This window comes from Numenius arquata, chromosome 5, assembly GCF_964106895.1.
Source record: "Numenius arquata chromosome 5, bNumArq3.hap1.1, whole genome shotgun sequence".
NCBI classification, from domain to species: Eukaryota; Metazoa; Chordata; class Aves; order Charadriiformes; family Scolopacidae; genus Numenius; species Numenius arquata.
The window spans coordinates 42,747,046-43,035,403 of record NC_133580.1 but is presented as its reverse complement, the minus strand read 5'-3'; the positions used below and the strand labels follow the sequence as shown (position 1 = coordinate 43,035,403).

The following is a 288,358-nucleotide window of genomic DNA, read 5'->3' as shown; positions in this document are numbered from 1 at the left end:
CAAAATGGCTGGGAGTGCCTAAAATATGTCTCCATACAGTGAAAAATCCCTAATTGATATGTAAAAAATCTGAATTCTAACTATTGTAGAAATCCTTGGGCCTGGAAGACTTCAACTGCAGGGTCTCAACATACTAAAGACCTCAGAGAGGTATAAAAGTTGCCTCCAAAATTTGTTCATGCTTCAGTGCATTATAAATGCCTCTCGTTACTCAAAATAACAATATAACAGTTTTTTTGGCATAAATCCAGATTGAAGCTGCAATAAAAAGTCATTGTTTGCATAATACTATGTCAATTCTTGATAACACATTACTCAGGAATTCTTGACAATGTATAGGAACACAGAAATATGAGATTAATTCAATGCACATTTTATTTTTAATCACTGTCCAGCTGTAAAGTTATTTTATATATGCAATATATCACAGCTGTTTTCTGTATAGATGATCCTATCCCTTTTGCTTCAGGAAAAGTTACATAGTGCACTCTGTGGGATACAAATTGAATGTGCAGCAAGACAAAAATAAAAGGATCAATATTATCATTTCCCACAGATTTATGAGGATTTAAAAGTAATAGCTCTTTCAAAACCAGAGGAGACTTTAACAGCTCAGAGCTAAATGCCTACATGCTATTTGAAACCTTGCTGGTTTGTGAATATTGATCCAATATAATTTTTGATGTGTTTTTATGAATAATGTATAAATGCCTCGAGCAGCAGCTAGGTGCTTCTGATCAAGAAAAATAAGACTCTGAAATACATTTAAAATGGATTGGATGCTGAAGCATAAGGTTAGCTCTGAGAGTGATCTAAGCTTGGGAATATGCAAATATAGAAAATTGTCACAAAGACTATTCTTTTTATATGTGATGTCGTTAAAAATGTGGTAGCAAAGAGTCTAAAGATATTAAGATGAGAATGAGGGGGTTTGATTCCCATTGCCTCTCTGCTTAGAGAGATAAGGACAAAGCATTCAGATACTAGTCCTGAGAGAAATATTCAGTGAAGTAGTGATGAGAACTGCATCTGGAGTGATGACAGCAATACCTGCCTCCAATAAGCACACTTTATAAGATTAAATATTTCAATAAACCCCAAAAGACTCATAACATTTTAAGCATTCCTACACCTGGTCAAAACATAGAGGGACTAGTTTACTAAACATGGGAAGTGGGAGTGCCTGCCCTGGGCTAGACATTTTGAGTATATCTGCACGGCACAACACACTATTATGGGAGACTATCTGAGCTGGTTTGGTATCTTGGTGTTCCTGCCTGTTTTTCATGCAGCCTAGTTATGACTGCCCCACTGACATGGCTAGAGTGTTGTGTTATGCTGTGGGGCCAAATGTTTAGCTTCAGACTGACTGCTGTGGTATTTGTTCCAGTTTAAGACCAAATGGCTGGCAAAATTTAGTTCTCTGATTTAATAACTATGAAATTTTCCTAAGCATCAGGAAAAAAAAGAACCAGGCAGAATCCTGCAAGTGCTGACCTGGAAACTGCAGTTCAGCTGCCACCTCTGCCTACAGTTATGGAAATGGTGTAGTAGCTTTCAGCTGCCTCTACACTGTCATAGTGGAGTATCACATGCCCTTCTCCCACAGCCACCCAATACATATCCATTACTTTTCATCTGGACTCCACTCTAAAGGGAAGTAAGGAGGTATCACATTAACAAAATGCAGATGTTAACCAGAAGACATTATGTGCTAGTGACCTAAATATATAGAAACCGTCAACATGATCTGCTGCAATATTTTAATATGCCAGTGTGTCTTATAATGTGCTATGCCCTTTCATGACCTGACTTCATGTACCAGTGCAGTAGCAAGCAACCAAAAGACACATCCATCAGGCTCCCTCCCCCTGCATGCACCTGGGTCACAGCAATCCCAAGTACAAATACAGGTCAGGCAGAAAATGGATTGAGAGCAACCCTGCGGAGGAGGACTTGGGGGTGTTGGTGGATGAGAAGCTCAACATGAGCCAGCAATGTGTGTTTGCAGCCCAGAAAGCCAACTGCATCCTGGGCTACATCAAAAGAAGCGTGGCCAGCAGGTCAAGGGAGGTGATTCTGCCCCTCTACTTTGTGCTGGTGATACCCCACCTGGAGTACTGTGTCCAGCTTTGGAGTCCCCAACATAAGAAGGACATGGACCTGTTGGAACGGGTCCAGAGGAGGGCCACCAAGATGACCAGAGGGCTGGAGCACTTCCCCACTTCCCCTATGAAGACAGGCTGAGAGAGTTGGGGTTGCTCAGCCTGGAGAAGTGAAGGCGCCAGGGAGACCTTATAGGAGCCTTCCAGTACCTGAAGGGGGCCTATAGGAGAGATGGGGAGGGACTCTTTATCCAGGAGTGTAGTGATAGGACAAGGGGAACGGTTTTAAACTCAAAGAGGGGAGATTTAGATTAGATTTTAGGAAGAAATTCTTTAGTGTGAGGGTGGTGAGGCGCTGGAAGAGGTTTCCCAGAGAAGTCGTCGGTGCTCCGTTCCTGGAAGTGTTCAAAGCCAGGCTGGATGGGGCTTTGAGCAATGTGGTGTAGTGGGTGGTGTCCCTGCCCATGACAGTGGGGCTGAAGTACATGATCTTTAAGGTCCTTTCCAACCCAAACTATTCTATGATTCTGTGCACTGCATGCCGTGACTGCCAGAGACCAGGAACCCTGCCCAACAGGCCCCCAGGGCCATGTCTGCATCTATAGGTTTACTTCTAGGAGAGTTTCCAAGTGCCAAAATGAGAAGACATCAGCAGAGCTGGCACACAGAAGCTACTTGAACAACACTGGTGCAAGTCTAAAACTGAAAGCCATGTACAGGGCACACAGGGTAAGGGATTTAAGCCATCAGTGGGGTACAGCTCAGAATTTCCAAGGGGTCCTGTAACAGACATGCAGCTTCTCATCATCCATGATCTTTTTTGAAGATCATGGATGTGTTGGGGCTAGAGGTCCGCGTGCCAACATTAGAGCCTGAAAGCGAGGACTTTCTGGGTATTTCACCACTGAACCAGAAGATACATTTTTCCACGGGTAGAAAGCCACCTTTCTGCTACCCCTCTCCTCAGAAACAAGTCCCAAGAAAGCTGATGCCAAAAGCATCACAGCCACAGAGTCTGGATCCTGTGCTTGGGGCTTTCAGGGATTCCCTGGGCTCTCCCACACCCTTGCCAGTCTTTGCAGTCGCAGCAGGTGATGAAGATATACACCCCAAACACATCCATGAGGTCTTGCTGTTCCAGTCAGCCTACTGAAAGCAAGCCTTGATCAGTTCAGGCGCAGCTGAGGTGCATGCAAGGATCTCTACTGCTGCTGCAGGACTATAGGATAAACAGAAGGAAAGGATATATTCCTTACCTGTCATACAGGAGGATACCGATTTTCATTGATTGCTCTTGTCCCTTATAAGGGAAGATATCCAAACAAGAAAACACTTCTTCACATGACTCTTCCATTTGACTAATATCTTTCTATGAATGGCCTCCTCATACACTAATCACTTGGAAACTGCATTTACTCAGATTTCAAATTTGATCTTACGATTACTTTGGGTTTTTTGGGGTGAGTCTTAAAGAAAAAAAACAGAATAGAAAAGTCATTATTACTCCCTTTGCCAGTTGGAGTGGGTTTTAGACAATCAAATTTCAAATCAAAACCAAAACCTGTACCTACAAAAAAAAAAAAAAAAAAAAAGAATTCAGACTGTATAGGTACAAATGCAATTTGAATCACAGAACATGGTTTTTCAGATCCCAAATTACCAGAGTTTAATTGCAAATAACACAAGACTCACATATGACAGGTTTCAGCCCACAAAGAGCTGTTAAAGACCTGTATTTAAAACCCTACCAGCAAAATAAGGTGTGATAGAAATTCTGACAGAACTTTAGCTAGCCAATGAACTTTTTCTACGTACTTTGGAGTTACACCCATTAGTCAGAATCACTATTGGCCACACTCTGATTGCTAAAATGATTGTATACTGGTGCAAGAATATACCAATAATAACAGTTTGAGTTGGGCTAGAAAACATTAGTATGGCCTATCTGATGCTGAATGCACAAATGCCATTAAAAGACTAATCAAGTTATGAAACAGTAAATATTCATCTTTTAAAGGGGCAATATCACACACATCCAACTGAACTTTAAATTTAGCTTTCATTTCAGCAAGCTTTCCACTAAGGAGACTGAGGTTCAACAAGGTTAAGTTCTGTGAATGTGTATAGATAGCTACATATGCCTACCACATTTGTTTGTTTCTCCTCATGAGCTTTATCTTTTTCTACTCCAGAGACATCCTTTGCTGTGATTTATTGCTTGTGTCCTGTTCCAGAAAAATGTGTGTCTCCCAGGACACTTGGTTTCTAGACTGTAAACCTCAGAACATCATATTTTATTGAATATAGATATAGAGCAAAGAATTCTGAATGTAACAGCAGGGAAGCTTACCAGGTATTTCTCATTAGCAGCTTTAGCAAGACAGAGAAGGGAAATATGGTTACTATTCAATATTTACTCTTAAGTAAGAGTAAATTAAGTGAGTTCCTTTTAATATGACTTCCCTCTACCATGTATTTGCCTCAATATTCTTGATAGAGAAAAGAGTGCATTTAGGCTGTTTTGATATCTATGTATTATTATATGTTTTGCTGCATATTTTCAACTGAGAGAGCAATACAAAAGGAACGGTCTTTCTACTTAAGATATAAAATTATATGGTTTGTGATTTTCTTTTTTTAGTTACAAGGAAATAATTCAAGTGAAACAGCTCACTGACCGGCTCATATATTGACTGCATATTCCACAACACAGAAGATTGAAAAGGGATTATTTTTAGACTCTCAGACAGGAGGTATAGTAATGGAGGGGTCATGTTTCAACACTGCTCTTGTGTACAATCCCTCCAGAGAGACGTCCAGCTATCACCTGTAATCCTTGCTCAACCTGCACAAACACAGCAGTGTCTTACCAACAACAGCTGCTGCAGAGAAAGCCCAGAGGCAGAGAAGGGTTATCTACTTCTACCTTTTGCAAACCTCACTGTGAACTATTTACCAGGGCTGGTTCCAGGTGGGACTCCCCTTCCCCAACAGTGCCGATTTCACAGCTGCACAGAGACTGCTGAGGAAAGTGGGGCAGGACATACTAAATGTTGGTCTCTGCTTAGTGGTTAAAGTAATTTTTTGCTGCCTGTGCTTTTCTGTACTGGCAATGTAGTGTACCACTTCAACATGGGCTGAGGTGAGTGTTTTTATTAGCCTACTTATTGTCCAGGATTAGAAAATTTTAAAAGCCATTTGCTGTCAAACCTGCCAAGGATGGTCTGCAATGACAGGCTGACTAGCGCCACTTAGATTTTAGGGGCTTTAACGACACTGTTTCAGGCTTCATATTATGAACCATAACTATTTGCACAAGTGCTCCTAATAAAACTCTACCTCCAAACTCACAATAGCAGCTAATAAATTAGTAACATAACATTTACGTTATTTTGGGGTCTTTTCTACAGAGCATTGTTTCTATAAACATAGTTGTAAGCCATTCTCAGAGAGGCAAACACGAGAAAGAAAACAGGCGTAAGTAATTATGGAGAAACATCTGAAAAAAACTGCCCAATGCTGTCACAGCCCAGCGTGCCTGTGTGTGGGTGAAGGTAACAGAAAGTGAGGCGCTGCTGAAGCCATTTTGTTTTGGTTAGAAAAGAACACATAGTTACTGGCTGAAAAGCTGTACAGATGGGCTTCCATAATGGGAAAACCTGCACTGACATTATATTCAGGAACAAGAGTGCAATGGACTTCTTACGGGGGTAGGGGGGGTGGGGGGGAGTTCTATAAAGGAGGTTTAGTGCAACATTATTTAGATCTTTTAAACCAGAAGACAGAAAATAGTTGCACATCCTCCTATTCTTCTAATCATGCAATATATCATCAAAGAAATAAGATTCAAAGATAAATTAAGGATTTTGTTACTTTTTGTTCCTTTTCCTTTTCATTGTGTCTTCAGTAAAATATGATATCAATCATACAGTAAGCTTTTCTCTCAGAAGTGCTATTAAAAGTGTTAGGGTTAGGAAAAACACATCAGACACACCGGTATTTCTACAGAAATAAATGTATACTGAAGTAGTACCACAGAGCATTAGAAGGGATAAACTAATAGTTTAAGCAAGCTTCTGAATGTTTTTTGAGTTTGGGTCTCTTTTCCTCACCTAATCTGTGTCAATAATATTAACTAAAAACAGATCCACAAATATTTACCGTGTAAAGCAGAAACACATGCAAGACACTTCAGAAAGCTCCATTCAGCAATCTAATATGTTTTATTCAGTTCAACACCGATACACTGGGATCGGTGCCAAGGTTATGAATGTTGTTAAATGAATCCCAAAGTGTCCTTTTCCGCTCTGTTTTGAATCCCTGTTAGTATAGTTCACTGCAACAATAAACCTCACCCCCTTCTTGCCCATCTTTCTCCCTGTGGAGCAATACACACTTTACTTAAGAACTTACATCTACACAGAAACACAGAGATAAAACATTCCTGGAAGAAGGCTGATGTCTCATATCAGGGACAAAATAATTAACACAAGCCATATCAGATGGAAACAAGATTGCAAATATGCATAGCAGATAGCATGTATGTTTCAAACCACCAGCAAACCCATCACACCAATAGGACTGCTACCAAGAGGAGAATTTGATGCAATGACTATAATGCTGGAAAACCCAAGGCTGATGCGGTTTCCCAAGTTTCAGAAAATATAGGTGAAACCAATTTCATTAGTAGAACTGTATAGTTCTAGTAAGAATGACTTTATAAGCCGATTTCATAAGCACAGAGCCAAATCCTGCCTCTTTCAGATAGAAATAAAGGTAATAGAACTAGTAGAGCCCATCTTTGCAAGATGAAGCTATGTATATTACACCGTCTATTCCCTGCTCTGCTGGTCAAGGTAGGATCTATTTTAGCTACTGGGTACACAAGAACCGATGAGCTGTCAAGTAGCTGGTGGGCAACGATTGCCCTCTCCCAGGTCTAGCCATCCAGAAGTCCTAATGCTTCTTGAGTGTTACAAGTCCTGAAATTGCAGAATAAGCTCCTGCTTATTCTGCTCAAAATTTCTGCTTGAATAGATTTATTTGCATGCTACAAATAAGAATATTTCGTCTGCCTCAGTATGTTTCTGTGTAATCATCACTCATATTACTACTTGATATGTAAAAACACTTGACCTGTTGATATAAAAACTAACTGCCATAAAACAAACACGCTGCAAAATCTGTTTTCTTTATAATAAAGAGAAACTCCACCCTCACCCACTCCCAAATTGTATTTGAAATTTTTTGGTTTCTTTCCTTTGAGAACATAGGAGCTCCAGTACTCTCATGCCCCTTGCGAGTTCACCATCCAATTACCTATCATCACCCAGCAGTGATTCACACCCTGAAGTTAGATTTAGTAGTTTGAAAATTCACTTCCAGCAAAGTTCAAATGAAATAGGTCAAAGGGACACATCGCTGGTAACTCTGAGAGCACAGATGTTTAACAGAGACAAGTTTAAATTTCATTCTGGCAACAGTTTAGCCTTTGAACTCACAAAGAGCTTAGCCTGTTTAGCAGCAGAGTATCCACGACAAATTCATTTTCATCAGTTTGAGTCAGTAATATTTAAACCAAGAGCATTGTTATTTTAAAACAGCTAGAAATTATTTTATAAGAGTAATGTAAACAATTATTATTTTAGTCTCTGCGGAATATTCCACTGAGCAAATCAGGTAGGGATAGAAGAATGAGCTTGCAGTGATTTTTACCTTCAAAACTTTTAATATTCAAACCCTTCCATACCTCTGTGTTAGTACCAGAATTAAGTACCTGCTTATATTTCTCAGATTAAGAAGTCCGGCAGAAACATGTCTTTGTCAAGAGACTGATATGAAGTTGAAAATTAGAACACAGAACAAAATATAAATATTAATCACATGGAATATTTCTATTATGATAGTATCGTGTTGAAGTGTTGAAGGTATCCCTATAAAACTACAGAAATTACACTAGTCTAACATACAACCTTCTATGTCCTACTGGATCCTAACACTGTAAGCACATTATAATACCTACCATCTTCTTATCTGTTTCTTAATCTGTGGCTAAGGAACAGGGCTGGAGTTTGAGACCTACATTTTACACCAGAGGATCACACAGAGTTCTTCAGTGATTGTGTCAGGTCTTCTTGAGCATGATTCCCACCCATCAATTGCATTACTCATTGAAATATTGCAAGGCTAAGTCAGGTATTGTTTGTGAAGCATATTGAGTTCCTATGTAGAAACGTTATTATGAGTTAAAGATGCGCTTCAAGGCCTGAGACCAGTTAATGAAACAAGAGAGGCCAAAAACGAGGGAAAAAATTCTTCTTTCCTGAGGAGCATTTAGTCCACTGGAACAGGCTTTACAAATGTTGACCTCTTCAAATAAAAAGCAAAGGATCCTTTTACGATTCTAAAAGTTCAAGTTACTATAAATTATTCTGCATGTTTAAAAGGTCTGGTTTGCATAACACAATGAGTCTGCCATTACCTTTCTTTCTCCATTTAAAAACATATTATAATGTAATTTATATGACATCAAAAACATTACAGCTTTGTTTGAAAGGACTTATTTCATACAAAATTACAAAGAATTTTCTTATACATTGTGGGAAAGTAGAGGACTTACAGTTTGCTATAGAGAAATTACTTTTGAATGGTTTTAATTTTGTTTTTAAACTCCATTACATGAAAAATTATTATAGTTTCCAATGGAAATTGCACATGTGTCAGAATGTAAAATCAGCCTCTCAGCCTACACTTTTTTTTTTTAATATAGCCCTTTTCTGAAGGCACACAACAGATCCAGGCTTGGACAACCATTCTTTCTCTTTTGTTATGAACATACAGGAAAACATGTTAGCAGTGCGCACTGGCAGCCCAGAAAGCCAACCGCATCCTGGGCTGCATCAAGAGAAGTGTGGCCAGCAGGTCACGGGAGGTGATTCTGCCCCACTACTCTGCGCTCGTGAGACCCCACCTGGAGTACTGTGTCCAGCTCTGGAGTCCTCAACACAGGAAGGACATGGACCTGTTGGAGCAGGTCCAGCGGAGGGCCCAAAGATGATCAGAGGGATGGAGTACCTCTCCTATGAAGACAGGCTGAGAGAGTTGGGGTTGTTCAGCCTGGAGAAGAGAAGGCTCCAGGGAGACCTCATAGCAGCCTTCCAATATCTGAAGGGAGCCTACGGGAGAGCTGGAGAGGGACTCTGTCAGGAAGTGTAGTGACAGGACAAGGGGTAATGGTTTTAAATTGGAAGAGGGGAGATTTAGATTAGGTACCAGAGAGAAATTCTTTACTGTGAGGCACTGGAACAGGTTGCCCAGGGAAGTCATGGATGCCCCATCCCTGGAAGTGTTCAAGGCCAGGCTGGATGGGGCTTTGAGCAACCTGCTCTAGTGGGAGATGTCCCTGCCCATGGCAGGGGGGTTGGAACTCGATGATCTTTAAGGTCCTTTCCAACTCTAACCACTCTATGATTCTATGATTCACTTTCCAAAGAGAGGATGAAGGGCAGGATAAAACTTCTTTATCTAGCAACATCACCTATGGAAAGGGTACAGTGTTTATCATTAATTCAAGTTTTAATTAAAGCGGTTAGAATAGTAATTTGGAAGGTAAGACAAATTTTTAGAAAATAAAAAGTTCTAAATCACTGAATAGTGGAGGAATACTAATAGAAGAAACAGTAGTGTTGTATTACTCTAAAATCTGGAAATTGGAATGCCTTCCTCGCATACCTGTATTCAGATATCCACTCTAGCCTATATACAGCCTAACAAATTACATGAGATAAATATAGCTTACGTCTTACCTTGTGATTACCATCTATGTTACTTTGTGATTTCGGGCAAAAAAATGAAACATCTTTTGATAAAACCAAAATATTTTCAATATTTCCTATTTGGCTTTGATTGTACTCCAACATTCTCCTCCAAAAACTCAAAAAGTATTTTCTAACTTCCTGGAAGAGCATTATTTAGTTTAGTGGATGGGAGGAAGTGGAGGGGAAGAAGGAGGTACGGTAGTTGCCGCGTAGGATATGCTGGGCATATAAATATATAGCCAGTAGCAAATAAGCTAATAGATGACTTATGTGGCCTCAGAATAAAGTGACCAGGCACAAAACTAGAGCCTGATTCTTCATACGACATCTCAGTCTTCAGGTTCATGTTGTAAGATATGATGAGACTCCAGGAAGAAATCCCACAGGGTGGACAAAAGGGTATTAGATTCAGTACTTTTGAAGATGCAGGCTTTTTGCTTTCACATGCAGCTTTTCAACAGGATCTTATTTCGTTCTGCGATTAATCACAGTAAACACAGTATTCCTTCCCAGTTTTTGCATGGAAATGGCATGATGTTTGCTGCAAGAACTACAAATTCTGTGTTGGTAAGAAGAGGTGGAAGTTGGATATTTTCCTGAGTTTCACCCTTTTTGCAGGTTAACTATGCAGGATGAAACACAGAGGCCTCATGGAAGTAGTTAATTTCTGATCAGTACTAATTTAACATGTATCTTATTTCACAGGATGTTAATGTAAACCTGAGGGTGCAATTATACCCTTTAAAATATTTTTCTTAAAACTAGATACTGTTTAAACAAAGGAATATTAAACATCAAAATTAGATTAAACTGAACTGTTAAAGAGTATTAAGAAAAAACAGCAGAAAGCCAACAAAGTTCTGATCCAGGCAAAATGAAGTTCCATGGCCACCAACCAATAAAAACTCTTTGGACTGTATATTTTTTATGAGTATTCTGTATTTAGAAGAATAACTCTGCTGCTTCTCTGCAGCCCAGATGCTAATTGCAGCACATTACCACTTTTCTCAACAGGAATACTATGATGCCTTCAGTACGAAAATCAAACTCTTGGAAGTCTCACATTTCATTGTCTCTTTGTAGTGTGGTTTCAAATCCCATCACATGAAAGGCAAAACTATAAATATTAAAATGGAGCAATAAAATATTTTCATATCTTCCATTACAGTCCTGGGAGGCAACGAAAGTGCTGAGCCTTACTGGTGTCAAGGAAAATTTACACCATACAGCACCTTGCAAGACCTGCCCTGTTTTTTGTACACGTGGTAGTTAACTATACAATATCTAGCAGGCAATGGAAAATAACCAAACATCATCATTAAATACATATACGGATAAACAAGAAGAAAAACAGTGAAATCAACAACTCTAAAAAATATTTGTAGTCATGTGAATAAATTATCTACACATTGACCTAGTTGCAATCTAGTTGAGAAATTCACTCATATCCAAAGGGAAAACAAAATAATCAGGACTTTGGAAATATACTCAGAACATTTTTCAGTTCCATGGCATCTTTCATCTTGTGATTTCTTACTAACATTTATCCTACAAGTGAATACCAACATTCCCTTTTATACGGAGAAGAAAGATACAGGCACACTAAGAATAGTAAATAAAGACACAAGTATCCAGGCTATGATTGAACTCTTTCAAGCAGGAATAAAGTATTGTTTTCTCACTTAAAATGTGCTAGGGAGTTAGTCTTTGAGTTACTACCACTACCTCAGTGGATTGTTTCCTCCTTTTCTGAGGAATTAGAAGCCAGGATATACAGATTCCTACAGAAGAGTCACAGAAAACTGAGAAGAAAGAATGTAAAGCCCTTACCTTTTTCAAAGCAGAAAAAAGATCTAGTTCTTCCAAAAAAACCCCAGATTTGGCTAAGAATGATACAAGAACGTATTACAGAGGCTAGATGAATTACAGTGATGAATGATACCATATCATAATCGGAGAACTATCCTTTCCTCATGAAGATATTTTACTTCCTCAGAAAAATAAAAACAGAATAAACCTCATAGATTTAGAAAACTTTTTAATCTAACGTGATTATAGCAGTTTAGAGGGATTAAACTGTGATTACTTGTGTGAGGAATTTGTAGGCGAACAATCCCTCTAGCATGGTGACCAGCAAAGAAGGCAGAAAGAAGGAATCTAACATGTCTAACCTAACACCTCAAAATAAAACACACAATAAGAAACAGACAATAAGAATTATTCTATCTATTGGGCAATAACTCTAGGTCACTTCAGTTAACACATATTAGCTAAAAGTTTGACAAAGTGTATATAATGGGTGGTAAAAATACTTGGAAGACTGAACTTTTATACTGTAAACTGCATTTCTTTCTGTTTTGTTGTTTTATAACTTTGCCTCTCCCCAAAAGATTTGAGTGCTGTATTTCTGATTTTTGCAAATAAAATCAATAAGACGAATGATTTTAAATAAATATAAACCTCTGGATATAATATTTAATAATGCTGTCACCTCTACAAAGTAGCATTGCTAGTTGAAAGTATTGATCAAAATATAACTTGATTTTTCAGAGATATTTACTAAAGACAAAATTTGCTTAAAAAGGGCCACAGGTTGGAAACCAGTAGCTTGTATCAAAAAATAATATAAGCCAGTCTGGGATCATTTAAAACTCCACTGTTGAAACATCTTCTGTAGGCAAGAAACAGGAAAGTTTAAACAGAATACCAAAGTGTTAAGAGGACAGTTTATTTAAGTTTAGTCTATCATATAACAGACTCAAATTCAGATGTCAGTGTAATAGATTAGAAAGAAAGTGGGCTGATTAGATAAACAGATCGGTAGATCATTTAGACCCAGAATGAGATGAAATCTTTTCAATTTATGTTACTAAGAGAATTATTTGTCTTGGCAGAAGGCTGAAAGAAATTTCTATAGCAGCAATATAGATAAGTCAACATAGTTCCAGTTTCAAGAAGAAAAATAAGAGCAAACCTTGAATCTGTTCAAAGGCAAAATTATTACTAAATGCCACCAGAACTTCACACTAAGACGATAAAAGAAGAAATGTCATTATACAGAGCAGACCTATTCTCGCATGCCATTCACTTTCTGACAACAGGACTCATTCCTCCTAGTTACTCAGAACTGAGTAGGAACTAAAGACCTTTGAGATGAGAGCTCCAGTATTGCTGGAGGATTTGGTTTTAATTTTCAGCTACCTAGCAGCCCCTGGAACCCACAGCCCTTGCCAGAAAGCCCAGGTTACTAACGCAACGCTGGGGAGGAGTCAGAGGTCTGTCAATGCCACAGGCAATGCTCTAGTTCAAACTACTGTCTTCAAACTTGTCAAGACACAAAGGAAAACAGCATGTTTGAAACGCCATCACTTGTTCAGATCAGAAGAAGATGGAAAAGAATTACCCCAAAAGAAATATCCTTGTGATAGTATTTCTGTGGGAAAATAGTAATGGTGGATTTATATTTATTCAGGCCCTGAACTAAAGAATACTGTGTGGGAAATGTGGTCAGGCTAAAACCAAGTAAATAGGTTTTTTTAATTCATTTTTAAAAAATTAAAAACCAAAATTTGTCTTCCATTAATTCAACATTAGGTATAGACTTAAAATACCTTTTTTTTTTTTTTTTTTTGCTATAATTTGTCTTCATTTTAAAAGAAAAATGTACTTTCAAAACAAATATTTGAAAGACAACTTAAAAAGGCAGAATTAACCACAAAGGCTTTACGGAAATTGCATATTTTTGTGGGATAGTGTTCTAATATCTTTGTGCATTAGTCACGCTCTTTAACTGATGGGTCACTGAACTAAATTTACGTATATTCCTGCATCTTCCCAGACCTCCTGTCATTGCACAAGTGCTTCTGATACATCAGAGTGGTCCAAACGGCACTAAACATGGAAGTTTATGCAAATAAACTGAGCCCACAGAGTCCTGCAGGCACAAAATATGCATTTCAGCATCCAGTCAGCTGAAAAGCTTCCTCGATACTACAGCTGACACGAGAGTAGAAATAAGTCACATAAAGAAGGAATTTAGCTAGAAATTGAGAAAAATTTTACTGGAAACCCCAGCCTGATCTGTCAGTTTAAAACTGGCAGCTTTCTAGTAGAATGGGGTGGGTGGAAATCATAACTTCACTGAGGTCAACTGTAAAAAATGAGGCCAGAATGATACCTACATCCTTTAGCACAGACTTCATTAAACGTGCTTTCCTATGACACTATCATTTCAATGTAATAGCACTTCAGAAGCATTTTTCACTACTATGTATGGCAGAATACAAACTATAAATTCATGTAATCCAAGCCAATCACTACCTACAGTAAATGGCTCAAGTTTTTCCCAAAGCAGAGTTTTTATCCTGAAAACAAACACTAACTTCTGACCTTTATAATTAATCAGCCTTTAAAACTCTGGTAGTACAAGGCGTCCTTAAGAAAATATATTTCTTTCATCTCTGTGTGGTGGTGTTACATAGCTTTTCCTGAACAAATTGGCAACTTCTGACTCACTCATATTTATGAGAAAGACTCTGAGTAGGCAACTTCTAGCACTGGTTCTCAGCATTATATTTCCTTCTCTACTGAAAATAAGGAAGTATATTACGTAAGAAAACAACAAAAGATGAATAACTTATTGCCTTTTTGGGTAGTCTGGGATATTTACAAATCTACATCCTTGCTGACGCTGTAAAAATACAAACTACTAATCTTGAGAGACTTACTGTCCCCAGGGCAGCACTGCTTTTAATTTTTTTATTGTTATTTATCTAGTCACGGGAGTACTGCAAACTGTAAAAGCTCATTTCAGTTAATCCATCTTCCATCCATACAGGAGCAGATAACATTGACAGTGAGACTTCTGAAACATTTGATTCACTTTTTGGAAGCCTGTCAGCTGTTGTGGGTGCAACAGTGCTACCAAAAAGATTCAGACATCATTGTGTTTCCTGCAACTCCTTCTGTTTATTAGGAGCAATATTCCCCCTGTTTCTGTGCTGGAGGAGCACTTTCATTCCCAGCCAGAGAAGAGCTCTAGGTAGCGCTCAGCAACTCCTCTGGCTGCAAGGTCCTCACAGCAGGGGGTTTCCTCCTTCTGCCAGAGTTGCTATGTCGCAATAGCGGTTAGTATTTTGCAAACAGCTAGCTTCAGGAAGTACATAATCCTGGCAGAACCTGAGAGGTTTTTTTTTTTAAAACAAAAACAACAAAAAAACCCAAACAAACAAAAAAAAAACAACAAAACAACAAAAAAGCACACCACCACCAAAAAAACCAACAACAACAACAAAAAAAATAACCACACCTCCAACCCTGGCCAATCCTAGAACCCATAGTTAAAGAGAAAAACCTAGAAGCCATGAAACCGGGGGGGGGGAAGTCAGGAGATAATAAAGAGACTAAAATATTTAAATATTTCTATAGCAAATCTCTTCTGATTTTTAAGCAAGCCAGATCATTCTGGAAGGACTATGACACATTGGGTTTAACTGCTCGGGTTAACAATGCAGTCTTCTTCAATATTAAGTAGAACATTGTCACCAACCCCTCTGCATGAAAATCTGCAAAATCAAAATCCGTCCTCCTTGTAAAGTGACAGAAAGACGCAAGTGCCATCAATAGTTCAAACCCCCCTCTTTCTCACCACTTCCACTACTATTCTCAAACCACCTCTCTATATCTGAGTTTCCTCATCTAAATCATGGTTATATGTGTGTGAGATGAAAAGGTCAGTGTGAGTCATGCGTATGTTTTAAAGTGTTGTTAGTTTTATACAAAAAATATTGCACAAGTGTTGGCCTTATTGTACTTATTTTAGAAATCCTGCAAAAGGCAAAAAGCTGTCATCATGCTAGACAGTAATTTCAGTTTTCCTCATTTCAGTGATAAGAGTTTTCATCTGAAGGATTGAATCTCCGGTGCGTGTTTGCTTTTATAGACTTTAGATCGGAGTTTCATATTAATTCACATCTGTGGATTGCATAAAACACTCATTAACTTACTCCTTTGCTAAAATAAAATTATAGAGAATCCTGGATAAAAGAACACAGGCTCTTTCCCTTTAGAATTGACAGTTCACAATTATTTTTGAGCAAAACCAAATGCAGCGCAAAATGCTTTCCCAAACAACTGAATTTCACTGACTGGCTCCATACCAATGGAATTGCAATGACCTTTTCTATTCGGTAGTCACTAATAACCTAGAACTACCTGAAATAAGGAGAATTGCTTATTATTCTTATCACATCACAGAGATGACGTTAATGTTTTGTTGCTTATGTTCCAAATGTACACAGAGCAAATGCACAGCTTTTGCAACCCGCAGCACAGCTTATTCCTATCCTAATGCCTCAGATGTGACAAAGACATTTTTCATTCTATTATTAAGCAAAATTATTTCACTAAATCTGAATTTGCTGTTATGAAGAAGTAGCGATAAGCCAAAACTTCAAATTCTGATAATGTCTTTAATTTCCTCCCAAGTTTAAAGTATTCAGGCCTCTAGGGATACAACGGCTATTTACAAACTTGGCTTTAGGGGAAATATTTCTACCTTTAATATTAGAAATTTATTCATATCTTCATAGAAAGATCATTTGATGTTTCAGAGACACCTCTGACAACACCTGTATTTTTATAGAGTTACTGTGCGTACTTCATACGAGAGCTGATCCAGTCAGTGAAGAAAAAGAAAAAAAACCCAACCCCAAAAAATCAAAACTGCTATTTATACCACAGGTACACGAATGGGGGTCCCATTTGACTGTGCTATATAAGATGTTCACACAGAAAATTTCTCATTAATGAAGGTACAATCTGAAAATAACAGATGGTACACTTGAGAAATTTTGTGCTCTCAAATTAAGCCATACTCCCATCAATATGCACTAAGATATCCTGTAACCCACTTTTTATTGAAACATTTTAAAGTAAATTCAAATATATTCTTTACATTTCTCATGTTTATGCAACTACAGTATTTTTGATGTCCAACTTACTGGAAAAAGTGAACACTGCCAGGAAAAAATATCAAAAATTTTATATGATTTTGAAATGCCAGGGTAGAAATACCACTTCTGAGATTTTCTTGTCCAAATAGATTGAATATTAATATCTAACAATGCTAACATGTAGAATACACTGCTTGATATGAAATTTAGTGACTTTTTTTCACCACCGAGAGAACAAAGATACATTAATAGAAAAAAATATTATCTTTGGCTTTCAATTTCCTTTCATTTCCTTTATTTCTTCTTTCTAAAATTGTTTCTATTCACCCTTTATACTAATAAGACTTGGATCTCATATTTATTGTTCTGGAATAAATAGTGAACCTGCACAGTTCCTTATTTATACCTCCGGCACAATCAGAATATGATCAAGGTGTCTGGCCCTGTAAAATGGTTTCTATATAGTACATATATATTTTTTTCATAAGGATAAATCCAAGTTATCCATAAGTTCTCTTATCTTCAGAATGAATGAATGAACATGAGAGAAGTCTTGGAAAGAATCAGGTGATAAAATATTAGGAATTAATGAAATAAATGTAGAACTAGTTTTATAGAAAGGGTTAGAAACAGCCATTATGACACATCTGACAACTTCTGTTATATTTCATAATGCCTCACTTTAGTATACCTACAATGTAAAATTGGTAGAAGATTTTGGGGTCGACCTTGTTATATAGTCTATCAAGTCAAAAACATTTTGAGCAATCTTACCACAAAACTGCAAAGCAGAGAAGATTGACTTGTGAAATGATCACAATTAATCAATTGCTAAGATTTGCAATTATGTATATAACAGATAATTTTAGTTAATGCACATACAGTAGTTCCAAAGATGCTTGCAATTATTTCATTTATTAATTTACTACAGCTTTTGAAAATATTCCGTTTTTCCCTACCATTTATTTTCACCGCTTAAAGTTATGCCACTTTATTATCACTAAGAAATAACACAACTCATTATCAGAGAATTAGGACAACTTGATGATGAAAAGTACTATATTTTAGAACTTATATTATAGAATATATTATCTCTGCTGCTGTATCATTCGTCATGCAGCTGTACTGATCTTTCCTTATCTGCCACATAGCTATAGCTACAAATAGCCTTATGTTTGACCATTCTCTTTACTTCTTAAGGTATTTCCTCAGCATTCTTCTGCTTTTCTGGTGTTCAGAACCAAACGTATTCACATGGATACTAGCACATCTAATTATACAGGAATGAATATCACCTCATTGATACAGCCAAATAAATACTTTCTTTTCTTATTATAGTCAAAGTTCAGGTCTTATATGGACTTTAAGCTTTATGTTGTATCATAAATTTTTCTTCCATTATAAATATTTTTGTAGAATTGCATTTTCCCAGATTACCTTCACCACTTCTATATTACCAACAAACTGTTAAATTTCCTAGATCTCATTGTACAACTCCTTAGTGTTCCAGGTTGTTTGCCAGTGAAAGTTTCTAATTTTTTTCCTGCCTCAGTAAGAAAACTACTGCCCAGAACATTACTAATTTCACTGACTACACAGTAATAAATAAACTTTCATCAACATTGTAGATTTATAGGTCATGTCAGCTTGTAGATAGAGCCAATAAACATCAACCACATGAGACTTCTAGTTTGTAAATCATTTCTCTCTCTCTTGTTTCTGCTTTTTGTAACACTTGGAGAAGTGTGTGGTGGTGTCCTGTACTGTTAGCATATTGACAATCAGCAATGCAATTATAAGTCTTACGTTCAAATTAGCACAATGAAAACATCTAGATTGTAAAATATGTGGTCTTTCTGTGCAGCTCACTGGCTCCCACTGCAACTAATTTTCTCCCCAGAAATGGGGGGAAGTGTGTGGGGCTGGGAGAAAGCATTGAAAAAAATCAGTGCTAAATGAACAAATTACTTCAAATTATACCAAAAAACTAACTTAAAAACAAACAAACAAACAAACAAAAGAATCAAAAAACCCCCACACAGACCCCAAAGCTTTTTTTCTGCTAGCTGTCTGAATCCATTTTGAGTAATCTGGAAGGAGCTAACTGGCTGGAGTGCAGCCACTGAGGGACTGACCCCCTGTAAAGCCTATTCCCACCAATACAGGTTTCTAAGGAGATATTTGTTCCACTTTGACAGAGTAACTTTATTTTAGCAGAAATTCCTAGTAACCTCAAAAAATTGTATTTAATCTGGATGAAGGCATATTTTAATGTGGGGGTATTTTCTTTTTAGTTGGCAGCCATATAATTGTGTCTTGCTGTGGAGATATTTGTACAGTAAAGTTATTTCAATCACTTAAGAAACCTCAAGATTTATTTATTAAAGGGTATCTCTCTTTCATCTTCATTGAATTTCGCTTTGCTTCAGTAGGCTAATTGGGTGTCAACTTTCCTGTTGTATTTTTTGCTTGAAATGCAGTTTACCTCCTGGATTAGATAGCAGCTCCTGATACCAGGGCACTGTCTCCAGCTTCATCCACTGCCCTTCGGTACTGAGGCACACTGATGTGAGAGATAAAGTGCTGCAATGAGCCCAATCAAATAAACTCTGCAGTGACTACCACCTTGGGCCCCCAGGAAACTGCAAATGAGGGGGCTCAGAAAGGCTGTGGCACCTCTGTCATGGAGAGGGATGCTCTCCACTGAGGGGTCACTACTATGCACCCCTGGGGTTTGGGGTGCATGGTGGGACAACAGGACTGATTGCTCATAAAAGGTCTGTCCAACCCCTGAATCTTCTGCTACCTTTTCTTGTGTTTTCTGTATTGGTGGTTCCATATCTGAGCAGGTCTTAAAACTATTTTCCCAGGGTTAGACTTCGATTGCCTGAAGAATAAAACTGGGCCTCTCTTTCTGTGTAGGTTAAATTTCTACAGACCACTAATACTAGTTCAGCAAACAGTAGAAGTGACTCAAATCCAAATTTTGATCTTTTTCTTTACCTCTTCTCCCCTCATTTCCCCCACTGAAAAAAAAAAAAAAAAAAAAAAAAATCAGACAGTTCTGTTTCTACTTTCCAGATGTGAATAACTGGATTAAATTATATGGAGAGCTTTTAAAAAATCATAACAAGTCAATGGGTCATGGTCTTAACAGCACAAAGGAAAAAAATGCTAAAGCCTCATTTCTGAGACGAAGCAACATGGCTGCAGCAGCTGCAAGGTCACAGAGATTGAAACAGAACCATGAAAAAGAAACCACAGCCACAGAAACAACAGCAGAAATGACTCGTAATTTTTTTTCCATCATAGTGACTGCAGAACTGCATTCCTTTCTGTAAGCAAAGCTGGCTCGATTGTTATACCACCAAAATTGCTTCCCCTGTTTGGAAATGAAAAGGCTTTCCCAACTTCGTTAAAAGTTTTTGATATTTGAATCAAGATCATTGAGGAGATTCAACAGAGAAAATAATGCTCTCTGAAACTTGTGAAGATTATTTATTGTGACAGTTACTCATTTTGAAAATAAAAGTGCCTTGGATGAAAGAACAACATAGACAACACTGGAGCTGTTACCCAGAAATATCAAAACCTGTTTTCCCTCACCAGCTTGGATTCTTTCTGCCAGTTCTGCAAAAGGTAGCAAGATTAAAAGAGATGAGTGAAGCCTATACACTCAGCAGGAAAATTCTGATCTTTCTCCCTCTACCTCTTTTCAAGAGGCTAAATAAAACTAGGGCATGAGAAGTAGTCTTAAGGTCCAGAGTGAAACTGCATGAACACCATAAAAAGCTTTGTGAAAAGGTATCTGAAACAGAAGCATGACCTCACTTAGTATTTATGACTTCTGCTTTCTGTGAAGTCTTGCTAAAATTGCTGATTTGGTCAATACGCACACCTTTGAAAACACTAGATCTCTTTACATGACTAAGTAAAAATAATGTAATGTGTTTTAGGTAAACTGTCATGTATCATCAACTCTAAATACAATTTTTTTTTCAAGTAGATATTATTTAATTTACTAAAATTTTATACAGGCTCTGGGAACTAAAAACAAGGAAGAAATTTCCTAATCTCTTTTATTGTACTGTACTGAATAAAGGTAAGAAATGCAGAAAGCATCATTAAGCAACTGGTTCTTTTTAAAATTGTTTTGTGCCTTAAGGAACCATTTTAAAATCCTTTTTAAATCATTTTTCAGTTTTCAATTATATGAAAATATAAAAGTATACAAAGCTATCAAAATTGGTATTTTCTAATAAGATACTAAATTTGATTGGAAGAACAAATCACACTGGCTTAGAGTAACATTTTGCAGTGTATAAACTTGCATTCAATCCACAAAGAAACAAACATGTCTTGAATGTACAAGACTATTTGCTGTTTCTGCAGTGAAATTCTGTAGTTATATATACCTAATATGTTTATTGTTACTAGCATTAAGAATATAACGTAAAAAACTCACACTTCCCAACAATAATTAATCCTTTTGAGAAGATATATACAATAGCAACACTATGTCATACTAAGCACCTTTTAAGAAGGTTGCAGGAAAAAGTAGATAAAACTATATTCACTTTAATTTATTCTTTCAATTAAGCTTCTCCTTTAGAGGTTTGCTGGTTGGAGTGCCTTAGCGCTATGCCACCTCTGCCATGTCCACCCCACAAGTGCAGGGGTGGCTGTAATGGCTCCACACAAACTCAACACTGGTGAGTGGGGTGAGAGATGGGTGCAGGTCATATGTGAGCAAGTAGAGCCTGACAGCAACACAACCACACTTTGGGAAAAGGGCAAGGGAAAAGCCCGTCCCATCCCACTGAGGGATGGACTATGCCACCACAGTGCAACTGAGGGGAATTTGTGCTGAATCCAGATGGCTTGGGTGCATAAACTGAGTCCACACTTTACTAAGCTTTTTATCACTGCATGAAACTTTCCTTTTAAATACCTGTGCAGGGGTGATGAGCAGACAAAACTCTGGCTTTATTAACACAGAGAGCGGTCATTGGGCATCAGAACCCATTTAAGGAAACAGTTCTCTGTTACCTGTAGCAAATAGCAACCTTACTGTGTAAATTTTGTCTTTGGTAATTGATTCTGCTTTTTAAATGCTGAAGGCTTTCTAATACTTTCTGTAGAAGACAGAAGTCATCTACTGAGCTTTTAAACTCCTAAACTGAAATTCATGTTTTAACCTAGTTACCCAAATCTCAGGCCAGATCTGACAGTTACAATTCACTGTCAGCAGCCAGACTCGCTAGTATTTTATGTCTCTGTCATGATCTAAGGACTCTTTATCACATTTTTAAAATTGCATTTCTAAAATACAGTATATCTAGTCATTCTGCTATATGCTTAACCCCACTTGCATGCTCACTCCTCAGAAATCTTTGATCATGTAAAACTGGCAACAGCTGGTTCACAGAAAATACCAACACTACTAAATGAAGATGATTCACTGTCCACAACAGTAATATTTTCAGAAGTATTTGATTCTTGATTGACTAACTTGTTCTCACCATATATCATTCATGCTTAAATATTAAGATGTTCAAAGTTCCCCAGGATACATGGTCAGGAAAAGTGGCACATGGCAATGTGATATGCTTGCTGAGCCTCAAGCAAGTGATGGAAATAAGGCAATGCCTAAGATTTATTCACATTTTCATGGTAACAAATGAGAACTGCATGTGTCCACTGGCAGGTAATTTAAGTGGAGACAGATAGCTATGGGGCAAAGTGGAGCATCCTATCGCAAAGGGTTGCACACAGCTCTTCTGGCATAAGAGTTCGGTCTTTAATCTTCTCTAGCTAAATCTGGCTTATTTTTTAAAAACTCAGCTAAGCAATATGATAATGAGATACAAAAGGAACCCTTTTTTAATTGTAGTTGTACAGTGTTACATTATTTGGATTTACTACTCAAAATAAGAGGGAAATCTGAGTATGATCCAACAGCATCACTGCAAGAGCAAAAATTTTAGTGCTCAAGCCATTGTTCACTGAAACTGGAGGAAAATGAAACAAAATAATTCTTTGATTCTTAATGGAAATTGAACTGAGATTTGGGGAAATGTATCCCCCATGCAGAAGCAGTCCCAAATAATATCAAGAGCATGAGAAAAAAATAATACTTTACTGACCAAAAGCTTGGTTGGAACACAAATGATCACTACTCTCAGAACATTGCTTTGATTTAAAAATATGCTTAAATTTCAATTATGTGTGAGATACATAGGTTAGTGTTTTACCCTCCAGCAAGAATTTAAAGTCTTGCCAGACTAGAATTCAATCTGTAAAAGGAACACCTGTAGTTATGCGTAAAGGTAACAGCCAGTCTCCATCATCACCTTTGTCATCCTTTAGCTTTAGCTAGGTACATTCTGAGGGATACAACAATGCAGAGAAGGATACTGGTCTGCCATTGTGATTTACTTTCTAAATTTGTGAATTTTATTCCAAATATTATATTTTCAGGGGTGCCTTTCCAACTAATATGTCACTTGGGATTGAATTCATGTGTAGAGTTAGCAAGCAAATACCACAGGCATCAATTCAAGTGTAAATTTAGGGTCAAATTTCAATTTGATGTGGATGCTAATCTTTAAATCAACCTCATGCAAAGCCACTGGGAGAGCAGAAAAAGGTTTATTAGTTCACTGCAAGAAATCAGTATTTGTCTGGCCTTGTTTCCATATCAATACCTTTTTTCCACTAACTGGCATGTTTTTGAATCACGGTAAAAAGCTTTTCTTTTTTTACGTTTATGCTTTTCCCTTTTTGCATTAACTTTTCACCTGCTTTCTGCATATGGCAATAGTAGAGTTAAGCAAAAAATGTTTTTTGATTTTAGTATTTTTATTAAGTGAATGGAAAAATGTCATATGATATTGTAAATATTTGTGGTTAGGCTCTAGCATATGTTTTAAGGTCTTAGACCAAAGAACATATAGAAAGCTAATTAAAAGAACTAATGATTTTTAAAGCAACTTGCTTCAATAGGTTTGATACAGGAAAACATTGTGACAATGTGAGAAAGTTAACCTTTCTTTGCTCTTTTCATATTCAGCAGAAAGTTCTGCCTACAGGTCAATGAAGGTCAAACTTATATTAAGTTGACCAACAGCAAGGTATAGTTTGAATCAGTGGCACAAAGAGAGGGTGCTCTTATCTGCAGCTTTAGGAGGAGTCAACTGGAATCTCTCCTTTGACTCTTGATTGCTCTGACTTTTAAAGGCTACTTATCACCTTCTTGTCAAAACTCTTCAAGACTATCAAGACATTAAACTTTTAGCAAGTGCTTAGCATCCAGAAATTCACCAGCTGAAAAAATATCGAGCAAGTATTTGGTGGCCCTTTAATTTACTTTCCTATTTAAATAATTATTTTTACAGTTTCTTAGAACTCAAAACATACATATCAGTCTCAAGGTACTGCAGTTTGAGTTACAGTTCTGTAACTAGTAGTGTTTCTATTCAGTGCTTAAACTGAAGTTGTGGTTTATCAAAGTCTGACTTTTAATGACAAGATCCTCAAGTTGAGCACAGACTAGCTGATAAGAATCAAACTTCAGATTTATTTCAAGAGCATTGATCTCAGATTTGTCTGTCTTCGTAAGGTGACACACCAGTTTGTTACAGAGGAGAAGAGACTTGATTGTACCCATCTTAAAAATCTTCTTTCCTGGAACAAAATGGTGTCTTACAGCTACTGTTAAAGGCAAGCACATGCCTTAAAGCAATGCCAAAAACGTCAGAAAAATTTTGAGTTTCCTCTAGAGTTAATTTGCTTTAAAAAAAGTTCCCATCATGGTTGCCTTAGATTTAGAGGTATACACTAACAACATAACTACCACCAGTAGATGCACAAATATCAAATGGAACAAAAAGATCTTTTAATAAGAGTATTTGGATAACTCCTTTTCTTCAGGCAGTGTTATTCTGCTCACTTAGCTTTCCAGCAACAGCAAAATGCCCTTCTTGTTTTAACCTTTAACCCAGAAAATATCTGGGCAGTCAGATATTTTCCCTGTATTCAGTCAACAGCTGGATTGTTGCACTGAAGAAAGGGCAGGAAAGGATCCATTGACAAAAACTATAATTTATCAAAACAGTGAGTAGAACTGCCCTTGGCTGAAATGAAAGGTAGCCATCAGCACCACGCTAAACAATGAACTATCAGCTAGACCTGCAACTTCACTTTAGCACCACATACAGAGAAGATGGGTAGTACTTCCTATCAATAGTTAAGCAGAAGAAAAGGAGGAGGAAAAATGCAAGCATATGTCTTAGCAAACAATATGATTGCAGTCCTACAAAGTACTGGGGTGGAAAGCTGAAACTGAGACAATTTCACATAAATAAGAAAATTCAGACTGCTTCTGTTCCAGCTTTTCCAGCCCTTCTCCTCAGCTCTCCAGTTATATTTCTTTTCCTTACTTTTCATTCTTTGCCAGCTTTTTTGTTCCTAATCAAAAGTAGTTGGCTTTTTTTTAACAAAATAATAAAATAATATGTTGAGCAGAAATTTTCTCAACTATTTCAACAAATTATATAGACATCTAGTCGTTTACGGGCTGATGGTCAGGTATAGCTAGTCTTCCCTCAGATGTCCATCCTTTCATTTTCGTGCACCTTTGCTATAAACTACCAACCCAAGGAAATAATAAATGAATGCACTTGCCATCAGGAGGAATAAATGGAATTATCTTGAACTACAGAAACTGCAGAATGGATAAGTAAAAAGCAACACTATGAAAACAATTTGTGTCCTTAATTATATCATTTATAATAAGATGCTAAGCTTTGGAAACTTTAAAAAAAAATGGAAGGAATGAGAAGTGCTATGGGAAATACATTTTGCTATTGAGAAGCAGCTAGCTTACTGAAATAAATTTATGTTCTTCAGAAGAAAGTATACAGATACACTCAATAGAAACAGAATTCTTCATAAATCCAAAGACTGGACAAAATTTAGATCCAAACTTGAAAAGCTCAAATAGGATAATTTTAAACTTGATTCATTACAGAGTTAGACTCCTCTGTCCTTTGAACCTCTATACATCTCAGTTAGCAGTCTTCTGCCACTAACACTTGGATAATTACAACTTGTTCATTAGAGCAGCCACCCTTTTTGCATGTGAAGAGGACCAGACACCTTGGGAAACATGCTCTGTGTTTGCAGTTTCTAGGGTCACTTCTCTAAAAAAAAAAATAAACTCCAACACAGACACAGAACCAGAGCTCTAGACTAATGCCTTGATTTTCTCTTCTTCTTCTACCTTCAACATCAACCAGCCCAGTCATTTATTCCTCATTCAGTGTTACTTCCAGAGTTGGGTTCCATAGGCAAGAAGGGCTTTTTTTTTTTTTTTTTTTTTAAGCTAGATGTGTGCCAAATCAATCAAAAACTCTCGAGATTGTAGAGAGCTCCTTTTACCAAACACCAAGTAGTCAAGGCTTTCATATTTGACATTAGGAAAGTTATTAAACTTTCTCTTGGTCTGAGGCCTTAGGTGTTCCAGTTACTTGCAGAGTGGGATGATGGCATATACATATACATATATGATACATATAACACCATACAGGATGATAACTTTTAAATAAAATCAGCTGATATAAGATATTGAACATTTCTGTGGAGGTTTGTGCAACAAACCAGAATTTCCTAAAATGAAGACAAATGCATCTGGGACTTGCTACAGCTGGACAATCTGATAGAGCTTCTTTTATGATGAGCATATGCAAAACTTCCTTAGTGTGGCAACAAATTCAGGAATTAGTGGAGAACATTACCACCATGACACTAGGAAACGTCATATCACAGCCATCAATATATGCCCACAAGCTGGAGTGGATGAATTTGCCATTGCAGTTCAGACTTCTTTTACAAAAACAGAAACCAAAACAGAACAAAAACAAACAAGGAAAAAACAAACAAACAAATAAATAAAAAATAACAGAAGGATATTGTATGCTTATAAATACTTAAAGGATGAGTGTCAGGAGGATGGGGTCAGTCTATTTTCAGTGTTGCCCAGTGACAGGACAAGAGCTAATGGACACAAACTTGAACGTAAGAAGTTCCATCTAAACGTGAGGAGGAACTTCTTTACTTTGAGGGTGGCAGAGCACTGCAACAGGCTGCCCAGAGAGTTGGTGGAGTCTCCATCTCTGGAGACATTCAAAACCCACCTGGACACCAACCTATGCAACCTGCTGTAGGTGAACCAGCCCCACTGGCAGGGAGGTGGGACTAGATTATCTCCAGAGGTCCCTTCCAACCCATCATTCTGTGCTTCTATGATATTCATCCCAGATAAGGGAAAAGAGAAGGAATAATGTCTTCATCTCCCTGGCTATATCCCAGTTTCACTGTAAAGTTCATGTAGTTTCCCATCCATTCTTGGTACTAAAACACCACCAATGCTTTTTATTTCTCCCACTCTCTCTCTTTCTCATTGCCCTTTTAACCATGCTAATAGGGTGTAATTACCCAGGTGAATTCTAATCTTGTAAAACATAGCCATGGTCTGGTTGCAAACCAAAAGCAATGTTAGATAAGTGGAAACGAAACATTTGGCACCCACTAACTGATAAAGAATAACAGCTCTTTGCTTATAGTAGTCAATCATCTGATTTACAATCCCCACAAACAATCTTGTTAGAGGATTTTTGCTGTTTTTATTTAGTTTTTATTTATTTCCTGCTAGTCTTTTGCTCTCCCAATCTGTATACCTAGCTCTTAAGAACAAGTGGTAAAATCTGAAAGCAAAAGGCTTCATGTAGAATGTCTTTTCTATGCCTATCCTGCCAAGACCATTTTAAAACACAAAACAGAACATCTACAAAAAAATTTTTCTTATTTAAAAAAAAAAATATGGAATGATGCTAGCTGAAAATTGGCCAGAATAAATACTTGATCCTGTGACTATGTTTTCTTTTCATAGCATGCAAACTAAATAAAAATTTGAAAATAATCCTTCTGATGATAACATACAAATAATAAAACTCAGCTCCTATGAAAAAATTACCATACATTTTGGTGGGAAAAGTTTCTGATTCTTAATGAGAAACAACCCATTTTTATATTTTTTTATATAACTATCTGGTGAGTTTCACTCTAAAATGTGTTCTGAAATTCTTAAGGAACTTCCTTCATCCTCCAGTGCAGACTATTATTAGCAAAAGCTGCAGGTGAATACTATTATGCACATTCAGATGGACTCACTATATAATCACAAAAAACCCAAAAAAAGTAGGAAAAAATCTTCATGTTTAAAGATTCACACACACACTCACTTATCACTACTGTTGTTTTTCAGCTATTTTCTGACTTCAGGATGCTGAGTTTGGGGCAAACATTCATTCTGGGAATAGGATGATAGCATCACCCTCATATGAGATCTATAGTACCTCTGCCAACCCCCCAGACTTTTCAATGTGATTCTGTAGTTTGGCATCAGAATATCAAGGCTTGACTTCACACGGGGTCTCAAAAAGTGTTTTATAAGTACAGCACGTATCTCAACTTTTTATAAGCAAAAGTTTAAAGATCTTATAAACAAGCAAACTCCAATTGTTTATAGCCTGCAGCTTTACGAATTTAGTAATTTTTTTAAAACCATTTATGATCATCAGTAGACACAACCTCTTGATTTTTGACTGCTGTAAAGATAGTTTCCCCCTAAATGGGAGAGGTCAGGCTGTCCTCAACTATAACCACTACAGTTACCACACAGACTTTTCAACTTCTCATCTGGAAATCAGGCTGCCTTCATTTCCAGTAGACCTTAATGCAGTGTCACCTTCAGGCCTTATTATGAGGTATGAAACACTGTCAGAAATACCATTTTAAGTACTACCCCAAGACAGCTCTGACCCTTTCCATGACTGCCCATTTATTTACATTGTTGTATAGTGGTTAACTGCAGTTAACTATAACTCAGTCATGCCAACCAGCCAGGTCTGAGACTGCACTAGAACCAGATGAATAACCTGAAAACAGAATTTATGAAATAATGCCTATTAAATCCAGTTTATGGTTTTTTTCACCCTGAGGTGTTTCACTGCACGACTCTACAAACAATTTTGTTGCCCCTGCTGAAGAGGTAGCAATGCAGTGAGGGTTGGGAATAGTGATGAGGTAACAGATACTGCCCAAGCTAGTACTGTATCTGATACTTCTGATCAACAAAATGTGTACGATGACCTCTCTGGAGAAGTAAGTGGATAGATAAGTATTGGAAGGACAGAAGATGAAGTCAAATCTGTGAGAAGGAGGATATAAGGCAAGAAAAAACAGGGGAGGAGGGAAGAAGAAATAAGACACAAGATTAAATCCTTTCTCCTTTTGTGGAGAGCACACCCCTTAGTACACGTATGTGTCATCCTAATACATAAGAAGTCATAATAGCATCAACAGATTTACAGAATTAAAGTGAGACATATGCTTAAAAATGCTCTTGAGATAACGTCATAGTTAGCACCTATGTTTAGAAAATCTAACATAATGCTACACTCCTTTTTCTTCCTAAACTACTTTCTAAGGAAATTACACAGGCATTTTACATCAGAATTGTTTACTTAAAGAACTAATGCATGAAGCTACAATATAAAAATCACAGTTTCTGCTTTGAGGAGTACTTTTCCTAGAAAAAGCAGGAGACACAAGTTATACACCAGTTTTTCTGTAATAAAGGTAGATTCCTCCATTAGCCTTTTCTCTGTGCTGTAATGTATTATTAAACACTTAAAGGTAGTGTTGATGGAATGTACTACAATAATAGCAGAGCTGGAAAAGAGTTCTACTTCTTTTTCAGGATAATTTATTCCATATTGGGCCAACTGGAAAGCTTTTCAAAGACTGTCAACACCATTAGCTCTTTTCTGTTGAGGCAAAAGCAAGAGTATTGGATGTGTATTGATTTGATGTTATTCTGAGACTATACAAGATTTAAAAGCTGGAGAGAATTAGATAGGTGGGTGTACCAGGAAAAAAAAAAAAAAAAAAAAAAAAAGAAAAAACCACCAAACAATACAGATGACTTATCTCCAGGCTCTGAAAGCAATTTGATCTGGAATTTCATATCAGCACTTTTATTTCATTCTTTATATTATTTATATATCTGGATGAAAAGTCCTTTGATGCTCAAAAAAAAAAAAACCCACACACCCAAAAATGAATGAAAACCTAATATAATTTATATTTTATTGATATTTATTTGATATGTGGTCTCTTGTATATTTAGACGTCTTAAGTTTACGTCACAGAGGTAATCAGTGTTAAAATTTACTTGCAAAGAATATTCTTGAAGGCTTTCCCCAATATAGATTTTGGCTGTGGTTGCCTCATACACTTTATGATCTTGAATTGTCTAATTACTAATATGTCTAGGCTTAGTCAACAGCCTGTTGTGGGGCACGTGCGTTAATCTCATCTCAATGTGTATAGGAAGTAGTTTTGACAGTCTATAGATGACCAATTACAATTCTCAGAGAAGGGAGGCACTTTGCACTGAAACATACACACTTTATAGAGAAATGATACTGTATAATAATAACACCCTGAGGAGTTTATTCTTAACTTGAATTATTTTGTGGATCTACTTTATAACACATTCACACAAACAGCTGTAACTGTAACTGAGAAGACAGCAAAGTGAAAGCCCCGTCTGAATGGTTCTGGTAACTAACCAAAGCCTCTCACATCAGTTTTTCCTTGAAAGAGAAGATACCCCCAGTCACTGACAGGAAGACAAAGCTTTCCTTTCAGTCACAGAGTCATCTGCAAGGTAGTCAAATACATACAATGAATACTGGTCTGCAGTCATGACTTTTACATCCCAAGGAAGGGGGGGCTTTTTGTAATTTAATGGGAGGTATATCTAAAGTTTCCACTGGAAATTTAGAGATAAACAGGAAGGAAAATCTGGATCTGAATGGAATACCTGGAGGGATCCAAGAAAGAATCTAGCTATATTCTGTATTTTATCGTATAGTGGATTTCCATAATTTCCAAACAAGTAGTTAGCATCAAGATATTCCTTATACAGGATGGAGTGAGTCTACAAGCATAGGTTTCCAAATACCTTGAGGTGTTCCCAGCTCCCCAGAATATTCCTTTTCTGCCAGCATAGAAGCAACACAGACCTGTTTGAGACCAGGTTTTTACAAGACAGGAAATGGAGAAAAATAACGAAAGAGACACATGCCTAATTTCCTAAAATTTCAAGGGACTTTGCAGTAGACTGGGTCCTTATTTGGAAAAATAACTCTGATTCAGGTGAATATTGATATTGTGTCAGGAAAGACAAGTTATTATAATAAAAATTCATTGGTAGTTCTATTACAATTTTATCTTTGAAAAGTGACATCAGTGTCATCACATGTTTTTATTTTATCACTAGTGCAGAATCTGGCCTGTATTAAGAAGATAAATTTTTCTCATCAGCAGACAAATGAGCTATCAGGAAATTCTCAGCCCTATCATAAATGACATTTTCAGTTGTTCATCTTTGAAGTTAAGCAAGAAGTTCAGAGTTTTGGTAGATGAAAGACAGCATGGTCAGCACTTTACGTTAAGGACCTAGCATGCGAGAGAGACATTAAAAATTAAGCCTGAAATAGGACCTTGAGTTTCACAAAAATATTCCTGGAACGTTTTTCCCAAACATTAGGGATATCAAATTTTGAAAACCAGTCGAAATGAGATGTTTATGATTGCTTTGTTTATTTAACTTTCAGGAGTGCTTACTAAATATATCCTAGAGTGTTGAATTTACTTCTTTACCTGTTTTCTTGAAGAGTCAGCTTTCTTTTTTAAGTCAAATCTAACTTTTCTGTCCATTTTACAGTAAACAGACTTGACTGCTGCCATGCAAATCAATAAATAAGTTCATACATAGATTTTCAGATGGGCTCCAAAACTGTCAGACAATATTGTGCAGCTTTACCCAATTTAAGCATTTTGCTGAAACACTCAGAAAGAAGAGCTCTGCATCTTTCATGCCACTTCCATGAGGGTTTGAGAGACTTAAATACTGCCTAAGTGAGAAAGTCATAGCTGGATAGTAACTATGCAGGGTGAATTTTTTTCTAACCTGATTGCCCATCAAATCTACATATTCATTTATTTTACATATATCAGCCCCTATAAGCATGAGACAGGGTGTAAGCCAAAGCCTACTGATCTCAATAGGTGCATTTTGTTTGCTGAAATAGTTTTGGACAAGCCTCAGAATGAGCACTTATTCATTCTTACTGATGTTGCAGGTTCAAATGTAGAAAGCCAAATTAGATTACCAGTTTTGAAAAGACAATCCTGTAGGACTATAATTCTAATTTACGTTTTCAAATAAGTTTTTGTTAAGAACTTATTTTATATTGTAAACTTACACTTCCATAGTTAACAAGCACAGACCTATGTGAGATTACTACCTATACAATGTCATACATGCACATGGGACCTGAAACACAAATATAAGGATAATGGAGTTTGGATTTATTGACACCAAAGGGAGCTGTGTCACTGATGTAAACAAGTTCACCATGGTTCCTGCTTTTAATCTAAAGTTAGACCAGAAACATAACAGAAGAATGAGAGAGCATGTCATTAGACACCAATGGTAAGGAAACAGAAGGACTATTCTTTGGGATACATTTTCTGCAGAAAATAGTGCTGGTTTAAATCCCACTACAAATCTACAGCAATTTTTTTTAAATCACTAAATTTACAGTCTTCTTGATGGTTCATATCCATGTGATAAAATACACATTGATAGTATTATATTTTGGTAACAAAATCTTAAACAACACGCTATAATAAAGAAGATATTTTGAAAATATAATCCTGTTCTATTATTCATATAATTTATAGTATGTAAACATGCTAAGGATTTTTTATATATATTGTCTAAGAATATAAACTACAGTCGATGGAATCCATTTTACACATTCAATAATATGTGATTTCGGTCCATGGTACTTTGACAGAATTGCACTGGATCAGATATTTCTCTCTCAATAAAAAAGAACAGTTAAGTAAATCTGATTATAGAAACTGTGTCAACATCAGCCAGTGGCATTGCAAAAACTAGAAACCTGTGAGTACTTTGGTCTTCCAAATGGTTCTTCCCTAACATAAGTGAACTTACAGATATTTAATAACTATTTATTTCATGTCAATAATAATATATTGCCACGTACAGAAGTAAGCTATTACAATTACATTATAAAATGGTCCAACTTCTCATCCTAACCAAAGGTGTATTACAAAAATAAGTAAAACAATGATTTATTAAAATATTATTGCTAAATTTTTAGATAAATCCCAATGAGGAGTCAGGTAGATATTTGGTGGAACTAAATAGAAATAAGAAATAGAAAGGAAACTCCCTATGAGTGGGAAACTGGATAGATGTCTATATCTGTGCATGAGCTGACAAGCTGTCTTGAACAACTGAACAAATTTCAGTAGTTCTCCTGGTAGTTCTGCAAACAATTAAATAATAATTAGCTAGACATGTCTGAAAAAAAGAAAAAAATGTGTTTTTCAAAGCTAAAGATCACATGGATGAATTAATGGCTTTCTGACAGGGGATTACTAGCAACCAAAAAAAACTCATTTCTGGTATATGCGTAAAGGCAGTTTAATCATGTTTATTCATCTTGGAAACTTAAAAAAAATATCAAAGCAAGAAATTATTTTAAACTTTGGAGGGGAATTTTTCTGACCACTTGTGAGCAAATGAAGTCATGCAAATGCACAATCACGTTTGGCACAAGGAATTTACTAGAGTAGAAATATTCATTTCATTAACTTATCACATGGTGCAATTTGTTTTCCAATGCGTGCTTCTGCTTATTATTAATAATGAATAAATCAAAAGTTCTATTTTGTGAAAGTCTCATAGCTGGCCCTTTATAAATCTAAAATGCCAATAGCTATCAAGTGTTGTAGATACGCCTTAGTGAGAAAATTCCAACTGTTTTGGTCATACTGTAATTTTTGTTTCAGAAATATGGTTTTAATAGGATTTTACTAGCGAAAACTTTGAGTGGTAACGCTTGAATTTAAAACTCAGACTTCAAATTACAAAATGAACGTGGGAAAATAGGTGGAATCTGTGCTGCTAAACACTCCCCATAAAGTTCACGCTCTTGAGAATATTTCTAGTACCACAAAAATATTCTCACAAGTGAAATAATGTTTCTTTGTTCCATGTTAATCAAAAGCCTCCAAGAGAGCTGTTTTTATAGATGAAGGAGGAAAAAAAATCTTTGAAAAACATCAGCCAATCCATATATCAAACAGCACTGTGCCATTACAGAGAGAAAGAATCACCCTAATCGCTAACATACTATAGAAAATGAGATAGAGGTCATCTAAAGGTTGCATGGGCCCATCTTTAAATTTTCTTGTGTCTTGTCAAAAAAAGTTCACATGTGCTTATTTTCAAAATGTGATTTTCAGCTCTTCAGAACACCCTCCATGTCCAAAATCTCACTGAGCAGCAGGACTGAAATATAAAGCTACCTTTTTGCTCTGGAATCTTTTCTTCTGATCATAAAGTCTTAAAACATAAAGCTGGAAGGGAAATAAAGAGGTCGTTCATTAAGCCCTCTACCTCCACCAAGAAGGATCAAACAGCATGTCAGCTATTCCTGACATATTTCTCTGACTTCCCTGTTAAAGCCCTTAGTAATGAAACCCTTTGCAAGAATCTATCCCAATACTTATTTAACACTATAATTAGTTGTCACATGCTGCAGTTAATTCATTGCTTCTTGCTTTATCCACAGCAGACCGCTTTAGGAGAAACATTTTAAATATTTGAAGACTTAACATGTTTCCTTCTTGTCTCGTTGAGATTCAACAAAGGCTTAGTCAGCCCAGTCCTTTCTCAGTTTCACAGGTTCTGATCTTTTTGGCTGCTCCCTCAATGACCCATCTCCAAGAGCCCAGCCCTCCAGAAAGAGTGATGCCCGAAGGCTGACACCATAACCCAGCTCCAAGGCTCTCACATCTCTGAGTGGAAGCTATTGCAGACTCTGTCACACCTACATCACTCCCTACTGACAGATGTTAGTATGACATTAGGTACAAACCAGGCTCATCTGTGATCGGTATCAGCCAAACTGAACTCTTGCAAAAGACGGTCGTCCTGTCCTGTGCCCTGGAGGAGAGATGCAATACCAAGATGCCCCCAACACTAGTGCTTATCTCAAAGTCCAACCCATGCTTGAAAGCGCTTGATGATTCTCCCAGGAGGATGCCATCTACAAAGATAACGAGAACACTTTCTAACCTGCTATCCAGCTAGATAATTAAAAGAGTTGACAGTGGAACTCAGAAAATTTCTGAATATAGTCTTTGAGTCTGAATTCATCTTCTAATGATTCATCTTGCATCTAGACTGTACTTCCTTTGCTTATGAAAATATCTACTAAAGTAACACTATTTAATAACTTCTCTCTACTGACAATGGGTATTAGCCAGTCCCGGATGGAAATTAAATAGATTTAATATATCTTTTACAGGCCTGTGTTGACAACTTATCTGCTTTTGTTACTCTCCTTTTTTAAAGTACTTACAAATACTTGGCTTGATTTTTAGTTCCAGTATTTTTCCATGCATTGAAGTAAAGCTGACTCATCGATAATAATTCCTTTTCAATCACTTCAAAGATAGACACTAACTTTATCATATTGTGCCCTCTGGTGTAATATGTAGTGTCCCTGCTGTCAAAAAAAAAAAAAAAAAAATCTATTCAGTTTTTCTGCTAGACAAACTATAAATACTAACAAAGTCTCTGCTTGACTCTTGTTAGATCATGTCAATTGACTTGATCCTGTTAGATCATGTTAAAAAAAGAAGTTATTTAATTTTTCACTTAAATCAGAATTAGATATATGGACTATATATTCTATATATTCTACATAGCTACACATAAGATTAATAAAATATTTTTAAATATAGGTTAAAAGGTAAAACAATAATGGTTATATTTTAGGAGTTCCCAGGTAGGAGGAAAAAAATGAGTAATGGAAAAGAGAAATAAATATGCAAGATAGAAGAAGGAAAAGAAGAATAGGAGGGGGAAAAGGAGCTAAAAATGACAGGAGAAAGAATCAAAAAGAAAACAGAAAGCATGACCAAGCAGTAAATTCTATAAAAAGTCATTTAGGCAACAGAGGACAGAAATAGCCTCAGTCACATTATTACAGCCGAAGGAAAAAGAAGAGAGAAGAGAGAGAAGAAAGAAGAGAGAGAGAAGAAAGAAGAGAGAGAGAAGAAAGAAGAGAGAGAGAAGAAAGAAGAGAGAGAGAAGAAAGAAGAGAGAGAGAAGAAAGAAGAGAGAGAGAAGAAGAGAGAAGAGCAAAAGCAAGGAGAGGGAGAGGTGAGAATAAGTAGAACAAACAAAGTATTATGAAATCTGGATTTAAAGTGCCTTTTAAAACATAACCATAGTCAATATTTATTCTTTAGGGTAAAATTACTAAGAAAAATGTTCAAAAGTATAGTTAAAATAATTTCAACAACTTCAAATGTACTTAATTTTTGTTTTGCAATTTCAGCTAGTATATTATTTCTCATTTGGATCACAATAAGACAAATTCCCCAAATTAACACAGCTTCACTAAAACAGAGAAGAAAAAGAAAGAAACAGATTTAAAGATACCAAGGTCACTCTTCCTTATGTTCCTTGGCCACACACTGCTTCTGAATCCCTTACACCAGCAGAACTGGCAGAAATACTCTGCTTAGTTTCTCATTAAGCAAAGGACTACTATTGCCTTACAAAGCTTTTTCTTTCCTTTGCTGCAGCCATATTTAAAATACAGGGAATTCTTATTTGGAATTAAGAAGGCTGTCAAATTTACAATTAACACATGATATGCAATAGAAAGTTGACATATGGGTGTATAAATAATTATGCATAGAAAATCCTGACTCTTTTATATATTCCAGGCATCAGGTGTTGTAGCCTGATCTTATACTCTTTCTGTGGAAAGCTTCCCTCAAATTTCCATGATCCCTATACATCCATAAATCATTACTAAAATATTTAGCTTACAACCTGCATTTTTTTCAGGTGGTTTGTTGTTTTTTTTTTTCACGTCTGCCCGTTTAATGGAAATTTCCAGTAGTCCTGAAATAGTGTTTTGTACAGTCCCCCAATCATTGTACTTGGCAGATCTTTAATGACATTGCTGTTGGTATTTTGAAAATCATCCAGCGACTTTTGCAGAGTGTCTCTGTATCCCAGAGAGAATGGGATACAGCATTCTCTCTGATGGATGCACCATATCATCCTCAATCCCTAATACAGCAGCACCAAGCAGAGCACGGTCTTATGCCAGATTCTTTTTATGTTAGTTTTACTTATTCTGATAAATAAACAAGAAAAGATAGAATGCAACGCATGTGGAAAGGCAGCTCTTTAAAAATCAGTTAAGGAAGAAGAAAACAATAATTGGAAAACAGAGATTATGAAGAAAAACTGAAGTTCTCCTAGATTACATCTGCCAATCTGAAAAAACAACATGGTTCCATTCTTGCCACCAACGAATGTGAAAGTATTGTCTGCAGAGCACTATTTATCTGCTATGATGAGAAATCTGGTTAGCAAGCACCCAGTAAAATTAAGAACACAAGTGAGATTTTCAAGAAAGAAGTAAATAAGGCAATAGGGAGGATATGAAGTTGCTGACACTGAGTTTTTCCATCCAGCACTCCCTTTGTTTGAGCCAAAAGGCTATTTGCAGACAAATAACAAATGCATAAAGCCAAGTAATAAGTGTCATGTCATGATGTTGTTACATTGCTTTTTTGTGTGAAACAAAATCCTTTGCAAATGTTAATTACACTTCAGAAATCCTTTATGAAAAAACAAAATTTAGAGAGGGAAGAATATCACACAGAAGTGGAACAGTACAAGGTCACACAGCAAGCCAGAGAAGTGACCAATCCCTCAGTCAGTTCTCCTGCTCCTGAATTACGCAATGACTTCCCCAAGACATCTCAGAGTGACACAAATAGGAGTATCACAGAGGAGAAAAAATTAAAAGGACACTCTTAGTCCTCAGTTCTGTGAAATAGGATGGTCGTTAGTTACTATACCAAACTTCTCCATCTTGTACTGCACAGAGGACTTTGGCAATGCTTATTTTTCAGGTTCTTATATATTGACATTTCCCCTCCTTTATTTTCCATCTGTACCAGCTTTACAGTCCAGATTCAATACTGAGGACTCAAGGCAGGGGAGGGGGGAACCTCCAGGGCTACGGCCATCAGCTTTTCAGGTAGATGTTAACATAATACTTGGGAAACTACTTGCAAAACTGAATGTAACAGAGATAAGCTAAGAAAGAAAGAATGAAATTATTTTAACATACACTCTGAAAAAGAATCGGTCATGTTTACTAACAGAAGTTGAATTAGTGACTTTCTCACATCTTCCTACTCATTAAGGCAAGTGTATGATTTGATATTCTGAAAAGTGCGATAGCTTGCTGATAAGCTGAGTTATGACACTGGTCATCATGGAAGCAGTTTCCATAGCAGCAGTTGCCATGCCACTTGAACACAGAGCACCAGCACAGTTTGGGAAGAGTGCACTGTGTGCTGCACAGTACCAGCTTGCTCAAAGTTTGATGCCCCATTACTTCCCCACTTGCAAAAAGGAAGGTGCTTTAAGTGAATTGGGAGATGTGCACCAGCCTGCCAGACTAAACACCAAGTAGTTACGGGGAATAGAAAACTACTCCGGGGCACGTGCTCAGTTATGTGAATACGTGATTCAGTGTACATACAGGATATCTATACATTGGCAAGTAGTACAGAGGACCTGCCATTGGTGCTATATGGATTTTGGGGTGCTTACACTGAATGAACAATACAGTCTAACTCATGTGCTCCTGAATACGAACCAAAACGAAGTGAAAGGAGAGGATCACCAGAAGATTCACTTTGAAAGGATATGTTTGATCCAAACAAAAAGGATAATTTAGACACATCCCTAACTCCAGTTGAAACAGATCAAATTGCATTAAAATCATGTGAAAGCCCCTTTACTAGTGTATTGGAAACATTGTGAAGAAATCTCAAAACTCCACAGTGGCAACATTTCACAATCAATTTAAGGTAATAAAAACTGCGGTGACTTGGTGTGGTAAAGCATATTGAGACAAACAAATGCTTGAGGGATACTAGATGTACTTTCTACTCTAATTCTCCAATTTCAGATTCTCTTCAGCATTCAGTTGGGTGCCTAGAGGGAGACAAATAATTTTGTTGCTACAAACTTTTGATGAAACTTTTTTCCTGTACTCCAAATTAACTATCAGGATACACAGCCTGTGATTACAAATCTTCTTACTGGAATTACTCACACTACAGCTTCTCAGAACACACAGTCTGGGTCAGAGTTGGATGAAAATAGAATGACTTTTCTGTGTTCCTTTTAAAATAATTGCTTGTTTTTTAAGGATCAATGTAAATTTGGGTGTATCTGAAAATTTAATTCTGGAGGAGAGAGATCAAGATAGGAAAATAAAAAACAATTTATCTTGCACACATATGCTGTGATATACAAACCGTGTCAGTTCCTTCACCAGAAGTATTTCACTGCAGACAGACACCGTTAAAAATTAAAAACGATCTAATTATGCTAGTTATGGAACATCGCTAGAAGCTAACCATCTTTTAGAGTAGGTGGAGCCTCCTACATCTGAACTGCATTAAGTAGGATGAGACGGACCTCCACAATCTGCTTTCTCCAAGTCTAGTCCTTGGGAACTGTCTTCTATCCCCTTTTATAGGGGCTAAAAATTGATGGGTGTTTCTCATGGGAGATAAGCAAGGAAATAGTTCACTACTTCTATCAAGATTTTAACAAATGAATATCTGTCCCATCAAAAAAACAAAACAAAACAAACAAACCCCCCCCAAAAAACCCCAAACCTAACTAAATAAAAAAAACCCACCAAAACCCTAATCATCACATTAGATCAGAAAATATTGTAATGAGTGTTTATAGTTTACTAAACTTTTACAAGGACATAGCATGCTATTTATAAAGTGCCAGATTTGTACAAATACACAATTTTGGCAGTCATCATGAGCAATCATTTCCCTTTTCTTCTCATTTCTGGCCCTGACACTTTGAGGTGCTGAATGCTCAGGCATCTTGTGGAAAGCTTGGACAAACATTCATAGCTAGATCCTTCCAGGATCAGGCTGAATGGTAATTGCCAAGTAATCCTCCTATCCATCCTCCTAAACTACTGTGAAGCTGTACGCTGCTCCACAGAGCCTATTTCATCTCAGTAGCAGCACACCAGATTTCTCCTGCCATGACTTACAGTATATCTTTGCTCTTTGCCTCCTCCCCACTTCAACCTGCTGTTCTGAGAGCCTGGCGAACTAGGAACCCACCTCAACAACCAGGCACCTAGAGCTGCCTTCTTCCTCTCTGCACAGTGGGAAGAAAAGGTTGCATCGCTCTACTGGATACCTCAATAACTGCTGAGGTAGGGCTTCAAATCTCTCCCACTGGAAGCAAGGAAAGGATATTTAAGTTAACATTAAAAACCAAATCAAGTTACTAATGCACTGCAGAAAGCCTTTGGGGTTTTTAAAGCTTACTTTTAAACTGAGTGGAGGGAGTGGGTTCCAGGTTTTATTATTCCCTGCCCCAGAACACCGGTGTGTGGAAATCAGCTTTCCTGCTAGAAAAGAAGCAAAAATCTGCGGGACAAAGCAGACAGTGAAAAATATACTACACATAAAAATGTGTGATGTTTCCTATAATCCCTAGGAAACTGAAAATGACAGTATCAAGTCAGATAGGGACTTCTCTTTGTGAAGCAGCACCCTTTAATATCAAGGAGCAGGAGTGCTGCTTTGAGGTGGGATTGAGGGGGGGAGGCAGAGTCTCCTGTGCAAGGGGGAAAACTATCATCTTGGCATCTTCAAAGGTCATCCTTACTGAGCTTTTTATCAACAGACAACTTTCTAAAAATAATGCAGCAAGTAGGATCACTATCAGAGAAAGGTAGAAAATAACCCTGACGTTAGTGTATCCTGCTCAGAAAGTCATTCCTAGATGTGTTAAATTTATTGTGCTGTTGAACATGATGAAGTCTTTTAATTAAACAGTAAAACATCAAGAATGTGATAAATTGAATCTAAATGGGGCTTATATTAGCCAGTTTTCATTGTGTATGGACAAATGCTTCTATCTACAGAAAAGTCAAAAATCTGTAATTATTAACAACTTGCTTGGCTTCACTGTTGGTGTTTCTGTGTTTTTTGTTTTTGTTTTGTTTTTTGTTTGTTTGTTTGGGTTTTTTTGTTTGGTTGGTTGGGTTTTTTTAGGGGGGCTGTTGGGTTTTTTGGGGTTTGTTTTTTTTTTTTTCATTGTATTGACATTTTTAAATGGAATCAAGTTCAGATGATATTGAAAGAAAATTCTGAACCAAAGAGTAGCAACCTTGCCTCTCAGATACTGATATTTTCATAGCTACAACATATTTACAGATGACCCAACATATTTGGTGTAAAAGCCTGACCTTTTGTAAGAAGTTACATGACTTCAGATTCCAGCAGTTTCAGCTGGACTTTGCAATATGTGTGTTAATTAATCCACTGTAGGCAGACAGCTACACAGTCATGCTTGTGAGAATGAGAGACAAATTCGGACACATCAGCTACCAAAGCACAGGAGATTATGTGGTCTATAAGGGGTTCCAGCACAGCAAGTCACAGACATCTCAAACACTGCCTCTACTGAAGTTAGGTCTCTCAGCCTGCTTTGCATTAAAATACATACATACATACATACATACATATATATATAGAGAGAGAGGATTGTAAATGGAAACCATTGCGGCAACATGCTATGAAATGATCCTTGGATTTATTTCAAAAAGTAAGAAAGTAAGGCTGATCCTTCAATTAAATGGATTGAGAAATGCAAGGGTATTACACCAGTTCTATTTGAAAGCAGCAATTAATATAGTGTAGGTTCTCAAACTGGATATTTAGGCGAATCTAAAGGGGAAGGAGCTCATAGAATGTTTTCAAGTACAGTACTAAAATAATTTTATGATGCTACTTTTGTTAGGATTTTTTACTTTTTTTTTGCTATTTTTTCAAGATCAGGCTCACAGTTTGTTCGTCTGTCTTTTTTTTTTTTTTTTTTTTTTGCAGGAAGGGCATAGGTTTAAACAATACTGCTTTCTAGGTGAAAAACAGACCTGCAACATGCTTTAGGCTAAAATGGGATTTGCTTTGCATCAATAAGTAATAATTGAATAATTGTGACAAAGACAGCTCTAAAGGGTTGCTTTGAACCGGTGATGTTCTGCTGAAAATCAAAAGAAATCTTCATTGTAATATCCAATTCCTGCCTTGAAGGATCCACAGAACACACTGTGCAGAACTGACATAGGTGAAATCTCTCTGAAGAAATATTTACTAGTTCAGCCGACAAGCCCTTCATGTTCCATGAGATTTAAATGATTTAAACACCGCATTTTCCTTCACTATTTTTGATCTCCAGAGCACTTTATCTAAGGAGGCGGCTGTGACAGAGGAGCTAGCTCTTGAAAATAGCCTTTTTTTATCACCTCTCTGACAATGAGTTAGTTTGTTAAAAGCTTATTATGTATTTTTTTTAAATACACACTCACAGAGAAACAACATTTGATTGGAAAAAATAATTCCAATGCTGAAAGGCAAATTGCCCATAAATTCAAGTAGAAAATAGATGAGGTCCTGAAAGTAGTTTCCATGGAATCAGTAAGAACTACTGATGTAGGAAATAAAATTCTGTTCTAAAAAGTAAGGTCATTTTACCCAAGGGCATTGTAGACTTCATCGATGCCAAAGAGCACAAGGAGGTGATGACCAGACCGTTCTAGGAAGTCCTGACCAGGGACACAGTATCAAGTGGTAAGACTGCAGGTGAGACAGAAACATTTAAGATTCTATTTTCTCTCTATTCCCATGAATCACAGAGGAGCTGATTAATTATCAGCAATAACAGCCTTTCTCCCTAAGAGAGGGGGACTATACAGGAAGCATATGTTCCAGGCTATTTATGAGAATGTTGCCAGAAACGGGTGTAACATTTTTAACATGGTGACCTGCACCTTGAGATTATAATTGTATGTGAAGTCATAAACTAGACAGAAAGGATATATAGGAGAGATATGGAAAGGAAATACAATAGAAACTATTAATACTTGATAGTTTCCAATCCATTATTTTCTCAGGAAAAGAATAAAACAGCATATTACAGAGCTCTTGGACTCCACTTTTTAGTTCCTTTTGTCAGGAACAACTACATTCAGCTCAAATTTCTGTTTTATCTATTGTAATGACAAACATCTCATCTAGCAGCCGAGTTAATATTTGCTCTAGAAACAGCTATGTATCTCTGGCAATGATTAGGGAATGACTGGGATATAAGAACTGCACTGCTGGGTTCTGTGTCAACAGGGGTTGTCAATGCTTATTTTGAGATACCTATGGACTGTTTATCCATTTCTAATATCACTCAGAACAGTCAATGAATTTGTGCCAATTTCTTCACAATTTAGGGAGTAAACTTCATAACGTAAGAGAGTAAGCTGTGGTGAGACTGCTGAAAGGCAAAAACATTTAAGACGGCTCATATTCTCCTCTGTTATATCAGATATACGAAACTTTCTTATATAATAGTACATTAATATACAGAATATTAACTACCAATTTCTTTGTCTTTCCTCTGAAACACCCCAGACCTACTTCCTCCCTGGCCCCAAGGGTCACTACAGCTGCAAATATTCCATGCCTATGACTATAGTTTCTCTGGGTTTATTTTCTGTATTACCCTTCTACCTATATCCTGTCCAAATAATATAACTGACTATGTTACTAGATTCAGTTTCTAATGACAGATAGGTTTCAACATCCAAATGCTAACATTTAGGTCCTTGCAGAAAACAATAATTTTTGCTTGGCTTTCAGATCAGCAGTAAGTACAATTTAAAAAAAAAAATAAGAAAAAAAATGTATGTAAACACCTTAAAGAGTCTAACTTATGAAAGAATGAAAAATATTTTAATAAACCTATACATATTTCTGGATGGATTTGTCACAATTAAGGTGCTTCTTAGAGAGACCTGAAATTGTCTTTCATTTGATTTTCCATAGAAAACTCTTATCCTACTAAAACTATCTTGAGGTACCAGTCAAAAATCCGTAAGTTGTTACACATCAGAAGTGGCTGTGGTTTCTTTGCCAGATTGGATGATCAGCTGGCACTGCTGTCTGATCATATGGACTTCTGCATAGGAAAGCAGTATTCATTTGCACAAATACATTAAGCAAGACTTTTAGACATAAAATCACAAGTAGCATTGATGTGATGTTTAGCAAGGAGTCCTCTGTTAAGACCTTCATTCCAGTTACTTATTATGGAAGAAACAGATGGAATTCAATTTTTGCCCAACTGTTATGAACCATGAATATCTTTTCAGTCAATGCTGAGGGAGTACAAAGATGTAACAAAACAGTCTGGAGACCAAAACATAAAATATGATTCAACATGCAGAATAAATAAAACCATGCCCTGATTTGTTGATTCCACCATTACTTCCTCTCACATACTAGGCCACCAGCTTGCAGTTTTAGACTTTCGCTGCTACGTATGTTCTGGTATAATAATTTCAATCCAATTAAAAGCCTTAATTCAAAGCCACTGAAATCAATCAGCACATCTCCTTTGAAGTCAAAGGTTTCATTTGCCCTAAGAAATCCTATCTTCAGGTCTTTGTTTGCCATTCTCACAGATGCTCTTTGGCTTTAACATCAGATTTCTTACTTGCCTTTCATACTGTTCTACCACAGCCACTTTTTCTTCCGAACCTTTCCTCTAATTGAGGATATGAGCTTTCTTGTTTACTTTTAGTGGCCGAAACCCATCCTTCATAGTAATTATACTTTTCTTTTTGGGGTTATTGTAGTTTCTGGTACTGTCAAAGCAGAAATATTTAGTTGCAATGCCACTGCATGCTTTCCATATTACCTGTGAGAACCAGTTGCATTAAATGTGGTTTAAATTTTCAGTCATTTAAGCGGGGGGGCAACTAAGCTAAAAAATATGTTCACAGTCTGTTTTCTCCATGCTGAATCCTTCTCCCTCTGAAGCCACTTGGAGTTTTGCCACTGATTTAAATAGGAGATTGATAGGGCTCTAAATCAACTTTTTCTGAGATACGCCCCAGTGTTTTGTTTTTTTTTTTTTTAAACGTCACCCTGACTATTTTCCAAATTTTCTTCTACCATTCTAGAATACAATATAAATCAGAGAACTTTCTCTTTGTTGTTTGTCACATGTTTTCCTGGAAAATTCATAGAGGGGGTTTAAAGGAAGAACATCAGCGATACACGCAAGACGTGTATACACATTTTTCTTTTGAACTCACATCTAAGGTGGTCTTCAGTACTCTATGATTTTCCTATTGTACGCGAAGTGACTCATTCAGACTTTGGCACTGTTCAATATTTTCCTGCTGTTTGAAAAAAGGAAAAAAGTGAGTGTGAAGAGGCCAATGCAGACTGGCTCCATCTGCACTTCCTCACCGGCTCCTGGGCTGTTGGAAAATCAAGGACAGCCAACACTGCCGGTGTTCCAACATCACTCGCTCTTAGCAGGCCATTGTTTCCCTAAACACTATTATTGTTTCAGGTTGTCACTTAAAGGAGATGTTACATTTACGGTCACTTCAGAAACGCCAGGTCGCTCTGCCCTCAGAAGTGGTGTTTATAACTTCACCTTTTGCAGAGGATGGCTGGCTGACACTGCTGCCAGCTGCAGTTAAAGGAGAGCTGTAAAAAGCTCTTCTTTTACATAGTGACTGTTAGGTTTTTTATTTCCCCTCATGCTCCATCCTAAAATGTGAGGTTTGCATAGCCACGGCAAAGAGGAATGTTAAGTTCCTTTATAAATTAAAAGATGTTTCATAGCTGAGGTTTGGAGGAGCCAGGAGCGGAAATTTCTGTGAAGCTACAGAAAGGCTTCTGCAGGGAGCAGGCAATCAGAGCAAAAGAATTTGTTGAATCGCTGTATAGATCATTAGTTAATTATAGGTCTTAATCATCTGCATATTGCAGAAAAAAGCTGTGCTGCAAATCAGATCCACTCAGCCAGTTTACAGACTGACATAAAACGGAGAAGTAAATGTATGGGTAGTTCATAATCATAATCATCTCTTTAATCTGGTGGCACTGCTGCACATAATGATATTCTGAAAGCGAATCTGATGCATGTGACACAACTTTAATAACACTGGGGAAAACAAAACGCAGATGTTCCCAAAGTTAAGGAATTTCTAAACAAATGTATAGAACATTAAAAGAAAGATTAAAAAGAATTTACCATCTGCAGTAACCTAAAAGAATAATAAACCTGACAACCTGAGCTGAACATTTAAAATGCATTTGTATACTTTCAGAATTGCTGTGCTGTTATGAAGAGAAAAAAAAAAAAAAAAAAAAAAATCATCTTTCTCCAACAATCCCACATTCATCAACCTCTCTTATTAGTAAAGGTTCTCACCACACTTGGCTCACAGGTGCCAGACCACAGCACAAGCCAGCAGTTGGAGTCCTTCACCCAAGGACTTTCAGCTGCTGTGGAGCACCCATTATGCCCCATTTAGTTCTTCTGACACTCATTCTCAGAGGAAAAAAAAATACACAAATTCATATGACATGAAATATAATCAAAAAGAATAAGATTCAATTCCTGTTCTGGGAGACTTATACAATACTCAAGTTACGACTTTCTAAACAAGTTTTGGGAATTGTCCATGAATGCCCTCATCCAACACTTAGTGGTATCACGAGGAATTCTTCCACTCATCTGAGATTATTTTATTTTTTTAGATAGGAACAGTCTATATCAAATTAAATCACTTTTGTGGAAATCTCATGTGGGTCATTATGAACTGTCTTCTTATGATGCTATTTCTTTCCCTTTATTTTTGTTAAGCAAGTTATTTCTGCTCAGTAGAGTTGTGTAGCCTATTACATGATGCAGAGACATGAGGCAACTAATAAACTAATAAGGCTAAAAATCACTTGCTCCCTACCACAGGGGTCTCTGTTACTACCAAGTATGAATAACATAAATATCTGTATCATCTATAAATCATACTCAGTTGAGAAAACCCATTGAATATTCAACTTAAATTAACTTGTGTCCACAAATTACTAAAAAGCTTGCAACCTACAAGCCTAACCATGCAACTGAGCAGTGGAAAACTACCAGCAAGACAAGCAAAGGCAATGAAACCGAACAAAACTTGTTCTTGAAGTCACCACAAAAGAAGCTTCCAGATTTGTACTATTGACAAAAAGATATAAAACTACAACTGCCAGCCCAGGTAGCTGCTGGGAAGCCCCATGTGGCAGCAGGGCTGTATGACAGAAACTGCCTTCATTGTTACTAAGATGACACCAATTGTCCTTACGGCCGTTAAAGTCTGCAGTGGACCCCGTCATGCTGTTTCTGCAAAGCATTTGTTTTCCAAAATAAAGTGTGCTCCAGAAGAAAGAGAAAAGAAATGCATGAACATGTTCACTAGAGTGTCTTTCCTTGGACTGGGATTCACAAACTCAAAAAGGGATGGATTTATGGTTCTGGAACAGTTCAGGCCCCTCTGCTGAACTCAAGTTCAATAAACAGAGGAAAACATTTGATTATATAGAGAAGACAGACCACTGGCTTTCCAGAAGCAGGAAATCTTTTCACTTGCAGCAATTTCCAGGACCCAGTCACACTGGAAATGTAGAAGACCTGTGCCTGAAAGGCCTCTGCTCTTAGTTGCAAGTGTTAAGCTGAGCCACGTGATGCTTTGGTCTATACAGAAGCTGTCAGTTTGCTTTACCAAACTGTCCACTTCCACCTTCACCCACTTTTACTGCAGCTGAAGGGGTAACCAAGGCATGTGTTGGTTTGTGCATACAGGCCATCTAGACTGTGCACTCAGTGCCTCTTGTATAGAGTTTCTTTGCATTTTCTGACTGCCATATCTGCTAATTTTTCATCATGTATTTAGATGCTTAGTGTTTTGTGGCAGGAACCATCTGTTTGCTGTGAAGAATAGGTAATGAAACAGGTATCCCATCACTGAGACATCTGGTTGTTACTTCACTGTTAACTACAAAGAAGAAATCTTGATTTTAATTTTTTAATATAAAACGTGTTATTGTGTTTTATTTTGTTTTGTGTGGGTTGTTTTTGTGGTGGTTTTGTTTGTTTGTTTTTTTAAGATCTCTAATGAGACAAATATCACACCTTTGCAGAATGGCAAAAGAAAAGTCACTGTAAAAGAAGCTTGCTTTCCTGCTTCAAAAGCACATTTATATTATCACACTACTAGACATTATGTAAACAATGTCCAGCAGGTGACAGGGACCCAAGCTGAAGAACATAAAAAATTAAACTGCTTTCTGACCCCTTTCTCTTGCATAAATGTATTTACATTTTGTCTTACAATGGAAAAGGGTATGAAGAACAATTTTCAATAATAAAGAGGCAATATAGTCATGAGGAAGCCAGAGTTTCTTTTCTGAGTAAAGTAACTAGTGGTCTGCAACAGGCCAGATATCTGAATATAAAGTAATTAGAAGATTAGTGGCAAGGGGGGAAATATGTATTTAATGGAAAGAAAATATGTATTCTGGTCCAAATAACATGTCCCTGCAAATTTACACTGTCTAGCTGATGCACTAGAATTAGATTAACACAACATTGCTCATTTCCAAGTGCAAAGGCTGCGTGCAGAAACTGCTTAATGACAATACTAAGAGGAAACTTGCTGAAGCAGTAAGACAGATGGCCAGAATTCAGTACTGCAACACCACAGGAGTCAAGTTGTGCTAAGTCTGAGATGAGATTTCCCTGTGCACTGATCTGCTCTGTAGAGGACAAAGAGTGATTGTGCCTACTCTGGAGAAAAAAGGAAACGTTAGAACAGCTATGTGTAGCAGATTTAGGGATGGAGAAGTGCCAGAAGAAGGTTCAAAAATTTGTTTCTCTTGCCAATAATGAGCAAGCAGATTGAACATTTTAACATATAGATATCATTCTACATGTAATTAAAAGAAGAAAAAAAAAACCACTCTAAAATCTCTATTAAAAAACCCTGGTGACAAGAAACATATCAATAAATTATTTGGTGCTGCTGGATTTATTGTGGAGATGCTTTGTGCCTTTTTTCCAAAGTAATAGTATGACATTGTCAAGATGCATAAATTTATTTTGCTCTCGCTTGATATGAACAGGATTTAGGGATTGTTTTAAAATTAAGGATATTATGAAGGAAGGGTGGGGTTAAGCACTAGGGAAATCAAAATCATCTCATTGGCTTTACTGCAAAGAAATTTGGATGACATTGAGGCAAGTCATTCAGTTTTGGTAGATTGGTTATCTACTTAATACTGAGATTAGAAAAATAATATTTCCTCCCTTCTGCCTTTGTGTGGCTTGGGTATTTCACTCCCTTGAAGCCAGTTTTTTCAGCAATCCTGGCTTCTCCTAGCTTAATAGCTCACAAACCTAAGCTGGAGACTTTAGGAATCATAATTCTAACAAGAGGCATGTTTGTAAACCTATCATTTGCTAGTAGATTAATTGGACAGCAGAAGAAAAATAGCTCAGAGGTGAGCATAATAAGAACACACAGGGACTCGTTTTTATCTTTTCTGTATGAACACTGTTATTTCCGTACAGAACTGTCTGTGATATCTTTAACTACTGCACTGAATGCAGATGTATCATGTTTATCCTCACAGCAGGGTGGATTTGCTCAGCTGGCATGAGGTATTGCAGGTAATATAAAGCAAAAATTTTTCTGGATTACAGACAGTCGTACTAAAGATTTAAATGGTCCCGTGAAATCAAAGTTGATAAGCAAGTTTGCCCTGCCATAAATCCTGAATACAAAGTACAATTACGGCCACTTCAGAGCAACAGGTATTGCCCTTTAATGTCATTTTAGATTATTGAACTCCGTTTTTCAACTGTGATCAGCGAAATAAAGTCTGAGGCAGGCAGAGGAGAAACAGTGAATTTACTTCGAAATGGAGAAGCAGAGACTACACAAAGTGTTTGAGCAGCACTTTCTGAGTAGTGGTCTGTTACACCTGCTATCAGCACATTTTCAGATGTGTTCCTGAACAAGGGAAAATGGTCCCAAGTTATTTACACACAATGTTAGAAGCACCTTAATAGAGTCGTTTTAAATGAGTGACATGCCAGTGTTTAACCTTTTTATTTACTACAGAGACGAAGGCACTTTTGTTCCATAGACATAGATATCTATATCCCATAGACATTTTAGAATACAAACTTTCTGTAGGTTTCCGGTCAGTTTTGTCAAGAAGTTATCCAGAAAACTATGAAATACTTTAAATAAAGTGTCACTCAAAATCACATTAAACTCACTGCTCTACTACAATCGAGAGACTTCTCCTCCTATCATAAGCTGAAGCCTATATTCCCATACCCATTCTGGGTGCTGCAGATTATTAATATTTCATCACAGAAACTTTTATAAAGTAAGCTCTACAGCCTTACAGAATTAAATTGAAGACAGTTAGAATGAAACATGGAATTAAACCTATAATCCATATTTGATTGTAGAATTTTGCAGTTGTCTTACTCATCCTGCCAAGCCTTCCAGTCCTACACCAGAGAATATGCTGGGGACAGTCAGCACTGTAATCAAACATCCAGACACACAATCCCAGACACCGAGAATACGTATGTGCCTTTATGATCTGCAATTTTGAACTCATTCAAATCCCAGCAAAGGTCATAATCAGTGTCTTATCAGTACTGGCATGCACTCAGCTATCTGAAGCTTCTGTCAGCATTAATGAGGTCAAGCGCTTAACAAATGTAACAGACAGAAAAGTAACATTTAAAGAGATTTAAATACGGATGTATCTACCTACCTAAATTATGGACCTAGATAGTTCATGTTTAGTTGTAAACTGAGAAAAATTCTGAGAAAGGAAAAGGATAAGTAAACACCAAATAAAGTCTTTTGTTAGTGTAAAAATAATTGTCTGAGTTAACAGGTTTGTGCTGTAAGATATTGCTCTGGTCTGATGCTCACTTTCTCACAAACTCAGTGCTGCGCTTGGGTACCAGCAGATCCTCCTTCCCCCAGGGCTCTTCATCACCTTAGCAAACACAGCTTCAGCAAGCTCTGTGCTGATGTGTGCACTTCCTGTCCTTTGCTTTTTACTGCTCTTAAGTTACACAAATACTGTGATGTCCCTCTAAGAAAACAAACAGCCTTTAAAATCTATAACATTAAACACTTTTCACACAACAAAAAAAAAAATATATGTCAATGGGCATGTAAAATCTAGACACAGAACAAGACAGAAGTATATGCAATTAATACATTGTAAAGATGATGATGACTGGGTACTTTGATTTTCAAGTAATACATCAGGCAAAAAGTACCAGTTTTTCAGATCGGAAGAAATAACTGGATTGTAATTATGATAATTTGACAAATTTATATAATGATTGATCCTGAACACATATTAGTGCAAAATAAGTATATTTTTGCTATGGTTAATTGTGCACTGTCCTTGATCCTCAAGCTGAGTCAAGCCACTATACCAGACTGTAAGTTCTAAGACAGCTAAGAATTAAACTGTAGTTAACACTAAATAATCTCGTACAACTCAAAAGCCAGGGCTGCCAAAACTGCAACCTTCAAATTCTTTTTACAGTGCTTATACATGGCCATTTTAGTTGTGCCAGTTCTCAGCAGAACCAACTGCTTGCCACAGCTGTGGCAGCCACCAAGTACCTCCCAGAGATGCCAGGAACGAGGATCTGCACTAGGGTCAGTCTCAGGGGTACCACATCACAGCCATCATTAGGGGTAGTGAGAGCCTACTCTTTACCAGACAGAGAAGAGATGCCAGCTGGTAACAGAGATAACAGGTACCCCAGCCTCACGCATGACCTGCAAACCAAAGACAGGCAGTCAAAAAAGCCCACTTGTCGGCTCTCTGACACATAAGAGGGAGGCCAGGGTTGCCAATAGCATCCCAGCCAGCAGCATTTGTCTGTACCACCAACAGAGCTGTGCTGGGACTGGAAAGGGCTTTCCACGTGTACGCCAAAACCAGGATTCATTGAGCAGGCTTGGCATCCACAAGCTGCTCTCATTATGAGCAAAGCCAGATGCCAGAGACAGAAAGTTATGTTGCCCGAAATAATTGTTAGAAAAGTCAGCTGCATTAGTCCATCTCAACAATTCAGATGGTGCTGAATTCTCCCTGGTTATAAGCTTGCAAACACCAAGTGCATCCTGTAACTGATATTGAACAAAAAGGTGCCATGGCACAGATTACTTTTGTTATAAGGCCCTTAGCCTAAGTCCAAAATATTAGGTACAGTCTATGAAAATCACTCTGGGAAATGCTGTTCACAATTACAAATCCAACCAGTAAAAAAAATTTTTGTTTTCTATTCCCAAGAACCTCTCAGAAATAATTATAAACAGTTTATAGTGTTGTGACTATGGACAATTGAAATCTAGAAGTAAACTAATCCAAGACTTTTTCTGATCGTAGATCACTGCTTCCAGAATCATGCAATCTAATAAAGAAAAGGATATATACCACTGAATGTGGCTATACCACATAATAAATTGTAACAGTAAAGACAGTGCTGCTTTCTCCACTATTTGTAAAGCCTTCCTTGAAGCAGTCCCAGCTCTGAGGATACCATATCTTGTTTCATAACCCCTTAGAATATTTTTTATTTCCACCTTTTTCTGTGGCTCAGATTTTTCTAGTGAAAACAACGGAGTGATAGGTTAAGTACAAATATTGGTTGGTTTCTTTTTAATCTGTTTTTGAGGTTTCTTCACTGCTGCATAATGTGTATAGATTATTTACAGTCTATAACTTTCATGTACTCTCAGACATGGCTCAGAGGCTAAAAATATCTTGAAAGCACATTCACCAATACATGGTAAAACCAACAGTTTAAGACCTGCTGCCTGGTGGCTTTGAACAGGCTGAGAGAACTACAGTTTCAGCAGGAAAACTGAAGTCATTCTCCTACTGAAGTGATAGTATTCAGAATAGATGTCTTGCAGTGCACCCCACCAGTCCTGTTCAGATGTCCTTTGGTCACCTTTTTAAAGGTGACCATTTAGATAGGGAAGAAAATTGACCAAATTTAAGGACACACAAATAGGCTGAACATGCAAAATTAAGTGTATGTCTGCCTGACAAGCTATTCTCCTGTAAGGAAGAATGAGTGACTACTGTCTGGCATTAATCATTGCTAGAAGCATCAAAGTGGAATAATTGAGAGTCTGAGTCATCACAGTCAATCAACAAATAATCAACATACTGCTCTGACCCATGCTAATTCACAGGAATTGACATTTGAACATTTATTTAGATAGACGCAGGTGACAGAACAGGAATTCTTTAAACCAGTTCTACCTTTGTTTGAAGGTGTATTTACTTGGTCAATAAGATAGAATAAGACTATTATTAATAAATCACCATATTCTGTTGGCTAGCTCCTGACAAGCTAGTATTTTTCAATGTTGTTGTTCTCCAAGTTCCCATCTTTTCATGATTATTTTGCTCCCCTGTAATCTTTCTTACTTTCTTCTGGATACCCTGGGAAACGTCTGGATTCTGCATGATTAAAGTTAATGGGAGCTTTGCCATCAGCTTCAGTGAACATGGGATCATTCTCTGTGCCAAATTCCATAAACCTTCCAGTAAGCCACAACACCTGTTTTCCTTCTCCTTCCATGCCCCATTTCTCTTCATTGCACATTTCTTTCTCTGCTCTGACACCTATTAATCCACGCACTTTATCCAATCCATCATATTCATCTTTCTTCAGCATTTATGTTGTTGTAGCTCTATGGTTGGAATTAGTAGGAGAGTGTGAACTCACTTACAAAAGTGCTACTTTTCATACTGCCAAAATAATGTCAGTGCATTACAGAACACAAGTCCAAAATGGTATGCAATATCTTTTCATGCATCTTGATCTGATTTTAATTTTACTTCCAGTCCCACTTGGAAAATCACCACCCTATACATTTATTTCTAAAATGTTCTTATACCCAAGTGTTAAATCTTTGCCATTGTTCAGTTTGTTGAATTCCAGCCTCCTCCTTCCTAGCAAATGTAATGAATGTACTTTATTATTTCTGCCAAAATGTTTCAATATTTAAACTTTAGCAGTTCTTCATTTCTTGTGCTAAAACCCTCCCTGGAATTTTTAGTTTAAGTCCTCCCAAGTTTAATTAAATACATGTCTTCTAAAAACACCTATTGAGACAAGCAGAACAAGTGAAACTATCTTAGGAAAGCATAGACCTTCAGCTTTAGATTAATAGTGACTAAGCAGAGCGAAAGCAAAGACGATCATTTGGGAACGATCACTCGGGTCAACAGTCTCAAATACGGATTAATCATGGGGGGAAGGGGGAAAAAAAAAGCACTTTGGGAACAGTTGGTTCCTTATTGAAGCAAGACCTACTGCTCTGTCTCTTTAGCATATCCTCTCATTTGTTAAGACCTTTCATTAGTTGTGTGAATGTAATCCACTACTTCATCTCCAAAATGCGTGACAGGCTAAGCAGCAGGTGAAGGACATCCTTTATTCAGTTCTTTCTGACTTTGACTTTATTAGAGTGATACATCATTCAGGATTCAAATTAATGTCTATCCCAAGAGACGTATTGTATAGCTCGATATTTACTCTAAAGTGTTCTTTGAATTTGCTGTCTACAGAAACAAAGTATACTGCCATTATCAAAAAATTTATCTTCCCCCTACTGGACACTATTCTGTGAAACCCAGGCTTCTACTCCTGGTAGTTTATAAGATGTAACTTTTTTCCCTTCCTACATTTTTCTTGGGGAAAAATAAAGTCTAAGCAGCTAAAGTACTAAGTAAAGAGCAAAATATTGTATGTCCGTTCAAAATCTAGCTAAACAGACAGAGTTCAGAGTACAACTGCTGAATGCTCGTTGCTCACTCACTGCTTTTATAAGAAGTTAGGACACTGCTGCCTAAGAGAGGCAATGACATCAAATATTTCATAAAAGTACCACTGGAGCTGATTTTTATCTCTTTGTCACTAATTCACAAATACAAAATCAAGCAGTTTAATCCAATCCAACATCAACACCAGACTGCTGGGGTCTCCGGTAAAGTAACCTAAATGGATGCATCAAAGAAATCACACTGCAATCTTGTTGCCTCCACTGTACGATACTTGATTTTTAATCAACAAATGACGTATTATCATTGTTTCTTCTTCTGAAGATTGGAGTCAAGACTAAGAGAAGCAAAGTAGTTCTGAAGCACTTGAACCAGAGCTAAGAGTTTAAACTACAACATCCACTTAAACAGAAAAGCAGGTAGGTAGATACTTATCAATTTCCACCAGGTAGATGTAAAAGGAAAGTACTGAAGCACGACCCTCAAATGCAGAAAAGAGAATTTTCTCCTGAGCAGCCCAAGCAGACCCGAGACCCAAAATACCAGGATATTAGCTAGCACTACACAGCAATACGAGCACTTTCGCAGCAAACCCCATTACCATTCACTGGCTTTCAGAGCTGCTATTCCTTCCCCATCATCTAGATCGGGTCACCATTCACTGCAGATGCCCTGGTGTCACTACATGTGTTGTTCTGTGTTGGTTTTATTTCCATATCTTAACTTTTATTAGCAATTATTCTTTTCAGCCCTCTGTTAAGCACCTGACTCTTTTCAGTAATCAATATGTTTAAAATTAAATAGTGGTTTAAACTCTTGGGACATTTAAAAGTATGTTGGGTAGTACTCAAGTTATTTTATGGGCACAGAGATTGGGAAACATGTTTTTACTATGCTATTTTATCCAAATAAATCCTTTATAGTTAAAGATTATATTTTAAGGGAATTTTTTTCCCTATTTATAGGTTGGGAAAAAAAAGACAGTACTACAAATGTTAACTTTCTTGGCTTTTTTTTCCTTTTTTTTTTTTTTTTTAAATTGATTGCATTGCAAGATTCCGCTTTAGATGTTATTAAACCATGGAGAGAAAGATCTGCTTCAGGGTAAGTTTTATTCTGTGTCACCATGTTGTAACATAGTAACTCTTGAAATATTTCTCATCTAAGATTCTTTCTATTATGAGGGTTTGTTCTGTGTAGTGATCAACATCAGTTTAATTGATATTCTGCCAAGCCATCAATCTACATTCGTGCACACACACATACTATAAACCTGTGAGTTTATAGCAGTGCAATTTACTTCAGCATCAACTGAACTGTACAAAACCCACTTGCACATCAATGGAATCACCCATTGTGGATTGGTTTTATGTAGACAGGGAGTAAATCACCTGATAATCTAATGAGGACGGATTGTGTAAATAGTTTCACAAAGAGCAAATGTGCATAGATAGGGCAATAAATTGGAATGATCGATGGGACAAGCACCACGGTAAGATCAAAGATGTGAGGCTGCAGCAAGCTTTTTAATCACCAGACCTTGCACTGCCATTAACTACTTCCCATAAATGCTCTCTCAGCACTCTGGATTGGAGAGTTTCCACTGCTTTCTGCCTTACATCATTCAAGTTCAGTAGGATACAGCCTCCAGCAGTGCCAGAAACCAGGTGAAGTGCAAACATGACTGCTCTGAAGATGTGCCTGCTTGAGTTAGGCAGCTCGGCATGCTGCTACATGAAGGTTTTGCCACCCTAGCTTCCTCCCAAACTTGTCTGCTGCTCACAGTCTTGTCTTTCACAGGAAGAGTTATTAGCTAAAACTGTGACTGCACTTTTAGGAGACGAGGGCTGACACCTCCCCATCCCCAAACTTTCAGTGCTGTATTACGCTTTGTTTCACAAATCACCATGGCTATTTTTCCACAAGAGCTCAGCACATGGAATGAGCACAGGATGCTGCCTGTCTCCCCTTGTGATCTTATCATTACTGTGTTTACAGTGCTTGCTGCTAGTCTTGGTTTTGTTGTTAGCTTAAGTTTCCCAGTTCTCCCTCTGCCTTAAAAAGCTGCTCATTCTCTATTTGGTGGTTTGGTTTTTTTTATTTGTTCTGTTTCTTTTTTCTCTCCAGTGTTTAGAGCATGAAGATTAAAGATTCTCAATGAGATTTTTAAGCCAAACCTGAATGCCTGACTCACTTTGAGAACATAACCATTACCATCAGCTCCGGAAAGTTTTAAAAAATCATTTTGGAAAAAAGTTTCAAAAAATCCCCTAGTTTTTCACTGCCCACATAGTATCCTCAAGCACATTTAACGGCAGTCTGACGTCCAGATACCATAGCTCTTAATGAGCTCATTCACAAGGCAGGCTCCCTGAGTAAGCTGAGACATCAAGGCAAATGCAAATGCTTGAAGAAACAATTGCTCAACAAAGGGATGCAGGATTTTCTCTGAAATATACAAGTCAAATTACTGGAAACATGCAGGCAGAAATTATTACTACTTAGATTTCTTGAATTTGTCTTATTTTCAAGGTAATAGCCTCGTCTCTTTTCTCTCTGGGTATTTCAGTCAGCTGCTTCATCTTCTAGACTTAAGATCTCTGCAGATCACCATAAACATTATGGGCGTTTTTTACTAAATTGGTTAAGATTTTCTTTTTATTCCATGGGTAATCCATTTTATCCTGGAAAAGAGAAAGTCATATAGCAAAGCCATGCAGTTTGAACATTGTCACTAGGCAGATGCAAAAGATTTGCAGTGGGAATTATTTGTACAACTGGTTTCCTTTTTGGAAACAGAATCCCATAATTAAAGAAAAATCTTTATGGGGAAGGCTTTGAATTTAAAGGAAGGGAACTACATCACCAACAAACTCAAAAACTTGATGGGCCAGTGTAAATCCAACTTAAACAGAAAACAAATACATGGTACTGCAATCATCACCACAGTCTGACTATATGTCTAACTTACAACAAAGCAAAAAAAGAGAAAATTCACATCAGGTTTGTTAAGTTTCTAATAACAAACTGTAAATAGCAACAAAATGAAAAAAATATTTCAGCTGGAAATTGGAAAGCAGTAACAAGCTGAGATTCTGTAACTGCCACAGAGACTGAGCTGACGCTCCATTGTAACACAGTCATTTTAGCGTTTCAGTCATCCATGACTTATTAGATGCTTCCTAATTTTGATTTTTTTGGGGAATTTGTGATCAAAGAGGGACACGTGCAAATTTTCATTCTTTTTATCTCAGTAAGTCAGTCATTCTGGAACCAAATCAGTTTACCAGTGAAGCAAATTTTAATTTTTTATTTTCCTCTTGCTTATGAAAGCCACTCTGCAGCATTTGCTAGCAAGAACTGTGAAAATTGCTTATATGGGAGACTTATGTCTTGAGGCTAGACCAATTATACTGACCTTTCACTCTTTACCTACTATACATTCTTTATACATTAAAGTAAAAAAACATATGGAATGGCTCCTGCTTTTTTCCAACACCTGGAACTGTGCAGTACCTTATAAAGCCTGGAAATGATCTGATACACAATATTCCAATGACATAAGACTGTAGCCCCAAAATTATAGAGTGAAACAATAGGTCTGCACAGGTTGCTTTGCTTTTCTACACTCAAGTGAAGACCGATCCTCAATTGAAAAAAAAAAAAAGTTAATTACATAAAATTAAGCTCTTTAATATATTAATCTCTTGCTCTATATGGAGGTGTGAACACTTCTTTCACCCAAGGCTGCTAACCTTATATCTCAAAAGAATCTCTCACTCAGAAACCAAAAAGACAAACATCTTTGTGTTCAAGTGTCAAATCAAACAACAGATCTTAAATACATTTTCTAACCAGCTGTAGTTAAAGTACAGATATTTTAGTATGTATTTAATAGGCTTTAAAAATGCATATTTTTAACTTGCTGACAATATCACATAATGAAATGTCTCAAATGCAAGATGCCCCATGGTATGTGTGCCATTAGGAATAGAGGAATTTATCCTGTGACCCCCTTCAGCAATCAAAAGCACCAAAAGGATTTATTTCATGGAGAATTTTCAACTGACTTTTATCTAAGGCCGTACTACCCGATTAGGGGAGGCATTTTCCATAAATTAATGAGTTAATTCAGTTTTCACTTTTGCTTTCTGTTTCACTTTAAAAGAAAACCCTGAGGCTGGCAATACTTCGGTACATTGCAAACGCATGCTGGTTCGTAATAGAGGGCTGCATTTGGGGATAGCTCTACTGTTGACCTCAACTGCAGGAGCAGGTTCCTTGCTAGAAAAGAGGCTCAGGAAGGAAGCACAATGCAGGAGCTTTCATCACATTAGAAGACAAGAAGGAAGAGGTACAGTCAGGTTAAATACATGACAGCAATTAGTCCTTGAAATGCAGTGTTAAGCATTCCTATAGTTTTAATGTGTATGCTTATGTTCAGATACCCTGTTGAGAACACAAATGATTAATTAATCCTATGACAGAGTCAAAGCAAAGAAAGAGTAATACCAAACCAAGCCCTCACAGGAGAAAACAAATCTAAAAAGTTCTGTTATTTCTCTGCAAGCAAATATATAAGTTCCTGATCCCTGAGAGTGTGTTCTATACAGAAGCAAGGCAGAAGGAAGGAAAAGGTAGCTAAAGAAAGCAGATGGGTGGATAGGACGGAAACGAGAGAGAGAGAGAGAGAGAGAGAGAGAGAGAGACTGTTCTAGTGGGGGAAATACTTGAAGAATTAATTGGGAGATCGAAAATTAAGACCTTAGAAACAAAGCTGAACAGCTATATGAGATGTAAAAAGATATTTGACAGGATGGATTCTTGAAGGACATATGGGATTATTAGTTGTTGCCTCGGGTTACAGCAGCTCTTCATACCTAGACACCAGAAATACTGAAGAACACCATCTGGAGTGTCCCACTAGTCTTTCCTTGACTAAAAACAAAAACCAGAATTTCACTAACTAAGGAGCATTTCATTCTGATTACACAATAATAAAAAAAAAAAAAAGCTGCAATGGGTATGAATTGAATCAAGACTTAGTCTAAAAGTTCAACACAGTATAATTGCAATATTAAGTTTTTTGGCTTATAATTCAAAAACTGCAACAGAGCAATTTTCCTGTTTGAATCTCAATGACAACAGCACTACAAAAGAATGCATTAGAACTTCTGCAATGAGCTCAGGACAGCAGATCTCTCTTAAATTTTATTTAAATAGTATGTGAAACAAATACATAGTAACACAAAAAAAAAAAAACCACAGTAGAGGAAAAGTTTCTCAGTATATTACACAACCTCACTGAACATTCAGATGTATTAAACCTTTTTGTACTGGCCATATTTGAATGAGGCAAGCACCTAAACACACAAATAAATGAAGTACAGTACAGTGTATGTTAAATCAAATATTATCACAGGCTTATCTATGCCTGGGCTAAATCCAGAAAACCACAACAAAGCCTGAGAAAAAGGTGGACCTGGAATACACATGCAACAGAGCTTCCTTGTGTCCCAGAAACATTACTGAGCTATTACACAGATTCTTGGTCATCGGAAAAAGAGGAAATGAAAAGGGAACATCTGCAATGTCTAAAGTATTCTAAAGGGAATATACGGGAAGGATGTTTCAAAGCTATTTGAGCTAGTGTGAAGCAGGGGTAGGAGATGCAAAACCTAATGAAGGACGTTAAACCGTGCTAACAGAGTTTACCTTGCACAATCATTATTAAGCTGTGTGATAAATATATACACAGTTCTGAAAATTATTAAAGAAAGCAGAATAAGCAAGAATCGAACTCAGTGGACCTCTACCGATCTAAAATGGCCCTATGTTTTTCTCTTGTGATAAAATATTTGCTCACAATAAGAGTAAAACAGTTAAGGTAAAGCTATTACTTTGAAAGAGCTTGTACTACCTACCTCAAAGCATTTTTTGTTGGATTCAGTGGTAACTTCTTTATGCAGGTATTACATTGCCATCTAGTGTATGCAGTATATATTGTAAACCCCAGGAAACAATTACATCGTATATAGCAGCTAAATTTTCCCCTTAGCTGGCTTTCCTCAATGCTTTTTATTTTGCAGAAAGACACATTTCTTCCAGGCTATTCAATCAGAAGAAACATATGACTCATGTTGCAAAGAAGTTCAGTACCATAAAGAAAGCACTACTCGAAAAGCAGCCACTCTATTGAATCCCATTCTGTTGTATTTAGTGGGTACACCCACCAACAGTTTTAGGAATTTCAACTCTTCTCATCAGGAAAGGGTGCTTGGGATTCAGTGGTCCTTCCCTGGAGGGGGTGTGAGCCCTCAACCCTGACAGCAGCACAACCACCCCGCTCTGGAGCGACACTGGGTTGAGGAGAGAGGAACGATACCAATCTTTCTCATTCCACTTTCTATAAATAATTAAACTGTTATCAAGAAAAGTGTGGCACCTAAGCTGCACCGACAACTCCCTGGATGACAAGAAGGCACAGTCCATGTTGCAGCAGCAAAAGACCTATTGCTTTAGGCCCCAGGCGGCCGCATGGGATTCTTCCAATCCTCCTTCGTCAGGAACTGAGGTTTCCCACTGGCATGACACCCTGTGCAGACCGTTAGCAGTTACATATCCCACTCTTGAAGACTATCCTTCCCTGAATTACTTGGTAAGAGTACCTGAATCCATGAGCTGTGAACATTGCTAGAGGCGCACCCCACCCAGGTTAACAAGAGGAGACATTTGGGCAGTTGTAAGAGTGGAGCTTGGCCATTTTGAAGGACTGAGCAACACCCCACCACACTTTTGAATATGGAGGCCTCACTCCATTTTAAGAATCTGGGCTTTTAAACCAAGACCTCTGAAGCACACATTTCTCTGACCTTTATGGTAAGATTTCACTTTTTTGGAAGAGCTCTTTCAAAGCCCAGATCTAGAATGCAAAGGTTAACTTATAAAACAGTCAAGGCTACAAAGGAACAAGTAAATGCACCAGCACTGTATTTGAGAGCCCCTGGCCACCAGGTTCATGGGAAGGCCAGTCTGGCACTGAGCACTCCCACCTTCCTGCCCAGGCCCTCCTTGGGCACTGGGGTGCTGAAATGAATGCCGAGCAAAAAAGAAAAATGTAGTTTCACACTCACCTCATCTGCCAGTTCACCTGAGAGAGAAACAGGCTCTCCACTGGAAAGAGAGAGCAGGAAAGAGCCCTTACTGTGGTTCAGAAAGGGAACTGATATCTCAAAACCATGCCTCTGCTTTCAAAATCAGGCTTCCCAGTTATGGAACTGAAGAAGCTCCTTTAACCCCAACATCGGTTACCAATATTATGTTTTATAAGAACTGGCTACAGCTGTTCTTTCCAGTGCCTCACCATTTAAACATGATATCAAGGGCCTGATGTTATACATAACCAGCACATTTTACCTTCTTTTTGCTAGCTGTTGAGGCTTGAATTACTGGTTCTTCTTGTTAATACATTAGCTTGATTTACTGGTTTTATCCCATGATATATTGCACAGGGTGTAGTAACAATAAATATATTTAATAGCTTGTAGCCTTTTGTTTATCCACTACATTACACACTTGTATTTTTTTATTACTACAATTAATATTCAAAATACATCCTTTATCAAATTCAGTCTTGGTTTGTTACTGACCCAGATACATTACTTACAGAATGTTACTTACACTGTGATTCAGGATGCAAACAGGTGTGCGACCCATAAACAGCTGACCTAGAGGAGGAGACTAACTAGTCCCCTGCTTCATTTCAGTCTAAAAGAGCCAAGTTAGCAAAACCCAACTGTTTAAGCTAACTAATGTCATTTTAAATGAAACACTATGCTGCCTCTGTCAGCAGATCAGAGAGGTCAGTCTCCTCCAGCAGGGAGGGAGGTGAAGGACAATTAGGGCTGATAACTTCTCCCCTTAGCGCAGCTGTTGGGCGTTATGCTAAGAGGAAAGGTAGCAAGTGTAGATAGAGTTCCAGGGTGATTATAATTCCTTTTTTTCTAATTGTGTTGAACAAACTTAAGCAAGATATGGATACCTGTACCTGCCACCAATCGTGTAAATACTCCCACTCCCTTTAATAGGGCAGCAACCCGTGTACAAAAGTGAAGCAAGTACTTAAGTCTTTAATGTAATAATCTACAGATGCAGAACTAAGGAGAGATTTTAGTACACCATGCCCTCCTGTGGACTGTCTCCCTCATTGTATCACTATCCTTAAACTTCTTCCAGCCTTAAATTCACAACTTTTTGTAGGCCAACACAGCATCATCTAAGTTGGTTCAGGTGTATCTGTAGCCTTTTGGGACGTAGTCAGAAAAAGATGCCGTTGATGTAGGTAGAGCTTGGTACTTTCCCCATTTACTAAAATAAAAGAACTTAAACACAACTAGCTGAGCACCATCTTTCTACATGATTAGCTAATCGAATAAAAATATGTTTTTTTTCAGAGAGCAAGATATGAAAAGAGGGTAATTCTTTCTATAAAAAGTGGTGGTATCTGCCTTATTTTTGCTAAAAGAAAACTGGATTTTCATAACTAAAGAAAAAACAGAAGAGTTTTTTTTTAATTCAAAGTGGAAGTAGCAAAATGTTTACATTAAAATCCAGAGGAGAAATAACTCTTCTGGTTAAATGCTTAATAACAGAGAGATTTCAACATCTTATTAATGAACCTCAATTTGTTAGCTAGCTCTAGCAAGCCTATTCAGCATTTAAGTTAGCAGCCAGGCTTTCATTTGAACTCAATTAGCATAAGAAAGATGTTATTCTAAAGAAGTAGAGGAGGGTCAAGAAACTTCTGAAGAATACTAACTCCTCCTACTACTAACTCCTAAGCTAGAGCATAAGATGAAGCTTGTACCAAGAGCACGTCTGTGAGCCAGTTTGATGTCAAGGATGAGCAGGCTAAGTCAAACGAGGTTTCTCAAGCTTTTCAGACTACAACTTTACAAGAAAGTGTTTGCTGATCATATGGTTACACACAATTTTTCACAGTAAAAATATACAGAAAATCATGATTTCTAGCCATTCAACTACAGAACTGTTTCCCAAAGGCCCTGTCACCTGCTGAGCATTTACCACAGTGGATGGCAAAAATTGCTACTGAGTTTAGCTGTGGGGGACGTATGTCCTCACCTGGAAGAAGAGGATTTTACCTTCTTGTCCTAAAACATGACATCTTCCATTTAATCTTCTGCAGTGTTTTGCATATATTTCTCTGTTTGCATATATTTCTCTATATTTCTCTGTTAATAAAGGAAGCAGTAAAATATTGGAGGCAAAATTAAAATATAGAGGGGAAAATCTTAGTGGAATTTCCCACGGCAGTGTGAGGCTTTTATTCACAAAAGGGGCAGCCATCTAGAATCTAATAACCAGATGTGTCCAGAACTTGCTGGTTCCAAATATTTCAGGTATGTGAAGTTTCAGAACATGACACATTATGCCAAAAATGCACACAGGAGCGGAAACAGGTAATTGGGAGGGAAATGCGCAGTAGTAGCACATGCCAAACTGCCCTTGCTCAATGTGTGAAAGCTGGACAAAGATCTTCGTGGTGGGAATAAAAGGGACACAAGGTCATTTTCTGCTCTGAAGGATGGCATTTGTAATCCAGAGTAATTCCACTGAAGTCAATGGTTTTAAATATAAAGTGGAAAATAACCTCTGGCTGTTATCCCTTTTTAAACACAATGGGAGGTGGAGAGTCAGTTCAGCACATCTTTAAGTCTCTCCTCCTCTCTAGGGACAGCGAGGATCAGGGCCAAACAGGTACCTAAACACCTGGATTTGCTGACTCACAAAAAGTGTTGGATTAAGGGGCGATACAGAGGATGGTCACCTCATTAGCCAAAATCTGTTTGTCCCATCTCTCTAACAGAGGATGCTACCCAGATGCAGGGGTCGTTTGAGTTACAATGCATTTCCCACTTCACAGAATTTCAAGGTAGAAACATAATAATGTAGTCTTGGCAGTGATAGGCAGCCTAGATGTCCAGATCTTGTTTTAAGTTTTGGTTGTCAAGTAATAATTAAAGGGTAATTAGGGCATTTACATAGTTCTTAATTTTATGCTTAGATTTTTTTCACATACTTATAATCAGGCTTTTTGTAGCTTTTTTTTTAAGCTTTTCAAAGCAAGTTTTCCAATATTAAAGAACTTTGGGGGAAAAAAAAAAAAGATGTAACAGGAAGTGTTTGCACAACTTGATTTTTATCTTTATCTGCAATTTTATAAAGGGAAAACAGTCTTTGAAAAAGTATGGTGTGGAATTTTTTTCCCCCATTTTAGGCTTCTGAGTGCATTCCAGGCCCAATTGTGTGATGTCCTGGAGAAGAACTGGTTAAAAATTAAAAGTGTAGTGTGACTTTGTTGTTTTCCTTCACTATACATTTAATGTCCCCATAAACAAGTAGCTTTTAAGTTCTCAGCTTCAGCTGTAGTCAAGAAAGAGTTTCACTGGGTGTGCTCCTGGATGTTTGTGCTCTTAGCAACTTGCCTACAGTTAATGAAGCTTATCCTGATATTTCCTCTCATTATTAAGCATGGTTTTCATTCTAAGATTAAGATTACCCAGATCCTAATCCAAGATTATCAAACAATAAAGCAGCAGCTCAAACTATTTGAATGAAGAAGTTTTTCAAGTATTAAAATTGCTGTGGTAGGGATTAGGTAGGGTAGGTCAAATGAAGCCATTTCATGAGCCATACTCTCTTGCAGGAAAAATATACCTTGCAAGGCAAAATTAAAAATAGAATATGAATAAAACCATGAGATAATCCTGAAGTCTGAATTACCTACAGCTGACTGTAATATGCTAAGAAAAGTGCTGAGCCTTGCTCCCCTCACTAGCTTAGTGAGAGAAAAGGCTGTTAATTTATTATTGCCCAACAAATACAGAGGTCTGAGATAATCCCTATTGGTGCTGTTTTATGAAAGACTAGGTGAAGAAAACACTTAAAGTGCAGCATTGAAGTTCAAGGAAGACTAAATATATGTGTATATTTACTGAACTGCAGTTTATGATTGCACCTTTCTAGCCCCATCTTTGCCCCATCTTCAAGGAGAATAATTCCCAAGTGAAGATCTCACAGGATGAAGTATAAAGACTATTCATTACCTTCAACAATCTCTATCCAAAGGCCCAAAATAACAAGGTTGTTCATTAGAAATGATAAAGCAGTGCATGTTCCGTGACTGTATGACCTCCTATTAGCAGCAGTAGCTTAGTTTCACCTTGTGGATAATAAATTTTGTTGTATTGCAATCTCTTTCACATTTACTGACCTGGAAACCAACATCTTCTGCAGTATACAGGCCATATCAGAATTTTAGCATGCATCTCAGGGATGCTGGAAAGAAAAAAGGATATTGTGGAGAAAGAACAATTACAAACTGCTGAAGGGGAGGCAGGGGGGAATGTGTGGCTTTGACATCCCATCCCTCTCCATGGAAGTAGATGGATTTGAGAGGAATGGAGAGTTGCAATACAAATAATTCTCTTGGATATTTTGGGAGCTGAAGTTGCTAACAGTATAAATATCATGCAAGCAAGCCAGTCTTTAATTAGTAAATATTAGGAATTGTGGAATTCCAAGAAAATTGAGAAACATGTAAGACTGAATGAGGAGAGAAAGCCCTTTTAAGCATTTTGATCGATCTTAATATCAAATACAATCCTACAACATTTCAGCAGGTTCTGTTATATTTAAAAATTCAGTTCAGATACTTCAGAATCAAAGCTAAAAATCTCCCTTGGCTTCCTTCAGAGCACAGGTAGTAAGGGAATCAACCGAGAAGCAAATATGGAAAGTCAATATCCAGATATTTTTAATGGCATACAGATACTGCCCATGGAATCCAAGCCTGAATTCTCAGAATCCTGTAATTAATGCATCCAAAAATGCTCTTAGATTGATGAAGCAGAAGGGATGTGTGATTGTCTAAAGCCTAGGAGGAACAATTAAACCAGATGGGACAATCAACTGAAAGGGCGTACCCATGAAGACTAAAGGATTGGTTCAGCCAAGGAACACAAACAGCATTTAAACAGTCTTTCAAAAAGACAACAGTCTTATTTTTAAAAAAAAATCATGTAATGAAAAATCTACTGAACAGCTACATGAACTATTGCAAAGGTGAATTAGCCTGACTAAGAAAATACTGAACATTATTTCTGCTTCTGAATTTGCCCAGTTTCAGCTGCCAACCATTTGATCTTGTTCAGTCTTTCTTTGCTAGACTGTGAGTTCAATTATGTGGCTATGTTAATAAAAACTGAAACTAGTAAAAATGCTTTTAAGTATGAGCATTATACCATAAAATATCAAAAATCTGAATTGATGTTTTTACAAATGAAAGATTCAGGTGAAAGCAGAATAGTAGGCATTTCAAAATTTTACTGTTTACCTTTCAATAACCCTTTTCAAAAATTATTTTTCAACTCACAGTTTTCAAAGGCACCTAAGCCTTCTAGGAAGTTTTATCATAAGTGAATTGTTTTGGTACACAAATATTCACTGCAATCTTTTTACAATCTTTTAAATTAGTATTTATTGTATTTTTATTTTGGCATTCATAGTGTTTTCTATTTTTATCTTGGCTTCAATTTTCTCAACTTTAAAATGAGGTTTTTGAGATCAATTAATTTTGAAACAGTCTGTGTCCACATCTGTTGAATTGCTCTCCTGAAGTAAAATTCCGCTGGGTAAAAACTTCATTCTTCTGTGACACTTGTTCAAGTGTATTGTATGCAATTATTCTCTTTCTCATTTGGATTTAGTTTTTCTGGCAACTATTTATCTAAGAATTCTTGACATAATGTGCCAGCAACTTATATAAACCCGCAACTAATAGTACTGAACACTTTTTGTGTTAATTTGAATTTATCTTGGCATCTTGCAATACCATCCAGTGCATTGGCAAACAAATATTGAATGACTTAACTTAGAATGTCCTCCAAATTTTGTTTCTTTTCAGTGGAAATCCCCTGCAAGCTATGTCTAACTTTTGAGACATTACAAAAATGATCAGAAGATTTTTGCAGATGTTTAAGGTCTTGCATATTACCACATACGTTAATGGGCATCTGATGTTAAGGCTTGTAAGATGGATGTGGAAATAGAGAGCTGAAGAGAGAATGTGTATTTATTTGGAAAGGCATGTATCATGTCCTGGTATAACAAAGTTCAGAACCAGTTTCTTCACACTTAGACTTTCAGTTGCTTGAAGAAAGCACAAGAAAGCATTCCCTTCAGAAGCTTCTTTTGCAAAAGCCCTACTAAAACAGCTAATAAATAGGATTTCTAGGTCAAAATGCAGTAAAAGATTCAGCTCTACAGGCTTCAGCACAGTGCATGAAGGGCATCTGATGCATCAGACATGATGCAGGACAGCCTGCATGCTGAGCCAGCAGCCACCATTGGTGACAACCATGTTGTCACCAGCTACATTAGAGCTGTATGTTACATATTTTAAAATATTCCTGTAAGCAGTAAGTGGACTACAGACTTCCCTGGTGTCTTCAGTAAGGTGGCTGCCTGGCCCTCTCTGCTGAGGGGCACCTGCTTTGCCCCCTGGGACACCCAGCTCCATAACACAAAGGTCTTCCCGGGATTCACTTGTCTAACACAGGCATCTAATTTAGACATGATTCTTAAAACCAGGAGCCTGTGTTCCCTTTATGGCAAACAGAATAGGTGCTTTCAAGGATTTCTGAGAAATTAAGTGCCTAAAATAGCCCAGAGAAGATGATGTACATACTTGTCCTGCTCCTTCGCTCCCACACATATTTATGTATGTATGCACACAGGGAATCCAAAAGATAAATTTTGCAGCATCTAAGTCTTTTCTTTGCAGTAAGAACTTTCTGGGCCCTAAGTTTTTACACACAGAACATCTGCAAGAACTTCCTCCCAACAGTTTTTATTACATCTGTTAAAATCTTGTAACACCAGGACTGGAGTGAATGCCCCTCATTTGCCACACAGTAGTATTAAATGCTGTGCAGCACAAGCCAGTTAGTTGTGTTTCAGTGTGTTCCTGCTCTCAAAGCTGCTTCTGTATTTTATCCAAAGCTTCTTTAAACTAAAAAGCATTCCAGCCTCCATAGGAAACACAAAGCAGATATGCTGATATATGCATATACAGGGAAAAATATCCCTATCACGATAAACCCTCAAATAAGTTACATGAATCTGAAGGGGAAAGAAGGTGGTATTTGGTTTACTGCTATTCCTTTTCAGATTGAGTTTCTAAGACCATGTCTCAGAAACCACGTCTCAGATCATGTCTAACCTGTGGGATCCAGGAACACTTCCCAGCTTCCAAGTCTTAATGTGTGCCTGCCACGCTCTAATGTGGAGTCAGGGGCATAGGCCAGATCCTTCCTCCTATACCACTGGCGAGGTGTAGTTGCTGTCTTCTACCACCACTGGAAAAAACCTAAGCATGCAGGCCAAAATCAAGCTACTGGTTGAGTCCCCATTCAGGAAACTAGAAGATTCAGGATGCCAGGCCATGCCACAGAGGACCTGCCTCACAGTGCAAGTGCAAACTTAGGACCTTTAGACACAAAAAAGCCCTGTAATCCACTCCTGATGGGTCTTGGCACAAGTGATCCTGGATCTGCTCAGGCTGGGCTAGTTTTTGACACACCCAGAGGGAGAACGGGAAGCAGCCAAGGAAAGCCACATGAGCGGATATTTAGTAAGCTGAAGGGAGGGAAGTCAGACTGTAATTTTGTACTGCTCTTGGCAGCCAAGATCTCTCTTGAATCTTGTCCATAGTTTCTCAAATGTGTTTAATTTACCTTTTGTGTGAGAAGTGCTGGAATGTGGAGGAAGGATGTTGGTTCTGCAAGCGCTGGACACTAGCACATACGCCACCGCAGATCGCAGAACAGATGCTCCTCTGAGTTCATGAACTGTAATCTTACATTAGTGGATGTTATTGCAACACTGTGATCCCCTCTACTGCTGCCATGCTACAGTCAGGTGAGAAGTTCATCTAGCTCAATATTTTGCATCTAAATTCTGGCCCCGACCACATTCTGAGTGGGTGAATGTTACAAAAATGGCACCCTGATTTACCCTCATTTCTTCCACTGAGCAGCAGTTCAGAGGCTTTGTGAGCTGTAGGTTGCCACTAATCTCCATAATTTCTACTTGAGGTCTTGCAATGACTCTTAACAAGTTCCACGACCAATTCTGAACTTTGTGAAAGTGGTCTTCATTTCTTGGTTATTATTTTTCATCTTTCTCCTGGAAAAGATGAACAATTATGGCTAATGCAAAATAAGCAGCCTTGGCACCAGACAGTCCTGACTACTCAGATTCCAGACTTGAGGGTCTGATGAAAACCTCAGTGAAACTATCAGGAATCTTTCCAGGGTAGTTTTACCTAAAGTCTGAATGCACGGACATACTGTGCTCCTAGAATCCCATAGGCACATAATCCTATTCAGCCCTTTACTAATGATTAGCAAAAAGGTCTACAAAATCTAGTTCACAGTACTAAACTGCTTCCATTGCATTCCCAGATGTCAAATTCCCTTTCCATTCCCAATACAGGAGCCAAACTCTTCGGCTTCTCTCTTTGACAATTTCCTCAGTGCACAGAGGGAAGCGTGATTACAAAAATCTGTGGTGGCTTAACTGAATATGAAAGTAGGACAAAGATAAAATAACAAGAAGTATTAACCATTAATTCAGGGAAAATCTAGCATGGTGATAAATGGTGCCTAATCATGGATGTGTTAAGTCATTGCTGAAATATAGTGCCTGGAGCGGCAAAATAAGGAGGGCTGAAGAAAGATCAGCACTACAAGGTCATTTAACTCAATTAACATATTCCCATTATCATAGTTAGCAAAAGTAAACAGTAGTTGTTTCTAAATATCTCATTTTTATACTGCCTATTCCAATACTTGCTATACTGCTCAAAAGCTAAGACCCTGGAGGCATAGGATTACATCAACTTTTCAGCTGTCATTTTCTTCTCTCCCTAAAGCAGGCTTTAAAAAAGGAAACTTGAAGAAAGCTCACTCAAAACCCTCACAAGCCAGGAGATAAACAAACCCACTGGGTTTCTTTATGCCACAACTTTCAGAAATCTCCTGAGTGTTTTTGGTTTCTGGGTTTAATTATAGAAGTCAGAAATACTGGAACAAAAGCTGTGTCAGTGACCAAACTTATGAGTCAGATTAACAAGCAGTAAATTCTTCACAACAGATGTAGCTCTACATAAACAGAAACGTATACGGGGAATAGAAGATAATACCTGCAAGGAGATGATCAGTATGAGGTCTTCACGAGGTTCAGGAAGGCAGAAAGCAAGCACTGATGTTTCTGGGTCCTGTGTTTCCATTGCTAACTGCAAGTAGGAAACAAGGCACTCCTCCAGTGGAGCCGTTCTACAGATGGCTGCTCTAACTCTTAAAAAGATGGAAATTAAACTGCTGCTATTCTACAGCCTCCGCAGGCCTGAATCAGGCTCATGAGAGCCGCACCTTTTCAGTTTAAATTCCAGCTCCTCTAAACCTACCTGTCATCCTTCTCTGAATCCTCTTTCCTTTCATGGGCTAGTTATTAAGTGTTCCTAACACACCTGTTAGATCTATTAAAAAAAAGTCAGAAAAAGAAACTTGGTAGCAATTCTTTCTTACATACCATCTCAGTTTTAATTTACACTTTAATGTATGTTATTATCAGCTCAGGAATAGCCAGGACTCCAAGTGAATTCACATACATTGACACGAATGCCACAAGCTAGGAAAAGGGAAATATAATTCAGATGCAGTGATTTTATTTGACTTACTTCGTTATTATAATCCTGACCACTATGTAGTTATATACATAGTGCTGCAGGTTTGCAAAGACACTGCACACTGTGCTTTCTAATCCTGAGGACTGATATGGAAAAAGAATAGATTTGTAAATACTATGGAAGGGAGAGAGACACAAAAGTGCATGCCTTGTCCCCACCGACCCTGCTTGGATGCAGACCATCTCATACTTATCCATGACTTTACCTGAAAACCTGCATGGGAAAAGTGCTCAGAAAGATGTATGCTCGGAAAGAAGGATGTTCTGGCACAAAGTTAAGGGGCTATGGATGGCTTTCAATGCAATACCGGCACTAATCCCAGTCTCATCTCTCTGTTCAAACAGCAAATTAATTGGCACATGCACCTCACTGAGGATGTTTATGGCATACTCTGCAGACACACACAGCCAAAGAGGTCATGTTTTGAACCTGTAAATTATTCACGCGTTTAACATTTTAAATAAACCTGCAGATTTATTGTAAATAGTACAGCATGTGCCTTTTTAACCAAAAGCTCAGCATCACACAACACTTTAATCTTCCATTTAAACATACACAGTCCTACAACACAGCTCAGTTCAGCTAGGAAAGCTACGTAATGAATTTATTTACTGAGGGCCCTGGCTACGCTGTTCTTAAGGATGTTTACCTACAGCAAGAACAGTGGCAGTGGTTCTGGTGTTGTAACATTTAATCACTTTAACCTGTTCTCAGCACAGTAATAGCAAGCAGTCATCTAGAGCAAAATGAAGAGACCATTTAAGGGACACTACATTTAATCACAATTGCATGAAACAGTAGACCAGAGGATCTCACACACTTAATACAAGTAAGGATTAGAAACTTGTTATGAGATCACTTTGATGTAATGTCTGCCCTAACTATGCCACACAATCCACCACACAGGAAGACTGGATGCATGAAAGGCATCGCACCACGTACTAACATTGCTTGGATTGAAATTGTTAGGTTTGGAAGGGGGAAAGCAGGGTGTTCTGCACAAATATACACTTGCATTATTACATTAGTTTACAGGTCAGAAACACTCCTGTAGCCATTTGTCCACATGCCAGCAGGCTCTTGTTTTAATTCATTTTTATACTGTTTGCTTTGATTTTACCTGGGTCAGTTGAAAACAGCATCATTACTTCCAGACACAGTGTGGTTTTTGTGCTACATGTCTTAGCCTTTCAAATTGTCGTAAAATCCCGAGCTGGTGTAACTGAGCACCCTTTATGAACGCCACAAGTTGTTATCAAGACGTGTTCAGATACGATTCTTCATTTGCCACAGGGATTCCTCGTTGCAATGAGATTCGAAGTTCCACACTGTTTGATGACTTACAGCAAGTGAAGGTCCCCTGAAGTTTGGAATTAAATATCTATGACCCAAATGAGCTACAGGTTACATAGCAACTTCTTGATCGCAGAAAGTTTGTCATTTTATTGCTGTTCCATTTATCAATGTGTGTCAAACCTTAGTCCTGTTACTTCAAAGGATCAAGTGCTATTTTTATTAAAGAATTTCAAATTCTCAACAAACACCATGTTCAGTAGATTTTTAAATACCCAAAAGAGGTAAATTTGGATGCTACTCCTGAACATGTGATTTTTCACTTATGGAGAGAGAATAATAATGTATTGTTGGTTAGTTCTGAACGATACCGAAACTCCTACAGCATCAACTAAAATAATATGCTAATCAAAACACAGACAGTGATACTAAAGAAAAAGAGGAAGGAAATCTGTATCGAACATCTGATCTTGAATTAAAATAGACCAGCAACAGTGTGTAAGTTTTCAAACAGATGAGACATTTAGCTGCTATCAGGTAGCATTCTGGCAGTGGTTTCAGAAGAATTATACCAAACTTGCACCCACTACACTTCACGTGTATTCTCTGACTCTGCAATTTCACTCATCTTAGACAAAATACTAAAGCAAGTCAATTCAAGTATACTAAAAAGGAATGAGAGAAAGAAGGATCTTTTTAAACCAAAGTTGCTTTTTTCATCATCTTCAAGTATTTTGGGAAAATTTCACCACACTGAAAAATTTCTCACTTACATATCTTGCTTCTAGCTTTAGATAAAACTAACCAGCAGAAGAAACAAAGTTGGAAACAAACCATTGTTAGCTTGTCAGACTAAATGCATGTCCTCAGAGGACTTCCAGTTCATTGTCTAAACTGCAGTGTTTTGGTAGCTTTTGGTGAACATATGAACTTTTGGTTGATTATCTAGACACCACTGACACGTGTAAAGATTGTTGAAAAGGTAATTATCTAATTAAAACAGACATCACCTGAAACGATATTTTTTTTTCTTGCTGTAAAACACAAGCAGCATATTAACAAGATGCACAAGCTCCTCTTTTTTGCCCATTCAGAATTTTTCATTTGGTTAGTAAGTAATGAGAAATAATTAAAAACTGATCTTGAAATATCATTAACAGTTTAAGGAATAAAGCTCTGCTATTTCCTGAATTCATTGCATGCCATCTTTAATAAAGGAGCTTATGCAGATCCCTTCTGCTTACTAAAATGAAGTCAGCTCGTGTTTTCTACATAGTTAAATAGCCCCAACACCAGAGACATACAAAATGTTATACTGAATTTTAATCTTTGTAAAACATTATTACACCACACACTGTTATTATAAATCTTTTCAATAACATCCATTATAGAACTCAGTAAAGAGCACTGTCTACTACTATGTACTGTCAAATATTTCTGGCAGTATTGGGAACTGACTACAGTATATTTCTTTTTTAAAATTAAGAGTTAACCTACATATTCTGAACTTGCAAATAATACACAACAGATTGTACTTTCATATAGGCTGCAGAGACATTCACTCATTTTTTTCTGATTTGTATATAAGAGTAAATTTTCTATAACAATATGAAAGAAAATTAATAACTTATATAGCTAGGATGCTAGTAGTTATTTATAATCATATTAATCAAAAGATGACTGAAAAATTCAAAGTTGATTATTGTGAAGTGCACAAAATCTAGAATATAAGGACCTTTCACCGTACATTATACTAAGTCAACATATAATAGAATAAAAGCTGTAAAGCCAAAATCTTTATTTAAAAATTTAGTGTTTCTGACATCATCTTCCACCATTCCATCAACTCTTCTTTCTCCTCTTCTTGTCTTTCAGACAATGACTCCAGTTCAAAATCAACCTGAGTAAGGGAAACAATCAAAAAAAATTGGTAAGATTTGCAGAGAGAGAGAGAAGTGTAGGCTTGTAAGAGTCATTTATTGAAAGAAGGTGTTGAACGCAGACATGGGGCTTAGGGAGGTACCTTCCATTTTATGTTTATTCCAAAGTCTCTCAGGGCTGATTTAAATATGTGCAATACTAGCATATCAGTACAATAAGCTTATCTACAAAACGCACGCAAGCAATATTTCCAAAAGAAACCAGACATTTGTCCAGTTTTGACTTGTGTAAACACATACTGTCAAAAAATATAGGTCAATGAAATTAAATTTGAATAATAGCCAGCCTCAAAAATCTTCTAGTATATAAAAAAAGGTATCATCATCATATTGCTAACACCTAGCAATGCAGGCCTCCAGCAGATCAAAACACATATTCAATTTTATGCCATCAAGAAGATCTAGGGTGTTTTTCTGACACATGGCTCAGTGTAAATACAATGTGCTAGCGCAGTATATCCTAGCATATGATACACAATAGAGAAATAAGCATTTATTAATGTTAAGAGTGGAATCCACACCTGGACAGAGGATGAATTAAAAATGCTCCCAAACTCTTAGATGCAGCCTAGGTCTTATTCACTATACATGTTGGCCATCTACACAAAACATAGCTCCATCACCATCTTTATACACAGAGCTGAACACTGGTTTCAACCTACGTAGGTAGTCACTTGACAATTTAGATTAAAAATACCAAGTCTCAATGAAAACAACAACATCTCTTACTTTTTATGTTGTGCTATCTAAAGATATCTTGTAATCTTTTGTCTGATTGGCTATTCACACACCAACCAATAAAAAAAAAAAAATATAAGTATCTCAATATTACCCCCTCTGTGTCTTTTCACTTTAAGTAAGACCAACAGGAGATTAAATGAGTTTACACTGAGATTACTCTCAGTTGCTTGTGCAGCAAGCACTAGAAGATCAGATTTCCAGTCTGTCTTCTAAATTGGTGTGTTCTGAAATATTCTGAAAAATCACCTCCTGCTTATATGTAGAATGTGAAGGGGAAAAAAAAAAAAGAGAATTTTTTTTTAAAATATAATAGATGATAAATCAACCTACACATGAACACTTACCACAACTGCAGGGCTAAAGGGCACAGCCACTTTTTTAGTTATTGCTAGATAGCCTGGTGCTGAGGCTGTAAGTTTGTAATTTCCAGGCACAAGCAATCTCCAGTAATCGCCATCCTTGGCTGTCGAGAAAAAGAAGAAAAAAAAAATCCAAATAAATATGTATAAAACTAATTACACAGTTTAGAAAAAGGGACCATACATTAAGTTAGAGTCTTTTGTATTCCTCTCAGCCCTTTCCTTTTGTCTGTCTGTAAGGATTCTCCTGTAAGGGCTGTATAAATATAGCATTACAGATTTTCTTCTTTCCAGGTAACCAAAACACAGATTTAAACTCTGAAATTGTGCTGTAGCCTCCATGAAAGATTTTGCCTCTGCTGAGGTTATAGGTTCTCCAGAACACTGAAGAAAAGGACAATATGGGACACTATTCTACTTCAGAAGCATCTCCCAGCCAATGTACAGATCCTGTGAAGTGTCTGAGTTTGTTTGGAATGCAATGTGAATTTTTAATGTCCGTCAGTATTCTGAAAATCCAAATGTAAATACATTTTATTATCATCAAATTTAAATAAACAGGACCACCTTTCTCAGTTTATTTTGCAGAGAAAGCTATAAATCATAATTTCCTAGAAAATTCCACGTGTATCAACCCTGAAGCATAATTATCTACATGTTTCAGTATCCAAGAAATGTCTAGTGTTTTTTTTCTTCTTTTTTAGCTAAACGAAATGAAAGTTTGATCCACTCAGGTCAAAGAAAGGCCCCTACTGAACTGAGTGTTACTGCAGATCATCTTGTTCAGTCACAGAATAAAAGCACATCATCCTCCTGTCTAGAAATGACCCTCTCCCATTTTCACTCAGACTCACGAGAAGTGGGGAATCATCTAATTCGTCACAGACTAACATTCTGATTTTCTCTACCTCCATAAAACATTGCAAGGCTGTTCTAAAGGTCAGTTAGTAATCCATTTAAAAGACTTGGCCATGCTCTTACTGCCAGTTCCTTAAATGCTTTTTCAGCACATCTGCAGCTACACAGAGCACAAAGGGAAACATTACTTAAATGTCTACAATTCACACGGTCAGAAAATGTCAGTAGTCAGTCCAGTTGTTCCCAGACTTTTCATAAAACAAAAAGGAAAAAAATACTGCTGCAGAGCTATGATAATAATCTATTCTAATTCCTGGCATTGGAAGAAAGCTGAATTTTAACTCATGAACAAAGGAGCAGGGGAAAAAAAGACAAGGAATATTTATCCTTCTTTTTGAATGTGCTAACATTCAAGTACTTGTTTTCCTCACTGTTTTGAAAATACATGACTTCCAGGCTTATACACACACAACAATGTGAGAGGATTCATGAATAGATGCTTTTTTGTACCATGGAAGCACGAGCTGTAGTACCGTATGCATCACTCACTCATATCTCAAAATACCTCTTTGCACAGCTTATTCCTTTTTTATTATCCCTGAAAATGTATTTCTTCTATACTTTTTGCCTTCTTATATACAGTGAAAGAAGGTGGCTAACGTTATCACAGATTGTCCTCCTGCTTGGCAGAAATGCTGCCCTCTTTGCAGGTGATGTGAGATCAAACACAAATCGCAGCCATCTGAAGGGTCTACCAGTCCTGTTCATAGTATACTGCATCTCTGTAGCAGTATAGTAAGACATATAATTGAGAAAATTACTGTAATGTAAGCTCATGCATAAAACAATGATATTTTATTATTGTTTTTCTAATTAGTATCTTGTGTAAACAACAAAAAATGTCATTCACGATAAGAAAGCATGGGTCTCCATGGAAGACTGCAAGTTGGCACAGTGCAAGCTACCTTTGAATTCATTCCTAGAATAAAGCAAGCACCACCAAAGAGGTGACATACAACTTTTTGTGAACACCAATATGATATTTTCCTCTTTTTACAACCACCCTTCAAAAAAAAAAAAAGTCACAAAATTGTAAACAGCAGAGAGAACTTATCTTCACACAAGGAAGTTATGTAAACTAAAAATCTGTCAAGAATTTACATACCAAAAAGTATGATCACATCATAAGTAATATAACAGTTTTAGACTAAAATTTAGCCCTCAAACTCAAAACAGCACTGCTGAGAGGACTTTAAATCCTGGCAGAAACACTACTTTCACCATAAATCAGAAGGCAAACTAAGCTTGAATAACCAAGAGCCACCAGAACCAATTCACGTCAGAGATCCATAAAGTCTAACCAGTCTCCAGCTACGTTGAGAGCAAAATATAAGAGAAAGATTCATGAAATCCTGCAGGCAACAAGCTGCTTGAAGCACAACATGCTTTCCTGGCTTCAAAATTGTCCCTCCCTTAAAGCTTCAGCTAATAAGATCTGAAACAGCTCCAGGCTGCCAAGCAGAGGGAGAAGCAGTATATTGTAGTACTTCTTGTTTTGATGAGGTACAACACTCACCTGACGTAATGTCATGGCTTATCCCCTCCACAGAAATTGTAGCATTTGCTATTGGATTGCCCTGAAGATCTTTAACAAACCCCTTAACTCCTCGATGAATCTACAATAAATAAATAAAGTCAGCATGGGAGAACACTGGAAAATTCTTAAGAAAAGATGGCATTTTCGTCAGGAAAATATTTATTGATATATCTAACGATGGATGTTATGGATCCCACAGTCTACATGCCAACAACTATCATGAATAATTACTAAACATCATAATGGAACAAACAGTGAAGAGGAAAAATAATCCAGCTGGTAGTTATACTAATTTCTCTCTGAAATACAAGCATTTCTCAGAAATGTGCAGCAAATCACAATACATGCGAATGCTGACTTGAAAGTCTTTGTCACGAGGGATTAATGAATGTGCTGAAAAGCTTTGAAAGGCAGCCTAAAAAAATAGATTTTTTTTTTTTTTTTAAAGTTTCATCAGCTGTAAGGATTTAGGGATAATAATGGACATAACTGCTTAAAAGTGAAATATTAAAAAGGTTGAATACAGGCACTTGGACTTTGATGGGCAATCCCTGTGTGAGATGCTTGAGCTCTCTACTGTGCACTCAAAACATCCAGGTCTTTGAGCTAGGACCACATAGAGTCACAATATTCCCCACTCTCTCTCTCTGTGAGAGAAAGGCGATGGTGGGTCATGTCCTAGTTCCTTTTTTGCCTCTTAAGCAGCATACTCCGGGCAACAGCTCCAGCAGTAGCCAATCTGCCTGTTCCCAGCATATATGAAATTAAAGCACCGATTTGGCAGCAGTGTGTGGAGAGGCCAGTCCCGCTGGTATTTCTTAAGTGTGGTCTGAAAGCAGGCTGAGCTCCTCAGAGGCAACAGGCTGAGGATCAACTACCTTTTCACAGCCTGAGATACGGAGCTCTCAATGCTGGGGAGAATGGGACATTCTGAACCTGTGCAGAGATGCATCTCGCTCAGAGCTTGGAAATTAAGCAGGGAAGTGCTGTGGAGTTTAGGCTTCTCTCTGGTTCTGTGGCATTTGAAAAGACTTGTGAATTGCACATTTTATTTTGAGATTCTGATGTTCCCCTTTACAAATCTATACGGTGTATTCAGCTCCTGTAATTTACTTCACCAGATTCCTCTAAGTTACACTGTGGGAGAAGCCTGACACAGATTGGCTTAGAAAAGCAGAAAGTACATATTTGTCCTGTCCTCAGCAATCACAGGGGAGCTGGAGCATAGAGCTGGACCTCTTATTCTGTAGGAGGATAAAAACCAATGCCAGATAGACCATCTGAACTTCATGGATAAAGCCAGCAGCTCCGCAGGAGCAAAGGAAGTTGGCAAAATAATCTCTTACACATTAGTAATTTTGAAAATGCAGTGACATCACAGTTTTCCACGAGTCAGAGGTAATTAACCCATGTGCAAAGGAGCTGAACAATTTGAGATGGATCCCATAATAAATGGGTAAAATCCTGCAGGGAAGATACAGCTTTTACCTCAGCCCACATACTAACCAAAGGGTAGAGCTGAAACATTTCAAATATTTCAGATTTCTGGCTAACGAAAGCATTTCTGCACAAATAAATTCCTAAAGAAATTAATGTATCACTTGACCAGCTCTGCTAACAAAAGTATGTTTCTGACTTCACAATTCCAGGTATGCAGCCACTAATGATATCAGATATATTTGTGATCTTTGACTACAATATCCAGGTTTCAGAAATTCAGAACTCCCACATTTGTTTGGAACAATCAACAAACACAACAAAAAACCCCAAACCCCAAAACCACACACAGATCTATTTCAGGAGTCTTAACTCCTAACACCCCATTAGCACAAGATTATCTAAACCCATGACTATGCTTTACAGTTCTAACTAGATTTAGTATAATTTTTAATGAAATGATCATACAGACAGCTCTACGCTGAATATCATCAGCTCATGCAATCAGAGAGCAGTGCAGTATCTACAGAGCCAGGTTTAGAGATGTCCCCTAATGTTACACTGAACTGCCAGGCAGCTACAGTCTAACCCAGCCATTTAGGGTTCCTATACATCCAGAGTGATTCACCTCATGCCTGTAGGCACACTTTGCTGTCTGTAGAGGGCAATCTATCTCTTTCCAGTATACACATCAGTGCTGGGGGGGATGAATTATGCACTCTGGTAATATGTGTTTCTTTTCATTGAGGAAGGCAACACAAATCTCATAAATTAAATGTCTGTAACAGCTTAAGTAAGGTAAGATAAATTCCTTAACATCTTTCTTCTTTTCCTCTCTTCCACACGCTTAGAAAGATCACACAGGATTTACCCCCTTAGAGACATGTAAGAATTATGGAGCATCAATGGAATTAATATGAAATTTTGAATTAGATGTTTACACAGCACAAAGTTTAGAGTTTTGCCATCCTTTTTTGTTACCTGCTCAATGTAATTGATAAGGGAGTTCTTGTTGTCCTCCCAGTAGCCCTTCAGAGTTTCTTCAGGTGGGAATTTTTCACAGCTAAGCTCCACTGTGATTTCAAAGCAGTTGCTGCTGAGGTAATTGAAATCCTGCATTCCTGCAATGCCAGAAAAGAGAGTTAGTGATGCATTTTGCATGGTTCTGAGAAAAACAGAGTAAAGGGGGGCATGTGAGATGCTTTTGAAAAAGAGGTTTATAAAGACTGGCCGAAAATTTGGCTTTTTTTCCTCTGAAGATATAGGCTTCAACTTGTAAGATTTTACAAGAAAAGCATCTGTTTGCTAAAGAATATTCTTTGTCGAGCTTCTCAGCATAGATTCCAAATATTTATAATTTTCCACCCCCAAAAAAATACAACAGCAAACTTCCTATAAATTTCATTTACAAGGATTTTTTTCCATGATTAGGGTAATTTTCCACCCACCCAAAGCCTCTGCAAAATCAGTAATCAGTACATTAAGAGAAGTATCATTACTAATGCAACTTTAATCATAAGAATTTAAAAATATATACAGTGGCATCATCACTAGGAATAAAAACTTGATGGGAAAGATGCACTCTCTTACATTTCTGAGCCCCTCCACTTCCTACATTGGCTATGTTCTCAAATCAGTCAATTGATAACCAAAGTGGTTTCCAGTTCTGTAACTGGATCAACCAGCTGGAGAGGGACTGTAGCTGTCCCCAGGAGGGTTATAAATATATTCTTTGCAGAAGCTGATGTAGAATTAGCTTTTGCCTTCCCAGTCTAGTTAGCTAGCAATGTCAGTGGATTCTTAAATGGAAGATTGAAAAGAAAAATGCTACCAAGCATTTTGAGCACTCCCATGGAGGTCACTGAGAAATTTAGAAGTGCTTCAAGCACAGCTAAATCGTTCAGCCCTATGTTACCACATGCAAGCTACATGTTAGACTAATATGAGAGACCAACGCAGAGAGTCTCTCTAATATGAGAGACTAATAAAGAGACTAATGCAGTCTCTTTACCAAAGCACTGGTGCTGCACACTGGTCCAGAAACGTCCGGAGAGCTGATGTCATACCCAAAAGGGAACACTGAGGGCAGCAAACAGATTGAGTCAGGTGGGATTTTGCCAACACATTAGGGTGAATCTATTTTCAGTCAAACAGGCAATGAGACTCCTAACTACTGATATGAACAGGGAATTTTCAGATTCCTAAAAGAACCTTTTAATTTCTAAGCCTTTTATTAAATGGCTGAAAAATGAGAACACAGAAGGCAAAGATGCTCCTGGGAGGGACGGCTCTGATGTCCCATCAGGCAGAATGCAGGATGAACTATTCAGCAGTACACATCGAGAGAGCACCAGAGTCATGAGTAAAATCCTGACAGCAGTGCTGACTGCCAGGCATCTGTTCCAGACACTAGTTAATATTGTTTTTCTTTAGTTTTGCCTTTCTTCTACAAGAAAGAAAGAAAATTCCATAAAAAGAACTGGGAGCTGAAGGACATGATGTAATTTTACTGTGGTGTAAATAACTCTTGACCATTACTGTTCCAGTTCTCTGGAAGTTTCTCCCTCCCTCCCATCTCCCAAAGCAAGGTGATACCCAGGGGCGCCCTAGTTTCTCAAGGACAAAATAAAGAAGTAATGTATTTTCCACTTTTGTCCACAATGCCCATATCCTATAGTTTGTTTCCCAGCTCCTGGCCTGGGCCACAGTTTCTATCTGTTGCTCCTGAAATAATTCAGCTTGCATCTCTGAGCTACAGGTTGTGATCTGAAACTCTGGGACAGAGAATGGGGTGAAGATAGCTTAGATCTAAACTGTGGCCACTACATCTGTAATCTGAAGGGCATCAGGCTGGTTACATATAATTACCATTTCACCTGCTTGTTCAATATGGCAATTAGGTGCAACATCCAAGAAATCGACACATTTCAAAAGATTTATTCAACTCTGTGGGAACTTTGCTGCCACTGGTCAAGCTCTCTAACTGCCCTATTCCTTCTTGTTATGCACATGGCATACATCACGTGCACACACACTGCCACACTCCCAAAGCCTCTTGTTTAAACAAAGGATAGCACAAAACTAAATTTCCTATACTTTAATAGGGACCACTTTTTGAAGATCAGAAAGGCTTAGCAGGCCCCAGATATAGCTGAGATTCATGCCCTTCACTGCTGACAATGAGCAGGACTTTTCTTTGAAACTGAGCAACACAAACACTCCTCTGTTGCACTGCTCCACTGTCCTGAAGTATGACAGTGTCTCTATGGTAGTACTCAAATAAATAAGCTTAGAATATGGTACAAAATTAACTTCTTCAGCTTTTTGAAATGGGAACTCCAACCTTCACAAAGAGCAGGGCATGCCCCTGGCACCCAGGCATCAGAATTACTCAGACTTTGAATTAGAAGCTACAGCACTAAGCTAGTTCAGCTTCTGCACATATAAAGACAGTAACTTTTAGCAGGACAGGATGAATTTGAGCGTTGTGCATAATAGAGAGAATATGTACCTCCTCCTACACATGTATAAAATCCTAAAAAAAATTACCTAACATTGCTTCCAAAACTGGTAACATGAAAGAATAAATAAACTGAGTGCCAAGAGCGATTTGAGAGTATCTGAAAATAAAAAGACACTTAAACAATAGCCTAATAGTACAGCAATGTAGGCTGCTTTGAAATGCTATTTTGTAATGACATGAATCTGATTAGACTCTGGTGACTCTGTAATGACAAAACAAGCAGAACAGGCATGTAACTAGTTAGCAATCCATTGCTATCTGCTCTCCTCATTTATATTTCCAAATAGATGTTCCACACAAAAGGTACATTAACAAAATATTATCAATGTTGAAAAGTTACACACTCAACAGCTAAGGAAATGCCAAAATTAAAGCTGTCTGTGCAAATTTAATTTGGCTTTCTTGTGCATAAGTGACATCAATTACATACTGATAGGGAGAAGACCAGAGTTAAAAATAGCATGGATTTTACGTGCAAGCTTGTTTTTTCCCAGGGTCCGATGCCTAAAAAGGCCTTTCCTGAACACAGAAAAACCACCTCTTTGCCTTTGCTTACAGCTCTCTGAAAAACCTATAAGGATCAACTAAATACAGATGACAAATAATATAAAGCAAGTGTAACAGGCATCATGGTCTCAGATTCAGCACAAAGACGATGTTGGGGGAGCTATTTTCTCCATGTCCCTGCTCCACAGAAGGTAGCTAAGCAGGTAACGGTGAGAAAAACCTCACAGCAAAGTGTATTAAGAGACAGAAGCAAGTGTCAAATATTCCCATACATCATCTGCTCTCTCTACCTCAAAACCTGAATGGAGAATTGACACCACACCTGAGGTTGATAGAGAAATTCTGAAGTTTGACAAGAGGGAAGGACAGAACACGAATGCAATGGAGGGTTCATCTTTACTTCCAATTTGAGGCAAGGGCTTCTACCAGACTTTTCTGCCACCAGACATTCAGCCTTGCTACTGAAAGATCCCAGGTATTCAGAAAAATGCGGGCAAAAGCAACCCATACTCACACAAGAGAGCCACCCATATATTATCCCTGCATACTGAGGAACCAATGAAGACTGCTGCTGGCCCACCATGTAGTGCTGTCTTTTACAGAAGGTAGAAGTTTCTGTGGGCGAGTGATACAGGACAAGAAATTGGTGCAGCACAACCGGAGGCACCCTAATATGCTCTATAGGACAACAGAAACTTTAGTAATTTATTAGAAATAAATATCAGCCCTTCCTAGGTCAGAGCTCTTGGTCTTAATAGATACTGTCCAAGTCAGCATCTGGGGAGAGCACAGCCTTTCTCACTTAGCATGGCTGTCCTCTACTCTCTCCATTTTCCTCCTGTCACCACTGCTCTGCTAAAGCCATGCACTCCTTTCTACATCAAACACAGCTCCAGTACCTACTCTCACCTCTTTTCTATCTCTATTCCCAGTCACATTGCTCCAGTTTTCCTTCTTTCTCTATAAACACGTGGTAAGTCATCTTTTATTTTGCCTCTGTTCAGCCCTGGGAGATAACACAGGGATGTGAGCCTAACCTGTAGATACCCACAGGACACTGAGCTACTCTTGCCCCTTCACAGGGCCCAGAACAGCCCACAGCAACCCAAGCCCTTGGCTCCGAACTAGAGCAGATACTATGGAGACAAGGTCTTCAGAGAGTTTCTCTTGATAAATCCTGAGCTCTGGTAAGGATATACAATGAAATACTTTTCCTAAAGCAATACAAATGGCTTTTCAATAGCTTATACCACTGCTAACTTTGAGTGCATTATCATATGGATAGCAAAAGGTCACTGATACAACAGATGATAACTTAAATACTACATTTCAGTTTCCAGACAGAGCTTTTCGGACTAAAGCTTCCAAGAAAATTTTCACTTGAACTAAGCAATGCTTAGTTATTTTCCTTAGCACTAGACATGGAAACAACAGAACTGATTTTGCCGAATTATTTTTGTTTTTCTTAAGTCAGCCTGTGGCAAACATTACCATGGAGGTTTTGTTCAAAAGTCACAGCTTGCCAGTGGATTTCTACACTTGGGAAAAAAAACAGACTCATGCTGTCCAAAGTATATTGTCATGTCTCAATTTTTTTGTTATCTGTACCATATCAGGATCATAGATCCTGGTTAGAACTAGGACTTCTGTCCACTAACTTCTGTACAAATACATGAGAAAAAGAAAGGGCTCACTTGGGGAATTTGCAGTCTAACTTAAAATAAGATCCAAAAGGAGGAAATAATTTCAACTTTCCAACAAGTTTTTCCAATGGAAAAATGTGCCTTTGGCATGTGCCCTTTAGTCGGAATCAAAGCATTTCATCAAAACAATGGAGAGACTGATTTTTATAACTTTTTCCTAAGGAGAAAGAAGCTGAAGTTAAATATGTTCATGTTTTTATAGTTAGTACATCGTTAAGATAATTTTTGGACTGAATTGAAACAAAAATTAACTATTAAGCCTCTCAATGTTTTGTTTATGTTGAGGTTTTTTCAAATTATGCAAACTCTGTTTTGTCAAGGGTGTTTTAATAGTTCCAATTTGAAGTCTGTTGAAAGCTTCACACAAGGGGAAACGTTTGCTTTTCAGTCATACGCAGAAATGTCAACGTTTTAGTTTACACCCAGTCCCTGGCACCTGTGGTACCACAGCAGAGGAAGCACATGCTGCTCCTGTGAAGATTGAGAGTAACAACTCTAAGTTTAAGCAGGTGACCACTGCCTGTGTGAGTGCTACCAGTCATTGTTCTCCTTCTAATTTCTTCATACAAGATTAATTATTTTCTTCTTCTAGTACCCCTTTTACTGTAACAGGAGCAGAGTTAAGCTACCACTTAAGCTGTCCTAATGCTTTGAGAGATTCCTACTCATTCCAGGCAAAAACTAAAAATTCATTCATAGACTGTAATTGAATAGTAAAAGAGCAAACAATACAATCGGTACGTGTGTTCGAAGTTATCTGGTACAAATCAACAAGGCCAATGGACAAACAAATCACTCCAACGTAGCTGAGTTTCTAGCTCAGAAATCCCCAGCTCATTTTTCACTCCGAAGTTTTGTCCAAGTTTAGCAGACACAGAAGACTCAAAAATTTAGATTTAGATGCCAACACCTTTTTGCCTCAGTTTATAAAGAAAATTACATATCAAATTTCTTAGTAAAAAGGAATGAAATGTCTCATTTCAGGCTACTCTTCTAGACTTCTGGAAAATTAGCATTGAGGTGGTGGTAATAGCTCTGCTGTTCCTCTTCACACAGAAGACTCTACCAAAGTCTGGGGGAGCACTACCTGGGCAGGAATCAGGCACTAATTAAGCCACAAATTATGGAGACGCAAGTATCTTCATGGCTGCATTTTATTCCCATGGAAATCAAAGGCCAAACTCCTATTGTCAATAACATTGCAAAACCAGGCCTCTCCACTTCTTTCAAGGTTGGATGCTTTCATTATTGAGGTTAAAATGAACAGTCAGCAGCCTGCTCTCTCTCATCAGGGTTTGCTAGGGGATTTTTTTATTGTTTTTTTTTAATTAAAAAAAAAAAACAACTCTTAAGCTCTCATGATAGCGTAGCAATCACTCACCCACTGTAGAATTAGTAAATCTGCAAACCTTGAGTGGAGAAACACTGTATAAAAAGCAATAAATGAGTAATATTTTGATAGGCATCATGATGAGCTTTATGGGGTTGTGTAGATGTACTGTCGTGAGTTAACTTCCTCTGATTTAGCCTTAACCACACCAAAAGTTGGGAATTAACCTGGTGGTATTCCAGTCTGTAATTAAACCAGTGAAAACTCAAGCTTAAACCAACCACCAGTGACACTGAACCCTCAAGCAGTGGGGCTCACCTCCTGGCACGCTGTACCATGCACCACCATTAGTTGTTCCATCCACAAAGCTGCTGTCATCGTCATTTTTACGACAGGGTGGTCTGTTTGGATCAGACATAGCAGGATTAAAAGAAGAGTAACTGCGAGCTAGGCTCTGAAAAATAGCATCATCGGGACAGGAGCTGTATTCATGAGCACTCCCTAGGGAGGAAAAAAAAAGTCCAGGAACAAAGATTATTAAGAAGGCAGTCATACCGACTGGGGTCACAACCTAGATTACCAGCACTGCACAGCAGGACTGTGCCTGGAAATTCTCTGTACATGGGTAAGTGATCTACAACATCACAAACTAATATAGCATTATCTTAATAACAATATTTCCCCAGTACTTCATCAATGGGGCAACCTAGTACAGGCAATTATTAAGGTGACTATTCATATCAATCCTAATATTTATGAAAGTATTCATTTCAAAGTAGACCACAAAATCTGAGCTGTTCTAGGCTTTAGATATATTTTTAGTACACACAGTACATAGAAAAAGGTCTCTTCCTAAAGAGTTTTACAGTCTGACATTAAAAGGATTTGCAACTAAACTGCGAAAAAGTAGATTGAAGGAATACAATCACAAACAATACCATCATCTCATGACCATTTCAGTCATGTGCACATCCCCTAGTGGCAGAAAAAAAAAAACACTAATATTGCTGTGTGCTAAATGATAACATCTCTGCCACAATGTGATCCTTTTTATATGGGACCAATACTGAGAAAGTGGAAACAATCATAGTTGTTTCTATTACCATGCTACCATTTTCAGAAATTCACTTTTTAAAGGTGCAAGTAGAGAAACCTCAGATCATACAGGCAGCCTAGACACATCTCTCTCACTTCAGTTAACAAGGTACAAACAGCCCCAGCTAATTTAAGAGCTAAGTTGACATGATTAAAACATCTGAGGGATCACAATTCCCTCAGGTATTACATCATTTTTGTGATATAACTCTACTGAAGCAAACTATCATCTTCAAAACTAGAAAACATGGTCATACAGTGACTAGCTTTAAAAATGTGATTAATATGCTAACATAAGTCATTGTAAACATCATGTCATTGTATTGTAAAGTGGACCTTAGGTAGCAGTGAAATAATCATAGAATGTAATTTCTATCTCCTACTATTTAATATTAACTTCTATTACATACCACTCCGAGTCTCATCATAAGGATAGTTTGCAACAAGGTCTCCTCCATGAAGATTGGCAGAGAGCACAAAGGGAATATCCATAATCCAGTGAATGACACCTTTTGTTTCAGGAGCAAGCTACAACAAAATAGCATTACAAGCAGTTATAAATTGAAAATTCAATGTAGAAACTTATTAAATTATATATAGAGGGCTTAATTATTATCACATATATCCTGTAAGACATTTAAATGAAAAGCAATTTTATTTTGGCTTCAGAGAGAACTGAATCAGTCCTTTACATCAGATTTATAATTATAAAATAAGTAGATTAATGTAAGTCTAAAACTGGTGTAAATTAGTTCAGAATAAGACCCCAAATAAAGCAATCTCAATCTTCTATTTCTTCCCATTATGGCTAAAAAAAAAGCGTACAAAATTTTAAACCAAGGAAAATAAACTAATTCAAAATAAATGTTAGTAAGCTTTTCTCTGCACAATAAGTAAAATTACTTCATTTAATAATTTGAATTTGAAGACAGAATATGGCTATTAAGGCCGCAATCCTATGGGACTGCAGTCACAACACTATTTTCTAGAACCTCCTCTGGGGGTAAACACAAGATAAAAAGTCCCTCCAGATATAGGCCTGTATGTTTAAGGCTTAAGCTTAACAAAAAATGCATGTATTATATGTGAGAATAGCTATCTACCCAGCAACGTAATTAAGCACAATACACAAGTGAATTTCTGGCAGTGGTAAAAAAGCAGAATATCTGCAAGAATAGCTTCAAACTGAGGGAGAAGGCTACACAATCTCCAGCCTTAAGAATAAAACATGTTTTGAGTGAGGAATTGTCTAAGGATTAAGCAATGTGGATCAAAAGGGTTTACTACAGCAAGCCATTTTGAGAAAAACTTCAAGAAGCACCAGATGGATAAATTTAACAAAATGAACAAAATATTTAGAAGAATGTGAATCATAAAGACCATGCACACATCTCTTAGAGGTTGCTAAGAGTCTGCTTGCATAAAAGGGAAGATGTGAGCATGTAAGTGACCCAATACTCAGCCCCTACTTACCTTAGGATTCTGGTCCACAGCTTTTTTCATGTTTTTCAGCAGATGGTTGTTTGGGCCACCTTGTTTCTCATTAACATAGACTATTCTATCAAGATCAGGGAAATTTCGGTTTAGATCTATCCCTTGGGCGTTACTTCGACCAACAAACCAGTCTTTAAGTTCACCAGGCTGAACGAGGAAAGGGAACAGAAAGAGAAGGGAGATGAGTAGGTTCAGGAGGTTATATATCAAGCTTTATATGGGTATATTTAGCCATACAAATTCAAATCATGGGTTTGCTTCTCATGTTCTCGAGAATAAGAAGGGATCAAGTGGGAGTAAAAACTTCTGAAGCACCAAGAGCTGAGTCACCCTATTTCTTCCTAGAGCTTTATGGGAAAAAACCCAACCTCTGTTTCATGGAGGGTCTCAGCCAAGAGGATCATTCTCATAGTGGCAGATCTGGACTAATTATGGGCAATATTACCAGCAGCATCAGATTTTCCAGTGCCTGCTGCATCTTCCCCCGAAACCTGGTTTTTCCCCATTGCCTTATGCCTGTGCTCATGAATTACAGACCTTATTTTAGTGAGCCTCAGAGCAGCTGTAGATTTATCAGCCAGCCTTGAGGAACATCTGCACCTATTTCACAGTTCCTCTAAATAGCTTCAAGGTAAAGAAGGACTTTAATTTAGCTAGGATTTTTATTTTTGTGGTGTCTGTCAGCTTCGTTCACTGCAGTGGTGACGCTGAATAAAGATGCAGTGAGGATTTTTGCAAAAATTTTTTCTTTAAGCTGATTCCTTAAAATAGGTTTTGGGTTGCATTAAGGAAATGCCTTCGGAGCGCATAGTCTTCCCTAGCTTGTCCCTGTAAGCTTTCAGTACTCTGTAAAGTAGATTTAATTTGATTACTGGTTTTAATCTCAGGGTATATTGAATCTACCATCACACACTGTGATCGAGATAATTCTAAATCAGAATAACAGCAGCACTAAAGAAAATTGTATAAATCACATGTAATTTGTACGGCAAACATGTAAAAGCAAGTGTACTTTGACTAAGGAGCAAAAGTTTCAAATAATATTATTACAGAATCTCTACAAAGAGAGATTTCAAGAAGTAAAACACTGCACCAATGTGAGGACAGCTTCTGCTTCACTGCCACGAGAGGGAGACATATGACTGAATATGGTTTAAAAGAGTTCTGCAGGTTGGATTTTTTTTTTAAAAGACTTCATGAGAATCAGTTTAATAGAGATCTTAGTAAGATTTAACTTATTTAATCACAAACAAATAGTCACAAAAAAAAGATTCGACATTTCCATAGTAATTTAAAAAATTAAATACACTGTAAAATTAAATACTTGTAAGATAAGAAAATTCTTCTTTTTTTTTTAGCATATAATACACACCAGAAGTTGTATACAACAGGGTCCTGTTTGGCCTCTATTTGCTAATTATGTGTTAACACATTACGTGTTTCTTGACTGAGTTGCCATCCTAAAATACATGCTAAATTTTCTTGACTAATAGCTTAATTAAAGTACCTCATGCCTGAAATTTAGAATCAAAGTTATTCATATTAAAACGATGGCTCACAAAATTTGCTTGTTTTGGGACCAAGCTCTGATGAATGTGACTAATTCATGTAAGTGCATTTAACATAAGAATATTCTTAAAGGAAACGTCAACTTTCCCTCTTCTACCACTTTTGAAACATCATGTATTACTAGAAGTTACTTGTTTAGGAAGCAGTTCAGTCAGTGAACTCAGCTGAAAGACTGCATGAAACATAAACATCATTATATTTTAAAATACAGTAAACTCACTTACAAGAGAGATGGCTATTTGTTGAAAACCCAAGCATGAAATCCTCCTTGTTAAACAGAACAAGCCTACTGTACTATTAGGAAATACTTCAGTTATGCTGTTCCAGTCAACAATCACTACCAAGAGTTCATGTACCTGTAAAACTGCTACTCCAAGCATCATTAAGATCCTAAGGTTGACATAGACATTGGTAATTATTCTTATATACGCAGCATTACAAACCTGGGACGCTGCCTTCTCAAAGCCATCCGGGTTCAAAGACGGCATGATATGGATACGTGTGCTATGGATCAAGTTGATAATAGTTTCATTTCCTTTCTGGTATTCATTACACAAGTACTGAGCCAAGAAGATAAGCAACTCCCTTCCGACAGCTTCATTCCCATGCATATTCCCAACATATTTAAACTCCGGTTCTCCTGGAAGAAAAAAGAAGAACATGTCTTAGAACAACACATTAAAATCACCCATGGACTACAGCATACAGCACACCTGAGATATGGGTATCAACTGGTCACAATATCCCCAGGAAGGTACAAGCCTCCTTCAGAAAAGTAGATTTCATTTTTTTTCTTAAACTCTTGCTAAACAAAGAATAGTTTTTATTCAGCTGTTTGCCAGAGGCAGAGAAAGAACACCAGAGGACAATATAGACTACACAGTATGCCAAAATAAATGCTAAGTACGGCCATTAACATTACTACTGTTGAGATCTAATGCAATTGATGCCTGAATACTACAAAAGAGTGTCTTGATTAGGAAGTTTTTAAATATATAAACTGACACTAACAGAGCTTCTTATCTTTAATATTCTAAGATTAGGTTAAGCTTATCACACTACACGTCCATTAAACCGCAATTCTTTTACCAAAGCATTGCCAGTGAACAGCTGTTGATCCTAATGATCTGAAAAATCTTATTCAGTAGTTGCTTTGGGTATTCAGCTCAGACTTTATGAAACAAATGCAATAACCTAACTCATAAAATGAATCTTTACCCTTTAACATTCCAATAAACAGTCCAGTATTAAATATATATATAAACATTCTACGTATATTAATGTATACATATATGGAATGACTAGACATGTATTTAATGTTGCTTTTATATATATTGTACATTCACGTCTAATAGTCAATGTATAATATTTATTTAATATGTATTCCATATACATTAATATGTATATTCAATATATAAATAAGCAGTCCAATATTCCCAATTGCTCATTAGCCACATTCTCATGACCCTAGGCATTAAAAACATACGAGATAGGTCTTGTAGAGCTGTGAAGGCTATACTTTTTGAAAGACTACATTTTGAGCCCTGATTCCAGAGAAGTTTTAGTATAATGTAAATACCTGAATGACATTTAAAGGATTTTTCTGGAACTGAAAGGAAGAATATGCTGGTTTTTGGGTTGAAATGCTTTTTCCTTATCCTTTTTCTTTTTAAATGCAGTTCTTTTGCTCTAACACTTTTAATCAAACATTCTGCTGATTATATGCTCTGACTAGTCTTTCAACACACTTTGCAATAGCCTTCAGCACTATCACAGGGGCAAAATCAAGCCAGGAAGTGTTACACAAACAAGACCTAAATAACTGCTAATCAAGCACACAGCCATATCTACTTACGACTCTTCAGCCTGTGCTTGTTAACCTTAATCCAGTGATAAATGCTAGTAGACACAGGGCTGTTAATACTGTGACTTCTTTCCTTCCAGCTAAGATATTTCTGTACATATGTATCATCCCTGAATTTTTTTGTCAGATAGGTTAAAAAGTTTTCTAGTTTCAGTGAAATAGCTTCATTTTATCTGATATACGCACAATGCCATTACCGTGACCAAACCCCTCCATTTCCTCTTTAGGCATTGAGCTCCTATTTATTGTTTTTTCTTATCTGTTAATACCAAGAAATGCAAAAGGTCTAATCATCAAGACCATGCAATCAACTCTATCCATCAACCTTATCCCATTAAAACAGATGGATACTATTTGATAAAATACACAGCACTGCACATGACATAGTCTCAGAATACTCATGTATATGTATACTGGCACACTACTTATGGGAAAATTGCTTCACAAGCTAGCAGGTGAAGTTGTTATTGCAGTAAATATGAAGACAGTTGCATTCTGCATTTGTGGTTTTCCCTACAAGATCACTAAGGAACCCTGAAGGAGAAATAATTTATCCTGATTTCCAGCCCTGTGCATTAATCCCCTGCCTTTCCCAATTGAATTTTACAGGCCTGGCTCAAATGAAGAAATAGAAACATATGTTTCCTATACAGTTATTGCTTGCCCCCCTCCCCAAAGTATCATTAACAGTGTTTAGAAAGGTTCATGAAACAGGTACAGGGTCTATAGGGAACCAAGAGTACAGCCTCATCTACAGCATATCTTCAGTGGTAATGACCCATCTCAAATGAGCATTAAAAGCTAAAAGGAGTTCAGGAAGAGGTAAAGAGAGTCAATGGAAATATGGAAAGTCTTTCCTATGAAAAGTGATCGAAGAAATCAGCCCTATTTTCCTTATGAAGCATAATAAGGGACAGTCAAATATACTGGCCATTGTGGCATGAAGGAATTGGTCTGGAAAGCAGCACTTCCCTACACCACAAAACAAGAGACAGTGATTTTCAATGAAAGGAAACAATGACTGGTTTTAGACTGATAAAGAAAAAATAACATTACTTGTAACAGAAAGTGTGAAAACAGTATTCAAAGAATCCCATTGGCAGTGAAGTATCAGCAGAACTCCAAGTTTCGCTAACAAACCAAGCAATTAAAAAACTAATCTTAAAGTTAATGCAAAAGAACGAAAAGGGGAAGATAGAGAGCTGAATAACAGCCCTGCTTCAAAATTTGTGTCCATATTTTAGCTCCCCAAGGCATTTCCTTACGTCTTTCTCTGAAGCAAAGGAATCTGTCTCCTATCAATCCTCTGGGTGTGGAGAACAAGGCTGCACAGTCCACACAGGTGGGAACTGTTCTCTGCCAGTTCCCCAGCGCTGCTCATTTTCTTAACCCTAGGCACAGCAACCAAAGAAATACTGGGTTTCTGCTCAGTATCAGAAGATATTGAATTTCACACCGTATCCCACAATTTTAGGAGAACTCTTCATCATTTCAACAGTGTAATTTACACCTAAAAGAACAATGGAAAAAATGGGTCCTTCTCCCATCTAAACTTTGCAGCTGCTCCAAGGGAAACAAACTTGATTTTTACTGTTCATTTCAGGGGAAACAAATTAATGCTACAAGCTGGCTGTGTGGCAATTAGTAGTTCAGTCATTAGTTGTCCATGCCTACCATGGCCAAAGTCAGGGAGTCCATTCTGGAAAAGGGACAATGCTGCTAAAGTCATTAGTTATCATCACAGTCCCCAAAAAGCTGAGGGAGTGTCCATAGGATACTATCTGCTGATATGACTTTGCAGTTAATGAAGACCTTAATTTGCATTTGAATTTTTGCCTTTGGTGTTAGAGTAAAAACTGCAGCTCAGGGTGTACCTTCTGGAAACCTTTTTTTGGAGTCACATTTACCTAGATCATTTCCTAATCATCTTTTACTGTAAGACAATGAAGTCCAAGCTGGAGGGCAGACTGAGGCCATTGCTCTGTTGGCTGAGAAGGGTTAAGCAAACCCAGGTGCCTGAGTTTTAGTGAATGACTCTGTGATGCAGCCAGCATCCCAGGCCTGCTGCAGCTCCCAAAGGAACCAGCTCCTTCTCCTCCTCCCCGTGGGCTGGCACAGACACCTCAAACACTGAGGATGCCTGGTAACCCATCCTTAAGCTGGAACTCCTTGCCTTATGGGTTCTCTGGCCTACTCATTGAATATCTCCTGCCACACCATCTCTAAATGCTTCAGCCTTCTCTGGAAAACAACCCTTGGTCACCTGTTGCTAGCACACTACTTAGCTAGAGAAGAGCTGCTCTTCCCGTTAATCTTTCACGAGCTATTTAATGCAGACCTTAATCGCCCTTCATAGGATTCTGTTATTGTAATTGCCTCACAGAATTATTTTTTTGATGAAAAGACTCAGTAAATCTCAATTTGATGATGAACTTTTAAACAGTTTCTCCAAACCAGTAGATGCACTCCTGTTCCACTGCAGAGAACTGGAGGTAGTTTTAAGGGAGAAGCATCTATTTTTTTTCTCATTTATTTGATCCCTCCCAAAAAAGGCAAAATTGTTTTAATAGATTCTAATGGTCCAAGATATGACAAACACAAAGGAGTATTTCCATTGCTTGAATATTAAAAATTCTTATTTCATTTTATTCATTTTCTGACAATATCTTTTCAAACTTTAATCTCTCATTCACAATAGAAAAAGTATGTCTTGTGTAACAATGTGAACATGACATTTATCAATGCTAAAATGTAATTTCAGCCCAGATACAGAGGTTTGTGACAACAAATGAATGGGTGTATACTAACATCTTTCAGGGCAAGTCATAAGAAATTAAATGAAGTAATCAAGTTTATAAATATCTCAGTATCTCTGGTGAAACCTCAGCCATCACATCATTATGGCTTTTAGCAGGCTTTTACATCCCTCTTAGATTGACTGCATGGTACATTACAACCTGATAAACGATTGAGGAAAAAGTATTTTAAAATGTCGTGCCTTTCTGGCGCCTGACAAACATTGTGAAATGTCACCGTTCGCTTCTGCAGTTACTGTCAGCTAAGGTCTTCTGCAGTTTCCTAGGAACAGCATGTACATCATTAATATTAGACATGTTGTCCAATTAAAGATGACTAACCACTGCCATTTTCAGGTCAGGCTGCATTTGTACGGTAAAGATGGTAATTTTCTAAAATGTAGGGACAAAAAGTTTAGCACCTACTAATCACATATACTATGAGTCAAGGTAATGTCATGCCACTAGTCCTGGTCTAATGTCAAGCAGTTAACTTTAAAATGTACAGTACTTCACTCATGGAAGTGCAAGCCATATGAAAGAAAAAAAAATAACTACTGGAAAGTTTAAGTGTTTAATGAACTGTTTTGCAAATCAGCCTCAAATACCTTTAAAAACTAGAGTCCTTCTGCTTTCCTGTATTTCTTACAGAAAATCCTGCATTTCTGAAATAACAGACTTAGTGTTTTTGATTACTTACTGTTGTTTGTAATTTTTAATATGGCAACCAGTAAATTTTTCTTGTAGATAAATGACATGAAAAATATCAGAACCCCTGCTGGCAAGAAATTAATTCATTAAATGTGATTGAAGACTTGCTTATGCTTCGCATTTTTTTAGTAGTTCAAAGAGAAAGAAATTCTCTGGAGATGAACTACATGGAAAACCAAGGATTATAAAATAGGTTCCTCCTTTGAATATGAAAAAAGTAAGAGAGGGAAAGAAGAAAATAAATGAGGAGGTGAGATCAGAAAGTGAAACAATTTGAAAATTTAGATTTCTAACAACCTGTAAAGTAAATGTCTGCAACCTGCTTCAACAGCATCTCAATAGAAACGTTGATCTCCCCAACTTGTATGAAAACCACATTGAAAGACAGAACTGCAGTGCAGTATTAATTTCTAAATCATTGTATAGGCCTTATATAATTTTATGTCGACATTTACTGAGATGTAGCATCAGTCTAACTTTGCTGAAAGACAAACCACTGGAAGTTTCACATGAAAGCAAAATGGGGCAACACAGAGGCCTTTGAAAAATCCAATCTTTCACTTTCTTACCACTAACTGCTAGAAAATACACTGAGAAGAAAACAAGAGGAAACGAAAATCAAGGATCTTTTGGCAATCTCCTGCTTTAAAAAAATGCCTGCATTTTTTAACAGCTATGATTCAAGACTGGTCTCAAACTCTTTCAGGAAATTTTCTTAGTTATTTGAACACTACCACTTAAAATTAAAGTTAACAATAAAGTCTGTACAGCACATTAAACGCTGAGTGAAAGCACACAAAGAACAGCTATGTTTCTGCTGGCCTTGACATGTACAAATTGAGATGTGATCACCATTCTACTGAGCATAAAGTCTGTCAGTTGGGCTTCAAAATAGGATCTCGTATATCTTTGTGCTGGAAATTAAATTCTCCAGACAGATTACCTCATACTCAAGGCAGTTATTTCCACCAAAAAGGTTCTGCGTGACTCCATGCTTCCTTCAGGTTTCCAACTACCCACTCTCACCCCTGCAGCTACAGAACTTGGCACAGCCACCCACAAGAAGCGGGCAAAGCATCTGCTCGGCTCCTCCACTCCCCACCTACAGCTCTTTGCTGACATATCCCTATGCTGATTTTTCCACAACACCCAGCTTACACTGAAGTGTTGCACAGTGTAGCACTGAATTTGGTATTTTGGGTAGAAGCCCACTTGCTTTACCAGAGAGTAGAACAGTTTCTGCCTAATAACTTTGTGTTACTGCGCACAAACTGATGGTGCTATCTAACAGAATTGATGATGATTCTTTAAATCATAACAAATCATTTGTAAAGCAAAACAAGTTCACTTATTTAATCAAAACCCTTAACTTGATAAGAAACACTGAAACGTGATATGCACAAAACCCTGATTTTGTGTAAATGTGTTAAAAAGTGCTCTCTGAAGTTCAAAGCAGATTTAAAATTCATCAGAATTTTAGAAGTAACAAATAAACATCTATATATACAACCAGATTAACCAGATTAGTTTGCATTGCATTGTATTTTTCATGCTCTAGGAAAACTGAATAGGACTTTGCATTTACAGAATTCATTTTATCCTTACAGCAGCAAGTATCATTAGCTCAGCATTGAAGATGAGGTTCCTCAGAAACCAAATATGAAATGAACTGTCCTGAACCGCCCTTACCAGTCTGTGGCAGAGTATGAGACAGGTACAGTTTTTTTCATCTCCCAGTTTTTTCTCTCACTGCTAGGAAAAAACCCGGATCAAAACATACCCCTGGGATTCTTTGTGAAGGACACTGGCCATACAGAGATGACACAAGTAACTCTCTATATGTCCTCTGTGATGCTGGGTGTGAGATACAATTGATTCAATTCATCTTTTCCACTGCGCTCAGTAAGGCGGGGGGGCTTTTCCATTTATAACTATGCGTGACCAAGTGAATTTTCATTTCAAAGACACTCAATGTATCCCTCCAGTTTTGGTTGGCACATAGAGCAAAGATATTTTTTTAATCTGTCATGAAAACAGACCTTATGATGAAGAGATAGTTGATGCATAATTTATACATGTATTTGTGATGGTTCCTCATTAAGTTCACTTAACAAGCCTTCTCTCTTCAGCAAACTCTAGAATAGACTTTTTCACTTCAACTACGGAAGTACCTGCCAGCCATCAGAGCACTTCAAAAGGACTGAGCTCATCTATCTTATTCCTTCTGCATGTAACAAATATACAAGAAATTTCAAAGCAAAACTAGTTCAAATGCCTGCTACCAGCAGGATACACATTGGGGCTCTGCTTTTTCTCATGCTGACTTCAGGAAAAGAAGAAATAAAAGTCAGAAATAACCCATTTATTTCCAGATCCCAGACTCTGAAATTCAAACAGGCAAGCGGAGATGCTGGACAAATAAGGTGAAGAAAGAAAAGTAAGCTCTCCCTTTTTACTGGAAACAAACAAACAAAAAGTCAACAAAAAGATGTAAATAATTCTTTTCCAGTAAGTTATACAGGCCCAGATCAACATTGCCATGTGGCTTCCCTCTGCCAAATGGGTGGCCAAAATGCAGCCATGAGCGTGCTCAGAGGCTATTTTCAGGCTGGAATTGATGGGCACTGTGGCTTCCCCAGCAGCGCCCAGAGCAGAAAGCAAAGAAAGCAGAAAGAGGGCTGAGGGTGTGAAGTCAGGCCAGGGCTCCCCCTCTGTAGCATCATGCCTCAGTACTTGCTGTGAGGCTGTGGTTAAGGAGGAAAGCAAGCTCGGGCAGCTTTTGGAGCTGTGCTGCCTCAGGCCTTGGGCTGCATCATCGTGTGCGAGGGAAATGCACTCACAGAACCCACCTCCACCAACCAAAACTCTTCATATTTTCTCTCTGTAGAACAGAGCTACTGATGACTGAAAAGGATTACAGTTCCCATCACAAGGAATTCTGGGTCCTTGGGAAATGATATTTTCTGTGCTTAAGGATCTAGGAATAACTAGCAGTAAGCCCCCAGACTTCCTCCCTTGATTTCCAGGAGGCTTTCTTAGGCATGACAATGGCACTTGTTACTTCACATACTGGATACTTCTTCTTTATTGATAACTGGAACGTTATTTTATTCCACTGCAGTTTTATCACAATCTGACACTGTGTGAAAAAACCTGTGGGCTGCAGATCTGTGACTCAGACAGATGATGCTAGAGTGCATTGGTCATTGCTAACAGATGGAGAGGGATAAAATCGCCCCATAAATGTATGTCTGTAAGAAGTCCTTCGTGTAGATAATGTGTTGCAGAAGAAGATTGGCTTTTGTGCTGGCATATTCATTTAGCTCCCCTTGCTTAGATGAGCCCTAATATTTACTGATCTTAGCTTCTGTGATTATTGGCCATGGAGTTTACTGAGTTATAAAGTGTCCTTTTAAAATCAATTACATGAAGAAAGACATAGGCAAACTGTGAAAGTTAATTTCACTGTTACCTTGCTCCTTTGTGGAAAAAAGCATATGAAAAATGGACTTGTGATGACTAACAGAGGACACCATTCATGTCAGAACATAAATGAACTCATTTATGTCAATATCCTCAGAAACCAACAAATACCCACATAGCTTCTTTTAGTCCTACTATTATTTTAGCATCAACATTTTGGTATAAAGAATTTTTTAAAACAGAATTCCATTATTTTAGAAGTTAGAGTGGGGTCTTTTTTTGCCAGAAAATTGCAGCTGCACTGTAGGTTTAAAAACTTGGTAAACTGTGTGAAACCTTGATTAAAAAGTGGCTTATTGAGATCTGTTCCTTTGCTGCACTTCAGCTCCAGGCTGATTTTAGCAGCTAATACTGTCCCAAGTTTCTGCATTTAAGGCATGAATGATATGTGATAAACAGCAGGAAATCTTGCTCGTACTTGTTTTTAAGATAGCAACGGATAAATCAGGTCAGTAGGAAGCAGAAGGAAAAAAAAAAAAAGGTTAAGTGGGAAGAGAGTGTTCAAGATTGGTAGTCCAACACTACATCTCCAAACATTGCAACACTGGGCTTCAGAATTTTTCAATGGTATGTAAAATTTTATTTTAATTTGGTATTGTACACCTTAGTGATGTATTTATAGCCAGTTTAGCTAGAAATGTAGACCTGGATGCTTGGAGGGGGTCTATCTCTTCACACTCACATAAATTTGAAATATAGATACCTTTTAGAAAATGTCCCCTATATCACCTTAAACATAAAAAAAAAAAAAAAAAGGTGATGATTCCTAGCAAGACAGCATAAGGAGAAGAAGAGAAGAAGCTAAACTGGCACAGAGGGTAATAAAATCAAGCTTCATGCATAAGAGGAAGAAGTGAATCATATAACAGCTTGTTGACTGAAGAATAGTGATGGAGATGACTGAATCAGACAGATCCTTTATCTTGGGGATAAAGATGGGAGTGCATCCAGAAGGCTTTCAAGAGAAATTTTGCCTTTAGATGAAGGATCTTCAGACAAAAATTCCCGTATGGATACCGACCCCGACACTGCAAGCCGCAGCACAGCTGTATAGCTGTGAGACACAGAACAGCCTTCGTAAGATAGAAACAAATGCTTCACAAAAAATCTGTAATGGCTTTTAGGTCTGCCCAGAGACACACATTGTCGTGTCCTAAAAACAGACAGCTTTTTCCTCATATAGGGAACAAACATAAAAGCTTGGTATCTTCTCAGCTTTTTCAGAGCTTCCACTGGGTTTTCCCTCCAAAGAGTAGTACAGTTCTGCGTTAAGAGAAAGGAGAGAGGGGTACCTGTTTTCCATATGATCTACAGTCAAGGACAACAGAAATCACAATCCTGTCCCTGAACAGCACCTGTAAGTGCAGAAAGTGAAGTGGTGGCTGAGCAGCTAGATATTTTATAATGAGCTCTATGTAGAGCAATATAGCATTGTGTAATTTGATATAAAATGAACTTACCTAGGGCTTATTCTCATTGCAAGCAGAAAGGTTAGTTCAAAGTAACAAGGCACGTTCCTCACAAAAGGGCAAATAACAGCCATTTCCTACAAGTATACCTACTCTGCCTCCAATATGCCAAGCACGTTAAAGTGCACTGACCAGCATGATCAGAAACTGAGTAGCTTGTCCTAGCACAGTCTAATTATTTTTCCCTCTGAGCAATACAAAAAGCTACAGTAATACATCTTTTGTGGTCCTTTCATCTCACTTGAAACTTTCTTTCTCTTTTATGTTACTAGCAGTACATCATACAAGCTCTTTCCTGCCAATGCAGGAGGAAACATCATGTTAGTGAAAATGTACATGTTATCTAAGGGCAAATTCTTTCACTAATAAGAGTCCAAAGGGCTTTTGTTACTGGTATCAGGGATATCTGGCACCAGTTTGAGTGTATGCACCACAATTCCTGTGTAGTCATTTATATTTTTTATTAAGTGCATTAAAACACTAGAAGTTGAAATATTTTGTCATACTTTTGTAATTCAGACCAATATTGAAGCAGTGAAAGTGGGAGGCAAACTGTGCCCTACCTTCGAGATTTATTGCAGTTTATTTCAATTTTATGCAGTGTAGAAGGCTGGAGGGGTATAATGAAAAAGTATAACAAAGTCTGGCACTTTTTAAAAAGCTGATTTCATGCATTTTGTACATTTATTTATTATCAAATATTCTGAGATTGTTGCAATTACTTTTCTCATACATACTGTCATTCTTCATGGCTAGAGACCACATGAAGTAGCTAAGTAGACAGCCCACACAGGAGAGCAAAATACAGCCAAAAGGACTTCCTCAGAAGCCCTACAGCAATATTTTCTCTTTGAAGTTACAGGCATTTGGAGCTTTTTGAGAAGAAAAAAATCTCTAATGAAGAAAAAAGGAAGTCTAGGAAATACTGATTCCAATCAAATAGGAAGAACATGTGGTGTCTGATCCAATATGCTCTTCATTCAAGGACAATAACTCAACAGAGGGGAACAGTACTGGGTAGTGTGGACACAAAATCTTTTTCTGACTCTGTATACACTGCTCTACTGTTGTGTGTGTCCCCTCATTGAGGGACTTGGGCACGAAGGAGGTCATCCCCAGGTCATGAAAATATTTTTCATGTTTCTGTTTGCTAACATCTTCTTAGATCTAAAGCACACTTCTAATTTTAACTAAAGAAATTGCATTTGCAGATAGTCAAAATCATATGAAAAGACAGATTTGGCACAGTTCACAAACAAAATCAAAACCACATGACTCCAAGGGAAAAAGTAACTGAACCCTTTAAGAAGTGACCTTGTACTCCCTCTTACACCTTATGATTCAGTAGTTCATTCTTATTTAATCAAACAATCTGAAAGAAAAGCCTTTGTTATCAAGTGATTATATTTTTGCATTAAAAGACAAACTTAAAGCTGCTTGGATTGTTTGATAACATATTAGCTATCCAGTCTTTGCCATATTTTCTACTTTTTTTTTATATGCATTTTACTTTACATTCTCTTTCATCCTAGCTTTAACTTTTATGATCACAGCACGATGACTGCCAAAAACATGTTTCACTATATTTTTTCCAGCTGTCTGCTAAACCGTAAAGAAAAAAGAAGTAAAATAATCTAAAAAATTGTTTTCAGATTATAGGAACACAGAAATGGGAAGGCAAAGGGACTGAAGATTACCACATTGCCCATTAAAGACCACACTTAATGAAAGGCAACAAATTTGGGAAAGAGCAGCCAGAGCATAAAACTCACCAAGACATGCTACTAACCCAGCAGGTAGGAACAATACTTTCTCCCAAAAACACCCCAGTGGTATTTGAGTTGACATGGCTCTTCTTCTAACCATAACAACTTCTACATTTATACGATAAAGACATTTTCCCGTTTAACTTTGCTAGTAACAAAAACTACCATTGAAATTACACCAAGAGCTCAGTTTTATCTTCTTTTCCCTTTATTTAGCACTTGAACCAGTGAGGCACATTAAACATATGCTTACCTTCAGCATAATAGCATCAGAGGGGTTAGTCTGGAATATAAAGTCAAGCATATGCTCAGGAGTTTGCCAGAATAAGGCATTACAGTCTCATGCAAAAGCAACAACATTGAGAAGAAATTTTCCACTGACTCCTGTGAATTCTGGATCAAGTCTTTATTTCTGAAAAAAATTCTTTCTGGATGAAATTTTTCCATATTTGGTTTCTGTCCACATTTAACTATTTTATTTGTCACCTATTTATAAATTATCTGGGGGTAAAGAACATATAGGCCCTATTAAGACAACTTTTTTTTTTTTTTTGCAAAGATACTTTCTTTGTACTTGTGTAACCCAGAAAACAAATTAATTTTTCATGTTAAAATTCTACAGGTGGCTTGTTTTCACTGAGGTGTTCTCTTCAAACCAGGTATGAACCAGTAGATTTATAAAAGCTTGAATACTCCATATTGCAGTAGGCAATATGAAATTTAGAATCATGACACTTTGAAAAGCTACTCAAAAAGGTACATATAAAGTACCAGTGGGAGGCACATGGTTGTAGTGGGGTGTTAATGCTTAACTGTCTGCTCTGCAGACCCATATCTAGTAATCAACTGTAGAAAAGCACACTAAGGTTAGTACAATATCAAGCCTTTCTTTGTCTAATTTTGCTTAAAAAGGGAGACAGAAAGTAAAATTACTTTTATATTATACTACTGCTATGCTAAGCCAACTATTTCGAATTCTTCAGTGTTACAGAATGACATATTTTTACAGAGAGCAAACAAAGCAGCCCTTAGCAATAAGGCTATGCTGGGGACACATGTGTGTTAGGCTCTCAGGGTAGTATGTATTTCCCCCACTGGACATGGTAGTCCACTACTGTAACCCCATGAAAGCAATAAACTCAAAACCAAGGTTTGCTCATAAAATATTTCACATCAGGAGCAATGCTGTTATCACATCTCATGCTACTCAGAACACTTAGATCCAAATAATCCACTCAACCTGTCAAAGGAAGCAGGATATGAGGGCAAACATAAGTCTTTCACAGCAAGAGGAAAAAAAATAGCTTAAAACTCAAGAGATAATTTCAGAAACCATAAGAGTTTCCTGACTAGGAACGGCTCCCAGACTTCCATCAAGATGTTGTTCTGTCACAGCTGCATAACTTACAAACTACCAACCTAAAACAGAATGCTGTGTAATGTAGGAAACCAGAATTTATCAGGCTTTCTGAGCTATGTGTTATACACGCCTGTTATGAGCGGTTCATGCTTTGGTTTACAGCTCTTTCCAACCAGGCAAAAATAGTCTGACCATGATATTTTTTTCCCACAAAAAGACAGACTCCTATTTTAGATTGCTTGTCAATGGTGAGTGGCTTGAGTCATGTATAGAAATATGAAAAAATCAATATAGTTCACTGTATTGATCACTGAACAATGGGCATTTAAAAAAAAAAAAAAAAAAAATTGGTCGAACACAACAGCCCTCTTTCCCAACATGTGCGCAAGCATGATTACCAGGGATAGTCACAGTGCAGAAAGCCACGCAGGGATCTTAACCATGGGTTACTGAAAGCTGCCACCTCAGCAGTGCGAGGCTTTCCATAGAAGTATTAATACTATTATCACGAATCCTTAACAGTTTCCATGACAGGACAAACACCACTGTGCTATCACTGAACAAACAAAGATTGTACCTGCTCTCAGATCATTTCCTATCTAAACAAAAGAAGAAAAGAGAATAGAAGCATATGGCAAGCACAGGGCAGTCGATGATCTTATCATAGATCTCATTAAGCCCTTTTCCTCCCTTACCTTGGGGAACTGCTGTGACAAAAGTAAGAGTTACGGAGAGGTCTGAAGAAGGGCATCAAATCATGGTCTCTGAAACTGTTAGGGGGAAGTCGTTTGCTACCACAGATGTCACCACAGGAGCAAGTACAAGGAAGGTGGTTTGAAAATTTGCTCAGTGGACAACAGAAGTGATCATTAATGGTTCAGAAGTACAAATTAATATTTTAATGTTCACTGATATTTTGGCAGTTAATGTCCCAACAGCAACAAAATCGAATACCAAGCCTAAATGATGCTCCAAGCCTTTGGACCCAAAGAAACCTACAAAATAGGCAGAATAAGCAACTTTTAGCTCAAATAGACACGTGAATATAAATACATAAATAATAAATAATTAATAAATACAATACTAAATGAGCAGTTCGTTTTGCGATGTAATGGAAAAAAAGATGAAAAAACAGACAGTTTGCTATAAGGAAAGCAAGACTGTCCAAACCAAAAAACAGGTCATTGTACAATTAGTATAAAAACAGGTGAATTTTGGCAGAGGGAGAAATACATAGCACTCACTTCTCATCGTGCTGCAATTGTTCCTGTGTATATTGTTAATATGTTTCCACTAAACAAAAATTTAAGAGTGTTATTATAACATTTTTTGAAGTCTGGGCAGCTGTACTGCAGAGCTCTTTCTTCATGGATTTTCAGTACAAAAATACGCTAACAGATGTCATTTTGGTATCACATCGATGCGCATGAGAGAAAGCAGGATGACATGTTATGTTCAGCTGCTATTGGCTTATCACTGGGCTTTATAGCTATATGTTTCTATTTAAAGGAAGGAAGTAAATGTGCTATTTTACGATTTTATTTCAGGATTGCTGAATTGTCATTACACCCACACAAATCCACCTATAAAGGAAAATGTAAGTTTTATGAGAAGAAATGTCACACGTAGTGAACATAACATTTTTTCAGGTAAATTAGACAAAACTAGAGAAGAGAATGTGTTTTCATTATGTCTTTGATGTGTAGATTTATTTGAATCCCATGAATATTCTAAATCTCAACATACAGAGTGAAAGACAACTTTTTTTTTTTAAACAGATAAGTGAAGAAGCCAGAGAAGCTAGCAAGGTCTACACGGATATTGTGTATTCTCTTCCTGTCAGAAGATTTTGCTCTAAAGTATCCTTCAAGATTTATCCATTTATTTTTAAATAACTAACTCCTGACACCCTTTGTAAACTATTCTGCTGTCTTATGAACCTTACAGGAAATTTTTATTTATCACTTTGACCACTATAACAATTTCTTGCAGTGAGCTACTTGATACTTGTGTCAGTTGATGAAGATTTCTCACTGCCATTTTCTTTCACTTCTCCTTTAATTTATAAGCTGCAAAACATCCAGTTGTACACAAGCACCCCATCTTGGGCAAAAAGGTGGATGCGAGAGCATGAGTGATGTCTGCATTGCCTTTCACAGCTGAGCTCCAGATCTGAATCAAGGGTTCAGGATGAGGCCATTTGAGCCAGGAATTGGCCACATCGCTCAGAGGGCCACCACTCCAGTGTGACACTACAGACAGGCTGAATTAGCTGTCACGCACCAGAGCATTCTCAGAAAGGTGACAGTCGCCAACTGGTGAAATTCTGCAACTTGACAACAAAGCACCAGAAAAAAGTGGACTTGCTGTTCACAGTCTCCAACTGTGGTCTATGTGGATTGAAACCCTCTTCCCGTGCAGAGTTTTTAGGCCTTCTTCCTCAACTCCATCTCTCTTACAAAGTGGAAATCCTAGCTAGAACTAGACAAAGTATCTTTTTCCTATGAGTCAACAACTTGAGTCTGCAAGCATCCCGGAAAGCCAGTATCCAAGCACCTGTCAAAGGAACAGGTGTCCATGCCACACAATTTTATTTTTAATCTGCCTGTTAAATTAATCCATAAGAAAGTAAATGCTGATATTCAAATTTATTATGAGAGTTCAGAGTCATATCTTTCTTAATATGCAAATTAGAGTCTGTTTCAGTTACTGTTTGAGTCTGCAAACACAAAAAAGTAGTTCTGTCTTTTTTTGAAGGGCTGGAAACATTAATTCTTAAAAAAAAAAATTGGTTCTACAGAACATGGAAATGTTTTAGCACCTCTCAGATTTGACAAAACAGTGTCAAACCAGGTTGCTTCAAATCCTGCACCAAATTGTCTACAAATTAAAGAAGCATCATTGCCTGAAGCAATCAGACTCCCATTCAACACTGCACTTAAACCTCTTTCTGATAGTGGGCAGAAAAGTAGCCTGAACTAAGTTTAGAGAAGACCTGGCACAGAAATCACCATAGTGGTTCACAACAGTGATTTATTCGTTTGTTTATTTATTTTATGTTTATTTATTTTAACTTCAGTACCCACTCTTTAATAAAAGGAAGGTCCAGATGTTTGAAACTGAAAAACCTCCGCACTTCAAATGTATAAGCACACGTGTAAGGAGTACGTGAGTAAGATCTGGATAAGTAACAGTTCCTATTTTTTAATGTTTTTTTTTTCATTACATCTGGAGCTAGCTGTATTATTTCATATAGAAAGAGGATTTTGCTCTCTGGAACTCTGCTGTGCTAGACTTTTTGTTATGGTTTAGTTTGGTGGTTTTACTCTTTCAGTTTTGGGGTATGAGAGCACTCTATTACTCCAAGATCTGGCTGCAACTCGTTATCAGTTATAAAGTAATAACAGACATAATGATGATGGACACAGTTGAGTATGGGTGGCAGCAAACCACAGCAGTGGCAGACTGCTGGTGTAATGAGCACCCATGTAACACAGATGTGCCTTCCATAAATAATTCACTCTGAAGATACACTGTTTTCAGGAACACTGTACATTTCAGAGCACTGAGGCGGCAAGACAGATTCCCCATAGAGCACCTTTTCTCTGTTAGATGTATTTTTTTCTGTCAAATACAAGAAATTTAGATTTTACTTTGGCATCAGTATTGTATGCCTGGGGATATTGGATACTGAACCTGCCACATTTTGCTGGCACAAATTCCTAATGCCATTTTTTTCTTATACAAACTCTGATATACATAATTTCACAGAATTATTCTGGAAGAATAATTTAGCAGACCAAGCTAAACTCCACTTCTTCAGAAGACCTGTTCAATGCAAGTTGCTATACTGTCACACTAGCAACAGCCTTTTAAGGATCCTGACAACATTGTCCCCCACTACGCAGGGGAGGCTAGGTATGGGATTTGGGATCTATTCTACTCTCTGTTACATGGCGCACTTCAATTGCCTTTAAGAGGATTTGCACTATAACTTCATTTTTCAAAGTAATGAACACTGAGATACAGCAGAGAGAAGAGAGAATTTATTCATATATGCCCTATAGTATATATGGTTATCTACCAGAGAAGCAAAGATTTAGACACTAGGAAGAGAATCTATGACTTGTTACCACCATGCCTAGTATGCTACACCTAATTTGCCCTCAAATCTCTCCACTGCATCTATACATTGCAGAAGCTACCCACAAAGCAATGAAGTAAGTATGGGACAGTTCAGCAAGCCAAAAGCATCCTTATCAAGGTTTATATAGCAGCTATAAATGCTACTTTACATCTTGGTGCACACAAACTTTATTTCACGTCATAACGGGCTTGAAGTGGGTATAGAAAAGTATGCTTTTTCTCATTTAAAAATTGTAAGGCTAAGGTGTTATAATTATTTTCATCAACCATTTCATATATATATATATATGGTGTTGCATTAAGAGAAAGTATGTTTCCTCCAAGAACTTCCAAGTACTCATCTTCCTTCAGAAACACTTGTGGTTTTTTAATTTATCTTACCCTTCTACAGACTGTTAGAAATGGAAGAGAAAAAAGAAGCATATTTAAACTACTAACTTGGAGGAGAAGGAAAGACCACACCTTTAAAAAATTCTTAAAATTAACAAAATATTTAATACACGCTAGGATTTTCCTCTGGAAATCACTAGGGAAATATGAATGCTGCTGTGCTTCTGTAGCACTTACATATCCTTCATTTTGGGGAATGGGAGGCCAGAATTTCCTGAGGTTTAAGTACAATAGAGAAGATAATCACACTGGACTTTTTCTACCAAGTCAAGTTAAGTTCAGAAGTTATTGCTGACTTCGGGGAGAGTTAAGCTAAGCTGCCGTAAGAGGTCGATTAATAAAGGCAATTATAGAGAAGAATACCAGACCGGGATAAGCTACCCCAGGCAGACAATAAGATGAAATAAGAAATAACATACCATGTCAGCCTCTGAAAGGCGTGAGTTCAATTCTGCTGCAAGGCTTGTAAGCGAACAAAGGGAGTAGTCTCACAGCATCGCAGTGGCTGGAAAACAGCACTTTGAAATTCAGTCACTTACCCAGAAGGCTATTCCATGATTCAAACTGATGTTTTTGAAAACAGCAAAGAAATACTTTGAAGAACTTGGAGGTCCTCTGAAGTAAAAGTGGAGGGAGAAGGAAGTTGCACTGCACAGGATCCAAAGAGAGGGAGGACAACAGACAGGAGGTGCAAACTTGGCAGCCTGCGCTCAAACAGTGCTCTCTTCTGGAGCCAGAGAGAGAAATAGAGGCGCCAGGTGCTGAGCAACACAGACGCATGGCCCTCAAGTGAGCAGTGCCTCAGCATTACACGTTCCTGGAGATGGGACACCAGCCGGTCCACTCCTAGTGCTGCCCACAAACTCGGTGACAGGCAGCACCAGGCTACAAAGTTAATGTTTCCATGACCTCTTTATAACCTAATGACCGCAGCATCAGCTTTCCATCATCATTCACCCTGCGAGATGACACCACCCGGAGCACCCTGCTGTTTTCACATCATCCAAAGTTGCAAAGAATTGTTATGCTGGTAATCAGAAGGGGAAAAAAAAGGTGGGGGGGAAAAGTCAGCATTGGTTTATCATGCTACAGACCTAAGAAGACTGACAGGCACTGGCCTAGGAACCAACGGGGAGGGAACACTTCTAGGAATTTGCTCATATTTGTTTTCATAATTTAAGTTCCTAACTTGAATATTACTAGATTATTTTCCTGCCTTTTTTTACATGACTATTCTCTTATTTCATGTTTTCACCTTTTTCTCATAAACCATCTCCTCACTATTAAGTTTACACAGTTTATTACTTTGTCTCTGATTAGGTATTCCAAACTGAAAAGTAGTTTCCATATGTGAGCTCACCACTGCTTAATCATAATCCTTACCCTTTGGTTTCCATCCATCAGTCCTGAAAAATACTCCATTTGGCACAGTAATTAGCATCTATTCACTGGAGATGTGTTGGACATCCAAGACAGCAGCACCTACATCTCCCAGGTTACTGCCAAACCTACACATTTACATTTATTCTCTTTATGGCCTTAGCAAGTGGTAAAGTATAACTAGTACTTAGCCTCCTAGAGGACCATAATGTTGGGGTTTTTTCCAGGTGCCAGGAACTGATAGAACATCACATGCTTTGGGACAATGATGGGACATGCATTGTCCCAGCTGATGTGTCAAAAGGTGAAATTATTCTAGCTGAGACCTCTATAGGTGTAGTGCTTTAAAAATCAAACATTGCTCTTTCTGAACCATTTTTTAACCTTTCTCTCTTATATTTTTACATTACACCCATCATCATAGTATTCTTACTCCTGAAAAAAATCCTGCAATCAACTTCTACTTCCACTTAAGTAGACGTGCAGCGTGTAATTTTTTGTACAAAAGCCAGCTCATTTTTCCACTGTTGTATTGAATTTACTGCCCAGGAACAATGCATCCATCTTTATTATAAGTAGAATAAACTCGAATTAAAGAAAAAGGATCCTTACTAGTGATGTTTTGGTCCACAATATGAATCAAAATTATGTTTCAGTTACAGATCACTCTCGAAAGTCAAATTAATCAAAAAATCGTATATAGTGTGATTTCACTTTTACTAGAATTATGAAGAGTTTTGCCCAGTTTTTTCTCTTCTGATCATTCTAAAAATGATAATGCTTAATAATTAACTAAAAACACTTCTTAATTCATTGCTTGCATTCTATTTATCAGTGAAATGTAACACCATAAAGTGTATCTACAAACACTGCTTATGATTCCTGGTTCTTGAGGAAATCCTACAGAGACACAGGTTTGAAACCACAGTCATGACATTACGACAACATTATGAGTTGACATGTCAAATGCAGCTCACCGCTTACAAGGGAAAAGCCAAAAGGTCAGGAATTTCCTTCCAGAGCTCTGATTAAAAAAACCCACAAAACAACACAACAACAATGTTGAGAAGGAAGGAACAAAAAAAACTTTTAAAATTATAGTTAAGTTTTACACTAACTTCCAAAGTTTTCCTTGAAGACAGAAAACATGAACTAAATCATAATAAGTACAATTATATTCAATTTGACTACTTTAATAACTTATATTTATTTTAATTATTAGGGAAATGGGAAAAAAAAACATTTCAAGAAATTTAATAATGTAGTGACATCGACAATGAGAACAATTGACATCATCTTTGTGACATCATCTAGGGACATTATTTCACACAAAAATATTAAGGAAAACTTAATAACAGCACTTCAACAATGTTATCACCATTGACAAAGCAAGTCATTTTGACAAAAGATTTCTTTGCTGGCCTATTTTCACAGAATACCTGGATATTACAACACCTCCAATCCCATTGGGAATGAATGCCTCACACTGTTAAAGATCCTCTCTTTCCAAGGGTGCCAACCTCCAGATTATTAGGAAACATAATAAAGTCATATCTGTCCTCATTAAAAATTCCGTGGCATTGCCTTGATAAATGGGTTGTTTATCCCGTTCCTCTCCCCAGATTTCAACAACCATGCTGCATGATGAAATCTTGTAAATGGAGGTGTGACAGCAGCATGGACAAGTTTAACCTACCAAAGTGGGTGAACCAACAGTGATGGAGATGCAGGCTTAAGCACAGGCTAGCAATACACATCAGCACACAAAAATCATAGTCATCTCAAAACACCATCAGGAAAAGCTCTATTAACACAGAGGAAAACCCTCTACTAACATATTTTCATCAACACTATTGGATTCAAGCACTTGACTAAACCAAGTATACATTTACTTTCTGGTTTAACTGCACTTTTAGTTATTTGGTAGACACCCTATGAAGGGATGGGCCCATGCATCTCTTTTCTGAATAAATTTGTCCTTCGCACATATATATTACCTACATATCAATAATTAAAAATAATTAAGTTGTCCTTGAATATCGTCTTAACTCTTCAGCAATTTTAGAGCCTGTTCAAGTCTTGGTAAATAGGCTTGCCATGATCCTTCAGAGTAAATACTACTGAACAAATCTCACAACATGGACAGATCTTTTTAACTGGCATCAAAACACTTCTTTCTCTTTTGATACAGCCTACAGAAAATCCTTCCTAGAAGAGTGGGCACTCAGTAAACATTTTCTGCTACTGCATTATAACTGTTCACATAGCAACTCACTAACGCTCTTGGGAGAATTTTGTTTCTTTTCATCTAAAGAGCTTTCACAGACTTTAACATTAGGTAGATTCTTTTATTTCTTTTCTCTATTTGTAGAGAAATAAATAAAACAGTTATTCAAGATGCACCATATGCCTCTAACGTATCTGCTCTTACCCCTTCAATACATGAGAAAGTTTTAGAAAGTTACCTTTGATATTTTTGTTCCCATTCTCTAAGACTACTTCCTTTTTAAAGTTATTTATGTTTTTCCCCTTTGAAATTACTGAACTGCAAACAAAGCAAGCTCTTGACTTGAACACAGTTTAGGCTTAGTAGATCTTAAAGGCTTTTGAGCCCAATGTGAACATTTGAAATTCTGTTTTCTGAGAGTATCATTCATTCTGCCACCTACCAATGGTATTCTGGTTTGCTTTAATCCTCTGGTGAGACAGGACCACTGTGTCTGCAGAGTTACAGATACTGGCCTCACTCTTGCAAGCTGAGCAAGCAGGCTGACCTGAAAAACCTTCCCTGAGCACACCGTAGCTTTTACAGAGTTGACCCAAAGTTAAAAAGACCTTTTTCTATAACATGTAATAATGCTTGAAGTTTTGAAGGAAACCACCTGCACAAAGCCTTAATAAACAACTGGAGAATTTGGATGCACCAAGAATGGCAAACTGAGACATGAATTTCAACTATACTTTCATGCTTAAAGCTCTGATTAGTAGTTGGGTAGTTTTACATGATTATTCATTCTTATTAAAAAACTTACTTAACCAAACTGTATCAGAAATAAATCTCTTTCCTCAAGGTGAAACCTTGTCACTGGAGAATTAAGACCTCTCCCAATACAGAGTCTTTACTTATCCAAGAAATCAAAGAGTACAAATAAAAGACAAGATTTATGATTTTTTTACTTTCAAGGTCTAAAAAAACCATTTTTGTTTTGTACGGATTTGAAAATAAAAAGTAGCTTTGGAAAGGGTTTCTTGCTTGTTTGTTTTTGGTGTGTTTCATTTTGGTTTTTTTCATTCCCTTCAGAGCTTAGTAAAACAGATTGTTTTTCAAAGTAGTCTGAAATTATAACTGCTACTAGGGATAGCCAAGGAAAAGGGAAAGCAAATCAATCAGAATATCAATTTTGCACATACTGCAGACCACTAAAGCTTTACTAATAACATCAGGAAAAGCAGAACATCACAAATTAGCTATATTACTGGCTAGTAACAAGGAAAAAGCATGGACTTCGTGTATTGTATCTGTTGTTAAACTGTGCACACTGTTAATGACATAAAACAACTCACAACATAAGATCAAGTATAATTGTATGCTAATTTGTATTAGTATATTATCTTCAGATGATCTGGGATTCATTCGCTTCTCAAACAGAAGAATTTACAAAATCTCAAAATCACTGGCTGCTTCTTGGCCTGCCCTGTCCATAAAAAGAGCAAAGAAGTTGGTGAAGGGTCTAGAGCACAAGTCTTATGAGGAGTGGCTGAGGGACCTGGCGTTGTTTAGCCTGGAGAAAATGAGAGGAGACCTTATCGCTCTCTACAACTATCTAAAAGGAGGTAGTAGCAAGGTGGGGGTTGGTCTCTTCTCCCAAGAAATAGGGGATAGGTCAAGAGGAAACGGCCTCAAGTTACGCCTCAAGTTAGATTGGCTATTAGGAAATTTTTTTTTACACTGAAAGGACATGAATGTCAAGCACTGGAACAGGGAAGCGGTTGAGTCATCATCCTTGGAGGTATTTAAAAGATGTGTAGATGTGGTGCTTAGGGACGTGGTTTAGTGGTGGACTTAACAGTGTTAAAGTAATAGTTGGACTTGATTTTAAAGGTCTTTTCTAACCCAAAATGATTCTATGATAATAATTCAGAAGTCTCCATGAGACTTCACTGCTGTGGCCAATGAATGCCATCAGTGCTAGTTTAAGAATGTTAAAATCGAGCATTTACCATGCCTCTTTTCTCATCTAATGTCATTGCTTTATGAAAAGGTAGTTGCAGCATGAATAGGAAGGGCTGGAAAGTTTACCAAGTATATTTTTTTTAATGTGGAATCTTATCAAAGATAAGGACTAGTGTAAGTTTTTACAATCTTTAAATTTACTTTCTCCTCTTGAGTATTCAATGAGCTTTAAAGATCAGCTCAGCAATTACCCCGCTGATCAGTGCACCTTCACTTCCACATTGATAAGCTTCTCCTACAGGTCCCAAGAAACGGAACCTCTACACAGGCAATGATTGAGAGATTTGCATTTTTCCTTTCTACAAGGCCCTTCTGGAAGATTGTTAATATAAAATGTACACGTACACATAAATATGCACATGCAATCATGTATGATTTTAATCTAAGTTATTTCATGTTATTCATAATGGCTTATGAAGGCACATATAGCCCACCCTCTTGTCTCGCATCCATAGTACTTAACAGTGTAGGTAATACATTAAACTCTGTATCCCTTGATGTCACTGGCAAAGCTTCGACGGACTTCACTGTGTCCAGAACTGAAACCCATACAGATTTTCATGACATTTAATTTTTACTGCTTTACTGGAAGATGCATTCATCACTGTAAACCAGTTAATGGGAAAGCTGGAAGAAATAACTCCTGACATACATTTCTTGAAATGCACTTAGTGCACTTCTGATAAACTGTTTCAAAAATTAAACATCCTACCCTATTTGCCAAGTAAACACAAAGAGAAATTATGCTGCATTAATCTCAATATTTTTTAAACAACAGAGAGTAACACAAGGGCAACCAAAGGGAACGTAACAGAAGAGGAAGACAACTGCATTGAAATCAACCTCTAACTCACCTAAAGCAATCAGCGGCAAGAGTTTGAGCCACACTCCTGTTGAGTCTGCTCATAAAAATCTCAATAACCAAATCAGCATTTCTCTGTAAAAATATTAGTGAAATTACCACCATATTTCATTTGCTTCCTTCCACTCCTCTACACTAGGTAAGACTCTGTACGCTTACTGCCTCTTGTCCTCCCATGCTTATTCTCAGAGGTTTCTATTCAGACACTAACTGCAATGACAGATCCCAGTTTATTACAGACTGCAGCAACCATCATCAGCTGAACCACTGATGTCATTATTTGTCTATTCCTTTTATGTATCTAAATGTAAGTGCGATATCTATCTCTATTCAAAGCTTTGAAAGGACATTTAATGACAGAGCTATAAACGGCATAGGAGGATCCTTGCCTGTGGTTTCTCCCTGGCATTTTTAATGTACATTTCCTTTTACAGCCACAGCTGCTTCAGTTTTCCTGAGATTCTGTGGGGATCCTCCTACAGAAAGGGCAAGTTCTGCTCTAAACCACAATGTTAAAAACAGATTGCTGACTAATGTGCCATGTTCTTGTTGTAAATTACAGCTACAGCCTCCTTCTAGACAGTATAATCTTGATACACACTGTAACACAGCCTCAAGGCTGGAGAAAAGAATCTGCAGCAAAACTACATTTTCCATAGTCTCTTCTGTTTCCTCTCCTCTATTTCACCTTTGCTGTGTTTTGAGAGCCTGCTTTTAAATGACATCTGCAATGATAAAGAAAAAACAATTGAGGGAAAAAAGAGACAGTGAAAAGAAAGGAGGAGGAAGAAAGCAAAGAGAAGAATGTTCTAAATTAATCCCTGTATAAAAAAAAACCAAAAAAAAAAACCCTAAAACCCACATTGTTCACAGCCTTCTAGGATGCAATGAGTTTAAATTAGAAGTGGGAGCTCATAAAGGTTTCAACCTACATTTTTTATACCTGCAACAGGGTAAGGTCCATCTAACTCAACGTCCATTCAATTAATTTTAATAGAAATAGTCTGTGAAGTGCTCCCAGATGACAGGCACCAGCAATAAGCTAACTGTAAGCTGTTCAGCTCTGGATGCTCACTTGTTCTTTGGTAAATACAGCTCTCTTCCTAGCTTTGGTTAGTAGAATGATGCTCGAGGTCCTGCCTCACACCAATCTACTTTATGCTGAAAAAAAAAAAAAGCGAGTTCTGTGACATATTTAAAACAATTTAAAGTAAATATTGCTACAAAATGAATAAGGAACTTATAGAGACACCATGCTCTGTTCTAGCCAGTTTTTACAGAGTGGATGAATAAGGGCAGAAGACAATGCCTCATTGCCTCAACATCATTAGAGAGGACACTAAAAAACCCTTAAGCAGAACTTGCAACAGGAGAACCCATCTCCTCTGACCTTGTCAAATTCATATTTTTGGTTTAGATTATCCTAATCCTTTCAGTTCCTAGGAAGGAGAAAATGAAAAATGGATTGTATTGCACTAATATCTCCAGTTTCTGTGGTGTTTGGGCAACACTGCCATCAAAGGATTCCCTCTCACAGATTCCTGCAAGCTATGCAAACACTATTGCTCCAGGGTCCCAGAGAGGGAACTGAGGCAGAGGCAGAACAAATACCTTTCTCAAAGTTGCAGAGGAAGTCAGAGATACAGACGGACACTAAAACTTTGTCAAGTCTTAGAGTAATACCTAAGCACTCCAGAGTGACCTTGTATAGTAATTTCAGTGGGATTACTGGAATGGCACTGGAATGCTATCCAAAGGTGCAATTTACATGGGACAAAGCTTAGGAACCATAAATATAATAGCAGTTGTGTTTACATTTAAGCAGAGCATTTCTGAAGCCTTTTATTGATTCTTTGTATAGGAGATATTTCACTTTCTGATGAGTCAGCTGTTTCTAACTACAGGTTTCTGAAATTGCCCCCCTAATATGGGTTTATATTAAGTGAAGTAACCCACTGAATATAGAAAATGTATTGTTAAAATAAATGCATTGGATGTACAGATCTATTGTAATGGTCATGTGAGAAAAACTTGTCATTTATAGCTGCTTATTTGAAATGCACACTTCCATATCACTAGTTTTCAAGGAAACCAGTAAATTGAACATAAAATATATAATAAATTGATCTATCTTCATTCCACTTCACATTAACAATAAATTTAAAGAATTGGGTTGGACAAGAAAGCCTAGTTGCAACTATTTCAATTTCAGACAGTCCAAGACATCAGACTTTGCAACTCGGTATAATGTTAAGTAGTCCAAACACTGTTCCAGCTGGTATGTTTCTCAATTCGATCATCTTTCCTCACACTGAAATAACCTGTGCATAGTTTAATCAGCCACAGTAGGCTCATTTAAGTGCTACAGAAATGCAGCAAGGATGGAAGTGACATTCCCTCCTTCGAAATGAATGGAATGAAGGAAAAAAAAAAAGTTCATTCCCAGACTATAAATATTGATATATCAAATTTCAGTATCTGGAGAACTGAAACAAACCAAATACTGCAAAGGCATGAAGTGGCATCTGGCCAAAACAGACAGCTCCAGAAATTAAGCTTTTAAGTAAAAATAATTTTCAAGAAACTATAACTTCCGATTATAAAACTGGAAGCCAGTAATTACGGCTATGCCTGCACTGCTAAGGGCACCCAGGAGACCTCTCATGCCAAGTGGCATTGGTGGCTTACACCCTCACTCCTCAGGGTTCTTCCCTTCTGATCATCCCTACAGTTAGACAAGGCTATTATGGGCCCCACCAGATGTCTTTAAGAAGTAATTACTTGTGGGTTTATGTAGTTCAAAGTGCCTGCAATCATGTGAGGGCTGTGTCACGGCCTCTCAGGCTGATTTTAAAAGCACAACACTGTGAAAGTGTATGGCATACCCTGGGTGTGTTGTGAGAGCAGGCAGATGTATGTGATGCTGTGAGACATGGCATGAGGTAACACTGGAAGACTGCTCAGGGATAACAGCAGCAAGCAGTCCTGCAGTGGTCCTGTCCATATCACCACAAGGTGGGTTTTGAGGTGAATTGATCCCCCAAACTGCACCCAAGCTTTGTCTCAGAGAGAACTGGATGACCAGCTTTGAGAAAAACCCAGGGAGCTAACTGACTCTCCAACAAGGAACAGGGGCTTGAGGGCTGGGGAGATAAGTTATTTGGCTTTCTTCGTGTGCCCTATATTCATTCTGACAGAGTTAAAACAGAACTAAGCTGTAAAAACATTAAGCATCAAACATAATCATTCTAAAGCTATTTAAAGGAGCTAGAAAATCCACAGCTATGTATTTCTTGGGTCTTGCATTTGAAGTGAAATTATACAAAGAATTTATTTTGGCATCAAAGTCAGAGCTCCAGAATAAAACTTAAAACCTAAAGATTTGTGAAACAGATCCCAAGTCCTCATTTCATTCTATTATTTACTACAGTGTACACCGCCAATATCCAACTAATATCTGTGGACAAATGTTACCCAGCTGCAGACCACCATTATGAATGCTTTTCATCAGTAACTTCAGAACATCGGTAACTTGAGAACATAAAATGCTTCTATTCCTATGCTTTCATAGTGTTTATCATCAAGATTTAACTTCAAATAGTTTTAAGTCCATCCAGGAGAACAAAGCCTCCAGCTAGTTTTCCCTCCAGCCACTTTTCCTATGATGCTCAGCCACACACAGACCTCTACAATGAAATTCATAGGCTCAGACAGGAACACTTTCTGGCTATTATTTGGCCACTCTTTAACCATCCATCTCTGTCTGGGGAAAAACTCTTGAGAATTATTAAGTATCATGATAATAACTATCAACAAAAAAATAGTGAAAATTTACGAGCATCTGAAGAATGTCAGCACTGTCATGTAAGCTCCTTTGGAAGATAACTCCCACTCCAGAATGGTATTAAGGAAAGCAGATGAAGACTCACAGCTATAAATAGATCAAAGATAAGGTTTATCTTAGTCTCCACAAACTGTCTTTCTTATCAAATACTTTGCTACAAAATGTTTTCAATGGTATATAGTCAAACTAACAGAAAATATTTATTCTTGAAAGCAGGGACTCTGAAGTAGCTTAGAGGGGCTCTGTTTGGTTAGACATTATTTTGTTCATTTAACACTACTTTTCCTTAATACACAATACGATGAGCAATATGATCTCATGCTTGTTCAAGGTGGTGGACCTGTAGCTCCCAAGAAGCTTCACAGCGTACAGTGAAAAGGCTTATTTTTGAAAAGAGAAACACGGCTGCCCCCACATACACACCTGAAGAAACATGCAAAAGTGCATGTTTGTGCAGTGAATACTTCAAATGTGTGTAGACTGAGTATAAAACAAACTTCTGAAATTCCCTGTGCCACTTCCCAAAGCCCCACTTCATCTCTGTGTAGGCTGTGACTTTTCAGAAATATTTTTCATGCATGAGGCAGCTTTTCAAAGACCTCTTAACTCTTGTAACTCGTCTTACGAGCACAAATCAAATCGTGTTGGCCAACTCTTTCCATAACAGAACTGCACCTTTAAATACCACTAATGCCAGATGGTCTCAGCATATAAAGCAGCATGAGACAACATATTAATGCTACTCAAACAAGCAACTTGTGCTAACAGCAGACCAATGAAATCAGTCTTAGGCTGCTAAGCCTCTCTGTCTCCATGGCAACATCTATTTCAGACAATTCGTCAATTTTCAAGTCAGATGAGCTTGTTGGCCCTTAAACTTCTCTATTCAGGGGGTCTTCCATTCTCAGGTACTTTTTCACTTTGTGTTGGCTACTGTTATAATACAGAATTTATTTTTATCAGTTGCTCCATGGAGAAGCAAGGAACAGATGCTCCTCTGTTTCTGTTTATTTATAGATTTTCCAGTAAAGATTTTTACTATAAGATTTACACTAAAGATTTTTACTATTTATTTCCACTATGGATTTGTTCCCCTAAGGGTAACACATGGAAACCTTGCAACATAGATGTCTTTGTTGTGACTTTACCTGCCAGCACTGTAAGAAAAAGGAGAACTGATACCTTCTTCATACTCCTCTGCTACCAAGGCAGATTTTTAACAAAACAGAAAAAATATATTTGCAGCTGGTAAACAGGGAAAGAAAATATTGACTTCTCCTCACCATATGTCCATTAGCATAGCTGAGTCAGCACAAATATTGGGGGTATTTGCTACCAGGAAAAATACGACAGGAAGCAAGTAGGAACCGCCTCTTAAAGGTAAATTAAATATTGAACCACATGCCATTTATCAAGTATATATATATTGGGTACATGGCATAGCCACATGCTAACCTGCAGCATGGAAGATGAGAACCTAGGCACGCAGATGAGAATCTGAGGCACAGGAGAGCATGTTCTTATCCAAAAAGACAAGAAATACATGGCAGAGCCAGGAAAGAAGCCAGACCTTCTTTGTCACAAGACTGCTTTTCCTCTCTGTGAAAAAACTTCCTACAAAGACAATGTTTAAAGCTTAAACATGTGATAGCCCAGCTCCCAACCCCATAGCTTTTTTCTTCTCCCCATCTCACTATGTACTGATGTCATCAAAAAGAAGAAATTTCATTCAGAAAGGCATAAACTTAGATCACTCATTCCTTAACTGCAGGCTATTACAGAATTGAAGCCACATTTATCCCTCTTTTTTAAGGGCACACACACAAGTTGTCTTGAGCATTAGGATTTATAAGGCTCCTGCTTATAATGAAGATTCAGATGTGCAGCTCCCAGTGACTTCGGTTTTATCCGTGGATGCTCAGCAGCTGGGCGGAAAGAAAAATTAACCCCCTGTCTAGTTTATATGAGTTGAAAATCTGACATGGAGAGTCAGCTTACCATAGCCATAAAGCTCCCTTTGAAGTAACGATCTTTTGCATGTGTAAAAAGTTTATATTTGTAGATTTTCCTTATAGTTCTAAAACTGTGCAATAAGTTTTATGCAATAAGCCAAAAGGCAGAGCCAGCCAAAACTACAAACCCTTCAGTTTAGCATAGGAAAAAAAGTTAATTTTGAATGCTAAATGTACAAGGAATACACCATTCACAACACAGAAGGACAGCAATGCGTAACTGAAAGACAATCACACCATGGGCTCCCTTTACTTTTGAGAGGCACAAAAGTAAAAGGACATTCAAATGACATGTCTTGCAGCTAGAAACCTCACACTTTCTCAATACCAAAAAAAAAAAATCTACTGGATCATTAACTTGGTATACCAGCAAGGATGCCTTTGCCAAGAAAACAGCTCATTAAACCTTGGCCAGTCAGATGTCCCATCTGATCAAACAATTCTTTCCACTTGGCTTTAAGGCCACACCTTAGGATAAGTATTCAAAATGGCATATGATGGCTGTTCTTGCTGTAGGCGGGGCTCTGCAGCCAGAGCAGTATCTTTCTTTGGTTGTAAATCACAGAATTGTCATGGTTGGAAAGGACCTCTGAGATCACTGAGTCCAACGATACACACACACAAAAAAATCCTACGATCTCAGCCACTAGAACATGCCACTAGAGCATGCCTGAAGTGCACATCTACACATTTCTTAAATACCTCCAGGGACGGTGACTCAACCAGACATCTCAGGCTCCATGGTCATGAACAGCTCCCACAAAGAATGACTATCTCAGATGGCTCCACAGGACTTAATTTGTGAATAAACAAGGATGTCAGGTTTTGCTCATAACTCAAGATGAACAACTACCAGGAAGCAGCTACTGGCTTATACAGTCATAAATGTCTCACTTCGGAAAAAGAATAAATTAAAAATAAATGTTTACTGTCTTCGAACTGCCAACCATGGGTTTACGATTCAAGATTCTCTCTTACCTGGCCATTGTAGCTACACAGGTACGTTTCTAATGTATGCCTTTGTATTGGACCAAACTCCTCTGACAATCACCCTGTTACCTGCTGCTGTCATGGGAAGGTGTGTCCGGTGCTGATTCAGCTATAACAACATTAGCGCACTGCAAGAAACCTCCCTCCAAAGGGAAGAGCACTATGGACCAAGACCACAATTTTAGTCCAGTGTCCTCATTCCCAACAGTGCACATGAAAGGAGTAAGCAAGGTGAGAATTTCTGTCATTGTGCAAATGATAGCACCGGACAGCTATCATTTCTTTACTATATGGCAGAACTCTGATTCCAAAATCCCAAATCCCAGCAAGTTAAGTGGCTTTCTCCAGCACTTTTGCTCTGCAGAGCTCCTAACACATACAGCACCAGTTTCCAATCTTAAAGCTGAGATAACACGTGCAGATCTACAGCAGCCAAAAGAGCTCAGATTCATGTCACACTGCGCACCTCCCTACCCTGCTACCATTTTACTGATAAGGATTATTTCTTTTCAACCTTTTAACTACAAAGACCCTTGGTGTCTTCATTTAGCCTCAGCATACAAGAAAGTAAGCTTCCAACTAACATTCTGATCCCACCAAATTGACTAAAATTTCCTTTTCATTTGCAACTTACTCCAAAATGAAATACGTGAAGTATACACCCTTTAGTCCACTGCTCCTGATTCTACTCATTATTTTAATTAACTGATCGAGAAGTCTTAAAAGGACACACTGCAGGTTTCACTTTTCCTTGATTCCACAATATTTTAAGAGAATTCAGCTACAAACTTTCTTTCCAGTTTAATTCCCAACTCAATGGGAAAAAAATAAGCAAGAGTCTGCGGTAATACATGCATGAGACTGTTGTTTTAAAAGAAAATGTAGAACAAAGAAAGAGGTGGCGACTTTTTTCTTTTTTTTTCAGAAGGAACATGAATAAAATAGGTATGAAGACTTAACAATATAAATTAGTCTGCTGAGAAAAGATGAGATAGGGTTCATAAATAGTATGTTTCACAAAGCAAGCATATAAAGCACAGCAAGGTACTTTAGATGATGACACAAGAAGGCTGGGATTCATCAGGTCTTAACCATAAGCTCTTGTATATGTTCCTAAGTTAGAAGCCTGCCCAATGTCACTTCCTCTTATAGGGCACTGCGGCGCAACCAAGAGGTCTACCTGTTAATCAGCAGAGATTATAGCATGTAGGCTTCTAAATCATGTACCATGTTTGAAAAAAAAAAAATAGGTGGAATTAACACAGAATGAATTCTAAATTAGTTTTAAAACTAAATTATTTGCTGAGCCTAGTAGCAACTCCATTGTTACAACCAAAAATTTGTGTTTATTTTGAAATAGGAAATGTCATGCAACTTTCACCCTCTGTGTAATTTAAAGGCTTAATATATTGATCAATAAATTATAGAAAAATAAACAGTTTCTCCCAAATAAAGTAAATTAAGAATTAATATAATAACAAGGTGTCGTGGTTTTGGCAAATAAATAAATAAATAAAAATAAAGAAGAAAATAATGAAATAGATACAACATATACAAAACCGTATCAAGCTCCCAGGATGACAGTCACATCACCAGCAGGCACTCGGGAAGTCCCAGACTGGACTCAGTGATGAATGGGAACTGGATTCCAGCTCTGGAGTCAGGAACACACGGATCGGGATGAAAGGCAGGTGAACAGACAGAGTCCTCTCTGGACGTCGGCCATCGCAGGAAGGGGCTGACCCTTTGATCCCTCAGCCTTTATACTGAGCGTGGGGCAGATGGGATGGAATACCCCAGTTGGTCAGGTTTGGGTCACCTGTCCTGTCCACTCCTCCCCACCGATGTGACCCCTCTACGTTTTTTCCATTTCCGACCCTCTAAGGGGGCAAATAACGAAATTGGCTGCCCTTGGTTGTTATGGCAGTAAGTATAAGCAAGGGCCTCCCTGCATACCATTCCTTGGCATGGAGCACAAACATTGGGCTTATCATTCTGAGAACGAGCAGTTTTCTCCACAATATGCTCTTAATTTCAGAGAGTTAGAGGAGGCCTAGCTAGGATGTAAAGTTACAGAACAGAAAATTGGTTCTGTTTTACTTCAAACCGGGACGTTCCACTCCTCATTCCATACCATTTGCATCATGCTTAGATTACAACTACTATCATCTATAAAATCTATACATACATCATTTTTTGATAAATCACATGATTACAATTTACTGCCTTTAACAAAATGTCTCACAAAATCTTAGGAAATCACTGTGCTTTATATACATCTCATTAATTCTCTGGAGTTCGTGTTAATGTCACCATAATAAAACATCCCTTTAATCCCAATCAACAACTAAACAGGCTCACCTCCTGTTTTCATTGGAAACTGTTGAGGCATTCTGCAGATGTGGGAGGTGATGACAACTCTTCTCTTTAAAAGAAATTAAAGTAATAGACTCTCTGAAAAGGTGAGGGATTGTCAAAACCAGCCTGGGTCAGAGCAACAAACTCTAAATGCTCTGCATACTCAGACTAATTTTAAGCCTGAAAAAAAAACCAACAGCCTTCTATAGAGCCATGTTTATTCTTAACAATTACAGCCCTTTTTACTACAGCTTGGTTGCACTTTGTGTTGTTTCAGCAAATAGAAGAGAAACTCCTGAGATGCAGTAGCTGGGATGTAGAACATTTTCGCAGGTAGCACACAGCCTCTTAACCCTTCCTTAAATGGCCTAACGAAAAGGGAAGTCTTTAAATACCTCAGCCAGTGAAGCAACTTGGAAAGGGTATTATTGTATCTCTAGGAAATACTGCAGAGACTGCCCAGCAGTTAGCTGCCTAACCACACTTACTGTGAATTTCCATTGACTTCAATGAAACGTGAACAGCATTAACAACTAGCTGCAAATGTGATCTATAAATGTGCCTACATCTCCTTGGCTTTCACCAGTTTGTGAATGCGTCTTCCCGTTGGTATTCTACACCTCTGTTTTTAGCTGAACATTAAAACTGCGATAGGAAGGTAGGATGAATCCAGAAATATTATTTATTTAAGAAAGAAAATACTAAGAAAGAAAAATCTATTTTCAAAAACCTGAGTGCATTCAAAAAAAAAAAAAAAAAGAACTTAATTCAAGGCTCTTACAAACATAACAGATGCTTTTAAGAAACTCACTCAGGATGTACAACCAGCCATTTTATTGCCAGCAAATCCTACAGCCCTCTCGGGACCTGTGCAACCTACAGAATCTGTGAAGGACACTGGACATCCCACTCTGAACACAGGCAGCGTTAAAATCATTCTGCCAGAGACTACCCCAGGTCAAATCCTGGCTGGGAGACTCCAGGGGGACTACCCTAAGTGGCACTACAGCCCATAAGGAATTTTGCTGGAAAGTTAATTACAGCCTCTCAGTCTTCTGCAGAATGAGTGAAGTACAACCAGCCCCAGATTTGCACTCCCAGAAGGCGAGCCAGCAGCGTGTCCCCTGCGGTGTTAGATGGGAAAGCCAGAATGTCCTCACAAGCTCTGAAAGAAAAATCTGTTCCCTGATGCACAAAGGAAAGAAAAATCCAAATGCAGGCGGCTATGCGAATAATAGGTTCAACCGTGTTTTATTCTGCATTTTATTTTATACATCCCCGCAGAGACACCAGCAGCCGCCCTGCTCACACTCTGGGTTTGGCGCCGCGGGTGCTCGCTGCCCTGCTGCCCGAAGAGCTGCTCACCTTTAAAGAGGATTGTAAATGTAAGCCGTGAGAGAAAGAGAGAAGCTGAGCCACAGCTGACAGAAAAATGTGACAGCACAATGTGGCCAGCACAGGATCTCCTGTACTCTCAATACAAAGTGTTTTGCCTATATCTACCCATTTACAGCCCCTGCCTTTATGCAATGCAGCTGGAGGAACGTGAACTCGGTGCACTTGCATTTACCAGCGAGCAGCCCCGTATCCTTCCCTAAACAAGCAGCCATTGATAAACAGTGACGTTTGCTTAAACCTCAAGCATGCAAAAATTAGGTTTGCTCTCTAGTATCTAGATTTAATAACAAGCTCTTGCCGTATACAATTTGTATTAATGCTCTGCAAAACTGGGAAATATTAATAGGGCCCATTGAAGAGCTCACAAGATTTTTACTTGCAAATTCCAAGCGCAAGGCAAAGAAGATTTACAAAATCAAGTGCAATTACTTGTAAGTGATAAAATTAGAACAGCTGCATCTGATGACATCACTGTAACTAAGAGACGAGTTACATGCTTTCTAACATCACCCCTGCCAGAACACCCTGCCACTGACCCACACACTGCCTTTGCCCATCTGAAGCAGGGCAGCCTGCAAGACCCACAGGTGATATTGAGTGGTCTCCTCACTCCGGGGCTGATTCCTGCCCACGCTGGGCTGAAATCATGGCAGCCTCCCACACATTTGTTTCTTCTCGCTGCTGCTGTTTTTCAAAGAGCAGCACTTGCTCGCGGTTCTCTGGAGCAACTGCAGAGTCATTTAAATAGCAATCATTTAAAATATTAAAAAATGGGCTTTTGTGCAACAATGAAATACAAACATTACAAGCAACAATTTTTTTTTCCTGTGAAATTGTTGGGTTTACTTAGCACAATTTCTTGCTACAGCTAGTATTCACTCACATGGCTGGTGCCACAACTGAATAAGGGCACAATTCAATGACAGAAGAAAACCCCTAGGTACGCTTTCTGTATTAGCGAGGAGATCTCAGATCTCCCCATTCATTAATATACAGGAGAGGCATGACTTTCACTTCCCTTTTAGTCATCCTTTAATTATTTTGCAGGAAGAAATAGCTCCCAGCGCTGCAGAGCTGGAGTGTGAGAAGCTGAAAGCCTAAGGTTGGGTGACTTTGGTGGGGCCAGTACAGGAGCTGCAGTTTGGGAAGTCAAGCAGCTTATTTAGGCTCAGTGCCAGCACTGACCCACCCAACCCATTTCCTCGCCGTGCCAAGTGGGGTCTTGGAAAAAGTGACGGGTCCCAAGATTAATGTAGCCGAGCTGCACCTCATAAAATAGACTGAAGTCACACCCGCAGGGACCTGCACATCATGCTCCGAGTCACAACTGTGGTGCTCACCTCATGTGCGGCATGCTCCTGCCTCACTGGTTCACAACACTTTGCTGTTGTTCAAAACTGGAAAATCCAAAATATGCCATTTTATAGGGAATCAGATGTTTCGCTCAACTACAAATAAACCTTTTCCTTCTATTTGAAGTATTTTTAAAGATGCTTGTGAGAGGAAGGATGAACAATAATTATTTTTTTTAATCTTTTCAATTAAATGCCGTTTTGAAAATATGTTAAATATTTTGTTTCCAAAATTACATTATTCTGATATTTTCAGGATTGCCGTTTGCTTTTTTTCTAGCATGAACAATTTAACTTAAAAGTCTCAAATTTGCAAATAGTTCTTGTCACAAAACCCATATTTTCATCCATGATCTCTCCCCTCCATTTGATGCAAAAGTAATTTTCAGAGCCTGTATCTGTAACACACATAACCACTCAATTCAAAAGCCTCACTGAGGATTTCTTCATGAAACTAAACATTGAAAAATAACCACTATAAAATATTAGTAATTTATTTTTTAAAAGTAGGAGAAATTTTTATCTGCAATTTTTTCATGTAAAGAGAAAAAAAAAAAACAACCTAGGAATCTTGGAAGCATCAAAATGTTTCATTTTCAGGTTTGAAGAGATGAAGTAATGGAGGGGACTGGTCTTGCACCCCCAAAATCAATGGTACCACTGAGTCAGAAGTGGCAGCATGCCTAAACAAGTGGCTGAACAGTAACGGAGGAGGAACTGCCTTAGGCATCAATCAATTCTAAATATATTTCACTGCTACTGAAGAATACAAACTTACACCCCTAATGAGCTTAGTTATGGTAATAAAAAAAAGCCTCAAGAGATTAGCATCCATTGGGTGTTTGTTTAACATAACATCAGATATCCAAAGCAAGAGTCTATTTCCTCTCTCGGGAGTAGTCAGTATTCTCATGCACCTGAATTAAGGCAAAATATTGTTTACTTTATCCCAGAAATAATCTGTGCTTTACTATCAACTGTCCTGTTTTCCCTTGGGGCATCAACTTCCCACAATCTTTCTCCTCGCTTTATATCACCTCACTGTCTGCCATCTTCTGTCAACTTTGCCAAGCTGTATTTTCTCACGTAATGAAAGACCCTCCAAAAGATTTTGATCACTTCCCGTCTAGGTTCATACAACACCTTCTACACCTCATCACTGATAGAGTCTCATTCAAGTATTCCTCTGCTTTAACTGTCCTAGTCCCTATCGATTCAAAGCTTATCTGCATGGAACAGTAATCTCACTATAAATCTGTTACAGTTCAAATATCTGCAGCTCCAGGTTTTGCTTCTCCTTATTCAAGGGCTTATTTTCTGTCAGCAATTGCAGGCTCTAATCTCCCATACAGGTGCAGCATCAGTCTAAAGAAACCGTTGTCATAAAAAAAAAAAAAAGGCAAAATATTAGAACAAACTCTGGCATGAACCAGAAGGGAAGCACAAGTAGCATGGTGCTCAAGTTTGCAGAGAAGGCAGCACATTCTCCAAGGATTTAATGTAGGATCAGAAACTTTAGGCAGTCTCACGCTTCTGGCCTTCAGCACATCCCTGGGAATCGCTCCGTGAAAGCCGTGCTCATCTTCCCAGTGCCTAATCCGGGTTTCCAAGATTTGCCAAGACACTTTGTATTCTTATGCAAGAAAGCAGACTGGCTCATATGGAGTCATTTTGGTTTCCAATGCAGTATCAGGACTTAAAAAAAAAATCCTCATCGTGTATATTTACCCCAGCAAAAGAGGAGGCCTTAACGATTCATTCCAGTCGCTTCATTCACTAAGGATTTGTTCCAGTTACTTTGGAAGTCTAAAACACATTTCTAAAACTTTCCTATTTCTCTCATGCTTTTTTTTTTTTCAAATATTGCACATACATTACAAATTCTTTTTCAAAAATAGCTGATATTGTAAAATTAGCATTGACTCGTGCTTACGTACAAATGCATTCACACAATGTTGCACAGCCATGCAATATGTGTGATTATGCAATGTAGGCATGTATGTGCAGTATTTGGTTTACTCAGTCCAAAGCCTCTTTACTCAGTACAAAGCATCTTTATTGATGTTCTGCTGACACTTTCCTGATTTATTTTGTCAATCAACTTGCCCACTAAGTGAATAGAAACATTTTTGTTTGTTTTCACAGCAGCCCACCAGATAATTCAGGTACCATCCCTGCATACTCACCAGGCTTCTAGAAGCATGAGCTCTACAGACTGTAAACCTATGAGCCACAGCATACATTTCATTTACACATTTTATATTTTTTTTAAATAAACCCTGCGGCACTCAGGATATCTTGTAGAAACAGGCTATGCTCAGGAAGAACAACTTCTCAGCCCATCATGAAAAAAGGAAAAATAACTATGTGTGTGTCTGCGTATCTATCATTTTTTAACAATAGATGATGATAAATCAGGTCCTGATCCTGCAAGCTGTAATCACACAAAATATCCTTATTCCTGTTGTTGCCCTAGGAATGAAGTGTGGATGCTTAGAGTGAGCAAGGGTCCCCCTTCAGGTAAGAGCTGCAGAATCAGCCCTGTATTTCCTGCCAAGGCTGATACAAGGCTCCATTTCTTTTACTGCACAGCTTAAAAAAGCTCACATCATAGAAAAATAAACAGTGCTACTTTTTACTACACAGTAGAAGAAGGGGCATGTTACTAAGTAGAAAACGTCTCTACTACAACCTTAGGAGCTTAGGCTCTGGAACAATAAAGCAGGGATGTTTTTAGTGCCTTTGCAATTATTTCAAGGAGCACAACCATAAGTAGGCATGGGGTCTGGCTCATTGCCCTTCCTAAAAAGATCCTGAGTTTCTCTCCTGTGCCACTGCAGATAGCAAAAGCTTCATCAGCTCTCCACTTTTTGCGAAATGCTCAGTACCTCACAGAATGAAACTGAGGATTTAAACAGAACAATGAATTTGCTCTGGTTCAAATCCTGGTTAATCCTCTGCAAAACCCAGCATTTTCAGCATCCACCACTAAAGTTTGCCAGGACTCATCACATTCCTTGACATGTGATTTGGACATTACAACATGTGGCATTTTTGTCTATAGTGCTCCCTTTGTGAGGGACCAATCACGTTCTAGGAAATGCTTGACATTCACTGTGGCTTATATGTGGATACAATTCATAGGAAATTTTTTTTTCTGCAGTTTGTTATCATTCGTTGATATACATGTGGATTTTCTTCTGCTTGGGCTCAATGACAAACCCTTTTTCTCACATCACTGACACCAATAGGGGAAGAACCATGTCTCCAGGAAGAGCCATGGCCCCATCTTAGACAGCACAGAGTGCTCTTTTTCTCCCTGTTTCAGCTGGCTTGGCAGAAGTGCCAAATAAATGAACTGTAGTGACTGTCCCCTGACAGTAACACAAAATCACAATAATAATTGTGTATCATTCTAGTGTGCAAACTGCATAGTGGCAATAGATTAATTCTGAGCTTCAGGATCATCCCTCATACCAAGATGGCAACATACTACAAAGAAATTTTTCAAATTTCATTATAATTCTTGCATTTTTCATTTCAAGACAATGCTTTGCTACCCTGCCTCCTTCTTTTGTCTTCCTTACGTCCGATATCCTATGACCTCTAAGTTTTATCAGTAGCCCTAGCGCAGTAATTAAAAATGTTAGTCTCTTGAGGACGCACAGCAAGGTTATATTCAGGTCATAAAGCAGGACATTAAGCATTATACTGTATAGACCAAATCCCCAGAGACCCATGGAAGCTGCATCTCCACCTAAAAATCACGGTCTTCCAGACCTGTTCTGTAACCTACTGAGGGAAATGTGAAGACACGACTGCAGGTGTTGTGGGCCTCAGGTACTGAGCAGCTTTCAAGATTAAGCCTTTTCACATACAGACCTAAGTGGCGTTATCAATTTTGCAATTGGAAACAATGAAAAATGCACACTCGTAGGCATAAAACAAATGCACAGTGTCAATCACATCCCCTTTTATAAATGATGTCGCAAACCCCAGCTACACAGAACCCCATATCCTGAGACATCTGTGCGAACGCCCGTAGTGTGCTGCGGTGACACGGTTCCCGCAGGCAGCCTGGCCACGTTACACAGCTCACACAGGCACGTTCATGCCTCCTAACACTTTTTTCCCTGACAGTTTGGTTCGTGCCAGGGAAGGGGGAGGCCAACGCCTTCCCTTTCCGCACATCTGCACAGGGTGCTTCCCCGCAGAGCCCAGGGGAGCGTGTTCATTCTCGATTGCTGCTGCATCTTCTGGCATTTCACTGCGATTTTAGCGCGTTTCTCTCTTTAACGCGGCGCTACATCCAACGACAGTGACACAAGGACGCTCAGCGCCGGGTGCAGCCGATGGCTCGCAGCTGACAGCTACTAGAGCGAATACTTCAGGGACAGCATCCGCCCGCTGTCGCCGTGCCCCACGCAGCAGCCCCGCTCCGCTCCGCCCCGCCGCTACCTGCCGCCAGGTGCGGGCTCCGCCGGGGGCCGCCCGCCGCCTCCCCCCTTACCGGGCTCATGCTCGCCGGGGCGGTCGGAGATCTCGATGACCAGAAGCTCTCGGCCCTCGGCGCTGCGCCCCACCGTGTAGATCCTGCTGATGGCCGGGCACTGCAGCCAGACGGCCACCAGCGCCTCCCGCAGCTCGGCGTAGCGGTGGTACTCGAAGGAGATGCCTTCCTCGGCGCTCAGCCGCCGCCGCCGGCTGGCGGCCCCCGCCTCCGCCGGCTCCGCCGCCCGGCAGCCCGCAGCCAGCAGCCCGCAGAGCGCCAGCAGCACCCGCATCGCCCGCACCGCCATCCCGCACGCCTGCCCGCGGCCGCCCAGATGCCGCCGGCCCGGCGGGAGCGAGGATGAAGGGAGCGAGGGAGGGAGCGGGGGGCGGGCGGAGGGGCGGGGAGGGACCTCCGCTCCGCCCGTCTCCGCGGAGGGCGGTGGGAGGAGCGAGAGCTCCCCGCGGAGGGAGGCGGTGGGTGCGCGGCCCCGCGAAAGCCACTAAAGCTGTTGTCATCGCCCCATCTCGATGTCCAGATGGAGAAAAGCATTGGAAGAATCCCGGGACACGATTTCTACCTTGCTTTTTTTATTTTATTTGGTGAAATACTTTATCCTGCACTCGTGCAGTCCCACCGAGTTAATCCGCTGGCAAAAACCTGAATGAACAGACAGCGTGCTCCATGAAACATTCAAACAGTACTATTGCAGAATGAAACAGGTACTCGATTGGCCTCACAGGGAAAACTATGAACAATCATCTATCAGGTAGCTTTGCTGCACCACAGAAAGCAAAAGATAAAGCAAGACCTCCTTTCTGATACTGCGAATGCTTGGAGGGCACATCCCATTATGTTCAATGGGAATGCTCTTGTGAGGAACCACTCACAATATATTAATAAATCACAGTCTTTTCTGTACTCCAGATACTACAGGACTTCTGAAGGTTTTTTTCAACCTGGTTTTACAGGCATAGGTGTTCAGACTATGTCAAAACACCCTGTAAAGGACAGCTGATAAAAGCAAAAGGCTAAATGCTAAAGAGCAACTTCCAGTTCAGTTTTTTTTTTTATTATTATATTTTAAAGGACACAAAGCCTCACTGGAAAATTTTGAGAGGTTCAAAATTCTGAAAAGCTTGAAAATCACACATCCAATTCCTCCTTCTACAAATAGAATCTTGATGATCTTTAAGGTCGCTTCCAACTCTAACCATTCTATGGTTCTATGATTCTATGATTTCACACTGCTTTAGAATTATGTGCAATATGTGCAATGCTCTTAGAGCTGCAAAATGAACTGTAAATAAAGGTAGCTGTCATAGCATTCAAAAGATTCACATTCTTTATCAGTTTTGTTGGCTACGTTCATCACAGGCTAAATATTCATTTTCTTCATCACTTTCCCTTGTGCCTTATACACAAAGTAAACAAATCTGCTGATGCTGTGATTTTAGATTTACAGTATCATTTTCTGGAAGAACTTTCTGATCAGTCAAAAAAGTCCTTTGTGCAGTGTAGCAACTCTCATTGGCTTCCCTTCAAATTTATTTTCCCAAAATACGTCACTAAAAGATACAAGTAGGCTCAAATATCATCTATTTCTTTTCATCTCTTCAAGCAAAAAATTATTATTCCACTACACAAAATTAGTCTCACTGGATCTGAATGGATTTACATTAATTTCCATACTTATTAACTGTCCCTCTCTAAAAAAAAATTAGTATTTATGAAAACACATGCACATCTTGTGTAAAACTGTTTTATATACTATCAAATATTTTGAGTTCACATGTACTAATTTCTTTTTAATAAGGGATTAAGAAACAATGACAAGATTCTCAGAGAGTTTAGGAGCACTTGCAACACTAAGGAGGAGGAGTAAATCAATGACTTTCTTTCTATCTAACCCCTTCTATTTTCCATAGTTCAGAGATGACGACTATCATCACAGGCAAATACCAAACTTCCTTGTAATATGGAAAAATGGTTTTCACTTGCCTTAGTCTCAGAGGAATACTCTAACTCCAAGGGCATTCCCAGGCTACATGCATAACCGGGCTCCTGCGTATGGCCTTGTAAGCTAATAATACTAATTAGGGCAGGGACCAGACCTCAAGTGCTCCCTGTCCAGAAAACGTTGTGATCAGCAGATTTCAAATCTGGTTTATCTCTCCCTTATGTCTGTATATGACATGGAATAGTAGATTGTATTTCACCAACAGACGCAGCCTAAATAATTTGGTAAAGGTGAAGAAAACTTCATTGACATTTACAAAAATATTTATAGACAAATATATATATAAACTTATATATATAATATTCATATATATTTATGTATCGCTGCATTCCTTTGGCCAAAACAATTTGCTGAATGTGATTCAAATTTTCAGATACTTTTGATTTTCCTGAATCTGTCTTTTTCAGTAAATCATGATTCACCAGCAAGTATCTAAACAAATCTTAAAAACAAAAACCAACCAAAAAAGCCTCACACTCACAGAGTTCTGCTTACAAGACTCGAGTAACTCTTCACTTCTTTAATTTCTATTTTATTTATTCATCTTTGGATGTTTAGACAGAAGGACAATGGTTAAGAGGAAGGATGTGATTATACCTCCAAGGTGGTATTAGAGAGAATGATCTGGACATGCACTTATAATCTACAGCTGAAACAAGACATCAAAAATGCAGAAACAAGCCTCAGAAGTAATTTGAGAAACAGAGGAAATGTCTTACCATGGAGGACATGATATAATCCAGTTAGCCGGTGAAAAGACACAATTGAAAAGAGATTTGATTCCTGTGTTTATTACCTTCACAGACAGAAAATTATGACAAAAACCAATAGCAAAAAGTTGCCTTCTTCCTGGTCCTGCTGGTTTTAGGTTTCAATGGCCAAGATTTAGCAGAAGGCTGCAGCTGACAAAGGGAGGGAGGCAGCAGTAATAGGGTAGAGATTTGGAGGCAACAGACCAGACACGATAGTGAGCAATAAAGATTTGTAGCCAAAATGTGGGTTACAATATCATTTTCCAATAAAAATTAATGTTAAAATCTATAAATATATATATATTTCTTTAAACATCTTAAAACACTCAGCAGTCATTAATTATAAAATTGGTGAAGAAATTAAATTAAGTCATATAATTTACAAATATCATTGTTAATACACTCTGGCAAGCTGCACTGCAGTGTAATATAAGCCTCCTTATGTAGTATTTCACATCAGCAGCCAAAAGCAGTTGATTATTTTGCAATCCTAATCTTAACAATTTATTTTACTTTTAAAGTTTCCATGTTTTTTGACACAAACCCCAAGAAATTCATCACTTTCATAGGACTTATTTGTCAAATCCTAAGGGACAGTACAAGCTGCTATTTCCCACAGATAAGTCTTACTTTAACTTAAGTGGACTTTTAGGAAAAGATTAGGTGGTGAAAAATATTGCTCCCCACTTATTCCCCTATCCTATCACTTTTTAGAGTTAAATCTGTCTCCTTGCTAAAGAGGATAAAGGACAACAGATTGTGTAAGGTTTTGCTGTGCCTTGTCAAGAGCCAAAAGCTGTCACCCTTATGTTGCTCTCCTTTTTTTCTACTGCACAAAAATCTCTTGGTTTTCAGAACTACACACACTCTACAGTCTCTGGAAAAAAAAAATAAAAATCAGGGAAGTCTTATTTAATAAAGGCCTGAGACCTCAAAAATGTTCTAACATTGTGTTAGGTAAAAAAGGGTAACACAGTTCTTGATATGTGTAAGAGATAAATAGTAATGAGGTAGGTCATTTACTAGCCAGCATCACATTCAGTAATAAATACAAGGTTTTGCATTTGAAAAGGTGGTGGGCTGGTGGTAAGAGGCAGGTCCAGCTGAGTCCCGCGGCAAACCAAGCCTGTGGTTTTCAAATGAAAGTTCCTGTGTTGAGAGAGGTATGATGGACACAATTTTTCAGCAAAAAAGAAAACATTTATAAAACACATCTTGCATTATTCTCTAGGGATTTGTTAAAGATCAAAAGCAATGATGTGATCACACGAGACTCTAAGGATGTACCTAAAATAACCCTAAAAACTGAAATAGCAATGAGTGTCAGAAAAATATGGATTCAAGTAATGAAAAAAGAACCAAAAAAACCCCAAACCCATGCATACTGTACATAAAGAGATAGCATAATTAATGTGTTAAAATTACATCCCTTATTTTCAAAACCTCTTGAAGAATGGAATATACATTGTAACTTTGTGAAGTCATTCCTATCAAACTTTTAGAGCTCTGATTGGGGTCTGCAATAGCTGAGGAGACACCAAGCTTTTACAAGTACCTTTACTGGAATATTTAAGAAATTGGGTCACAGTTGTACACAGTTTTGGGACAGTGTGTGTATAGGCACAAGCCATTGGGCAGAGAACAAGTGAATAGAGTGATGTACAGAAGGAAAACCTGAAGCACTGAAAGCTCCTTGTATTTTTAGGCTAGGGGTTCAGTAAAATGAAGCTAAGTACAGCTGCAGCTGCAGGATGAGAGTGGGAACTGATCAAGCAAAGAGGATAATGGCCATCTTTGAAATCTGATTAGAGAGGTCACTTCCACTGTGGAAAGTTCAGGCTGCCAGCACAGATTAATTCAGGAAGCCTTAAGTACCAGTCTCCACTAAAAACTGAACAATACAGGGTTTTCAGCTTCCATTCACCTGTCACGGACAAGTATTTTTACTTCCTTGCAGAGGGAAGGGCAAGAAGACCAAATTTCAATGGGGATACAGATAGAGAAGCAAGAACTTCTACAAAACACATGCAGAAGAGGAATCTGAATCATTCCCACATCTCAAGTAATATTTGAATCACTCTGAATATCATTAATGTTTTGGCTTTTTTTTAAAAGCCTGATCTCACCTGCACCGTCACAGGAGTGCCCCGTTTTGGGGATTACACCAGACTGCATGTGAAGCAGCGTGAAAATTCAGGTGATCTCGACTAAGAAAAACATCTCTAAGGGACTCACAAGCTAGGTGAAGTAGTGTTTGAAATCTGAAGAGCAGCTGACATTAAAATACAAAGTGCAAGATCTTTGTAAGTATCCTTAAATACTTTCACTGTCATTTCCTGTGCAACAGATGAATATTTCGAGTAGATTCAAAAATATTAGACTACTGCTTCTATTACCAGGACAACTCCAGCAGTAGATTTTGAGAATCCAGTTTGTGAAAGCTGTAGTTTAACTTGAGAACGCACTCGGCGCAAAAGTTGTCGCTACACACAGTAGCTGTGTATCCAGTCCTTCAAACCAGCGGAATGTACAAGGCGTTCTCCATTTCCATTTCTTACTGCTGTCTCTGTAAGTAGCTGAGCAGATGGAACTGTTGTAGACCATACTAACAGAAACAATGCCTCTTCATTAGAGACAAACAGACTAAGACGCTATATCCTACATGTTGTTTGTTACAGCTTTGTGTTAAAAAACATGTGAAAGGTATAATACACATCAAACCAAACCACATTTATTTCATCAGTCACAAGTGCAAATATAGCAACAAGTCAGTTCAGCAAATTACAACACACAGAGAAGAATGTAATGTAAATGCTAAGTACACTGACAGACCAACTTCAAAAGAGCAGCAAAAAACAGCTTCTTCCAATAAAAACTTCTATTCTTTTTGCCTGTAATCTAAAATAACATAATAAATCTAGATCAGGAATGTCGCTTCACGTTTAGCCAGATATTCTGTTATTAACACTTCGCATTACCCAGTGTGCAAACGGCCTGTCCAAGCTTCTTATCAACAGATGTTTTGGTTTTAAGCAACTTTTACCCAATATTTAAATAATACAGTGCTGATACCAGTTAATATGTTCTGCTATTTGATATTACAAATTTAAGAATATATATTTAAAAAAACTAAGTCCAATTTAATATATAATTCTGCCTGGATCCAAAGTGGGCAACATTAAAGATAAAACGGAATTATTATTTTTTTTCCCCCAAAAAAGACACAAGTAATCTCAGGGTTTTTTGCATCATCTTTAAATCTGTAGTTAAAATATATGAAGTACTTACATATAAAATAGAAAGCATTCCCATTAGGAAGCTACTGCAGTGTAATTAGCTGTTTTCCCCTACCACTTAGTAGCCAAGGAACAAGATTTATGCTTAACACCCGATCACTATTTTGCTTTACAGAAAAGCAAAAGTTGACTACCAATATTAGCATCAGAATTTTTACACTGGAAACTTAATTAGCCTTCTTCTTCATTTTGAGTTGTTGCTTCTTCTCTTTTTCTTTATAGGCAATGAATTGAGAGTCTGTACCAAAGATTCTGTCCCACCACGTGAAGGTTGAAGCGTAATTGCCGATAAAGTTCATGTGATGGAAATCATGAAAACGGGCCCCAGCATAGAAAGGAACCAAATGAAGAGGGTTCAGCGGAACATCGTAGCCACTACAGGGGAGGGGAAAAAAGGAAAAGCAATTATAGTAAGGATTTTTCCCAGATATGGACCACAAGGTAAGACACTTACTTGTTGTTCTTATAAAATAATAAGATTATTTTTGGTATTATAAGGCCCCAGGGTATTCACTGTAACGCTGGCTTAAGTAGGAAAACAAGATCCCTCTTATCCTAGCCAGATGCTTCTGTAAACTATCCCACAATAGCTTTGGCACTTGCTGACCTTTTCAGCTTGGTGTATCAGGCAACACAAAAAAATTTAAGCAAGTGACCTAAAAAATTCAGTGTCTGACTTCACAGCTTTAACTAACTCAAGATTGATGTTAGGAAGGAGGAACAAGAAATAATACTTGTCTTTTAGTGACAAGCGATGAACATCAGCTCAGCTGCTCATCAAACAGCATCTCAAATCAAGTACAACAGTAGTGTTTCTACTCTTATTTTCAGCTTACTGCAAGTTCTTCAAATGTTGAAAATTCAAAATATAAATGCAAGTAATACTAAAACCAGGACAGTTTGCTTTAGAGGGATTTCAACTCTTTTGTTTAGTAGTACCGGAAAGCATCTTACCACCACCTAGTGGGGAGACTGCAAGGTAATTTATTATAAACACCTTATGTGGATAACAAACTAAAATGATAATTATCTGGGGAGATTCATATTTTGCATCAATTACTTTATGATAGGCACAACATACACCTCTCAGTCTACAACCAATATATAACCAAACCAGCAATGATGTGTTGTATAGCCTGAAGCTTCTCTTGTCCAGGAAAACCGGCTGGCAAAGTATTAAATGGAAAGAACTCTTGGCTAGAATATCAAAATTTTTAAATTATTTTTGGTGTTCTATTATGTATAAAGACACTCACACACCAAATATCAAAAGCCAGACATCCTAATGAGGCACCTAGCTTCATGCGTTCAATGCTCAAGATGGTCTAGCTGACAGTCTACACTTTTCTAATCAGCAAGTTTTGCTATTAACACTACCTCAAAACAGAAAACAGCAGTAACTGTTCAGGTTGTGCCATTCTTTCTAAGATGCATAAAAGCATTTCAGTACAGAACAAACAGTACAGCTTAGTGAAAGAGACAGGTAAGTTTAAGACAGACTTGGGGAGAAGAGAAAAAGCAATTACTAAAAAGCAACGAGAATTTCACCTGTGTACGTCAATGGTTTCCATCAAGCGACATATTACCCATGCCCACAGAAGAATCACATGGTTACAGAAAACAACAATTCCAATAAAAAAGCCAGTTCCAAGGATAAGTGTTTCCAGAGGATGTGCATATTCTGCTTGCATTCCAAATGGAGACTGGAAAGAGATAACAGATGGGAAAACAGTCACCATTTTCAATTTTACATACCCCCAAAACAGAATCACCTTTGTGGTACTCCCCCTCCCATTACCCCACAAGACTAAAACAAGATGAAGGGAATGACGTTGTGGGTAAAGGAAATGGTTTGACTGAGCAAGGGCCTTAACACAGGTATTCAGCTCCTCACTGGGAAAGCAAAAAACAGTATTCCAAGGTCAGAAGGATTATGACTGCATTAGTAATTCCAAACACTTCACTACTTATTGAAAAGTTGGAAACTTTTATTTAGGCTAACCATTATCCAAGGCCAAAGCATTATTTCAGGAATATTAAAAGCATTTGGGAAGCTCCTATCAGCTTTGCTATACATCCAGTCTTGGAAACAGAAGAAAGAAGGAAGCCAAAATATTCTGAGAGTCAAGATTTACTTATTTATTTATTTTTAAAAATAATTTAAAAGCACCCCTCATCTTTGACAATTTTTTAAGATAAATTCTTACTGTTCAAATACTATTATGAGATTGAAATAAAACATTTCCTTTTCTTTATATAGATATATATTTAAAAATATAAATATGTACACACACACATCCCCACAGTCATACCTACATTTGGTTTACAAAAAAACAAATTCCATACAGAGTTTTCAAAAGTAGACTACCACAGAAAGATAATAATTAGGGGGAAAAAAATTGACCTAATGCTTAAGGTTATAAATTTGATTATAAGAAAAAAAGAAAGTCCACTTTGGCTTAAGGGAAATTTTAAAATCATCACTTTTTACTATCAGGGAAAGTTTTCAGTGAAATAGCCGTGAGCCTACAGATCACTTCCATGTGAACTGCTAACCACTCAAGAATAACGGCCAGAGGCTGCTCTTGTCAGATACCTGAGGGGCTGCCAAGAGCAAGAGGAAAACAGCAGTGGCTGCTGCTGCAGAGGTACATACATACGCATGCATCAATCAATACCAAGCCCCTCTGTTATCACAGCCTGTATAAATCACCCCAGATACAGCAGCTTGCAGCTGACCTTAGGCACAGTATGGGTTATACACTGAAACACAGCGGTTCACAAACACAGTAGCACTGACTTCTGTGATCTGGAGTCGGTGCCATCTAAACACAGCTATACTGGTGTAAGCGCTGCTGGACACTACCTGGCTGAGAACAGTGCCACTTCCAGTCAAGCACGGCTCATTGCCTCATGCTCAATGTCAGCTCCAACACTGCTAATTGCGGAACCACCCAAAATACCTCTGCACTGCACCGTGCTATTGATGCAGTATCACACAACTGGCTATACTGCTTCCAGAGGCCCATATCCAAGCCATGATCCTTCCAGGAATCATATATGCTGATCATAATCATGCACATACAATGCACACACCCAGGCCATGTAGGAGCCACCTGTCTGGATCGTATTGTGGGGATTAGCATGCTCTGGATAACACCCTAGAGGTGGCGGAGAACTGACAAACAACCAAAACCAGAAACCTACCATTTCCTCCTTCCCTAGCAATCAAGCACGTAACACACTTTTAAAAGCTTGCTTTCACCTAGCTCAACAGATATGATCAAACTTCAAAAGAGCTCATTGAGTGCGACCTTTCATATTAAATGAAGTAAAATTACAGGAGATGTTTTCAGAAACAAAATGGATGACTGTTCTTGACAAAGAGCTCAAAAAAAGACATCTACTGTCAGAGGGATGTAAAATTCTTAAGTCTTTCAAATAAGACCTTTAAATAAGTTATATGAAACCGCATATACTAAAAACTATTTAAAAAAAAAATATCAAGGAATACATACAACAAATTCATGGTGAACCTTGTGGATATACTTGTATATTCTTTTGTGATGCAGCAATCTATGCAGGAAATAGTGCCAGGCATCTTCAATCACTGCACATCCAAAACACTGGGCAGCCAGAACATACCTTTAAAAAGCAGAACAGCTATTAGTTATAAAGCATACTAGGAGACAGACAATCTTAAAAGATAAAATAGTTTATATGCTAGTAAGAGTGGGAAATGTTTATGTATATTACTGATTGAATAACAGTGCATTGACACTACCTTTTTAACATACCAAAAATATTAATTGCCAAGCACTTTAGTCCTTGTACCTATCACCTCATCTGTTGATATACAGAAGTGAACTAGCAGACAGCATAACAAACTGTCATTTCAATATTACAGTCTAGAAAGAACATCTACAGATGTAAGACTGTGTAAGATGTAGAGAGAAAAAACATATAGCTGCATTCAGGTATCCAGACGGAAAATAAATTTCCAAGAAACATGAGCTTCTGTTGTAAAGAAGAAGTACTGAAAAAAAAACCCAAACAGACAAAAAGGCATTTACAACTAAATCAATTTTGTTTAAAAGTCTATCAGTTTAGTGCAAAAAAGGAGAACGTGAAGCAGGTGGTACATCCTGTCCCTGAAGGGACACACTGCTGCTATCATATAAAACAAGGTGGAGAGAAGAAACACTTTGGAGGAATCAAAAAATGAAAAAAATTCAGGAAGCCCAATACTTAACCCATGCCATCATGAATCTTGCTTTGCTTCCATAAGCTCCCTCCTAATCCCCCCTTCTTCTGAGTATCAGAGCAATTTGGGGCCATTTAAAAAAAGATTTAGGAAGTTTGTCCTGGTTTGAGGTAAAACAGAACCAACTTTCGTCATTGGCCAATCCAGCCCAAACCACGACAAAGCTCTAATTAGTTTTTTTAGCAGTTAAGCATCAACAGAAGCATGATTAACAAACAAAGTTTTACATCACCAAAAAACTATTGTGTATTAGAGTTGATGACAACATTTGTTAAATATTCTGCTTCCAACTGTATGTAACTCAGCATCGACATACCAGAAAAATCTACCTACCATCTAGGCATCTCTTCCCAGTCATATGGAATGTTGAAATACTCTGTGAAGTAATAGGTGCCACAAATCAGAGGAAGCTGAATGAAAAAGTGATTGAAGAGGAGCGTTTTGAAACACTTCCACTGCTTTTCCCATGTTTCTGGTTTATCCTGAGAAAAAGCAAAAAGAATCAGTTGTGTTACATACTTCTATTGCACATAATTGAAGTATTGCAAAAATTACTTTGAAGGCAGTTTCATTTCACCTTAGAAGACAGACAGCAGGTCCTCCAATAATACAAATTAACTCAGGCAACACAAACTGCATGGGATTGGATTCAGTGTCATCAAAACCTCATGTTTTTCTAAGCTGGCTTTCTGTAAAATTTAAAGTAAGCCTCTCTCAACAGAAGTTGTCTTTGCCAGTCACCCCAAACTATTCTTGTCATTTCAGTGTTTGCAATTAGCAGAAACATTTCATATTCAACAGTTTAACATAAATCAAAGTTTGATTTTCTTCATCACACCACAGAATGTATTTCCATAGCTAAAATAATACAAAAGAAGCTGAAGATACAAGCTTGTGAAGAAACAAGTTGTCTTGAAAACACAGTTTTTTGCACAGAGACATTTTACTAATTACTGTAGTAATTTCAGAAGCTGGTATTATTAGTTTCCAATTCATATTACAAGGAATGGGGGAAAATAATCATCTTTGGAAACTGGATGTGCCTTTGCTACCAATTTGGAGCATGCAGTCCATCCTAGGCTTTCTCCATTGTTAAAGTACTCCAAAATCCTTTCAAGAGGGTGTGTATAGAGATACTTTGAAAGAGAGACCTGCAATTACATAAGCACACCGTGTAATCCTTTCATAATACCAAGATACACATCTATCACCAGATGCTGCGATTCTGCTATACCTTCCCCCGCTGATACATAAACGTACATGAAGAAAATTTAACTTTACTAACATAGAGATTGACATATCCTTTTCTTTCTTATACCACCATGGTGGAAAGGTTACCCTCCCTCAGAAAAATCTCCTTTTCTTCCCCAAAATCCACTTCACTTCCACTCCTCCCACACATTGTAATTTTTCTCTGTCACTTTCAGGATGTGCACAGTGATAGAGGAAATGGGGTCATATAAATTGGAAACTAGGAAACTGCAGTTATATGCTCTACTTCACCTATTCGAAGACAAATCAGGAAGTCTGTAGTTCACAACTTTGTCTTACCTGCTGAATTTTATACTTTTGCATGTACGGTATAAACTGAAAGACAAATCCAGGTACACAGAGCAAGAAGTATGAAACTTCATGAACTATAAGTGATCCCCAAGTTGCAATCTGGAACTTTGTGTAGTTATCCAGCATGTAATTCCAGGCATTTTTAAATGGTTGCTGCAAGGGATTGTCAGGCAAGAAAGAGTCTATATATTCCACCGCCAGATAAGCAGAGTTCAAGATATCAACACTGTCGTTCATCGCCATTGTTCAAACATAAAGCATCACAATTACAGTTCTTCTACAGTTGTCTGTAAGGAACCTGAAAATTTTGAGAAAAATTGAATAAACAGCAGTTAAACTTCAGAAAAAAAACCAACATTACCTATCTCAGTTGTTACCTAGTTCTAAAGTAAAAGCAAGGAAGAGAAGGAAAGGGAAGTGAAAGACAGATCCTTTTCCTACAGAATAGTGTAAAAGAACAAAGCTCAAGACTGGTTTGAGAGTCAAATCAATTTGAGAGGCGATCAGCTCTCAAGTCTTGAGATTAGGTCAAGGGAGCAAAAGGATAAAGAAATATTAATTATTACCCAATTTTATTTCAAGTCTTCTGCAGGATAATTGTATTCTGTACTAAAAGAGCACAGAAAGGTTCAAATCAGATATTAGAAATTAAATTAACCGTGAACTCCTGATTATCCAGCCTCATAGCTGTGAGCCAGAATCCATACAAACTACATCAACACAGCAGACTGCCTTTAGACTGCAGCTGGCTTGAGGCAATCCACCTTTCCGTAAGACAGTTTTCATCACAGATCCCAAAAGCATAGAGGCAGCGTTCCTGCAGGTGACCACAACTTCTGCCATTTCCACAGTGGAAGCTGCTTGTTGGTTTGGGTTGGAAGAGACCTTCAAAGATCATCTGGTCCAACCCTCCTGCCATAGACAGGGACATCTTTCACTAGATCAGGTTGCCCAATGCCCCATCCAACCTGACCTTAAACACTTCCAATGATGGGGCATCCACAACTTCCTGGGCAACCTGTTCCAGCGTCTCACCACCCTCAATTGTACAAAATGTCGTCCTTATGTCCAAACTAAACCTATCCTTTTTTAGTTTAAAACCATTGCCCCCTGTGTTGTTGCTACAGGTGTTGGCATAAAGGCTTTCTCCATCTTTCTTATAAGCTCCCTTTAAGTACTGAAAGGCCACACCAAGGTGTCCCCAGAGCCTTCTCTTCTCAAGGCTGAACAACCCCAGCTCTCTCAGCCTCTCTCTCCATAGGCCATGTGCCCTCTGATTATTTTCATGTCCCTCCTCTGGACCCCCTCTAACAGGTCCATCTTCCACCCTAAAACGCGTGCGCAGCCCACGGGCCAGAAGACGCTGGTTAGTCCCCAGTTGATACACTCAGCCTAGGTCCAACATAAGTAACGCACCAAGCTCGGCATCCAACCACGTTGGTTACTGTTTTTCCGTCTTAGCAACAGCACCACGATGCTGCCATTTCACCTTAACAGCAAATAAACTGCAGCAAATACCACTTTATTAACGTTAAATACACCACGGCAGATGCCAAGAAAGCTCACGCATCCCGAGCTCCTGAACTGATGGGCACACACGAAAGCAGCCGAGGGACCAGAGGCGAGGCTGAGCCTGGATCAGGCTCGTCCGTCCTGTCCAGCCCATGCGAGGAAGCGGACAGACCCTGCCACAGGCCGCCGGCGGGCAGCCGCCACAGGCCGCACGATAGCGACGACATGGGGGATGCCCAGGCCGGCGGCACCCGCCCGGAACGGCCCAGGGTAGCGCCGGTAGGAGCCGTGCAGGCGGCCGGGGACCGCACCCCAGCAACAGCACAGGGACCCCCAGGGCAGGCCGCGACCACCCGCTCTCCCCGCCCTCCGCGCCCCCTCACCTGGATGATGACGGCGGCGGCCCCTCACGCCGCGGCGGAAGCAGCAGCGGTAGCGCCCGTCGCAGCAATAACAACCGCCGGGGCCGCCGGCAGTTCAAGTGCGCCCTCCCATTGGCCGCCCAGCAACCCCCAGCGTGGCGTCCATTGGCTGGCGGGCGGCGGCGGCGGAGAGTCAGGCGTGAGGAAGCTGCGGATCCCGCGCGCCCATTGGCTGAAGGGGTGGAGTGAGGATAGTGAGACCTGGGCGCGCGGCCAATGAGGCGGGAGGGAGCCCGGCTGACGTCAAAGACGTGATGAGGAGGAGACCGATGCCGGAGGCGGAGGGGGTGGGGGCGGCCCTTCCTTCGCCGCGGGGCCCTAGGGCGGGGCCCACGCCTCGCCACACGCTGCCTGCCTGCACACCTTCCGAGAAACACAATCGGAGGAGGAGGAAGGAGCAAGAGCGCTGCCCGCGGGGGCGGCGGCGGCCGGTGCGAGGGAAGGGGTCGTTCCCGAGAGGAGGCACCGGTTGACCGTTTTCTCCATCCGCGTGCTCCTGCCCCTTCTCTGACAGGACCCGCAGGGCACGGCGGGGCTGCGGGCCGACTCGCCCTCTTCTCCAGGGAGAAGCCGGGGCCGTCGCGGCGCTGCCCGCGGCTGCCGGGGCCGGGCGGTGACTGAAGCACGAGGGTACGTCATGGTAGCAATGGCCCAGAACCCCATTCATTGAGTCCGGTATCGTGCAGGTAAAATTCTACAAACAACACAAATGAACAATCCAAATAAAATGTTTCTAGTGAAACCTGTTGCCCAGACCCATAACGCGCCCTACGCTGTCAACAGTAAAATCCAGTCACATCCATTTCATTGCAGCGTCAGCCAAAAAAATGATGTTGTTTACAGCCATCATGCTAATTCCACAGCTCAGACAGTTTCACTGGAACATAGAGGTGGCCGCTACCTTAACTAACCCAAAACCAAAGCTTCCAGAAACAAACCAGCAGCAAACCAGTGATATTTCCATGACCAGTCCCTAAATCTTAATTTTTTGCTTGCATTCAGATCTTTAGAACACCAGCTTCCTCTGCCTGCCCCCCCCCACCCTAAAAAAATATCTCTTCACTGATGTCAAGGTTATTTGGTTTGAGACTTGTATGGAGAAACACAAGTTTTAAGCGACTTGTTGGCATTAGGAAACAATATACAAACTTTTATTTGAAGAAAATGTCTCAAATACGACAATAACTTTGGTCATGTTAAAAGAAGGCCATCCAAGAATGAATAAAAATGAGCTGTTTTATAAGCATGGCCACATACAGTATATTCAGATATTAGCTAATAGAAGCTAAGATTACATGCATAAATAGGCCTTAGTACCATGCAAATTCAACGCAATTTCATACATCATTATAAATTTTAAGTTAGTTTCATGCCAAATCACCTTTTGGATAAAAAGGTAAGAAAGAAGTAACATCTAAATGTGACCAAAAATTGAACAGAAAAAAAAGTCATCAGTACAGACAACATTTTTATTAAAAAGATCTTGAAATTACACCTGTTGAAGAAGTGTTATACCATCTCTTTTCTCTCCTTCAGTGGGAATTAGTAGTGTTAAGCATTGTTACATATCAAAAAATACAACTCTGTTTTACAACATAGTACTGGCATATTCAAAGTACTGTGCCAAATTATAAATAGTAAAATCAGGTTTTGAAGTATTTCAATAGAAAGCAACTTAGGCTCACACAAACATATGCACGTATTATAGTTATGTAACAAAAGTTTTATAAAAGGAAACATTTACCCCATGCCAGCTTGAATTACTGAGGTGGGATTCAATACCTACTATGAAGACTGACAGTTCATTTCTTTAAATATGTTTATTAGTCTCTGGAAAAAATAAGACAAAAATTTACTTTCACCAGAATACACACCATTCTTCACTGACAATCCGTTTCTCAGTCATGACTGACGTAAGTCTGTCGTTATGAAAGTGGCTTTTTTTTTTTTTTCAAAGACCTTGCAATAAAAAAAGAAATGGTCCACTAGGCTTCAAAAATTCAATCAACTTCTGCTCAACTGCAGAATTATCCTACGCCTTGCTTCTACCTAGAGTAATCTTCGTCATCTGTCATTGTAGACAGTCACATCTTCCACTGTGACTCAAGGTGCAGCTACAAGTAGAGAAGTGCTTAGAGAGAGTACTCAGTCACTTCAAATACACTTGTTGAAGACTGCTTCTAGTGCATAATCAAGTTGAAAATCCCTTTACTGATCATAATGGTTTGTCAATAACTGTAACACCTAGAGAGAGGAAAGAAAAAGGCATAAATCTTTAGGTAGTATTCAAAAAGAAAAAAATCAAGAACATGAAAATCAAGTTTTAATATAATACCTTGCAACTAGTATAACATCAAAAAACTGTGCACCAGCCTAATTTCTCTCTGACAGAGTTGTCTGAATCAGTGCAAAGTTCTGAGAGTTTCTGTGATTTGAAAAAATTTGCCATTACTCGTTTAATTTTGTTACCAGTGAAATACATCCTTAACACTCACTTAAAAGAACTCATTTGAAAAACTGCAATTACTGAAGGAAAAGATTCCTGAAACAGCTCGTTTTCTAAATATCAAATCCCAAAGAACTTCAGAATTGGACCCACGTAGACTGAGACATAAATCTCTTGTTAAAGACAGGATGGGTCATACCAGAATCGTCTTTCTGACTCACCACTACACGCTAAATCCCTTTTGACTACAGTTTAATACCATCTTTTTCCTTGTAATGAATAATTGTTTGAAGTCATCATTCAAAACATACCATCAGATTTCTTCAAACCCATTCTAGTATCTTAGGTTTCGCCTTAGACAGGACTTTATTTTAATGCTTTGTCAAATTTCTTATCCCAGCTTTTATACTGTAAAAAGCCTGTTAAAAAAAAAAAATCTGTACACATTACCTGCATAGCTTCTTCCTGTACTCATACAAGATGACACAACTGTCCATTTATCAGTTGTTGGATTATAATATTCCACTGTTGATAAATTACAGGAACCATCATCTCCTCCAACTACATACAAGAGACCATTTACAGCACAAACACCTAAAAAATAGACAGGAAACCAATGTGAAAATTAGCAATTGGCTTGTTAACGCCACAAAAGTATGGTTTATATTCCGTGACATCATGAAAGCAGCAGAAACCCAGGAACATTCCATTTACACTAAACAGTATTATCACTATTTTAAAGCAATTGTTGCATATACCTGCATTCCTTCTGCACATGTTCATGTCTGCAACTTGCTTCCATGTACTGGCGACAGGATCAAACACTTCAACACTTTTTCTTACCAAAGGACCGTCATGACCACCTACCGCATACAATAAATTGTTTAACACACCAACACCTGTGAACATATGAAAATATTCAAAATTAACCAGAGAATGGTTTGACTGACACAAAGGAGAAACAGAAAACATGTCCACTAACAAAAATCCTTCCATGTTAGGAGCTATTTCAGAAAACATTGGGTCAGGATGCATTAAAGCAAAAAGACAGTAACTATAGCAAGACACTGATAAAATGTCTCGTGTGCCTATCTACCATATTGCAGCACACAAAGACCAGAGCTGTTCTGCAACAGAAGATTTAGAAAATTTTGGACGCAAAATGATGTGTGGGAAAATGAGGATTGTTGAAATTTAGGTCTAATTAGAAGTGACAGTAAATGAGACAGTGTGCTCAGCCAGCATAACAGAAATCTGACAAGATGATAAAGCATAAGTGAATTTTTAGAAAGAAAAAACTGCGGTACAGAGGAGAAAAGCTGAATGGATAGACATTATACAATAGGGATGTTTCCACTGAAGTGTTGGAATACCTTTTAAACATATATATGAAACAAAAGTAAACAAAGTGAGCACCTTCCTCCTCCAGGGTGTGAAGGAAAATACCAAGGTTCCTTGAACCAAGCATCAGTCATCAAATATCCAAAAGGATATTAAAGGATCTCCCCTTCTCTTTTGCTCCTAGGGTCTCCTTCACTTTACAACAAAAGTTTATCAATCTCTAAACTTGAGATGAAGGAATAAATAAAGCTAGTCTATATCTACTTGCTAATTAGGTTGCATCTATTGAAAATATGGTAATAGGGGAAACAGAAAGGAAAGTCTATTTATTTATTCCTCAACTTTATAAAGCACTATTAGAACCCAAACACAACAGGTTTCAGAGATGCAAGGGGGGTTTTACATTAAAACTTGTGAGTGATGGACCATACAGACAACTGAAAAAACAGTATGAAAGTACATTGGGAAATCTAAAGTGTCACGTTTAAGACTATGAAACGGAAAGCTGAGATACAGATTTGCAAATATAGTTCTTAAAGGGTTCCATGAAAAGGGCACAGCTTAAAATCTTGATTAAAGGGAAACAGAAAATATGAATGCAAAAAATCAGTTAAGTCCTTCAGAGAAAAAAACCACTGGGTTAAAAAAAGAACCCTGAAACCTTAACAGCCAGCTGAAGTATCTTTGAAAACACATCACTAATATTATATGTAAGAGCCATTCCTATATGGGGAGAGAAATTACTCCTGCTGAAATAACTAAATTTTCTTATTAAAAAGACAGATTTTAATAATTAAAGGAAGAGGGAAAAGAAACACGGAAGAGTTAATTGGTACTGTAAGTCTGAAAAATAGCATCTTAATAGGAGACTGCTTTATAAATCATGCTATCTAATGCTTTATCAGTGATATTGACTACTAATGTTTCCCCATATCCTTCCCAGTTAATTTAATTCCTCTTTTATTGCTATTATTTCTAGCTATCATGTCACAGTATAGTGTGACAGCTTTTCTTTCTCCCACTCTGATCACACTTTAGACAGGATTAGACAGGATAATGCAACATTCTTTTTTTGTACCATTAAACATTACAGAGCTAGAAGGAGGGCTAATTAGATTTTTAGTTTAAATATGTGTTGTGATATAAAGGCCCCGACCCGGGCTTTCTGTATAGTTACCAACCTTCCTATTCAGTGTGTAGAGTTTTCCCTCTGCCACATTGCCATTTTTAATTTGATAGCTCCTTATTTTTAATAATGTCCTCCATTCCTCTTTGGTGCTTCATTTTCCCTTAATCCCACACCCAGTTTCCAAGTCCTACCTTATTTCTTGTTCCTTCCGTCTGTATCCTCTTGTTGCCGTCTTCTGAGTTCTCCTTTCTTTGTTAATTTTCCTTTCCTGCCCATTTTTCAGGACCCTGTCTTATATCTGTCATCCCTCCCAAATGGCCTATATCTGGATCTGAAGTTCCTCATCCCAATATGTTGCTGGAAACAGATCTGTCCCTGTATTGATCAACTTAGAAGCAGTTGGTACTAAAGAAAAGTAACTGAGGGTTAACCTCTGAAGTTGCTTTTGAATGAAGCTGAAGCAGTAGGAATAGAAGAGATGGGCTTAAGTTCCTTGAGATGACTAGAAATCCAAAGGTTTAATATAGGAACAAAATTCTCTTCAGTTAGCACCCATAACATCACCAGGACTGATCGCCAGTTGAAACAGTTCTGGTGGTTTTGGCTATTTGGTCACTACAGCCAAGCTCAATCAACAGTCATGATTTTCACATTATCACCCACTCCTCCCACACACACAATATAATTTTCCATGTATTTAAACAGAGTGGCACAGAAGGATGTTGATTATTTTACTCAATTATATGAATCTGAAATAACTGACTACATTTATTTTTCCTCTCAGGTTTTTGGTTTTGTTGTTTTTTGGTTTGGTTTTTTTTTGTTTGGTTGGGTTTTTTTAATCAGAGGACAAGGTAAAAGGCAGCAGAGAGTTGAGTAAACAAACACGGTCCTGAACTCTGGCACAAGGGGAGGGAGGAGAGGGGCAGAAAGATCCCAGCAGTTAGTATATCTAAGGCACTACATTTCAGAGTCATAGAAGTAATTCAATATTAAAAAAAAAGTCTGAAAATATCTAGCGTATAAATAGTCTACAAGCACAACGTATTTTGCAAAACCAGATTATTAAAAAAAAAAAAACTGAGATAAAATGGGTGTGCAGGCAACTTGCAAAATTAAGCTTTGTCACAACCCACGAACACTATTTGTCTTTATAATGATACTTCTAATTTGCCCATTTTATACAAATATTTTCCTCAAAACTTGCCAATATTAGATAGGAGTATTTAACGGTATCCTTACTGCAACTCTGGCCAGTTTTTAATCCAGAATTTACTTCCAAGATGCACAGACTGAGTAACTAGAAGTTTCACAAAACAACTTTTTTGAGATACAGTGTACCATGTTTCCTTCATTAACATCATAATTTTAGTTTAGAAACAAAATCAAAACATTATTTTTAGCAATAAGAGACACATCAGCTTACTGATTTTGTAAGAATAGTTTGTGATACTTCCATTATAAATACCTTCGTTTTAGTAATTACTTTAATATTTTTATATATTTCTTTTGAAATAATTTGGACTTTAATTTAAACATCACTACACAGATTTTAAACTGTTCAGAGTTATTAAAGAATAATGGAAGGCAAGATGAAAAGTTGGGATAACTATTAATCATTTACTGTGCATACTAGAAGTCCATCCAGTTTTATTTGTAGCAACATCTCTTCCAATTATGAAGCACATTAATGCAATCACCAGTAGATATTTGAAGGGTGTTGCTAAAAAGCACCATTGAGTACTTGGCAAAAAAGTGACTTAAACAACTGAAAAAAATAAATGTAGAAAAGTAATAGCATGCAATTTGACTTGAAAAAGTCCATGGGAATGCATCTAGAGAAATAAAACAATTTCTGCAAGTTGGAGAAACCTGAAATACCAAAAGACAAATAGAGGACAGTGAACAGTAAATGAGATTTGAGTCCATAATATAAATAGATAATGAAAATGCTGAAGTCAATTTGGAGCTGTGGAAGCATCATTTCATTAAAGAAAAGCAGAATAGCACAGGCACTTTTGATGTCTTTAAAGAGAAATACACATACTCAGAATCACAAGAAGGAAAAAAAAAACTCCATGAAAAAATAAAGAAGAGATTTTTAAGATTATAAAGAAATAAATGGATATACCTTGGCTAAACGATAAGGAAGGATAACATGTAGTAGCCTATACATATCCAAAGGATGTAAACACCGGGTGATGAGAAGAATTACTGAAGATGAAACAAAGGGTATATAAGTGGAAGAAATAGGATGAAACCAGTAATACAAACTTAAGAATGAACAAGGACAAAATTTCCTGCAGTGAATCAGAATGCAGAACAAGTCCTCTAAAGAGGTGGAAATCTAGTCATGGTTCACATGTAAAGTCAACCTAAAATCACTACTAGAAAAATCAGCGCTACACTGGCAAAGAGACATCTTTGAAGAAATTACTTTTTTTTCATCCTAGCCATTTAGATTTTGATTCTTCTGTATTTAGGTGATACTAAATTGATTGCCACAATCCATGCATATTAGTCTGTATGTTAAAAACATCAGAAGTTATGGGAAGAAGAAGAATATGGAAAGTATGAAAAAGCAAGGAAAGATATTTACTATTAACAGACTGAGCCTTACTCTGTAGGACAGTTTTGTATTTATGATCTGCAATACATGAGCCATCTAAGACTAACACATTCTATTAGACTCAGACTTTGGCTTACCTTTTATACTTTTAGATACATTTTAAAACCACAAATTTGTCTCTTTTACAAGGATAGTTGATTCTTGTCCACTCACCTGCTCCACTACGTCTAGTGCTCATTTCTGCAACGTAGGTCCACTCGTTTGTATTAGCATCATAGCATTCTACTGAACTAAGGCACTGACGTGACGCCCCATCATAGCCACCAACAGCATACAGTTTACCTGGAAGGGTAACCAACAGAAACCTACAAATTTCTAATGCACACAGACTGTACTGGTACGCAAGCTGAGGGAAAGTCATCGTGCTCTGAATTAGCTGCTGGTCAGTACCTGCCGTCAATCAGTTACTGAGTTTCTATTTTTTAAATAGTTTAGCATAGTACACTACAGTTCTTGTCATTTTGAGGATTTAAAAGGCAGCCAGTATCTAAAAGAATGCAAGTCAAAAGATTTTTGAATTGCCCAGCCGAAATACAAAGATACTTTACCCTGTTTTTAATTAAAAATTGTTCAAAAGCAAGCTAACTCAAGTATGTCCAACATTGGAAGCTCGCAAATAGGCTTCCTAGAAATAAGAAAAATTCAGATGAAAATTATTTGTACAGTCTGCATTTTCAGATCAGAAACAACAGTGGTTCCTATGCAGTTAAAACACACACCTAAAACTGTTTTAAGACCCAGGAGCCAGCCCAAGTCTGCATTGTGCAAGTGACATCCAGGCTATTCATCACTGAGCTGACTTGAAAGTCAGCAGTTTGCCGGGCATTGTCCTTGAGATCATCCCCAGCAGCAACCAGCAGTCAGCCACAGATAACAGCTGACAATACTGCAGTGCTGTATCACTAAAGACCAATTTATAAGTAATTGGGCTCTCTAGCTTTGCTTACATGCGTAATCTAGAGCATGCATGCTTAGCGAGATTTTCCTCAAGTTGGCCTCAGGCACAGTTGAAACTCTGAAAAAAAAATTTAAAACAACTATGCTAAAAGCTGGTCAAACCCAAGTAGAATGATTATGTATTGTTCATACCATTTGAATTAGAAGGTTGAGCAAAAACATAAATCTGAAGTATGTTTTCAAAAGTGAGAAAAGGTAGTAGGGTAAATGATTGCATTCCCCCCTCGCCCAATCTTTTTAATATCATTTGTCAACTTACCTCCAACAACACCTACGCCAACGCTACTTCTTCTTGTGTTCATTGGAGCCACGTGAAACCACTCATTAGTCTTTAAGTTGTAAACTTCAACTGATGATAAACCTATGAAGACAATATAACATTATTTTCTCTATAAATCTTCATGCAATATACTGTCTACCTTCCAGAAAATTCAAATTATTTCTTTTTAAGGACTGTTAATTACTGTGCAAAAGGCACAACTGATGTCCTTTAGATAGCCAATTACAGGTAACCCATCCCGGTGTCTGAAAATGGGCAAATTAATGAAAGCTTTTATGGAATTTGAAAAATTATTCCCTGGATTATTTTTCTTCTTTTTTTTTTTCTCCTTTCTTTTTAATTGAACCGCAATGTTCCCTCCTATGTATGCTTCAGTAATAGTTACTAAGGAGAAGGATCATCTCCGCACAAATGGTTTAATGCATCTCTGAAAGAGAATGAAGAGTGTATATCCAAAGCACTCCCACAGGTCAGACTAAGCTGTTTTTAACCCTATTCACGCTACATGAAAATGCAGAGGTATATTTCCTATGCAAACAGGACAACAGAGACCAGGTAATTTTTCCGCTCATATCTTCCATGAGTTAAGGACTCGGACTCTGACTATAAAAGGAATACTAAAGGGAACTTGTTTCAAAGATTCACTAGTCATTAAGCCTAAACTCATAGGCAGGTGCAAACAGTCCACTGCTCAGGCAGAAGGATGTGACCACTAAAGCCCATTCCATACCACAAGATGCCAGGCTACCCTCATGCTTGGTTTCATCACAGCTGCCAGGAAAGAGACATTCAAATTTGATACAGTTACTTCAAGAGTATCCAAAGCTAATCAGCAATGTGTGAAGGGAAAAATACCTGTACTCCCATCAAATCCTCCCACAGCATAAAGAAGGCCATTTAATACAGCTGCTCCCAGAGTGCTTCTCCGATCTTGCATATTGGCAACACTTGTCCACTGGTCCTTCACCGGATCATAGGAATCTACTGTGCGAACTCTCAAAGAACCATTGAAACCACCAACCGCATAAACCATCCCTCCCATGTACACCATTCCTAGAGCAGAGAAACAGGAAAGAGAGATGAGCCGTTTTGTCTCTTTGTCAATTAATTTTATTCCGTACTTTCCTAAGTATGCAGATACTTGACACAGCTTACAGTGCTCACTACACTAATCAGGCTTTTGACAGTGTCCTCGAGCCACACTTCATCCAGATCAAGCACTAGAAGTTCTGACACTTTTTGTTACCAATAGCTCACATTTCTGAATATCATACTTGCTGAATTTCCTCTTGCTTAGATATCTCAGCTGCTTTAAGATCCCATTTTCACAGTTTTAGTATTGATTGGTCACTTCTTCACATTCTTCATCTCATTAAATAATAATACAGTATTTTAATAGTAAAATTACTCATTATCATAAGGCAGTAATATTTAAATTTATTTATCCTCTGTATCTACGAGAGGTAGTAAAGCAGCTTATTCTAGAGATTACAAACTGAAGCGCAAATTAAGATCAAGTTATCAAACTTGTATTGTTCTGCATTAGCAAGTAATTAGAATTTTAAGGATGATCACTGAAATCAAGGCTTAGCCCTTCTCAGATAAATAGCTTAAGTACTGTTCCAAAAAACATACAATGCTTTATACAGATGTCTAAATTCTTAAGCATTACCAACTACAACAAAAAAATTAGGCATCATTTACCCGCTCTACATCTTCTGGAAGGCAATTCAGCCACCTGATGCCAGCGTTCTTCTTTAAAATCATAGCATTCAACACTGCGAATTGCCTTTGGTGCCTGTCCTCCAACTACCATCATCAACTAAGAGAGATAATAATATTTATTAATTACTTACATATATGAGAGCAGCTGAAAGATAAAAAAAAGTGTTAAAAAATAAAACAAGATTCTGTACAAGAAATAATTAAAGGATGTCTCTCCTAAATAAGAAATTTGATTCTCGCAAACTAGGCAAAATTCATTTTTCAAAAAACATGCAATTTGTAACCTTTGTGTCCACAAGAAATATCTGAGATAGAAAAGCAGGAAACAGAGTCTAGGTAGAGCTCCCAAAGATGGGCAGATCCTGCTGTATTTTCACATCCTGCCCTGACCTCAGGTATGAGAATTCAACATCTAGGACATTCAATGGAACTGTTACTGTCCATCAGAGAAGAGCCTTATCTGGTTCCTTTGAGAGAAATGTGCTAAATGCAAATCTCCTATTCCATTATTGCAGTTGCCATAACAGTACTATGAGAAAACTTATTTACTTCATTGGAAAGAAGACAATATATGATGTTTACTCTGTTTTCTTCTTCTAAAATGAAAAAAAAAAAGTACTATATTTAGCTAAAAATTGAATAAATGCCCCAACTCAGAAGCATCAGTCTTTGTTAGGGATTTTTTGGTTGTTTTTTTTAAAGAAACAGGCTTATTTCCACTCTAACACCAGGCCTATACTTTTATATTTCTCAAATGCTGAGGAACTTACTAAAAAAGACTCCTCTTTTTTTGGTACGGGGAGGGCAGGAGGGGGGAAGACAGTGGAGGTGGGTAGATGGGAGGCTAAAATGTCTATATCATAAGTAGTATGGAGTATAAAGTTAAACATTTGTTATATTTTTGAGATAAATAATTCTGGTACGAAAATTTTTACTGGAATACCTGAAATGATAGTCCTGTTTTCATGAAAACTGTTAAAATGGAGTTTGAAGAAATCAGTTAGTTGGAAAAATAAGGGTCTTACTTTTGGAAGGCTAGCTGGTGTTCTCAATTTTGTTCGAGTGCTTTTCATCAATGCTCGTTGCTCAGTTGGCAGCAAGTGATACTTCATAGCTTCAATGAGGTAATCTTTACAAGCACTGCTGTTCTTAACCAGTATTTCTTCTTCAACTCTCTGTTTATTAATAGAAGTTTAACAAGGTCTGAGCATGTTAAGGAAGTAAATCACAAATAACAATCTGAAATGTAATAAAGCCTGTGTTATATCACAAAATGCAGGTTACTCTTGATTTGTTAGATTGTAGTTTAGACACGAATTTATGTGATTGCAATATGCAGTCACTGAAAAAAACCCCAATTAATTAATCTCTTAATTAGTAAGTAGAAGAAACAGTGTTAGGCAAGGTAAATCACTTCCTCACAATCAAGCACATTTCTTGACTTTTCAAATACAGGGAGTACAGAACACTTTAAGAAGAAAGTAGGGGAGAAGAATTTAACAGACTAGTAAACCACCCCACAAAAATAAGAAACCACAACAGCAAAACAAACATAAAAACCCACAAAAGCAAAACAACAAAAAGACCCAACAACAAAACAACCCACATGAGTGGAGGAAATTCATATCGCAAAACCAGAATTTTTAAAATAAACACCTACCAACCTGCTACTACACCTACTAACCAATGCAAATACCAAACTTATATTTTCAATTTTTAATATTTGACCCGACACCTAAATATTCAAAATGATCTTATAAAATTTGAAAGAATGTTCTATATCTGAACCAGGTAAAGAAATGTTTCCTCCATCAGCAAGTCCTAAACAACTTGAACAACAGATTAAATTCTGAAATTTAAAATTCACTTATGAAAAGAAGTGTTGTATCACATATCATATTAAAAAGGAAAGCTAACCAGATCTCAGCTAATTAAATCATTCAGATTACTAGTGTAGTATGACAAGTAGTCAGCCAAACAGACAAATTACTTATATATGATATCTTCTATGTGGCAATCCCTCATTTGATTCTCTCTGTGTGTGCGTGCATATGCACATGTAATGGTGGCTGTCTGTTTATTTTTACTATCAGTAACACACTACATTACAGTGTTTAAATTTAAAATTATCCATCTAGCATTAAAAAAAATTAACTGAAATGTTCACATACAGAAGAATTAGTATTCCTTTTTGCTTACCTGAACTAAATATTCACGGGAAAGCAAAGGCAGCCGAACGTGCTCCATCAGGCGTGCCATTAGCTCCTGCCTTACATCTTTGTCATGGTTTACCCACGCTATCACTGCTTCAAATACCTTCCAGGAAACAAACATATGCAAGTCCTTGACTTACAAATTCAGTAGTATGAAAATATCAGTGTGCCTCCAGAAACAGTTTTTGCTTATACTAAAATTCCTAGTGTGAGATGAGATGACAGCAGCTCCCATTATTTCCATATTTACCCACTACAAAATTCTGAACAAGCAATAGCCAGTCTCTTTTTATATCACTCTTCTGCTGGTGTTTCAAGGATAGCTGCACCACATTGACAAAATGCACGCAATAATTTCATTGATACTAAAAATCCAATAAAAATAGGTAAACAAACAACACGGCAGAAGGAATATTACAATCCTCATACTTTTCTTCCTTTCTTGGGAAATCGACCTGCCATATTGTCATCCAAGTGACTTATCATCACTGAGCCTTACTAAGAGAAGCGATCCCAAGCCTAGTTTCTCCTCTGTTGCACAGCAGCTCATCATACACTACAGCATTAAAACCTTAATTATACTCCACTGATACATGTGATGCTGCTTCTAAGTGACAGATCCGGACCTTCAGGGTATTATGGGAACGGCAACATGACTTGGCTAGTTGCGGTTTAAGCAGATCTTGGATTCAGATTTTCGAAAAGGTTTTAACACGAAACACTACGTAGCCATAAAAATCAGTATTCAAACATGTTTCTGAATACAATTTAGCCTAATTTGAAGAGGTGCTAGTACATCTATAATACTCCTTGGAAAAAAGAAAACCAAAATGTTTTAAATTGATCACAACTGGATTCAAAAGCTCAGAATGAATATATCTACAACCTGAAAACCATTAGAAGTTCAAAGAGCTCACTGAAGATCACAGAGTTTCAAAAATGGCTTTAAAAGAATGAGATCTAGCTAAAGGTGAGCCAACATGTATTTAAACTCAAGTTTGGTTATACCAAGCTATCTACCCATCTCCTCTGCAACCCACATTTGTTTGGTTAGGCTAAACAGCCCATCTACAGGGTTTTAATACCTTTGTGGGACTGCTGATGTTAAAGTTAATAGATGGCATATACTTGGTCTTCACAGAATCTTCATGGTTGGAAGGGACCTTTGAGATCATCAAACTACTATTTTTGAGTTATTTATCCCCTGGTAAACCAAACTCCTTTGTATGTGACTCACAGCATGTGTTCTGTTTGTTCTGCTCGAAGATGAGAAGGAATTTCCATTTAATTTAATTTCCATTTTTTTTCAAGGGCTATGTGATTTAATACAGCTTTAGGATTTTTAAGAGTTGAGGTTAATTTTCATCAACAGACTGACAATACTTTTGGGAAAAATCCTTAACACTTTTGGGAAAAGCCCTTTAAACATGAGCACAATACAAGCGTAATTTCATTGAGGAAACGAAGCACACATCCAAACAAGTATGCAAGAGCAGCAAGAGCTCTCTCATCCGAAATGATAAAAAGAATACTGAGATACAAATGGTCTTACCTTCTCTTCTGAGGCAATTGTGAGTTTGTCACTGGATATAAGACTGCACACCTGCTCTACACCAAGGTTGAGGTATTCTTCACTAAGTACGACATCAGAAAAGTGCTGTTCTGTATGGAGGAAAAGAAATACTCTAACATACAGTGTGAATTGTATCCCACAATAAGCATTAAAGCAGCAGAGGAAAAATAGAGGAAAATGATTCAATATGTATGCTCTTTCATCATATCTAGAAGCAATACCTTAGATTAAAACATTTTATATAGGTTAAAGCTTGGTCTTACAGACAGCTTTTATATTTAAATATTCTTTAAAATAACTGAAATATTAAAACACATATACTAAAAATAGCAATCATGGCAATTTGACATTTTCAGCATTGCTTCATCTCAGTACTTGTCCTTCACAATTACTTAAATCTCATTTTGCTATCTTTGTACACACAAACACATCAAAAAAATTTCCAGAAAAAGAATATGATCTGTATGGTGTTGTCAAAGCTGTTGTAAACCCACAGTTCAACATGAACAATGGCTGATTCATTAGAACTAACCAACAGTTTTGCTGTCTAATGTAGGTCAAATCAAACAAGTCTGGATCCTATTGCATCTGTCAGAGCTTCTCCAAGGTCATGAAAATAGTACATAGCACAATCTCAAAAACATGCAGAAGGTATGTAATTTTTCCTCAGCTTTTTCTTTTAATGCTTCAACTTAAACAAAACTGACAAAATTTGATGTTTTAGTTGTAGAACCAGACATTTTCTTTTAACATAGAGCATGTATCTTTATCAAGTTGTTGTTCAGTTATTCCATTGTCCTCTCCCTTCCTTAAAACTGTTTTTAAGCCATTCAGTTGCTTGAAAAGTAGCTCCACCTAGATAACTCTTGTTTTTACTCTCTTCAGCTATTCTTAACAGAAGTTAGAAGGCACAACTGTTACTTGGAATTTAAGAATTCACTCAAAATTAGAGTAAGTAGAAAAGGTCATCAAACATATTCAAATTAAAGAACCTTTTAAAGCCTTTTCTATCACTCCCCTAGTGCTACCATAGTTAAGACTCCACGCTTGACAAACTGGCTTGAACTGTTAAAAAAAGTTAAAGAATAGTGAATGCTTCCAGATCAAGTAGTCCAAATTTTTCAGGTCAACTTTCAGGGTACAACAGCTTTTTCTCACTGTGCTAAAGACTGGAGAGCATAACATGATAAATCTAACACAGTATAATTCTTATCCTGTATCTAGTGCAGCATCCTGTTCCCTGAAACAGGAAGCACAAATTACTTCAGACAAAAGTCCAAGAATATGACATGAAAAGTATGATAATAAAACCTACTCCCATAAAGGTCTCACTATAACCATGAAAGATTAGAGATTGGTAACCAGAAAAATGGTATTTTACTTTAACCACATTTTACTAAACAATGAGTTTAGTGAGATACAGTCCAGTCCCCTTGAATCCTGCTAAATTCTTGACTTTGATACCTTCCTACAGTAATAATACTACAGCCTCATTGAACAAAAAGCCCCAAATCTATATTTACCACCCAGTTTATCATTAGTTTTCAGTTAATATCCCCATAATCTAATGCTGAATGCAATGATAGGGAAAGCCACAATCTCTACTCAAAATCATTCATTATTCTATAGTCCTTTCTAGCCTTCATCTCTATTTTAAGTAGACAGTCCTTGCCCTTCTACCAGCCTTTTCATTCAGTCCCTCATCCTACCAGCCTTTACATTCATGCAATCATCATCACTACAAGCCCCTCCAGTTCTGCAGCATTCTCTTATGATGGATGCGTAGCATTTTCTGCCATATTTCAGGCAATAGGAGAGAAAGGATGAGGAGAAATAATATTGATTTTTATAACACCACCATTACTTTTCCACTCCTTACAAATCCTGTTTGCTTTTCAGACTACAAATATGCAGTTTCTTGAGCTGAAGTAGAATTTTCTGAGGTACACTTATTGAAATAAGTATCTGATCAATTTTACTATTTGCATATGGCAAAGAGAATTTGAGAAAGGTAATCTGCATAAATTAGTTTTATGATAAATGCCAGATTTCAAGTGACAGTGCCACAAAACAGCATGCCTGACTACTCAGAAGTTAAGAAGTAGAAAGAAAGGGGAAGCAACACTCAATCTCAAACAAATCTGAGGTTCAGAAGCCTTGTTTATCTTCCCTTGAGAAACCTGATCCAATAGTGGATCACATGCAACAGAATACACTTCATAAACTGGAAATACCCAGTTTATTTTACAGACTCACATACAAAAGCCTTCTATTTTAAAAAGTTGATTTAGATTTATGACATGCTCTAAATAGGAAGAGATCCAGTCCCTAACCAAGAGCGAAAGATGAGAATTTTCAAAGTAATACAAGGAATGCAAGGCTGTCACATGCTAGGAAGAGAACTGTAGCAAGAAAATCTGACAAAAAAAATAGACTTGAACAAAAACTAAGACTGTTGTACTGGATGTTACCCTATGTGCTTAAAGCATAAAATAAGGCATGGGGCCAAGCAAAGGAAGAAGAGTGGAAAAAAAGGAAAAGTTAAAACAAACTATTCGGTCAATAGCTACAGGCTCAGGTTCTCAAGGAACACCTGGAAATAAATTCTCAGCTGAATGAATTACAGAAAAAAGAGAACTAGGAGAGTATATTGCTGTATAAATTCTACTTATCAAAAAAAGAGGTAAGGTGAAATCACTTGTCTCTTAAGAACCAGATCTCTTGTTGTCAAGGAGACCATTTTAACTGATTGATAGATAATCTTTTGGCAGAAGCCAATTGAAATTACAGCTAAATGGATTATTCAAAATAATTAGAAACTGAAAAAGAACAAGGAAATGCAAAACTACCAATTAAGTTTGTCAACGGCAATTTAACTAAAGCTGTTCAAGTGATGAAGACAGAAGGCATTATTTTATTATATATAAAAATAATGCTTATAAAATTCAAACTTTTTACTTATTTTTAACAAGGAGGATATCAGCATCTTTCAAATAATATGATTCAGTACTAAGAGTTCCAAAAATCCCACTTAGATCCTCTTTTTCCAATAATTATGAGAGAAATCCTGTGCAGATTTCAGATGTAGCTTTCCTTCCCATGTAATTGAAAAATAACAAGTTAGTGTCAATATATTTATGGCCAGTATTTGGGCAGTGTGTATTTTTTTGCCTTCTGAGTTCTGATTTGTACTATCCCGTATTATTGCTCATATCCTGAAAGCTTTGATAATCTGAAAATACTAACATCAAACATCATGCAGCTTATGACATGATTAAATATTTCATGCATCTGTCCTGTGCAGAATCTCAAATTAGCTTGGTTTTTATCTGTTGCATTAGGTAACAATACTTCTTCGTGAACATCTCCTAGATAAGCAGACAGATAGAACTATCTGGCTGGAAGTTTTCATGAGAGAATAAAATACTTATTTTTTTCTTTCCAAATCCGAATTTTCCACGCAGTGTGCAACTTTGACAAATTTGTATTGGAATCCTGCCTCACTTCTTGCCACTTTACCCAGACGTTGAAGCCAGCTGGCTCCAGAGTCAGGCAGCCTGGAAACAAGCTGGCTTAGGAGCTGCAAAGGCTTGGCTCCCAAATTCCCACTTCCTAAGCAAGTAGAATCCTACTTCTTTATTATCAAAACTAAAATCTGCCTTTTAAAAAAAAATCCCTTCCATTTTAGGACATTTCTAAAATATCTGTTCCAATTGCATATGAAAAACAGATTTTCACATTTTTGCAACCGAAAGAGACAGTTTCTATCTGAATAGCTAAAGATCTGTCCTTGTCTGCCCTGTACCAGTAGGATGGGACTTCAGCTTCAGGGACAAACTAAAAGGACATAAAGGAAGTTCTTAACAATGTGAAAGGAGCTAGTAACAAAATCTTTGGAAGTACAATAAACGATGCCAGTGTGGAGAGCACAGGAAGATAATAGGAGCTGTAAATGTCCCACTTTTTGGTATTTTTCATTATGTGTCTGGAGATGTGTATTATACATACACACAGCAGCAGTAAGCACATGACCTACCTCGTCTATTCAGAAGGCACATAGTCTTGCTGGCCGTAAAGATATCGACACTAACTTTATATTTTTCAATTACATAGGAAGGAAAGCTACATCTGAAATCTGCACAGGACATTTTATGCTATAAATATTTGTGGATTAATTCACAAACACAATTTCACTTATTTATATACCAACAATAGACCATCTCCGGCTTAATTGCCTTTACTAAATGGAATAAACAAATATAGAAGCAAAGGTCTGCTGAAGTTCCTTCAGGTTAAAAACCTGTCAGAGAATCATGGTGGACAAAAATAAAAGCATGTAACCAATCTTCTCCTTTTTGTTTTATGACAGTGGCTGTTGTCAGTGCCTGTCCCTGTGTATGACAATGTTGAAGACTGCCTAAATTTCTGGTCCATCATTAATAGGCTTCAGTCATTTTCTAACATTTTTCTGAGGTGTTCCAGCAGCTGATGACACTTAATATCCATTTCCAGAAATCTTTTTAATATTTTGTACGCTTTCAGAGATCTTCTCCAAATATCTTCCCAAAGCGACATTAACACGTATGAAAAACATGGCCAGAGCTTATCAGAGCCAGAGGCTGCAGCTGGAAAAAAGAAAAACCCCTTATATTCCCTAGATCTTTTCATGACCGTAATCCAATGTATATTAGTGTGTGAAACAAAATATCACAAATATATCAAGTCTCATAAGTGTCTTTTGTCTGGCTTAGGCCAACTATCTCTATTCCACAAAATAGATATTTTTTATAAACTAAATGGAGTACTTGCATCTTTCTGATGTGATAATGCTATAAAACCAGCTGGAACTTTCCAGAAATATAGCTTCTTTCTGAACTGATAACCTCTTGGTTTAGAGCAATGCAAAACACAGAATCTTGGAAAGATCCAAGCCTTATGTTCACTTAAAAGGACAATGACAGTTTCTCAAGAAGACGAAACAGAAATATTTAGCAAGAATTAGTTTTTTTAAGTATTGCTTCAATTCACAATGTCACATTGTGGTATTTTTTTTGCTTGGAACAAAAGGTCTTCGCTAATGGTCTAACATAAAACACTGGTCAATCAGGAACTCTATTCTTATTACAGAGGGATAGACACAAGCTCTGCCAGTTGGAGAACCAGAAGCTCTGCTAGTTGGAGAACCAGAAGCAGCTCAACATTGCAGAATCAATTTTTTTTTTTAATCTGATTTACTTGTCAATTTTATGCTTAAATAACTGCTTTTGAGAACACCATGAAATTCATAGCAGCCAAGGTAACAGAAGCGTAGCAACAGACGCTGCTACTCAGAATAGAAACGTAAGAACGATTCTGCGAACTACGTCCTTTCAATCTCATGCATACGAATGTACACAAGAATAGTCTACATAAGACATGCATTCTAGTTTCAATGAACTAGAACTAGAGTTTCAATGATCAACAACAAACATCAACAACTAGTTTCAATGATCAACAACAAATGAGCAAACTCATTCTAGTTTCTGGAGCCTTAATCCTAAAATGCCTGCTCCCAGGAATTCAGCTGCCTGTGATACAAGGCCTAATTCTGAAATAGCACATCACATACCTTCGACTCAGACTTTTGAGAAATTTTTTTTTTAAATTGTAAGGAAGAGCCTTGACAAAGTAAAAAGCCATTTAAGATAAGAACAGGGGGGCGAAAGAAGCTATGATGGCTGAGATGCAAACAGTAAGAAGCTTGAAAATCCGAGAGGAAAAACATTGACCTGAAAAGGTATAAAACTGTACAGAAGAAAAACAGGGAGTCAGCAGACAGAAGTCCAGCAACACTGATGATCAGCCCATTCCAAGGAGAGATGAAGGCCAACCGTTCCTCCCTGGGTGCTTTTAACAGGACCGCTGAGCATGCTGGTGCCTGGCTTAGTAGCTTGCAAGTCCCAGCTAGGACCAACAAATAGCTTCCTTCTCCTTTTCACTTGTCTGCATCCTGCTTGCAGGGTCTCTCTGAGCACAGCAAAGGATGCCTGAACAAAATGACCCAGAGAGGGAGGCTTACAAGGTGGACACAGTTCCTGCGCTCTGAAACACATTTAACCAACATTGTACTCAAGGTCTTGACAGGGCCTTAGATTACTTTCTAGAAATATAAAATCTATATAAATATTAACTTCAACTAGACTGAACAAAGATTGTTTAGAAGCAGCTGAAATAGTTTAGAAACTACTAAGCCATAGTCAGAATAGAAGCTGGAAAAAATAATTTAAAATTAAAAAGTAAGAAACTGCTATATTAAAACATGTTCCCTAAAACTTTAAATATCTGAACATTAACTAGAGTTAATAAATTTACACCTTGCTTCCTATTCAATAAAAGGTCAAAAATGTAATAGGCTTTTTGGATTTGATATTATATTACTCAAAGACAAAAGGATTTAATTAAAATGTTTTGCATAATAGTCTAAATACAGTTCTCACAAAGTCTTCCAGTCACACATTAGAACTTCTTGAGTAAGGTACGCCTTACACAAACTAGTACTTTCAAAACCAACCTGAATAGCTTTTGATTTTTTTTTAAATTTAATTAATTTGAATACAATTTCACTAGTCTAAAAACTTCCGAGTATGACTGATTTGTATACCTCAGTTTCCCACTTAAGTCAGCAACCAAGGATTCTATTGGCAGACACCTAATCATATAAGTTTGATGCATTTCTGTTTTTTTTCACTGAAACATCCATTCTTGATAGAGATACTATAATCTCCTGGAAGTGTGTGCAGGAGGAAAATCTATACCAGAAAACAGATTTTCTAGAAATTAAGGCAATTGAAAACATTTATCTAAATCCTTCCTTTTATGAGGTGTAAAATTACTCAAGGCAATAAAAAGCCTATTATTTGGACCTAGACACATGAATTGAAGCACTTCGTGCTCTATTTCAGGAAAATCTTCAGTTTTAACTCTGTACTAATTGTTAATGATGTTAATTGGTCATTGTACGTTTTAGAAAAGTTATGAAAAGCAATACAGTCATTCTTTTCTGCAGCCTCCTCAGGCTATTTCACTTTTCATTCTCTTTTCTGTGTTGCGCTCATACTAAGCCTAACAGAATGCTAAGGAATAAGGCAGGCAGCGCAGAGAGTACAATGCAATGAAGCAGCTCACACCCTGACTATGCACAGCATATTTATCTCAAGAGTAAGAACAGAGTGTGCATCGCTTTAACATTCACCACACAGATAGAGCAAAAACACAGTAGGAGTTGAGCTGGCAGCCTGGGGTATGGGCCAGCAGGACTCCAAGAAGATGATGACAAAAAGGGAAGCATAGACGAGGAAAGCACTTTCTGGAGGCATCTCACAGGAATGGAAGATTGTTTGATTATGGAGGAAAGAGAAGGTTAGCTCCAAGCACAGAAGTAGTAGAGAGAGATACGAAATAAAAATATTTGAGGTGAGGGCAGTTCTGTTGAACTGGAAAAGCCAAGGATGAGAGGTTGGAATTTGATCCAGGGGAAAAGGAATATTGCCGTAGTAGTAAAATGACCTTAGCAAACAGAGAGAGAAACACGATGTCGAGCAGACTAGGTAGGGAGGGAAGAAATGAAATAAAGGAACATGCAACTGAGTAGTTGAGAGAAATGACGGAGGAGGGTTGAAGTTGTCAACTTTACAAACCAGAAAGACTGGGAGAACACTGAAGTCACCCAGTGACAGAGGGAGACCAGGAGAAAGGAAAGATGATTAGATGGAAATTCAGTTTTGCTGAACCTGAAGTAGAAATGAAACATCCAAGAGACACTGAGAAGACAGGAAAAGACTGGGAAGATAGTGCAAGCTGCAGGTAAGGAGGCATATCTGAGAGTCACTCTCAACCTCTCATAACTCATGACTTTTGAATTTCCCACCAAATTTATCCTACTCTCTGAATATTTACTGACAAAGCTCTAATCAAAATATAGTACTTTGCTGGCTAGTAAGTCAAACCCTGTAAAAGAGGAGGGGTTTTTTCCCACTACAAAAAGCTTCTATTAATAAGTAATTCCTCAGCATAACGTCTTCTGTCTTGACTGAAACATCAAGACCTCAAGGCACTCTACACACAAAAGAACAGTAAGATCATTGCTACTTGAACAAATTAAAAAAGCCTTAATTTTGGTTACAGTATTATGCTACAAACTTACAAGCTTACACAATGTTTTGTTTACTTTTCAGTGATCAACATTAGGCAACCTTTTTTGGCATCAGGAGCAGTCAAACAAGGTTTTAAGCCATTATGTTAAAAATTACCAACTTACTAAGTTCTCTGAAACTACATGTATATCAGTTTCCAATAGCAGAAAATACTGGAATATAAAGGGAAAAAAGGATTTTAGCCCCCACAGAATCATAGAAATATAAGCTAGAAAGAACTTCAAATCATCTAGTTTTGCAGAAAGATGTGATTTAGATCAACTTAAACCAGAAGTTAGTCTCACCACTTTGGGTTTTTTTTACAGCTGCCTAACAGTGGAGAGTCCATAACTTCCACAGACAGCTTGCCTGATCTGGGTTACTTTTACAGTTTGATTTTTTTCCTTAATACATGAAATGACTTTAAAAAACACCTCACAAGTTAAGCTTATTCATTCTCAGTCATTTTTATGCACAGGAAGATTTGCATTCCTTCTCATCCTCCTAGCCTTTTAGTTTCTTGACTGAAAGGACTCTCTTCTCCACAGTCTTTGTCATAGGTTAATCTGTTTTCTTAATATGATCATGTTTGACTTCCTTGGATTCATTTCAGCCTGTTTGCATCTGTCTTAAAGTTCAATTTAGCGTTTTCCACCTGAAGCCTTCACCAGCATCAAGAAAAAGGGAATGATTATTCTCCCTTGTCGTCCCATACAACACTACTGTTACTTCACCACAGAATCAAAATTGCTTTTTCATTCACAACAGCAAGCAAAATGAGAACCTAATTTTCAAAAATGTCCAGACTTGGCATAAGCCAGTCATCTTACAGGTTTGAATCACACAGTCTTTAAGATGACCATGACAATGCACTTTTACTAATAAAATTAAGAATTCCATGAACATTTTTTTCAGGAAAAAAATGAGAAACAATCTAACAGCAAGCATGCTTTATAAGGAAAGTAGAATTTTGTTTATTCAATTATGTGGTTAGTTAGAAGATACATCTCTATCTACTTTATATCAAGATAGATGAATGAGACTACATGTACCCTTTATAGTAGGAAATTTCAAGTCTTGGGCTAGATGAGTAGGATTTTCAGAAGACAAGGTGATAAAACAATACTCATGGCACGTTTATTGCTTCTTAGCTAGTGCAGTACAGGGAATACAGACAGCCCCACCCTGGCCATCGTCTTCTTTCTTCCCCCATCCATGTACTGCTTACAGACTTTGGCGTGTGGCAACTGCCAGAATTTTAATTCTTTCCTAATTTCCGCCTCTAAGTGACAGTGCAAAATTTTAAACAGCAAGCTAACTTCTTTTTGGATTACAAATTGCTTGTACCCTGTATGGCCCTGATAAGCCATGAAGATGCTGCCCCTTTGTGCTTTTTATAACTATGTTCCAGCCAGGAGACTTTATTTCTCTTAAAAATATTCATATGAAATGCACTCTTTGTCAGAACATACGTCTGCAATATCTTGGATAAAATTCAGTTTCCTTTGGGTGGAGTGGGGTGGGCATGGAACCCACGTGTGTGTGTACCCACACACACAGATATCAAGCTATATGCTATAATAATGATAACTTGCCTGCATATGTGTTGGCCTTGTTCAAGAGGTCTGTGCATGCATGCATGTCAGCAAAAGCACGAATCCCCAAGCAGTTGATAGGATGAAGCTGGGATTCCAAAAATTCACAGCAAGTCCTTTTCACATCCTGCAGTTGTAAGAGACCAGCTGCTGGGAGCAGTACCTGTAAGAAGCAACAGGTGGTTAATATCCCAATTCAATTCTGAGTTTATACAAGAGTATTCTCAATATTAATACAGAAAACAAAGTAATCCATTAAAAAATTAAAAGACTAAAACAGAGAGGAAAATTTCAGCATTACGCGACTGAAGAACTTAAACCCCAACATTAACATGATTTTACCTCCCTTTAAATACCATTTAAGATTTAAAATAACAAGCAACATCTCTACCACCGTCTTCACTGGGAAATCATTCCATGGATTATAATTCTCACACTTAATGTAAACCTCTTCCCAATATTCATTCACAAATTCCCTCCTTATTGTTCCCAGCGCTCCATAGTTACATCCCATTTCCAGACCTTCAGCATTAGACATTTCTTTAAATCAAAGTTTTCTAGACCATGATAGAATATGCAAATCTTGTTTGCATGCAAGCACTGGACAATTGTATCATTTTTTAGCATCAATAATAAGCATCTTTATGCAACTGATTCCAGTAAGGAATCAATTCAGCTTCCAAAGAAGTCTGTGACCTTCTTGGAAGAATGACAATTCAGGCATTTAAAAGCTGGAGCATATAAAATAGTCTATAACTCATTAAAAATCCATAGCAGTAAGGAAATAGCATAAACTACATATTTGTCATTCAACTCTCACAAAGCAGGCAAAAAGTAAAGGGGAATTTAAAAAAACGCATAACATACATGTTATTTGCCCAGTAAAACTTAAACATGAGATTTAGATGAATTATAATTGTGCCTTTGAGCAAAATTCCATACTGCTATCTACAATTCTTTGCAATACTTTCCTTTTCTGTGCCTTTGACAGTTATTTTAATGAGATGTCTATTTTAGAACATTCAAGTGTGAAATTAACGTTGGCTTGCATCTTCAGTGGATGACAACAGGCAAGATTTTAACATGGAAGTCTTGCAACTGTTCACCTACATATAGAGAAAACATATACTATAGGACTGCATCAATAATAAGCAAGCAAGAAATACACCAAAGACAATGGCTGCACTACTCTTGCTAATGCTTTTCATTTAAACAATTTAAACAATTACTGGGTAGAATTAAAGAGTCAAACGAAGAAAACTGGAAGAATAAAAAGAGAGCTGGAAAAGCTGAATAAAACAGCTTAGAAACCTGTGTAACACTTATTACATGAAAACTGCAGAATATACTTCTACATAATTGCTCTTTGGAAGAAGTTTTAATGTTTGTAATTCTCTGTAGAATCAAATATTTGCCAATCTTCTTTGTAAGCATCTATCTACTTGGCTTCTAAAGAGCTACTGTTATTGTTTACTCTTTAGACTTTTTTTCTTAAAATAAAACTAACAATTATGATTCAAACTAAAACAGAAAGGACTACAGGTGATACAACATTGTAAAACTAATGTCTGCTTTAAGCTTCTACTATTTATGACTGTTCCTCTCCTTTCAACCTGCCATATATGACACCTGCTTGAAAACCATCTTTCCATTCCTCAAGATATTAATCCCTAATTTGAAGCAGTAATACACTACAGCCTCTGTTTTACACATTTGGCTATCAATGTAGACAACAAAAAAGAAGGATCATATATTTAACAAAAGTTTGCTTTGCATATCAACTGTTAATGAAAGAGAAATGAAGGAAAAACCACAAATGTGATTGCACTGAGATACACAGACTGCTGCTAAGCAAAATAACTAAAACCAATTTAAATCTTAGCTATTCCTTGAAAATATCAATAAGTCTAACAAAATTAATGGGGAAGATCTGTATGTAATAGGCATAAGTGCTGGATAAAGTCACACAATTCAAAACAAATTTAGAGAGCTTAAAGGTTACTAATGACAAGGTTAAAAGTACAGTAATTTTATTTTGTCATATGCTTATGAAAATATGAATATAATATTAGTAGTACAATTCCTATCACTAGAACTACAGTATGATTAGTTCTAACAGCAAGTGGATAATTCATTTGATAGCAAATTCTAGGATAAGGTATAAAATTACACACCAAAAATCAGGTCAAGAAATCTACTACAAGTATTTATTTACACAACTTGTCCCAATGAAGCAAACCTGTCACAACTGCTGACAGCTTCAGTAACTAATCAAACACAGTCCTAGATAATTTTAGGCATGTTATCAGTATAGTTGAGCAAACAATATCTGAGAACAATCCTTGACTGCTTAAATGGATTCAGAAGAAAAATACGTTCAATCATCATCAGTAAACAGAATGGAAGGGTGAAATTTGAGAACGGTGTGCAGAAAAGAATTTAAGATTTGTGTGCACAGTCACACTGAGATGCTTGCTCACTCACATGAACAGGAAAGCAATGTTACAAGAACTAGAAAATCACTCGTCATTGTGGGAAATTTACCTCAGCTCCTAAATCATTATAATTGAGTTTGTAAAGTTACAGATTTCAATACATTTACTTATCAGACAGTAAGACACAAATCTAAATATATTTATGTGTCTTCTGCTACTAAAAGAAAGGCAAAGTGCATCAAATTTATCCCACTGAAATTATACATTGGGCTTTGGTTACTAGGCAACAAGAGCTGTGATAACATTTAGCTATTTCCATTTGTACCTATAGAACTGTTAACCTGGAAGCTGTAACAACCTGCGTTTAAAAATACAGTTTCATCACAGGCAGATTCACTCTGCTGAAGCCGATGGGGGGAGAGGGGGGAACCCAAACTCCTCTCAAACCTATAAAAAACCCTATATTAGAACTGCAGCACAGATGAAGTTTAACTGCTGCTGACTCCAAACTGGTAGGCTATAGCTCAGACTTATTTCCGAAAATAGCCAGTAGAGGGTACCCTAACTTTCCTTTAAAGATTAAAAATACTTCAATATGCATACTGCTTTGCACTGCAAGAAGTGCAGAGGGGAAAAAAAATAAAACATCTCCAATTGTTTATTCTAGGAAAATGTATCCTCATCACAGCGGTTGTTGTTTTTATAATCAAAGAAACTGAACAGATTATTATTACAGATGGCAAGTAAGAAATCGCATATTCTCTTTTTTGTGTCAAAGTCGTGGTGATGAATCTTGGAATGACTGCTACATTTCCTAGAGCAAATCATTTAAACCTTACAAATCTTTGAATACTAGTCCATGGTTATCTCCTCCTGGTTCTCCTTCCTGAAGTGGCACTCCTATTCCCAAAGCTGTGTGCACCCACCACCACAAATACACCTTTCAGACTCCACTGAGACAAAAAGGACCATGACCAGGTACAAGCATTTGTTTTAGAATCCACCTGCAAGGTCACCTGAGGAGTCAGAAGGAATCCACATAAGGCCCTAAACTTGGGTGCTGTTTTCACTGGAGTAGATTCAAGCCCTTCAAAATAACTCAGCTAGATCATCAACCTGTAATTGAGGCTGCTGCCCTCTCTTCATGGTCCTTCAGATACATGCCAGAAGTATGTTGTGGTCTGAGGGCACGGATGTCGCCTGCAGCTTTTCTCCCTGTTTTTTTCCAGACAGCATCACGACTCTGTTCACTCTTATGCAGCTGGACATAGTTACCTCGTGTGACCAAAACATACATGTATTGAGCTCTGAGGTGAGGAGCGGCTGGTACAGCAGGCACCTCTCCAGCTACGTGTGATCCATCAGTTCACAAGGAACATGTTTACAACAGTCTCAGGGAAATACAGCCTACATGATGGACCAACAAGCCCCTACAATGGAAGAAGGCTCAGAAGAGATGAACTCAGGGGAAAAGATGTAAGCAATGAGCACCGAGTAGCGGAAAGCAAGCTGAACTTACCTCAAAACAAGGGGGACTGGAGGATAACCTTTGTTTTAGATGTATGGCTGTACCAGTGAGTTATCAGGTCATGTAAACTGCTTTCTCCGAGATAATTAATAGAACATGATGTCCTCAGCTAGCCAAACCAGCGGGGGATAGAGGTGTATATACAGCTCAGCCCAAAGTAAAGTACAAAAACTGAACAACAAACAGAAGGAACTCTGAATAGAGCAACAGGCTTGAGCTGGCTTTATCCCACATACTCCTTCCTAGTGAACTAGCGATGCCCAATATCCGGACAGTGGGCATATAGAGACTGGTAATGGGAATCGCTTTTGAATGGTGATCCAAATGTATATTGCAATTGCTATATTTTGCTTGTGTTGCAATTTCGGTACATAGCTGTATCTCTTTGCTAAATCAAAACATAGCCTGCATGTAGCACCAAGTATCTTTAAATAAGTAAATTTTATATCAGACATTAAACCCTCCTCATGGACTATCTAGAAGCAGCTGGTCAGAGAAGTTGCCCTGGAGTGCTACCACATAAGACATGGTAGTTCATCCTACACGAAAGCTGCTAGATGACTTAACAGGCATTGCTTCAAAGTTCAGTGCTACACTCCCCTTCACACAGCCCCTGGCTCCCACAAGTTGGTAGCACTTTATACAACACATAAGCAACATAATCTAGTTGAGAATGGAGGAACAAGTCCAGTGGAAGGGGCAACAAAGATGGTCAGGGAGTTGGAGCATATGATATTACAAGGAGAAGCTAAGAAAACTGGATTTCTTCACCATAAAAGAGAAGACAAAGGGGAGATCTTATTACTATCTACAATTATCCAAGGGGAAGGCAGAGAAGACCGAGACCGACTGTTCTTGAAGGTGCATAGCAGTGGGACAAAAGGCAAGTGGGAACACAGGAAAACCTGACTGGAAAGAAAGAGTTTGGTTGCTTTTTGTTATTTTGTGTTGGTTTGGGTTTTTTTTTTTTTTTAAACCATTAAGGATGGTTAAGCCCTGGAACAGGTTGCCTCAAGAAGCTGTAGAGTCTCCATACATGGAGATACTAAAAATACAGTGGATAGACCCCTCAACATGCTTGAATTGGACCTGCTTTTTAAAAGTTCAATTCAAAGTAAAATTTAAATTGATTAAAGTTTTCTGCCTGCTGATTTAAACCAAATTGATTCAGTAATTTTATATCAATCCATGCTATCATCTTTGCACTCCTCTTTGTACTGATAGATCCTCCTAGCTAGAACATATTGTTCTACCTGCAGTATGGAGATGCTGAAGGCAATATTTTCATCTCCACTATTTTTAAGTTTCCTGGAATTTCTGTCATGAATTCTTGCCCAAATTCAAATTCGTATCCACCAACAATGCATTAAGATTAGTATAATGACAGTATGAAAATAATTAAAGAACGTATTGCAAGTTTTGGGAACAAGATCTCACAGCATAAACAAAACCAAAATTTCCCAGAACATTAAAATATTTTGCAAGCAAATAAGATGATAAAAATCAAAGCAGTATCTGCCAAGAAAATTGAATATAATCTGCTGTCTAAAATAGAAAAAATCATTCTTTATCACATGGAGGGCAAAAAATTACAAATCTGTAATATTAGGAAAGAAACTAATCTAGGAAAGCAAATGTGTGAGAATCCAAACACAATACAATGCAACGTAGAAGCACACAGGAGACCAAGTTACATCATTCATAATTGCAGATATTCTGTCTTTTCAGTTCTGACATTAAAATGAAATAAATTTCAGAGAACAGCAATTATGCTAATACTTGTGATAAAACAAATACAGTAAATTTAACTTCTATTTCTAAGGTTCAAATAATGATTTCAGCAAACTAAACTCCTTCACTTGCTGTTTATACTATAATGGCATAAGGAAGAAGGAAATGAAAATAATGGTCAAAGATCATCCAAATTATCTTATTTTTTTTATTCTCATCTACATGCATCTGTGCTGTAATTAAAGCGGAGGTTTGTAATGGAAGCGTAGCCTAAGTTCTCATGAAATCATTCAGCACTGCAGTGAAATTATGCTATTCAGGAGTATGCATACAAAACCACTAAAATAGATACAAACATTTTAACACTTGCATCTGTGGAATAAAATGTAGATGTTCTGATTTTGGAAAATTCAACCCTGCTAGCATTTCTACACGAAAAACACGTCCAAGGTAAACGCACTGATCCATTGTTAAAATACACACAAATAAGATGCTGCACTGGATTTAAAGATGTGCACGAGCTGCAACTTTAGAACGTGACACCATGTATCTTATAAAACATACCTTTTGGACATCTTAACGTCCTTGATTTTATAGGCTATGTGAAGACTTGGATGTATAAATTTATCCTTTAGCTTAATGAGGCCCATGCAATTAAAAATTAGGCGTGGGTGGCAGTTTTGTAGTATCAGAGGAAGGAATCAGACTGCTAATCAAGATACAGTCGTATTCCTTCACATTCCCTTAGTACTAGACACAAATTGGTAGAGCACTGTTTCAGTTAAAACAAGCAAACAATCATGATAATGTAATATTTTGAATGACTGGCACGATCTACAAAATATTAAGCAGCTCCCAACTTGGAAAGCAGCATAACAGATTAAAATGGAGCATAAGGAAAAAGTAACTGCTTTACATACCTGCTTTTTAGCCAGCATCATGATCTGTACTTGAGCCCACTTCAGTTACAGGGACAGGCAATTTATAGGAAGCAACTGATATGCTCAAAAAATGGCTTTAGAAGAAATACCACTTTAGAAGATTAATCTGAATGAACTACTAATTATTAGTTAAAACATTTTGGGTGGAGGTGGTTGTGTTGTTGTTTTTTTGGGTTTTTTTTGGGGTGGGTGTGGAAGTTTTGGGATGGATTTGGGATGTGGTTAGGGTTTGCCGAAGTGCAGAAACAAGATTCATGAAGCAAATTAAGTAACAGAATAGTCACTTTAAGCAAGTAACACACTATAATTAATGGCATCTATTTGGTCTACAAGGGAGAACCATGTAGTCTTGTTTCGCTTGAGGTTTCTCCTACATCTCTACCAGAACAGTGCCCTCATCACCATGTGACAGCACATTTTGGCTTAAGCCTCCACACAAGAGACAGATTGATTTTCTATTCTGATGGTTATTTTTGTTACAAGTCATGAGCTTAGACTTTCATATCCTCTTTTTCTGTAAAAAGATACTGGAAATAGAACTGAAACATTGTCTCACTTGGAGTGAAACATTCTTGAACCTAAAATAATTTTAGTTAGAATTTTAGATTTTTCTTTCAGTGAAAACAAATCTTAAAAATTTTTACTTGATAGAAACAGAGGTTTTGATTTGAAGTTTGGTCAATGAATTTAAGTGTATGTATAGTAACTCATCTAAAATGAAAGCTCAGAATCCTCATCATACTGTAAATCAGGGCTTATAAGATTATACAGCTGCATAAAAATAGCTGCATAAAAATACCTTCATATTTTCTTAGGAACCGGATAATTTAAATAACACTAACTAGAGTCTGAACAAAGCCACTTGCTGCTGATAATTTGTCATTCAGAAACTGGACAATTTATTCTTTAACTATGGGAGCTGAAGCGCTAGCCAGTCAAATAATACACAAAGCTCCCTGGCAAAAGGATTAAAAGAAGCTGAAAAAATTATGTAGGCATAATAGCATAACTCACTCTACGTGGTCTTCAGTCTTTCTCTAAAGGCTGACCCACATAAAGAATTGCTGTATCAGCTGATGCTTTTAGCTAGTCTTCTTCAGTTATAGGATTTACCCATAACATCTCACACCTTCAGTACCAGACCACCCTCCCTTTTAGACTCCACTGACAGATACACTGAGTTTGATTATACCAAAGATTACTATGATATAATCACTAAAACTAAAGACATAAAAGGCTGACTAAAGAATCAAAATGTTAACGTTCTATGGTTCCCAAAGTAGACAACTTTGGGGGGAAACGAGGAGGAAGGCATTGAAGGAATTACTTGTTGGTTTGTTGCAGTTGGTTTTTTTTTTCTACATTACCAAATGACTGACTTGTAAGAAACAAAGCTTGTTCTCCTAGTATAACTCCATATTTTCTGGCAATTCTCAAGAGAGGGATTGAAACACCATCTGCAAACCCCTAAAGCCTGTGCTGGAAACAAATGGCTGCATAATTGAGTTAGTAGATTGTGAACCTCTGCTTTCTCTATTATCCCATTCTCTGGTACAGAAGATGCATCCACACTACTAAGTTTTATAGTAATACAAAACCAAGAACTAAGGGCAAAAGAAACAACATGAAGTAGCAATGCTTTGTGTGCATGGTGCTTATCTTCAATACAAAAATTGTGTCAAGATTAACATCTAATGTGCAATAAGCAGCCCTTTGGTGGACTCAAAAGGCATTTGATTACTCCAAGCTTTTAGTGTTACAATTATGTTTTTATATTTTATTGAGATAGTATTTTATCTGTCATTCAGTTTCCTACAGCAGACCATATTTATTTTCTCCTAGAAATGTTACAGGGGAATACCTCCTTAAAAAAAACCCAAGACACTAGGCTTAATGACAAATTTTGTAATCACTTTAATCTAGATACTGTGCTTATAAAATTCATGTATGCAGGGACAGAATCCCCAAAGCAAATGGCACACCTAGCCTCCCATTTGAAATTTTTTTTCAGATGAAGGTTTAATGCATACATTTCATGATTTAAAGCATGACCAATATCCACAACACAGAAACAGTTTCAAGAAAGCCTTTATTCAGCTTCCAGAAATTTCGTCTTACATGTAGCCGTCATACTGCTGAACTTACTTCAAGCAAGAGAGGTCAAACATGGAATCTCTTCCTTAAGTGGCTTAATTTACTCATAATAAGCACCTTGAATTTTACAGGGAGGTGAATGGGCACACATGCTTTCATTTGCATAGAACGCTTTAAAAATGAGCAAATTACCTCTGAGCTTTAAGTTAGCAAGGGCTGTCTTCCAGGTTTTGCCACAGGTAGCTTTATGGTCATACATAAAGATACATGGATGCCTATGGTAAAGGTCACAGCTGAGACAAAAGTAGCTGCTTTCATCCAACTTGACAGAGAAGAGTCTCTGAAACAGCCCAGCAGCATAATAATTTTAAAGATCACAGACTCAGAAAAGTTGCGCAAGCTGTTCAGTCTGAGAAGGCAGTTTGCATACAAAAGTTCTTATTCATTAACGTCTAGTTAAAGGGCAACCACATTCTAATGAGGCAGGATGAAGGGACCAGGTTTTTAGAATCAGAAAACTTGTGATCTCAGTCCTGATTACTTCTGACTTACCCATGGGTCATCATTTTTCTGTTTCCTTTATTTAATTAGTCTATTCAAGTCTGTAAACTCTTTTGGGCTACACCATACGTATGACTTGTTGCTATAATACCTATCACAAGAGAATCCCAATGCTAGCTGGCCCATAAAACAGTTAAAAATATTTTTCAGGCTAGCCTAGTACTTCAGTTTTTTAGCTAAAAGTACGGTCAAATAATGGGTAAAATCCCTGTTTTCTAAAAGGAGAATCCAATGCATCCCTCCCTCGTCAACTGCATGAAAAAATAATCTCTGAGTTTCCTTCTGTGTGCTCTTCCATTTGCATGTTCTTCCCATCCTGTTTTTAGAAGGCAAACAGCCTTCTGGTGTAGAAGTTGAGTAGTTCCGATCAGTTCCTAAACCAACCTTAAATCATGTTAATAATGAAAATACAGGAATTATAGAATACTTTAGGTTGGAAGGGACCTTTACAGGTCATCTAGTTCAAACCCCTTGCAATAAGCAGGGACATCTTCAACTAGATCATGTTGCTCAGAGCCTCATCCAGCCTGCCCTTGAACATTTCCAAGGATGTGGCATCTACCACCTCTCTGGGCAGCCTAGTCCACCCTCCTCATTGTAAAAATTTTCTTCCTTATATCTAGTCTGAATCTACCCTCTTTTAGTTTAAAACCATTACCCCTTGTCCTATCACAAAAGACCCTGCTAAAAAGCCTGTCCAATCTTTCTCATAAGCTCCCTTTAAGAACTGAAAGACACAGTAAGGTACCCCTGGAGCCTTCTCTTCTCCAGACTGAACAACCTCAACTCTCTCAGCCTGTCCTCAAAGGAGAGATGATCCAGCCCTCTGATCTTTTTTGTGGTCCTCCTCTGGACCCACTCCAAGAGGTCCATGTATTTCCTGTGCTGAGGGCCCCAGAGCTGGACACAGCACTCCAGGTGGAGTGTCACCAGAGGGGAGTAGAGAGGGAGACTCACCTCCCTTGACCTGGCGGCCATGCCTATTTTGATGCAGCCCAGGATGTGGTTGGCTTTCTGGCCTGTGAGAGCACATTGCCAGCTCATGTCCAGCTTTTTGTCCACCAGTACCTCCACATCCTTCTTGGCAGGGCTGCTCTCAATCCCTTCATCCCCCAGCCTGTATTGATACCAGGGGTTGTCCTGGCCCAGGTGCTGGACTTGGACTTGTTGAACCTCATAAGATAACTATATATTAGACCAAAGCAATAGCCTATTCATACCAGGTAGTCCAGGAACACCCATCTTCATCCACTACCACAAAAGATGCATGAAACCTCATGGTCTGGAATAAATTAGCCACAACAGAGAACATTTCCGTGAAATGTAAGGGATAGCTTGCTCTTGAAGCACAAAGGTACATCTTACCTTTCAGAACAGCATTTCTAGTTAGTTAAAACCAAATTTCACTTAAGAAAAATTGGCAGTGTCCAGTGCTTTGCAGGCAAATGAACATAAGGGCTGCAATGGGACAAGAGCCTGGATCTTCCACGTTTGAAAGGGGACAGTAGAAGATTGTGGTGGTCCTATGGTTCTAGCTGGTGGATCAGGGATGCAGGCTTCTTTTAAGAGTAGGAGAGAAGTAGAAAACAGAAAGGAAGAAATGGAAAAAAAAAAAAAAAAAAAAAAAAAATCGCCCTTTTTAGAACTGCTTCTGTCAAGCTCTGCTGCAACCAGCCACAGATCCCCTCCTCACTCTCAGCCACTCTGGAAGCAAGTTTGGCAGCTGGTTTGAGACAGAATCTGTTATGTCCTCCTCCTTTCCCTAATATATGGTCAAACCCAGTATTTATGGAAATGAAGCTTCACAGCACTGCTCTGCTTCCATCAGAACCATCCCTTCCTCTGTCTTCCCCCCTTCCAAGGAAAAGGGGAAGAGGAAACCTAGGATGGAAGAAAGCAGAACAGGTGAACCCAACCCAGATCTGGACCTCAGATGCTCTCATCTAATTAGGGAGGTAAACCTTATGGGGTGAAAATAACTGCTTTGAAACACAGCCTATATAATGATAACCCACTGTTCACAGGTAATCATTTCCAAACCAACCAGTGCAGCTAGAAAAGCATGCTGCTCACCTTCTGCATCCTAGGCAGCTCCTCTCATGCATTTTTCAGCAACAAGCTCTATTCATTAGGCATCCACTGTTTAAGTGTAATAACAACAGTAATATGTATGCACGTGCATGTTTTAGTGCACTCTTCTCTCTAGGTATCCTAACGAAAAATGTATTATCTTTAAGCATAAGTAAATAACTTGATCTTTGACCCTTAAAAAAAGTATATGGAGTCTTCAAAACAAATAGATATTGGAGGAAAAGCAGAGTCCTTGTTTAGTCATCTCACAGTCAAGCTAAAAAAGGCCCAAATTTTCTCCCTCTCTTAAAGGCATGAAAAAGCTATCAATTAACAGCCCTAAGCCATTCCCAAAAGTGTACTATTCCTGTCATATTTTCATATTTTAGACCATCCAGCAGAGTGTTACAGGTGAGAACACAGATTTATACAGTGACATACAGATGCTGCTGTGCCTTTTTTTTTTTTTTTTACACTCCTTTTTAAAGCCACTATTTCACAATGAGCAGAAGTTTTTCTAAGGTGACTACAGTATGTTATTCTATTCTAGGAAAAGTCGTTAATGTAAAACATAGCAATACGTAGGAGTAATTCAAATTTTTTTTTCCATGCACTGCTTTACACTTTCTAACATTAAATTTGGTCTGCAATCATGCTAGCCCGACATCTAGCTTAGCAGTGAAATTTTCTATTTTTGTCTGGTCTTGAAAAAAATCCTTAAACCAGTTTATCACCTACATCTTTTGCTACCTGCTTTTCAAAACTAAAAAAAAAATCCATCCTTCTTTGGAAGCTTGTGACACATTACAACCATTTTGATACAGTGAAAACCAACTATTTGTTCCTGTGCTCCCTAGGGATTTTTGATCTATTTATTGCTCATCACGTGACAATCTAGAAGGGACTATAACTAACTTGACTTTCAAAAGCCTTTGATCTGGTTATTTCTGGACTACTCAAAAAATTACAGGAGGTTTTTAGGAGCTATGCACAACTCAAGTACAATTCTAAAACATATGGAAAGTTTAAACTCCCCTTATGTTACCTGACACTAACAAAAAAAAAAAAAAATTCCCTGATAGTCTCTCTAATGCTCAGGATCACTAGTGACATTGTACTGATTTACTAAAATGTGAGCTGAAACTGCAAGGAATTGCAAAAAATGTTACATTGTCTAGATGGCTATCTCAGCCACCTCACTTTGAAAGTTTCTTCTCTGGGGGTATGCAAGGATTATTTTTTACATATGTCTATAAAATCCTTTTTGCCCTAGTGATCTGATATTAATTTGCTTCAATGCCTCATCTTTTGACTCGTTCTCTGATCCTGTCTGTAAGAGGATGCACCTTGCACAGTCCTTTGGCATAACTGGGACCTTCTACCTTAATTAGTTTTTGGCACCTTGCTCATGCATGGCTCTGGCAGCCTACATGCTCTCCTAAATCACTCATTAAAGAAACAATATGCAGGAAATGAACAGCTGTTAAATTTAGAGGTGCAGTGCTGAGTAGAAGTGTTTTATTCTTTTTATCATTTAAATTAAACATGCCTGTTTAAATCCCTCAGTGACTTCCCATTCACCTCCCACAGTAATCAGAATCACATGCTTCTGAAGTGCAGGATTACAGATCAGTATCTCTTCTATAATGTACTCCTGCCTCAACCTCACTTCTGTCTCACCCCATCACCTCCTCCATGAGTTTCTGATTCATTCCTTGGCTCTTGCTTAGACCATGGTGACACAGCCAAGCTACAAGCCTCTTCACCGCCTTTGCCCAGAAGTCTCTCTTCCAAATAAGCAGAAACAAGTGGTTTTTATCCTCCCTCAAAACATTTTATGAAGAAACAAAGATGTTGAGATAGGGAAAATCTGTGATTCAGTCCATAAGACCACATTCTTTCTCCAGAAGTTTAAGACTTTCTGCCTCCCACACATTCGGCCATTTGATAGTCCAAGACAGTCTCTTACAGCCTCAGGACAATTTTAATTCAGTCCTCATACCTTTTGATCCACATTTTAGATTCATCTTTATCTCTTGTGCTCATTCTTTATTCTGTTTCTCCCTTATGTATTTCTCTTTAGCAACTATAAACTGGTGTACAAAGTTCAAATTTCCATTCAGGTATCTTTTCATTCTTACAAGGCTCATACCCTTCTGCCTACCCAACTTTCTTTATGAACAAAGTTCTGGAATCTCCCATTTAGCAAGACTGTGGGAAAAAAAAGATGTTATAAAAAGATTCATTGGCTGGAAAATGCCAGCAAAATGTGAATAAAGCATCGCTTGGAGGACAGAGAGAAATAGCAGCAAGGTATCTTCAGAAAAGGAAAAAAAAAAAAAAAAAAAGGCAGGAATGTAAAAATGTGAATACCTCAGGAAAGAGTAGTTGCCATACCTGTGCGGCATCTGCTTCTCCTGCTTCTGATGGTCATGCCACCATTTTTCTTTCTGCCACCAAAGCTACAGCTGTACAGGAACAGCAGTTGCCTTCTCTACAAACTCCTTTTGCTACCTACCTCCCGAAACTCCTGAAACCTTACCATCTATAACCAAGCTGAAAGAATAATAAAGAATTTTATCCCTAAATGAAGAAGCATGGATTGTATTTATTCAGCTTGGCTTAAAACCTAATTTGGGAAGGTCTGCTCTAGTTCTAGCACCACAATGCAAAAGAAGGTGTTGAACAGACATGTCAAAGAGACTTTTTAGGAAGACAGCTCAGCTCAAGACAGAATTGAGACAACAGCTGAGTGTTTCTGTCTGCTTTGATCTGTGTGGCTGGCTGCACATACCTGTGCTATATACATGTCATTGTGTATGTGCCTGCTGGAAACATGCTCAGCCTCACGACCAGCTGGAGCTTGGGGACATGGAGTTGCAGATACGTTACCATTATACGGCCACTGGATTCAGCAGCTCCTAACACTTTCCTTATGTTAAGCACACAGTGTGATTTTCTTCTGTCACATATCACCAAGTAAGCCAAATTGGAAAAGGGTTTTTTTCAGTAGGGCATCAAATGTCTATCAGCCAGGTGTGAGGCTCTGGAATACACCTTAAACCAAACCAAAAACCTCAGTTTCTCAGTCCTAAGAAAAACAAACATAGAAAGGGGAGTGACAATATAGTGACCATATCTATTCTGCAGTGCACATAATATTGCGCCCCAAAAACCAGGTGGTTTCTACTTTGCACATACATAATAGCTAAAGTCATAAAAGATATGCTATGGAAAAAAAAATATGTAGACATAAATACATACTACTTAATATGCATTTAAAAACTGATAGAGCACAAAATATCGTTTCCCCACAAAGTCGTTTGCTTAGTATTTTGGCCAGCAGCTCTTTTATGTAAAGCTTACTCATTTAAAGCACAAATTAATGAACCTTGTATTGGTAATAAAATATGCCTGTAGAAAGATCACACTCCTCTTTTCCCTTTCCTCCTACACTCACTCTCCTGACAGGCAGGCATGTATAAGCAAATGAAGAATGCTTAGTAGGATTATTTCACTAGAAAAAATTAGATCATTTACTGTTGCCTGACATGTCTTACAATGCATATAAATTCGAGAAGTGTGCCACTGTCTTTCCTCCAGCTAAGCTACATATTAGTTGTGCTCTCACATGATTAAAATTCTCAAAACTGTTGTCAAAAATACAAAAAAAAAAAAAAAAAAGGGTCAAAAGAGGTAACCAGATGGTTGCTTGAGGCCTAATGTATAAAATATGCACAAGAGCAAAACACAGTGGAACTTCACTGGTACTTCTTCAGCACACAATCAAACAGTATACTCTAAGACTGTTTAGTCAAGCACTAAATTCTTGCCCAGTAAGACTTAAAACATGTTTCTGTGAGTAGGGTTTGTAATGAAACATCAGCTTGGATTTAAGTACCTCTCTGCAGTGTCAGCAAGCCCCTAATATTATTAAAACTGTGCTGGCATAAAAGAATAGAAGTGAAAGTTTGGATTACCACATAAAGAGTGGTTTAAACACATGTGAGGATTAACTGATGTTTTTAATTCAGTTTTAATCATAAAGTCATTACAATGAGCCAGTTTTAGAAACCATTTTAAATTGAATGACTCTGGATATGACTTCAGGATTTGCAAGAATTCCAGAATTTAGTAGCCATGATGGAGATGAGCAGAAAGACCAAAAGCTCGTTTATTCTTACAGCTCTGTGAGATGATCCATTAAAGAACTCAATCTCCTCCTAAACCTTTAATAATATCTGTCAGGGAAATAAGATCACCAACCACTGATAGCTTTTGACGCTCAATAGCTCTATTACATAAAACATGCTTTGTAAAGAAAAATGCTTTCAAGAATTAGTGCAGTTGCTAGAAACCTACTAGCAAAGAAAAAAAAAAAAAAAGAGTTTATGGACAGAACATTCTATGTCTCTATGCAGGCAGCACAAAAACTGATACTAAGCTGAAGTATGATGGTGGACAGCATAAGAAAGGTTTTCAGGTTTCAAGATCAAGCCAAGTCCAGCAAACACCCGCTGGTGGAAGATGTGGGAACCAGAGATCACAACAAATGTTTTAATTCCCAGCAGGGGACTAAAAACCAAGCAGGATTGTAACCTGTTACCTCAGGGTTCAATAATTAGCACCTTACTCATCATATATTGAAGGGGGGGGTGGGGAGACTGTCTACAAATATTTTACAAGAATTATCACATAAAATATAATTAAAAGAACACTAAAGCTGTCACATCAATTAGAAACTTGAAAGCATCAGTCAAGATACCCTCTGTTCTTAAGACCTCTACAAATACAGCCTTTCTCCTTCCTCTCTTCTCATTCTCACAAGGGCATAAGCTGTGAACTGCAGTGAAGAGAATCATCAGTAAAGCTGTGTGGCTCCGCATGCTGGGATCCACCACATAGTCTTTGAATGTCTCAGCACACTTAAGACAGAAATATGTTGTATTGGCGTTTCTGATTTTTAGCCCCAATTCTAAGCGGACGGCCCAATACTTAAAGCAGCAGTTACAGACAAGAGTGTTAATTACTCGTTTTTGACAACTGTATTTCATCTAAAAATTAAGGCAGCTGACAATTTAGTCTGTCACTGCATAACCTGCTTTTACCTGATGAGAAATGATGTACGTGTACCTCATTTTTTTAAAGTCATATCTTGACAAATTATCCTCTACCTATGTAAACTCCAAGTAGTAATAAGAAAGCCCAGGTATATGGTTTAACACTTGACTCTTCAGCTAAAAAAAAAAAATTTGAGACATGTACTTGCCGCAGGGGCAGGTATGATGAGCTGGTGTGGCGTGCAAAATGATTATCAAGTCTTAACAGGTAAAAAACATCAAAACAACATTCCATTTGTGCCCATCCGAGGCACCAGAACACAGTGCAAAGACTATATTTGTCTGAATGGTGCTGAAAAATTATGCAGTATGACAATTTAACATTTCATGTTATTTAACATTACATGGAGAGAAAATCCATTTTTGAGAAACTGTATCAATTATCATCAGCCAAATCTGTCCAAAGTGTTATGCTTATGGGAGATTATTTGGGTATCAGAATTCAGTACCAGCTCAGAAAAATAAAACTATATTAACAGCTTGAAAGACAGGTGTACAGTTTTAATGAAGATTTGGCCTAACAGTCTGTCTAAAAAACTATGTACTGCACTAGGATATTTTGCTGAGTTTTTGGCACGTTAAATTTATGTCACAGGAAATACAAATTCACATATTTCAGCTCAAAAGATGCTGTTGATATTTATAAACCTTAATGTAAAGTCAGAGCTATTTTCATTTAAAAAAAAAAAAATCTACTGTAGCTATTGACAGAGAATTCAGTGCAATATTACTCCACCTTTTCAGGGGCAGTAAGAGAAACAGCTTAAACTCATTCACTCAAAGAAAAGTTCTCTAGAAGGTAAGAAAAAAAAAAAAAAAGTATTCAATATATGCAATAGCAGTGGTATTACATGACCTAGCCTCATTCTTCTTTAGGAGCATGCAGAGTTTGGCAAGAAACCAGCTCAGAACGATACTCACATGGCCCAAGATTATGTCTCCAGCACCAAACAACCAAGCAGCCAAGTGTTGCTGGAAATACTTTGAAAGATAAACCAAGATGAAAAAGTTGTAAGAAGTGGCTGTCCAGGTACTATGGAGATGCAAGAGGATAGTTGTACAAAGAACTGTGGGGGAAAAAGCCCACTGGCTTAAAATACAGATCTAGGAACTCAAAACTTGTATTCAATTAATAAATAATATACTGAAAACTTCAGTGGGAAGACAGGTATTCTCCAAAGAAGAATAATTTTTAAATGCTGTCACCAGACAATTTTGGTCAGTAAAGAGAGGCAAATAAAAGTAAACAAAAGGCCTTTATCAACAACCAGCCTGCAAACTTAAGGATGCCGAATTCAACTTGTGGTACAGCAATAATAGTTTTATTACCTATTAATCTGCATCTCCTAGAAGATTGTGACTGCTTCTAGCCAGGAAAATTGCTACCATTACCCATACTGTCATCACCAAACTGCACTGTCGAGCATATAAAATAGTCTATTTGAAAACCATTCAGTGATTGCTGTTAATTCAGGATGAACTCCCCTTAAGGAGCCCTGCATTTCAGTAGAATGCACAACTGGGGAGGTACTGGACCTATATTAATTATCTGTTGGTTTCTTGGTGACATACAAGGTGTTACTCATGATCAATAGGGCTATAACTGCCTAGACCCAGCCCACCTAGCACTCCCTCTTTTCGAGATGTATTTTCACTTAAGGTGTTTCACTTTCCTTCATTATCAAAAAGGCCTTAAAGAAGAGGCGGCTAGAGAGGCACATCTTCAAACGCATCAAGACCAAACTTATTCCCTTCCTACCCTTTTTATATTCCTAAATCAAATGTAGCATTTTTGTCCAGTCATCTTTCATAGGCTCTCTGAAGGAGAACAGTCAAGTTCCTGTGGAAGCAATTTCAGCATTACTTTGTCTCAAAGCAATTATATATATAAACACATACATATATATAACGTTATATTTAAAACAGAAACTACTGTATGATAAGATTTAGTGAAAGCTTCACAGCATTCAGTTCAGTTGAATAAATATTTCTTTTATCTCTCCCACCCACTGACACAGCAGCAGGCATACTTCCAGGACACAGAATGCACATCTCTGCTCAAGTACTGAAATGAACTCTCTCCTCTTATGATGCCCAGTCAAACATTTGTAAAGGAAAATCAGCCTTTGCTTCTAAAATGGAAAAGTCTACCCCATTTAAACCAGAAAATTTCCTATGTTCATAAAGAAAACCGAATATATACCTTTGAAAGGTAAGGGACGTCTTTTGATGCAATAAGGGAAAAGAGATGCTCTTTAGTGTTCAAAGGCATAATTTATTGGTAGGCTTTAGAAACTCTTGAAAAACATTCCAAGTTAGGTATCTAAAATGAAACTGTTTCAAAAAACATGCTTTATGCTCTTTATACTTCACAGTGTTGCTAACTCATATAAAGGGTGTTAGTTTAGTCAGAAGTTTGTATACACAAAATATTTCTTTTAAGGATAAAGCCTGACAAGCATCAAAATATTCCTAGAAATATTTTGACTCTCAGCTCAGATACAAAGACAATATGGCTCTGAAGATTACTGGAATTTAAGCGATAGTAATTTGATCATGTAAGTGCTCAAAGACTGTGGCAATACAAAGTACAAACTGCTTATACGAAGTCATTTTACATTTTCTTCAAGCTAAAAGCACACACAAAACCAAACAGCTGTTGTTGTTCAGCTGATGTGTAGTCATAAGTTGTTAACTGGTAATTCCATCATGATCCTGAATTTCCTTTTTAATTAAACTCCTGTAAACTGGTGTACCTGTCCGTTAGTGGAAAGGGTACTGAAGGAGGGAATCTGAAACCATGAGACACAGGGATCAGGAAAAAAAAATCTACTTCGTTATCAAATCTGATATTCTGGCAACACAACAGTTTCAGAAAAAAATGTGAGCCCCTAAACAGAGGTCATTTCACATGTCCCACCCACAAAAAACTGCACATGATACATCATAAGCAGGAAGCACTACCTCCAAAGAAAAGTCTATGATGTTCAGTCTAAAGAAAAAAAATTCAATTATATGAATGAGAAGAGTCTTTCCATAAATAAGACTGTTACAGCAAAACTAGCAACAAGTTGCTTTACAAGACAGCAGAAGGAAGCACCAGAAATTGGTCTAATACAGGCCAAAGAAGATTTAAGTCAGGTAGTATCTTTTTAACTATAAAAGCTATTAAAGCAGCTGGAAAAAAAAACTACCTAAGGATTGTTATGAAGTTTCCAGTGTTAGATTAAATATGCTCTGCCAAGACTAGATACATTCAGTCACTGTTTCACTTTACAGAGTCAATAGCAGTTATCTTTTCCGGTATTCCTTGTAACCTCCCATTCTTTGTTCCTTTGTGCTCCTCTAACATACCCTCAGTCCTGCCTATCCAGCTTTCTGTGGGTCATGCCACAAACAAAATTCAGAAGCTGACCATCTTGAAAAGCACACATCTGTTTGCTTAAGCCGTGGGACATCTTTGGGTTTTGGTGTAGGGTATCTGTTCATTTTCAAGCTAGAGGACTTTTCAGGATTCAACAAGTTGATCAACCAGTATATCCTACAGGTGATGAGGTGTAGCACAAATAGTAAAAGCCCATGTTACCAAATATTGTACTGTAGAATGACCGCCTTAGTAAAAAGCGTGGACAACAGGAAGATCTTGTTTCTTGAGGATTTCTTAGGGAAACCAGGTGCTTTATCGGACCTTGTTTTTTACAGCACCTCAAATCAAACATGCTGTCAACTCTTATGCACATGCCCCATGACACCATACAAATAGAAGCAGGTCTGTTATACTTTAGATGGCAATCTGTGTGAACAGTAAGAGTTACAAAGGAAAGATGCATACATATTGTGTGTTCATGTGTTTATAATATGCTTATTACTATGCAAACCCTGTTCTTGAATAATTTCAGAAAACGAACACAAAAAATGATACATTTTATAAAAATTATCCTGTTCAGGATTTTGGACTTTGTGTTTGTTGTACCTAGCAAAAGTTCTTTAAAAGGAAAAATATGCCAGGATAGAGCTTTGTAAAAATATCATTATTTGTGATTTTCTCTTCTGCTATCTCTCATGTACACTTCTTGTTCAAAAGCAAGATAGCATGTCTATCAGTAGGTCCAAAGTGAAGGTACACGTGATAATTTCCCCAGGCAGCAGGGATATGTCCGCTCCCAACACAGGTGTATGTTCCTACACTTCAATACACTAACTCACAATATTGTGTGAACACGACAGCTGGCAGGGCCGTGTTATAAACCAGATCCTTGAAGTGATTCAAGTTAAGAATAACTCAAAAAAAAAAAAAAAAAAAAAAAACAGGGTAAGGAAAAAGGGGAGAGGGAAAAAAAAAAGTGATGTGGTTTTGTTTTTTTGGTTTTTTTGGTTTTTTTTTTTATATAGAAAGTCCAGTGATCTAGTTTATAATACAGATCAGCAAGCAGCTGTACCAGCACAAATACAGAAACAGAGAACTGTAGTGCAGAATCGGAAAGGAACACAACCAATTTTATCCCATGTTTACCCCAATCACATCCCACTCACCGTGTATCGAGCTGACCTCTAAAGCCCATAACAAATATACAGCTGGCAAATAACTGCAGAAATTTCTTCTCCAATATATTTGTGCTCAGAGGAGGCCCTAGGTATAAGGCTGACTAAATACATGCTGAAACGCATCAGCGTAGTGTGGGAGAGTTACTCACGCATGAGCTTCTTATAGTAACTAACTCTCCCACATTGTGCACTGCGTGTAGCTAATACCTATATGGAAATTGAAAAAAAACTGATGTGCAAGAAAGAAGTTGATTTGCCTTCTGAAAACATGAAAAATATGATATTGCATTAAGTCTGACGTTTAATTTCATTTCTGAGAAAAAAAAGGAAGGAAGAGTTTAGAACGTAGGAAAATGTGACATAATACGTAAATATGAGAGAAACACTGGTATAACTTTATGCTAAGTGACTGCCATTGGAGATGAATGATAAAATAACTCCTTCTAAATGAAGGACAAATACTCAAAGAAAATCAAGAATGTACATTCATCGTGTTCATATACCAGTTATCTTACTGTTGGGGGCTGGGGAGAACCTATTGAACCAAGAACTGAAGAAAAGAGCAAACATTCTTTTGTATTTAACTAATGTACTGATAACAACCAGTGAAGGCCTCCTGTGTTGATAGCTTATGCACTAAATGAATGTGTTTTTCTCCTCAATCACTGATTACACCTGATTTTTCTACACCTCCCCCCTCCTTGCCCAAAAACATACAAGTGAGAACATGACAGTGGGGAGCAGAAAGGAACGGCTCTTACTCACAAGTTATGAAGGCACAGTAAGGAAGCAATCTCCTCTCCACAACTCAATCAAGAAAGATACTGATGAAAGAAGCTGCCTGCCTCTTGAGAAAGACCAGTGAGCTTGGCTATACCATTAAGTATTCATTTATAATTACTTTTCATAAATATACAATGTAGCTATTTTAATACCAAAGAGTACTTAGCAATTCTGTATTACTTAAACATGAAGCGCTCATGCCCTCTTCAAACCAATATTGTATCACGAATTAGAAATTAATTCAATAGCAATTCTTGCTATGTATAACCTGAAGAGACAGAATAATGTACTTGAAATCCCATGAAGGGTATCAGATGAAGAATCATAACCAGATACCTAGAAGATGAAGCTCCAGTTTAGCACATTAGCCCAAAGATAAAAAAGTTAGACACAATATTACACGGCATCTTAGGTTTTCAGTGTTCTGTATTCCTACAAGATAAATCCTTAACCATTACCAAAATCTCACAATACCTTCTAGCAATAATTATGCCTGTTATACAGATAAGAAGTTGAGCACTAGAATTAATCTCAAGAGCATGCAACAAGTTTATAGAGATAATACAGTTTTAACTAAGGCCTTACAGTCTGTGCTAGATTTCTAAGTTTCCAGAAATTCACAGAATTTTCCCACCTTGGCTTTCAAACTGAAGGAAATGCACTTGCATCAGCACATTCATTTTTATGCATAGTTTGGTTCTGCCGTAACACAAATAAACAGTACATAACTAGTACTAACACTGCAAAAAGGATGAAAGTGACAAAAGTAAGAATAGCTTTACATTCATTACCAGTCATATTACAAGTGTATTCAGAATCAACATTAAAGTGCAATTATATTGCTATAAAACCAAATCCATTTAAAAGCTTGACTATCTCCTCAGTACTTAAGCAACCACAAACTTGTAATATCATTCACCAGCCCACATTATTTATATTACCATCCCCAACTTCATCAGATATATCTTCAGACAGAAGTACGTGACAAGAAATTAATCTTGCAGAATTAAACTACTTATAGTATCACCTAAGGAAGGTTTAGTAATAGGAAATTTTGTTTCAAGTTGGTAATATTTTTCATTTCTAGGCCTTCAATCAAGCACAGCTAAAACTAGCAGTGACCCAAACAGATTCAGCAGCCAATAAAAAGCTATTAATTTCAGCCTAATGCCCAATAAAAGCAATCAATTTCAGAATACACAACTGCAACAGAAGTTTTCAATGCCAAATATAGCAACATGGTTTTGTCCCCTGTAAAAGCAGGAAAATAACCACCAGTAAACTGGCATTGGGCAAGAGCAGAAACAAGGGCATAGGAGCAAGAAGAAAAACAAAAGAATTAAATGTATCACCTGTTACACAACTAGTTTTAAACTTACCAAAAATCTATGCTGAATCTCAAAAGATAGTGGAAGGAAAACATACCCTGACCATCTTCAGGAATTGTGGTTAGAAAACATTAAGGAAGCTCTGTTCTCTAAACTTTTGTTTGTTTTATTCTATTTGAAGTTTCAGCTTAAGGTACAACTGATCAGAAATACCGATTAGCTCTGTTTGTGTGGGATGGGCAAACCTTCATGCTAGATACTGGTTGATTAAAAAAGAAAAAAAGCCAACAGTACCTAAACATTTCTGCACAAGTGGCCACTGGCAAGGTACAGAGACCAAGCAGGAGAGAGTAATTTATTCTGCAGGCTAGCAGGGAAAAAAAAAAAATACATATAAGAAAATAAACAGAAACAGCTTAATTGGAGAACATGGTTTTACATACAGGAGCAAATCTACTTTGTTTATGTAAATTGTACTAAAGCATCAGAGAGGGGCTGGTACAGAGATGGCTGACAGCATTAATTTTAGGCAGAGTAGACCATCTATTTTATTGTATTATACAAGGTTTGGTTGCAAAACTGACTCTTCATTTACTTGAATAGTCTTTGAATTTGACTCAGAATTTAAACAGCGTGGCCACTTGCTTTGTAAGCACAATGTCTGAAAAAATTCCAGTTTGCAGATGAGATTTCCCGTGTCAGAGTTGAACCTCACTGAAAAAATAAATTACATCTCTCTTGTTGCAGAAAACATTCCCACTCTTACCTGCACGTTTTCTTCTGTAACTTGAATTTCAGCAGTGTAAATATAATCAATAAGCATCCTTAGAGTCCAGCCATCAACTTCCTTTATTCGAACTCTCTTTGCTCGGCTTTCACTCATCTCACCTACAAATACAGTTTATTAGACAAGTAAATTAGGTAGAAATACAGCACATATGTAGAAGTTTAATAGTAACTGCTCCTGCCAGTAGTAGAACTTTTTGTGTATGATCAGTTGTGACAGTAAAGCAATTTTAATAATAATAATTCAATTTCTTTCCTTTCTCCCTCCAATGAGAAAAGAAGACTTTGTTGTTACCATCATGCGAATGCTACCTGGGTTAACACTTTTACTGCAGGTGACATCTTTTCTTCAGCATTCAATATCAGGAAAATGTTGTTATCAGATCAAAGTAAGACTTTTCAAATGCATATAAAAACATTTTGTTGGCAAAGCATGCTATTAAAATACTCTAGCTTTAGTAACTTAATTGAAGGAGCATACCAAATGCAGTCTGAACTCATTTTATTTAAAATAGGAAAATTATACCCCCATAGAAGAATTAACATACATATTTCTTTGCCTACTTACTACTCCCTTAACAATTTCACTCCTGTTACAGATCTGATTTAACAGTTAAAACTCAAGCTAAGATAAAATGGATCTCATTTTGTGGAGGCTGACATACTGGCCATATGCCACAAACAATCTTCATAGAAAGGCCTGAAAAATAGCTTCTTCCTTCTAAAATATGATGTTTCTCAAAATACAACATTTTCTTTATATCTGAAATAACTGCCCAAAGACACATTTCAAAGTAATGATTATAACCTTCCTCATGACTACCAACTGCACATCTGTTCATCTCAGACCTTTAACCCTTTTCGCATTGACTTGCACTGGGAAGAGAAACATGAACTACACCAGTTACGTTGGTAGGTATATAAACTTTGACTTTGGAAGAGTATATATCCCAGTCTCTGGATACATCCATTTCTTATTCTTCTGTATTGGATGTATTCTTATTTCTTTCCCCTAGGCATCTAGAGATAACAGTATTGATGAGGTAACAAATTTAATGTATACAACAACAGAAGCAGACAGGACGGGGAAACAAATCAGAAAAGACTTATCTTTTGTTGCTATTTCCTTATGAAGTACATACACATGTTCAATGTGTGTTACCCTGTGGTCTCCCACGATTGGTGCCAAACAATGCATTTTACTCAGTGCATTTGGCAAAGGGATCATCACAGAGAAATCTATTGTTATTCATGCCTTTTTTTTTTTTTTTTGAGCTAAAGGGTAAGAAACGGCATTTTAAATCAACCCTTTAAGTGGTAGGAAGTGCAGAGGACTATCTACAGCAATGCACTACTACTTAATGGCACCACGGGTTGCTAGCATTCCAGAAAGCAATGATGATGAACTACATCAAACCCAGCAAAATCTAGCCCCTGTAAAACCTTCTTTTTTCACTTGTTCTTCTGAAACATACCTTTACACCTCTGAAGGAAGATTGCAGCGTGTTCTCTGCAGGGCCCTGTACTCCAAGTTTCTACTTCTAGTTTGACACAGATTAAACCTATTGATCTTCAGAGCATGCATGCTGCAAGTTATTTATTATGCAAGCTGCTGTGGAGGTGGTCCTTTGGGAAAATTGTGCGTGGGGGAGAGTAGTTTGATATTCTGCAAGCACATTAGGTATGTTTTCAGATTTTGTGCCAAGGCTTCTATAGCCACGGACAAGCAACTTCAGTTTAACAACAGAGCCCAGAATACACCAAAAAAAAAACAACTCCAAAACAAAGACCTTTCATGCTAAACAGACGTACAGTCTTACTACAATTCTAGATCAGTCCTCTTGTGATCCAGATTTGTTTGACAGATCATATGCAGGAAAAACATAGATTCGCTGGCTAGGCAGTCTCAGTCTAGAGTTCAACCTGCTGAAGAACTCTGCTCATGACTGGAAAGTTGCACCACCATATCTCCACAGAGTTGTTAGTGGCAGGAATGCGTATTGTGAACAGAAAGGTAAGCACTGAGCTGTTCTAACCTCCCAAGCAGGAGCAGCAGAGCAGTAGTTGAGCTAAAAGTTACTAAAAGGCTACCTACAAGGCTTATATGGTTCCTCACAAAGTAATATAAGGAAGGCTTTTCTTTTTCTTTTCTGCCTTTTTTTTTTTAAACATAATTTTACAAATGGAGAATGAAAGCGAAGAAAGCAGGTAATTCCCTGAGGATAACTGCCTTGGCAGAAGAGAAAATTAAACCTTGTTCCAAGTCAGGCCCTACGGCCACTGAAGTGTCCCTTCACTGATGTTTTATAATAATTTACACCAATTTAATTCAGATCACAATAGGTATTTCTGCAGAATTTCAGTGTATATAGAAGAAACAATTATTCCTGGTAACATAGTTCCAGATGTTTAATATTTCCTTTCTCCTCTATAATTGTTACTAACTTTAAAAGACAGTAACTTTTTCTCAGCATTTAATAGGGCTACTTCTACCATTGCAACACGTGGAAACAGGAAAAAAAAAAAAAAAAAACACCCACCACCCACAACAACCAACCAACCCGCCCAAACAAAAAATCCCAAAAGAAACCAGGCAGAGGGTTTGATGTCAGTTAATGCCATACCCCATCCTGCATAGCAGTCAGTACCTAATGACTCAGAGAAAGATGGAAGTAACCTGCAAACATGCATCCAAATATAATTGGATCTTCTAATTTCTAGTCAAGAAGTAACCCTGAAGCATACCGTGTTTTCAGTCACTGTTTTATTCTGAATGGAGAAAGATACTTTTCCTTTAGTTTGTAGCTGGTTAAGGGATCAAGCTTCCTTATTTGAACTTAGAGATTACTGGATGAGAATACAAATCCACCTGAGATGGGTGAATTTCAGGGTTCATGGAGATAGAAATTATGATGAACTTCAGTCATTCAACACAAAAAAAATCCTGAAGTACACCAACACCACAGCTGGGCCCTGCTAAAAGCAACCTATGGCAGATAGTAGTATAAAATCTGTTGATAAATCTTCAAGCCACAGCTGAATTCTGATTAAACGCCTACCAATTTGGTTCACAAACTACACAAATATTGCCACAGATGTATGGGTTAAACGCTTCCCACCTCCCACACCACTGGGGGTCAAAGATTACACTTAGCAACATAAAACAAGCAAAAAATTTTAAAAGGGACTGAAGCAAGGAAAGGCTGAAGATGTCAGTGATTCCATCTGGTGAGCGACCGCAGGCATGGCTGCACTGGCACTCCTAACAGGCAATAAACATCAGGGCAAGCAGAAACATCTTGTCTGCCACAGAAAGCACAATGTAAAACTTATACTCCCAGTAAAGAATATTTTCAATGTGACAGTCAATGACAGTTAATCTTTAATACAGAACTAATGTCAGAGGCTTATGTTTCTCTGTTACTAAGGTGATGAAAAGGAACTGCAGAAGCAGCTGTTTTCATTTTAACTTTAAAGAAAGCAGTAAAAATTAAGAAAGAATGTATCAGTCACATGGAATGTTTGTCTCAACCACAAATGCAAACTTGAAGAATTACTAGAGGACTAGATATTTCATTTTACACATAAAACTTTAAAGCATTGTTGCTGCTAGCAGTGACTCCACTTCTAGTTTTGGTTGTGTCAAAATATTTACATATAAAATCAAGAATAATCAGCTGCTTCCCCAGGACACAACAGTATTTCAAATTTCATCAATCTTCCACATCTGCATACAATTAAAGTTATTAAAGCTCCAATTTACTTGTATACTGGCAGGCCAAGAGTCACATTTCTGCCTCCACCTGAGCTGGTGGTCAGAAGCAATACGTTGCAGAAAATTCTTTTAATTTCAGACAGTCAGCATTAACTACCAAACTGGCACAAGATTTGAGAACTTCAGAAATTAATTTTAACATGCATTTAGTAGCATTCTTACTTTGACATCAAATTCCACATGATTTCAACATTTATAACCATTATGGAATTAAACCTACAGCACAGGAATTCAGCTGGAGGCTCCTATGAACCTGAACCTATCTTAGCCTTCTTGCAAGCCCTCAGCATTCCTATTGTAGCAGCAAAGCAGTTACTTGGCCAGCATTGAGCGAGCAGCGGCAGAATCAAGCCTGCACAGAAAAGTTGTGGCAATGATGCAGAGTACATCTGTCATGGAGAATTACCCTAAAAATACCAAAACATGCACTCCAGCTATAGGCTGCCAAAGCCACAGAAAGCTTTCATATCTACTAACAGCCTAGAGCACTCGGGGTCTGAAGAACATAGCAGCGGTAGTTCTTAAAGGACAGAATTTACTCCAAAATTCACATGAAAGTTATTTTAACCTTCCTTTGGACAAGTGAGATTACTAGAGCCTTAAAGGGTATAACAACTCGACAATTCCTAGCTTAGTTAACATAATTTTTTTTTTTTTTTATTTAGAGCAGTCATTGTGCTAACAAAGAATAAGTGGCCAGTATGTTCTTAGACTGCAAAAAAAAAAAAAATTCATTAAGAAACCCAAATGTTGCCATTGGCTTATCAAAAAATTAAATGAGATCCTAAAAAGCAAGAATCATTTAATTTTGTGCTTTATACAGTTGGATTGGATTAGAACAGAGTAAGTATTGAAACATTTGGTACCTGTAAACATGGCATGGAAGTAGGGGCTGCAGGCGGCCAGCACAACTCTATGCGCTGCAATTTCCATGTCTTCAGCTACTATCGTCACATCACACAGCAAGTTTTGACTATTTAGAAATAGCAGAGAAGGCAATTTCACATAAGTGAACCACAACAGAAAAGCATATAACATCACACACAATCTATTTTTCCATGCCCTCAAAAGAGGCAGGCAATATTGTTGAAGTATTGTTTTTAAACGCATTACACAACCACATGGCTATTACTCAGTCGGATTACAGATGGTGCTTGGGTACATAGAACTTTCTAAAAATCAAATAACTGAATTGTGATTTCTTGCACAGAAGTTTTCTGCACTGAATAGCCAAAATTTTTATCAGCACAATTTATAAGCCTTCTCACTCAAAGTCTGGGCCTCTTTGAATAACTATGACAGAAAGTATAATTTTATATACACAAACACTAAAAACTGAGGTAAGAAATAAGACTTTACAGATAACAAAGAATCCAAACTTCAGTTGTGATGTCTGTGTCACATTACACTGGAAGCCCATGCCAACTTAATTGTTCAAAATCACTAGTCAATCATCTCCATATTTACTGTTTTGCAAGCATTTTTCACACACACAGCCCATGCACATAACAGCAATTATTTTTTCCACTCTGACCAGTTTAGAATTCATTATGGTTAACTTCATATCTTGCCTGACTTTTTATCTTCATTACATCCACTTGCATTCTTGTCCTTTGCAACTGTAATACATACTTCCTTCCTCTTCTGTTGCAATAGAGAAATATCTCTATATTTATAATCACTCCTAATACAGGTGTTTCCAATGCAGTTTACAGGTATTGGATATTCCTCTTCCAGTGAAACCCACCACACCGTGTACTCTTTATAATCAAATTTTCTAGATGGAAAGCAGGGGGAGGGGAACAAACAAAAAAACCCACCACAACACCAAAAGACTGCAATTTCCCAGCATCCAAATAGCCATAGTCACAACTGTCTTATTTCTTTCTCACGCTAGCACTGTCCCTGTAGAAGTAGCACACAATACACAAAACTAAGGGCCCCGGCAACAAAGGGAAAAGGGGAAAATACAATTTTACAGAACATATTCCTTAGGGACGGAGCTAGCGCTGTACATCAATCTAGTGATCTCTATTTTCAGTACTTCTGAGAAGGTAATTTTTTAACTTTCCTGAATATATATTGCAGTTAGAGTGCAGACTTTCTGATAGTTTGCAACTACCACGCAGAGCTGTAGCAGAGACTGGGATGAGCATTTTGCTCCGACAGAGCTAGAGCTTTCAGTCAAACTGCTCAGATATTCACCCCAGTCCAAAGGAAACTCCATGATTTGTCAGCCTCTGCAATCATTCAATTCCTTTGAGCACTCAAGTAAGAGTGCCTTGTGGAGGCCACACACCAAAAATTGTGGCCACAACTCACCTTTGGGACCATACTGCAACTCTGATTTTTGAATATTTTCCCCCCTTTCAGCTCTTAATACCTACAGCAACTATCTAAATCTCGTAAGTTTAACCTGCAATATGCTTATTGTAAAAAAAAGATGTATAATAAAAGATGTAATGACCATATCCAGATGAAACACACAATTCAGAGGAGCTTGAAAACAACAATTACATTTATTATACAAAAATTGAAACAGAAAGATGCACATAAGAGGTCATCAGATACCCAGCTTTTTCAGACACCTGCACTTACCCTGACAATGGGAACAAAAGGGTTTATACTTAGCTGCACAGAAATACCAAAGATAACAATGAATCCAGAAGCAACAGAATTACATCAATGCAAAATTCCAGCTGATTAATTACATTGCACATATATAGACACAGTAACTTAGAAGCAGTCCAGATACATCTCTAGTCTGGAACTGCATTAGGTGAATGAGTACGTTCTGCGTTACTATGAAGCTGACAAGGTAAATAAACTACTAAATAAAGAAACAAGCTTATAAACTTAATCATGTACTCTGTTGCAAGCATCTTGTGGCTTCCACAGTAACTCAGCACTTTCATTTCATAAGGACACACCAATTTATTTCAGAAAAGCTCACGTTCTGAAGCGATATTGTACCAATTTGCTTGTATAGAGCAACTGAATGAACAGAGCCATGGAGGGTACACCATCTTGGTAAAGGAAATTATAAAATGGGGAAGGGGGGTGAGGGGAAGAGGAGGAGCAGCAGCAGCTAAAATATAGATTTAAGAACAATAGCTGTTTACCAGCTTGCAGGTTTTTCTTCATTGGCTTAAAGAGAGAAAAGTCATTACCCACATCTTCAAAAGATTTTTGGTAAAGTATTATTTGTAAGAATGAGGATTTTAACAAATATAGGTAAGGTCAAATTCCACTGTGATAAAACCAAATTATAATGAAGAGGAAAGATAGGCATTAGAGGGTAATTTCTTCATATGTCAAGAACTAATTAGCTATCCTAATGATCTCTCTGACTCAGTGTTGAGGTGATGGTGAGTAATGAAATGACAAAAACTACCAAGGACAAAATTACTCAAATTTGACAAAAATTTGAAAGCGCAGAAAAAACACTCTTATGAGCTAACAGAACCAGGTAACTTGACAGCAGCCAAAAACATAATATAAGCTCACACACTTAAGGATTGCAAAGCCAATGTATTTTAGATGCTTAAGCAGAGGATTTCTTCACTAGTTATCCACTTTCTGGAGCATATACCTCTGGCAGTAATGAAAAGAACTGAGATAGAAACCACTTTAAAAATGCAGTCAATTAAATCAAAAACATAATTTACTTGATTAATATTAGGTATTCATTTAATGAAGTCTGAAACATTTCTAAAATATTTCAGCTTATTATTTCAAACAAGTAAATGCATATATTAATGTTTATAGTCTTATCTAATTAGCACTTACCATTTTAAAAGCTGTACTCAGCTTAAACAGTAAACATTGCTGCATCAACTAGCTTATTAAATAAGAACTACAGTTAAGGTTTGCATGGTATTCCTCCTGTTCCAACTTTAACTGTTTATACATGTAAGAAACAAAATTGCTCAAATTGCTTCTACAGCAATTCAAATTTAAGTAACCATGGAAACTAAAGTATATTCTGAAAATAATCCATGGCCTTCAACAATGCACTCTGCTGGAAGAACACGTATCTTTTACTCGCAACTCAACAAAACGCAGGTAAGGATTCTGACTTCGGAAACCGTTCTAAGACTCATTCTGAGAAACTGTTTCTTCATCTAAACTCTTGGTCTTGGTCCCTACGAAGTCATGGCTACTGGTTCTAACCTGGCTCTATGGTCCTTGAGACACTGAATCTGGTTACTGGGATCCTTCAAAAAGCCAAGGGTGTAAGTAAGGTGAAGCAACAAGTATCAGTCCTTCCAACATAAGGTAACAAGACTGTTAACATACTAGAAAAATAGTCCCTGCTCTTATACCATTATCCTCAGACTATGGGAGTCTTTTAAGTCATTTATAGTCAGCGTATGATTTTCTCCGATCTTCCAGTGCAGTACAAACTGTGACAGCCAGATAAATACATTGATCTGATCACAGTACCTACCATAGTATTAAAGATTTACCCATATGAAACAGCGAAGATCAAAGGCAGAGGCATACTTTAATAGGGTATCAGTTGCTGTCTTTTTTTCAGGTGAAGCTTCTCCAGTTTTTAATCTTATATGGGAAATAACAAAGGACTACAGGATTTTCACACCCTCTGGTACTGTCTATGCTAAAGAAGTGTTTTATTTATTTAATTTCTCTATTGTTGCTGTTAGTTATAAAGCTGAATTACTGTCAGCAATAGTTGTGAGTCCTAATTACCAGAGCTCAGTTGTGAGCTCTAATTACCAGCTGTCACAATTTTCAACACCATCTCACCTACTCATATGTAGAAAATAAATCAATACAGGTGCTAAGAACAGCATCAGCACCAGGCTCCTAGTTTTGCTCAAACCAATGGTAGCATCACTCAAGGTCTTACAAAACTTTACCGAGAAAAGTTAGTTTCAACATTTGATTTGGAAGTTCATCAATTTCTCCCAGGGGGCAAGCAAAAGATAACTAAGAAAAGAAAGTGTACTCTCAGTTGGTTTACATTCGTTAGACTGTGACCCGTGTCTCCAGACTAGAAAATTTTAACATTTTTCCAGTTCACAACCCACCACAAAAATCAACAACAGGTATACAAAGAGCCTTAAGCTCAGCTAAGGAGTCACTCTTCATCTATCCAGGATCAACTGCATACAAGACAGGATCAGTAGCTGTAACTCCTTAGTACAACCTCCAAGTATTTTTCAAGTCTCACAAACCTAGTTTTGATTAACCTATGAGGGGCAAAAACATACTGCACACATTACAGCTATCATCACATGACTGTCATTGTACATTTAATCCTCTCATCAGCTACATTTCTGGAATTGCATGTTCTTAATAATTAAACTATTAACTTAATAAATGCAAATGAAAGTAGAAATATATTATGGACTCCAGGCAGATGTATTCAGTGAACTAATACCTTCTTAATTCATTCATAACTTTAAAAGCTTTCTTCATGTGCCATGGATTTACTGTAACAGGACAGTGAATTTCAGTGTTATCATCTTTCAGATCCAAGGGCTTCTGATGGCAAAGTTTGGTACATCTGGAAAGAAAGAGGAAAAAAAAGAAAAGAGTTAATACTTTTGTTTAATGTCCACTTCTGTCACTCCTATTTTTGCCACCTTCATCCTGGGGAGGAGGAAAAGATTTGCACTTCAACTTATTCTTTACACCAAGCAATTTTAGTTTCCCTGTTACAACACCGTGGAGGAGTAGGTAGAATTCCTCAGGAAGTGATAAGTTGGTGACCAATACTAGCACGGTTAACAGAGGCACTCAGTGCTAACCATAATCTCCACTAAGGAAAACATGAAGATGATGCCCTAGAATATTTCCCATAAGCCCTGAAGTGAGGAGAGCAGCAGAGGTTTGGGAACTTTTAGCCTAGTGTCTGTACAGACTGATGGCAGAACGCAGCATCCACCACTGTGGTCTTTCAACACCTTCACTGCCTGTGAGACAAGAGCTGCTCTCTGCCCTTCCACCAGGACCTCCCTTACTGGATAATGCAGCTCCCAGTTCAAGTCTGACGAAGACCACATGGTGACTACCGTAATTTCCAGGTTTCCCCTACCCAGCAGCATGAGACATAAATAAGTATGAGAAAAACTGGGTAGTTTTGCAAATTCACTCAATATTTTGGAAAGCAAAAGTGACCAACCTCTTAATTTTTCTTACTCTAAAAAACACACCCAAAATAAAACAAGAAAAACTAAGTAGTGTGAAAAACCATAAGCTCTATCTACAATTATCTCTTTCTGTAAGAAATCCCCAAGTGCTACAGACACTAACTTCTGTGTTAGTGTTAGAAAAATGATTATGTACACCCCTCAGTCACTAGCACTGTCCAAACAGCACATGGGTTTCTCATGCCAAGCCAATGAGTTTCATGTTTACAATCACAATGTTATTCTTACAAGGCAAATTACATTGTTGTAGTACTTGGAAAATGCTTAGTATCAGTGATGTTTTCACCTACAGTATTGTAATGGTATTCCTGAACCTCTGAGCTCGAAATAAACAAAACCACTGAAGTCACTTGGTAGTGTAACTGACCCTGGTATATCAGAGATGTGATTTCAAATAAAAACCCAACCTTACTTGCTTCAGGTAAGAATAGTCGAACTGAACACATGCATTGACTCCCAGAATTCCAGCCTCTTTTCCACCATACCTAAAACTTTTTACTTGGGCATGTCTAAAGAAGCTTAAATGAAAGACTCAAAGCTAACTAATTTAAGATTCTAACCTAGAATTCTATATTCTGTGCAGTATAACAATATGTAAAGCAAAGTATTTGGCTCTACTTTTCATGACTCCAGAACTAGCAACAAAATTTTGGAACAAAACAACACAAAACCTCAAGCAAGAAAGGAATAAAAAAAGTCTCTGTAAAATACTGGCTTACAAAGTAAGGTCTGTCTACAGAATTCAAACTACTACCAGCTTACTGCACTGTACCATGAAACTGCTATGCATTAAGAGTTTCATGCCCAATTTTGAAAGTTATACAATTCATTGCTAAAAGGGTCCAAATACCAAGCAGCAATTTTGCACTAGTCAGAAAAAGAAAAAAAATCAAGTTACACAGCTCATACACATGCTGTTGTATGGAAGGGAAAAAAAAAATGCCATCCTATCTAGCAAACTTCTTCAGATTGAATATTACTCTTCTAAATTATGTGACATATGTAGCAATCAGCATTCAGAAAAATGATACACAGAAATCAGTGACTTCAGGGAACATTCAAAACACCAAAGATTAACTGTGAAGAAGAGGCCCATCTTATAATTACACCACTGACTTATCAAGTCCAAGATAAGAACACTTCTTTTTACATCCCAAACCAGTACATCAGATACTCATGTGTACATATCTGCATACATATACAGACTATATACACAACATGTACAGATATGCAAGAAAAAAAGTGGTTAGAGTTGCCTCTAAAGAGCTGCCAGGCAAACTGGATAGATGGCGGAGTTCCTATGAAGCGTAAATTCATTTGCTGAAGTTTCATTAGCTGGTCACAAAGGATGATTTTGTTTTAAGGTAATGAAGCCTACAAAACCGTCAGTCATATGCCTTCTATTTTGAGAACCGCTAGTCTGCCTGAAGTTACTTCAGTCTCTCTCACCATTTCACCAGTTGGGTCAAAGCTGTCTGCCACTGGTGCCCTTTGGGTTTTTCTCCAGAGCCTCACCCACAGCGTACCTGAAAACAACCTCCTGAAGGCGTGGGATAAAGCTACGCTGAACTAGAGCATATAAGACTGGATGAGCCCATCTGAAGCGCAGCTGGAAATACGTGGCTTGCCTAGCGCCCTGCCACTAAAAAAGATGCTTAACTAAAAAACCAGAAAACCGAGAGTGTGATGAGCATGACTGCTGAGTCAAACAGGGAGTAATTTGGGACCACATATGGAGGAAGCAGAAGGAGTGAGGGGGAGGAGGGAAAAAAAAATAAAAAACCCCGTCCCCGCAAGCTGGAAGCGCAGGGGAAGGCGGCGGGGCGGAGGGAGGGTGCCGGCAGCCCTGCCCGCCCGCGGGGCGCCCAGCTCCCCGCGGCCCAGCCCGCCCGGTGCCCGCCCGGCCCCGCCGACGTGGGCAGTGCAGCGGCGCCACGGGGCATCTCAAGCCGCCGGGCGGCCGCGCTGGCCCTGGGGAGCCGCGGCCCGCCGGGCACCGACTGCCGCCCCCCTCCGTCTCTCACGGCTCCGCCGCCGGTTCGCCCACACGACTCTCCCCGCCGGCGCTGCCCCGCACAGCCGCGGCCGGGTCCGGGTCCCCCCCGCCGGGGCAGGGGCTGCCCCGCGGGCAGAGCTCCCCACCCCCCCGGTACCGAGGGGCCAGGGCGGACAGCGAAGCGCCGTGGCATCTCCGCGGCTGGGCCCGGCCCCGCGCCCAGGGTGCCCGGCACCGCACAGCGCTCCGCTCCGCGCCGGCGGGCTCCAGCGACCCGTCAGCCTCCCCGCCCGCCCCGCCGCCACCGCCGCCGCACTCACACGGGCGGCAGCAGCATCTCCATCGCGGCTCCGCTGGGGCTTCCTCCGTGCAACGCGGGCGCGGCGCGCTGCCGCCAGCACCATGCCAGCCGCCGCTGCCCCCGCCGCGGGGTGCCGGCTGCGCCCGCCCGGCCGAGCCCCCGCTACCCGCCGGCCCGCCGGGAGCCGCCGGCGCTGCCCACTTCCGGGTTCCCGCCCGCCGGAGGGCGGTGGCGGGGACGGGCCCACAGCGCGCAGGCGCGGCGGCGGCGGGGGGCGCCCGGCCCGGCCCCTCTCAGGCTGGTCGGCGGTTGCCCCTCAGGCGGCGGCTCCGAACCCCAGAGCCGCCCGGCCGGTGCTGCGCTGGGTGCCATCGGGGCTGTGGGGCGGATTGCCGCCGCTCGGTGGTGCTGCCCCGTCCGAGCGGCTGCTCATCCCTGGCCTTTAGGAAGAGAAGTCGGTGGTGTTCCCCTCCGCTGGAAGAGGCCTGTCCTTGGAGGGGGATGAGCCCGGGTGCGGTGCCCTTCTCGGTGCTCGGACACCCGGGTGCGCATCTCCCGCCTCCCCGGCGAGCGGTGGCTGAGGGCCGGAGAGCGGCACCTGGGAGCCGGGGGCACGTCCCGCAGACAGAGCGGCCGGGCCCGGGTGTCCTGGGCACCGGGGGAAGTGGTATGGACCACTGGTGTGCGTGGGGACCCAGACGTGCGCTTATTTTGGGGAAAATATAAGTAAAAAATTGGTCTTCTCTGTGAGCAGACCCACCCCTGTGGAGCGGCATCCACGGCTTGATCCCAGGCCGGCTGAGGTGGCCTGACATCAGGTTGTGCGGGTGGTTGCAGCTCAGAGGAGGGGCCAAAGCAGAGCCCAAAAGCACATCGAGGCAAAGCAGGGGGATGCTGCGTTTGAACAGGCCACAGCACCCGTGCTCTGGTTCACTGCGACCTGCGGGATCTTGTCCACTTTTATTGGAGCCAGTCCAGCAGAACAGCCACTGTGCCGCTCCAAACAGCTGCCCTCCTGCCATACAATCGCAAAAATCACTAATGTTGAGCCTTAAGTACTTGCGTTGTTTTGTTTTAATATTTGCTTAATGGCAAAAAGAAGCACAGAAAGGACAGGGAATTATTTCAAACACTAATTCAAAGAGTAATGAAGAATACGACATTTCGCAACTTCTGCTTGGGGCATCTAAGAAGAATTTACTGCACTTTAACCCCCGTAAGTTACTTCTGAATCTCAGATGACTGCATAGTGGAAGATGTGCTTAGCAAGCTGAGCGCAATTCGGGTATTTAAGAGTGAGAGCATCTGTAAAAATAAAATGCTTCTTCACAGGAGATTTGACATTGACCAAGTTAATCTAAAACTAAAAAATTACTAACTGACCAAAACTATTTTTCCAATAAGTGAGAGGAGTCTGAGGACAGCACATCTTAAGTAGAAGTCAAAACAGAAAATGGCAGGTGCATTTTGGGTCAAGAATATTATACATGGATACATAAAACCTTAATTAGTGCTTCTAATAAGATTACAGGTTATAAAACTAAATGCATTTCAATTATTATTTCATGTTTGCTAATCTCTAATAATATTCCTCATTTGGAAAATGCTGGTTTAGTTTTCTCAGTTTACCAGTCCTCTTCTACTACATTGTGATGTTTGATCTGGGAACACGTCAAAATTTTTTCAATGGCTTTCCACTGGAGGTTTTTCTAAATTAAATAATCACAATTGCCAGTGCCTGTCTGTGCTTCCTAACTGCTGAATTTGTCTCTTCTCGTGAGACAACTTGATTTGCTCCTGGGTTGCATTGGGGAAGACAGGCTACTTTAAAGATTTGAAGGATGCAACAAAACCTGCTTGCAGGGCAGTCTGCTCCAAAGGGGCCAACTAGCCATAACGCGCTCTGAAATGGAGGTGTAAAATTCAGCCAGCTCCGTGTGTCATAGCGTCAGCGAGTTCTGAGTTCATAAGCAGGTCTGGTCTGGGTAGATCGGAGAGTTGCTAACGACTGTCATATCGTACTTTCAGGTTTCTGTACCCCACAGTAAACTCCTGTACATGTTACTTTGTAAGACAGGGATCCTAGCTTTCACTGATCCTTAAGATGTAGGTGACTCTTACTAGTAATAGAATATACTGTGTTTAAGGGCCCACATTAGACTACGAAGTCATGTAAACTTGTCTGGGTGCTGATGAGGGGTTGTGTACACTACTCACATATAGATCCTGCAAGCACATAGGCAGCTGCAGATTCTGCCCCTTGTTAACACAGCAGAACTGTTTAATAACGTTCATTCTTAAATAAACATTAAGCATTTGTAACCTGTGGCGTCTGTCATTTTCTTGCAGCGTTGTTTTGGCTTTTGAGCCAAATGTTTAATGTTAGCTGAAGTAACTTGTGGGATACAGAACATCAAAACCCAACACAAATATGGCAGGGTTCTATTTTTTTTTCTAAAATTATGTCTTTGTACTTCAGTAATCCTGAAAGGAATCATAAACAGATGAAACAAAAATGATTACATCCAAAATACGTTATGTGGTTATAGCAAAATAACTTGCATATCTAACTATAAGAAAACACATCCTTTAAATACAATGTTTGGATTTTTATGGGATTCTGCTAGATCTGATACCTTTTCTTAGAAAAGACCTTTTAGAAAAAAAAGTGATTTATATATGTGTGTGGGTATATATATACATGCAGTTTTGAAAGGAAGGAGGCAGAGTTTCTTAATGATGATGAAACAGCTGCCATTTTTGCTGCAGCAATTCAAATCCCTGCATTTACTGAGAAAAATCCCTAATGTGTTTAGGACTGATCCTGTAACAACTCTCAGTCCTTTCCCACTTGTTTTAGGGAGTTCCAAAGGAATGCTGCTGAGGTGTACTAACAATTGTACAGTTCTTTGGATATATTGACACTAGAAGTACTTCACCGATGTAGAAATACTGGTACTATACATTGGCGATGTACAGCCACTGAAAATGCTCTGCCTTCTAGCAAGGCAGTTCCACAAGTTACAGAGTCTTGCGAATGGAATAAGCAATCCTGGTAAAAGTGAATGTAACTGCGTGTATATGCAGTGTCTTACAAGTATCTTTAAGGGATCGTGCACCATGCTGACGTGGTCGTGTTAGAAGAAATCTGTATTAGGTTTAGCTACAGAGAACACTGAAATACGTTCTTACTAGTATTTTTTTAATTGACAAATGCAGGTTAGAAAGACATCTCCAAGGTCAAGAAATAAATTTGTAAGAACATTTGCTCTTGTTTAAGATATTCAAACTCATAGCTTCTTAAAGGTTTGGGCAGAACGCTTATGAGAGCATGCTGCTAAGGCTGGGATTCTTTTCATGAAAAAGGAAGAAGAAAGGAAGGGGCTAGAATTAAAGACTTAAGTACTTCTCTGTATTGATATTGCTTCAAACAGAAAAACAAGGTCTTTCCTCATTTTGTTAGCAATTATTCATCATATTGTATCTTACTGAATTTAGTTGTGGGTAATTTATGTATAACATTTACGTAAAAATAAGTATGTTTTTATCCAGAATTATTCAGGGCACCCACCCATTTTTTCCCTCTGCATTTCACTGCCAGTAACATTATCATCCAGCAACAGACTTTTAAACACCGAAGGCCCCTGCATCTAAATAGATCCACAAGGACCTATGTGGAATTCATGAGAGAACTTAAGATCAACAAAGACATTAGCTATTACTGCATTCCTTTGTCTAAGCTCTAATATCAGCCTTAATCCGGCATTAAAAGGCCTTACTGTAAGAGTCTAAGAGGCTCTTTTTTCCCTAGAATAATGGAATATTTAAAGATTCATAAAACCATTGAGCTAAGGACATGAATGTAATTGAGAAGAATTACATTGAAAAGTAATGTGAAAAGGAAAAGCAAGAAAGTGCATGCAGCAGACTGAGAAGGGGACCAGATTGCAGAGGAATATGTACTGGAGAGTAGGCAGAGAGAGAAAAAATAAGACATGTAAATTGGGAATGTGAAATAAGGAACAGCAAAGCAGCTGCTATCAAAAATAAATTGTACTGTGACCAAAATCAGTTAAATATAATTAAGCACGGATAAAAATATTTAGTCTCTTCTAGCACTATTCTTCTGTGTAAGCAATTGCTGGAGCACTAAGAATGATACATACTTAATGAAAATAGGTGATCAGTAAGATTTACTCTGTAAAGTTCATGGACCTTATATGATGATGAAAATTAGCCAATAAGAACTGGCTTTTCAGTGCTCAAGACCAGACATAGTGTAATTTCCAAAAAGAGTTGATACGGCACAGAGTCTAGTAAGCAGGCTTTAAATGCTCTGACCTTGCAAAAGACAGACAAATAAAAAGCAAATAGTATGAAGTTTCTGAGTTCTGCTCAAAGGAGAAGTCAGATCCTTGTGGTCAGTGCTGAACAGTGCAGTGTTCTGCAGATTACGCATTCAACTTAGTGCCATGGAAAAAGGAAGTCCAAGTTCAAGCACGCATTACGAATGGAAGCAAGTGTAGGTCGTGGCTTTGATTCATATTAGTACTGCAAATTATTAAGACACAAAGTAGAGATCAGATCTTGATGAGCAGATCTGAGTTCCAGCGCTGAGAAGGTTTGGATTTCACATATGGTGTATTCTTGAGATGACTGTAAAAGAGAGGGACCAACTCCTACTCTCATACTGGCAGACTTGTGTTGCTTCCTGCGCACTGGATAAGGCAATCGGGTCTCTATACTGAGTGGTTTACATTTACCGACCCATCCAAAAACCCATGAAAAATTATTAGATTTCACCTTGTAGTCATGCAACGACTAAGACATGACCCAAATGTAACAGCAGAGACCTGCAGCAGGGATTTCTCGGGGAAAGCTGGACCATCCCAATCAGCTGCTGCTGATGGGGTTCCACCCTTCACACAGAGCGACACCTTACCCAAATAAGTTCTGCAGTTTTGTGTACAGCCTACACCAAAAAAAAAAAAATAAAGGGGAGCAGGATTTACAAGATCCAGTCTTTAGCAAACAATATCTACAAGAGAGCAGAAGAGGGACATTTTACATGTCCCTCTGTAGTGAGAGGACAAGGGGAGTAACAGTTTTAAACTGAAAGAGGGTAGATTTAGATGACATAGTAGGAAGAAATTCTTTTCTGTGAGGGTGCTGAGACACCAGAACAGGTTGCCCAGGGAAGTTGTGGAGGCCCAATCCCTGGAAATGTTCAAGGCCAGGTTGGATGGGGCTTTGAGTAACCTGGTCTAGTGGGGGGTGTCCCTGCCCATGGCAGGGGGTTGGAACTAGACGATCTTTAAGGTCTCTTCCAACTCTAACCATTCTATGATACATTATGTGGATAAGCAGGATTTAGGGCAGCCTCTTGTTCACAGAAGTCATCTCAGTCATTGGTGTTTTTCTCCCGATCATTTAAAAGAGTGTAGATTATTCTTATGTTCAGTCATACTTTTTCAACTTGTAAAAACATTATTTTCTTGGAAAATGAAGCAAAAGTAGTTTTCTTCACAGATAATAACTCTCAAGGTATAGTGTCTCTCAGTGCAAGTCCATCAAAGTCAGTGTATTTCTGCTCCATCGTAATTATTCTCCACTCTAACCGCAATATTATAGGATAGTCCTAACCAATTCAATTAACAATTTTTTTGAGAAGAAAACAGGTACAGCTAATTAATTAATGTTACGTTTTAAAAATTGATATACTGCCATCTAGCGCTCACTGAATGCATAACTGTACAGAGAAATTCTATTAATTTCAATAGTTCTTGGTTATCTATGATTGACCTTTAGCAAAAGAATAAGTAAAGTCACCAATATGCATGTAGTCATGCATATAGAGAGCTTACCTAAGAACAGTAATTTGGAGTAATTTACACTGTGAAAAGTGACACAGTACACTGAAAGAATCAATCTGAATATATATTGTTTCATATTGCATATGAATTAGACTGAAGGATCAGTATTTGCAGAATCTACAGCACTTGAGGGGGCACTCAGCAAAAATGAAAAATAGTGTAGATTGGGAAAGAACAACAAATTCTTCTGTTGTACAAAAAAGCAATGAAATCAAAGACATTAAAATATTAAAAGATTATATTCAGGGAGTCATAACAATCACAGAGGTGTAGTTACTGCATATAATTTTGCACAGAGATTGTTCATAAAAAGTGAAAAGCATATCATGCTGCTATTCAATAAATTTATTAAATCCTTGTTTGGAATTTTTTTATTTTTTTTTTTTTAAGAAAGACTACAAACTCAAACTCAATGTAAAGATTGAGAAAAGAGGTCAGGATCAGTACACTTAACTATGCAGAATGCCTAGTAAATTCTGACTCTTATTCTACTAAATAAAAAAAAAAAGAAGGGGAAATTTAAGTCAAAGATAAAAGTGTGACAAGGTTTCGTCCAATAATTCTGGTACAAGCAGACGCTCATACAATGAATAGTTTATTATGGTGTTACTGGAGTACAATTTGTCTATGCAAAAGAAGAACATTGTGATCCTAATACACCAGGGAAAACAAAGGTATCCTCAGCATCTAAATATTCGAAAGACTACCTTGTCAGAATGCTAATATTTAACCATACAGCCTAAAAAGTTAGTTTATGGAAGCTAGTTCTTGACATATTCATTTTATGATTTGCAGACCAAATACTTAGAAAATGGGAAAAGATCAGAGGGTGGAACACCCAATTTTTCCTTGAAATATCATCCTCTGTATTTACTTTAATTTTATCAGTAGTTTTCTTGAGGCAAATTATCTCAAACATTCCTCTTTTTCAATGAAAATTACCCTCGATGGTATATAATCTGAACGTAAATATTTTCAGAAACAGCTCTGCATTTCCATTTATATAGTTCAAGCAAATGTTTGTCATATTCTGATGGCTTTATAATACAATATAAACAGAAATGTGATTTTGAAAAATCAGAAGAAAGTGATAAAATCCATAGTTTAAAATTACTCTGCAGAGGGAAAACTTTTCACTCTGCGAATTAGGCATTTGCTTAAGCCCTAAACCATTTAAAACTCTAAAACTCATCTTTAGTACAAAGTGAGCAAGACACATTATGCTACTCAAAGTTTGATTTATACTTCTAGTGTATATTTCTAAAAATAAATATGAAACAAGAGTTGTATCCCTTCTTTAACCTCAATTTATTTGCTTTTGAATACAGCTGGAAATTCAGTAGAATTTAAGCTAGAGGACCCATTTGGTTGTTCACAGTTCTTCCATTCACTGTTCTGTTACGTCCTCTGTCTCATCTGCATTAAGCAGTCAAAATTCTCTCTCTACAGCTGTATTAACCTTTATCTACCTATTTTCATCAGCCCTATCTCTGGACTTTATTATGGACACATAGGACATTTTGCTAAATAATTTGTACTAATAGATTAGCTGAATTAACCAATGGCCACACTAAGCCTCCAGCATTCAAATTTGTATATTAATTGGTGAAAGACTAAAAGAGTTTTTATTAATACCAGTGTTACGCTTTTCTCAACAGCTTGCATTTAAAGGCTATAGAATTTTTAATGGGCATTTTATTTATGAAGCCAAAGCTTCATAGCAAGTGGCAGCTTTTGATTACATGATTACTGTGTCTAAACAGCCCCATGCTGTTCACCACAAAAAGCTTACACTTGCACGATGTGAAAATCTGAAACTATACATGGAGAGAAAGGTTCCTTTATTTTAAAGGTATTCAGCAGTGAACTGGTTTTGAATCTCCATAGGACCGTAAAAACTCACAGAAGCTTGAAATAAAACAAGTACCTGTGAAGTGTCAGTAATTTAAGGCTAGAATGTAGATTGCGCTTACTGCAGTATGACTGTCAGGACTATTACAACCAATTCATGCAAATGAAATTGTCTTCACTGTTATTTTTACCTTTTCACTTCCCATTTGTATTTTTAGTCCTGCTGGGATCTGTCACAACTCCATATGCTCAGAGCAGAGACTGTATTCTTTATATAGAGCTGAATACAATTTAAGTACTAATTGGACCTGCAATATGAATAAGAAACAGTAATGATAATTACACCTTATAGTTGAATTTGAAAAAGGTTGTGAGCCCAATCCTGTTTCCATTCATGCCAAATTTCAAATAAAACCAAGAGGAAGAAAAGTAGATATTAGGCCTCTTTGTGAGGATACAATTGTGAAAGTTAGTCCCCAAATATTGTAATTATTACTAATATGGAAAAGGTTATGTGTAAGTGCACTATTTAATCCTGGATATCTAATCTACACTAGCTTTCCTTAAGGACATCCAGCAAATAAGGACATCATAGCATGGCATTATTCAACTATACCACATCTTTTTACCTTACCCTTATCGGATAGCTTCATCATTACTGATGGAGTTGCAGAGGAAGTAATTTAAGAACAGGCCATATCTTAATCTGTTTTAGACTCCCCAGCACTAGATCAGCCCTCAGGAGAAGACCTTCAAGTCACGTGCACTAAAATGACAATATCTGCAAAATTTGCCAGAAGATGGAACAGGAATTGAGCCGAAGAGAATTTTACTTCATTAAAACATTGTTTACTTCATTAAAACCTTACTTACATCATTAAAACATCTTGCTATAAAAATTACCTGTGAATCTAGTAATTAAAATAATATATCAGAACCAAAACACAGATTGGGTGATCTACTAAGAGCAAGAGTAGACTACTACTACTAAGATTATATACATATTTTAGGTAAGCCAGTTGAAACTGGCAGTCACATATTTCTAAAAATTCTAACTGGTGTTGTGTACAGTAAATATTTATGTTCTTAAATTATTTAAACTTATAATTTTTCCCCAATTGTGCTCTTCAGTAACCTGTTGAGAACACTTCATTTTCCATTCAGTAGAAACAATACTTACCAGATATATTAAATCATACATATTCAAAGGACCGCTGGTAAATGTAAATTTCCTGAGACTTTAGAATTCTAAAATTATACTTAAAATAATTTATTTGTTAGATTTTCTCTCAAACACTTGTCTAATGGCATGTATCAGGCACACTGGATATATATATGCAAGCCATTGAACAATGTGTTTTGTAAATATACATTAGACCAAATTTCCAAATCTCTGAACAGAGATTGTTAGAAAATTATCTTTGAACAAGCACAGAGAAATGACAACAGCAGCAACTGTGTTCACGTTTTAAATAGTATGCTGCTTATATAATGTAGATGAAGTATGTGTTTCTCACCTGACTGTATTGGGTATCTGAAGAAACAGGCTAAAACCAAGATCATAGCTAGCATATAGTATTTTATGGAGACTCACAACAGGAGGATGAGTACTTCTGCAATTGAAATTATTACATCCATAAAAATGTAGTTGCTTGAGCTTGGGTATCCAAGTGATGAATCAAAACCCTGATTTTAGGCTTCTTAGTTTCTAACTCTTTGAACAACTGTTCTAAATCACTTCATTTTTAAAAATTATATCTCTCTCCCCCCTACTGTTTCCCCTCAAATATCATCCTTAGGAAATTTAGAATCCAAACCCCCCCAATTAAAGGACAAATACACGTGTGCATTCATAAGCATGCATGTAAGCAAGCAAACAAAATGAGGGGAAACGAGAGAAATAAATATGCAGTTCAGCATTTTATTCGGTCATAAATAAAGCAATAGCAGTTAAGCAATACAAAATGATATGTGACTTTTTTATAAAAGACTGAAGTGTTACTTTTATTTCTTCAAAAAGTTAATGCTATTTTAATTAAAGAAAACCCTGCTGTAAAGTATTTTTAGATCAATATATTTATTCATACTACAAAAAATACTCTAGTCATTGTCAGTAACTGGCACTGCTGTTAACTTCTTGGCCGTGTGACTAGTTACAATACACTGCACACTAGCATTTCTGGTTATTCTAGAACTGACGTGCTAACCAGAACAGACATTATTCCTCCTTGCAAAACAAACAAAAGGTAAAAACTTCGTGATTTCCAAGCAGAGCAAAAGCTCAGGCAAAGGCACTACGCAGGTAAGCTGTATAATTATACAAAGAAATGGGAAGCTCTGGCAGTCACACCGTATCCTCATTAAAATTGCACAATCAAGTTTCAGACTAATCTATTGAACCAACCCTATCTTTGATGTTTGTTAGATCTGTGTAGAAGTAGACCACACCTGGCAAGCTCACTACTTGGCAAGGCAGAACACCTTACAAAAGTAACACTGGTTACTTGAACAGCAACCAGTGAATTGAGGCCTCACTTCAGTGTCACAGAAAAACTTTGTCCTCTGGCTGCTGATCAGTAGGATTTGTGTTCTCCTGAGGAAGGAAAAAAGAGGAAGCACAGTACAGAAAAGAGAACATTTAGGCTGAGAAAGTGGAACTGAGCAGGCTCTTGTCACTGGAGCTGGACTTAATCCTACTGAAAACAGCAAATTTAAGGCTTGTTTTTCATTTAAGGTAGTTGCGCAGGTCGTTAAATATGTGTATCTAAAACAAGACCAAATTAATGCAAGCTACAAATGTAAATGCTCTTGGTGGCAGGTTTCAGTTGGGTATTTTCTACAGAAAGATATCCAAGGGAAGTCACAGAAACAGAAATTAAAAACTTGGGACAGCCTGAAGGAGCCCATACCTCAAAAGCAGCTTTTTCCCTTTGGCATTTCTGCACTCTTTCAAGCAACGTAGAGCCACGCCAGCTGTTCAGGGTGACAGCCCTGGCTTCTCTTAAATAGCAAAAGGTGAGATAAGCTAATGAAGATTACCAAAGAATAACCAAAATGGTCAAGGAGTATTTGGCATACAAAAGGGTCTCAAGGAGTAAGAAAGAGATCCATAAAGCGAGTAGCACAGATACCGTGGGTGGCCATAGTTTCTCTCAAGAACAGAGCGTTATAAAATGAAATTAGCAGTGGGCACGTTTTAAAGAAAATGTGTTTCTTCACATTTCTTCACATAATATACAACCAGGCCAGAAATATCTTTGATGATTTACTATGTGCCTTGTGCATGCTAAAACTTTCCATGGTCTGAAGGGGCAACCGGACACATTCGTAGAGAAGATCCACTGGAAATAATTAAGTGCAGAGACTGTCCCTTCCTCGGCAAGTCTCTGCAAGACAAATTGTTGGCCACGGGAAGAAATAACTCTGCACATGCACAGCAAGCCGAAAGCAACACTGCACTGCCTCCGTCCCTGCACGTTTTTGTAGCCACCTGCCACTCCCCACTCCTACTTACCTCCCCGCAATGCCAACTGAGCCACCTGCCTCCCAGGGACAACAACCCTGGGCCTGCGTTAACTAGCCCCCCTTTGAAACTCAGTCCCGGGCTGCCGAGCCAACGGGACGGAGCCTCGCCGAGGGAGGGAGCGGCATCCCGGGGAGGCCTCGGGGGGCACAATTTCGGGCCCCGGCTGCCGGCTTGCAGGTCCCGCTCCGTGAGGTGGCAAGTCCTCGTGCCCTAGGCAACAAACACGGGCCTGGGCCTGCACCCCGCCCCAACCGATTAACGCGTGAAGCGGCAGGGGCCGTATCCCACCCGCCGGCTGCAGCCCCGCCCCGGGGCCGGCGCTGCGGAGGGACTCGGGCCCAATAGCGGCCGGGGCCGCTAATGGCGGGGCGGGGCGGCGGGGCCTACGCCTGGCCAGGCGGCGGCCGGGCCGCCGGTTAAGTACACGCGGGGCGGCGGAGAGGGGGAGTGGAGATGGCGTTGACGGCGGGGGGTAGGCGGCCACAGGACCTGGACAACGTGAGTGTGGGGCTGGGGCGGCGGTTCCTCCCGGGGCGGCCGGCCAGGCTGCTGGCCGAGCACGGCGCGCGCTGTCGGGGTGGGGGCGGCCTTCGCTTTCCCTTTCGTCTCTTCCTTCCCCTTCCCTCTGTTTTCTGTGCGGGGCGCCGGAGGCTTTCTCCTCTTCTTCTTCCGGGAGGAGCCGCCGGGCGAGGCCTCGCGTCAATGGCCGTTTCGGAAGCGCAGAGGCCGCCCCCCCGCGCTGCCCCTCCGCAGGCGCGCTTGAAATACGCACACACCCCCCCCAGCAACCGGGGCTTTGGGTTGTTTTTATTCGAGGCTGCTCGTGTAGCTTGTTCTGGGTTATTTTTTTTCCGCAGGCGGATCCCCGGAGTGTAATCTCTGGCTAACCCGCTGCGGGCTGGCGGGGCCGCGGCGTTTTTCTGTTGATTTGGGCGTTTCCCCAGGTGGAAGCCCGGGCGGGCAGGGCTGGCTGTGGCTCTGCCTGGTCCTGCCTGCCTTCTTCCTCCTCCTCCTGGTACTGGGCCGCCATGGGGGTGGTCACAGGCTGGAAACGGGTGAGGGAGCCCGGAGGCTGAAGCCTTAACCTGTGCTTGTGGTAACATCAGAGCGTAACAGAGGGCCTATTTTTTAAGGTGTTTTGGCTTCCAACAGTGTGGTTTTAGCTCATTGTAATTAAATGAAACCTGTGTTTGATCTAATTAGGACACTTACTAGATTTTCTTGATGTCAGATTGCCTGTATGGCATCATTGTCTCTTGCTTTAATTCCCCTTCCCCCCACGTTGCCCGTAATAACATCTGTTCAGGGAGGTTGTGTCACCCAGTGCTTCCTAATGCTAGCTGTGTTTCAGGATGCAGAGATGGATGACAAATTGTAGCTGGTCTTGTGGTAAGTAATGTGGTCAAACGTGTGGCCAGCAGGTCCAGGGATGTGATTGTCTCCCCAGTACTCAGCACTGGCAAGGCTGCACCTTGAATTCTGTGTTCAGTTTTGGGCCCCTCACTACAAGAAAGACATTGAGGTGCTGGAGCGTGTCCAGAGAAAGGCAACGAAGCTGGTGAAGGTTCTAGAGCACAAGTTTTAAGAGGAGCAGCTGAGGGAGCTCGGGTTGTTTAGCCTGGAGAAGAGGAGGCTGAGGGGGGACCTTACTGCTCTGCATAACTACCTGAAATGAGGTTGTAGCAAGGTGGCAGTTGGTCTGTTCTCCCAAGTAACAGGACAAGAGGAAATTGTCCTCAAGTTGTGCTGGAGGAGGTTTAGATTGGATATAAGGAAAAACTTTTTCACTGAAAGGGTTATCAAACATTGGAACAGGCTTCCCAGGGAAGTGGTGGAATTGCCATCCCTGGAGGTATATAAAAGGAGGGTGGATGTAGTTTAGTGGTGGTTTTGTCAGTGTTAAGTTGATGTTGGACTCGTTGTGAAAGGTCCCTTCCAACCTAGATGATCCTATGTTCTGATAAAGCTCTGTGAAGGATTGTGCTGATCTGTTGTGATACTGCAGAAATAAGTTCACATCTTCCTATGAGACAAAGGGTATTGGTCTAAGGAGGATCACTGTGGGAGGTGTGAACTGTTAGGTCTGCTATTAGTTCTGTATTGGGGAGGAATGAGGCAAGATGTCTTGGCTGCTGGAGTGCTGGTCCTGCACACTTGCTTTCAGAGCTTAAAATGATACCTAGCCCCTGAAAATGGGGGGATGAGGGATAAGAGGGCATCTCACTCACTCACTGAATTTTTTAGAGTTGGAAGGGACCATAAAGATCATCTAGTCCAACTCCCCTGCTGAAGCAGGGTTGCCCAGAGCACGTTACTCAGGACTGCATCCAGGCGGGTCTTGAAAATCTCCAAAGAACGGGACTCCACAACCTCCCTGGGCAGCCTGTTCCAGTGCTCTGTCACCCTCACCGTAAAGAAGTTTCTTCTCATATTTGAATATATTTGTATACTTGCTTCTGGATTTTGTATCAGTGACATAAGAGGAGTGCCACTTGTAAACCTTAAGGTCTGTAGTAAAAAGGTCATCTTACTAGGCAGGTATTTCAGCAAGGTTCTTTTCACAGTCAAAGACTAGGCTAATTAAGAGGTATCAAATAGGTGAGGGAGGCCTGTTCACACTCTTCTATGGTTGGCCAAGTGTGGCATTCACAGTACTAAAATAAAACTTCTGACTGAAATAACCCTTGATGACTAGTTCTTTCACTGTAGGCAGCTGTCTGTAGGTGAAATAACACTGGGGAGCCAATCTACATTGTCCCAGCTAATAGGAAGTACAAACCTAGGTCTAATCGCAAAACTTCATCTCTCTTGTGCTGGCACCTAGAAGAAGGATACGCCTCCCTGTTTTGAGGCTTATGCTGCTTTTTGTCATGGCGAGGGGAAGTCCTCAGTTTAAAAACAGTAAATACCCCAGTGAATGCTGGCATGTCTCTCTAAATAGTCACAAGTGTCTGTTTTTGTCTTGTTCTGGGCTGTAGTTGATATCGCTCAGGAGAAGAGGAGCCAAAACTTGAGTTTCTTAATCTTTTGAAGCAAGCAAGTCATAGCGTGGGACATAGCAGGATGCTAAGAGGGGAACTTGAGCAGTTTGAGCATTTGTAGTGGCTGTGTATGTTTAGCTTAAGATGCACTCAATGACTGTGTCCTGGCCTGGAAGGAGCAGAGATGTGTAGCACTAGGGCAAGTTCTGTGTCTACAAAGGTAGGTTTTTCCCCTCCACCCATTTTTACTTTTTTTTTTTAATTAAAAGGTAAAACTAAGAGGTATTTCTGGAAACTTACACAGCCAAAACATCTGAGCTGAATGTAAAGTTAAAGCCCCAATATTTGGTGCCAATGCGACAAGTAAGGGCTGCATGCTCTCAGTGAAAGCAGAGAATGTCTTGCCCAGCACTTGGTAGTGTCTTCTTTCCCCCGTGAACTGCTCTTGCCTGGCTTCAGTTTGAACTACTGCTGCAGGTGTTTCAATGTCTCAGTGTCTGAATCACTTGAAACTGTTACTGGCACACTGCAGCTGACTTTACTGCCTCCAACTGTAGCAGGAAGGAAGTAAGAATAACAGGAATTTTTGCAGTATCTGTGTAAAATATGTAAGAGTTTGTCACTTTTTCCATCTTTTCATGTAAACATACTAACACTTGTGGCCTCTCTCAGCAGAGATGCTCAAATGCTTTTAATACATTTTAAAGACTATAGTTCTTGAAGTCTCAGTGTGATGCTGGGAAGTAGATTAGTGTCAGATTCTTCAGCGACTGAGTTCTCATGCAAAGATGGGATGAGAGTTTACCTAGAACTTAAGAGCTTGTCTCAAGATACTAACCTAGGTTGTTTTTTTTTGCCCCAAAGCTTGATCTGCTAAGAGGAAATTGCTAATACTTTGTACTTTACTTTTAGAGCTTACCTGTTGTTACTCTTTGCCCTCCCCTTCTGTTCCAGGGTTCCTTGGAAATAACACAGAGTTTGGAAGATGATCCCCTACTGGATGCACCCCTTATTTCATCTCATACGCTGCATTCCCAACTGAGGCCAAGATTTCATGCTATCCCAGCAGTTCTTCTTGCCAATTTTCTGTTGCTAATACATGTAAGTTTAAGAAGCGTGACTTCCTTATGAAAACTTGCTGTCTGTATTCTGAATTCTTAGTGTTCACACGGACAGCATTCTCCTGAGATGTGCATACACTGCTCTTCCAAACCAGTGAAGTCTTATTTGCTGATGAATTTTGATAATGTATATGCTACATTATATTTGCTGAGTTCTCATTCTGATTGTCTGTCGACACTAACATGCTACAACACATCTTGTGAGGAAGAAAAGCCTTTTAAATAGTAGTTTTTCTATGCTGTTGGAAATGTACTTCTAAAATAATATCACTGCTGTAGAATTGCTCATACTTGTTAAGAGACAGCTAAGATGACTTTGATATGCCTTCTAGAGGCTCAACTTAATTTCACAGGAAGGCTTAAGGTAACTAAACAGGTAAAGCTGGACTTGCTCCAGGATTTTTGCATAGTAGTGGATGGAGAGATAAAAGGAATCCAAATATTACCTCCTGCTCTGACTTCTAGGGGTTAAGGGTGAAAAGCACAGATAAAGGACAGATCTTGTACCTAACAGTATGAAGGTCTTTTTAAGGTTGGTAAACAGAAGTAGAGAGACTCCTGCCTAGTAGTGAGTTTATCATCGATAAGCTGAAGATGCTTACTGTTGCTTGTGAGCGTGTGGAAACCAAATGTGAAGACGGAATGGTGGCAAGCTCTGATCCTAAGACTTAACCGAAATGGTACTTGCATGGCACTTAGGTAAATGGTTTAGTGGTGGACTTGGTAGTGTTAGGTAAACAGGACTTGATTTTAAGGGTCTTTTCTAACCTAAATGACTCTATGATTCTATAATGCCCCTAACAGTGACCTGAATATAGTATGTGTATAAAGCCAGAGAGTGCCTAAGATGTAACATCCGTATGTGTTGCTAGCTATTTTAGAGCTTCATTTGATCTCAAACAGAAAGTGCAGTGCCCAGTGCTCTGTAAAACATGCTCTCTGCCAGAACTTTAACAGCACATACCAATCTCTAAGGCCTCTCTTTAGGCAGCTGCATAAAGCTATTCAAACAATATACCCTAGCCTTCCAGTTTTGGAAGTAAATGTTTTGTGAGCCTCATAGTAATATCAAGAAATGTCCCTCTGTCTGTCACAAACTTAGGAAATACTTCTGCTGTTCTGCTGAATAAACTACCAAACTTCCCAATGGAAACTGCATATCCAGCCTTATACCCTTCCACTTCCAGAACACTGGTGCCATTGAAGTCTGCATTATGAAGGCAGACACTGCTCTTGGTAGTAGAGCAGTAAATGTGTTTCAGCCTAGCTTTGGGGCCTTGCTGTCTATTACTGATGTAGTCAAATGTCAGTCACCCCAGTCCTAGGAAACTGTTGCTTCTGTCCCCATCACTTCCCCTCCCCGGCAAATGGAGAGAAGTGTGGGGAGGTGAAGAGAGGGAAAAGTGCTGATGCCTCTGTGAATATACACTCCTCCAGGTAAAGTTCTTAGTGAACTTGCTGCAGTGGCCAGTATCCTTTTCTATCTATAACGGAGAAGTATCCTTTTCTGTTGAAATACAACACTTTTAATTGCCACATAAAATAGTGCTGTCTCTCTCAGTGAAAAGATGTATGGGGAAAACAAGCTTATATGATTTCCTTCCTCTCTGCTTCTGCAAATGTGCACAAACCTTGTGGAATGTGGTGACACATTCTGCTAATGTGATGCACAGTCTGCTAAAGGGACAAGTATCCTGGAGAAGTTCAGCCATCATAGTATTATGAGGTGGAGTTGTAATCATCTCTGCAGTAATTTGTGTGTAATGTGAAGTATTTCTCCTCCACCCTCCTGTGCCAAGAAATGGGGTTGGGTGGCAAATAGCTGCTTCGGTGCAGCTGCCTAGTTACATACAATTCTGGAGTGCCTGGATAGGATATGCTGGAGTGTGGTGGGGCTGAGTTTTTTTTAAGTGGTTTTCATTTTGCTAAGCCTTGCATTTCTACAGGCTTCTGGCTCTTATCAGGAGACTCTGGAGAGCAGTGGAAAGTGTGCAGGCTAGAAATAATTTCTTTATTAACCCTATCCTTCCTTAATTCCCTCTGTATCCACATATACAAAACTGAACTTAAAAAGTTATTCTTGGAGTAGTATTTGTATATAAAACCCCACTGTACTGGGGTGAAGCACCTGTTCTTAGCCTGCCTTAAACTGTAAGCAGAATGTCTTTAATAAATGACACCCTTAATGCCAACTACCTGTCTCCTCTTGTATACGCTGCTGTAGTAAATTACTAGATCTGCAATGCTAGGCCGTTCCTGCTTGCATCAGTTTAATATAGCCATTTTCTGTGCTGTACATTCCTAACACTTGGAGGGAGTAGAACTAGATGTGTTAATGGTTTAAAGTGGCAAACCGAATAGTAAATGGACAAAATAAAATATAGATTAGCTGGATTATTCTTAGCTTTGTAAGAAAAGGCTGTGGTAAAATGATAGATTAAACAAATGTTTTGTTGATAAACCCTCCATCTTATTTAACTCCTTAATCTAGCTACTTAACCCACCTCAAGGTAACTTGGGATTTAATTTGCATTTGAAGTAATGGCTTTATGGATAATAGAGAGCACACTCCTTTCCTTTTTTTTTTTTTCTCCCACCTTCTACCCTATCTGTCCTCTATACTATATCTTTCAAGTATTCATGATTATGTAAAAGTTATTTTCCCTACTTCCTTCCTCCAATTACCTAACTCTGTTCACAACCAGAGCAAGCTAAGGGTAGCTCATATCAAGAGTAATTAAGTGGTTCTGAAAGGTTAATTTCTGTGAAGAAAGCTGCTTGAAAAATGACAAAAAATATGAAAAATAAGTTCAAGAGAGTGGGAAGGGGGCAGTGGGCTCTTGGATATCCATAGAATTAAGTATGGAGACAAAGATGGCAAAGGAAAATCAGACACTTCCTTCCATCTTTAGTTCTGATGTGTTTCTATCAGTTATGAGATGCAGAACCTTGGACCCTTTTTAAGCCAAATACATTAGAGGTGTTAGACTTTTGCAGACTTCAGGCAAATTGATTTTTTTGGTGTGTATAGAAGCTCTTGATTTACTTCTGTATTGGTGGGAGTTGTTTTTGGTTTTAGTTCTGTTTTAAAAAATTCCTATTCTGTAAAATGAACCAGGATGAGAAAGTACCATATTTTCTTGTTCACTGAATGAAAACAGAGGGAATATTTTCTATGACAAACATTTTATAAAGATTTAAAAAAAAAAGCACTGTGTATACATATAGCCCAGATAATGTGCACCCAAGAGTCTGCCTTCTAGTTGGCCAAAAAATGGCTGATGCTCACTGCTTATAATGAAAACTTGAAGAGAAGTCTAGAAGACAGGAAAAGTTGTGGCATAATAGCACTAATCTGAAAGGACAAGTGTATATATAATCTGATTATAGTCTGGTCATTCTGACATAAATTCTGAGCAAAATAGAAAAATCTGATAGTGATGAATATACTAAAGAATGATTACCAACTGGCAAAGATGACTACCCAGTGTTAATAATTCACTTTAAGTTACTATGATGATGTTTCACTTTTTTCTAGTGTCACAATCTGGAGGTTATCTTTAATGGATTTAGTAAAGGGTTGACTGTCAGTTATGAAATGTCTGTTGGTACAAGACTGTACCAATAAGTTACAGAGGCTGTCCTGCAGAGCAGTAACAAGTGTAATTGAGTCTAAAAAGATGTGATTCTTTTGGTTTTTTTGAGGGAGTATGTCAAGTTTGCATTAAAGTAAAAAGACATGGTAAAGAGGGTCCAGAGATAAGAGAAACTCACTGTGAAGGGAAGACTTGGATAATAGTGAAATTGATTTAGATGAAGTCTCCTGGGAAGAGTGGTGGGTCTCGGCTTTGTTTGGCTGGAGACTGGTTGCTCTCCTGAAAGACAATCTTGCTACTTAATTTCAGTCAAGAGTATGTTCCCAGAATGACACATAGTGGTTGTAGTAAGTGTCTAATGTTTTATGGTATTTCAACTGTAATAAAATCAATTCAGAAAGTAATGCATAATGAATAAAATATGTCTTTTTTTTTTTTTTTGGTTAAATGTTGACTTTAAGAGTTTTCCTCTCTCTTCCTTTCTCTTCCAGGTTGCTTTTGTTGTTCTAGCATTTTTAGCAGCTATGTTTTGTTCTTACCCCAATCCAAATCAGGATAAATGTCCTGGAAACTATACTCACCCACTTAAAGTACAGACTGTCATAATCATTGCAAAAGTAATTCTGTGGATTCTGCATGTTTTTTTTGAACGATATGTCCAGCACCACCACAGTAAAGTCAGAAGCAGAGGTTACTTCTCAATATACCGATCAACAAGACATCTAAAAAGGCTCCCGCTGCTGATACACTCCACAGGTGAACTTCTTTTTATTACTTTTTTTTTCTTCTAAAGCTTTAAACTGACAATAAAAGACTGAACAGTGTATATATAAGCATATATTATATGTTGTGAACTTCTGAAAAACCTGCCTATGAGCATTTATAAATTATATTTATTTTAGTCAGATGGACCTCCTGCCTGACCTTTCTGGCCTTCCAGATGCATGTTGTAAAGAACTCTTTGTAGTGGAAAAATGCCCACAAGTAAGTGTGAGCTTGAGCAAAACATCTAGTCATTCGCATCTACTCTTCAGCCATAAAACGTTCAGCCAGCAAGGTCTGTTTGGCTGCTAGTGATCTTGATTTGCATACTCATTTGTCTCATTGGATACGTGGCGACACTGCTAGTCCTTCCAAGAAGTGTGCTACTCTTCAAGCTCAGCAATTCAAGTAGAAACAGATTAATTGCCTGTTGCTCAACAGCTGTCTGGAATCAGTAGAATAAGCAGTCTTCTACGGTGAGGCTGTGTAACATGTATTCATCTCTACTTCGGACTCCCTTTTTCTATGGATAAAGGGTGGCGTATGAGTGGTTTAACTATATATTCTGTTACATCACTGGCCATTGCACCTGGAAGTGTTATTACAGTTAGTTGGTGTAGCTTCTCTAACAAACTCCTTCAACAAATCTAAAATGCATAATCCATATAACTTGAAGGGATTTTTCATACAGAAATAAGAGGGGAAAAGTGAACATTGGTGGCTTTTATGGTATTTTTGCCTCTTATAATCCCACCTCCCTTCTGTAAACCTTTGAATAACTAGAGTAGAAATTTTTTTTCACCAGAATTGGTAAGTTAGAAGGTCCTGCTTTTTATAAAACCCTAGCTTTATTCCCATCCAGTCACTGCAAAAGCTAGTCACCTTGATGAATGTGCAAAACTTCAGGCTATGGCCACTAGATAGAGCTCTGAAGATAAAGATGTGTTTGGAGTGCGGGGACAAAATCAGGTTACAGCAGGCTTAAGGATGTTTCAAAAGACTGTTTCTGCCTATTGCAGTGTAATCTGAAATACTTAGCCCTGTCTTCAGTCTTAGATGGAGCCCCATTCTCCCTTACCAGACAACCTCTGGGTGTGTGTAAATGTTCAAGGTGCCATCAGTTGTTCTGTGGATTTTTCATGTATGTCATCTGTAGTTCAGAAGGTGGTTAGCTCCATTACTGCAAACTCCCTGCCATGCCAGTTGCTGCTGGTACCACTTCCAACCTGATAGTTCAGTTGCCTAATGCAGTATGAAAGAGAACTATACAGTCTTCTAGCTACAGTAATGGTCTTAATACACTTAGTGCTTTATCCAGGCACTTGTTATAGCATTTTTAGGGGAAAGAAAAGAACATTTCAAACTAACAGAGGAGGGTATGTAGAGAATTAAGAATGTATGTAGGTCTATAACTCAACACTCAACTCTCCTTGACTGTGCTCATTTCAGTTAAATTTTCAGTGACTTGCACGAATTAAAATAATAGGCAGACAACTGGAAACCTGTGCAAGTATCTCCCTGTGAGAGAAAGGCGTTTGGGTGTTTTGCTATCTTAGCCTCATTGAAATACACTCAAGTCCACCACTTGAAGGAAAACATCCTCTCATTTTGAATTGACTGATGTGACCTTTTAGGAGTTGAAAGAAATTACTAGTCTCCAAGAAGTTTTGGGGATGGATAGCAGCAACAAGGCTAGAAACTGATTAAACCCACAAGTGTATATCGGCTATTTCTAGTCCATTTCTTCTACTTTTTTTTTAAGTGGAGAAATTGATGAGGAAACTCATAATTCTCTACCATTACAGTCAAATGCTGAAATTAAATGTCATTTTTCTGCCAGCAGTTGTGATCTTGTATCAACTGTGTTAAGGAAATTAGCCAAAGAGGCAAGTATTGTATGAAATGGAAATGCGTTATTGAAATGTTGCAGCCTAATGCAGGTACTAGGGGTGAGAAAGTAGTAAGTAACTTTCGACAGCTAATGCAACTGTTGCACCTGTAAAACATAACATTTGTTTTCTAGGTAATGCAGCCCTGCTTTTGATTCTGTCAATGCAGCATTCCTTTCCTGATCGCAGTAAAGTGTACCTGTATCTTATCCTGGGAGTCCTAGGCCTGGAGCTGATTAGTTCCCTGACATGCTTAGTGATTTACACAGGTGAGAAGCAGTTTTTGCACTCTTGAGTGAGACTTGTTATAGCTGCTACTCAGCTGTTTGCTTGCCCTCACAGTAGCTCACTTTGGGTACCCCAAGATATTTAACTATAAATACGGAATGATTCTGTGCTTGTAGGAGAAATAAGGCAAATCCAAAACAAATGGGAAGGTTATCAGGCTTTACTTGGTCTCCAAATGCTGCTAAATGAAATCTCTGTGTTACCTCAAAGCTGTTGATCCACTGAAGTGGCAATAAATGCATAATTGTTGAAAAGCGTCCTATGAACAAACTTGTGTGTGTTCTCAAATGCGTGCACCACAAGCTGTGAAGCAGTAAGAGCTAGCTGGCTTTACCAGAACTGCTTCTGGGATTTTCAATGATGCAAGTCCCATATGTTGGTATGATGTGCCTTATTCTCCAGACTCTTCCACCCCAAAAGTGTCAGTTCCTCTTTGTCACTAAAGTAGAAGATTCCCTCAGAAAAAAAAATACTTTTGGAATCTGTGCTAATACTGAAATAAGATATTGCTTCACAAAACTGAGGCATTGCTTTGTACTGTCACTGTTAGCTTGTAAGGTTATCTGCTTTTAGATTTGGTGTAATTTACCAAGACTTCATAAACCTCTTTCCATTATATATTGCAGAACCATCTAAAATGTTGATTAAGAAATGCTTGAACCAGATAGTTTTTTAATATGAAATCAGAGAAAACTATTTGGGTTTATGGCCTGCATTAACCCCAATGAAAATAGATTCATTGGGAAAAAAAAAAAACCACAAAACCAACCAAACAAAAATACCACCACACTTAAAAGGTACAAGACACTAAAAAAAGTTATTATTTTTGTTGTCTGAAGAAAACTAGAGATGTTTACTGTGAAGTCCATGTCTAAATGATATATAGTTCCTGCTCTTAAGCTAGTTAGATTATACTACTGCTTCTGAGATGCTGCTTTCTGATTATTCACAGCTACAAACAAGGACATGGTACCTGAGCTAAGTAGCCTCAGTACTGCTGGTTTCCTAGCAGTGGGAGGGGAGGGGGGCAACACCAACAAAACCAATGGGGGGAAGAACTTAGTTTGCTCCTGACCTCTAATCAAACAGGAGGAAGGAGGGTGGAAATACCTTCTTCAGGACTGTACGAAGCTTAAAATTTAAAGCCATCTCTATGGCAGTCAGTATGTGCATTAATCCAACTTCTTTTGTGATTTCATAATTAGCAATTAATCTAGGATGACTTTTCTTTTGGAGAAGAAAACTTTGGTATGCTCTTAGTAATGTAATGACACACAAGAGAAATACTGCCAAGTAACTTGGTCATAAAAATATAATTTCTTGACTCTCCTGCAACAACATTGAAATCATAATGCAACAAGATATAAGGTCCCAGCTGTAAACTGCATCCACCTCTAAGTGTGCAGAGACTGCCTGACTGCAGTAGGCTTGTCAGGCATTCCCTGGAATGGAGCAGCATGTCTCAAGTAGACACTGTCCTCTGGAGAAGTAAAGGTAATAATGAGGGAACACAAGTGTAGCAGTCCTAGAGAACTATTCCAGGAATGCTGGAGATCATCCTTTCTTTGCATACGCATACTTGCTTTCTTGGGAGACTCAGGAAATAAGAGATAAATTGCAAAACTTTGATAGAACACCAGGAATTCCATTGAAATGTTATTTCTTACCCTGAGGCCTCTTTGACTTCAAAGAGCTACATTGTGTATGTCTCTTACCCTGGCAGAAAAGGAAAAGCAACTGCAAGAAAGTTGACCTTCGTAGTAGTAAGATCTGAGCCTGGACTTCCATAAGAGCTCTCAAACTATCTTTCTGTTTATTTGTTAGTGAAAGGGTCTTGGTTCCTAGTTTGTACTGTGTCAGTTCCTGTGCCTATCAGATCCATTAACCAACTTATACTAGGAAGTTGTGAGGTGCAATATTTTGCTTTCTAGCTGAAGGAGGCTTGAAGAATGTCCAGCGAGTCCTGGAACCAAAGTGAAGGAGGGACAGAACTGCATTGTGAGGAATGAGTAAGGCAGTCTGTTTTGGCAACAGCTACCTTATTTCCTCAGCAGCTCCAAACCAACAGTCTAAGCTTCATTCTCAAAAGCTTAGTGTAGAAAACTAAGGTTAACTTTTATGTAACAACACTTGTCTCAAGCTGGGGAAGACCTCCAATTACCCTATGTTGCTTTTTCCAGTGGCTAGTGTAACTTGTTTTCTTGCTTTCCAGCCCAATACATGTTGAGGTAAGCTAAGAGACTGCCTGCATATCTGTCTCCTGTGTAGCGATGGGTTTTTAACATTTTAAGAATCAAGCTAAAGCTCTACTGAAACATAACAAATGTATTTGGCCAGCTTTGAAAATAACCTGAGAATCTGTAGTAATAGTGACACTCTGATAATTATCTTTTTTTCCTCTCAGAGCAGAGTATGTGACTTGGAAGCATGAAGCTTCTTTAATAGGATGATTTTAAGGGCAATTCTCTGTTTAGGGTTAAGAGTGCCCCTCTCTAAGGCAACCACTTAGCAGATACCACTTATTGTTCAGATAGTGTCCAGAGCGACAATGGGGAGACTAAGGTCACCTTACACTAGCAATTCATGATCAGCGTCTTCCTTGTGTTAGTATATTACTCCTAAATTTTGGAGGGAAGGTAGCACCAGTTCATACATTGTTTCTGCACTGTGGAATAATTATTTCTTTGCTACAATGAGGTGTAAATGCTTATCTGAAGAAGGTTCATGTACCTGACTTATTTTCATATAAATATTACTCCCTCACAAAGGAAACTGATGGCATGGAATACCTGATTGTAATTGTAGCTATTTCTGCTGGCTTGTTGGAGCTTTTTTATTAATTTTGTGATGCACAATATCCCATGAAGTACAACTGCCTTTCTTAAGGTCTCCATTCAGCAGTGTATATATATATATATAGCTGTAGGATGCAGAAGCAGAGATTCAGAAATCTACAAGGAATTGCAGTGATTGACCTATAACAGCCTTGACATATATAAATTGTTCAAGTGAGGTAAATGTGCATGGAATGAAGTATGATACAGACAGCTCACAATAGTAAGCTGACATTTGAAGTTTGTTATTGATAGGATAGGGAGTCAAGCTTTAAATGGTTTACTAAATATATGTATTTAATGACTTTCTTACATACTTCTAATATCACTTGAATAAAAGACTAACATTCCCACAAACAACACATGTTGGGAATTCCACATCCATTCCTTCGTGGCTTTATTTGTAGAGAAATATAGTCATAGAAATAACTAACCTTTGAGCCTAACTTGTAGTTAACCTCTGGAGGGTCTTAGCATTGTTTTAGCAGGGTGGCCTGTAATAAACCCTGTCATTTTATTGACTTGTAAGGACAGTCCTTCTCTGCTGTAGTAGTGTGGGTTTCTCACAGAGCCAGACTGTAATGGGGTTTTTTTGGGGCATTAGATGTATTGCTTCACAAGTAGCCCTAACTGCGGAGTCTGGAATGCATACTCTGAATCTCTCAGTATACTCCCTTAATCAGGATCCGACATTGAATGGCTTCAAATATTTTAAATTTCCTTCCAGAAATAATGCAGAGGGTGCCTACAGCTTCTCCCACCCATCCCCATTCAATATCTGTTTAAATTTATCTTAAACTTCATTCACAGGTGCCCAGGAATGACTTCTGGTTTTGACAGTCAACACTACAAGGTTCACAATGTGAGGATGATTAGAGCCACTCTGGTTTGAATCTTTAATGGCTTTCTGTAGCAAGTCTGCCCTAGTTTTAGAGCAGGCAGACAAAGTGCTGCTTCATCACAGGTAGTCTAGTTAAAATAGTATCAAAGAGCTTAAATTAGAAGTTCTGACCTAGATAGTAGTACCAAAACTTCTTATAACTTCTTTATGGCATAATGCTGAATTTATGGCCTGAATTTGGAGACTGAATCTCAGTAACCTCTCAAAGGCAACTAAGGTTTCACCCTCTCTTAAATGACAGACTAAACTCTGCAGATGTTAAGAAGTATGTTCAAGCTTCCCCATTCAGGTCTTCACTGTGGTCTTTTAACCAGCAGGGCTGGAGAAGGGGGGGGGGGGGGGAACAACCCCACAACAAACCAACCAAACAACAAACCCCACCACTAATTTATAATGAAAGCCATTCCAGAAGTGAGCAGAGCTAGTCTGCTTTTTCTTTCCTCCCTCCCTACTCCCCAGATTCCCTTATCTTCCTATTTCCTATCCTAAGGCAATCTTATAATCATCTGTTACAGATTTTATTTTTACCTTGAAGCCTGGTGATAACACCTTTCTTTTTTGGTTGCTTTCCAACTAATTTATGAAACTTTGTTGTAGTGAAAATAAGCAACTTCAATCGTGCGAAGCCAAGACCTGACATAATTGAAGAAGAAAAGATGTATGCCTACCCTAGTCACATTACCTCAGAAATTGGATTCAGGTAAGATTTTTCTGTATTAATCTTGTGCTGTGTTCAGCTATAGTATATAGGCAACACTAATGTAATTGCATTACTTTCTGTGGACTCACATAAAATCTTAAAATCTGTCAACCAAAGCAGAGGTGGAAATAATAATTTTGAAGGAAACTATATCCTTAAGGCTGGTATTTTACATGCACAGATCAGAAGTAGCACAAACTTGTACTTTCTACATAGTAATGGCAATTCTTTATGATACGGAAATCCTCAAACATGAGGACAGAAACGATTTGACCATTTATGGCTGGTTGTATGGATCTTTAATGTGCTATAAATAGCTGTGCTTAATCTGTGCTAGTTGACTTTATATGGGAGTTCAAGGAGAGATAGTGGTGTCTTACACTGTTATTTAAAGTATGCCTACAGAAGCCTAGCTTAGAATCATAGAATGGTTTAGGTTGGAAGGGACCTTAAAGATACCTAGTTCCAACCCCTGGCCAGTTTCAGACAAGGAAATATACTGTGGGCAGTTGATAGATGAGGAAAACTTTGCAGCTTTGTTCTTTCTGTGCCAGCAGTTGGACATGAGATTCCAGCATGGGCTTTGGAATATATTTCCAGTTTGGGAAGGAACTTTAAAGGTGGGTGGGGCTCTTAGGAGGTAAGGAAGTTCTCAGCGAGACAGAGAAGCTATCTAAAATAACCTCTAAAGTGCTGAGACTTACTGTTTGTCCTCTGTGTACCTACTGCTTGAACATCTTCCAGTTGTTGAAATGAGCCCGGTACGACTTCACAAGAACCAATCATCAAAACTAACGTGGATTTCCATATAAGAATTTATTTAGAAATTTTCTATTGCAGTATGACTTGCTTCTGTATGTGTGCCTTAGGAAAAATTTGAAGTGCAGAGATGACTAATACTTTGGCACTTCCCCTGATGTCACAAATGCAGCACACATGCTTTTATGGAACTTGGAAGTAGATGTCCAGGATACAGGAAGGATTTAGAGTTGTCTTGAATTTTGATACAATGTCTGACTTCCATCTTGATTTAAACACCATGGTCAATGTATGGTGGACCTCATTCCTTTCTCATTCAGCTTCTCCCTTGAGAAATTCTCAAATGCCCAGAGAATGAGTTTGCAACAATGACCAGCTGAGGAAAAGACTCTGATTTTTTTGATTAAAGAGTGCAAACTTCCTGTGAGAACTGATTGCAAAACAGTTATTTTAATTCAGCTCTATACAACTGTGACTCTCTTTCCCCTGAGACTTAGGGTCTATTGAAAAGTGAATCCTGTCAGCCCTTCTGTTGACCCTGGTTATAAGAATGTTTTTTGAATATCATGACCTCTACAACCTAAGCTACTGATCAGGACCTCTTCTGGTATTTTAAGTTGGTAGTACAGGTAACTAGTTAAGGTTGCAAGCTTTCTATCTACAAAACCTGTTTTCTTTATTTTTTCCAGTTTAACTACAGTAGGTTTTCAATTGGTCCTAAGCCTTTTTTTCCTACTCTAGCAATCCTCCTCTGCACTTTCAAAGAACTATAAGGAGGGCTGTATTCCTCCACAAAATGCTGTAAGTCTGAGGAACAACTTTTTAAGCTCCAAGATGCTCACATGTGTACTAAGAGGGCAGATTCCCAAGATCTTAGTTAAAATGAAGGATGTCTGAAAGCTGGGGGTATTTGAAGTGGAAGGTTAGCTGTACATAAGGCTGTAGATCTGAAATAGCACAACTGTTTGGTGCTGATGCTGTTATGATATTGTGACGGATAATATCACTGTATATAATAGTACATCATGTGTGCTATGCGGGTTAATCAAGAAACTTCTGTCCCAAAGAGCTTATGATCCCTACAGCTGAATAAAAATACTATGTCTGCTTAAAATAAACTTCCTAATGTGTTTGGAAAAGGTGCCTTGAATTTCTTAGTACAATTTTAGCATGTTGTCTGGCTCACTAATTTTGTTTGTTAAACAGTAAGAACCCTCATACTACTACAACTCTTCTGTAACTGTCTAGCAGGAAATAAGTGTCTCCAATTGTGTATACATAGCATGAAGTTTAGCCAAACTTTTTTTTCCTCTTCTTGTCTTCTTACACAAAATGGAGGTTAAACATAAGTGTTGTAGATTGTAGTCTTCCTCAAAAGTTAGTTGAGATCAACAAAAGTAAAACTGAAGGAAGCAATTTGTTTGAATATTTGTTAATTAGCTCTGACACTTTGTATTTTAGAAAGCTGCTGTCACTTAGTGAAACCTGTATTGACTTTTGTTATTTCAAGGGAAAATTCAAGTTTAGAAGAGATAGTTGAGAAGCAAGGAGATGTAATAGAGTATCTTCAGCGACACAATGCACTGCTCAGCAAGAGACTATTGGCACTAACATCTCAGCAAATTAAAACTTAACAGCATTTGGAAAACTGCTGCTGGAGCTCGGGAGGGAACATGAGGTAATGTAATATCCAGACTAATTTGTACAGATGACTCTTCTTCAGTCATCTTTCACACTTTGAAATGGAGGTTCAGCTGGAAGGATGAGCTCTGCATAAATAAACCTGTTACAACTGGACACTGGCATTCTTCAAATCATCAGTTCTGGAAAAAAGTTCTGGAGCGTCAAGGATTTTTAATTCCTAATATGTTAAAGTTGGATCTGAGGTAATGGTTTAACTTTGTTCAGTTGTTGCTATTATTTTGTACTGTTGTAACCTTTAAGCTTCCAACTACCAAAGTATTTTATATTTCTAGAATACGAACTTTTTCTCTAGAAAAATCTGACTTTGCAAAGGATGTCTTTTTAGTTTCTAGTGCTAAACCTGAGACTAGATGTGCTCTGTTACTGAGTCCCATTACTTCCAGTGTTAGAGATGGTATACTTCAATAATCTTATACAAAGTAGGTGCTTACTTTCTAGATTAGTCTCCTTTTCTCCTTTGTCAAGAGAAGGAATGAAACCGTTGCCTGTGCCAGTGGGGAAATCTGGTATCCAATTTAGGATTTAAAAAAAAAAGTGGTGGGTGCCCCAAAATGGCAAATCGTGCATAGAAGTGTGTGGTACAAAACAATGTCATGATAAGCAGTTGAGCGGTTGTTCAGAATTCTGGCTTTTAAACCTGTAAGAGGGATCTTCAGGGCTGATGACTTTCCTGCTACTAGGGAGTCTGTGTCAGCCAATAATCAACAAAATTCCTGCTCTGCCAACTGAACTAACTTAATACAAAAAAATAATTGAGTAACCTTTTAAATTCACCTGGTAACTAACTTGTGTTGAATGGTTTTTAAGATCTTGTTAAAGATGGATCAGTTACAGGCATCCTTGCTCTTTACTTTGACTCTTCAAAAAAAATATCAGCATCTTGATTCAAGAGCTAAAATGGTATATGTGGGGAAGTGAAAAGCAGAAGACGACAGGTCTTCTAGAAGCTGGAAAAAGAATTTTTGGTTCTATTTCATGGATTTATTGGGAAGGCTGGTAAAGGAACCATTCTGTTCTGGGTACTACTTTGTCTACTAGTGTAGACCAAGAATTATTTTAGAAGCCAATACCTCTGTGGGGAGACAGGGTAATCACTAGTCAAAACTAGGAAGAAGGGTCTCATGAGTGGTCTTGGAGTTCAATATCAGAAAAACAGAAGAAAATTAATCCATCCTACTCTGGTTCTAGGGCACAACTTTAGAAATAGCTAAACTGTTTAGTGTGCAACAAACATGGGGGTTGTCTCATTTAAAGGAAAACAATAAATATTGGAGGTTTTGCTGCTATCCAACACTAAACTGTTCTCCTTAACTGTTTTTTCTTGAAAATGCACCCAGGATTTTATAGTACGTACGTGAAAAACACAAATGTTTTTTGTTTTAGAGCTTGGGTTTTGTTGTGATTATGTATATCAATTTATATTTCTATGAAAAGCAGTAAAATGTGACTGTGAAGTTCATGCACAATAAATGCAACTGAGGAAAGATGTGAATTCTGTCATTTCTAAGCTTATGTACAGCTGGTGAAGACTGTTCCAGCAGGCAATCAGCATATTTTCTATTACACTGAGCTTCTCACAGCATGGTTTTTGGCACTTAAAACTAGCCCAAAACTTCTGTGGCAAAGACAGCTATGCGTTTGTTTCGAAGCTTTGTTTTCTTCTCCTTCCTGGGTCATGTTTTTCCACTGCACTTCAGCCTTTCCCTGCTACTCCTGTTTCTCGCCAACACAGGAATAGGCAGCATAGTGTAGCAGAACAACTTCACTGTGTGTGGAGGGTGTTGCTCGTACCCTCCTCTTCTTCACGACTGCTTAAGGTGAAGCTTGGATGAACCAGCAGTATTGCTTTCCATGGAGCAGGGCTTGTGCAGGGTTGCCAGGTGTAAGTGATGTCCTGCCCTTTGTAAGTCATAGCTCTTTGAGTACACAAATGCTTAACAGCTTGCACCACAGCGCAACATCTCGATTTCTTAGAATATTTAAGCTTCTGGAAAGAAGGGCTTTTCACACTTGCACAGGCTCCCTCTCTACTGCTCACCCTGACCCCCTTCCAACCTCCGCCCCTGCCGGGGCTACGCAGAAGGGCCGGGAGGGACCGCAGGCACCGCCCGGTGGCAGCCCCAGCGCCTTTGCCGCCGCCAGAAGAGCCTCCGACCCGCTCGGCGACGGACACCTTCCCGCCGCTCCCTGCCCTGTTACGCGCTCTTTGTGACGTCACCGCGAGGCGGTGTGGCGTGGCATGCTGGGTGTTGTGGTCTCGCCGGTGCCGTGAGGCGCTTCCCGCGACCGAGCCCACGGGTCTGCGGCGGAGCCGGGCAGGGAGATGCGGTGGGCAAAGCCGGTGCTCAAAATGCGACGTAAAAGGGGAAATGGCTGCTGTTGTGCAAGCGAGGGGGCGCGCAGCTGTCACGCGCTGCATCTGGCGCACCACAGCTCTGAAACCAGGCGCCGAGTCGCAGTTTTTCTGGTTATGCCACACCTTGCTTATCTTAACCTTACCCTTAACCCTTACCCTCTGCCAGTGTAAGACGCGGTGCCGGGTGTTGTGGTGGCTAATGCCATCTCAGCAGCTTTGGAGCTGCTCTTGGTCTATCACCGCTGTAGCCTGGGTAACTGCCCCTGCAGCCCACAGCCTCAGCACCTGGTTGCAGGCTGGACCTTCACTGTCCCAAGTAAAATCCATAATGTCCCTCACGTTCAGTAATTAGGGATAAATTTCTGGAAAAAAAAGCATCACCTAGGACCAGAGTGGTTTGCACACACTCTGCTGTGAAGCCATGCTTTGCCGCAAACTATTGCAGCCCTTCTCGGGCATGGTGTGGTCAACCTGCATGTAGGTGAATGCATGTGAATCTGAACAGCTTTAGAAATTAGTAATGTTCTTTATGTAATTACAGCTGATGAAGTGCATAAATATTTGCAGATCCATGATCTTAACTTGGTACGGTCTAGTGGATTTCAACCAGGGCAGCAAGAAGGTAAATGAAAACGGAATGTTTCCTAATATATCACAGAATTATATGGGGTTGGAAGGGACCCCTGGAGATCATCTAGTCCACCTCCCCTGCTAAAGCAGGTCCACCTCGAGCAGGTTGCACGGGAACGTGTCCGGGCAGGTTTTGAATGTCTGCAGAGACAGAGAGCTCTCTGGGCAGCCTGTATGTTGCAACTGTACATTAAAAAATAATAACTGTATTCTATTTTTTATTTTGGTTTTATTATTATTCAGTTTGTACCTAAATAGCTTTTTGTTTCTGTAGAAAAACAATGTGTGTGTTTTTCAGGTTTGGGAAAACAAATATTTCAGACGACCTAAGAAACAAAAGATTCAGGGTTGCCCAAAAAATGTTCACGCTGTGGGGTTTTTTTAATAATTTCTAGATCAAATACTGAAATGTGCTAAATGTTTTGTATTTTCTTTTAAAGAAAAGACGTTGTGATGATCTCTTGTGAATGCACATCATATATAAGCGAAAAACTCAGTTGATACTTGTGTTTTATTTTTCTGAATAGCGATTCTATATAAACACTTCAGTATTCCACCTTACAAAGGAAATCACTGATTGCAAAAGATTTTAATGAGATTTTCATGTTTTAAGGTTCTACACGAATATATAGCTAAGCAGGCTTGCCCCACTGAAGGCTGTTCTTAATCTAAAAAAGAAAGTATCAAGGACCCAAGGTGCTTGGGCAGACAACAGTCTAACCTTGAGGTAACTGGAGAGACGTGAAAAAGCATCCTCAGTGTTGGAATGAGTTAGGTTTTTAGGTATTGTTGCTAACTGAAGACATGGGGTGCGCTGTCTGGGCTGTTGGAGTGTTACCCACTTGGCACAAATATTTTGCAGCTTGATCACCAGCAAGAAAGATAAAAGCCATTGACAGTAGTGAGAGATCAGTGTGCTAATTGTGCTTGCCTGATGATGGTCAAACATTCGAGATTGATGTTGATACAAATCTTATGTGACCCTTAGCAAAATTTGGCTTTGTGTGTACAGATACTGAGATATTTATAGCATATGTATGTGGCGTAAGGGAAATATTTCCAGTCTTTATTCTTCTATAATTTCCTTTCTTCTATACTGGAAAGGGAAGAGGTGAATTGTTTATTATCCTTTGGGAACACACTAATCTGCTGTTTCTCACCGCAGCTTTACGTTTACCTCTTATTTCCTGTTGACCTGCTGCTACATCATTTTGTATTTCACTCTAAAATAGCGTACATAATTTAAAAGACTTAAAGAAATTGACTTTCAAATAAAATTTAAAACTTTCCTATGTAGCTCTACAAGACAAGGAGTTACTTCTAAGTTTCAGAAACTTGCATTTTGTCTTTTTAAGGTCTGAGTTTGCCTTTGGATCAAGTCTTCTGTTAGATTGCATACGTGCAAACATTTATTCTGAATTTCAAAACACAGCAATTTGTATTTGTCCAAACTTCCTTTAAATGTACACTCATACATGCACATGGAGAGTTCAGTCAATTCAGCTGTTGTAGCCTGTCTCCAAATGCTTCATGTTTATATATGTAATCACACCATTATCATGCAAAACTGTTTTTACCGGATGAAGCTTATGTGGCACAAATCAAATGAAAATGGGTAATTTTAACAAAGTCAAAGGCAAGTCCACCTCGGATGAAAACAAGGTGTCTTTGAAGTGCTGCTCTCAGTGAAGTTAAATGTCAATGTAGCGTTGTGCTGTAGTAGCGTCATTGGGCTCCTTAATTCTACTGCACAAGACATCTAGCACTTAGAAATTGATTTACAGTATCCAACCTTTAGTGGGAGAAGTTACCACACATTTTAGCTTCTGCTATGCTTTGGCCTACTTCTGAGTTCTTTTGTCCTGAAATAAAGCCATTTTCTTAATTTATGAGAACATTCAGATTTCAAGATTTAACACAGGTAATTAAAAATCTTGCTTATTCTAGGCATGAAGACAATGCATAATCTGGGTTCTGCTGTAATCCTATCAAAGTATCGTGATGGTATGTTAGTGCATGCTGTCATTACACCAAACAGTAGTTTTATACTAAGTTCTTTCTATGTGGCTTTTGTCAGAATTTTGTATTTTTGAAAGATAAAAAAATTGAGAAAAATGTTGACATGAATAACTACGATTTATTTGTGTCAGAAACTGAGTACGAAAAATTCTTAGACACTGATTCCATATGAATCCACAGGGAAGCAAGACAAATTATCTATTTTCTTTAGATACACTGCCTGTAACAGCTGAAGAATATAAATTTTGAAACGTGTAGAGTTTATTTAAAATGAGACATAGTTATTTGAAGGTCATACTATCTTTTTACAAAATATACAATCAAACCAGCTACTTTGTAAACATATCTGTCAAAGATCACAATCAATGCCTTTTTCAAAGACGACTTCATGGTATCGGCATGTCTAAAAAGAATAGACATTTACAATAATTTTGCAGACTGACAATGGGCTTCCTAGGACACTTTGGTACTTTTTTTTTATTTTTACATCTGTAAACAAACATGCATATATAGCTCTCTGGTAGATACATTATGTTTTTCTTACAATTTTATCAAAGTTAATTGAAGAATTATGGTTATATAAAATATTCAGTGCACACTAAATTTATATACTCATTTATAAGACATAACTGTTAAATAGTTACTCTTCACCTTTCTTGCTTTCTCATACTCTTTACCTGTGCTGCTAAACAGAGATAGCCGTGGATACATATGAAAGCTAAGTTAAATAAATAATTAAAAAATAAAATTAGTGGTAGTATGCCTCTAATTTTGGAAAACTTTATTTTTTTTCAAACCTTCGAAGGTTTACCTGGAGGGCTGTTGGCATAGACTAGTTTTACCATCTTTTCACGACAATTTTCCAAAACCCCAGAATAGGATGTGATGTTAAATTTTTTTCTATACAGGGAAATTTGAAACTCCTGTTAACCTCTACCAGTATGAATCTGATTAAGGTTTCAAGTTCTTAGAGATGAGGGGTTACATACAGACACTGATTAGAAAGTTTTGGCTTCTAGTTTGCTTGATTGCTGCTCTTTCACTTACTAGAAACTAACTATGTGTTGCAAGACAAAATTCTAATACTGGATTTAAACCATGACACTGCTGATCTTCACTCATCTTTATACAACTTACAAAAAATGTTGACGTTTCAAGACTAGTGCAATGACTTGAAAATCTGTGTATGACTTATTTTCAGATTTTAGTTCTACTAATGAAAGGGCCAATGTATTTTCCTTTATATGGAGGTTTGTCATTTCTGCTGATATAAAAAGACGTGAAACGTATATTTTTAAAAACAAAACATAAAATAAAAGCTCAATGTGTTCTTGACCTCCAGTGCTGAAAAGAACAGCCCGTTTTCTGTTTGAAGTTCTCATTCATTGTAGTGCTGTGTTCCAAATATCCCATTCATTCTAATTACAGGAATAGAGTACTACCTAACACTGGGGTTGACCAAACAAAGGCTCCTTTTCAATGGTCTATTTTTATGCTCTATTTATAATACTGTAGCGGGTATTTTAGGAAAACTACTATTAAGTGAATAGGTCTATAGTACTGAATTTTCAAGTATGTTTTAGCTGTCTGGTTTGGCAGCCCAGTTTAAGAAAACAAATGATAGGCTTTGCAGTAACAGCTCATTAGGCAGGAAGATGGGCTTGACCTTAAGGCCTGACTTGAGGGGTCTGAGTTATCAGTTTTGCATGACCCTTGGCTAATCTCTTATCTCTGTGTGCTTCAATTCTCTATCTATAGAATGAGGGATAATACTCTCTTTGCTTTCTTATATTGTAAAACTCTTACTGTGAAAACTCTTACTGGGCTTACTATACATGAAGCCAGTAGGACCACTAATGTGGTGCTAACTTTGGTACTATTACAGATATACATTCTACGTTATCATTAAGGTAATTCCATAAAGATGTAATGTTAGCTGTTAAAACATATATTTATTATGAATATTTAAAAGTATAAACCAAAAATGGACTTCACAGTTCTGTGCTGGAGTCTAACAGTATTTTACCATAAATACTGCCTTGCACACAGCCTAAATTGAATAGTCAACAGCACGTCCAACTTCTCTCAGCCTGAACAGAACAGACCATTAAGAGTCCTCTCGGACAGATCCTTCTTAATGCCACTGCAAATCCATCTCAGGCACCTGATGTTTGATTTGGTTTTTAACTTTCACTGGTCATTTTGAGAGCCAAAGAATTGGTATGGAATTTTTCAGCTAGGTGAGTTTCATGTACATCCTCCCATCACCCTCCGTTTCTTCCCCCTCCCTCCCTAGGGTGTGAGCCAACATCCTTTGTTCCAGGTCTTGCAGAAGGTGGCTGTCAGGACTGCTGAAGATGGGGCTGCGGTGGCTCTATCAGTAGGCTGTTGTCGGTCTGGACTTCTGACTAACTTCTCCATCAGTTTAATTGTTTCTCTTTTAAAACACTGAAAAGCCCACTATGAAATTGCTGGGGGAAAAAAAAAAGAAGGGAGAATTAGCCATTAATGAGAGATTTAGGAAATTGTCTCATACAAAAGAGAATGTATTCGTTATAAAATAGATGGTTGAAATCTGGCGTCATGTTTCTTGATTTGGACATTGCAGCTAAAAATGTTAAAAAAAACCCAGTCAAACTGCCAAAAGCAAGAAGGCCTCTAATATAAGGGGGTTTTCCACTTTTTATCCTGTGCTTTGCTTATGTAACTGATGAAAAATCAAGTTCAATCCCCTCATTTCAAATGTTGTTATGAAAAAGAGAGGCTGCTACATTCATCCCAGTTTCCAACTACCTGTTGAAATTCAGGCTTAAGGGTCCATCCTGTTTGCATCTGCAAATAGCTTTATCCATATGTACAGCTCCATTGAGATCAGTAAGATTACTCTAGTGAGTCAAGTTACCCAGGCATGTAAATATTTGCTGAATTAGGACTAAAATTGGAAGGGAATGTAAACGTAGATGGTAAATCCTACTTAAGATAAAGGAGCTGAGCATCCACAGTGATGACTGGAGTTAACAGAGTTGGCTCAGGTGCCTGTTACCCCTTATTCCCCAGTCAAGCTTTATGGATTTCTAAACAGCTTTAAAAAGCAGAATTATCTTTAGCTAAATGTCTACAGGATATATTATGAATGAATAAGTACAATGTTTTGCTTCGTTATTGACTTTTGTTGCAAGAAATGAGGTCCCCACACAGGAGTTAACAGTGAAAATAGCTTTTATCTTGTTACTCTGTAGTGTAAGTGCACGTGTATTGTGCAGCTACTGCAGCATCAAGCAAAATGCATTATATACTGTTTCAGAGCACATTAGAGAAAACGTAATTGTTGTCTGTGCAGACAATCTCCAGATTACGGTTGCTGGATGATGGAGGAAGGGGGGTTAAATTACTTTTCTTAGGAGTTGAAGCAAGCCGTTCAGAAGGATTCAAGAAGTTGCTGGACCTAAATTCCACTGTCCCTGTCATTGAGTCTGCATGCAGAGTGAATTGCTCTGATTGCTTATCTTTTTAGGTTTATGCTTAAACTGATGAGGGAATCTCATTTAATCTGTCTCTTGTTGAAATGAATGCAGTGAAGAGACATGGCATTCAACAGTAAAGCATCCTCCTGGTATGTCCCTCTTTCTACTTGAAGCTCAATTCTGCCAGCAGTATGCAGCCCATCTGAGATTAAATTTAAGATATGGTAATCTTTTTTCAGCCTCACAAAGTTGCCAGTTTACCAGGATCCCATATGCACATTCCACGTGTTTATAGGCCAGCGCTATAGAGTGGAATGGTACCTTTTTGCATGGCTGTTTTGGGAGTGGTGTAGGCCCTTTTCACCCAGGCAGTTTATGCACTGACAAAATTCTTGGTATGGGGTTGCTAAAAGGTTGACTTTGGTCTCCTTTTCACTGTTAACCGTTTAGCAAATCGAAACATCTTGGGTCTACAGAGTGCAGGTTCTGCCCTCATTTATTTATGATGCTGTCACGCCTGGGGCTGCAACATTGTTTTAATATATAATGAGTTTAGAAGATGCAAAACTACTGGCTGCATGTTTTATTCATTCTTAAATTGCAGGAGCTCCTTGGTTTCCTTTTGATGCCTGTCCTATTTGCATATGCTACCTGTGTGCTTCTGCAGTCACTTAGTATTTGAATGTATATGCCCTCATCAGCTATAAAGCATTAATGTTTTGCACTTGTATAGCCTTTCATCCAAGGAGCTCAAAGTCTTTTGCTGACAATGATTAAGAATTACAGTCCTCTTTGAAGTGGGTAAATGCTCCTACCTTCATGTTACTGACGGGCAGAGCGAGGTGGCTTTGCCCTGCATCCAACGGGAAAGAAGTGTCAGTACTTCTAGTCCTGGAGCATCCTCTCCAGCTACCGCTTCGCGCAGCCTTTACGCTCATGACAGCGTTTGCCCCGCAGCTTTGCCAGTAGCATTAAACCTTTGTAGGGCAGTAATTCGTCCTGTTTAGCAGACTCGGTTATTTTCCACTCTGCCTTAGCGAAGGCGTTTGCCCCGGGAATCGGTGCCCAAGGAGGGGGCTAGGGGGTGCACAACGCGGAGGCGGCGGCCATCGGAACCCGCACCCCAGGCGACGCTGGGTGCCCGCCCCGCCATCCGCCTGGCCGCCCGCAGACCCGTTTTCCCCACCAACCACCGGAGACCGGGTGAAATCACAGCTGTGGCTTGGCTTTCTTCAGGTGCCTCTTAAAAAGTGTTCCGAAACGCAGGTGTCAATTAGGAAACGTGCCGATTGCGCAGAGCGCGCCCGGCTACAGCCTGCACGGCGCCTCCGGAGAAGGCTTGCGGGGAGGCGGCGGGAATTGCCCCTCTCCCAGCGTTATTACCCGACACGCGTGGATTTTTACCTGGCTCAGGGGAAGGGCACTCGGGAGTGGAGCGGCATGCAGCGCCGGTGGGAGCAGCCGTGCCGGTGGAGCTTCCTGCGCAGAGCCAGGTTGGCTGTGGAGGGAGGGAGGGAGACGGAGAGCCAGTCAGGGCGTGAGGGGGGTGGCCGGCAATGTGCTCCGGTAGTCACGGCGCGGGGGCAAGCGGTCCCACCCTCCCCGGTCTCGCCGCTCCCCGGGGGCAATCGGTGCCCGGCCGCCGCTCCTGCTGTGCCGGCGGTGCTTCTCGGCAGCAGGTTTGCACCAGCTGCCTACCTTGAGCCCCAATTTATTCCTGCCCACCCCAAAGTTGCCACACTCCCGGGATGAGATACCTGATGCACCACCTCACGCTGCCGCTATAAGTAGAGATGAAGCGCGCGGATCCAGGCAGCAACACGCTGCCTAAAGCGCGTGGCAGCAGAAGTCGGGCAACTACAGGCTTGTCCCGGAGAGTAGAAACGGCGTGTTGGATGGGGTTAGAGGAAACACGCCGGAGGTGCCCACGGCAGGCACGAGTTGTGTGTGTGTGTGTGTGTGTGTGTGTCCGTCCCACCCCAGGCACACGCAGTCACGGTGGGGCATCGCTTACCCGGCCTCTGCCCGCCGGCAGGGAGGAGGCTCGCCAGGAGGAAAAACACGATACAAAGGAGCAGTTGGAGTCTCATGTCTGCGGTCAGCGTAGAGGCGCGCTCTGAGGGTGCGTGGATGTGTATACAGGCGAAGAAATGTATAGAATACCGGCCCGCGTGGCTGTTAAGAGGGCTGCAGCGCGGCAGGCAGCCCCTGCCCGGCTCGCATACCAGTGACAAGCTGGGGAGCCAGCCGCGTTTTCCTGCAAGGTTAATGATCAGGCAGGGGCAAGGTTCCTGGTTTGCACTGCGGTCAGTGCCTCCCTCTCTTCCCTTCTCTCTTTCCTCTCTCTCTCTTTTTTTTTTTTTTTTGTCACTCCCCCTTATTTTCCATAAGCAAACAACGCAGGAATGAAAAGTCCGTGTAAACAGCAGCTTCTGTCAATGCATTCGGGGCAAGGAGCCTCTTGAACAATGCAACGACTTCTCTTTAAATTCAAGCCAGGCAGGAAAAAAAAAAAAAAATGTAAAACAAGCCCCGATGTTCCCTCCCCCATTTGCAACTGTTTAAACTTTGCATTGCCCATATTGGTCCCACATGCAGAAAGCGATGGCAGTGGCAGGAAGCCTCCGTCCCCCGTCCTCTCCCCCCCGCTTTGTCCCTCCTGAAAGCGTGGGCTGGGGAGTACCCCTCAAGCACGGCGCTCCTCGCAGCTCAAATGCTTTCTCTCTTCTCTAAACTAGCTGCCAAGTTGTGGCTATTCAAAGTGAAACTGGTGGCAGTTAAGGCTAATGGGTGTCTTTTGTACCGTCAAGTATTTTTAAAGGATCAGAATATTCTGGAATTAATTTGCAAGACTTTTTTTTTTTTTTTTTTTTCTCCCCAGTGTCGGGTAAAATAGAAATGTTATACGATATATTTGTTACAACAGGGCCATTTTTGCGAAAGCTGTTTTGGCCGGGACGTTACATTTGCACAACCCACCTGTACATTGCATTGTATTTGTACTAGATTATGGTGAGAGCTCGCTTTAACAAACCACGCTGGAAACATCTGGTGTGATAAGAGTGCAGGTATGCAAGCCTGAAGAGAAGAAAGACAAACCCTGCCAAATGTGCTAGCAGCAGTGGTAGTTTTGAAATCCCATGAATTGCTGGCATCAGTTAAAATTCGACTGGTCCTTTTCTTATTTTCAACATCCTGATTTGTTGGGATGGAATAGCACCTAGTGATTTGGAAAACGAAAATATGTCCCTTTTTGGAAAAAAGTTTGTGTTTTCAAATATGCGTGAAAGAGTACATTTCTGTGTAGATGAAATACTACTATTATTAATAGGAAAGCATTAGCTAAAGTGGTCTAAAGTTGTTATTTGCCTAATTCCATGAAGAGTGGAATATATGCTTTTTAATTTAATTCCTTCTGTTTCCTCTGTTGTGGGCTTTCCCATTTTCTTCAAAAGCCTATTTAACTTGATAGGGCATGTTAGTCCCTCCTCAGAGCTATACATCACTACTGGGTTAATTTGTCTAAGTAAAGTATACCTGTATGAATTAAAGGACAACTTGCAGCTTGAATACATGGTGGAAATAGTTATTAAATGTTATTTTAAAATGATGGCAAGACTGCTGAGGAAGATGCCTCAGACAAAACAGTAACAAAGGAAATCCTTTACTGGTTGATCACATTGGTCTGCCATAAGCAGCCCACGCTTCCCGACGTTCATCTGTACAGCTTGCTCGTCATTATGTTTTCTCTGTACCATCTCTGGTCTTTAAACTGGACTTCTGTTTAATATTAATGCCACTAGCTCAGCTGAAATCAGGGTCCCGTGGTGCCAGTGACAGACTAGTCCTAAAGAAGGTATCCTTTCAAACAGAAAGGTGATGGAGAAGGAGAGAAGTGGTGTGGCCAGGTCACACAGCGAGTTTTTGACACAGTCAGGGTTACATCCCCGGTATCCTAAATGTCACTTTGGCACCATCTCCCCCAGGACACCTTTAGGGATGTGTTCACTTGTGCACCATGAATGAGAACATGCTGGTCACCTTGTTTGTACAGCCCTCTGTAAATGATGATGACTTTCATTCAGCAGTGAGCTATATGAGGTTCAGACTCATAATCTGAAAGTGAAAAGTAGTGTAGGCTTCAAAGCGATAGGGACTCTGTAAATAGCTAAAAGAGCAGAAAGAATGCATAGACCATTGCCAGTCCCTCAGGCTATCTAGGCCTCTTCTGCACCTGTATGTGGTGAAGTTTACAGACATTCTGAGGGCACATTAAGTTTTAAGGGAATTTAGTAAGATACAATAATTAAGTGCAATATTTATCTTTCTTTTTTTTTTAACTTTGGTTTACTACGAGCTGTTAATTCCACTCCATGATTGCTCTGTGCAAAAGTTTACAGAAGTTTATTTGACTAATAAAGTCCAGGTCATTCTAACATGAGCATCACAGATTTCTTGTAATTTTCATGTAAGCTACAATAATAATTTGATGCTTACCCACTGAAGAAATTTCTAAATTGTATTAGTCCCACTCTAGAATTTCTAATTTTTTTGCAAGAAGCTTTCTTTCAGGTACTTTTTCAGGTACTTACTTTCATGTGCCATACCACTGTATGAAATTAGACAAAGAACAACTAGGCAGAATACAGTGATGTAATAGTTCTGCCTTTTTCATAGTGTTTGCTGGTAGGTTTTGTGTTTTGGTTTTGTTTTGTTTTTTTCTTTGGCTTAAGAGGAAAGGGAATGTGAAGTACGTAGGAAAGCTGGAGGTCTGTAGATAATGCTTTATGAGCTAGAAGAATTAGTTCTTTGATTCAAAAGCTTTCCTTCTCTCTCTATAATCTGAAAGGAACACCACAAAGGGATGATGATTTCAGCATTTACGACCTGTATCGTTGCTATTTTTCCGGCAGGCACTCTGTTCCCTACCTCCTCTTTGGTAGGATCAAAATAGTCAAATTACCAGTTTACTTCCAGAAAGAGAAAAAAATAGTTAGCACATTGCAGAAATAATTTCAAAAGTTACAACTAGGAAAATTAGGGCTGCCTTTCCTAAATATCAAACATTAACTCTAAGTAACACACACAACATTCTTTTGCATGACACATTTCAGTAAGTCATATTCAGTACTCTATCTCTTCAGTGGATATAAATTGTTCTGCATGACGTTTTCAGCACAGAGTGACTATTACAGTCTATGTGGGGGAAAATAATTTGAAATCATTGTACCATTTCTAAGAATAAGATTGGGAGAAATAAGAGAAAAGTGACTAAGGGAGTATCAAATTATTTTGCCACATATATAAAAAAGTAAAATCTTTGATAATTTAAATGAGAGAGCAAGTGATTGGAAGCACAAAAGATAAAATAATGGGTAGAAGCAGTAAAATTCGTAGCGATTAGAAGTAGAATAAGCAGAGTTGGGTGATAACAACAGGAGAGAAAGATAACTGGGCACTTCCTAGTAAGAAGTAACGGATTAATTAGCATTCCCTATTGGGCTGCTAGCCAGAAATTGAATCTTACCTTTCCTTTGAAGGTCAGCACATAACAATAAACACTAGAGTTTATAGTTAATCTTTGAGAACAGCTTTCAAATGCTATCAGTATAAAATGTTAAATGAAACTTCTGAAGTACAGGAACTAATTGTTAAAAATGGCAATACTGGTTTCAGTCTCTGTACCTCAGATACCCCCTCGGATAATATCTCTTCCCCTCCTAGAGATCTATATAAATACATTGATTATTGTGGATCTCTAATATGGTATGAGAAGACATGCTGAATGCTCAATAGAGTGAGAGTAACAATGAACATTTTTGTTTATTTTGATGTAGAAGTGTCAGATAAGCGATAATATCAGAGTTTCTAATCAGTTTTTCTAACTCTGTGTTCCCCAAATTCATCCATCCTGCTGATCTGGAGCAATTATTTCACTAACCAGACAAGACCAGGTATAAAGATGTTTACTTCAAAAGAATTTGGTGAAGCAAATGATCAAGTCCAATGGCAAATGTCATTAGGAAAAGTTCTGGGCTTTTCCTAGTTCCTCTCTATTACATTGCAAGATGGTATATAGCTGTGCAAGAAATGAGCGAAGAAAATGCAAAAAAAAAAAAAAAAAAAAATTGAGGCACTGCTTGAGGTGAAAAAGTTGGCAAAGAAATTCTCAAAGGGATAAATTTTGAAATGTTGTTTAGGCGTCTGTGATGTATTTTTTTCACCACAAATTTCACTGGGATTATTATCTCATGGTTTCATTTGGTCTATGGGCCAGCCACGAGTATAAAGGATGGTTTTTCTTCGGCTCAGGGTATAGCATCAGAAGCCAACTAAAATGTTTATCTTCTTCATTGACTATAATCGAGAATGCTACTTTTTTCTAGACAAAACTTCATCAGCTCAAAAATTATGACCTCAGGAGAAAATGATGGGACTTTCTTTCATGATCTTAATCTGTGCTTGGAAATGAAAATCTACTCAGAAACTAAAACCCATTCCTCCTCTTTTGCATTTTATGATTTTTCTGGAGGAAAAAAAACCCAATAATCTACTTCCCTGCCTGTTTGTGCTCAGCTGCCTTTCCTGCCTGGGGGGTGACAGTGCTCCGGAAGAAAATGGTGGTCATCAGGCAGAAGGAATGTGCACCAGTAACCTGACACTGGAGACAGATGTGCTCAAGGAAAGGAAATGGGGGACGGCTCAGCCTAGGCTAAACCTTGTGTTATTTCGACTTTTTTTTTTCTTTTTTTTTTCCCCGTTTAGAGGTTTTCCATGTGTATTGCAGAGATGCACAACCTAGAAAGTATGTTTTCTTTATTTTTAACTAGGAAGAACATTGCTGTGTCTGTGACAGCATCTCCAAGGTCTTACTGCAGTACAATACATAATTAGAATTATTAGAATAGTAACAAAAAGGAAAAATAGTCTCTAGTAGACTTCAGTCTGTCTTCTGTAACCCTACAATCTGTAGGGTTGATTTCATTTAATACAATGAAAGTAATATCAGCCATACACCTGAATAATCATAAAGTCCCTCCTAGACGTTGATTTCATCGGTTACCTACAGAATTGTATTGATGGATTTTCCTTTTTACTTAAGGAAAACACTTTTACATGGGCTTGACGGTGCTCTTCTTTTTCAGTTGTTTTCCATCGCTAACAAGTAAATTTGATTCTAAGATTCATCTAGGAAATATATATATGTGTTTTGTGTGGGGTTTTTTGGTTTGTGTTTTGTTTTGTTTTTTTTTTTTAATAGGAAAACAAAGAGGTGAACTCTGGAGCAGCAGTGACTGTGATCCCCACCAGCATGACCACATGTTCTGTTTCAGGCAACCCATTTGGGGTCAGATTCTTCTCTGGCACCAGTCATAATTTCAGAGCTTTTTTAATTTGAAGAGACATTTATGTTGTCTTGAATTAATGATGTTCAAGAAAAAAAAGTGCAATGCTTGCAAAGCACAAGGTTCTATAATTAATTTTTATTTGCCAGTTAACTTTCAAATATGTAACTGCCTTGCATATCTAGACCTTCATGCCCTAGGTTTCAGCAGGGCAAGTCTTTAAAAAGTATTTTTTTCATATTATAATGAGAACTATCATAAGTTATCACGTAAATAAGGCAAACAAGGTACCTTTCTGCTACAACATGTAACATTTAGGAAAGAGAAGTGCTTACTGCAGTATTTAATGTACATGTTACTGTTTATATTTGCTAGGGAAAGTTTAGTAAAGAAACACAGATATATTTGCGTCCTGAGCTCTAAGTTTTAGAGCTTCACATGTGGTTGGGAAATCAGTATTTTTATCTAAACCTATCCCTTTAGCTGTACAAATTTCAGTAATTTTTTCAGGCAGAAAGATTTAATTTCCTGGAGATCGTTTTCTACATAACTGATCTTCTGTTTTGGATCTGGGCAGCCGCTAGCCACCACAAAATTTTAATGCAGGAAGTGCTAGGATGTGCTTGGCAAATTTCTATAGAGATTGGATGAGTAATTACTTGAGACAGAATTGCAAATGACCCTCCAGCTCTTTGCATATTTATAATTCGGACTTTGGGTATTAAATTTGGTTTGCAGTTTCAGTAGGTTTTTTCTGTGTTGCTTGCAGTTTATCATTAGGGATGTGGTGTCACATGAAGCAGTTCTGTAGGAAGAGCGACCTCAAGTTCCCATAAGGGCATCTGGTACGATGTTTTAGTATTCTGAATAGTTATCACTATTAATGTTAACCCTCTGCAAGCCCAGTCACCAACTTGCAACAAGATGGAATGTGCACTTTATGTATGAGTTTTCCTATGAGGCTTTGGACTCCTCTGTACAGTCCTTTGAACTTTGCCCTTTGGCAAAGCTCTGCCTTGCTCTTCATCAGTGGCTGGGCTCTGATGCTGCCTTTTCATATTTTTCCTATCTGAATTATTTCTTTATCTGCTGTGGTCAGGAAGGTCAGCCTTTCTGTTGCCGACAACTGGTGAGAGGTGCAAAAGCAGAGAAGCCATGTATGACTTTTTCACTTTTCCGACCTTCAGGCAAGCTGAAAAGCAGGAATGGCAAGCTTACATTCAAAGAAAAGATATTAACGTGTGGAAAAGAATGAAGGCAAGAAAGTCAAGCTTTTATTTAGGAAAATGGTGAAATTCTCATTGAATTCCTATGTTGTTTATCCCTTTACTGCTGTGTGGGAAAGGCCAATGTTTTCTGGTTGCATATTACATAGGGTTTTTTTTTAATTGAAAAGGTTTGCAGTGCTTACTCTCAATTAGGGTAACAGCACCTACATGATAGCTAGCCTCGGGTGTTTTATTAGCTGTTCTAGCTATTGTATACTTCTAACTAATAACAGATTTTCCAAGGGACAAGATTTACATTGTAGACTTGTGAGCCCTGTCTATGCCAGCATCTTTTTTTAATTACATACACTGGATAATTCGGTTATTGTTTCGTGGTAACAAAGTCTGCCCCACTGAAAAGACTGCTTTGAAGAAGCTGTCAATGCCTTAGCTGCTGTGCTTGCACAGACTACTGCTCTAATCAGTGCTTGCTGTGGATCTTGTACACTGACCATCCTACTATTTCTCCCACTGTTGAAGCTGCACTGATGGGAAAGGTGGGAAATTTTGAAGAAAAAAGCCTACTACAAGACAGAGCACTGTAACCTGTCACCCCCTTCTAATCCCATAAGGTGATTACTGGCTGTACAACGCCTATAGCTATACTATAGCTATACCAAATAAGGTCCAGTCTTTTTTTTTTTTTTTTTTTTTAATGGAAAGGGGTTATCTCTATCAATGGAAAGACCAAAGACTAAATTAGCAGAGATGATGTAGTGGAAATTTCTGCCATGTCTGACACTAGGTACAAGGTACAGTGAAAGAATATCCTTTAGAAGCTGAAGCAGCTGTGCAGCTAGTTCAGCATTGTTCGGGGGTTTAATTTGCTAGTTTTGAAAGGTGACGGTGATTTGCACTGGTTTTGCTTCTGCAACGTGTGTATGTGTTAAATAATAATCATGTCTAATGTGACTGAAAGGCACAAAGCAAAGCTCAAAGTTTATTTTTCTGATTTTGAAAGGAGATGATGATTTGCCCTGGTTTTTACATCTATATATATATGTATTAAATAATAGTCACCTCTAAAGTGAATAAAAGGCGCAAAGCAAAGCTCAAAGTAAATTGAGTTGATCTCAGTGTTCACCACAAGGATCCCTGCATTAAGCCCTCAAAGAAGATCTTGAGACTACAGGCTCATCAAAGTTTTGTAATGGATACTGTACTCACTCAGAAATAGATGAACCCAGGAAACAAAGCAGCAGCCAAAAACACCAACCCTCAGACAAAATATGTGCTTCGTGGAAGAGAGGTTACCTTAGGTTACATGCATAACTGAACCTAATGACAAGAAGAGCAGTTCATGAGATGTGTTGCATCACAGCTTTAAAAACTCTGTTGAATTTGGCAGTGTTTTTATTTGCTTTTGTGGCTAGCAAATATTTTCAGCTTGCAAATTTCTATAACATAGACATAAAAATCTGTTACCAGAGAACCTGAGGAACTTTCCTTTTGATGCACACTATTTTATAAAGCCTATTTTGCAAAATTTTTTATTGTGGTCCTTGCTCATTTCAACTTATTCCCGATTGCTGTGTTTGAATTGTTTGAAAACACAAAGATAATGTTGCTATTGATACAGAGGTGAAGATGCTGTTGTATATAAATATACAGGGTGAAGGAGTAATTGGTGATTTCGTCAAATTTCTTAACTGTGTAAGTTTAAAGAATCTTTATTTTAGCTTTGTGGGTGCACAGCTAAATAGCACACAGCTTAAATTCAAGTTGTGTTGCTCAGTTGTGGTGGATTGTGTAAAACAATCATCTCATTTGTTTTCAGTGTTTATATGCATAATGTTTTCTCACAAAAAATAAACTGGATTGAAATGCTGTTTCTAATGCTCATGAAAACAGCTATGTATTGTTTAAACATTTTCAAAAACAGCTCTATGTTCAAAAGAAGCTGAGATTGAAAGTAATTGTAGAGGTAGATCCCACAGACGATTGACTTTTTGTGCGCTTTTGAAAATTGGCCTTCACATTTGGATGCTATTTTGCGTATGTGTGCATACTAAAGCTACTTGTTACCTTTTTTTTTTTTTTTAATGAGACACTAAGGTGAGTGGTGGGTAGCTAGCAGTGGGCTTACAGGATATGCTCGGAGACAATGTGATTTGTACCTTTGCAGTTAAAATAATAAATGGACTTAATAGTTTTCCAGCATGATACATGCAGGATGGAAAAATCCTGCTGCTCAAGTATATTGGTGTGCTGTTAGGTAGTAAAACACAATTTTCCGCTTCCACAGTGAGCAAATTAAATGTAGAAATCAGAAAGCTTCCTCTGGCCAGCCCATAGCCCTTCCTAGTGCCGGAGGTGTGAGGTAGCTGTGCAGTGTCCTGGCTGCCAGAGTTGCCTGGGGCTGCTTTAGCCCCTGCATTTCTTAGGTTTAGGTTTAACTGTCTTTAAAAGCCTCCAGGGAGCCGTCCTGACAACAGACAGGGATTAATGAGATGCAGGAGTCCAGGCTTGTTTCTGTCAAGGAGGTTGAGTGGACAGTGAAGTGGCAGAGGCAGCTATCAGTAGTTCTGCCATTTCTGCGCTGGTGAGTCTCCAGATATCTCACTGACGCTTAGTAACCTTTTGCCTCTCCCCCACTCCCTCTCTTTGCCCACTTGCGTTGTCCCACTGCTACAAGGGCACTGTAGCAGAGGTCCACTGAATGTGAAATCACACACCATCGTCTTTGCAAAGTCTTTTCAAGAATTTCAAGCTTTCAGTGTGACTGCAGTGTGACTGCAATTATTTGCAGTATTTTTGTTCCCCTTACATAGCTTTTATAATGTTCTGCATACAGATGGAACTTAAGGACTTAACTCCTTATCTACAGTAGATTTTGGTCATGTCCAATGTTAAAAGCTTGGGGAGGTCTCAGCACTTCACTATCACTTGTTTGGGACTACTGAAGAGGTTCACATCTTCCAGACTGCATCTTCATGGATGGAGTCTTGGAGGGACTGGGCTTTCTTTGCGTGTGCTGCACTGCCTATGACACATGCAAGTGTCTCTTGGCTTCCAAGCTGCTTGGAGAGAAGGTGGCCAGAGTCGCAGGCCACCGCTGTCCAGGCATTTCTTGCAGCCTCTTCCTACTTGTCTTCACTCTGAGGAGTGGTCAAGGTGGAGAATACCAGCTAGGTGAATTGTTTTCATGCCATTGCGTTTGTGTTTTTGTAGCACCTTGCTTCTGCTGTCTTTTCTGAGGAGCCCTTTGGTTTCCTATCTGTTGTATTGTGGTTGTATAGTTTTCACAAGATGTGGAAAGGGTACTGTGGCCTGAAGATTGGAAGCTACTGAGAACAGGTTGTAAGCTCCACAGTTTGTTCTGGCAGACAGAAAATGTCCTGCAGGCTGCAGCTTGGACAACTTGTGAATGGTATTTCAACTGGAAATCCCAATTAAGAATGAATTTATAGAATGAGCATTAGAGGTGTTCTTCAGAAGACTGTGTTATCGGTGCAGTGATTTACCCATACCAGGTTTGGATGTGCTAGCTATGGTTACCTGAGCAGTTTAATAGTGAAATAGCTATGCTTCTGGGTATTTGCTCACATCCTCTGATGTGTTTACGACCTGTTCTTAGGGCCATGCTCTCATGGTGACAGGGGTAGCCTTCCTGAGCTAACCGATTTAAGGCCATCATTGAATTGTTACTAATTTCATCCTGATTAACCATCATTAAATGCTGTGTACTTAGAGAGCTAAATAAATTATATGAGGGGTATAGACAATAATACTAGAACCTTTTATTTGAATTTCAATAGCAACAAACTCAGCTCACAGTTTTATTGATAAAGAGAATACTGTATAATTTTCTCAGTGTTTATCAGTAAAAATGGAATTGTTAAAGTAAAGTTTATAATGCAAAAAATATTTTTTCCTTTTTGGTTTTCCCAAGAAAACCTGAGGAGAACCCAAATAGAAAGTTGAGGTTTATTATACTCTAAATTAAGCTTAAATGTCTTATAGTGTTATATTTATCAAACTGTGACGCACTTTTTATGTAGAATTTTAATAGAGATTTTAAATAGAACAGTGATTTACAGCTAACTGGTTGAAATACGTTATTTTCAGGGTTTGTTGCAGTTGTTACACATTAACTAGCAGTGTGCTAACGGCTAAGTAAATGTTTGGCAACTGATCAGAAACTCTAAATGAGGTCATAACATACAGAGAGGTCCTGAGAGCTTACAATTCCTGTGTGTCTCAATGAATATTGTAGCAACTAACCATCCTTCACAGCTTGTAGGCTCTCATCCAGCAGTGCGCTGGAGTGTGTGAATGCCTTTAAGCCAATAAGTAGATCCATCAGCTTCACTAAGGCTGCTTGTCTGCTTAAAATTACGTACAGGAATGAATACTTTGCTAGGCCAAGGTGTCATGGAATAAATAAATATTGTTGGGAGAATTTCAGTACAACAAGGTGAAAGACTTGAGAACATCTTTGTCCAGCATGCTAAGTTGCTGCTCATTAATGTATGTGAGCAGTGACTTGTGTTCTCTATGAAGTGTTGTTTTCTATTTGGTTGCAGCTCATGAGATCATAAATACATATAATGTACTCTTGTTTTATCCTTGCATAGGTATTCTCATTATAGTTGATGTGATGAATGCAGAACTGTGAAAGTAACAATTTTAGGCTAATAGGCATGTTTCTTATGACGTCAGACTTAACTGAAAGCCAGATATTCACCCACCCCAGCCCAGTATTTCAGAAGGAATAGTTTATGTTCACCCCACATTGTCTCTAGTGCTTTTGATATAATTTGGATTGATGGATTGACTGCATTACTGCATTGCATTGACGGCCGCTAACTGGAATGGCATGGTAAGTAGAAATGCATAAAAGAAAAGAAGTACATTCTTTAATGAGGTAATTTATAGGAAAAATATCTTCTGAAGTATTTCATTGTAAATAGGGGAGAAGAGCTCAAAGTCTTTGCACTGGAAAACTGATGACCAATTCTTAATATAGAGGAAAACTCACAGCAATGCAAAATGTGAGTTATTTGGATGTTTGTATGAGGCCCCTGTCCTAGCAAGTGGTAAAGACCACTAAGAAACACTGGTATAAAACACAGAAAAGGAAAAGCATTTTCATGAATTTTTTGTTGAAATACTATCAGTTTATCCAGAGTTTCATTATCTCTTCTGTTATCGAACAGGAAATCCTGTCTTTGCTTTACTGCCTCTGAAAGTTAGTCTTATCATCCAACCATTCTTTGCATTTAGCTGCCTGAAGTTTCTTCCACTTCTAGTATCTCACAGAGTGATTAGCTCTGAAAGAAGCAGGTGGAGCCAGACTGTGTCTAGCTCTTGTACACACCATTGGATATTTTGTTTGTGTGAAGACAGAAAAGATTAATCTGGACTCACTGAGCCTGATAAACTGGCCTGGTTTTCAACTTGTTCAGGATTCCACTTAAAGAAAATATAATTGCTAGTCAGAAGGGACCTTGTCTTCTGTTACGGCAGGACCATGTTTAGCAATAGTATTTAGCAATACTATCAGCTTTATCATAATGATACACTAATGGTGGTATCAGGTATACAAAACCTAGTTACCTGAAGTTAAACATCTTGACCTGGAATTACTTTAGGAATGTGTTTTGGGTTTGTGTTGGTTTTGGGGGTTTTTGGTGTGGGTTTGTTTTATTTTTGTGAAGAAAAAAATAATTGTCTTCAACATAGGGTCATTTTTCAATAGATTTTGTTAAAACTCAGATTTTATCTTTTGGTGAAGATCCTGAATGGTTTAAAAATAAAACCAAAACCAAAATCTTAGGAAAATTTCTATTGGCTTAAAAAGTGCTTTTTTGTCTGAGAAAATAGGTTAAAAGAAAAACCCCAGCCACCTTTGTTTATAACTAATTTCTCCCAGGTTTGATGCGTAGGTATAATCCAATCTAGATAGATATAATCCCATACTGAGTACCAACCATGATGTAGTGCAGATTTTGAGGATGAAGATAAACCTAAATCCTCATAATAATTTGGTTGGTGTTTTCAGTAGTTAATTTTTATATTTTTTTAGTTGCTTGTAGCTCCCTTGTTCATATAGAAAGGCCAGCTGAAACAGAAAATGAGTCAAATGTGAAATAGATCATATTAATTACTTGAGGGAATGTGTAGAAACATTTGGAGAATTGTGGTTTTTAACAATAAATGCATATTTTATTTTACACTTGTAAATTAAAAGAATATTACTTCTGTAAGATGACATAGTTGCTCACCCATTAACTTGGCATCTGAGATCCAGCCCGATACAGTTTTCAAGTTCTTGCAGCAAAGAACTCTTCTTTTCTTCCATTTTCTTTTTTGTTTGTTTGTTTTGTTTTTCTCCTGGCATTCTCCTTGTCTAACCATAAATCCAATGGATATATTCATATAACATAATAACTTTGCCTTCTACTTTAATTTATCCTGTAGATGTTTCCAGGTGATGAAAGGAGACCTTTTGAAAGTTGCCTGCTCCTTTCTTTTTTTGTTAAGTGATAGAAAGCACGCTCCAGTGCTGACAGAGGATGCTTTTGTCTTGTTGACATGTACGCATAATTTATACAGCCTTATAAATCTTGGCTTTATGGGACTGTGTCTTACAAACGAGATGAAGAGTGTCCCTTTCGGAATGGATTTGTTAACGCTGAGAAAGAGTGATATTCTCTCCCTCTAACCTCTTGACCACCCTTTAGTAAAATAGCATGGTTTAGTGTTAATGGATTAATTGCATGTATAGCAAACATCTTCCTTTTTGACATCAGTGCAAGCTGACACCTGTATTGTCCCGTTTTTAAAACAGGACGGTGTTTCAGAGAAAAGAAATAGGGAGGAGAAGCTTAGAAAGAAAGACTTACTGTGTTTAACAGAGTAAACTTTGAAAGGCCTGGGCTGTGTATATATCTGTTATTGTAGTTATAAACAATTATTGATATTGTAGATATTAAACAATTATATCCCTTCTAAAAAGATTTAAGAGCTTTTTAGAAACTCTTCCACTTCTTTGTATATTTTTAGGTTTGTGTAAAGGGTAGCTTCAATCTCTAATACCTTGGAACTGTTCTTCTCCAGGCTGAGTAAAGTCTTTGAATTTTATTTTACGCAGATCAATTTAATGATCATCCTGTATGGAGAAAAAGGCAATACAAATAAAAGTGCATTTTTTTTTCTCTATTTTTGTGAAGAACTGAAGGAACTAGGGTGTCCACCTGTTTTAGCATTACACAGTCACTTTGTCCAGAATTATCTTTATCTGACAAAAGTGGAGGATCACAGCATTGCATACTGAGGAGAGCAGCCCAGTTTATCAAACAAGACTGTTTTCAGTTCAAAGCATGTAAACTTATTTTTTGTTAAAACAGATTTAACATTAGGATGTTAAATTACCCTCTGAACACCTACCCATTAACAAACATAGTAAAAGACCTTTCCAGTATTCTTTACTGAATTATCCAAAAACAACCACAGGTGAGCTACCCCCAAAAAAGTAAATGTGAGTATTTGATATTCCTTTGTAGGAAGACACAAAAACATTAAACCAGATCTAACAAGATACGTAGAAGAAGCAACTCTTTTATTAAGAAAAAAAACCCCAAACCTAATGAAGTAGTTAAATTCTAATTTTCATTAAGATCCATTAACAAAAGAGACCTTTGATTTCTTCTCAATCACTTTTTAAAAATGTTTGCTACAGTACTGCTTCAGTTTGTTTTAATTGCTCGCACACAACTGGAAAATGTGATAATTTGCAATGATCTTTGTTTATACACAGGAGTTGTGCTGCCTTAATTTATTTAGATTCTGCTGTAAATCGACACTGCTCCTTTTTACTTATTACAATGACAGATAATGTTTTCTCGTAATATCTTAATACCAATTGGCTACTAATTTATGCAATTCCATGTGTTTTGTGTTTCATTAGGCTTTGATTTTGTCATAGTTGCTGGTCCTTGGCTATACAAACTCAGAAATATTCTTTTTTAGAACATGTAGCAAATTTTGTAACAACTGTACCTCCTAATATAGCGTTGATCCATCTAGTCCCATGTTCATCAGAAGTTTATCCTAGATCTGAAAGACCAATAAGAAATAAGAGAGAAGTGATTGATCAGTATTAGTTGTATTGTCACTACAGCACCTCGGCAGCCTGGATGTGGGTCACTCGTCGCTCACTGTCTGTTGCTGTAGGCACCGTACAAAACCAAAGCTGAAGCCCACCAAAACCCCTCTGTATAATCATAGTGTTATTGTGGCTGTAGATAGTATAAGGCAAGAATTGTAGGGAAAAGGATCTCTCATTAGATCAACCCATTCTCTGAGAAAAGCAGAAGACTTTTCAGGCACATGAAGCCCTACTTCATGTCTGAGATAGAAACCAAAATGTTGTATATTAGGAATGCAGTAGAGGTATTGTTTTTATAGCACACTGTAGTTTCCCCATATGATGTCCCCATCACCTAATAGTTTTGCATTTTAATCTCTGCCCCACAAGAACTAACCATCTTAAACTGTCTCTGTGTACTATTATCCCCTTCTGTTATACCAATTCCAAATTTTTTATTCTTTTGGATCATCTAATTTATTAATGTAATTAATATAAGCGTAAAGGAAATTGTTTTCAACCTGTGGCTTTTTTTCAAACTTGTCCTAAAGCTTTTCTGTTTCTCCCACTTAGATCTGTTAGCCTAATGAAAGGTATCATAATTTCCAAAATCCTGATCTTTTTATAATATGTGTAAGAAACAGTAGAGGGAAGAGACAGGCAATGAAGTAATACCAGTAAGTTTAAAAGGCAGTGACCAGCAGTCTATTTATTCTGTTGATTTTCTGCCTCCTCAATCATCTTTGGATGATTTTTGTGTTTTGCCAATGATAGTTTGTTTTAGACAGTATGAGTTATGACTCCCAAAGCTCAAACACTTTAGCATTTTCTAAATCAAATGGGAACAAAAACTGGAAAGCGGTTATCATTAGGTTTTGTGTACATTTTAAAAAATGCAGTGCCTGAATACATTCAATGACGATCCAGTGCATATTTGCTCTGGTGTAACCATTATGCAAGCCCTAGCAAAGACAGGTGAAGAGATTTTTATACTGTGATAAAACCTCATTCAGAACATGAGCTCATGGCAAGGTCAATATTCCTGATGATATTTGCAGCCAGATACCTCTTCAGCTTAGACTTGTATTACTGAGTATTGAAATGTGGCTCCTAACCCTCCTAATAGGTGGGCTGCTTGTCTATAAGTAAATGAGATCACACACAGGCAGCCATAAAGACTAGTGTGGCTGGATGCAGCCAAGGCTGCCTAGGTCAGTCCTTCATACAGTGGATCAGGTGCTACTTATAGCCCAGTAACTCAAGGCATAAGTGCCCTCAGGAAAAAGAGGTAAGGGAGTTCAAGCTTCCTTGACTTCCAGACCATCGAATCCTCTCTTGAATAGATAAGGTCTCTTCCTAATCTGCTCTCACTATTTTTAATTCATGTATCTCATTTTACTGTTTTGTTTTGTTTTTTTCACAAGGCTCTCTCTGCTGCCTGCTTCATTTTCCTCAGGAGTGCCTTTTTTGCTTACTCTTTCTAAACAACTCCTGAACAGCACTGTTACAGATAGTGCCGGCTCTCCTTTTTCCTCTGCCTAATATAGGGTAGCACTCTGTGGCTTGTACCCTGAAAGCAGTATAGCTTGGGTTATGTAGGCTCTGCTTTCAAGCTAACAAACCTTGCCACTCAACTGTGCCAATGTGACCTCACTACTCGTAGTTCAAGAGCTTGCTTAATCAGACCTGGGTTGGATACTTCTGCATGGTGCTCTACAGGGCAGAGCAAACATGCTTTTACCTGAAGAGATCGTATCCTATCCTTTTCTCAGCTGCCATCCCTTAGACCTGTCTGCTCCAGAACATCATACTGATGAGCATTGCTAGCCTTCTAATGTGACTGCAGTTTCTATCAGTAGAGAAGTATTTTCTACTGGCATTATTTCTCTGTTCTGTACTGTAGCTATTTTGATAAAAAGTGACATTGTCAATCAGAATGAAATACAGAATTAAAGTTTAGGTGCTGGTAAATTTTAGCAGCATCTGCTGAACAGCTTTCTAAACAGCTTTGGCAAAGTGTTTTTTAAGTACTTGAGATATTAAAAATTATGGGAAAAAATATCATGTAAAGCAGCCCTGTAATTATCATCCATGCCAATATGTGAAATGCTTTCTCCAAAACTATTTTTCAAATAGGGGAGGAATTCACCTTTGTTATGAACTGTTCTATGTGTAAATCACTGGATATTTTAAATTTCAGATTTTCTTTTTTAGTCTAAGCATCTAGTTTGATGGTGGTGGGCAGAAAAGTGGGGAAAAAAGGTGAGAATGAACTGTCTTTACAGTTGTCTGGACTTTAACTAGAATACATACACTTCTGCATTCTTGTCTATTCTGTATTTTATGTGATTGGAGAGGTGCCTGAAATATTCTGGATGCTTTTATTTGTGATCTGCACAACTGGTAAGCATCGTAGAACACAATTTAATATAGAGACATGAACCTATTGATCAATACAAAAGTGGGATGGAAGCTTGCCATCATAGGAATGAATATAAAATCAAATAGTTTAGAACTTTTTTGTATATGCTTGAAGAGTTGAAGAATAGTTATCAGTGACTTGTCAGAAAAGCAGTTCTAATGTCAGTCTGAAATACGTTATATGTGAGTATAATGATTGGAATATTTTAAGGAGATGAAAAATGTTAAAACACACAGCTGTAGGCAAGCTCAGAGCTTCAGTGTGCTGAGTTGAATGACGCTGCAATGTCTTCCTGAGTGTATTATCATCTGGAAATGGTGGTTCAGAGGCCTCTTAACACCTTAGGTTAAGCCTAAGCTTTGGAACTTCCCTGAAGGGCAGAAGAGAAGTAAAATTGGCAATTCAGAATAAGCTGTGCTAATGTATTCTGGAGTAACTGGACATAACAAGAGTTACAGTCTAGCAGTGGTCATTATTAATAAGAAAAACTCATTTTTTCAGCTTGCAGTATGCAAACAAGTGAAAAGATGTTGGAAATGCTGAAAAACAAAGGACAGAAACAGTAGATGAACTGTATTAGGAACCTTTGGGAAGGGGGAGGACTTTGGTAGGACTTAGCTGTAAGGCCATGTTGTCCTAGCACCCAGTTATTGCTGGAGACAACTGATAACCACTGACCGTCTCTCAGGAAATGTAGGTAAAGTGAGCAGAACCATAGTGGGCCACAGAAGGTGCTGTTAAGGCTGGCTTGAGGTAGAATAAAACCAATTTTGTTTTCAGTAATTTTACTTTTCAGTTAAGTCTCTTCTAACTGACTGCACTCTCTGAAATTAACGGTATGTTTTTGTACAGTGTCTGCTTCTGGCAGTGATAAGGCCTGATGTTTATAGTTAATACCAAGGAATGGTATGCAGAGAGGCTCCTGCTTATACTTATTGTTGTTAACAACCAAGGTCAGTTCACTTTATTTGCCCCGTTGGAGGGTTGGAAGTGGAAGCCATAGAGGGGTTGCACTGGTGGGGAGGAGTGGGCAGGACAGGTAACCCAAAACTGACCAACAGGGTATTCCATCCCATCTACATCATTCTCAGTATAAAAGCTGAGGGATCAAAGAGTGAGCCCTTTTTATTCAATGGCCAGCATCCAAGGAGGACCCTGTCTGTTCATCTGCCTTTGATCCCGATCCATGTGTTCCTGAATACAGTTCCCATCTGTTGCTGAGTCAACCAGTTCCCAGTGCCTGCTGGTGACATGATCGTCATCCTTGGAGCTCGATATAATTTTTAAACATATTTGTATATATTTAATTATTTTCTTAATATTATTATATTTTCTTTTTATTATTAATATTTCATTGAAGCTGTTTTAGGTTTTTTCCCAACCAATAAGACTCTCTCGCTTATTCTCTCTCTTCCTTCTCCTTCTGGGAAGAGAGAGGGACACTCTGTCATTTGTTTAGTGGCCAGCCAAGCCTAAACCATGACAGCTTATCACAGACAGTCATTTAAAGGTCCCCAGCCACGTAAAAAAGAAAAAAAAAAAGTGAGCTGTGGAGAAGTATTACTAGTGAGAAAATATAGTCACTTTAATCTGTGAAACTCTACCATTTCAAGGCTATGCACACTGGAATAACTAGAGGATCAAGGTCAGAATTCTAGTTTGTCCCATCTGTTTGTTACTGATTGGTCATGAGTTATTACATTCTCATCAGTGAGGTCACTAAAGACACTTGAGGCAAAACATGACATGCTGAATTTTTTTGTTTTCTTTTTTTTTTTTTTTATGGAGCACTGTGATTCTATCTTGGGTTATTCTTTATTATGTTGTTAATAATTCACATAAGCAAGGCATATATTTAGTACTTTGTGAATATGTATGAAAATAATATCTTTATCCTGAAATCCTTGATCTGCTAAAATTAGAAGTTGCAGTTCAACATACTCAAAACTTTGGTTTGATGTTTTAAAAACAATCCTTAAAATCTCATTAGGTTCACAAGCCGATGCCTATTTGAACTGCGTGGTTGGAACGGGAGGTGGTTTAAAACAAACTTCTGTCCTTAGCAAAGGCAAGTCAGAACTTGGCTAAGAGTAAAATTTGTGTATTTTCAAAGATCTCTCAACAAGGGTTGAATTACTTAGGCACTGAACTTTGTTTTTGTCATTGTAGGCGATCTACATGACATCAGTTTCTAGTAACTGCCGTTGTATTACATTTTTTTTTTATATAATTGCATTTTCTTTATTTTGCAACCCACTGAACTTTTTTGGGGATTGTTTTTTTGTTGTGTGGTTTGGGTTTTTTTGTTTGGTTTTGTTTTGGTGTTTTTTTAATGTTCAGCATAGACAACCAATTCAGACAAAAGGACAATAGCAGATGAAAAACAAGGACACTTCAAAAACAGTCTAAATGTGGGAAGACAATTCCAACCAAAATGGTTAACCACTCAAAATCTAGGACTGCTGGAAATCACAACTTCAATTCTAGATGTGCATATTGTCATGTCGCTAGGTGACTGTCCAGCTTCAGTGGAGCTACAGTTGCTCTTAGGCCTTATTTCAGTGGCCCATCATTACTAAATAAGGCTGTTAAGGCAGGTATCTATCTGAGGGCTGGCTGCTGAAGAGAGATAATTAAAGCACTTGCTTAACAACTTTGCTGTATGAGAACTTTCAGTCCGAATCTGCAAGGACTGATCTGGCTTCCTTTGCAAGGTTTTGACCAGTCCTCATTCCCTTCAGTGGCAAAGTTAAGGAGGCACTGTATGAACTTTTCAAATACGTGACACAGGCTCTTTGGGAAGACTGGTTAAGGTCCATGCACCTTCCTGGTGGTCACCCTCTGAGTTAGTAATGCTATGAAGAAAGGGAGGAGGATTCTGTGAAGAGAAACAGTGAGAGGAAGAGCCTAAATTGGAAAAGTTTTATCACAGATTACATGAGTCTTAACCACTTTTGGAGGAAAGAGGGGGCTATTCAGTATAACTGTTATCTACAGCCAATTCAGCTAAGCAAATACATACCACCACTTAGGTATTGGGGCCACCTGTCACCAAAACAACAAAAGCCACCTCCTTGAAATAATACTGCTTTTTAGATACCCACCTGAACAAAAGAAATACTTTAAAAGCAAACAACACATGAATATAAATTGCTCACAACAGTAGCCATGGACAACTCCTTTCCCTACAACAGGACATTGATAAAGACACATAATGTAAGAAAACTAGTTGAGAAATGCCATTTGTGTTCCCACTGCACTTTTTATGTTCTCTTCCACTCACCAAGCCAGTGGGAGATATTTGGGAAGGAGAGAAGTGCAATGAGATAAGAGAAGTTATGAATGAAAAAGAAATTGACACTTTGATGAAAGGAGATAACTAAAACACCATAGACAGGTTTTTACCAAAAACAAGGGAAAAAAATGGTGGAGAATTTAACGAGCACTAAAGAATGAGGGGTGGTTGTACTTTCTTCAAGTGCAGAGCTTACTGTGCTATGAATGACTCGGCAATGGATGCTGATGTCTTCACTGGGTTTTCCTGAGCGTGCAAAATGTATACATCAATTGTTTTTTAATCAAGAAAGGATATAATATATTTTTCTTTCTCAGTTTCTCTTTCTTTTTATAGTGATTTTTTGTCTCTGCTAGGATTTCTTCTTCCATGTTGTTTAGTGTTGCTGAGTAAGCGTTCTTGGACTTGTTGAGCTTAGTTTTGTTCATATGACAAAAAGGGAAGCTATTTTGCTTGCCAGCTGTCCTTTCTTCAATGCTGATGGTGTCAATAATAATGGCAGCACTGTCAAGGAACTGTTATGCCTGGCTGAAACTTATGAAAAGCAAACCAAAGAAGCATAACATTTTCCTGTTGTATGTGTTTATGAGCAACTGTTTAGCCAAGGATGGCAGTACAAAAGCTTTGACTGAAGACTTTTAAAAAAAGGCTAAGAACCTAGAGAGACAGACTAAGAGCCAAATTGGAAAGAAAACAAACTCTTAAAAATGTAAGATTCATTTAAATGATGCAATGAAGAGAGTAGTTCTTGTACTAAACAGTTCAAAGAACTCCAGTGTAATGGCTCCTTCTTTAATACAGGATCATGGGTAACTACTGACAAAAAGGATAGGCACTTGACCAAAATCTGTTTCTTTCTTGCTTGCTTGACTTCCTGCATTTTCACTCTGCTTTTTCTTCCTTCCCTAGCCCCTCTATCCATAATTCTTTTTATATTTCTTTTTCAGTTTTATCCTTCCTCTCTGTTCCTCATTTTGTGACTCCAAGTCTCATCCTCCTTCCATACTCTATTCTTTTAGCTTTCTCTATTGTTCCTTGTTTTCTTACCATTTTCTGTAACTCAGTTTGAATGTACCTGGGCCACACCGGCTACAGTGATAGTAGATTATGCCATCCCCAGTAGCTCAGCTTCAGGGTCTTGAGAAATTAAAACAAATATCCAAGTTTGTGCCAGTTTTGGCATGTGAGTATGCAGATATTTGTACTACATTTAGTGTTTGTTCTTTAAGCTCATGTGTTATCATTCAAAGATGAGAGGTCAAGAAGGATGGAAGTTTAAAGAATGTTCAGGAAGAACTAACTTTTGGAGCTTGTGTTTTGAAGTTAGGTCAGTCCTTGACTTTTTGCTTAAAGATCTACAACCAAAAACTCTTCAAACTGAAAAGATGAGCTTAAATCAAATAAGTGAAAGTTAGTTACTTAAATATCAGCAAATTTTCTTGAGAACCATAAATTAAACAGATGTAACTTATAACAGTTTGACACTTCTTAATAGAATCATAGAATCATTCAGGTTGGAAAAGACCCTTGGGATCATAGAGTCCGACCATTAACCCTATTCTACAAAGTTCTCCCCTGCACCATATCCCCCAGCACCACATCTAAACGACTTTTAAACACATTCAGGGATGGTGACTCAATAATACAATTGTTACAACAACTCTACAAGTCATTTTATTTCATATACAAAAATACATTAATTTACATTCTTTCACTATCAGTTTAGATTTTAAAAGGGAGAGGCAGTGTTACTGTATACTTTTACATCATTCAAGCTATACAATTGATGTAAACTCCAGGATCTGAATACTTTTCTGAGACAGGGGTAGGAAACATAGAAAAAAATGTTTTTAAAATAGGAAGTGTTTTCCTCAGTTGCCTCAGGAAGTGTTTTCCATGCATCCTGTGGAATTCATTCCTGCAGAAAGTTAGCGATTCATAGATGCCATGATGGGGTTTGAGATGGTTAGCTATGAAAACTATGACTACAAATGCATCTGATTGAAGGCTTCAGGTCTGAAAAGGAATTTCTGCACATGCATGCATCGTTGGTTCAATGAATTACAATGTTAATAGCTGTAGTCTGAAACAAGTGGTAATGGGTAATTTTAAGAGGTGCTTGATGTTCTAGCATGGTAAAAACATGCAAAATGGAAAAATGTTAGTATTTGCTAGTACAGAAATCTTTGTTTCAAATACCATGTTTAAGCAGAAAAACTTACAGTCTAAAAATGATAAAACTTGCATACAATAATTAAAACAATAGCAAGAATATCCATACGTTTTACTAAAGGGTTCTAAAAAAAACATGTTTGCAAGAATGGAGCAGTAATTAAAAGATGAGAAAATTATCTAAAATTTCATAAATGGTTTGGTAAAGTAAAATAAATGCTTTGTATTAAAGATACAGCAAAAAACACTTAAGTCTTTCATATCAGCTCTGGAAATAGCGAAAATTTTACTAAATGTTGAATAAAACGCATCCTTATTGATTACTTCCTCTATGCAGGTGTCGCATTTATTTTTTTTTTTTCTCAAAAACGATACTAATTTTATTATCTAATGACTAGGAGTAATGATTAATAATATAAAATGTTTGCTGAAGCCTTATAAGGGCAATAAATCAACAGAGTCATTCCCCAAGAAGGGGCAATGATTGCGTATTGAATGAAATGGGCGTTCCATTCAGAAAATTTATTAGCTTGGATTTTAAACATCAGTCAAGCTTGGTTGAGAAGATGTTTCAGCAGATTTTTGTGTTGATTATTGACATTAAAATGTATGTTCATTTGAAATCTTTCTTTGGTAATAGTCTTAATATCAACCAAGGAATGTTGGATCTGAAATTGGTTTTTCTACTTTGCTCCTGGTTTTCAATAGAAAAGGCAGAAAAGACAATAAAAATGGTTGGTTTGCTTTGCTTCCTAGTAGCTGGTCTCCTCTGTTCTTCTCTTTCCGGCTACTGCAAAACAAATGGAGAGGTAAAATCACCATCCTGTCCCCTCTGTAACTATGTTTTTGTGCTATGTTTTAGGCTGTTTTCTAAAAGCTCAATTAATCTGTCAGTTGATGCTGAATATACCTGTAGTGTTTTTAAATGGTCTGCAATTCTGTTGCAATCTCAGCTTTACAAGGCTTTCTGTGTTTTCTGCTATTGTGTTTATTATATGTAGTATGCGCACTGCTAGTTCCATTCTTGCTGATTAATAGGGTGTAAAAAGAAGAGGTGGAAGAGGAGGAGGATAAGGAAGAAGTAGAGGAGGAGTAGAAGGAGTAAGAACAGGAGGAGGAGGAAGGAAGAGAAAAATTACTGGGGTACCCAAAAACACCTACCCGTATCATAGCCCTTTAATACCTTTGAAAATATGTTTTTCTTACCTTCAGGTTCACCAAAATGTTGTCATTAATACTGTACTTTCATCTCTTTTGGCCTGGAGCAATAACGTAATAAAATTTATATCTGTATTATTGTCCTTCAGTTCTGCTATCTTCCTTAACAGGGCTGTAAATAACACCACTCGCATTCCCTGTAAAATAAAAAGTAAATGAAAGCGAGGGAGGGAAAGTCTGCAAATAACTCCTCCCAAGGCCACGACCTCCTCCATCTCACACGACCAGAGCAGGTAGATAAGGAGGCTTCATATGAAAGCAACCATTCTAAGTGACTACACATTAAATCAACTTGTAGATCGAGCTTTGACAGGTGCTGATATGAAGGGCTGGCAAAGGCCACATGGGAACTGTGTGCTACATAAGCATTATTTTCCTGGTTCCTGAGGGTATCTGAAGAAAGCAGAAAAGGTGAAAAATCTTCCACCTCTGTAAGCAGTTCTTCACTTCCCTCTCACTAATGGATGTGCAGCTCTTCTGGAGCATTATAGTGTTCTCAGGCCATAATATTTCACTCCAAATAATCTTTTGCTTGAGAAAAAATACACTGAGGCATAGAGCCAACAGTTGAAGCACTATGTTTTCATCAATTATAATTTCAGTTATTACTTTGGGCTTGCATCCAAGTGTAAATTGCTAACACTTTATGCAGTTTCCACATTAACGGATAGTTAAATGGTACATCTAGTAAAACAAAGATAAAATTATTAAAATGGTAAGTATATTTCTTTGATGTACAGTTCAAAACTTTCTGTGCTTTTTTTTTTGCTGTATTAAAAAAAAATGAGCTTTACTACAGTCCTCATCCCATTATAGAAATGAGAAAACATGGATAGAAATAAAGACAATTTCTTATCAACAAATCCTGCCACATGGAAAAAAATGTCCTGTTTCACATGCTTTTCTTTTCAAGTTCATCTGTTTCACCCAGTTGAAGAGCTCATAATTTTGAATCTGATAAATTCTTTGTAGAGAACTCTTATGAAGAAGATAACAAATAGATTAAAAAAAGATTAGAAAGCATAGATCAACGAGTAATCTTAAAGTCTAAATCCACAGTAGCAGCCCAAGAGAAATATGCAAACAGACTTTTAATCTTCCAGCACCACTGCCTCCAGGCCTAATTTGAATTCAACTCTTTACTCTGTTTCACATACTCTAACTATAAAGTGTCAAATTTAGGCCTGAGTACTTTGACTGAATTCTAACAAAGCAGGTAGGCATATTAAACTTCAAGTTTTTATGCAGCTGCACTAACTATGTACATTCATGAAATCATATGCTGCCCAGCGGCTTGCTGAACTTAGGGTTTTTATCACTTTTAAAGTGAATATCCCAATCATTCCCACTTTCTGTGCTTTACTTCCTGTCATGAAGCAGTATCAGAAATTGAAAACTGGATTCTTTTTTAACTAATTACAACTTGAAAACTCACTACAAATTGATATCTGAGTAAACGCTCCTGAAACATATGTAGCGTGAATGTTGCATCCTCGACACCAACTGTTGTGCTCTATGAGCCTTCTGTGGGGCTGCACTGCTCCCTCATGCAGGTGTAACCTCAGCCTTCTGAGTGAGAACTCTGTCTTTTTGCAGTCAGTCTGGTTCTTGAAGTTTAAGGACAAAAGTGGGCATATTCCCTTCTAGTCCAGAGCATTTGAAGAGTGAGTCTCAGAAATTTAGAAAATAAGAAGCAACCTAGGTGCATTACAGAAAGGGGTAGAAAAACCCCATCAAGAGTGGATTTTTAATTTATACAGAATAATTATTTTATGTTTGGTCTGCCTCAATCAGCCTCAAAAAAGTATGCAGTTTGTAAGGCTAGAGATAATGGCACAGAATGCCAATATACACGTGTGTTTGTGTGGACTGTGTGTTGCATGGGTTCAATATCACTGCATTTTATGAGGGTTGTTAGGAAAAGAATGAGAATACATCCTGAATTCCTTCATTTAAGAAAGTAGGTGAATGCTATTTTTAGCCCTTTAATATTACCTTTCTTCAGAGTACGTAAACATATAGTCCCATGAATTTACATCTATCAATTACATTTAATAAATACAAGATTTACATGTATGATGTAAAATGAAGAAAAAGGCTACACTGTGTAGCTATCCCCTCAAAAATTCACTCAGACTAACACATAGAGTTTGGTTCTTAGCTGAACTAGAGAGAGATACTATTTATGTCTAATAACCTCTTTCTTTTTTTGTGTCTTTTTCTTCTCTGTTGTATGACAACATCATCTTTGAAGATGCTGTTGCTGGAATTAATCACTTCTCCATATACCAGAGTACTGGCATCCTGAATTTGTTACATCAAAGGATATTGACTGAGAAGACAAATAATTAAATGACCCGTAACACAGGTAAATGATACTCTTGGGATCAAAGGACTCCCCTATGAATACTGAGTGCTGCTCTGTTCTGCCAGTCATAGAAAGTGTCATTTGGTTGCAATGCCTGTAGTGAGGTAGCTTTTGTCAGTCCTTCAAAGCGAGAGTTTTCCAAACAGGATCTTCCTGTTTGTTTTCCTTGTTTGCTAATTGTTCAGAAAATACTAAGATGAATGCAAGACTTGGTCAAATATCAATTCATATGACATGGCTACATTAGTACCTGCAGGCTAGGCTTCTGAACCACTTTCAAGCGAAAGAGAAGGCAGTCATCAATAACATGTTTTGGAAATGGATGGAGATGGCTGACTAAGAGTTTTCCGGTGCAAGAAAATATTATTAAAAAGGTATTACCTTTAAATATTCTCTTGAACCAAGACCATTTAGTCTTTGAAAGTGAGTTAAGCTTAAGATGTTTAAATCACTCTTTTCTAGTACAAGAGTGCCCATGTAGAAAGTTAGTGTTGAACAGCTACTGTAGCTGTAGCTTAGACTGTAAGAGCTTGGTTGCAGAGAAATACTGCAATGTGCCTTCCTTAAGTATGTTTTCCTAGGAATCATGGATGTGTCTGTCAGCGCCTCTGTCCTCTCTTCCTTTACTTATTTCTCCCTTTTTTTGGATATGAAGATCTTATTCAGCTGCCAAGGTTAATGCTTTATGTATCATTAGCTTTGAACTAGGCTGGATATTTCACTGTGGTGCAAATAAATCATGAAACTAAGTGTCTACATGAGTATTAGAAAGCAGATTCTATTCTGTGCCATGAAGCAGTCATTCTTCGTGTTATAGCTTCTCTGAATATGATGGATAAGAGCTGCTGTCCTGCAGCAAAATAATTTGAAATATATATATGTGTGTGTGATATCATATTTAGAAGAAGAATAAATTAAAGGCATTGTGTTTGTCTAGAAGTTGATGGCTGGATCAGCAGCTAATATAAATTTACAAACTCCTATTCAGAGATATTACTAAATGACTTAGTGCTAAGAATCAAAACTTGAATATGTTGCCTGGTAATATAAAAATATTTCCATTCAAATTGAAGCAGAAATCTATAGCTGCAAGAATTTTTGGAAGATTTATTAAATACTGTCTGTTATAGTAAAACATGTTCAGATGTACATCTAAATCATAATCTCATGGACTTCAACTGTTAGCCTCGTATATACAACTTCTATATTGCTACGATGGTAACCTGGTATGATTAATTCTTTATACATTTTTATGTAAAATAATTGTTCACACACATTTGTTCTTTCTTACTATTTTTTATTGCCTCATTAAAGTTCATGGCTTAGATCCACTTTGTTGGTGAGGTATCTTACGTCGCTTTTTAAAATTAACTTTCTCAACTAATAGTGCTCTTTCTTTTCTGCTTGTTATTATTAATAACCTGCTAAAGCTTAATAAAGAGAACAATAGTCAAAAGGAACTACACCTATCAGTCAGTGCATAAAGAATACACTTTATGGGTTGAACTAAGGAGCGAGACCTACCAAATCTCAGAATAAGAAAATAATTACTTCACCTGTACTGTGTCTGTATTGGAAAGGATTGCTTCCCCTTTGGAGTCTCTCTAATGGGAATTTTTAATAAAAAATTAATTAGCTTCAGCTCCGAGGATGTGGCCATTAGCATGAACAAGTCACTCCCAGAATTACAGTTCCACTTCCGTAACTTGTGCCTTGATCAGGAATGGGCCATTAAGTGTAAGCTGTTCCCTAACTGAATTATGCTGTAAAAAGCTTCCTAACTTTGACAGAACTGGATTTATGTTACAGGAAAGACTTGTCTAATGCCAGGATCTTTAGTTGGGTTCTCTGCAGCTGAGAACTTTACCATACGTGATAGAAGTAATGGTGTTAGTGCTGGCAGGAGAAGGAGGATACTCAAGAAGTGCAGTCCTACCTGCAGGAAGCTTTGCAACTGTTCAGGGTAGAAGATGATGTGTTGTCTTCTTACAGAACAAAATAAAGCATAGTAGAACAATATCGCTGAATTTTGGATAATAATAAAAGAGAGCACAGAATTTTAATCTGGTAAAGTATAACTGCATGTCCCTAGTAGAGGGTCTTCCTCTTTACTGTGTGTGCATGGTTGCTTCTTGTCTCTTAATGGTTAGACGAATAATTAGGTGATGATTGTATGACATCTTTAATGTTCTAGTGGCTTTTATAACTGGAAATCATTAAAATTAGTTTTGTTGTGACTGGACAATAATGTAAGAAGTGATTTTACCTCCATATAGCGTTATAGAATCATAGAATTGTCTGGGTTGGAAGGGACCTTTAAGATCATCTAGTCCAACCATCAACCTAACTCTGATAAAAAACCATCACTAAACCATGTCACTAAGCACTATGTCCACCCGTCTTTTAAATACGTCCAGGGATGGTGCCTCAACCACTTCCCGGGGCAGCCCGTTCTAAGGCTTAATAACACTTTCAGTGGAGAATTTTTTCCTAATATCCAATCTAAGCCTCCCCTGGCATGACTTGAGGCCATTTCCTCTTGTCCTATTGCCTGTGACTTAGGAGAAGAGACTGTCCCCCGCCTCTCTACAACCTCCTTTCAGGCAGTTGGAGAGAGTGATAAGGTCCCCCCTCAGCTTCCCTTTCTCCAGGCTGACCAACGCCAGCTGCCCCAGCCTCTCTTCATAAGACTTATTCTCCAGACCCCTCACCAGCTTCGTTGCCCTTCTCTGGACCCGCTCCAGCACCTCAATGTCTTTTTTGTGGTAAGGGGCCCAAAACTGGACACAGTACTCGAGGTGGGACCTCACCAGTGCTGAGTACAGGGGGGCGATCACCTCCCAAGTCCTACTCACCACACTGTTCCTGATACAGGCCAGGATGCTGTTGGCCTTCTTGGCCACCTGGGCACACTGCTGGTTCATGTTCAGCTGACAGTTGACCAACACCCCAAGGTCCTTTTCTGACAGGCAGCCCTCCAGCCACTCTTCTCCAAGCTTGTATTGCTGCATGAGGTTGTTGTGACCCCATCCCATTGGCCTCGGCCATCTGCCACGTCTGTGAAAGACTCAGTCTTTGCCTTTACAAGAAGGTTGAGTTGATTTACTATGAAACATTTTTAAAGTAATACAACTCCTGTGTGGATATTCATATTTCAAAGTATTTTCTTCACAGTTCAGCTTAAATGTGTTTGCAATCATATTCTTAACTAAGATCCAAAGTGTATGATGATTAGAGGATCTCTTCACGCAAAGAGAAATTTCTTTGCAGTATTTAATGTTAGGGTTTGTGTTAAGAGAGTCTTCAAGATGAAGTTGAAATTAATCTCTCCCTAGTATCATCTTCTGTTTGCAATATCAACTTCACGACTAATGTCTTTCACTCTTTCACCTCTTTTAATTGTAAGGCAACATTTTACTGCCTATACCAGAGTTACCCAGTATCCAATCCTGGTATGCTCTCCCCTTTGAAAGAGACATTACAAACCTTCTTAAAGGTATGCCTCACTTAGCATGCAAAGTAAGACAGAGGCCACTTAAAACACAACTGGAGAATGTGCACATAGACTTTATTTTGTTTTATATTTAATTCTGTAATTTAATGACATTTTTTAACACTTACTGTACTAGGAGGTTGGTCCCATATATCTTCTATTAGTTAAAAGATTGGAAAGTTCACTGTACTTCTGTTTAGAACACATGCAAAAACTTGGACTGTAACTCACAAACAGGATTGAATGTGTATGCTTGGTTTGGATATTCCAAGCCACAATCCTGAGTTGTCAAGTGCTCTCTTATCTTTGTGTCAATGCTGAATATTTTTTCCTGGTTGTATCTCCCTACAAACAGGAGCTGTTTTGGATTGAGAACATTGGATGAGGAACAGTGGTTTTTAATCAAAATAACTGTTCTGTAGACTAAATGTCTTCAAAGCAATAATAATAATAAAAAAAAAAGACCAAAGAAACTCAATTTACAAAGAAATACGGTTTACTGTGCTTTTAAATAAAAAGTGCTAGAATCTGGGTCCTTGTTAGGTTCATTCATCCTAAAACAACTTGTAAACAGTTAATGAAACCACAAATGCCCGGTAGAGTGTTTTCTCTTAGAAAACCTTGTATACACAGAGGTTTTCTGCTAAATATGTTATATGACACCTGAAAATAAAAACCATTATTTCTTCTGTTGTATGTTCTTTCCTTATTGAAGTACTATTTGGTTGAAGGAAATTATTAAAATAGCAGACCTTTTAAACCCCATTCACCTGGTCTATGGGTGGTTTATTCACTATCTTATATGTGTTTTCTGAATACATGTTTTAAAAAATAATTTGATGTTTAAGCAAGGCGGGAAGTATTTGCAGCAAACACTCTATATTTTGCTAATTTTTAAATTTTCCATTTTTTTTATTTCACTTGTTTGTGTTTTCAATATCAATAACATTTAATGAGCTTTTGGAAGGTTAAAAAAAAAACAACGAAGATAAAACTGAACTTGTCTTAACAATAGTGTGTATACTGTGAGAGACAGTTTACAGGATTTTTTTATTACCAAGCCATTTTAAATAGTGTGAGACTTTTTTTTCTTTTGCATTTAGAAAACTTGCTAGAGTAAAATGAAGTGGTTTATTGTTTAATCTGTTAATTAAGATATTGAAAGATTTTATAATACAAAGCTCTATGAGCCACTTCCCTTGAGATGCAACGACTCCCGATGATGTCCTGCACATACCACAGACGTTTGCCTGTGCAAGACCAAACTAGACTCTTACTTCTAAATGATGGTTTTCCTGCAGTTCAGAGTTAAAGAGGTACTGACTACTGAGGGACCTTTGTCTTCCCTAGAAACAGGATGTGACCGATCACTTTTTAACTTGGTGAGAAGAGGGAGTGTGGATGTAGCTGGCTATGAGACACTGTCTCCCAGCTGTTGCAACTTTCCTGCTCTGCACTGAGTACCTTTCCTTTGCAGGTTTCTGAACCAGGCTGTGGAAGAGCAGTAGGAAGGTCTTCTGTGTGAGGCACCAGCTTCCACTGAGGTCCTGCAAGCAATGTTGCCTAAAGGTGTTGATATTATCTGCTTGTTATAAAAAGAGTGGAGTAATGTATTTTACTGTGGGAGGATTTGACAAGGCCTAAACTGGATAAGTCTTCCAGGGGTTGCCTACCATTACCAAAAAACAGTTGTAATTTAGATATCGGTTCTCCTAGCAAATTGACTTGTTTTGGGAAAACCATTTTTGTGCTAAGCACAAGCTGTATAGGTATCAGACCTCGGGCTGACAAATAATGTCTTGACAAAATATGATATTATCCTTCCAGCAAATAGCTCTAGCATTGATTTGGTCGTGGATTAATTTTTAAATTAATGGTTAATATCAATTTGCGGGAGAGGGCTAACAGTTTAATCTACATTTATGGTCTAGAAGAAGAGAACGAATTTAATTTCTTAAAGATTACATAGATTGGGATTCCTGGGGATCTGCCTTTTTGTCCCTCCATGATCCCTGCTAGGGGGTGGCAAGTAGGGGCATTGGGAAACATCAGGAAATGTAGCTAGGAGTGAAGAGAAACCAGTGTGGCAGTGTCACTGGAGAAGACAAGGAAGTAAGCATGCAGCGAGACTTGGAGCTCTGCTATAGGTACGGAGAACATTGCAAACTGATGGACTTGCATACTTGGGAGAACATTTTAAGAGGAGGACGGGGAAGGTATGCCTGATATGGAAAACCAAGAATTATCAATCCTCCATTACGTAAATAGCAAAAGATCAAATGCACGCATTCTGGTGATCTGGGGAAACAGTTGAGAGGCTCTGAAAGGAACTTGTCTTGTCCCTTTTTTCTAGAAAGAAATAGTGTGGTATGGGATAAACCAGAAATTTTGGATTAACATTAGCTATCGGTCAGAATTAGATACTCTCTTTACTTTCCTGAAAAACTCTGACAATCTGAAAATGGTGCAACATAATTAGGCTGCTCAACAACTACCATCTGAAGCTTTGTGATACAAGGTCAATTTCTAGATATTTTTACTCTTGTCACTGCGGTGAGGAACAAAATGACTTCTCCTTCTCTGTATATATTATACATTGTAACCCAGCCCTCAGCTTTTCTAGTCATCTCTTAATATGCGAAAAGGAGTCTTCTAACAATTAGTCTGTGAACTACTTTGTGCTTCCTCTTGCTTCTTTTTACTTGTGGACAGAAGAAACAGTGCTGGTGTAGTGCTGGTACTTGAGACCTAAGGAAATGGGTAGGGTCCAAAAACTGAAAAACTGCAGAAATGCTTTGCCCATGAGGCAAGAAAGATCAGTTCCAAGCTCAGCCTTAGAAGTTCAGCAGATCTTCTGGATTCTGGGGAGAAAGAGGTACTGATTCATTAGCCATACCTGGTCTGTGAAGAAATGGAGGACTTCAATATGAAGGCTGAATGAGGCACCTTTCAAAAGCAGCAAGTCAACCTAATTTTTATAAGGCATACTATAAACTTTCTAAATATACAAAATCAAATGCAGTATTGAATATAGATTGCATTGCACTGGAGAATTTTTAAAAATATTTGCCTTGTACTTTTCCGTAAGCTTCAGCAGCTGGTTAATGTTAATATAAATTAAATAACTACTATAATACTGCTATACAGTCTCATTGTAGAAATATCTTCCAATGCCAATGTTCTATTGACTGAACAGATAGAAAAGTAAATGCACTGCTGTTAAATATACTTTATACGTGACCGAAAAGCGGGGAAGAAACCAAACATATCTTCTGAATTTAAAGTTCCTCTTTTCGGAATTTAGACCAGATGTGGTCTGTAAAAAAAGCCCTGATAGTTTTATTAAGGCCGTGAATGGAGGTTGTAAAAAGGTGCTGAAGCAGCTTCACGGGTCGTGGTTCATTAACTCTAATTGGCATGTCTGGATTCCATCTGATGATGATCAGGTCCTTCCTTTCTCACATCCTTTTTCTCACTGTCTTCAGGTGACCAGCTTCCAGAGCTACCTTTTTCAGAAGTATTTCCAATAGTGCACCTGGGTAATATTCTAAACCACTTCAGTCATACTTGAACGTGTCTTTTTGTTCCTGGATTTTCTTTTTTTCTTATATTCTTCCTGTGTGGAGATTTCCTCTGGAGAGAACAGAACCATCATTAATGGAAAACATTTTAGATTTTGAGAGATTAAGTTACATAAAAGTTTTCCTACTTGACAAGACTTACTTTTGGAGATCAGAAATTTCTTACATACATTAAAAATAGAAAATGTAAAAGCCTTATTGAGCACCAAGTGCCTTCTCATTTCAGGCTTGATATGAGGGAGTGAAGAAGCAATGTTTTACATACCACCCACGTAAGACAACCACAATTTATAGTGTGTGGCCATCTGTGTGTTTCCCAAGTTCTTGTTTCTTTATTGGAATTGACTGTGTGCCAAAAGCAGAACATTAGCTCTACAGGCAATGGAAAAGATATGGAATAGGTAAAGAAGTTCATCCCTTTATTTCAAGCTGTTTGTGACTGAAAGTTACAATTGGTGTCCTAAGAACAGGAATTAATGCTTTCAGACCTGAAATAGCACCTCTCTTTTTAGCAGTAAATTTATGGGCACAGAACTACATGTTTTCCCCACTAAAATTAAAATATTAAAAAAATTTTCTGAACGTGGAATTTATTTGGCAAGTTTAATTCCAAAACATAACTAAAACCTCATGTCATGGTAACTATGAAAGTTTACAATTTTATTGGCTTTCAGTGTGATTTAAATACTGTTAAGTACAGTTCTTTAAAATAAGCAAATAAATAATGCTGTGTTGTTAAACATTAATTTCATTAACATGACTGGTGGTAGGGAATTTTCTGAAATCAAGAGAAATAAGAGCTGTAAATCTGAACATGTGTTCTGAGTTTATAAAATCAAAATCTAAGATTCCATAAAGTTGTCTTTTCCTGGCTCTTAATGTTGTTATAAGTATTAAGAAATCTTTAGTTTTATATCCTTGATATACAGTGCCAAAATAAAATAATCAAGTAACTGTAAACACATAACACAGTTATAACACTTCTCATATTACTGTTTTAAATCTGTTGAATTGTTTATACCTGTAGGCTAAAGTTTTGAAAATAATTCTTATAAATCCATTTTGCCATTATTAGGAGACAGATAACTTCCTAGAATTATTACCAACATTAAATACCTGTGTATTTATTTTTTTAAAATGTTTTCTCTTTTGAGTGTATTCCATTTTTGTTAATGAATTTATTTTCCTTCAGAATGCCACTGTCATGAGATATTCCTATCAGAATTGTCTGATACTGATTTCTCAAAACCCTATGGGCATTTATGTTTCTTTTAAAATATTTCCTTTATTCTAAAATAGCAAGAAAGGTCACAGGTAAACTAAGTATCCTACTTCTCACTTCTGTTAACTTGTTAAAAAGGTCACTTTTCTAATTGATAAATGCACTTGCATATAGTTATCTATATGACCTATGAATGTTAGCACAGTATTATTCTGTTTGTTCAGGCTTATTATCTGAGCAGTGTTTTAATTCTTTTAGTTATAATCCTAAAAAATACAATATGCATAACGAAATTAAAACAGCCTATCTTACCCATGTTTCAATATACCTTGTGACTTTTATTAAAAGAATCTTCCTCTTATATCAAAAAAATCCGGTGCCACTCGATAGAATAAACTATTTCATTCTGGGCTCTGCATGTCAGCATTGATTTGATTCTTTTACAGCCTCCACTTTCCTGTTTTTTATTCTAACTCATGATCTAACTGATCCCGATTTAGCCAAGGTATGCTAAGCTTAATCTATAATTCAGCAATTTTCTCCATAGTATCCATATGTCTGAGAACATAAAACAGAGATGAAAACTGATAGATTATTAGAGGCCATCTCTGGTCTTTAGTCTCACAATACTTTTGTACTTTTATTGGCTGAAAATTGACTTTTTTCCTGCATTTTGTCTGTAAGTGAGGAGCTCACTGGCCTTATATACACACTGCAATATATTAACGTCAACCTGTTGTGAGCCTTTTTAATTTTCTTTAATGACAGAAGGAAGTGATAGGTGCTTAAATATAGTCATAAACCATTTTTATGCAAAGCTCTAACTTCTTCAATCTCCAGTGTTAATTTACTTCTTTGGCTTCCACTTTTCCTCTGGGAAGCTCTACTAATTTCCTTCATGCTACAGTTTCATATGCATCCTAGTCTATGTTTTCAGATGTTTGACCTTTATTAGCTATATAAAATAGAACATAGTTTCTGCTTTGATAGCATCCAAACGCTGAAATTCATCATTAAGGAGTTACTCCATTTCCAGTTCTTTTCTCCTGGACCACTACTAGTTGTTTTTAAATTGCGGTCTTTGCATAAACTGAGCATTCTTAGGCTCTGATATCTGATCTATACAATCTGCCATCAAAGGAAATGAGGCCAACATATATTTGACCTGTTGCATAAATTAGGAAAAATATTACTTTCCCTGAGAAGAATGCTGGTGCCTTTAGATGTTGTGGAGTCCAGCTTGATTATATTTCCTTTTTTTTTGCTATTCCCTCATCTCCTTCTACTCCTCCGTACTTTCTTTATAATTGACTGGTCCCGAAGTCCTTAGACATATGTGTGTTTACCTTTAAAATATGCACTTTTGTTTTCACAGACTTCCAAAATACAGTTATCCAATACTTAAAATATTTGTCTAACCTGTTCTTTAATTATTTTCTCCTATATTTGCACTGTTACTGGACTCAGGTCTTTGCTCTTGCCTTAGAAACATACCTTTTTTGATTTATTCTTTCTGTTTGGGCTCATGAGTCTCATTTGTCTTATTTAGGCTATGGCCTGTATCAAATCTGGCCAATTTACGTTAGTGTAACAAGTTACAGATGAGCTATCCTGTCTGTTCGCATGAGTGTTCTTAACTTGCCCCACATGCAAGGAAAATGCTGCTAGTTTTCAAAACCCCCCGTGCTTCAGATATGCAAGTGTAAATTCATATATAGAGCAACAGGCAATGAAGATTGTTTCTAGAGGGAGGTGACACAGAGTTATAGAAACGTAGAATGGGGGGGGTGGTGCTTGGGATTATCTGGTCACTATTAATTTCTAATGTCTTCGGTATTAATTCCTTCACTGTGTTTTCATTTTTATGAATCTTTTCTGATATGAAGAGGTCACTGAAAAGCAGCTGGTTTTTTACTTTAATTTTGCCCACTATTTTAATTTTTGCCTTTGTACTTTTAATTCAGCCTCACTAAGTGCTAGTACTTTCTCTTTCTCCTGTGCCTCCTGATCCATTAGATTATCTTCTGTGGAAATACCATTAACAATCTCTGAATCTTTTGAAATTTGGGTTGTTAGCTTCCCTCAGGTTGGAAAGACTTCTTGAGAAGGTTTCTGGAAGTCAGGAGCATCCCTTGAAATGGAACAGGGAATACAGAAGCCTTCAACTCAGAGGTAAGTAGATTCCTCATTGTATTTAGATGGAAGTTGCATGAAATTCGATCTTGATGAAGAAATATATTGATTTAAAAGACTTAATATTTTCAAAGCATGTTTTATGAATAATTTTTTTAACTAAATTTTTCATATTTAGTTATGAAAATATCTACAATGTATCAATCAATACACCAAAAAATTATCTGCTCTGTTGTACACCAGTTTGAGCACAGATTTAAGGCTCAGAAATCTACCCCCACCCTTCCTTCCAACCCCATCAGCCACAAACAAAAGATATATGCAATTCTTCAAGTGAAGAATACAGGAAACTAAGAGAAAACACATTTTATTTTGAGGTATGTTTCCAAGATTCCAGCCAAGTCATGCAAAAGCCTACCTAAGTTCACTTATCTGTGCTTCTACAGCTGCCTCCATACTTCATAGGAACTGTTAACTACTAGCCCGGTGAGAGCTGCCTGGGTTCTGTGGAGGCAGAGACAGAACGAGAGTTCAGGGGGACAGAGAGGAACATCAGAGCCAAGAAGAAGTGTGAACTAATTCAGAGACTCACATTTCAAATGTTTCTAACTATAACAGGAGTCTGAGTACATGCTCATACAGGTAGCTTTGCAATATCTTAATAATTTTCTAGGGCATAAAGCCAGGAGAGATCCCTGAGATTGGTGAGTCCTTTTATTCCTATATTTTTTCAGATGTGATTCTCCTAGGCATAGAGAACTGGAAAGCCTCTACCCTACTCGCAAAACATAGTCCTCAAAAAGCCCTTTCTAAAGACCACTCAGACAGAATGGAGTACAAGAATATCATATTACTAAGGGAAAAGTAGAATTAGTAGGCAGAAGAGAACAGGAGCTGGTGGAGTAATCTTATTTATTATCTTCTTCTAACCCAAAATGTTAGTTTTTTAATCTGGGAAAGACTCCTTAACCTCTCTGGCACTTACTCTGCTATATATTTATCAGCAACATTTACCTCCCAGGGAGAGGCAAACCCTAGTATACTTCTGAGTTTAATAAGAGTCATTGAGTCACGAGTGCTACCCAACAATTCAAAAGCAATCTTATGACTCCAATATGAACTGAGTTTAGTCCTAAAATAATATGTACCAATTCTTTAGGGATTCCTGGGAAAGTCTTAATGCTCAGTTTTAACTCCCACATCATCGGTTTGAAAACACAAGGCTGTTTTTTCTTTCGTTTCTATCCTCCCCTGTAGTGCTTTTCAAAGGTGGCTTATTTTTCCTGAGTTTTGCCACAAAAGGGAGTTAGTAAACTTTAAAGTCTGTGTGTTGGGAGGCAAAGGAGTGATATGAAAGCACCCTGGTAATGTTTTTGTGTGTGGGAAGACTTGCTGTAGGCCTATTAGGTTTCTCCAGAAGTTTTCTCAGAAAAAAAAAAAAAAAAAAAGCAAGACAAGAAAACTGTCTTGCTCTTAATGACCCAGACCCCTTGAATTTTGTATTTGATTTCGATATAACTGTCTCTGAATACCTCCATTTCATTGTGATCAGCACAAGGCATTCTGTGGTCTGCTCATTGTGCCATTTTTGAATTGAAATCCTAAATTCAATCTGCACTTGACAGAGCAGTGGCAGATGATGTCTATGAATGGAAGCATCTCGTTGGTGCTTATGCTGAGTGAACAGGGAGGAAAAGCACTTATTGTTACAGGGTTTTCCTCCTGCCAGCTAAATGATATAATTTGCCAAGCATCCATTCTGTTTCTCTTCCTTGCTGCACTGGGCAATCTTCTCCTTCCTGGTAGTGTGCCTCTTTCAACGCTTTCTGCTCCACCGTCAAGCAATTTGGCATAGGTTCTCCAGTGAAAGAGGAGCACAGCCATCACATCACGTACATTACAGTCACTTAGCAGTTAAGAACATTTGTGTAGGAAGTGGAAAACTTAATTTCAGTGCCCTCTTCAAAGGAGCCTAAATACACCATAGAAAGTGCTAACCACCAAATTGTAACCTAAGCTGAAAGCACAATCTGTCCTGTTGCAAGTGCACAGAAAAAAATTGAAATTCAATAGGCTTCTGCTGTGGTTTGTGCAGTTGCCCAGAGGAAGGTGCACAAGTGAGTCTTCTGAAAAGAAGATTTATTTTTTTTTATATTAGTCTAATGACTTTTTACCACTGGGAAAGCATTGAGCCCAGCATCAAGAAGGCAGATTGTGCATCCTGTGCAGCCCTGATGGGTCCTATGGACCAGCGTATGGTGGGATTTGGGACTCAATGCTATGCTCAGCATTGCATTTGACCTGATGTAGACACATTCCTGCGCAGCATACAGGTTAGAGGACACACTGGAATGGCTTAAAAGTTACATCTTGCCTAATATCCTCTCTAACAGTGACCACTAGCAAATACTTACTAACTCTTAGTGAGAGTTAAAGAAACTGGCGTGTAGAGAGTGAGTCTTCCCCAAAGCATCCTATTCTTATGAATTTAGGATGTTCTCAGATGTTTAGGAACTTCTTTCTTTGGCATGGCCAGCCTGTGCACGGTAACTGACATGTTCAGCTCTGGGGTTCAGTTCATGGATTCGGATGTATAAAAGTTAGGGGAACCAAGTCCCTCCTCGGGTATAATCCTAAAACTTTTCTAGTTTTCTTTCTTATAACCTTCCTACATCTCTTTGTTTTCTGGCCTCTATACCTTTAAAAACTTTCACATTCCCAGCAACTAAAATTTCATATAAACTGCATTCAGCCAAAGGAATCACTATAATTATTTCAGATTAGATACATTCTTTTATTTAATTATTCGGCAATTACCTGCACGTTTTCACCTGTAAAGCCATGTCTGTGTTGCTATGCAGATGGTTGTGTTTCAGCATTTCCTATAGTTCAATTCCGTGTAGGCTCTACTGTTACTCCCCAGCTGTACCATGAGTGGTCCTCAAACCAGGACACCCATACAGCTTGTTTTTCAAAGTGTAAAAAGGCCCTGTGTTTCCATTATGCAGTGATAGTCTGGTTTTAGTAGTATGTCTGAAAATTCTACTACCAGCTATACTTACACCCCTAAACCTCCATAAGTCTTAAGATAAACATACATAGAAGTGCAAATATATATAGTAGAGAGAAGAATATGAAATATAAAAATCCTCCCACATTAGCAAGTCTAATTCTCTACCATTTTCACTGAATTTTTAAATGCTTTGTTTTAAATCATTACATTAGGAATGTAATTATAATATAGCTTCCCACTTTCCAATTGAATGCTTTGGGTACTTAAATTTTGAGAATGTCCTCTTCTTGCGTTAATCTTCCATTAGGTGTACCAGTCTTGAGTTCTATTTTGGCTTTAGGATTAAAAGTTGTTCTTTTGAACATGAATCACATGTAGTTTTATTACTGATTTGTGAAAGGGACATTCAGGTCAACAAAAGCTGTCTCTCCAGAGAATATTGTAAAATGGATATCTGTCATTTTTAACTGCATCAGAAGGAAAGTAATAACTTTCGATTACGAATAAAAAAAAAAAAAGGAAAAGCTGGAACGAGCTTCTATCCTCTCATATATCTAAGGATGTCATGACCGCTTATCTGGTGCTCCAATAATATCCTTGGATGAGGCATGCTATGACTGTGGTCAGTCCATGGTTGTGCATGGATTCTGATTCAGAAGCCCAAGTGAGTCTTTCCTACTGATTTCAGTAAACTACATTTCTAAGTACTCCCAGCAGTAAATAGGCCACGTACTGAGGAGTCTTATATGTTCAGGTAATTTTATTCAATTTAAAAAACATTATTAAAATCTCTGTTGCGAAACTCAAGTAATACTTCTACATTCTGTGTCCATAATGTAGCATAACTTCTGCAATAAGGTGTATAAGGATATTTTTGCAGTATTTAAAGCAGTTATTGAAAAATTGCTTTATTTTATTGCACTCAAACAAGAGTGGTAAGAAGCTCACATTTATGGTTGATTTTAAAACAAGGAACAAAATTCCAAAATTCTTCTTCTTCTTCTTCTTTTTTATCAAATTAACCATAATTTTACAATCATCTCTCTACTTAACTAGTTAGGATACTTCTGAATATTTTATAATACAGCTATAATTTTAGCCTTTTATTAGGGAGATAAAGTATTTTTAAGACTTTTCACACAAGGTAAAAACCACTAAGACAGAATGAACATAGTTGTTAAAGAAAGGTGATGATCATAGCAATGCCTAAATTGCATTATTCTAAGCTGTGACACAACCTTTAATAAGACTTGAGAGCAGCCTGAGAACAGTTAAGTGGCAGAGAACAAAATCATTAAGTGACTATGCAATCTCACAGTCTTTGACATTATTAATTATGCTACCCCATGGGGCCAAGCAAAAAAATACCACCACAGCTCTCTAAACCGGACTATTTTGCTGGTTTAGAGTTTGAAAATATTTCATTCTAGAGCAGAATGTATTAAGCACATGTATTGTGCTATTGCCCCTCCTCATGGAAAGAAATAGATACTAAACTATCAAATGAATGTAGGTCACTAAGTGTTATTACCAAGGAAAGTAATGAAAAAAAATGGTGAAAGACATCCCTTTGTCACTAAAGAAATGTTAAACATTAATTCCCCAGGCTTTCTTCTGCAGATCTGACACGGTTGTTATGTGCTTTGATTTTCCCTAATAAGAACAGGTGCACAGCCAAGTCACTTTATTCCTGGAGTTACAGTGTGTAAGTTTTGTGGGTAACGTACAGGTGGAGATTGATGAAGCTGGGATGTTTCCATGGAAATGTGTGGAAAACTTTACTATGTAGTGCAAAGCTTTTTATTTAAAAATTATTTAGGAATTCCTAGTAATTGGTTAAGAAAATACATATTACATGACTAAGTCTTTCGTTTTCCTCTTTCCTTTTCCTCAGTATTTTATTCTCCAGTGTAATCAGATTTACTTACTTGTACAAAACAATGTTTTCAATGTTACTCTTTTTTTTTTTATTTCTTGCAATCCTCAGGACTTGGCCCTTACACTTTTCATTCTGTAAAGTAGTAGCTGATTTACAACATTTGTTGTTCCCTTTGGTTGGAGTTTGGAAGTTTTGGCTGATGTCATTTTTCTAGAAATAATCTGCTCTTTGTAAATGTGTGATCACTGACCTTGCTTGAGCCTTTATTTTTATAAGAAAGAGAAATAGAGGGGTTTTGTCTGCAGACTTCTGTGCTTGCAGTACTCCATGTGACTCCATGGCCTTACAATTCTCACCAGCAGTTCGTAATTAAAAGAAATCCTCATTAGAGAAATCATGGAAAGATTAAACTTTCCTAATATAAAACAAACAAAAAATATTAGAAGTAAATTTCAGAGAATAGCAAGTTCTCAAATGCACTTACTATTTGCATCTATCACTGCCCATTATGTCAGTGATCAAATCATTATAGAGGTTTATATAGGAATCTCCAAAGTGATCAGACAACCGTAACTTTTGTGGTCGCTATTCTTAAACATCAAGGATCAAAAAAGTTTTAAAAATAAGCAGTTTAGTTCTCATGTTCCTCATTGAGATTTTTGTCAATACAAATCCCATCAAAAGTCTGTGCACCCCATGTGAGCAAACTGAGATTCAGTTAGTCAGGCCGATATAAGGAGACTGTGTGTTCAATACCGTGTGGCATTGCTTATGATGTAAAGGATAAAGCAAATTCAAATGCACCTCATTTCTTGTCACTTCCCATGGAAGCTAGGCAGAATCTCCGGGTCTTCCTGCATAATGTATAGTTCAGTTAGTCAGACTCATTCATAACTACAGTAGCCATCCTGGCTTCTGATGCATATTTTTTAAGCGCTGGCTGTAAACTCTGGCCTGAGATGTAGGGTGGATTATCTCCACTCTGATATTAAGATCCCCTCTGCAGAATAGTTCTGCTTTACACACTGCTTTTTTTTAGTGTATATTGAGGGGATATGACATTCCCTGTCTCTTCCTTTCCTGAGAAGTATAGGCCAATGCCTCACGCTACCTCCCAGAAAATACTTCTAATGAAAGTTATAGGAAGTGCTTGAGGTGTTCTTTTAAGAGCAGCCCTGCTTTAAAGCTGCATTTATTAAATGTTTCAGAAAGAGGAGTCACTCATCTGGGAGACAAAGGCTCCAGAAACTCACACTTAACGAATAATGGCAGAATCCTTCCCCAGGTTTCTGTAATCGTGGCAGAGTTATGGACTTTGTACCAGTGGGGAGGGAGAAGACACCAGGGTGCCTGCATGAAAAAGGCATCTTGAAAAATGTAAGTAATTTTAATTTAAGTAACTTT

General features: G+C 38.2%; 5 protein-coding genes across 6 annotated transcripts; 1 reads left to right on the top strand and 4 right to left on the bottom strand.

Annotated features, from left to right (window-relative positions):
- Positions 1-74,879: 74,879 nt before the first annotated feature.
- CPE (carboxypeptidase E) lies at positions 74,880-132,444 on the bottom strand. The gene is made up of 9 exons (XM_074147617.1): positions 132,156-132,444; positions 91,675-91,871; positions 89,642-89,809; positions 88,579-88,696; positions 87,392-87,574; positions 80,992-81,131; positions 78,553-78,652; positions 76,104-76,222; positions 74,880-74,978 (listed from the first exon to the last, which is right to left on the bottom strand). Exons 1-9 carry the CDS (start codon positions 132,442-132,444, stop codon positions 74,880-74,882), a joined length of 1,413 nt encoding a protein of 470 aa, XP_074003718.1.
- Positions 132,445-137,619: 5,175 nt separating this feature from the next.
- Positions 137,620-144,330, bottom strand: MSMO1 (methylsterol monooxygenase 1). Its single transcript, XM_074148151.1, has 5 exons — positions 144,021-144,330; positions 142,803-142,951; positions 141,724-141,850; positions 139,754-139,908; positions 137,620-138,580 (listed from the first exon to the last, which is right to left on the bottom strand). Exons 1-5 carry the CDS (start codon positions 144,273-144,275, stop codon positions 138,373-138,375), a joined length of 894 nt encoding a protein of 297 aa, XP_074004252.1. The 5' UTR covers positions 144,276-144,330; the 3' UTR covers positions 137,620-138,372.
- Positions 144,331-147,080: 2,750 nt separating this feature from the next.
- KLHL2 (kelch like family member 2) lies at positions 147,081-206,324 on the bottom strand. Of its 2 annotated transcripts, XM_074147138.1 has the most exons (15): positions 206,218-206,324; positions 203,130-203,255; positions 198,589-198,695; positions 193,928-194,049; positions 170,026-170,188; positions 160,239-160,348; positions 158,673-158,789; positions 157,499-157,648; positions 156,453-156,570; positions 155,604-155,801; positions 154,728-154,829; positions 153,665-153,793; positions 149,171-149,311; positions 148,863-149,006; positions 147,081-148,210 (listed from the first exon to the last, which is right to left on the bottom strand). In XM_074147138.1, exons 1-15 carry the CDS (start codon positions 206,238-206,240, stop codon positions 148,182-148,184), a joined length of 1,779 nt encoding a protein of 592 aa, XP_074003239.1. In that variant the 5' UTR covers positions 206,241-206,324; the 3' UTR covers positions 147,081-148,181. The 2 variants fall into 2 exon arrangements, with proteins under 2 accessions (XP_074003239.1, XP_074003240.1); XM_074147139.1 differs by lacking the exons at positions 203,130-203,255; positions 206,218-206,324 and adding an exon at positions 200,591-200,708.
- An 11,494-nt stretch (positions 206,325-217,818) lies between these two features.
- On the top strand, positions 217,819-236,464 carry TMEM192 (transmembrane protein 192). Its single transcript, XM_074148080.1, has 6 exons — positions 217,819-217,946; positions 221,384-221,530; positions 225,638-225,902; positions 227,932-228,066; positions 232,418-232,520; positions 234,790-236,464. The coding sequence occupies exons 1-6, from the start codon at positions 217,902-217,904 to the stop codon at positions 234,911-234,913; spliced, it is 819 nt and encodes a 272-aa protein (XP_074004181.1). The 5' UTR covers positions 217,819-217,901; the 3' UTR covers positions 234,914-236,464.
- Positions 236,465-244,861: 8,397 nt separating this feature from the next.
- APELA (apelin receptor early endogenous ligand) lies at positions 244,862-245,542 on the bottom strand. Its single transcript, XM_074148204.1, has 2 exons — positions 245,467-245,542; positions 244,862-244,950 (listed from the first exon to the last, which is right to left on the bottom strand). The coding sequence occupies exons 1-2, from the start codon at positions 245,540-245,542 to the stop codon at positions 244,862-244,864; spliced, it is 165 nt and encodes a 54-aa protein (XP_074004305.1).
- Between the last annotated feature and the right edge of the window lie 42,816 nt (positions 245,543-288,358).

Bases quoted from the DNA above. Each gene is read 5' to 3' on its own strand.
- CPE (XM_074147617.1), bottom strand. From the start codon at position 132,444: ATGGCGGTGCGGGCGATGCGGGTGCTGCTGGCGCTCTGCGGGCTGCTG. The intron at 78,653-80,991 runs GTAACAAAAAAG...TATTTATTGTAG, and splicing joins TTATCAATTACATTGAGCAG to ATTCATCGAGGAGTTAAGGG. The intron at 74,979-76,103 runs GTAAGTGTTCAT...TCCCTTACTCAG, and splicing joins CCTTTAGCCCTGCAGTTGTG to GTTGATTTTGAACTGGAGTC.
- MSMO1 (XM_074148151.1), bottom strand. From the start codon at position 144,275: ATGGCGATGAACGACAGTGTTGATATCTTGAACTCTGCTTATCTGGCG. The intron at 141,851-142,802 runs GTAGGTAGATTT...TGCTTTTTAAAG, and splicing joins TGGGAAGAGATGCCTAGATG to GTATGTTCTGGCTGCCCAGT. The intron at 139,909-141,723 runs GTATGTATTCCT...ATCTCTTTCCAG, and splicing joins AGGTTCACCATGAATTTGTT to TCTCCATTTGGAATGCAAGC.
- KLHL2 (XM_074147138.1), bottom strand. From the start codon at position 206,240: ATGGAGATGCTGCTGCCGCCCGT. The intron at 149,007-149,170 runs GTATATGCAACA...TCTATTTTTTAG, and splicing joins CATGTGCAGAAGGAATGCAG to GTGTTTGTGCTGTAAATGGT. The intron at 148,211-148,862 runs GTAATGTGTACA...TCCTCTCTCTAG, and splicing joins TACAGGAAGAAGCTATGCAG to GTGTTACAGTTATTGACAAA.
- TMEM192 (XM_074148080.1), top strand. From the start codon at position 217,902: ATGGCGTTGACGGCGGGGGGTAGGCGGCCACAGGACCTGGACAAC. The intron at 217,947-221,383 runs GTGAGTGTGGGG...CTTCTGTTCCAG, and splicing joins GGCCACAGGACCTGGACAAC to GGTTCCTTGGAAATAACACA. The intron at 232,521-234,789 runs GTAAGATTTTTC...TGTTATTTCAAG, and splicing joins ACCTCAGAAATTGGATTCAG to GGAAAATTCAAGTTTAGAAG.
- APELA (XM_074148204.1), bottom strand. From the start codon at position 245,542: ATGAGACTCCAACTGCTCCTTTGTATCGTGTTTTTCCTCCTGGCGAGC. The intron at 244,951-245,466 runs GTAAGCGATGCC...CTCCCTCCACAG, and splicing joins TGCCGGCGGGCAGAGGCCGG to CCAACCTGGCTCTGCGCAGG.